The sequence below is a fragment of the Vidua macroura genome, chromosome 6 (genome assembly GCF_024509145.1).
Source record: "Vidua macroura isolate BioBank_ID:100142 chromosome 6, ASM2450914v1, whole genome shotgun sequence".
Classification (NCBI taxonomy): domain Eukaryota; kingdom Metazoa; phylum Chordata; class Aves; order Passeriformes; family Viduidae; genus Vidua; species Vidua macroura.
In genome coordinates, this window is record NC_071576.1 from 15,537,233 (window position 1) to 15,824,600 (window position 287,368).

At 42.1% G+C, this 287,368-nt stretch overlaps 6 protein-coding genes across 17 annotated transcripts in view; 2 read left to right on the plus strand and 4 right to left on the minus strand.

The window, feature by feature from the left end:
- The first annotated feature begins 7,896 nt into the window (after window positions 1-7,896).
- On the plus strand, window positions 7,897-52,488 carry BTBD7 (BTB domain containing 7). 3 transcript variants are annotated; one of them, XM_053979216.1, is made up of 12 exons: window positions 7,899-8,111; window positions 19,502-19,687; window positions 24,717-25,796; window positions 34,855-35,063; window positions 36,227-36,302; window positions 38,525-38,685; window positions 39,012-39,155; window positions 39,384-39,497; window positions 40,941-41,130; window positions 44,453-44,631; window positions 45,267-45,695; window positions 47,505-52,488. In XM_053979216.1, exons 2-12 carry the CDS (start codon window positions 19,606-19,608, stop codon window positions 48,318-48,320), a joined length of 3,480 nt encoding a protein of 1,159 aa, XP_053835191.1. In that variant the 5' UTR covers window positions 7,899-8,111; window positions 19,502-19,605; the 3' UTR covers window positions 48,321-52,488. The 3 variants fall into 3 exon arrangements, with proteins under 3 accessions (XP_053835194.1, XP_053835193.1, XP_053835191.1); XM_053979218.1 differs by lacking the exon at window positions 39,384-39,497 and having other exon boundaries at window positions 7,898-8,111; XM_053979219.1 differs by lacking the exons at window positions 40,941-41,130; window positions 44,453-44,631; window positions 45,267-45,695; window positions 47,505-52,488 and having other exon boundaries at window positions 7,897-8,111; window positions 39,278-39,463.
- Window positions 52,489-55,603: 3,115 nt separating this feature from the next.
- On the minus strand, window positions 55,604-63,968 carry UBR7 (ubiquitin protein ligase E3 component n-recognin 7). The gene is made up of 11 exons (XM_053979230.1): window positions 63,813-63,968; window positions 63,515-63,648; window positions 63,310-63,370; window positions 62,118-62,213; window positions 60,977-61,030; window positions 60,040-60,145; window positions 58,800-58,984; window positions 58,117-58,248; window positions 57,589-57,751; window positions 56,663-56,724; window positions 55,604-55,872 (listed from the first exon to the last, which is right to left on the minus strand). The coding sequence occupies exons 1-11, from the start codon at window positions 63,966-63,968 to the stop codon at window positions 55,780-55,782; spliced, it is 1,242 nt and encodes a 413-aa protein (XP_053835205.1). The 3' UTR covers window positions 55,604-55,779.
- A 6,098-nt stretch (window positions 63,969-70,066) lies between these two features.
- LYSET (lysosomal enzyme trafficking factor) lies at window positions 70,067-72,876 on the minus strand. Of its 4 annotated transcripts, none has more exons than XM_053979233.1 (3): window positions 72,769-72,876; window positions 72,125-72,260; window positions 70,067-70,927 (listed from the first exon to the last, which is right to left on the minus strand). In XM_053979233.1, exon 3 carries the CDS (start codon window positions 70,909-70,911, stop codon window positions 70,516-70,518), a length of 396 nt encoding a protein of 131 aa, XP_053835208.1. In that variant the 5' UTR covers window positions 70,912-70,927; window positions 72,125-72,260; window positions 72,769-72,876; the 3' UTR covers window positions 70,067-70,515. The 4 variants fall into 4 exon arrangements, with proteins under 4 accessions (XP_053835208.1, XP_053835209.1, XP_053835207.1 ...); XM_053979234.1 differs by lacking the exon at window positions 72,769-72,876 and adding an exon at window positions 71,458-71,679 and having other exon boundaries at window positions 72,125-72,731; XM_053979232.1 differs by lacking the exon at window positions 72,125-72,260.
- Window positions 72,877-88,011: 15,135 nt separating this feature from the next.
- Window positions 88,012-229,449, plus strand: ITPK1 (inositol-tetrakisphosphate 1-kinase). Of its 5 annotated transcripts, none has more exons than XM_053979228.1 (12): window positions 88,012-88,123; window positions 88,554-88,732; window positions 119,255-119,279; window positions 155,854-155,979; window positions 163,731-163,848; window positions 208,381-208,479; window positions 210,375-210,415; window positions 213,913-214,078; window positions 215,637-215,704; window positions 215,822-215,890; window positions 217,169-217,331; window positions 222,888-229,449. In XM_053979228.1, the coding sequence occupies exons 2-12, from the start codon at window positions 88,638-88,640 to the stop codon at window positions 223,208-223,210; spliced, it is 1,293 nt and encodes a 430-aa protein (XP_053835203.1). In that variant the 5' UTR covers window positions 88,012-88,123; window positions 88,554-88,637; the 3' UTR covers window positions 223,211-229,449. The 5 variants fall into 5 exon arrangements, with proteins under 5 accessions (XP_053835203.1, XP_053835204.1, XP_053835199.1 ...); XM_053979224.1 differs by lacking the exon at window positions 88,012-88,123 and adding an exon at window positions 88,152-88,291; XM_053979229.1 differs by lacking the exon at window positions 215,822-215,890 and having other exon boundaries at window positions 88,036-88,123.
- Window positions 229,450-231,862: 2,413 nt separating this feature from the next.
- CHGA (chromogranin A) lies at window positions 231,863-244,925 on the minus strand. Its single transcript, XM_053979223.1, has 8 exons — window positions 244,718-244,925; window positions 244,154-244,200; window positions 240,311-240,404; window positions 239,821-239,889; window positions 237,606-237,704; window positions 235,489-235,989; window positions 234,569-235,041; window positions 231,863-232,010 (listed from the first exon to the last, which is right to left on the minus strand). The coding sequence occupies exons 1-8, from the start codon at window positions 244,761-244,763 to the stop codon at window positions 231,927-231,929; spliced, it is 1,413 nt and encodes a 470-aa protein (XP_053835198.1). The 5' UTR covers window positions 244,764-244,925; the 3' UTR covers window positions 231,863-231,926.
- Window positions 244,926-280,932: 36,007 nt separating this feature from the next.
- The window catches only part of GOLGA5 (golgin A5), a 17,454-nt gene continuing 11,018 nt past the window's right edge, over window positions 280,933-287,368 (minus strand). For 2 of the 3 annotated variants that reach the window (XM_053979220.1, XM_053979221.1), the window contains exons 10-13: window positions 285,845-286,070; window positions 284,620-284,725; window positions 283,651-283,714; window positions 280,933-282,314 (exon numbers count right to left, since the gene is read on the minus strand). In XM_053979220.1, the coding sequence (XP_053835195.1) occupies window positions 282,234-282,314; window positions 283,651-283,714; window positions 284,620-284,725; window positions 285,845-286,070 (477 nt within the window). In that variant the 3' untranslated portion in view covers window positions 280,933-282,233. The remainder of the gene's footprint in view (window positions 282,315-283,650; window positions 283,715-284,619; window positions 284,726-285,844; window positions 286,071-287,368) is intronic. The other variant, XM_053979222.1, reaches the window with a different exon arrangement.

A 287,368-nucleotide genomic window follows, 5' to 3' on the forward strand; every position in this document is an offset into this window, starting at 1 on the left:
AATTAACAACAAAATATTGAGTCTTCATTTTGAAAGCGGCCTTTCAAGTTACTGCATACATGGTGTCAGGTTTGCAGATTAGTTGTCACTGATGACAATTAATCTTAAGGTTTGTTGGGGATGAATTTTAGGCTGGGACAATGTCTTCTTCTGTCCTGTTAGTAAGCTGCATTGGTGGTGGGGTGTCTTGGGGTCCTGCACATGACCAGAGGAGGAGGTGGGACACTAACCCTGCTTGCTCTTCTGCCACCCTGATGCTTGTTTGCTCTTGTTATATCAGACCACATGCAAGAAAAGGGGAGTTTTTTCTGATGTCTTGGGTACACTGTGGTGACCGAGGTAGTTGTGGCTGGCTGCCTTTCAGAGGCAAACAATAAGATGAATGAAAACATCCTATGGACATATTGATGGACTGTGTATAGTTCACATTCATCAATAAACAGATCTTTAGGGAAACTGTGAGATTGCACTTAAGAAGAAATATCTGTATTCCTAATGAGACTGATGAGAATTTGCTCTTACAGCAAATTTTGATAGAGAACTGCAAGTTCTAGTATTAACTCTTAATTTCTTTTTGTCTGTTTGCTTTTTCTTAACATATTTAGATGGCTTTTGATTTCTGTTACCAGATCAATGGCTTTTCCCATTGGAAACCTGATGCTGAACTTTATTGTACATACAGTGGGGACCAGGAATCCTAGTTCAGATATGTTAGGTGAGCTTCCAGTGAATCATCTAGCTATTGTTTTGTTTAATTTCCCAGGTTCTTTGAAAGATAAGTCTTGTCAGTATCCTTAAATCTTTGAATAGAAGCTATTGTGGATTTTAGAATGCTCATTCCTATGTTGGCTTACTAGTATGCCTGAATTATAAGAAGGAACTACAGATGCCACATTTAATCTAGTCTTGTATTTTACACCCATCCAGTCTGTCCTGCATGTCTCCCAAGAAGGATACTTTGTAATGATGCTTTCTATGTAATGAACGGACACTAGGAGATTGAAATTATTATAATATGATTATTATATTTTGGTTTATTTAAATTATTAAACTGTACTTATCTCAATCCATGAGTTTCACTGCATTGTTTTTTCTTTGCTTTCTGTTCTGTTCCCTATCCCACTGGCAGGGGGAACCCACAATAATAAGGATGCCTATGAGGTTCTTGATAGATGCTTAGTGGCAAAATTGGTTTAAATACTTTCAGTCCACTGCTGTTTTTCCTTACTTCCTGCACTGTCCCCTCAGCTGTGTTGGCAGGCCTGTTTACATGGCTTCACTCTGAAACATTCAGGAAATGGATCTCTATGAAAAATAAACCACTAAAGCACAAAATAACTTCATGTTACATCCTTCATCTGGGTCATCACATTGCTGTGGAAAGTGTGTTTGCACAGTGTAGAGGTGAGGCCAGGGAGGTGAAGGGGATCAGGGTGGAGCTGTGTTGCCTGATGTGCTGGATTCAAGTACATACCTAACTATATACTTAGTTAAATTTAAATCTGATTTGTTTGCTCCATTGTGTGCAGGTGTTGTGCAAGCTTACACAAACACTACTGAATATGAACTTTAACTACTGGTGGCCTTGCAGACATGTCCAGCCTGTTGAGAATTTTCTATCATCAGTGGGTTTAAACTGGTTATTTAGATGTTCGAGTGCTAAAGCACGCAAGAAAAAAATTAGTAGCAGTCAAAACTGATTAAGTCGAAGCTTTCAGTACTAAGTGTGGAGGTATAGTATTTTGGACAACATCTTCTTAAATCAGTTTTATGTTTCAGGAGTATCTTCTCAGTGGTCTTACTTTGTTTTTCAAAGTTTGCATTCAAGCATGAGCTGTTGCCTGTATAACTGATTGGTAATTTTCTAAATCCTGTTTGATCTTTGTCCTCAAATTTTGTCCCAATTCAGTGGTCATTCATACTGTATTTCAAACATCATTGTATGTTCAGTTCTTCCTGTATTAAAACTACTGGATTTTTTGTATTCATCCTGGCTTTTCTTTGTTATCATACCCTGTTTCAAACCCACTGTAGTGAATAGTAAATAGTAGAATTTAATTTTTTAAAATCTCTTTTAGAGAATATCTTTCTAGCTGTGCAGTTATTGTTAAATAGCCTTTTTATTTTTACTTTTTCCTCTTTCTTACAGGACCATTTCTTTATGGTAACTTGTACTTTTAAGATTAATCTCTTTTTCTTCATCACTTCTGATCTTTGACGTCATCTAGTGGGAAGTGCTTTGGAGAGAGATCAAGCTAGTTAATGATATGCAAGATTCCTCTAATTTGGAAACCTTGTCCAAGATCTGTTAAAACCAGGATAACTATCAGGACATTTTACCATTCTGCTGATGGTAACAATGGCTAAATTTGAAGGAGTTGATGTAAACAGTAATGTAATAAGTGACTGCTGCTTGGTTCTTTAGTTGGGCTTATTCTTTTGTGACCCAGAACTCGCAGAAGCTCTGTGGGATCAGTAGAGCTGCAAAATATATCTCTTTGTGCTTGCCTGTGTATTTTAAACTGCAGTTTGGGTGAGAGAAGATTGTTCTCATAGTCTGCCCCTGAGATTTTAATCAAGGTTTTGTATACAAAGAGCAAGAATACCAGTGTCTTGTGAAGGCATCCAACATGAATAAAATTTTATAACTATTTATATGAAAATTAAAGTATTTTTTGAGTGACCAAGTAGATCACATTGCATTAGTGAGAAATGGAAGTGCTGCTTTGCTTATCATCTGCTACTCCAGATCTCTGTACTGCAATGAAGAATATAAAACACTTCTGTAAATGGGTAGGTTATTTTAAGTGCTTTAAAAATAATCGGTATGAGTGACAAAAGTTCCTTTTCATGCTTTTTTTCTCCTGACCCCAATATTGGAAATGCTGCTTAGAGCTAATTAAAAGCATTCTAACATAGCAAATACAATCAGAATGCAACAAGACAGTGTTTTGTGGACTAGTGCTCCCTTATTTTTTGATCTCTTTTGATCTTCTGCTTTAGCTTTTTTCAAATGATGGTTTGTGATGTAAAGATGGGGGAGAAGTGGTTCGTTGACTGTTAGAACTGGGTTTGCTGTGGATTTGGTGATTTTTTTTTTACTTAGTCTAGAAAGATATCTTATTTAAAGCCTTCTTGCTGCTGTGATAATTATACTGCTTATCCAGTTAAATTCTGCAATGTATAAGATGAAGTTGTGCTGAAGTTCATTTTACATGTGGGGGTATTTAGAGGTTTTTCTCATGTACCCAGATGTATGTCTTAAAATATATAAGTGGCTAACATCCTCTGAAACTGCTTGTGATACTTAACTGAATGACCAGAAGATTTCATCTTGAAGAAGGAAGGAGTGTAGGCATATACACAGTGGAATTTTGTATTACCCATTAAAAAAACACCCTGACAAATCCCAGACTAATGAAGCATGTGAATGTATTAAAGGTTGATGTCTTGTATCTTGGTTCATCCTGTACTGGACATCTAAATTTCAGACATCTTGAGAGATGGAATGACATGCATATGAAATGTCCAGAATGCAGGTAGAGAAGATAATGCTAATAGATTCATGGATTTCTTTACAGTCATTCTAGTAGTGACTGCTGCTCTCTGAAATACATCAGGTTGCTTATGCTGTCATTTTAAGTTGAAAATACCTTTTGCAGTCTATAATGAGGAACTTCTAGGAAGTCTTTGAAATTGTTTTTTTTATTCTACCGCAGAGACAAGCAAGTCTCTGCGGTAGAATAAAATGCTCACTGGAGTTTGGAAGCTTTGTGTTACTCAGTGTAGTGATGGCCTTGGTAGTGAAGGAGGAATAATCTAAGTTGTGTCAGCACTGAGAGGCAGCAGTTGTTACTGGTGAGCTGGATGTAAGCGCCGTAATTTCTACAGAGGAATGTGTATGACAGCGTGAGGAGCTATTCAGTGTCCTTTTGAGCCCCCCCACACTCCCAATATATCAAGTATCTCCATCTTCTCTGCAGTTTATTTTCATGAGTGATTAGCTTATCTAAATTTTGGATAAGATTGTGTGTTTACTGCTTTAAATTCTCAAATCCCAACTTGGCTGACTGTTTTGGTTTTTGGAGGTTTTTTGGTATAGCCAAAGATAATAATTTGATGTATCTTTTTTCAAAAATACATTAAAAGGTACTTTATTTAGGTCAAAAAGTACCTCCTGCTTCTTATTTGGTCCTTAAAATCTCTGTAGGGTTTAATCCTCCATTAAGCACTCCTTGAAATGTGTATTTGGACTTGAAATGCCAAAATACCCTTCTAACATACAGTATAAGGCCTGTCTAATTGTATTTTGTAGTTCCAGGCATGGTCTGAAGACCTGGTAATCTCTGGTAAAGTGACTCTCATAAGTATTTCTGCAGTGCATCAAAGCTGCTTGTCTTTAACTGCATTTGACTACAGTCTTTGATGTTATTACCAGGGCAATTACTACTTGAAGTTGGTTTTAAAGCTTAAATTACACATCTTCTGAAAATGATCAGAAGTACAGTCTTACTACAAAATTTCTAAAATATCTATTCATACTACTCAGGGCTTTTCTACTGCAAGTAAAATAAAATTTGTTGTGTCTCGTTCTAAGTTTTTCAAGACATTTGAATTTCACTGCTGAGAACATCTGAGGTAATTTTGTTACTGCATAATTTCTCAGTTAATTATTGGCTCAAAGTTTCCCCTTTGGATTAACAGACTTGTGCTGATCTAGGAATTTCCCCACCACTACCTTGGGAATCTGTCCTTTCTCCTCCTTCCCTTCTTCCTTTATTCTGTTTTTAGCTACCAACTTATTTTTGCTGGTGAATTGGAATTGAAGAATTAAATTGGAAAATGGCACATTTTGTGACTGAGTGTTAGCTGCATCAAAGCTCAGTTGTATTTGGCACTTGCAATCTTCAACAGTAATGATGGTGCTTTTATTTAAATAGCTTGTGGATCTGGAGTTTTATCCTTGTTTTATGTTTGGAAGGAAAGGGAACTTGTCCTTTTTTCCACATATCCAAGATTAATATGTTTCCTTATTGAAATGAACCTTTTATTTTTTGTTAATCTGAAAACTGGTCCAGCTGAAAACTGTTCTGTTCATTGAACATAAATGGAGAGTTGAGTGGGAATGATCATCTAGGTAGAGAGGGAAGTGAGTTGGTTTTTTTTTGTGGTTTTTTTTTTTTTTTTTTTATGTGTGTGTGTGTTTGTGGTGGTTTTTTTTTTTTTGGTGGCAGTGTTGACTTTTTTTCTATACAGTAATGGACTTCTCAAGTCATGGAAGACTCAAAGGAGATTTGAGAAGTAGAGCACAGGCTGGCAAAGTTTCTGCATTTTGCCCTTTCTTTGAATGTGAAGGAATTGTGGTATCAAGGACAGTTGTGCGTGAGAGTGAAAGATGAACAAAATGTGGTCTAAAATTACATTAGGAGCAATGGGTTTCTTTAATGGAGTAACTCCTGTAATTAGTGTAATGCAACAGACTTTTGCTTTCCTCCTAAAAGTTTTGTTTGATTTCTTTGAAAAATCTCCTTTTTTTTTTAGTATTCTGGGACATCTGAAAAGCTTCAAATCTTGTGGGGAGAGAAGGAAGAGTTAAGGCATGTCAACTGTCTGCTCAAAGGGCAGATCTGCCTTAGCAAATGGTTAAACAAAAAAACACCCCATAAGCTTTTCGAACTTTGCAGCCTTTAAAAGTCTGTGTACATGAGTTATGTGTAGATGTTGCTAAATTAATGAAATTAAATGTGTACATGATTGGTGTCTCTGTTTTCAGAAACAACGTTATGTCAACATTTGTGATGCTCTTTTGACTGTTCTGTAAAACTTGCATATTCATGTTACAGAACAAAAAAATGCTTTGGAAGTGCAGAGAGAGCTTGTTGCAGGAAATGTGGAAGACATAACTTCCTTTTCTTGCCAAGGGGAAAATGTAAACAAAGCTCCAACTTAATTATAGGCTAAGTACTAGTCTGGTTTTCTGACTAAGCCTTTCCTTCCTTAATTGATTTCTTTTATTAGTGAGAAAGTATATTTTCTGAAATTAATTCCTGTAGTTTTGGGCAGGACGTTTCTTAAAATTTGTGAGCATTTAGTTCTTGCTACACTTTTATGGAATCTAAATGTAGATATTAGTGAAGATAACTACTGAAACTGAAGTTACTGGTGTAACTTTTGAGAGTTTTGAGGGAAAATATTGCAGTATTAATGTTTTTTGCTTCTGTCTTCAAAATGGCTGAAATCTTTGAAGTATACAGCATAGAAAGATTTCTTGGCATCAGGTGTTATGATATAAATGATATAAATGTAGTATCAATGTGGCTCTTAAAATTTTCTGCTGAAGTTAATGAATTTAAATTAACCATGCAGAAGAGTCCAAGCAAAGGGGACATCTTTCAAATGTGTAAGTTTTTAAGTAACTGTTAAAATCTTAGTATATACAGATATAATTGATTTATAGGAACAGGTATAAGATCATTGTGTTAATTATGGGGGGTTGTCTTAAAAACCTCTAAATACAAGGAAAATGTTCTGTGGGTTTGACCAGGAATTTCACCCTTGATTAGGGATGTAGCAGTGCATAACCAGTTTACACAGTCTCAGATAAGTCAACTGTTGTATAAATACCATGTACAATCAATTGTACAAATTGATTTTGTATTGCTTCCTGCAGCAGTGAATAGAATAGACTTGGGAGTGACTGTGGATATTAGGAGACAAGGGGAAGATGTGAGTGTCAACACTGGTGCCAGGCCAGAGTGACTTGAAGAGAGAACAGAAAGCATGACTACAAGGGTCTAGTTTTGTGGAGTTGTGAGGCAGTCTCATAGGAATAGTGTGCTCTCTTCATATTGAGAGCTGTGAGATCCTGTTCCAGTTTTAGCTGCCTGTCAGACAAATGTGCTGGAGTTCCCTCTTCCTGTCTATTATCTCCCACTCTCTCCAGTGGGGTGATGGATCAGCCGTTTGTAATTACTTGGTTTGTGATCATATAATCTCTGTATGCAGTGTGAGGGGAAGCAAGAAAACCCCTTGGCAGGATGGAGTGTGAGGGAAAAGTACAGTTCCCTGTTAGTTTGACTTTAGTGGTAGTATCAGATCACCCTGATGTACCTGTGAAGAGGTGACAGGCAGTGAGTCCTGCATACACAGTTAGCTTCTCCCTGTCAGAGGACAAGTTCACTACATTGATGGGAATATATTAAAATTCACACAGGCTTAGCTTTATATTTTTTCCTAAATGACTAATACCTTGATGCATGTATTCTGGACTGCAAATTTTATATCGTCCAAGCATTCAAAAAAGCAACAACTCCCATGGACCTCTCTAGTAGTGACAGCTGCTATATGAAATGTTGTTAACCAAGGAGGGAACAAACTGCACAGATACAGAGGAAGATAAGTACAGGCCAAATAAGCAGCAATCAGCCACCTGGATACAGGGAGCACTGTCATGGTGAATCCTAGCAGTAGCTGCTGCTGTCTAAATTGCTTTTTTCTGCTAGGACTGTCCTTGCTTTGCAGGTGATTTTTCCTACTGTTAATTTTTTAGGAGCTCTGGAGAAGAAAAAGCATATTGCAAAAGTGGTATTATAGCTGCCCACTTAAAGTAAGATGTTTTTATTGACAGCGGTAGTTGGCTGAATGAAGATTGAAGCAGTGCTGTACTTGGGCAACAGCTGGAGCAGCCACACCAAATGATCAGCTGAAACAAACATGGTCCAGTCAGAACTTGCATGGCTTTCCAAATGTCTGCTACAATGAAGAGGTACAGCTCTGCTGCAGGAATAGGTGCGTGGGGCCTGGGAATGTTTATTTTTTGAAGACTGTGTCTATTGAGTATTTGTCAAATTGAACATTGTCTATGATTGTGGGAAGCAAATTAACCTTTTGCTGTTCTTCCTTCTCTCTGGCATCATCTGGGTTCCTTCAGCCATTTGGTAAACTGGTACAGGGAGCTAACTACACTGGGGAGAAAAAAATCTCACAGAAGAGAATACCTGTGTTTAGTTGCTGACACAATGGAGGAGCTTTGGGGAGATGCTGGTGGTAGCTGTGGTGAGCACTGGCACTGAGGAAATGTGCATGGAGCCAGTGTTGGTGAACCAGCTTAGGTCTGTATACACCAAATAATACATTTTGAATACAGATTGCAACTGTGGTTTTGTTGGATGCAAGACTTGTCCTGGCTTGTGGCTTACTGTTGAAAGTATTCAAACTGTAGCTGTAATGAGTCAATTTTATGACTGTGACTTAATGCTGTCTTCAATGAGGAAAATCAGTGTTTCTTTAATAAAATTCCTGATGTCTCATGAAATGACTGGACTAGATTGCCTTTTGAGTTCTTTACCACACCTTTTCATGTTTCCCCTTCCAGTTTTTCTGTTGTATATAGATGTATCCATTGGTGTTAAATGTGTAAGAAATTATGCCAGCAGCCAATACTTCAAACTTGTTTTATCCAAGAGAAAAGGCTGAATGGGTGAAATTGCTGTTGTGTGATGACAATAGAGAGGATACTGTACAGAAGAAAAGGAATGGTGGCGTATTAAGGCCTGAAGTGTAGAGAAAATTGTTTTGGTTATACAGCAATATTGGTAATAGCAGTTTTTAGCCACAGGCAGGGGTTTTAGTGGAAATAGATGAGCTGTGTATTGTTACCAAGCATCTTGGAGGCTTAAGTATACAGGAAGAGTATTGTATAGAAACACTGTAGTCATGAGGAATGATGTTCCAAGCAACAGAAATACCTCAAGATGTTATTACTGATACAATGACTGACTGGCAGGATGAAAAGCTGATTGCAACCAAAGTAAGATAGAAGTAATTTTTCATCTGATCTACTAAAAGAGGCCACTATATGGGAAGGCTGATCAATATGTGGGTCCAAGACTTTTTAGTCTGCTTTGATGTTGGAGCTACTGTTGTGAAAACCTCAAGCAGTGCCATCACCAGAGATGACTCAGGCTGTGGAATTTAATAAGGGAACTAAAGCTGAGTGATCAAAAGGTTGCTTTTTTGAAGGTGGGTTGAAAATAGTAAGTCATAAGATAACGATGAGTGCTGCTTGGCTACTTAGGTAGGTACAGAGCACAGTGTCTGGGATTGTCCCATTAGTTACTCTAATGCACTCAGAGGCAGCATGTTCTGAGAGGAAGAGTGAATGTAACTGTGCACTGAATTTACAAGCACTGTTGTGTACAGGAAGCTCCCACATCCTCATTCAGAGTAAATGACTTGCTGTGAAATAATTGGGTCTGGATAAAAAGGGAAAATAACTCCAGTACAAGGAGAACTGTAGGGTATATAGATCTTCCATATGATTGGGGTTTGAGCCAAGATTTTCCCATCTTTAGTAGATTTGTTAGTTGAAAACAGGATTTTGTGTTGTGGTTGGGTCACAGCTTGAGCAAGAGGAGGAATTCCCTTTCTTGAGACAGAGATCTTTGGGGGGCACTCTCAGACTAAATAGAATAAAATTCCATGGGGGTAGAAGACTGTGGAGGTGAAAGACTGCTTGCCTGTTCCAGAAGAAGCAGCAATCCTGTTGACAGATAAAGGGTACAGGGCTAAGAAGCCCATGAAAAAGGCTCTCTATAAGAGCTCTTATAGGCTCTATAAGCTCTATATAGAGCTTCATGTGGAACATTATTCTGCTCCACTTCTGACTTTTCCAGGGGGGAAACAGAACAGGTGACCATGGATAATGCTGCAGTAATGGACAGTCAGGAGACACACTGAGGAGGACAGTGGTCTTACCAGACTAGCATTTGACCTCAGTATCCAAGGCTGAATGTAGCTGAAATCTCCATGAGTTAGGTAGCTGCCTGACAAGACAAAGTGTTGGCCTGAACTTTGATGGAAAGAAAAAAAGCAGACTACTTAAAAAAAAAAGTCCATTCCTTTTTCTGAGGTACTTTTAATGTAATTTGGAAGTTCCTCTTTCTGTCTTAACCAACTGATGTGTTCATATATGTAAACCTAAGAATATTTGCTGTTCTTAAAAAAAAAAAAAAAATCATGTGGGTAATTCTTGGTCAGAAGAGGCCTTTTGAAACACATTTAGACTCCTCAAAATTTATCACAGTATGTCAGACTATGCTGCAATTATTCTAGACTGGCTAAAATTAGTTATCCTCATTTTCCTGTAAATGCATATGTTCATACCTAATTACTTTGTTTAGTGATATTGATAAAGATTTGGTGGATAGGATTTTTCTGATTTTCTTATAAAGTAGATTTAATTATGTTTTTATCTAAATCAGATAACGTTCCTTTCAAGTTAACTTGTGAAAAAATGGAGTCATTGAAGAATACATGATGACATTTCACTTCAAGAGAGTCGTAGAGGGCCATAAATGAGCTCTTGCTCATTTGGCTGAAAGAAGTGTTTTGAATTCATCTTCACGAACATTAGCTATGTCTTTATATGAATGTTATCAATCAGAATAGACTTTTGGTAAATTAGTGTGGTTTTGCAACCAACTGTAAGAATCACTGATGTAGAGAGAGGAAAATTCGTTTGCTGGTATATGAAAACATTTAAGTTGCTTGGGAGGAGCAGCCTTTTCCATGCAGGATTGTACTGGTGTAATTCAGTTAGTTTCTGTGTGCTTTATGTGTTAGAATTTTTTAGCTGCTGGAATTTTTTGTGTTTAGAGGAATATAAATATGTTGATGTCCCCTGCCTCCACACTGCTGTTAGTGATTTGACCTGTCAGTCTGTGTTAATAACATTTTTTTATTTACTTCTACGATGTGACATGTTCATATCATACTTGAAATTGCTTTGCTGATCATCAGAAATACTACTTTGAGCGCTGTTTGCCAAGACAGCATTGAAAGGAGGTTTTTTCCCTGTAAGTTCTGTGGGTTTTTTTCAACTGTTGAAATGCTGCTCAGTGTTTTCAATTTCTGAAGTGTGCGTATCTTCAAGACTACACACTTTTGTGCTCTGTTTGAGCATAGTTCTTTTAACTTCCACTCTGATTCCTCAGAGAAAATGTTGAAAATCAGTACAGGTTGTTTGTTGGTGGGTTTTCCTCACTAAAACTCAGTCCAGTAATTCTCAACAAATCTAGAAATAAAAAGCTAGGACTGTTTTGGTGTTTTTATCCCCTCTGTTTTGAAAGAACTTCTTGATGGAGAAGCATACTACTTCATGGAAGAGAAAATGCTGTAAATTTCACGCTAAACTATAAGAAAGGGTTCTTTGTGATAGCTGGAACACATGATTCTCAGCAAAGACTGAGTAATACAGTCACTTCTGTAATCTGGTTATATCTGCTTTTTCTTGCCCTCTTGAGCTGGTAACTGCTGATGTGGCTTAAGTTCTGGTGCTTTTCCTTATTGGATTTTTCTTTCTTTCCAATGCAGTGAATAAGGAAATGACACAGATTCATTAGCTCATGTCGTAACGAACGTTATCCAAACCACAACCTTTCAGCTGTTTCAGTTGCATCTTACTGCTGTATCATCCAGTTAATTTTGAATAATGATAAAAGTTGATTGCTTGACATGATTATAGAAAGGAGTCAAAATAGGCTTTGCGTGGATTTGCTTGTGTGTCAGGCATAATCAACTGAGCCTTCACATTTCAGTTGTTTCCCTTGAACAGAAAATTACTTGCCAGTTACACAATTTCTTTCAGGTATGCTGTCCCATAACCATTCAGTCCTTTAGCATGAGCACTTCTGAGACTTGAGACTTTACCTCCACAAAATCTGAGTGTGCCAGTGCCTCTGATTGTCTCATCCATGGAAAAAGGGGAAGATTAGGACAGGTAGCACTCAGTTCCTGTCAACTCCTCTTATTTGGAGAACCACTTTCCCCATGGAAATTGAGGTAGATACTCCATGCACATCTGAACAAGCAGTTGGAACTCCAGCCACAAGCAACTTTGTCTTCATTTTTAAGAGCTCGTGCCTTTGGATGTTGTTGACTGGTAATTCCAGCAGTGTACTGCATAACAACCAGCATGGCCAGGGCTGGCTCTGGAAACTTCTCAGTGGATGGGAACTTGCTTCTGTTCTTCTGAGCGTGGGATTGTTCCTGAATCACTTTGTGATGGCTCAGGGCTCTCTCCTGGTCACCAGGCCACTGTCCTGCTGGAGGGAGGTTCAGGATGTTAAGGCAAGCTGGTTGGATGTACTTCGGGCATGATAGCAATGGTCCATTCTCACAAGTTCTTTCTGTTTTAGTTGATCTACCTAACTTCTTTTATTGATCTACCTAACTTCTATGGAAATAAGTTTAACCTCGCTGAAATTTATTTGATGTGTTTCCTTACTAGGGTTGATGATTTTTTTTCCTGCATCTTGTCATCTCATCTTGCAGTAAAGTTGTGCTTGTTACTTGAAATGAGCTGTTGGGCCAAAATAGCATAGCATTTTTGGTCTGGATAAAAATCTAAGCAAACATGAATAAGTTATTCTTATGATGCCTGGGTTGTCATTTACTCATAGTAAATTTAAACATGTTAGGTAAAATGAAAACCTGAAATACCATGTTGGTACAGGAATGTACATGTACTTGATATAATTTCCTACTTTGATTTTAATATTATGCTATTGCATAATCCTATGGCAGCAACTCCAAAAGAAATAAAAAGGTCTTAAAATTTTATGGGGGAAAAATCAGGTGGTTGTAAAACCTGTTGTAGTGCTCTTGACTTTGCCCTTTATATTAATTGGATCCCAGTTTTATGAAATGTTTGTATTGAGTGATGATATAAACAAAGTGTCACTGTTATCAAGGTCCATTCTGTACTGAGACTTTTTGTTAAATCAAAATTCCCAGTCCAGGAATACCTGGCTGTCAGCCCATGTACCTCAGATGCATGTCATCTAGCTTCTTAGCATTTTAGCTTCAGTGTGACAAATATTGAGAAGACTGAGAAACTTATTTCAGCCTGAAACCTTTAAGCAGACTTGCGCTTATTTTAAATTTTATTCTGAGTATCAGTATAATCTGAAAGTCACTTTTGTGCTGTTTTGTAGGATTTGGAGTGGTAATTTTGGTTTCTATTAACTTCCTCATTTCACATAACTCACTCCATATACTTTTTCTACAGTGCAAGCTTTTTAAAACAAGCTTTGACATAGTTTAATTCTTCTCCTGTGTATGTGTGTGTGTTCATAACACATCTGTACGTGCGTCACTGCTCTCAACAACTGTTTCAGTTGGTCAGCAGATGTTGAATTTAGTTTCATTGTGGTAATGCTTAGGGGGATGCATACAGCCTTTTAATAAAAAGTAAAGAAAAAGCTCACCTGATGGTGGTTTTTAAAACAAAATTCCATGGGTGTATTCTGAGGCTAAAATACAATTTAAAAATTCTTCAAATAAGCTGAAATTAGGGAACTTTTGGTATGCAGGATAATTTCTGCAAGAAAAAACTAAATCTCTCTTTCCTTTTGCAGCTAAAGATCTAGTTGTTTTTAGTTTGGAGTTTTTCCTTTATTTTTATGTTCCTCTCCTTTTACAAGTACCTTTCAGTGTGGAGAAGCTGCATTCTTGACTTGACATTTTTGTCGTAGCTGAGTTGTATTGACTAGACTCAGTTATATGCTGGACTAACTGCTGTTCAGGTAGGCTGTGTTTAGTACAGAGGCTGAAGTGGACAATAGCAAAACAAACAGAACAAAAAGAAGGCATCTAAATCCATGAGTAGTTCAAGTACACTTTGCTGTCAAAAGATGCAGTAGTGCAAGTATTCATGTGATGCCATAACAAACAATTTGGGTGACTGATACTGTTTCAACTTCTTGTTTAAGTTGGCTCTAATGTGGGTCAATTTATCTAGTTTACAAAACACTTGGGACAGAACCAGCAAGGTAGGAAAAGTGGTTATGAGAATTAAGAGAGGACGGCAGGGCTTCCTCCAGGACAGAGTTCATCACTGGTGCTAGCTAAATTTTTTGGGAAATGCAACATGGGTTTTATAATATTATCTTGTAAAATTTAGTGCTGTATTAAAAAATAAATGTACTTTCAGTTGATACATGAGATTAAGGACAGTACTGGAACTAAAGCTATGATGGGTTTTGAGCCATGGGGCCCGATACGCTCTATGAACTACAAAATGTTTGAATTCAAGATGCAAAATACTCTTAAGAAAGCAGCCTGCACACACATGACTTAGCAGTGCATGGAAGTTATGTATTCTAAATTTAGTGAGTGAATTCGTTCTGCAGGATACTCACTTGGGCTTAATGTGTAACAATGTTATTTTGGTAAGCCTCCAAATAAAATAATTTTATCTATTGTGTATTTTAGGAATCTTTTATGATGCTTCTTTTTGAGTTTATTTTAATCCTGGTTTGCAAATTCAAGCATTGGCTGCTAATGGTATTGAACAGTTGTATGTATTCCTTGATTGTGTTCCTTCCATCTTTTGGCATGTATTTATTGCCAAGTGGAAGGTATTAACTTCAAACCTGGGATTTGGTTTTGAATATTGAGTGCTTACTTATAAAAAAAAAAAAGAAAAGCCCAACACTTCTGTTTTCTTCTCTCTTTTACTTACTCCTGGGCTCTTTCTTGTGTCGGAAAGAACTGAAAACTATTAGTAGACGTCTAATAGACAAGTTACCACGCTGTAGTTGAATACAGAAAAGTGGAATAACAATGGCATTATTCCAGGACTCAAGTCCAAATGAACCAAGCCCAATTTTAGGTGAGAAAAGGGAAATTGTTAGGATATCTGCTCAGGTTGCTAGCCTTTACCTGTGAACAAATTAGCATTTAAACTGAAAGGTGACTTTTACCTTCACAAAGTTTGTCCTGGATGTAACTAATTCCAGCTAGAAGTTTATACCACATTTAAGCAACATATTCTTGGTGCATAAAGAAATCACTTGGAGTGTCACTGTTTTAATGAATTTATTTTCTAAGTGTTTTTTCTTAAGTCAGTGAAGTTTTTCAGAGATGAAGTAGAGATCCACACCATATGGATTCAGTAATCTTTGAATAGCTTATTTCTGCACAAGGGAGAAGATGAGTGCATGCAATGGCTAACACTGAACTGATGCAACAGCTTGTGTTTGCTGAGAAGATTTACTGGTATTTGCAGGTGTGATGTTGCCTATTTTGTGTGTGCTCTGGTTCTATCTTCACCCTGAGTAGGCTTCTGTTCATGTAGGAGGGTATTTTATCTTTGTTTCCTGATGTGCAGCAAGCTGAGTCTGCATGGAGACAAGTTCAAGATTGGATGCAGTTGAGATGACCTGGCTGGCTGGCTAGGGAGGGCAGGCATGGGAGCTCCCTTGGCTCATTTACAAGCCTCTAGGTTGATTCAAGTTGGCTTGAAAGCTGCTGTGGTGGTTTTATGGTTGTGTCTCCTGCCCTAGCAGAATTCCACTAGTGCTCAGCAGGCTGCAGCTGTGTGAGGCCACCCTGGGATGTGCACAGCCAGAGCACCAATTCTGCCTGATAGCCACGTCTGTAAAGCCAGGTTTTCAAACCCTTCCCTACTCTTCCTCCTCATGTACCCGGCCCTCAAATCCTGCAGCACTTGTTCCCCTCACCTCTGTGCCTACAGCAATTTGCAGCCTTTTTCTTCCTGGCCTGTCTCTCACTTTCTGCTCCCCAGGATCTGCACTTTGAAACATGTGCTTGCATGTCACTTTCTTGGCCAATTTAACATGCCAGAGACTACCAGGAAAGGAAAAAAATTCAGAAGCTGTCGTGGTTTGACATGGAAGTGAATTTTTTCCAGGAAGTCGGGTCAAACCAATCAGTGGTCAGGTTTGGATATTGGCACCTGGAGTGACCACTGAAAGTATGGACACGCCTCTGAGAACACAGGGGGTTAAAAGCAAGAACTCCCAGGAGAACTGTCTCTTTGGGTTCCGGTCCTCAGAGAGTGCAGACCTCCCCTGCCCAGCCTTAGGCTGGGTGGGGGAGGGGAAGCCACGCGGCCTTGTCCAGGTAGGCCGAGGGGGGCTGAGGGTCTGGAACCGAGCCAGCTCCTGTGGACGGAAGGGTGGAGAGAAGCGGAGATGCCTTTGCCCCCCCCCCCACCAAGAGGGAAAGAGACAGAGAGCCTGGCGGCACCTGGAAATCTGCCGGCAGAGGAGAAGGAGAAGGGGGGGGAATGCCCAGCGTGGGAAGTGGAACACTGGACTGAGATATCAGCAGTCCAGGGAGTCTGAACTTTTAACCCTTTCCAGGAAATGAGGGCTTTTTAAAAGTATTACTCCTCCTTGATTTGTAGTGGAAGAGAGATAGTCCGGGAACTGAGATGTTAGAAGAAGAAATATTTAGGTGGGAAGAGATGATGAAGTAGCTTTGGCTGGACTTTTCTTGTTAGCCATGGACTGAACCAAACTCTCCTGCAATAGAGACTGCATTTTAGGGGGATGCAGTGGTGACCCAAGGAGACCTGTTTCAGCTTCGAGCAGCACAAGAATGGCGAGAAACGAAGAAAGCTGAAGAGGGAATGGTGATACCCTCTGTCTTCGGGAAGAAGATGAGTCCTGTTTTTGGACCCCTCGGCCCCAGGGGAAAATGGGGGGGACTGTAGTCCCAGGATGAGAAACTGAACTGTTGTATCTTTGGGTCCGTGGCAAAGCATCCTTAAAGGAGCCCTATGAGCAGTCTGTCCATGCACGGTGGTGAGAGCACTGTGACATGGAATGGAGAGTGTCACACTGGCAGATTTTTTCCGGGCGGTTGCCATGTGTGACAGGGAAACACAGGGGGGCAGCTGTGTTTCCTGGGGGTCTGTGGTACAAGAGAGACTTCTCTCTCCCTTGATAGTTTGAGTATAGATTACCTGAAGGGTGGTAATTTGATCAAGAATCCCGGGTGATGTTTCATGGCTGGGTGTTTTTGGAATTGGGAGGAGGAGGGGTGGTTTAAAAGGTCTTCATCCTGGATTTAGTTTATGTGGTTTTCTGTATTAGTAGTAGTTTAATAAAGTTTTTTTTCCTTTGTTATTAAGCTTGGGCCTGCTCTGCTCTGTTCCTGATAACATCTCACAGCATTTATTTAGAAAAGGTGCATTTTCATGGGGACGCTGGCATTGCGCCAGTGTCCAACCATGACATTTTTTGGTTCCCTGACCGGGAATCGAATTCTGGGCAGGATGAGATGAGGATAAGATGAGAGCTGTGAGATGGGATCAAAAGGAATAAGAGCAAAGCATGTATTAGGTTATGGTGCCAATATAGAGGTGGAGGGTTAGTGTAGGTTATTGTTTTATGTAGAAGTGTGTTGGATGTAATTTTGATAATAATTTTAGAAATGTGTGTTCTCAGAGGCGAAGGGTGGAGTGTCGTGGTTTGACATGGAAGTGAATTTTTTCCAGGAAGTCGGGTCAAACCAATCAGTGGTCAGGTTTGGATATTGGCACCTGGAGTGACCACTGAAAGTATGGACACGCCTCTGAGAACACAGGGGGTTAAAAGCAAGAACTCCCAGGAGAACTGTCTCTTTGGGTTCCGGTCCTCAGAGAGTGCAGACCTCCCCTGCCCAGCCTTAGGCTGGGTGGGGGAGGGGAAGCCACGCGGCCTTGTCCAGGTAGGCCGAGGGGGGCTGAGGGTCTGGAACCGAGCCAGCTCCTGTGGACGGAAGGGTGGAGAGAAGCGGAGATGCCTTTGCCCCCCCCCCACCAAGAGGGAAAGAGACAGAGAGCCTGGCGGCACCTGGAAATCTGCCGGCAGAGGAGAAGGAGAAGGGGGGGGAATGCCCAGCGTGGGAAGTGGAACACTGGACTGAGATATCAGCAGTCCAGGGAGTCTGAACTTTTAACCCTTTCCAGGAAATGAGGGCTTTTTAAAAGTATTACTCCTCCTTGATTTGTAGTGGAAGAGAGATAGTCCGGGAACTGAGATGTTAGAAGAAGAAATATTTAGGTGGGAAGAGATGATGAAGTAGCTTTGGCTGGACTTTTCTTGTTAGCCATGGACTGAACCAAACTCTCCTGCAATAGAGACTGCATTTTAGGGGGATGCAGTGGTGACCCAAGGAGACCTGTTTCAGCTTCGAGCAGCACAAGAATGGCGAGAAACGAAGAAAGCTGAAGAGGGAATGGTGATACCCTCTGTCTTCGGGAAGAAGATGAGTCCTGTTTTTGGACCCCTCGGCCCCAGGGGAAAATGGGGGGGACTGTAGTCCCAGGATGAGAAACTGAACTGTTGTATCTTTGGGTCCGTGGCAAAGCATCCTTAAAGGAGCCCTATGAGCAGTCTGTCCATGCACGGTGGTGAGAGCACTGTGACATGGAATGGAGAGTGTCACACTGGCAGATTTTTTCCGGGCGGTTGCCATGTGTGACAGGGAAACACAGGGGGGCAGCTGTGTTTCCTGGGGGTCTGTGGTACAAGAGAGACTTCTCTCTCCCTTGATAGTTTGAGTATAGATTACCTGAAGGGTGGTAATTTGATCAAGAATCCCGGGTGATGTTTCATGGCTGGGTGTTTTTGGAATTGGGAGGAGGAGGGGTGGTTTAAAAGGTCTTCATCCTGGATTTAGTTTATGTGGTTTTCTGTATTAGTAGTAGTTTAATAAAGTTTTTTTTCCTTTGTTATTAAGCTTGGGCCTGCTCTGCTCTGTTCCTGATAACATCTCACAGCATTTATTTAGAAAAGGTGCATTTTCATGGGGACGCTGGCATTGCGCCAGTGTCCAACCATGACAGAAGCATATAGCAAATCTATATGTGTTCACAATATTCAAGGGAATCTAAAAAATTCATAGTATAGACTTTACCTTTCTATTATTCTTTATTTTCATGTTTGTGTTTTGGAAGGGAGCACAAGTGTTCAGTTGACAGCGGTTCTTCAAGTGGTAACTTTCATTTTTCAGTATTAATATTTTAACACTGCCAATATTGGAATAAATGAGAATATCTTTGTTGTATGTTAGCAATGAGTCCTTGTTCAATTCACCTCAGAACTGATTTCTAAGATGTTTTCAAGTGCTAAAAGAAACATTTAATGAATCCTTAATTGCCTTATTTTTACTATTTTAAATGTATTTCTAGGTCTTCTCAATTCTAAATTTGAAAAGCAGTACTGAATGAGAACTGTGTAAATGTAATGAATAAAAATGCAGCTGAAATAAGTCATGATGGTATAATCTCCAACAGGACTGGCTTATTTAGCTTTCTCAATCAATGTAATTCAGTTTGGGATTTTTTTACCATGTGGGAATAGGTATGAACATGTATGAAAAGTCTTTCTTGGTATAGTCAAAGGAGAATATCTAGTCTAGACCACCAAGTTCTCCTTGAAAACTTCTTAGCTAAAAGTTTAATAGCCATCCTGTTCCATGTTGCAGTTTATCATATGATTTGTGAATGGTTTGGAAAATTACAGGTTATTGTGGGGAAAAAAAGTATTTCTGATCTTGGTTTAATCATTCAAATAAAAGGGTATCTTGAAAGTGTTTGAGGTTTTATGAAAATACTGTGTGCTGGAAGCTGAGTTTATTTTATCTAAGTCATGTAACATTTAGTGACAAATAATGAAGTTACTTTATTGGTGTTTTTGTTCTTCAGAAATGGAGGAACAGAACGCTGGACCTGGGATTGAAGATTTATAAAGGATTATGGGATTATACATTGAAGAGCCAGCAGGCGGAATGCCTGAGTGACTGAAGAAAATGGGTGCTAATGCATCTAACTACCCTCACTCGTGCTCCCCAAGGGTAGGGGGAAATTCACAGGCACAACAGACATTCATAGGTAACTCTTTTCAGTTATCTTGTCACTTACATAAATGACTTGGTGGATTGTGTATGCGCTGGATTTGATTTGCTTGCAGAAATGTTATGGAGAGCTGCTATTTTCTAGGTCACCAGTTTGAATCCATTCAAGCTCAATCGTGCATGAAATTCGGTACTGTCCATCTGTTTGGCCTGTGTATGCAATGAGTTGATCTGCCTTTTGCCAGTAAGCAGTTGCCAGATTATTTAAATAAACTAAGTGGAGTTTTTTATAATTAAACCATGCATGCTAGTTTTCCTGGTTCAAGAGCTGTTGCTTTCTGTTAATACTCATACTGTTTTCTACTCTTCCTCAGAATTTCTGTCAAACTGTGTCAGAGCGTGTAAAGCCCTTGATCATCAGTATTCATTGTAATATTGACATTGTGTCCAAGAGAATTACCTCCTTATTGCTAGAAGGGATATCTCTGGTAATAAACCTGTAAAAGTAACAAACAGGCTTCTCTTCCTTTTCCTGTTTCTGTTCTGTCCTAACGGTGTTATTTACAAGTCAGGACCTTGCTTAGCTGGAGACATGTGTTGAAGTGCCCTTAAGAAAGTATTTTCTCATCCTAGTTAGAACTAGGGCAGGCATTACCTTTATTTGTTTTTCAGTCTAGTACAAAGAGACCTCAGTGTAGATCTAAGTACTGTCACGCTATAAATAATAAACAACTATGTTATGAATCTGAAAGAAGGCAGTCTCTGAGAAGATAAATATTCCTTAAAAAAAAGCCAACCCTGACAGGCTGAAGAATGATCTTAGTGGTAAATAACATCAATAGTTTATAAATGCTTTTCTCCTTTATGCTTCAGCTTGCAACACTGCATAAGTAGTTATTGATATTCAGTGTTACTTCTCTTTTTAATCACCGTTGAAAGCAGAGTGATATCCTTAGCAGAGGAAAAATTGACTCACTTTGTAAATTTTCTCTTTTTTTCTCAGCTTTCATGGCATTCCTAGCTCTGAGGTCTCGTTTGAGGACAGACCACAAACTGTTACATTTAAGGATGTGTGTGCTGTCACAGCATGTCAAGGAAGAACTTTTAGTCCTAACATCATGGATATTCATGTTGTAAAGTTCCCCTTGAGGGTTTATGTATTTTCAGTGTATCATAAAAGATTTGCTACTAAAAGATTTGCTCCAGTCTGAATATATGCTTTCTAAAATGTGGCTAAAATGCTTTTCTTACATGTCTTGGTGTTTTTTAATCTGCCCCTATATTTAGTGAAGAGAAACCCTTAGAGGCCTTGAAACAGGCAGATTTGCAGGCTGAAACACCTTTTGAGCAGATTTGAAGAGATTTCCAAAGGCTACATTAAATTCCCATGAAACTTTCTACATGATATGTGGAAGGTTTAGTTGATGCTCTTCATTATTAAACTCAAAATAGAAACCCATTATGTAGTATGTCACAAGAAATTTACTGACCCCACTTACCTGTGGGAAATTGTGGCTGAGACTCTTTTTGAGGAAAGCCTAAAAGCATGTGCTTTCTCATCTTAGGGAAGGCAGATGAGCATTCTGGGTAAAATTCTTGCTGAAAATATCCTGATATTACGGGGTTCCATGACTGTGCTACCTACATCACATGAGTGCATCTCTTCTTCTCACTTCGTGGCATTTGGCTCTTTCTCATTTTGATTTTTGTTTACATGATTGGTTTTTGTAGCTGTCTCAGTAGAAAATAGGGGTATCCTAAAATTGATAGCTGAGAATTTCATCACTTGCCAGAATAACAATGTTTTGATGTTATATCAGCTTTTACATGTTTGGGGTTTAGATGTTGTGGGGTTTTATTTGTTTGGTGGGGGCATGTGTTTGTTTTTATTGTATTGTGGGGTTTTTTTATGTAGGAGGCATTAGATCTATTTACTGCCCTAAAGCAGAACTGGGGATACAGTTATAATAGCTGTATAATATGTATTAGTTGCCTTATTCCTGGAAACTGGATTTAGGCCTGTGGGTTTGTTTTGGACATGCTACTTTACCATTAAAGCACTGCACCATGTTTCATGCTAAATGTAGGATGAATGCTGAAGTTTGAGAACTGATATGGCAAAGCACAGTTTCATAGTGTGAGCTCCTATTGTTAGTTGACTTCATCCTAGTTTGCTTATAGTTTGTGAAGAGGAGATAAATCAGTAAAAATAGTGTAGTGCACTTACTGGAAAATAATACTTTAGTTTTTTAGCAAAAGCTTAATTAGTCATCTTCTTGCTGTTTTGTCTGCAGCATTCAGGAGGAGGATTTCACACCATTTCCTAGGGTGGTACATCTGTTCAAGATGTTTGCTTTTCTAAATAGAGCTCTATAATTAGATATTAAAATGTGTGGGCATGCAAAAGACTAAACAGATCCCATTTTTCATTGTCAAGTTCCCAAGCAGCTCCCCCTGGCAGTCATCTGTTTCCGTAAATATTTGTCTGTCCCAAGCTGGTTATGGTCTAGGGGCATGAAGTAGCAATTGCTTTTGAAGAGCATTTGATAGATTGGTACCTTTCAGTATAGTGCCGAGGAATAATTTTTTTTTTTTTTTTCCTACTTTTAATGCTGCTACCTTATGAAGAAATACAGGCAGCCCAAAAACATTCTCTTCCAGGTTCTTTGTTTGAGGGATATGGAGCCACCAGGTGTTGTGAACCCAGAGAAGCTATGATGGTGCATCTCTGTTTCTTACAAAAAGCAGTTGTGTGGTGGTGCTTTTGTAGCATTTATCTGTTTGTAAGAGTTAATAGCACTGTTTGCAGTACATCCAAAGTTAAATCTTATAAGTAGCTCAGAGTACACAAAGATTTGAGTGGCGTTTTAGTATTTTGTGGTGATTCATGTGCAAGTAATACCTCACAGCAGCCTTTAGGGAAGAAGGAAATTGAGACTTGTGGTGTCCTAGTTTTTCTTTAGTGGAATGTTAGAGAATGTTCTGCACTCAGATTTGCCATTAGAATTCAACGTACTTCAAATAGAAATGAGCTGGCATGTTCTCTGGAAAGAGAATCTGTCATTATAGAGTGACCAAAGTGTAGTTATACTTCTATTGTGAAATGTATCTCTTTAAATGAAGGGGAAATTCTACACTTGTCTCTATCAGCAGGAGGCTGAATCTCTACTTTTCCATTGTCATATCTAGTATTGCATGTGGAAGGAATTTTTATGGTGGATTTTGCAGCACAACCTCTTTGTTGAAGTTGTCTTGAGTTACTCCTGTTATTTTCATTTAAATTTATATTCTTTTCACTTCTTGAAATTTCAATATGATTAATAACATGTTGCCCGATCAAGCAAATTTTAAATTTGGATAAAATAGTTAGATGTCTTTCTTCAATTAAAGAAAAGTTCCTTCTCCAAGTTTTTACTAATAGTAGAATCATAAAACCACTGCATTGTGTGATTTGTGGGAGTTTTAATTTGTGGGAGCTTGACATAAAAGCCACTGCGTAAGTTTACTTAGTTACTGAGGCTTAAACAGTAACAAAATTTACAGAACTGTTAGATTGCTACAGCTGCCTTAGTCTCAGATACAGCTTTGAATTACTCTTGTGTCTTTCAAAGTTCGAGAAATACTTGAAATTACATGGTAACTAATCCATGAACTAACCAAAACGCCCTGCGTTTTGTCAGACTGGCCCATAACATCGCTGTCAAAACAGCATCACAAAACAGCATCACAGTGAATCTGCCTGTTGCAGGTGGAGCTGTGAGACTGCAGTGATAGAACATGTTGGAAAAGGCCCCAAAAGCTCTGGTTCTAGGATGGGCTTTGGAAGGTTAAAAAAAAGGTAACAAGTAGTGAAGCTTCAGAAGTGTACTCATAGAAACATGAACTATTCATGACAGAAAACAAATACTATTTCAGATGAACCTGTGATTGTTACTGATCTGTGTAGCATTTGCAAATGTTTTCTCATTCTTCTTTGGTCCAGAAGTGGGAGTTTGGTTTGTGTACTTCCTTTTTTCTTGTCATGTAAAAGGTTCTTCACCATCTGGCTTAGAGTGAAAGCCCTGTAAATAAACTTAAATTACAAAATAACCCTTAAACAGAAGCATGACTCTCACATTAAAGATATTTTTTTAACTCCTTTTTTTTTGCCTAAAACACTACTTTGGTTTTCCATTACTTGTTGAAATGCAGATTCTAATTCCTTTTTTCCTCACTGAATTGCTGTAAGTATTAGTTCCTAATATAATTTCCCTATAAATTGTTTTTGAGAAGAAAACTAATTATATGTGCACTTTAATTGTATAATGCTCTGTTCAAAGGAAGTCTTTAATAATACAGTAAAGCTTCCATTCTCCATATTCTTTTTGATGGTGTGTATGCACAAATGAGTATTTGTAGTTCTGCAGAAAGGAGTCCATTTTATGTGTTTGACTTTGGCATTAATTGATTATCGCATGACAGGATTTTTACTTTTCTTGCTAAATTATCTCTGAAAATAATCCCTGAGTGTTTTGGTACTGTATTCTCTTTTTTTTTTTGTGACTGCAACTATCTGATACCAGGTGTGCCTCTATTGTTTTAGTGAGGCTTAATGCTAGAACAGAATTTGAAAACTCTTTGAAGGGGGGGATTGCTAGTATTTCACTGAGATATTCGGTTTAGAAAAAGTTAATACAATTACACTTTTAATGTCACAACTGCAATATTCTCTTCCTGCTTAGATAAGTGTGCCATATGCTATAGAGCCACATCAGTTGGCACTGCTTGGTTCTTAAACTTGAATATATTTTTTTAAAAAACCCAACCAAACAAACAAAAAAAATTAAAAAAACAAACCAAAACACCCTGAAACCCAGCAAACTATGAACTTCGTAGATGCAAATAAAAGGCTTTGTTCTTAATGGCCAGAAACGGCTTCAGTCAGGTTTTCAGTTGTTAAATTATCTGATGTGAGGAGAAGGAAGAACTGTATAACTTGCAGAATCATTGATGGAGTATTTAGGTGTTACGGACCTTCCTTTTAAGTTTAAAGAATAAATATGTTCAATTTTCCTTTTTGCCTTTAGGGACATCATCCTACTCTCATCAAGGTTTTGGCTGCGAATCAAAGCTGTATAGCCTTGACCATGGCCACGAAAAACCTCAAGACAAGAAAAAGAAAACCTCTGGCCTTGCCACCCTCAAAAAGAAGTTCATTAAGCGTCGGAAATCGAGCCGATCTGCTGACCATGCCAAGCAGATGCGCGAGCTCCTCTCAGGCTGGGATGTCAGAGACGTTAATGCATTAGTAGAAGAATACGAAGGAACATCAGCCTTAAAGGAACTTTATCTACAAGCTAATTTGGCAAGACCAGAAGCCAGGACGCTACAAAAAGACATGGCTGAACTTTATCAATACAAATATTGTACTGATGTAGACTTAATATTTCAAGAAACTTGTTTTCCTGTGCATCGTGCGATATTGGCAGCAAGATGTCCATTTTTTAAGACGCTGCTTTCTTCCTCACCAGAGTATGGGGCAGAAATAATAATGGATATTAACACAGCTGGCATAGATATGCCTATGTTTTCTGCTTTGTTACACTACCTTTATACGGGCGAGTTTGGAATGGAGGATTCGAGATTCCAAAATGTTGATATTCTTGTGCAGCTTAGTGAAGAATTTGGAACACCAAATTCCTTGGATGTTGACATGCGCGCACTGTTTGATTATATGTGCTACTACGATGTGGTTCTTAGCTTTTCATCCAACTCTGACTTGGTTGAAACTTTTGGTGGAAGTCAGAACTGTCTAGATGAAGAGCTCAGGGCTCACAAAGCTATTATTTCATCACGATCGCCCTTTTTCCGTCACTTGCTGCAGAGAAGGATACGAACTGGTGAAGAAATCACAGACCGAACTCTGCGGACTCCAACTAGAATTATATTGGATGAATCTATCATACCAAAAAAATATGCTAAAGTCATTTTGAACTGTATGTATACAGATGTGGTAGACCTCTCTGTTTTGCACTCCAGTCCTTCAGTGGGCAGTTTAAGTGAAGTTCAAGCTCTTGTAGCAGGAAAACTAAACATGACTAGGGCTGAAGAAGCCATGGAGCTTTATCACATAGCACTGTTCTTGGAGTTTAACATGCTTGCACAAGGTATGTAATACTGTCCTCGCTGTAGAATATATGACCTTATTAGAACAAGTTTTAGCAATTTTGCAATGTAGGGATGCTTATTGTCAGCTGTCAGTGGCTGACAGTTCCTTTAGAAATGGAATTTGTTTTCCATCTGTAGGTTGTCCATAATGCATCTATTTTCTAGGGACAGAAGCAATGCCATGCAAAAGATTTGGTTGTATGGTGCATCATTGTTGAAGCATGTTAATTTTATCAAGTATGTGTAACTGGTTTTGATATTTCTAATGCTTATCTCCTTTCTGTAATCCATTTTCTGGATGTAAGCTACCGAAAGATCCTTGCTGAGAGGAGGAAATATTTAGACTTGTTAGGAAGTGTCCGTATATGTTAACAGGGTGGTAAACTTGAATGACTATTTCTGTAGTTTATGTCAAAGACACCAACCCTGCAATCTTGCTGTTGGAAGGACAACTTAAACAGCTTAATTGCAGTAGTCTTAGGTCTTTAATGTCTGCCCATCTATGAACAGAACTGAAGGCAGGGTCAGTCACTATTCTCAGACGTAAAGTTTAGAAAGTTTACTACTTCCGTTATTCTTGAAGATCATTCAAATCTTGATTACATACAACCTCCTGACCTGAATTACTGCAATCTCAGGTGAGGTGTCCAAGCACTGATCAGTTTGCTAATGGTGCTTCTTGTGGTGGCAGGAGTTTTGCCCTCAGTTTTGTCTGTTGGTGTTTGAGCTATTTAGTGGCCATATGACCTATAATGAAGTATGGGAATTGCTTCAGGCCTTGCTGATGGGGAATAAGAATTTTACTTTTGAGCTGAGAAAGGGAAAATGGAACTCACTGGTATATCAGCAACATAATGTGTTTAAATTAGTTTAATTTTTTGAACAAACGTAACTTTTTACAGTAGGTCTGTACATCCATAACTTCTAGCTGTCAAATTAAGTTTGACAAGATTGAAACCTTATATTGTAAGCTATAAAGTAGTTCTCAGTAAAATAGGACACTTGATAAAGAGTGGACAGGAAAGGATAGTGTAAGCACTGCAGGAAGAGGTCATATTTTTAATGAGTTCTCCTAATAGTTACATGAAACTGAGAGTGATAAGGACATGAGAAACTAATAGAGCTACTGTAGCTCATGTGGAGTTTGGCATTAGGAAACTAATTTTCAGATTGTGCTGAAATAATTGTACTGCAGTAAAACTGGCACAGATCAAAGGGGATGTGCTTTCTGAGGCAGCATGCATGCTGCAGGATGCAATTGGGCTGTTCTTCAGCTCAGAATTGTCCAGTCACAGGGCAGCCCAGGTTAGAAGGGGTCTCAAAAGATCATAGGATCCAACATATCCAAGTGAGAAAGTGAGCCTAGGTGAGATTGTCCAGCATTCTGTCCAATCACTTCTTGAAAACCACCAGTGATGGGGATTATACTGTGTCCCTGGGGGATTGTCCTGGTGAAGTGATTGTTCTCATTGCAAAAACATTTTCTGTTGAGATGTTTTCCAATGCAGTTTTTACCTCTTGCCCCTTTGTGTGGCTTCTTGAGAGAAGAGAACCTCTGTCCTTTTTATAGCTGCCCTACAGTAGCTCAAGGTCTGGGAATACTGTGACAAGGTCCCCTGAGCCTTCTGTTCTTGAAGGGGAAGAGACATAACTTCCTCCCATCTTTCCTCGTAGGCTAAGTTCTCCAGTACTTTGCTCAACATCATCAAGGCCCTCCTTCAGATCCTCTCTTCTCTATCTACATCTTTTTTATTTTTGTTGTTTCCTTCTCAGTACACCTAAAAACTTAATGTCTCAGAAGGGGCAAGAAATTTTACTGTAGCTGAAGTAGTATTAAGTGTAGCTGTACTGTATTAACTTAATTTCTCTATGATATGCACAAGCTAATAGTACTTGAGAACAACTCTGTAGATCAGCTGAAAACCAGAAAGGAAAATGAGTTGAAATTAAAGAGGTGATGGAATTTCTCAATTTTGGTGCGTGCACATATATACAAGTGCTAAAAGGATTTAACGTGGTCATGGAATACTAATGAGAGAATTAAATAGCGAATGAAACCCTCAGTGAGACACTGAATAATTATGCACTGTTTCATAAATGAACAGGGTGCAATTCTTTTCTTCAGATTGGAAACTTAAACTGCAACAACTGTGATCTGGAGGTGCTCTGATGAAGCAGTGTCAGTTACAGCAAAGCAGAAAAGCAATGACAGATAACTTTCAAGAGAAACTGAAGTAAACTTACAGATAGGAAAATAGCTTTTATTTTCTATGTTAGTAAATACTGAAAAATGAGGTGACATTTTATTTGTTGTAGAGTTTGTTTCTGCTCACTTTAAGTTGAGTTCATTTGGATCAGCATGTCGTTAACTGGCACTCTTCAGTAAGGCACTACAGAGCATTGCTGCTCTGGAATGTATATTCCATGAGTCAGTGGTAACAAGATCTCTACTTTTTCCTGGAAGTTTTCCCCCAGTACTACCTCTAGGAGAGTAATAAGAAAGGCAGCAGCAGGAGCTGCACTGGGCTTGCACCTCGGCAGCACACTCAAGTGGCTGGAGCCCACGAATGCAGCAGTGCAGGCTCAGTCTTGGTGGCCCTCTGGATGAACTGGAGCTGTAGTGTTTTGGGGGTGGTCATAGGGAGGATGTAGAGGGATGTAGTGGCATTCAGATGTTTTCTTCTTTCCATAGTAAATCCCTTTCTGACCACAAAAGTAGTGAGATTGAGGGGTGGGGCTGTTGTTACACACAGGGGAGAAATGCAGTAAAAGCAGCAAGTATTGAAATCTATTAAATTATCAAATACTAGGAAATGTAGGTTTGGCACTCCTTCAGATATTGAAATTCTAGATGTTAACTTCACCTAATTAGGATTTTACAAATTGGTGCTGCATTCCCTAGCTACAGGAGAAAGTAGTAAGCACTCTGTAGATCTGTATATGCCAGTGGAATCAGAATCTAATAGTTTCATACTTAATTTGCTGAGTTCATGTTTAGGTCATTGGTACTGTGCAGACATAGAAGAACTGTTCTGGTATAATCTTATAATCAAAATTAAAAGGAAGCTTATTTGGTCAGGGAAAACCATATGCCTGCATGTGACTGAGATCACTTAAAGATGTGCTTTAGTCATGACCACTGTTCTTGTTTCTTGTTAATTGTAGCATCTTGTCCTCACTTCTATGGTACCTAACATGAGGTAGGTGGGAGATCTTAATGTAAGTAGTGTCCATCCTGTTCCCTGATTTCACAGCTAGCAGACTTCTATGCTGGAAGCTGTCACTCAAACATCTGACTTCTAGATGTTACACAGAGTGATGGGGAAGAGACAGCATTGTGTAGGTGTTGGAGGCCACTGAGCAGGCAGTTCTCCTGACACCTCTTAGCGTGCATCTCTGGCAGTGTTTTTCCGCTCTGTGGTGCGCAGGTGTCCAGTTCTCCCCAAGTACTGACTGATCCCATCAGCTGGCTTTTGCAGTAGCTGATGTCTTAAGTTTCTTCTCTAGATTTCCACACCCTCGGCTGAAGTTTTTTGTTTCAGTTCACTCCTGCTGGCCAATTGCGAACTTGCAAAGGCTTGTCTCCCTGGTTTCGTGGAAAATATTTTGGGCTTATTATGTTAAGTCTGGATTCTCTTTCCAGTTAATTTTTCTCACTTCCACTCAGTTTTGCCTGGGTGTTTGTAACTGAGTGTCAAGTGAAATTGATGTATTTTAAACCTTCTGATCAGCTGTTTTTATTTTCAACAGATTTTAGTTTGATTTGTCTTCAGGGACCTTTCTAAGTATCCAGATGTTGTAATTTTTCTTCTGTTTCAGCAGATGATTCAGCTTTGACTATTTCCATGGAAATTTTCCCATTCCTAACACAGTGATTCCTAACACACTCCTTTTTCTTACTATTGTGATTTAATAGATAGTTTCCCTATGGTGAATACAGTGATGAGTAGGTGTAATGAGTCTTTACTGTCCAAGTAAAGCAGGACAACCTTTATCTAGAATTTCCTCTGCCTTCATCAAGCTGAGGATTGTCACTTGCCTTTCAAGAGAAACTGAAATGGATCTTTCAATGAACTAATTTGAGTAAATAAACTAATCAGAAAGCATATCTGGTCAATAGAGCTGATCATACTGAAACCTATTTGTACCTAATAGGACTGACACTGCTCTTAGGAGTGCTCTGGTAGTTTTTACTATCAAAAGTGAAGCTCTTCAGGGCTTTCATAGAGGCTATGAGCATTAGAGCCCTCTCCAGGAGGTTGGTGCACATCCCTTAGTGGAATGTTTCTGTGCTCTGCCTGCCTGTTTCTGCCCTCTGTTGCAGTTTTTCTGTCTTCATGCTACCTTGCTGCTGTCTGTCAACTGCACTGGTACAATTATTTTAACACATTGATTCACAAAGATTGGGTTTAATACCACTTATCCCTTGTTCTTCTGTAGTACAGTTACTAAAATGAGATCAGTTCCCTAGTCCTGTTCATCACACATTGTTAAAGTACTCCCCGCTTCCAGTCTTACTGTAGTGCCCTGCTGTTGCAGGGAAGTTTGATTTCAGACATATTAGTTTTATTAGGTAGCTATATTACATATGTGAATCCTCTAGTGCATCTTGGCCCCATTGCCCCCTGTCAAGAGCAGTCCCACTGAGGTGGTGGTACAGAATGTTTTGCTGTGATAGGCTTTTGAATACTGGGACCTTATGAAATAGTTTTGTATGAGAACCTTTTCTGTCACCTGATTCAAAGAAGTTTCCTAAATTAAGACAGACCAAAAAACCCTCAATTTCCTACTTTTTGCTTTCCTTTGCTTTTATTTTTGGTGTTGAGTTTACTCTTGACAAGTGTAAGAACTTAGAAACTTTATTTTAAGTGCTGCTGTATTCAGTAGCACAGTGTTTGATCTAGAAGCAGATGTTGCCTGACATCAAAAGTACTCTTGGTCTTAGGAGGGCTGAAATACTGAAGTGCCAGGGATCCTATGGTAGCAGTATTAAATACACATTCAAAAAAATTCAGAAATTATAATTCCTGTGATTGCGAGCATGGTCTCTCCTAATGTGACAAACTTAAAAAAGCATTGAATAGCTTCTAGATTCCAGTTCAGTGTTAAGATGAATTCTTACTACTTTTTTTTTTCATTGGCTCTACTGGTGTGCACAAGTTTAGGTGGAAAGTCTTCACTACAGAATGATTTAAATCAAGCTAACAGTTTTATAGTAAAAGGTTTGCTTAGTGCCACTTCAGCTAATTGTTGAAGGCAGTTGACTTGTCTTCAGTAGGTCTGTCAAGTGTCCTGATCCCAAGCCACCAGCTAGAATGCTAAACATGGGCTCAAGCTATTTCTGTCTGGAAGGACTGTGGGGCTGCATTTGGGAGAGAACTCAGAAGCAGACAGGACCTGATGGTAGGAAGGCTCCATTGGCATCCAGCATAATTTGTGCAAAATCTGTTAGCTGTCTTTCTTTTTTGTAGATTGCAGGTTGAATCTCTGAAGGATAGTAATGGTCACAGAAGCTTGTGGGACACTGCAAATGGATCTTGGGAAGGTTGTTGCTGCCTGAGTATTAAAAAATAGTATTCACAGGAAAAAAATGCTCTATTCCACTGTGAAGAGCAATATTGTGGCTATTAGATGACTACTTTTTTTGCCAAGTGGCTGATTGTTAAAGCAGAAAAAACCTCTGCCAAAGAAGAAAGGAAATTGGATTCTTTCCATAGCTAGAATTGGGTTGCCCCAATTTATTTAAAAGCTCAAAAAACACTTTTAATTATTACCGTATGCTTACTTCAGAGGAAATACTTTTCATAATCCTACACTTCTGACCCATTGCTGAAATTACTTGGGAAAAAGACTGTTTCATTTGCTAGTCATCCTTAATGAGCTTTTCACCTGATGTCATATTATTGTTAGTTGTGCAATAATTGGACTTGACAGAAGAATTGAGACTAAGCTGATGCACTGTTTCTATAAATCGGTGTTGCTCAGATCTTTGGCACTGCATTTCTGGTGTCTTTTCAGGGAGCAGGCGTCTTTACTTCAAAAATAAATGTCAGATGAAATACTAGGAATGGCATTCATTTTGAGATAAGTCTCTGCTCTTGTAGTTTGAGTTTCCTGGTGACTGCTTTCAGTGTGTGGGTTTACTGCCTTTGAAATGGAGCAGTCCTTATGTGTGATGTTTAGAGTTCAGAGGAATGCAGTTTCTGCTGAAGTCAGCTTGCATGCAGGCAGAATAATTGCATGCAAAAAAATGTGTTAGGATTTAGCAGGGGAAGACTGAGTGCAGATGACCCTAAATAATGGTTTCAAACTATTTTGTTTCTAATTCATGGGAGTCAAACTCCTCTCTTAAGCAAATTGCAACTAGTCACCACTTTCATTCGCATGCCAGGTTTGCTGCTAACTTAACATTTTCCTTTCTTGAGCCCCAAAAGGAAAGCTGAGAGAGACTCACATGACAAAGTTAAATGCAATGTCAGCCCTTTGCTGTTTGGGTAAAAATGGATCCTTAAATGGAAAGCTTCAGACTTCATTTACTCTGTGTTTCTGACATATGCTGAAGTATTTTGAGCTTTTTTTGATGATAAGTTGGGTTTTGGATAGTTTAGTTGGGGGGTTTTTGTTTGTTTGTTTTGTTTTTTGGTGGTTTGGTTTTTTTGTTTTGTTTTGGTTTTTGTTTAAGGCTGTTTCTCAGATTGTTGACTAGAACTTCTTAAGACTTGAGATTTCATCCTTTAGGAATCTGGGGGATTCCTCCATCTAGAGGGGGCAGTTTCACTAACCTGTACCTCAACCCACAGATTGTATTTCAGAACAGTTTTCATCCTCTGCTCTTACCTGTACCAGTGATGACTGGAGTGATGTTCCACGTGCCTCCAACCCATCTTTGTTGCCTGTGCCCTGCTCATTTAAGGCCAGTGCTTGCCATGCAGGTTAGAGGTCACTATCTGTAATGAGGCATCTGTCCTTACTAGCAGTAGTAATGATAATATGTAACCTCATGGAGATAGGTGGCTCTGAGAAGTGCCATACTATTTAAGTAATGGTGAAGGACAAAGCAGTTGTGTTGAAACATGACTCAGCACTCATCCCTTTGTCAGAAGCAAATGGAGAGTCTGTCTGGGGATGCACAGTGTAATGCTGCATGTGCTGCATTGGTCAGAAATGTGTGTGCTTTGGGAAGCCCTTCTGTCAATGGCTGCATTCAGTCTTCTTTTTCTCAGGTGAATCACACATGTGAAAAAAACATCATCCAGCTGCTGGTTGAGGAAAGTTTGGTTTAAATATGAACTGGTGTAAAATGCATTACTGTTGGGGGACAGACATTACTCTTATAAATTGCTTTAAAAATTTAATAAGGATTGTGTCCAAAACTGTGTATGTATTCAAGCATATTCCTGAAAAGCTTAGAAAATTTTATTGGTGCAATATTGTTCTTAAAATTACCACATTGTGGTTGTTATAGTATTGGGTACAAATACAGGTGTCTAATAGGACACATAAATTTGTAACCAGTCTCATGTTTAAACTGTCACTTTCTACTACCTTCTTAAGCCTCCTGTTTAAATGCCCATTTTAGTGACTTACTTCTAAGTAGTAGCTCCTTTGACAGATTCCCTCCTACTTGAAGAAGCTTATTCGCTTTTTACTACCTACTCCATATCTTTCACATTATTAGTTACAATGGAAATGGAATAAACACTGCATATTCTGTATGCTGCCTTATGTAGAAAAGTAAGATTTTTCTTTTATTTCTGTTAATTGTTTAAAATAATTGTGAGTTTCATCTGTATGCAGCCAGTACCAGAATATGTAGCATCAGGAGGCCTGTCTTTGTCTTTACTAGGGTTGAAATTACTGTGCTAAACACGTTTTTACTCAGCTTATTTCAAGAGCTCAGCAGTGCAATACACATCCCTAAACAATGAAGTTTAGTTTTTAGGTATCTTTGAAACTGAGAGAAAAATGATGATGTATAAGAAGTAAAATTGCAGTGTAGACATGTAGCTCTGAACTGTCTGGGGACCTCTTATAGGCATAAGCACAGCTGTAATTTTGTGGCTGTAGTGGGTTGAGACTGGAATGTGTAATTCTGAGAATTTTTTTCTTTAAATTGCTATCTTTGTGCTAAACCAGATGTACAAATGAAATCAACAAAGTGCTATTGGAGACTTCAAGTTATCATCGTTGTGGTGCCATCTCTCTTAACTCCCTAGTTACCCAAGTAACTCCCAAGTACTCATGTTTTCAGCCCTCACACAGAATATCTTCCCTCATTTCTTCCAAATCAGATCCATTTCCCTTCAGGAATTTTAACTCTCTGTTCTTCAGAAGATGTGTACCCTGTGAAAGAGTAAATCCTAATAAAGCAGTGGGTAGGAAGAAACTGTGGCAGACTCTCCATAAATCTGCCTCCCTTCTGCTTCCCTGTCAGAGAATGTGCTCCCTGTCCTGGCACCCTCTGTGCCTTGCTGGATACTGAGGCCATCGTGGTGGCCTGGAGCAGCCATCCACTGCTTCCTGCCTTTTCTGTGAGTCAGAAAATGATGCTTTGCTGCCCTCATCCTGTACTGAGTAGCTGAGTACCAGCACTGTTACAGTTTGTGTTTCTTCTCGTCTGTCTCAGAAGGGTCCATGAGCAAAGTGATACAGGCAAAAATCCCGCCTTTGTTACAGTTCTTGGGTTTCTGTGAATCTGCTGTGAGCAATAGTGACCCAAATTCTCGATGTTAAAATGTGTTAAACACTCAGATTACCAAAGGGGGTTCTGATTGGCTTGAACTGCTTTCCAGTTGTTTATTCAGGCATGCTAGCAGCCATGATGCTTCATGTGCCTTTAAAAAGTGAATAACTGTATAGTTGGAATTATAAAATTAAAATTATTGTACTTCTAGTCAAAATACAACCTTGTTTCCAACCTTGTTCTGTAGGGCACCTGTCTTTACTCTCACTGGGTGTACATAACCCTGTCTATTGCAGATTTAGCCACATGTATTATTCCTTCAGAGTCTAAGTGCCTCTGTAATCACACTGTTGATTGTTGCCCTTGTTTGGTAGGCTGTGAAGATATTATTGCTGAGAGCATCTCCCTGGACACCTTGATTGCCATTCTGAAGTGGAGCTCTCAGCCATACGGTTCCAAGTGGGTGCATCGCCAAGCCCTGCATTTCCTCTGTGAGGAGTTTACCCAGGTCATGACTTCAGAGGTCTTCTATGAACTCAGCAAGGACCACCTGCTCACAGCTATTCAGTCTGACTATTTACAGGTAACCTGCAGTGCAGAATACAGCTGGTCCTGCTAGAACAGGATGTGTTATACCATTATTGGAAATGCCTGCCAGTAGTTGATTTTAAATTGTAGGCTGAAGAGGGCTTGTACACATTATGCACTCCTTCTATAATATGTAAAAAAATTAAATGGAAGTAGTGATTAAGAAAATTGTTATGTTCTTGGCTTGTAACACAACCCAAATGTGGTATATGCTGTTGCTTAGAAGTCTAATAATAGTTTATAAATGCATCCAAATTATTTTAAACAAAACATTTCTGCATCTAACATTTGCCCTGCCTGTTTAAGAGATTCATAAAATTACGTGGTGGAAATAGTTTTGCTGTAACAACACATGCTAATTTGGGGTAGTGGGAGCTAATAAACTAGAAATGGTTCAGAAAACTCAATTTATTTTCATGGAGAGAGAAAAATACCATCTCTGACAAGTATTGCACAATTTATTTTTTTTATGACTTGTCTTCAGTGATTGTGTGGTTTTAGGGAGAGACAACTGTACTGGCCAACAGAAAGATTCTGGATTTTTGCTGCCATTGCTCTTCAGGGGAGATATCTTTATAATGATGACCACCCCTTAATAGCTTCAAGATTGCTAGTTGTTTGTTTTTTTTTTTTTTTTTTAATGCGTTCATCTCAATCTTATTCTTTGTAAAGGATTAAGTGCTAGAGATTATTCAAAGTGTTTTTTAAAGAGCTTTGTTAACTTGAAGCATTTCAGAAATTGCAGTTAACACTACTGTTGATCTTCCGTGAGAGCTTATATTGCTGAATTTGTAATGTTAAACAAAAGCTTGAAACGCCCAGAGGTAGAACTGCCCCTTTAAATTAAATTTAGTAATTCAAACTTTATAGCTGTAAGTTCCACACTAAATAAAATTTTTCCTTCTGTACAAAACTTCTTCATCTTCCTAGGGATTCAGTAAGTAATAGGAATGTAGAAATTATGGTGGTGATATACCTGTAGTACAGCTTAAAATATTAGGAGAAAGTGGTAAGCAGATCATAAAGTGCAAATACTTCGTGCTTAGGTGCAACTGTGTTTCTTTAGACCTGTAAAAGACCTGTGATTTTTTTTTTTTCTTTTGTGTGTGTGCATGTGACATTAAGCATATACAGATTACTGACTTCCTCTTTCTACAGGCAAGTGAACAAGATATTCTTAAATATCTGATTAAATGGGGAGAGCACCAGTTGATGAAGAGGATAGCAGATCGAGGTGAGGATCCTTTAAACCATGCAGTACTAAATCACATAAACCAAAATTTATGGCAGTTCTATTTTGTGAGTTGTCTGCAACTTTGGGAAATTGAATCTACTTTGTCCATAGTATAGTCAAAACAAAGCAAATGATCTTGCTTTCTTTAAAGGTTTGGTTATCTAAAATGAGAACACAGCATTCTGAGAGAGATGGAATTGTTTAGCCTGAAGAAGAAAAGGCTTAGAGGGGATCTTAGCAGAGTCTATAAATATCTAATGCCAGGAAGCAAAGAAAATAGAGCAGCACTTTCCTCTTGGCACCCAGGACAAGATGAGAGGCAGTGAGGCACCAACTGAAATACAAGAAACTGTGAAGATGGTCAGACACGGGCACAGGTTGCCCAGCTGGATGCAGTGAAGGGCAATGTGTTGTACCTTACGTGGGGAGGTGTGGGAAGAGGGCATTGGCTTTGACTGAACTAAACTTTTAGAGGTCCTTTCAACCTCTATGACTGTTTGATTTTGAAGTCTCATTGGTTTCCTGTTGTCTCAGAATTCTTTTTCTTGTAACTAATTCATCAAATAAACCCCCCCTGCAGTATCTTGCTATGCAGGCTTCTCACAGTAGTTTTACTCTTAGTTTACTGTGTCAACCTTTCACTTCAGTTTGAGTGTGTCTCTCTGACAGGAATCTGTGGTAGTGAGAAACAAGCCAACAAGTGGCACCAGTGTTTTCCCTAAAGTAGATATAAATGTATTTTTATGAGCCTAGATGCACATTATTGCTACAGTGGTAACTTCAATCTTACACATGTTGGATATGGGAAGTAGGTTAAACGTGTATGTCCCAAATTACAAATGCAAGGATCTTGTAGTTCATCTGCACTCCGAAGTGTCAATCACATAGTGCCACAAGAGGAACAGAAAGGGAAGAGCCTGCCTGAGTAAAAAGAGAGCAGTACTGGTGTAACTATTGTGTTGGGAGGGCTGGCCATGCTTCTGAAATCCACTGTTATTGCTTGGAATACAGCTGCTTTGTCATGGTCATGGTTTATGAAATGCAACAAAAAGTTAGTTAAAGGTTGTGCTTCTAGTGTCCTAAGTATTTACCTATTTCCAAAACAGGATTTTCCAAGCATTGTCCTAGGGCACATTGGAACATAATGGAGCCAGTTAAACAGTAACAGACCTGGGCTGGGGCAGAAGCTGCTCCTTTGGGATCACTGCACAGCTTCTTGCTCTGGCATTCATTGAGTAAACAGCTCGCATCTCTTATCTGGGATCATCAGAAAACACAATAAGCAAAAGCAGAAATAATGTCGACGCCAAATTCTGTCAGATTAGAGACAGATTTAGTCTAGTAATTTCATTTAAATTCCTCAGTGACACTCCTTGTATTGCAGCTCTGAATGTGTGATGGTGTCAATGCCACAAAGCATTAGAGAATGTAATGAGCTGTGGCCAAAACTTTAGCTGCATGAACTGAGGGAGGGTGGGTATGTTTGACAGGTTTCCTCAAAGAGGGAAGCTAGTCAGTCACATTCAGGTTGGGTACAATATCTAAAATACACATGTGAGCTGCATGGTCATCTTGCTGTCTCCAGGATGATGCCACTTCTGGTACAATAGGTGTCCTGTGGCCTTGAGAGCAATTTGAGAGGGCTTGACACCATGTTACTGAGGTGGGTTACACAAGGAAGCTAGAATAATGTATCCCTGAGGACTCTAGACCTTAATTGATAGTGTCTTTCAAAACTGCTAGGTAAAGGCAGAGGTGCTACAGGAGAGTCCTTGGGGGAACTGTTAGCAGGGAAGTACAACTGCTTTCATGGCATAGCTCTTAATAGAGCTTTCCAAATGTTTATGGCAAATACTATGTTTGTATTTTCTGCCTGGCTTACACTTTGAAAGTGGCAGCTGTTCCAATGACCTGTGCTGGTATAAAGTGAACCTGTCTCCCTGGATGCTTCATATAAGATTTTAAGGCATGAGGTAGAATCATAGAATCATTTAGGTTGGAAAAGACCTCCAGAATCATGGAGTCCAACCTTTGACCAATCCATCATCCTGTGCCATGTTCAGTTGTTAGTTTTGTGGAACAGTGCTGATGAGCCCTACTGATATAAAATGAGAATTTTCCTTCCTTTTCTTTAACCTCCCCTGTAAGGTAAGCCCTGTACCTCCTGCTATCCTCTTTAAACTTTCTGATGAAAACTTAGCATGTCTTGTTCCTTCCCACAGAGCCTAATTTACTCAGTGGTACTGCTCACAGTGTGAATAAAAGAGGTGTGAAGAGGAGAGATCTTGACATTGAAGAGCTGAGGGAGATCCTGTCTCCACTTTTACCTTTTGTCCGCATTGAGCACATCTTACCCATGAATAGTGAAGTACTGAGTGATGCAGTAAGTCAGTAGTCTCATACAAATACATCTCTGCATGTTACAAATACTTCTCTGCATGTTCAGATGTGAGGGTTTTTTTGCTTTAGTGGGTGTTGGTTTTGTTTGTTTATTTTAAGGATGAACTTCTAAAATGTTATCATTGAGAGTAATAGATGTGTAACACTCTTTTTCTGGTTAGGTTTTGTGTTCTATCAATAGATTACTTTTTTTTAGATAGGCTAAAAAAAATCAGTGGTGTAAGGATTCAGTGTAAAGAATGCATTTTTTGCAAGTTTTTACCATATTAATATTTTAAAAACCGTAAAACTCTTTCTTGATTCTTAAAGATGAAGAGAGGCCTGATTAGTACTCCTCCTTCAGACATGCTACCAACATCAGAAGGTGGAAAGTCAAATGCCTGGCTGCGGCAAAAAAATGCTGGAATATATGTGCGGCCAAGACTGTTCTCACCATATGTGGAGGAGGCTAAGGTAATACCAGCAACACTTGACTGTTCTCAGATTGGAGTCATCAGGGGGTTCTGTAAACAGGGAAAGATTTTGGGATGTTTTGTCTCTTTATATGTACTGGCCTAAAATACTAACATTTTCAGTTTAACAAGACTTACAAGATTGATCATCAGGCTCAAGTCTCTAGAACTGGTCAGAAAAATTTCAACAAAATTTTTTTTTGTCGAAATTGAAATGTTTGCGAGACAGATCTTGATGAAATTCCACCGGAAACAAAGCAACGTTCTGAGGGAAACCTCCCTGGTTTCCAGCCAGTTTGCCGGCCCAGCTCCTCGGCAGCCCTCCTGGCAGGCGGATGGCAAGGTGAGAGCCTGAGAGTCCCAGTCTGCAGCTAGTCAGCAACCTTGGTACCAGCTCTTTCAGGCTCCCCAGCTCCCACCAGAGCTGGGTGGGGAACTGCTATTCCACTCGGCAGAGGACTGATGTTTCATCATCTTGTTTAAATCAGAACATACCCAAAATCTTGTGATCCTCCGCAAAATGGAATAAATATCCTGTGTCCAATTTGAATGAATTTGTTTCCCTCTTTGTTTCCCTCTCAAGCAGTCACTTCCCTATTAATTTCTTGCATGAGCACTGTCAAGCTAAAGATCTTGTAGCACCTCTGGTGGTGACGTTTGGTGGCAGGGTGGAGATGGTGCTGTGTGGGACAGGAATGTGCCACGTTCTGTTGGACAGAATGGGAGCCTTTTGTGTCACTGACCAGTGCCACCAGTTCAGGTGGCTCTGACTTGACTTGAGAGCTTATGAGTCCCAGCAGTGCAGGTGACAACAGAATGAGAGGATTAGGTGAAGATGTGTACATCCACATCACCTACAGACTGACATGTGCTCTGATGAATTTGGAACTTTTACCCTATGCCTAGGAGAGAAAATGGTTTTTAGAGGTATAAGATGTTATTAATGTCCTCTTTGAGGGAAGGGAAGAAATAAAACTGCTTTGCATTTGGGCACAGCAGTTAGCACCAAGTGGCAAAAATAGCAAAGGAGGACTAGCTGGTTAAAATATTCTCTTTGGATCTTAGATTGCTAAAACTACCAAAAACGTGATAAAAGCTTTGACTCTTCGTTTTCAGGTATATGCCATGGGAGTGCTTTAGTACTTATCCAGAGTAAACAGTGAATTCTTACAACCCCCATAGTCCTGTCAGAATTCCTACTTGTTAGTACTGGTTTCATATTATGCTGCTAATATTTTTAAATCATTTTAAGGCTTTTTAACTTCAGAGGGAGGACTTTCATACATAGTGTCAGGATTGTGAATGAGTGATTTTTTTTTTTTACTCCCCTGCTAGACTCCCATTTTTTGAAATAAGTTCATTTGATCTTAAGTAAGAATCTTCAAAGGGTAGGCATAAATCTTTTCCTATTCTTTAGATGTCTGAGGAAAACATGTTTCATTTTCAGGCTGGTGCCTTCTACTCAATGGCACAGAAAGTCAAGACTCATAGGCAGTTATGTCTTTAGTTCAGAGGGTCTGGTCTCGAGAAGGTCAGTTCTAATCTGACAAAGCAAACAAAGCATCCTTCCCAAACTATTCTCCTGCCTGCTCTTAGCTCAAACTCAGCTATGATCATGACTGGAAAATGGAATAGAAAATGCTAATGAAAATGCTGATGTTGTTTGTGACCTGACAATGTTACTGTGGTACAGCCATGGTGGGACTTGTGTCGCTGGGGCTGTGCTGGCAGCAGTGGCAGCAGGTGCGTGCAGTGCCTTCATGAGGCTCTGGTGCTGTCGTTGCAGTCGGTGCTGGATGAGATGATGGTGGAGCAAACCGACCTGGTCCGCCTGCGGATGGTGCGGATGTCCAACGTGCCCGACACGCTGTACATGGTGAACAACGCGGTGCCGCAGTGCTGCCACGTGATCACCCACCAGCAAGTCAGCACCAACCAGACCAGTCCTCCCTCAGTTATAGCCAACGAGATCCCAGGTGAGCTGCTGATGGCTTCCCATGCCAAGTGAGCTCCGGGGAGTGTGTGGGTGCTTGGGCCTGAGGGGGAGTGTCAGTTATTGAACTTCATCATTTCCTCAGAGAGTAGTTCTGCACCAGGAATAGTCCTTCTGCTTTGGTCTGTCCTAAGGACATTAACTGCTTTTGAATGGCAGAGTAACTAGTTGGAGAACAAAACCCTTGGACTGGTTAAACAGGTAGAACACTTGCTGGAGCCTGGCTATCTAGTCTCAGAATTTTCTATAGGGTTCTCAGTTTTCTACAAACCAGTTGTCCAATATAGGTAAGATCTGTGAGTCTGGAAAATTTCTTTCAAAAATCAAAAGCCAGAGAACATAACTTGTAAGGAAATCAGCTGAACTCAGTATGCCAGAAAAGTACTGGAAATGAGAACTCAAAACACCTTCACTTCAATTTACCAAATCCACTTTAGCTTTGAAGCCAAACCGATTCCTTGTGGAAGAATGTGTCAGAGTACATTTTTATAGGCTCAAGTAAATATGGCCTCTCTTGACTTCAGGATGATTGGTATGACATTCCCCATAGACAAGCCAGGAAAATATATACTAAATGTATTTTGTCATTTATGCATATGATCTTTTGGTGTCAGACTGGAGGAATGTATCTAGTGGAGCTCCTAAAGCATCTAGCTCTTCCTGCCTTTCCCCTGTCCCATTAATACTCAGTGTACATAGAGAAAACACTGGCAAAACTTGCAGTTGATGGCAAGTTGGCAGGGTCAATGGATGTTTTCAAGGGCAGGATTAAATAGCTAAATGACCAAGATTAAATTTTAATTCAGTGAAGGAAAATACTATGTTTATGGCATTCCCCATTTTATAAGCTCTCTGTATATCAATTATGTCTCTTTACAGTCAGCTGTGTTGAGAGGGAGTAGATAAACTATTCTTACAGATGCTAGACCCAGAACCAAAGTAATGGATTGAAATTGCTGCAGGAGAATTTATTTTGAAGTGTTTGGAAGATTGGAAACACTGTTTAGTTATAAGATTTCTAGGAAAATTTGTAGAACAGTTTTGATCTGTTTGCTTCTTGTAGTCTGGGAATAAACTTGATAAAATTTCTGTTTGAAAAATTTGATAAAAGTAACAATTGTTTGTTTAGAAATCTGGAGCTCTCAGCAAAACTGTGGCATCTCAGCAGTGCATTATAGTACTTGAACTTCCCTCCCCAGAAAAGTGTAAATATATTTAGCATGAATTGAATAGAAGCTATTTCATATAAGACAGGACTTTGATAACACTTTGCTCAATTCTGATTTCCAAAGAATTTGAGAAAGACAACAGGTTCTCAGAGGTCTTCAGTGTTTTGCCAAAGTTCTCATGTTCTTGAAAAAACTGGCTCTGTTGGCAAGCATGAGACACATCTTGACCAATCTGAACTCCCCTGCATCTTGGTTCTGTACAATCTAATAGGTAGGAATTATTGCCAGTCCCTTGATTTGAACACAGATATGAGCTCTGAGCCTGGCCAGTAGTTGGAGCACAGGAATTGTGTCCTGGCAACTGTCTGCTTTGCTTAGTCCTGTAATTGAGCAAAAGAATTGATTGGTTTGCCAGTGCCTTTTTGCTCGAATGGGCAGATGGGGCCCAGTTAGTGTGAGGAGATTAAAGCCTGTCCCAACCTCTAACTTGTACAGGAATCCATCCTGAAGCATAGAGGGAGCACAGGGAGTGCTGGGGGAGAGCTGGGCAGCCCCCCTTCCATGGCCTTTGGGCCGGGCTCAGAGCAGGGGGTGCTTCACAGCTTGGCTGCTCTCCGTCTGTCCCTGCCTTCTCCTTGGACCCTCTGCCTGAGGACTGTATTTGCACAAACCTGCTGGCAGTGTGTTTTAGTTTTCTTCCTGCAGCACTATTGTAAAATGAGTTCAGCTGAAGCCTGCTCTAACCTGAGGCCAGGTTCTGCAAGTGGTTGGGCTTCTTTACACATTTTCCAGTTTCAGTCTGAATTAGAAATCTTGCAGCTGAGATAATTGTATTTTTTTATATACATGATCTTTCTTCCATGTGTTTCACATGAATGATAGTAAAAAAAACGCAAAACAAACCAGGGTTTGAGAAGACAGTATTTTTTAATGAAAACCTTCTATCATTTTTATGCCTACTAGTTTGGAGAACTGCTTCAGACTTCTCTTAGATCCTCTTTTTTAAGTATTAGCAAAATGCTGGCTGTAGCTAAACATCTGGCTGCTAAATCAGTCTTTTTCAGAAGAATTTAAGTGTGGAGTGTAGAGGACTTATTTACAAGCCTTGAAGACTGGTTAGAATGGGTTCCTTTCCTCTCTTCTCAGTACAGGAGCTCCATTGAAGGGGGGAATATTTTGCACTACATATACTTCTCCTTCGTGTACAAATGTAAATTTTGTGAAATTGGGACCAATTGTAATTGTGTGGTGTTTCTCCTTCTCTGTAACGCAAATGTCTCTTCACACTGTTCTTGCTGTATGATCTGTTTAATTTTTGTGAGCTTTCATTACAGACATCTGGTCATGGTAATACATAACACTTGTAAAGCTGGTAAAGGATCAGACACCAGAACTTACACACTCAGAGATCTGGATTTGTCTTCTCTGTTTATATGCACATTTTTCTTAGGACAGGAACACCACAGAGAAATATCATTCATCATCAAACAGCAGTAAGAAGTGGCATGAGAAAGTTTTGCAACAGGCTAAATACCCAAAATTATACATTACTTTCTTTTGGAATGGTTTTTAAAAAAATATTTCAATGTGACTGCATAAAACAACACAATTTTAACAGGTTTTTGTTGGCTTACAGTTCGTATAACTTTTGTAAAATGCCCTTTCTCTAGTTACATGCTGGTGTTATGGTCTTTTGATTATAGGACTGCGTTAGAAGTATGAAGCGTATGCCAAAAAAATCAATGAATTCTTGGCCTGTGCAATTCAGGAGGGAACATTCAGTTGTTATTTAAGATATCCTGCCCCCACCTCAAATCATGGAATTCCTGCATCATAAGAGGTTTACAAAGAAAGCTCTATTTGTGGCTCATTCTAGCAGAACCTAGGGAAGTGGTGTATGTTTTTATCATTTGTATTATGTGTGTTATCCCATGTGGCTTAATGATGCTCCATGGAACATGCGTAAGTTGAACAGTTCTTGGCAGAATGCTTCTTAAAAAAAACAAAAGCCAAGGCAGCCTGATGTTAGATTTTGTTCCTTCAGAATCAATCCAACCATTGCAATCAAACTTACTGTCTTAGAGTTGGAAAAAAAGGACTCTCTTATCCCCACCCCATTCTCTGTTATCCCTGCAGTTCCCAATCTCCTGGTTGTGAAAGAGATGATCAGGCGGCTGCAGGAGCTGCGCCACACCGAGCAGGTGCAGAGAGCCTACGCTCTGAACTGTGGGGAAGGCGCCACCGTCAGTTACGAGATCCAGATCCGAGTGCTGCGGGAATTCGGGCTTTCTGATGCTGCTGCCGAGCTCCTGCAGGTATGAAGGATGGCTGTGTAAGAACATGAAGGGACTTGATTGTGTTCTCTGCAATAGGAGTACTTGCTGTGTATACACACAAGTGCTTTGAAATGCCTGCGTGACTGTCCAGGTGCAAATGCCAGTTGCATTTGATGTATGTGATTTTATAAAGCTGTAAGTGCGATGTATAAATAGTTTTCTCAAGAGTCATTGCCATTCAGGAGGCTCTTACTGACACAAATTTTGGGGACAAAATAAAACTGTTAGAGAGAGAGTGGATGAGAACAGCAGAACCATAACTTTAAACCTTCTTAAAACAGAGAGGAGAAAAAGTGGTAGCTTATGCTGTAGGTCTGCACAGTACATGTCAGGACTGGGAAACTGAAAATCCCTCTTCTGTTTACACACTGATGCTAAAGCACATGCATTTTTTTATCAACTTTGGAGTGAATCTGATGCTTCTTGTCTTATTTCAGAAAAACTCCAATCCATTTTTCATGGTAGCTGTAGTCACCTTGAGTGTTGGTGAGCTTGTACGTAGCACAGCCAGGCAGTTACAGTATTAGCATGTTTCTGAGAGTGTTAGTTGGGGAAATTTTTCTAGATAGCTTCCTACTTTGTCTTGTAACATGCTGGGTATTTTACCTTTGCAGAATCCTCACAAATTCTTTCCTGATGAGCGATTTGGGGATGAAAGCCCACTGCTGACAGTGAGACAGTCTGGACGATGTCGCGTCAACAGCACTCCCACTGCAGAAACCATGTTTACAGAACTGGACTCTTTCGTGGCCTTCCATCCACCACTGCCCCCTCCTCCACCTCCATACCACCCACCAGCAACTCCTATACACAACCAGTTCAAAGTGGGCTGGAAACAAAGGGTGCCAAGTCAACATCCCTCCCGTTCCTTTTCTTACCCGTGTAACCACTCGCTGTTCCACTCGCGGACCGCCCCCAAAGCTGCCCCTCCTGTTTACCTGCCCGGCGCCAAGGCAGCGCCTCCCGACTGCACCAACACCGCGGCTCTGGGGCGCCAGACGGTGGCAGCAGCAGCAGCAGTGATGGCAGCTGAGAAACAAGTAGTAAGTGTTGTGATTTCTCTTCTTTAGCCTATTTCTGGCCGCTCAAAGTACCTCATCGAAGGAACTGGAGAGAATGCTTATGATAAAGTAACTTGGCTTTGTTAAATAAAATCAGTGTCTTTGTTGGTTAGGAGGTTTTTCTACCAAACTGTCTGTCAGCATTCTCTAATCCAAAGTCACGCCCTAATCCCTGGGAGAATGAATATTCCAGGGCAGGAGCATTATTGGAGGGGCAAATGGCACTCGGGAATCTTCTGAAATCATAGAATCACAGAATATCCTGAGTTGGAAGGGAGCCACAGGGTCTCTTTCAGTGTCCAACCACCCTGTGGGTGAAGAACCGTTCAGTCCTGTCACTGGTCACAAGAGAGATCCGTGTCTCCTCTTCCCCTCACAGGAAGTTGTAACTGCAGAGGGGTCTCCCCTCAGTCTCCTTTAGGCTGAACAGACCAAGTGACCCCAGCTACCCCTTGTGTGACAAATGTAGTTTGCTCGACACTAAAACAAAGCATAAGGCAACTTCAGTAGTGGACTGCACACTGTAATTCACAGGTAGAAGTAGTGGGGATATTTTGGCTATTTAGAGGTAAGTAGTCTGAAGTAAACAGGTTGCCTTTATACATGTTGAAGACTATGAAAGCTTTACAGCTGAGAAGTATTTGAAAAGGAATTGGCAAGCAGAAATTGGTAATTGCTGATACAAAGGACTTTGTTACAGCATTTAAAAGCAGTCATTATAGTTGCTGGGCTACAATATGATGCAATAAAACCAATGGACTATACAATATCCAGTAAAGACATAGCTTTATGAAATACAGGAAGTGCTGAATGAAGAATTTAATAATTTATTTCTGCAGTGAAAAAACTCAGTGCATAGCTGAGGCACATTAGACATGTGTGCCATTGTTTGATCAAAAGTGGGATTCATAGTATGTCACTCTCATTTGATCAATACTGACTTCCCTAAGGAAACTATATAGTAATGTTTTTCATATTGGAGATATTTCTGCTAGAACATGTCCATAAGTAATGCAAAGGGGAGCACAGGCTTAATATAGGTGATATTTTTGTTCTGTATTCTTTCTGCAATTTGTGAGTTACTGTTAATCAATGATTACTAAAGTTACTTTCATGACAAATGATAAGTAAGTAAGAAAGTAAGAAATTATAAGTAGAAATTCTCACTCTTCTCTCTATAAGGCTGTAATATGAACAATTCTGCACTGAGGCAAGCATGGGGTAGGTGAGAAGAATGCCATTGCAGCAACTTCCATGTACTCTGTGGATCTAGTGAGCCCTGTAACTGATGCTCCCTCAAGTCCTGAGGCTGTCCTGCACACACGTTTGCAGTTTATTTACTTTAAAATGGGGAAGCAGAAGAGTTGTGTCTATAGTGATGACACATGTGTGTCGTGGCTTCCCTGCACTGGAACTGTGTGCTGTGACAAACCATTTGTTAGGCTCTGCACCAAGTACCTTGTTTGGATTGATAATTCTAAATGTCTTAAAGCTTAAAGCCTACCTTTATGAAGTTCAGCAGTACAGTGTCCTTTACTTCATGTTCAAGGCAAGATGCATTTAAGAGGAGCTGTAATTGTGACACAACAGCTTCATGAAGGAAAGAAGCAGGAAGGTGAAGGTTGGTGGATAGAGGTGTTCTTTAAACAGTGCAGGAAACTTGCAGGCTGAAGTTGGCAAGACTAAAGTCGATCAAGAAAATGCCTTTTTGAATTACAAAAACCATCCTAAATACAGTTTGTGTTTAGCTCTTGTCTTTGTTTCCATGGACCAATTTCTTTTCTTTTCCAGTGTACTCAGCCCCTGCTAAATGAACTGATGCCAGACATCGCAATGGGTGTGTCAGCAATGTCTTTGAAAGACAGAAGATTACCAGAGCTCACGGTGGACACGGAGCTAAGCCAGGCGGTTACAGAGGTAGGGCCCGGCCCACCCCAGCACATTTCATGCATTCAGAACAGACACATGCCTACTTCTCGGAAAAAACATGCAATAGAGCAAAAAATAGATTCTCGAGAAAACCCGCAGGAATATCCTGACTTCTATGACTTCTCTAATGCTGCATGCAGACCCTCTACTCCAGCACCCAACAGGCACAGTCCTTCACCTTCACAAGGCATTTATTTTGGCCCAGATTTGTACAGCCACAATAAGGCATCACCAAGTGGCTTAAAGTCAGCCTATCTACCTTCCCAGATATCTCCTAAAAAGCAAGAGGATTCTAGGAGGGAGTACCTGCTCTCACAAGATGGGCATCAACACAGGCAAAAGAATGAGCCAATACACCTCGATGTCTTAGAACAGCCTCCCCAGCGACTGGACTTGGCACTGGCTACCCAGGAAAATGCTGGGAATGGCCCTGTTCATGTCAGGGGAAGAACAAAAATGGAAACGGATTTAACCTATGGGCTGACCTCCAACAGACCTTCACTCTCTGCATACAACTCTGAGGTGCCAGAAGAGAGACCCAGTAGGAGACTGGCAGATGATGAGCCATTGGAACATGGAGCACAGAGAAATGCAGATTTGGAAAGGGAAGATGGAGTAAGCAGAGGAAGGAGGTCTCCAAACAAACCAGACTTCCTGTACAAAAAATCTGCCCTATGAAAGCAACCTCCACTACTTCTCTGTGCCTAAGAGTTGTAAACATCCCATTCCTTGCAACTTTTGGCCTGACTTCTGTCAGAGAAATTCTTTCATGCCAGCAGAAAAATTCAGCTTTGCTCATTTGTTTTGTACATACATTGCTTTATTAGAGACAGCATGTTATCAGTTTGGTTTTGATGCTGCTTCTGGGTTTATTTTGTCGCATTTTTTTTTTTTTGGAGCAGATTTAATTAAGCCTTTTAAAAAAACAGAAACTGGTACCTTTTTTCTACAACCTGGTAGCCTTTTGCACCTGTACATCTATTTTAGTGTATTAGTTTTGTACTAATATGTTAAACTTTAATGTCACATTTAAAGGACTGTATTTTCATACTTTTACATTTACCCTTTCACATGCTGATTCTCTATGTGCATTGGTTTGCACATTATGAAATGTATTTTCTTATGAGATAATAACAGTGCGTTTATTTTTTAATTATAGGAATTCCAAAGAACAGCACATCAAAAAACCTACATTTTGAGTTGGATTTTTTTGTTTGTTTGTTTAGATTGAAATCTTCCTGATTTTTACGACTATGGCAAGAATCCAATCTAATATTTTGTTTGAAAAGTTCTGGCAGCTGGTCTTATCTTTGTATGCATAGCAAACCTACTTCAAAAATTATATTTGAGGTTTTAAAAATCAAGAGGGATATTTAGGAATCCAAATTCCTGTGAAATTCACTGGAATATGACAGTAAGAGTCTGTTTACTTTTGTTTTGGCTATGACCATGGACGACTCCATGACCACCTGGAAGCAGGAAGCACTTACTAGACAGACTAGAATTGTTGATTTGCCCATTTAGAAATAAATCTAGAAATACTGTAAAAATTACAGTAATTGCTTGTTCTTCCAGCTGCTCATCCGTGGGTAGGCGAAGACCAGATGAGCGGATTCCTGCTAACTCGTGCAGTGTCAGGAAGACGAGGCACGGAACCTTCGCAGTTGCCTGAACACGTGGGAGGGTTTCCCTCCCCGGCGGTGCTGGGGTGACAGCCCATGGCCTTGCTTTCTCCTGCCTGTGCTTACAAAAGGGCTTCACTCTCAGTGACAGCGTTCCTTACCTGGCCTCACGTGGCGCTGGCCCCCCAGGTGCAGCTGTTCTGTGAGCAGAATCCAAGTGAAGAGTCACTGCTTCAGCATCACAACACGTGTGAAGCTCTGTCGCTCTTAAATTCCACCTCCATTGCCTGATTTGCTTTTAATAAGCACAGAAATGAGATTCCCCTGTTAACAGGATGTGAGGAGGGAAAGATGCTGCTCTGGGCTGGCTCCTGCCACTGGGGCAGGGTTCAGCAGAGCACAAGGGGAAGGGTTACAGTTATGAAGTACATCCTTAATACGGTGCAGTTCTAACAACAAATTCATTGCATTCAGGATAGGGATCTGATGCCACTGTAGAGTAGCGATTGCTGATAAGGTCCTGTTTGGTGGGGGTTTAAATGCAGTTTCTGTAACGAGTTTCCCTATAGCAGAAAACTATAGTCCCAGGTGTGACCTAAGGACTGCTTTAAGATTAGGTTGAATTGTTTCCTACAGCTCAAAGTGCTGAATACTGTTTAACAGAAATTTTACTGCAACTTTACTTTTGGTTTTAGTTGATGGCAAATTCTTACCTAATGTGTTTCATTAAAGTATGGAGGGCCTGGTGACAACACAGTGTTGCTGAAATATATTGAATACTGCATATACTGCATTTCCAAACTACCAGATAGCTTCTAGATGAATTAAGATATTGGTCTTTGAACCAGTAAACTCTGTGTCTCCTGCAGACACATCTATAGACCTGCTTCTGTGATGGTTCTGCAGGTGCTCCTTTTGAGATGCAGCCATGGAAAGCATGGTGTAGGGCTGGAGCAGAAACTTGCCTAAACTCTGCAGGTGATGTGTCTTGTGGGTGAGGAGAGATTTTTTTATTTTTCCTCTGTCAGCTTTTTTTTAATCTTGTTTTTTGCCCACAGTCAAGGCTCTGGGTGGTCCTGGCTTCATCGCCCATCTGTGGGATTTCCATGGGACTGGTGTAGGACACTGTTAAGTGCAAGAAGGTGTCAGTGGGGGGATGGTGCTGCTGCAGGTTAAGGGGCTGAGGCTCGTTGGGTTTCTCCTGAAGATTTGAGCACGGTCCTGTCTGACTGTGTAGCTCTTAACTGCACACGAAGGTCTCGTCCTCACCAGCATGAGACCAGCTCAGTAGAACCAGTAACTTTCAGCACACACAAGAACCCTGAAACTCCCTGGACTTGCATCATGTACGTGTTGGCAGCTAAGCTACTAAAAAATCACAGCTGCCCTCAGAAAACTTATTATTCTCAATATTTTTGCCTAAAACTGATAGATGTACTTCAGGAAAACTATTTTGATTATCTTAGTTTGATGTGGCACTGTGTACTTGGGCAGAGGTGGGACTGAGATCTATAGATAGAATTTTAAAGCTTGAAATATAGTCGGGGGTGTGGCTGATGAAGATGAGAAGTTTTGAAGTTATGGTTTGAGGGAAATCATGAAATGCTTTGGCTTTGGAATAAGCTGGTGAGAAATGCCTCTGGGGAGGACATGTCTGTGTTTTAGAATACAAAATTGTTTCTGAAGTCTCAGGAGCTGTGCAGTATTAAAAAAAAAGTATGAATAACATGTTTAAAAGTAGATGCAGAATGAAAGACAAGTCCCTCTGAGGCCACAAAGACAATCAGGCCATGTAGACAATCTGTGTTTTCACTTACATATTTTGATTTGGGAAGAAGATCGCAGCTAATGGCAGCTGGTTTGAAGTGGAAAAGAAGGATTTCTTGAATTACTGGAACTTTATTTTTGTAGTCCAGAGCAGGATTTCCTACTTGGGATGTGCAGAGGGGTGAGACCATTTTTCATGGCAGCATTATTCAGAAGCCAGTGTTCATCCTACATCTCACTTGCACACCACATGTACCTGTGCTACCTGCTACTCCTTGTTCTCTGTCTACTGAAACTTTGGTGCAGAAGCTCCTTGTTTACATGAAGCACTTTCTGATTAGGCTGGAAATTGACACCTTTTCCTTCTATAAATTAGATGGAAATGACAGATTATTGACTATTTTGCTTGAGGATAGAGATATAAAAGTTGTTTTTTTGAATGAGGGAGACTCATGCTCCTTGTTCTATTAAAGAGAGAGCTCAGACTTGCATTTAGTGAGCAACATGCAAAAAGGTCTTATTCCCCTTTCCCCAAACCCAATTCCTCTTTTCCTTAATATATGGATGAATAACTTAATTCCTAAAACACATTATTCCTTTGAAATGTTTTGTTGTTCCACAGAATTATTGTAGTTGTGTATTAGTAACTGCTGTGTTGATTGGCAGTTTCATGTTGTATTTTCCTGTTATTAAGGATTTTCACTTACAAAAATTAAGGCTGTGGCCACCTGTACTTGTAAGCCTTGCGTTTTGGTCCCAGAATGTCCCAAATGTACGTCTTTAGGGGTTTCTTTGGTTTGGGTTTGGGAAGGTGGGGGGGCAAGGGGGTTTGGGTGTTTTGTATGGGTTGTTTGGTTGTTTTGGTTGTTTTTCTGGGGTTTTTGTTTTTTGAAAGAACACTAATGCTGTTTGAGGCACTGTTCCTCTAATAATTCTATGCTTCTATGGTAGAGGTGGTGCTGAGCCCTGCTGGATGCAGGGAACAGCTTAGAGGGAAACTTGTAAAACCACATTTGGGGTTTCTGTAATTACCTGTACTGCCAGAAGGCAGCCCTGCCCTCGGCAGTGTTAAGAATTTGTTTCTTGTCCTTGTGTTATTACTGGTATAAAGTCAAGTGCCTTCAATGCTAAAGGCTCAGAAAACTTTCTTAAACTGACTTCATGTCCTATGCAAGTGTTTTTTCTACAACCTGCATAACCAGTACTTTGTAAAACTTGTTTACGCTTCAATTGTACATAGTGTTTTTTAAAAAAAATAGTATTTTTATTTAGGTACCTCCAAACTTGAATTCTAGTCTTGTGTGATGCATTGTAAAACAATACATTTCTCTTTTGAGTACCATTACAGTTGTAAAAAGGTTTTCACTGGTTCTATTTTTCTACTGTTGCTGAGAAGCATGTAACACTGACTTTATCCTACGTATAGTTGGCATTTCAAATAAATGGCTTGTATAGAACGTGGTTGTGTGGCTGCTTTCCCTGAGCTGCTGCTACCTGGCTGCATCCAGCACCCTGCCCTGCTCACTCCAGGCTGCAGTGACCAGGCCTGGGGGAAAGGAGCCCAGCAATAAAATTAAAAGGTTTTTGGGAAAAAAGGGGCACAATAATGCTGTGAACACCAAAGACATGGTATCAGCCAGTGTGAAAGAAAGATTTGAAATTAGTCCCTCTGATCAGGCAGTCAATAAAAGTGAAAAGCATTTCAGTGAAGTGGTTGTGTGAGTTCTGGCTGGAGCCTGAGTGTCTGAGGCCATGCCTTGTGACAGGCAATAGGGCTGCTCAGAGCTGGGCCTTGGGGCGCAGCCCTGGGTGCAAGGAAGCGTGTGTTCATTTTCTCCTTAGAGCAGATGTGTCCAGTACCCGGCATTCCCAGGCTGCAGTTTCCCTGCCGACTATTCCAGCTGACTGTTCATTACATCTGTGTCTCAGAAGCAAGCGCCTCATCGCTTCAGAACAATGACTGAAGTTCAGAAGTGTCATCTGGCCACTTGCCTGGTCCCACTCTGATGTACAAGGGCAAAATACTGTGGGTTACATCCTGACACAGAGCACAGGTGGGTTAGGAGAGGGAGAACTGTGTTAATTACTGACACCTTCCCTCCCACACCAGAAGATGAGTTCTAGGACCTTCCTAAATTAGACAATTTTAACATTTTTTCCTATAGGCTGTCACTTTGCAACAGTGCTTCTAAGCTTGCCAACCTCAGAGGAGAGGATTCCTGATGTCCCTTTGCTAAGGGGAGGCTTTCTGCATTAGAGACTGTTGGAGCTGGGTCCCTTCAGGCAGACCCTGCTTCAGTACAGGCTCATGCCAGCAATGGACAGCACTCATGGTCAGTTCTGGCCCTGTGCTCTGCAACTGGAGCCACAGGAATTCTACATTTGAACTCACTCCTTCCATCACTGCTGTATTTTCTCAAGCACAGCAAGGCTGGTGCTGGGCCATGAAGCATTTCTGTCATCACTGGGGCCTTTCACTGCTTTTTTATTTCCTGTGGAAGACACAATTGCCTTTGGATACCCTCTCCCCTACTCCTTCAGTGAATTACAGAAACTGCAAAACAGAGGAAAAATGACCCTGTCCTGCTCTAAACTGTACATGCCAGCACGCTGCCATCCCTTGTTTCACACCTGGGTCAGGTAGTAACAAAATGTAGAAATCTTGGGTTTGACTAGCCCCCACTATACACCTTGGTGGCTTGGCTAACAGGTCATCACTGGGCTCCCTGTGCCTGCCTGGACTGAGGATGGAAACAACACTACAGCAGCACTGTGAGAAAATAAGACAGTACACAGTGAACAGTTCTTTTAATCTTTTTATATTGTAGTTAGATGTGCAGTTACAGCTCCTGTAACAGTTGCTTCCAAAAAAAGAGCATGTACAATATCCAGAGTTAAATTTGAAAGCAAATAGGGAAGGGCCCTGGGGGTTGATGACACATTGAGCGTAAGTCAGCAGTGCCCTGGCAGCCAGGAGGGCCACCCATGTCCCGGGGTGCATCAGGCCCAGCATCAGCAGCCAGGCGAGGGAGGGGATTGTCCTGCTCTGCTCTGCACTGGGGCAGCCTCACCTCCAGTGCTGGGGGCAGTTCTGGGCACCACAACATAAAATAAGACACAAAGCTCCTAGAGAGTGAAGGAGGGCCAGGAGGACCTTGAAGGGCCTTGAGGGGAAGCCGTGTGAGGAGGGGCTGAGGTCACTTGGTCTGTTCAGCCTGGGGGAGACCGAGGGGAGACCCCACTGCAGTTAAAAGTTCCTGTGAGGGGAAAAGGAGGAGCAGACATTGATCTCCTCTATGTGGTGCCCAGTGACAGACAGGACTGAGGGAATGGCCTGAAGTTGTGTCAGGGGCAGTTTAGCTTGGATATCAGAGAAAGGGGGCACGGAACAGGCCCCCCAGGGCAGTGGTCACAGCACCAGCCTGACAGAGTTCAAGAAGAGTTTGGACAGCACTCTCAGGCACATGGTGTGACTCTTGGGGCTGTTCTGTGCAGGGCAGGGAGTTGGATGTGATGATCCTGACGAGTCCCTTCCAACTCAACATAGTCTATGTTCTATGAAACTGCTCAGCTGAGCATCTATGCTAAACTACTGTTTGTAAATAAAATGGTCAGAAACAGTTAATAGTGAGAATGATAAAAGTCTACCTTTGCTTTTCAAAAACCATTAACATGGAAGCAGAATAGTACCCCATGATATAGAAATCCTCAAAAACTAGAATTTTAATGTATGTTTTGGGGTCTAACTACATTAGGCTCCAAACTTACAAAATCTTAATTTTTATTTGCAGCTAAGTGTAGTCTTAAAAGTCAGTGAAACATCTGTCCCATGATTATCACAGTGGTTATAAAAAGAACATTCCATACTGTAGCAAAATACCATGATGCTGCAGTGTTTTCAGCAACAATTAGAAAGTAGAAGAATTTGCTGTAGGCTAGTTTTTAAAATCAAAGCATATAACAACACCCCCCCCCCCCGCTTAGTTTGTAATTTAGTGCCTCCTCCTAGCTCTTGTTTATGTTCTGATGAGTGAATTAAGATCATCTGAATTTTTTTTTACCACGGAAACCATCCTTGTGCAATACTAGAAAACAGTTTTTTTTAATGTATAAAACCAGATAGAACACTCTGTTGCATCAAGCCTAAGCTCTGCTTTCCCATTTGTGAGCAGCCTGGGGAGCGCTTCCCCAGCGGGAGCGGGCAGGCAGCACTGCTGGTTCAGCCGCAGCCCGGCCCAGCCCCTGAGGAGCCGCGACAGGGCAGGAACAGGCAGATCCTTGCCGCTGGGGCCTCACGGAATGGCTACAGCCCCAAGGGACGAGAGAGAGCCATTCAAGCAGGAAAGCCAGGAGCGCGTTCCCTGCCACCGGGGGCAGGGCAGGGCAGGGCAGGGCGGAGCCCGGGCGGGTTTAGCACGGCCACGGCTCCGAGCCACGGCAGTAACCAGGGGAGCGGCGACCGGGAAGCAGCAGGACACGCTGCTCCAGTACCCGCCCTCCTCCCCTGGAGACAAGGCCGGCTTTCCCGGGAATGCCAAGTCGATCGGTACTGAAATCCCCCTAAGTGCAACGTAAGGATTTGTTAAGAACATGTTTTAGGTGCTACAAATAAAGGACGTGTAAGACAAAATGATGATGTTTCTTGGATAGCTGGATTTTGATGAGAAGCCAAAAACTGAAGATGCCTTTTCTGTTTGCCAGTGAACATTGTTTTGCCAGTTGTTCTTTCAGACCCAAACCCTCTCAGTCTAACTACAGTAGTACTGCATCCTGTTAGTCCGTCGCCTTTTCCGAGACTGAAATTCTTCAAAGAAGTGCTGAATGTCTTCCCTTGTAACCACCTAGGAGAAGCAGTATTGAAACCCAAGTTGTGGTGCAAGAACTTAATTAAAGGATCCTGTTTTATCTCCACACATAATACACAAAGCACAGAAAAGCAAATACCCTGAAATTTCTCTGGTACAGCTTTCCTGTTGCACCCAAAGGAGAGGATTAATGCCCAAATTCTATTGTAGATTATGCAAACAGGGAAATGAGCTCCCCAAAGGCAGAACAAAGACATGGACCAAAGCTCCCAATGGTATTTTAATGACTTTGACCTCTTGCTTTTACCATCAGAAAATTTAACACAAAGCAAGATTTTCACTAGCTCACTTCAGGGTCATTCCAATGTAACCAAGAAAGGCAATACAGCAAGTCAGCCAACAAAATGCAAGTATTACTTAATAATGGCATGCAAATTCCTGCAGGAAAACAACTGACAAGACTGACAATCATAGTCTGTCCTTATTCTTCTAAGGGTTTAGATTCAATCTAAGAAAAACCAGAAAAGTTAAGAGCTTTTCTTCCTGAGTATCTTACCTAGAGCAACAGAAGTTTCATTTTAATCTAAGAACTGCTCTCAGTACCTTGCAGACAGATTTCTGTAAAGTTCCCATTATCTCTCAACAACATCAAAAAGGAATTGTTAAAATCGAATGAAGTAAGATTTCTGATTTCTACTGCAGTACCAGCAACTCCAAGAGACAAGAAAAAACAGTACAACAGAATATCATGGTATTCACCACCCAGCCCTCAGCAGTTCTTTAAAACACATTTTCTGGCAAACAAATTCTAGAAGGTGCACCTTACCGTTCCCTCATCTGCAAACCTCCTGAGATAGTCAGTCAGTTCTGTCTTGAAATCATTGTATTCTGGATGGCAAAGCAAAGGCAAAGAAAAAAACAGTAAGATACCCAGTTTTAGTTTAACATTGACTCAAGAACACAACTTGTTCTACTTCCTCTTGCCATTTGTTAGGTTTACTTCAGACAAATCTAGGTTTGAATTAGATTATAAATAATAATAATGTAAACATGAGAAGCCTAATAATTTATGAGACTAACCTATGTAGTGTGAGTGCCTGTTTGGGTTGATTTCAGAGAAAGGTATAGAGATCAGTGAGTGAATTAGCACAAGTAACTAAAAGACTGGCCCTGCTCCCAGCTTCCCCTCACAAAAGCATGTGTGGGTTGTGGTAGAAAGGCCCAGCCTGTAACTTGGGACTGGGACACTGTCCTTGCCAGAGTGCAGAACCCTGACTAGAAGAGAAACACAGCTCCAGGCATAAAACACCTCAGCACTGCCTTGTCACTGTGCTCTGCAGCAGAGCCACAGGGGACGCCTGGCTGGCACTCCCCAGCCAACAGGAGAGTGCCAAACAATAGAACAGGGGAAGATAAATCAGCCAGACAGCAGAAGTTCAAATTAATGTTTAAATATTCACATTACAATAAATCACTATCATTACAGTATCTAAGATGTTAAACAGGGTGAAAGTTCACACACCATCCAGTGTCTCACTGTAAATTAAAGTTGTAATAATGGGCCAGAGAGGACCAATTCTGACTGAGGTGTGCAACCTGTCATACAGTTGTCATTCAACCTGTCATTCAGTTCTGCATGTTACTTCAAAAATAGTTTGACACTACACTGCAAGGCCTGATATCAATCTCTTGTGGCAAACTGTTCACTTAAAAGTGTGTTAAGGGAGACTCTAAAAATGAAGTTGTATTTACCACAGATGAGTTCCACTTGCTGGACTCTGTTCATACTGTTAAGGGTGTCCATTAAAGGATCTCTCCTCTCTGTCTCTTGATCACTGGTACCCTTATTTTCATAAGCCAAGACAGTGTCACATTCGTCTGTCAGGAATTGGACTTCAAGCTCTGAATACATTTTCTGGAGAATAAAGTAAAATTTAGTTTTATGTGACAAAACTTCTCAGATGGAGGTGCTCTCCCCCAATCCTTGTTGTGTTCAGTATCACAAATAACAATAATAATGTGAATTCTGTGTTTCAGAATCTCCTCATAACTTCCAAGCAATACTGGATTAAAGCAGCAAAGAAAATACAAACATTTAGAAGCCTTTTCCTGCTATATTAATCCACAGGATTCAGTGTGAATCTTTATGTGGAATGAAGGGAGGTTTCAGCATTAAGAATATTTACACAGATTTTACCTAAAGCTTCTCCTCAATGATTGTCTGGGAGCTCCTCCCTGCCTGTCCCACATCTGTGATGGTAATGAAGAGAACATACATACCAAACAGTTTTCACAAGTGCATAATTTGCTCCTCCAGTTCGATGGCCAAAAGGTGGCAGTATCTTTTTTTACAAATGGCTTGTTTTGGAGCTCTTTCAGCTTGCAGACTCGCTCCTTGCTCTTAGCAACTACCTGAATTAAAAAGAGAGTGTTCAGCACTCTACAATGTCACTGCAAAGAGACCCTGTTCTTTTTGGCATGTCCTTCTCCTTAGGCATGAATTTTCTTTTGTCTCAAACACATTTATTTTTATAAAAAACCTATATTACCATCCACATGAGAAATTTGATGTGGTTTCAGCAATTTCCATGGGAAATTTCTGTAGAAATTTACTGCAATATCTCTAAGTATTTAAGAATTCAGAGCTGGACCATCATGCAAATGCAGCTACACCACGTATTGGAACAAACAGAAGTCACCCTGGTGTACTGGCCAGGTGGCTAAGAAGAAGGGACAGATGTAGCCCATCTGCAAACAGACATTACACCTCTTCACAGCCCTGTTCCACAGCTCACACTGTGCTCCACAGAGACTGCAGGTCTGAAAGGTCAGTGACTGCAGAGGAACATGGGAACAGACTGAACACAGCACCCCTTCCCTGAGCCTGTACAGAGTGAGGTGGGCTTCACTTCGATTATCAGCAGCATGAAGATGTGCAAGTCAGAAGAGAAGGTACATTTTACCTCAGGATAGGCAGACCCAGAGCTAGTGGATGGTTCATTGAATTGTTCTGATTGCTTTTCCTCCTTTGTGTCATGGTGTTCCACTCCACTTTCTTTTTTTATTTCTTTCTTCTGCTCTTCACTTTCCTCTACCTTCAAGACAACCCCTTCATCTTCACAGGAGTTCGCTTTGGTCAAAGGAGGAACTGGAAGATACATACCCACAAGTAAAAATACTGTGCCAGAAAAGGTACAGGCCACTACAGTCATTCTCTCTGCTTCTCCTATTCTAAAACACTCTGCTTCCCAAAATCTAAGCCCTAGGAGAGGGAAGAGGGTATCGCAATTTCAGAGTCCTTTACTAAGACATTTGTCCTTCTTGACATCCCTTGCTAGCTATCACAGTTTCAGTAACTGTCATGTGCTTTTTTGCTGACTGTGTTGGAGTTTTTAATTTTCTCCAAACACACCTCAAAAACACCACCACAGATTAACTATGCTAATCTCTTGTTTATTTAAAAAAAGTTTCTGTTTTGATGCCAATTCAAGTATGTGCCCTGTGACAAAGCTGGTTAGGAGGAAAACCAAAAACAGACAAACACCCTGTTCTGTACTATTTACATTAGAATGAAAAGAACTCCAGGTGGCCATCCTTGAAAATACCATTGAAATTTTGGGCACACAAGAAATCTATCAGCAGCTGATACAAGCAGTATTTTTAGAAGACTATGACAAACTGGTTCTTTCTACAGAAATCAAGTCATCTATTCTTTTAAGTCCACACAGCTAGTGTGACCACAGGGAACGAGTCTCCTGAGCACAGCCCCAGCCCCACACAGATTAATGTTAAACATATTCATTTCAGGTCACTCTATCATTCACTCTTTGCTGCTCAGAGTGTCTGTAAGAACTGTTTGTTTCACTGCTTTCCTTAGGATGACTCTTCAGTTCTTTGATCTAGTTTAGAAATTAAGTTCCTTGACTCAAGTATTAAATTTTCATCCATTTTGTGCTAGACATCTTTGATAAAGTAAATAAAAGCAAGCAGCACTGAATCAAGATTTAAGAATAAAAACTGCTTTTTTTTTTTTTTACAGAAGTTACCGCCACCCCACATGTTCCACTGCTGAAGGTGATTGTCCAATATAATTAATGAGTATCATTTTTCCAACCACTTAAACCAGTATTATGTCATTAACCAGCCATGTATGAGAAATACAAGCTCACAAAATACCGGCTCAGACCACTTAACCTTCTTTACCTGCTAATTGCGATGCATAAGCCCATAGGAAATGGCAACGTTTCATGCAGGCCTGGCACACCATTTCATGGAAGTCTCCACTTTCAGGGGGAACTGCACCAAGATGCTGTCAGAAAGAAGTAAGCACACAGCAGAGAAGCATCTCTGTTGATCACATACTGAACTTGAGAAGAATTCAATCCCAAAGCTGTCCATATATTGATGAGAACTATTTGGGCAATTAAAAGCACTTAGTGGCTCTCTTCTGAAAAAGCATTCCTGCAAAGCTCATAGTATGCAGCACAACACTCTTCATTCATACACTTAATACAAAAGACGCTTATCTACAAGAACCCATAATTGAAGCCAATCGTATTTTTTTTACTCTTTGATCCTGCAACTTCAAGTATGGAATTCCACTTGTGCCCTTCAAGGCACAAGAGGCTGAATCCTTAATGCTTACCCATTAAGTTGGGCACCCACTACAGTGCTCGGCTGCTTTCAAAAGACTTTCCCAAAGTTTGAAATCAAGAATGAACAGCACAGTCTGTTCCTTGCTACTTAAAGGAATTAAGAGTTTAAAAGGCATTCTTTTGAAGGAAGAACTATTCAGGTAGTTGATAATGATGTGCCTCAGTAAGAATCTTTTCCTCACCAACTATACTGATTAGAGTTTTCTAATTAAAGAGACAGTTATAAAGTTATTACTTTATTCTGCAGTGGTAACCTTCAAAAAAGTAGGACTCTTCCCAGTATTTTTTAACTGGAGTGGACAGCAGTGCAAGATTAGACTTTCAGTGCTCCTTTGCATAAGCTGAAAACAAATGCCTTGGAACTCCTGTAATAATCTCTTTAGAGAACTACAGCAAACTTCCCAAGTAAGAATTACCACACAAACCTAACCAACACCAACTTGATCCCGTGCAAATGGCAGTTCTGCTATTTATAGTTTCCTTACCCTTCCATGGAACCAGTCTTCACAAACTATGCATTGGATCATCTCATCTGGAATCTAGATGAACAATCATATTATTAGCAACAATAGCAACCTCCAGAATCTCTCACCAGTCTCAAGCTGCAGTATCATGCAAATCCTGTTCAGTGAATTGCATTTCCCTCTTCACCCCTCACAGGAGCTGCTATTAGTAAGTAGTCAGTGCTTTGTTAGTCAGTTTGCTTCCCTCCCTCAGATTCAACAGCACATGTCATCCATCTCTCATGTGACTGAGGTTGTGGAAATGCCATTTATTACTACAAAACCAGTCTTCCCAGCAGGGCAAGACTTTCTCACAGAAAGCTGATAAAAGTTAAAACACTATTGGTATCCTTATAAGCAGAAATGCATGAACAGCCAGCCATTCACACTGTCATCAGGTCAGTGAAAGATGCCAGAAACAAACTTAACTGGTCACCATACAGGACAGTATGAAGTGTTTGTTATGAAACAACTATTAATTATTTCTTCAGAAATGTTTTTAGCTATCTCTGAACTTGAGAGTGGGGAGCTTATAAAATGCTTTCTTATTTGTATTTGAAAGACTTGTGCCTTCCCTGTTCTTTAAAACACCTGATTCCTGTGACTGCAAACAAGAGCACGTACCTACAAATCCAGTGCTGTGTTTTAGTGTTTGAGAGAGACAAAAAAGTGTTCTGGCTACCATCTAGGACTGTAGCTAGTGCTACAGGACAGGACAGACTCTCCCCATCCCAGAAGCCTTGCCAGAGCATTGCTGCAGGCACAGGGAAGCACATTCTGGTCTTTCCTAACATGTGCAATGTGTTTATTCTGCACTAGGCCACATTTCTCAAGGTTATGATAACCCTGTCCCTTAGGGGAACTCTGCAACTTCAGGGAACTACAGCACCATTTCATCCAAATGATGACTTGTCCTCCTCATCTGTCTCTAAGGCATAAACATACTTTACCATAAAAAAAATTATCAAGTAATTACTTCATACAACCGATGAAAACCAATATGGAACATAAAATTTCTTGAAGTGGGATCTTCCTTGAAAAGCAGCTCAGTGACCAGCCTTTACACAGTATCTACCACAAACACCATCTGTATATGATTACTACTGGATCTTGCATTTCTTACCTCATCTTCAGGATCAGGATAAGGTCTTTTACATGTACAGTACAATCCATAGAAGTTGTCATTATATTTATTTCCTGAATTCACCTTGCTCTTTTCCTAGGAGAAAAGGGGAAAAAGTCTCAAAAGACAAAACAGTAAAAAACAAAAGACAGTAAACGACAAAAGACAGCCGTTTCTGTTCCCCCTTAACTCCTAAAACCATCATTATTTTCATCAGCCTGAATATACAAAAAGAAAGATATTCTCCAGACACTTCTGCTTTACAGTGAGCAGCAGATAGGGCTTGTGAGGAATGCTAAAATTCATACCTAAAGAGGAAAAACAGTCTGCTCACCTTTGTAACAAATGGCAATCATGGTGTCAGACAGATTAATGGACAGATGCTGAAGCTTACTTAACCTGTACAATTGAATTTTCACTGAACTGAAGCAGAAGAACAACCACATGATCCATTTCATTGCCTCAAATGAGAAATGGTAACATAAACTTGTCACAGCTTCTCTGTAGGGATCACTGCACTGTGATTTTGCTGACGAGCTCTGGATCCATTTCAATTCTCCCAGAACAAAATAGGCATACACAAAACCACTGTCTGTTTCATTGTTTGGACTGCTATTATCCTGAGAGCATCAGTGCAAGCAAGCCAAGCAGCATCCTGTTGCTGCTTCCCAGAAGATGGAGATTGCCAGTTACTTGAAAAGTTCAAAATGCCCACCAAGTAGAAAAGTATAGGCAGCTTAATACAGTAAAATACCATCCTGTCAGTAGGCTCTGGTGACAAAATATAAGGGCACTACAAATGCCATCACAAAGAAGGAAAGGGAACAGTCCCTCTGACAGCAGCACAGCCTTAATGCAACTGCAAAATTGCATGCCAAAAGGTTATTCTGAAACAGCTTAAAGCTAATGAGATGTATTAGTGCAGAAACACAACAACCTGCTTCTGGAAGTGCACTGACCATGGATGCAGAACTGCTGCACTCATGGATGACAAGGACCAAATGTTCCTTCTTCTCCCAGCATTTCCCTTTGGTCCCTCAACAGTTTTATACCTTGCTGTAATATTCCCACCTTTTTTAACTTCCTGGGAAGACTGGAGGCGTCGCATGAGTCAGCACTGGCTGAGGCAAGGCACCAAACTCCCAAGACTCTTATTTTGACTCTGAACGCCTGAAACCTGTCTAAAACTTACCGGGAGTAACTTGCACTGCAGATTTTTGAACTTGCTATTTCCACAGTCACAGCGGAAATTCCTGGAAAGAAAAACGTAGCGTTTCAGGATTTATATGAAGTGAGAACACGCTGGGTTTCGTATTCTTAACAATTCCCAGCAGTTTAGCAGGAGCCACAGGAGCTGTGAGGGTCCTACACGGCCGCTCCCGCCCCTCCGCCCGTACCTCTTGGTGTAGAGCTCGAAGAGGCGGTGGGTGCCGTGGCACTCGTAGCTGCAGGCCAGGCAGATCCCCGCGGGCTCGGCGCCGGGCGGCGTGCAGGTGCTGCAGGCGTACAGCGCCTGCCGCTTCACCGCGCCCTGCGGGAGACAGCGGCCGGCCGCGGCGTGAGGGGACCGGGGAGGGAGGCGGGGCTCAGCCGCCCCGGGCCCCGCCCCCCGGGCCCCGCCCCAAGCCCCGCCCCGGTCACGCTCCGGGCCCGGGCCCCGCCCCCGGCCCCCGAGGCCCCCGGCCCCGCCCCCACCTGTGAGTAACTGCAGCGCTCGTGGTCGCTGCCCCCCAGCACGGCCCGCGCTTCCTTCTCCAGCTCCTCGTTCTCCGCCAGCACCTCCGCCAGGGACACCACGGGTTCCTCCGCGCCGCTCCCCGGCTCGGCGCCCTCCGAAGCCGCCGCCTCCATCGCCAGGACGCGAAGGCCGCGGAGCGCGAAGCGAGGCGGGAAACACCGGGCCAAGGAGGCGCCAGGGGGCGCCACAGCGGAAGCGGAATCACGCGCGCCCCACGTGACCGTGGGCGGTGTGTCACCGCGGGGGGGGGCGGCCCGCGCGGCCGGCACGTGACCGGCGGGGCGGGTACATGAGCGGCGGGCGGTGATGGCGGAGCTGGCGGCGGACGCGGACCCGGGCCCGGGTCGGGATCTGGTGGCGGAGCTGCGGGGCCGCGACGGGCGGACGCGGACGGTGCGGGTGCCGTACCCAGCGACGGAGGAGGGCGAGGCCGCCCAGCTGCGCGGGCTCCGGGGAGCCCTGAGCGAGCTGCAGGAGCGGGTGGTGGAGCTGCTGGCGCCGCTGGTGCAGGAGGAGCGGGCCGCAGCGGGCGGTGCGCGGCGCGGTGAGTGCCGGGGGGGGGCGCGCCGAGGGGGCTCCGCCGGCCCCGGGACGCCGCCCGCGCCCCGCATCGTTCACCCACGCCTGCCCGAACTTTGGCAGGTGGCGGCGACGACGACGACGACGACTACTATGACGACGAGGAGGATACGGGCGAAGACGAAAACAACGCGGACGCGGCGGCGAGCGGCGATGACCCTCCCGTGAAGCGGACGAAGGTGCAGCAGCCGTGAGGGCGGCGCTGGAGGCCGAGCCTACGCCTAGACAGGCTGTACCGACTGTAAGTGTCCCGGGCCCGCTGCACGGAGCGGCTCCTGCGGCGCTGCTGCTCCTCTTTAAATGCGAAATGTCCATCCCAACACTGTTTTAATACGGAAGCCTTTCCGAAAGGATGCGCCTGGGTGTGAGCAGCGTGTTGCTTACGGGGTGCCAGTGTTATACTGACGCCAGTCTTTGGGTAAACTAGTTGATAAGTATAAACTTTTCTCACAAATCTTCGGATTGGTATGTTTTTTAATAACTTATTCCACGTCACAGTATTTCTTCATGTGACACCGCTTTTAAAATAAAGCAATAAAACCTGAAAAGATTTATTTTGTCAAATATGATCTTTAAAAGTACGAGACAGCTTGTGTTTGTATGAAGAAAAAGTAATATAAGACCACTATAAGTATCAAAATTAACAAGCATGTATAGGACTGTGCCCATTCCTGTACAGTCCTACAGTGGAAGATTATTTTTGTCTGTCATCTACAAGGTTTAGTCACCTATCAATCAAGAAGCTTCTGTGAACAGGTATAAAACACTCTTGATAGTCACCCCATGGACCCTGAAGCCTAAGAGTGTTCCTTAGCAGAACGTAACTGCCTGAATGAATACTGTGAAAAGCATTTTGGGGGGTTGTTTTCATTTTCTTGTGTTCTCCTGGCACAGTTTGTTTATATAATTATGGAAACTGAGCAAATCTTGAGACTTACATATGTAGGACAAAGTATGGAAATAAATGAACTTGTATGAGGACAAAATTGTCTGCATTCGTCTGAAATGCAGGGAGGAGCCAGAAATGAGGTCCAGTAAAAGTGTCCTTGACTTCTATGTACTCAGATAGTCTAAGATGTTCTGTTGGCAGATGGGATAGAGGCATAACTGAAAAGACCAACTCAGGCTGTACACCTGTTTTCCCTTTTCCTCCAGACAAACCTTCCAGAAATGGTATGAACTGTGTAATGGCTGAAAAGTAACATTTAACATTAGGCAAGAATTTGTGGCCTTTACCTATAAACAGTGTAAACAGTCCACTGACGTGCCATGGACTGAAAATGTTTGGTCTAAAGCAACAGACCCTAACTTAGCACGGGAGTAAGTGCAGGTAACATTCCAGTAATGGGATACTTCTTTTTTCCTGTCAGCCTGGACACAGGAATATGCTGCACCTGAGCTCCAGATAATACCAATGAGCATTGAGTCAAAAACGAACACATTACTGCCTTTAAAGAATCCTTGCTAGTCCTTGTAGCTACCAAAAAATTGTAGCTACCAAAACTTTCAAATGACAAAAAGAGCATTGGAGCTTCAGGGGACCTTATGCAAGTCAAAGCCGTAGGCTTGCTTGTGGCAAAAGTGCCCTAACTCAACAGACTTCATTTTTCTGAGAACTATTGCAAGGTCATCAGGCACAGGAAGCTTTAGTGTGATGTGGGTCCCTACTCTCCCAATCCCCTACAGCTGTGGGGAGCCTCTAAGTCAACTGTGGCCCTGAATTTCAGGCAGAGGAGGCAAGCCTCAATGGAAAAAAAGATGCTGTATTCTTCACCTCAGAGAGATCTAGTACTTTTGTACCTAACCAACCTTCAAGGGGGCAGAGAACAAGCTCAGTTCACCACATCTGCACTGTTCGGTGCAGTTTGTATGTCTTACTAATAGAACTTGGTTTTACTGGCCCAAGGGGGCTCAATGGATTTCCTCACTAAAATAAAGGGGAGAATGCTGGTATGTTTGTATGGAACTAAAAGAGCTGATGTGATACTAAATTCTTGGTAGTATTTACATGAGAACCAACTACTTTTACTAGTTACAAAACATTACAACAAAAATGCCAAAGCATGTCTCCTTCACAAAGACTGGGATTATATGATGTACTCTATTGTTACTGTTTTGAAATATTGAACTGCTGGTTCACAAAACTTTGAGGCTAAATTCATGAAGGAACTTAACAGGTTGCATGTTCTGTGTTAAAAAAAAAAAAGCTTTAAGTCTCAAGTATGCAAGGCACTCAGTTCTGTGAGGGAGAAGAGGTAATCCCATTATGCCCAGTAATTGGGGCATTGTCTAAAAGTGCAGTACCTTTCCTATCTCCCAGGAGAGGGATCCACAGTCATCATTTTCATTCAAGGATTTGAATGCCATTCACCCATGGCAGCCCATTTAATTCCCACTCACTCCATCTTAAAAGGTTACTTATCCACAAGCTATTATGAGTATCAGATTCTCTGTAAAATACCCAGTAGTCTGGCAGCCAGGACATCATGGGGCCTGACTTGTGGTGACTAGGTTAGCACTCAGCAGTGTGAACACCTGAGTAGTTCTGGGCACACACACCAGCCAAATGGACTGGACGTGGGCCCTGAGGGCTGAGCTGAGCAGAAGTACCTTCTTATGGCTGTAGCATGTTCCTTCTTCCCAGAAGAAACCTGCACCATAGGGGTATCTTTAAAGAGAGCAAAGATAAGTCAGTTCTTAAAATTTAACTACATGATAAAATTATTAAACTGCTTTTGTGCATTAGTTCATTTGTAGAAAAGTGGTTCTTATCAAAGACTGTGACATACAAAGCAGGATTTTTTAAAAATTAGTAAGAGAAACTAGAGAGTATCCTTTTAAGAAAACAATGGACCAGGCAAGAGAAATAAGGAGAGTTAATATGTAATACATTCTGCAACTACTGGAACATTTTGTTCCAGGGGTAAGTCAATCCTCATATTTTTAATTTAGTAAAGGAATCAAATTTGCAGTCCTTCTTTGCTGCTGGAAAAAACATGTCATAAGGAACACATTTTATTGTAACTTACTTTTGTCCAAGTTTGAAGGGCTGCAGCCTCATGTTATGCCCTTCACTGGACCTGCTCCCCCATGGCAAAAAGTGAAGAACAGGCTCAGTAGCACTTAAAAATACGTGGCAGACACATTCCTGAGATGGGAAGGGACTGTCAGGTAAAGGTCAAGCAGCTAAAGAAACTAACACTGAGACTGCTCAAGTGATGTTCAAGCAGTCTAACAGTGCTTTATCTTGTGACACAAATGAATAAAAAGAAATCCAGGGTAAGTGGCATATAGATGATCATTAATCAACTTTGCATTACAGCTACACACTTTGTTGGCAGAACATTAAAGCTCAGAATGTTGCAAAACTTCAAGCTTGATTATCCCAAAAGTTTGTAGATGATGTCATTTTCTGTTATTACAAGCAGGTGACTCAGATAATCAGCCTTGACAATACCTATAAATTTTAAGAATAATCAAGCTGAAAGGTATTTCACTACTTTTTTTAATACTACAGTAAAAATCAATTTATCATTAATTTGTATGGTCTTTCCTTTATTTACCCTGTTGATAAGATTTCACCTGTTAATGTTCCCCTGGTGTTAAAAAAGCTGGAAGCACCAGCAGAGCTAACTTAGCTCTTCTACTCACATTGTCTAATATTTGTATACACTATGTTAATAATTCTCCACTGCTGCTTTCCACTTCAAGCTCAAATCCTTACACATATAGCATTTGCTTGAATTAGACTGTGTGTTTTTCTGTAGTTAGCTGCAAAGCACATGCCTGTCAACAGCTGGAATCCAAAACTAGATTTCTGATGGAAAAGTCTATGAACACGAGTCTCCGTTCTGCAAGTCCCCGCCATGCCCAGCACATGCTCCACATCCAGACAGCCTGGGTCATCTCACCAGGCCTGCTAGTGAATTTGCTAAGGGTCACATGCTTGCATGACAGAAAATGAGGTAGTTCTTCCTATCATTTTCTATTTTTGATGCTTCCTCTTATGCGCTTGGCTCTTTAAATAATTCCATCTGCATACAATGTTTAGTTTGCATAACTGTTCAGTTTAAAACTACAGCATCAAGTGCAAAACAGTCCAGCCACAGGTATCTCTCTTACACAAAAGTAAAGAAACAAGGGGATTCAGTTTCATCCAGCAAGCCCCAAAATTTCAGGCTACAAACAAGTAATTAGGGCACAGAGCATAAGAGGACAACAAAAGATGAACGGAACACACGCACTGAGGGAAGGGCATGAGCACAGGCTACAGAAACTGATAGGCAATGCTGTCTGGCACCAAACATGCAAAAAAAATAAAAACACCACTAAACCAAAAACAAAACGGAAATTAAAGCTTGGTAAGTATCTGCATTAATAGACTTGTGTTTATAAATATTGAAAAGTTTTTATTTTATAGATAAATAGCATGGTGATTTTAAAAGTTGAGAAACAACACAACTTAAAAGCTCTGACTCCCCAGGATACTAACTACTCATCAGAGTTTGTAATTTACTCTTACTCCAGCACACTAAGATGGCAACTCCCTCCTTTTCATATTGCACTTAGAACTCACACCCTTCTTGCAAAGGCTACATTGTTTTCAGGTCCTAGCACCAATGCTGACAATTGACACCAGTGTCTCAAAGTATCTCCAAGTGCAAACAGAAAGTTTAAGGTGTTGGAACTTCCACACTTAAACACAGCAACAGTGAAAATAGTGTTCTCTTTCCAAAGCAAGAGAAAGACGACACTCTCCAGGATTCCCTTAAAGCAGTCAGAAATGGATTAGCATTTGTGATGATTAGGTATGGATAATCACATACAGTTGAAGTTATAGTCAAGGAGTTTAGCTCATAATTCTTTTGAGCCTACTGCTTCTGAGAAGTGTATTTTGCACTGTTTTCATATTTGTTACTTCCATCATGGCTGGGACAAAAAATCAGTTCTCAGAAGAAACAAAAATTGACAGAAAGAAAGAATAGATTCAGTCTTATTCAAAATATGCTATTCCAAAATAGCACTGAAAAACAGAGGTTGAAACTATGGCAAAGAAATCTCGATGGAATTTCAGTATGACTGAAGAAATTTGCATTCATTACAAGAATGAGAAGAAGGTACCCTACTTCTTTGAATTTCTGAAAGAAACATCATTATCTGTCTTACAACCTGTTAGTTGCATCCCCCAACCAGTTAACTTTCCCAAATTCAAAGCTTTTCCTAATATATCCGTTCTCTCGGAACACAGTTTGTCATGATGTCTGGAGTGAAATTAGAATGGTCATAAATTTCAGTAACTTACAATTTTATCAAGCAAGATAGGAGAAGGAAACACAAAAACTTTTGTGCTGACTACAGGCCAATGCCAGCATAGGCTGCTTTTGATGTCATAGGAACAGTTTAAAACATCAAGCTCCAGGCCTATGCCACTCCTCACTGCCTGCCTACTACAGTGCAGGACTGTTGTGACTGAAAACAAATAGGCTAACGCAGAAAAAAATGTACTTTTTCCCTTTAATGGTTTGCACAAACTTTATTCTTTGCTTCCTGTTTTTGTATCGAAACTTGTTTTTTAAAAATTCATTAAAAAGAGCACTGATGTAGATAATAATAAAAAAAAAAAAGCAAAGAATTGTGTTAAGTGCAGCTTTTATAATCATGTTCCTAATTTCTTTTTTCCTTTTACATTTACCACAAAAGAAGTATCTTTTCATTGATTTCACTCCAAGGGAAAACATAGGAAATCACTTTTTTGCACAGAGGAGTAAAGTTGTGGACCAGAAACTTGTTTCCCCACAGGACATTTCAGATGGAGAGTTGCAATTTTGCATCTTTAAGGCAAAATGAGGAATACTTCCATCACATGTCACACAGGTCTCTCCCACTCTGGCCACTCGATAGATCCATAATTAAAAATCTTTGTAGTTACTTGTTTGTTTTAAATAGAAAACAGTCTCTCTCTTCATTGCTTATCACTTTGAAAGAAAAGGCTCTTTCCGGCCTTCACTCAGAACTTCAGTCTTGTGATTAGATCAAGCATATGCAATTGCTTCAAATCAGCAACAGAAACTAGAAGTTGAGCTAAGTGTCAATTAGTTGTAATCTACTGATCTGATTAGAGGCCTTCACAAATGTTTGGTGACGATTGCAAATAACAGCCAAGCAGATAGGAATGATGCAATACCCAACAGTTTTGGGGTCAGCTCTTGTACAGGAATAGAGGAACAAGAACATCTGTAAGTATGGTATTAAAAATATTATCGTCCACAGCCAAAACGGCAAGGATAGCAGTCGTACTTTCAAGGAGTGTGTCCACGTGGTTCCTTCCTGTGGTTCCTTGGGGTGTTGCTGAATGTGCTCCAGTGCTAGTTTGTTGTAAGTCTCATTGATTTCAAAGACGTAATAAAAAGCCGCAGCACTTGCTAACAAGTACAGCCCCACACCAATCCAGCCCATCCTCTGGCGGAAGTTCATCATTCTCCATGCTCTGCACCTGAAACAAAAGGTGACATAAACATTCAGTACAGCTTGGAAAAAGAGGGAATAGATGAACCTTGGTTTTCATAAGTTAACTTTCTCTAACTTTTCATTACACATTAGTTAAAACACGCACATCAATTTCTGAAGACCTGAGTTTTCTCTACATCATAGAAAATCATTACTCTGCCAGCAACAGGTTAATGGCAACAACATAAGAAGCTCCACTCATGGATCTGGATAGTTTAGGGCCTGCTGGCTATCAGGATATGCCTGGCTTAAGTCAGGTACTCAGGGAATAAAATAAAAGTCATCAACTGGGTAAGTTACTTACCCCATCTGCCCTCAATGTCTCTAGACATAGAGATAATGTAAGATTTTCTATAAATGCATAAAGTTTGGAAAGTTCTTTGATGTCTGCAAGACAAACATGCTGCAACATCCACTTCTATTAAGCCCTAGTTGAATGCCCATTTATGAACCAGAAAGGGATGTTTTCAATTTGAACATGAGGTTCAAGGGTTAGGCTGTACTAAAGGTATGTACCTGCACAAATTATTGGAGCACAGACAATACTGGGCTCAATTTGAGCTGCTTCAAATCTCCAGCTGGCCACATGGGTCTGTGTGACTGGAAACATTCTTCAAACCAGTCACAAACACTTCAGCTGGAGTACCTCCACACAAATAAAGTCATCACCTCTTCCCCTCCAAACAGCCCTTGCACAGGGCAGGGAGAACCACTGCTTCACTGCACCTGATTAGGGTTCTCAAAAAAAAAAAGCTTTTTCAAACCTCTGGGCTTTTACCTTTTGTACCTTTTCCTACAAAGGGGTGAAATCCATCTATGTAGTGCTGTTTTAAGAAAATATATCAGGCCTTTAAAATATCAGGCAGAAATGCTTATTGAAAAACGAATTATGCATAGAAAACAGTAACAATTCATGGAAGCATTAGAGAATTTACCATAAACTATACAAAATCATTACATCATTCTAAAACACCCTTTCTGAGCCAGACTAATCTGCCAGTTTCGTAGGCAATCCTACTTCCTCGTTTTACATGACTGAGAGATACCCTCAAACCTGACATGACAGAATCTGATCAAGGCAGCCCTAGAGAAATTGTTCTGGCCCTCAGACTCCTGCATTTCATGGTGGCCAAAAGAATCACACATACAGGGACATAAATACCTGAGAAGGAACAGTAAATACCTGAAAAGAACAGTAAATACTTGAGAGAGCTATTGCAGACTTAAGTAATGCCAACTTCTCGTTCAGCTGATCCTCCTGCGTAACTCAGCTGCACGTTTCCCTTTATTACCCCGAGTCAATACGTTTAGTAGGACAACTGAAAAATTATTGAAAATAACTGTTAATCTTCAGGGTAAAAACTTGAACCCCGGGTCTGCGTTTATCCGCTAAATAAGCCGCTGGCTGTTTTTTCCAGCAGTTCGGCATATCCGAGCTGGCTCACGAGTTGTCGCCTTCGAGGAAAATAAACCGTCACAAGGTACGTACATACTGAACACACAAACACTATCAAAACAGCAGTAGATTTAAGAAGGTAAACATCAGCGCGTTTTGATCCTGCCCTTGAGCAGTAGCCAGAAGAGGAGCCTTAGCTCCAGTTATATCGAAAGAGGCTAAGGTAACAGGGTCTTCTCACTGTTATTCTCCGTTTTCAGACCCAACTCCAACTTGCAGCTTCTGGGCACACCCGCGATGGTTCTCGGACCCCTTCAGCCCACTGGGGCTCTCCTCCGGCGACGCCCCGCGCTCACCGCCCGCCGGACCCGCGCTCCGGGCGAGACGCGCTTCGCCACCACGGGTCCTTCTCGGCGCCGGCAGCTACTTACCTTCCTCCGGCGGAGAAGGAGGGAGCGGGAGGGCGGCGGCGGGCGGCCCGCTCCCCTCAGCCCGCGCCGCGGCGCCGGGAGGCGGCGAGTCCCGCGGGCCCGCCCCGCTGCCCGCCCGCCGCCATGGCCGCCCGCCGGCACCGGCACTTCCGGCACGGGGCAACGGCTGCCGGGGCGCGCGGCCGCATCCGGGGCGGGCGCCTTGGCCGGCGGCCATCTTGGCTCGGGCGCGCGCCCCTCTGCGGCCGGAGTGGCCTCGCCCAAAATGGCGGCGTCGCCCTGAGGCGGCGCTCGGCTCCTTCCCGCTGTGGGGACAGACCCGCAGTGTTGTGTTCTGGCACAGTGGCGGCGTGAGCGTGTCTATGGAAGTGACAACAAAGATCATTAAGGAAGTTACAATAGAGACTTAAACAGCCCAGCAAATGGCAAACGTGTAGTCAAATCCCAGTATGTGCTTATACATAAACATGACTTAGTGGATTATTTATATTAAATTAAATTTTCAGGAGATATTATATGCTTATTATCCCATGGAAACTGGGGTTGGGATCAGATGATCTTTAAGGTCCATATGTTTCTATGATCTTCTGGGGAGAAGCTTTTAATGCTGCTAAAAGATCGCTTAAATGGACAGCAAAATCATAGGGTCAGTTGTGTGCTATTCAATGACAGCGATGATTTTGGGAGAGTTTGTGCCGAACGTTTTTGCCTGAATTCAGGAACTGTGACGTGAACTCCCTGCCGAAACTGCATCACATTCTATATGAAGTGACACCTGTTACTAAATTGTATTCTCAAGTCATGAGAAAACTACCCTTTCTTATTTAGAAGGCAGCAATGGCCACAATTCGCTCTCATGCAGCTGTTGTTAAGAGGGAGGCTAAAAAGGATTTTAAAATGAATGTCCAATAAGAAATGAAAGATGCTAAAGCAATGACTTTTTTGTTTATGTCTAAATACATAGGATCTTCTGCCAGTTTTCTTGAGGATGTAGTAGGTGCATGTGACACAGTATATAAGAGCTGCTGCTAAATCAACTCTATGGTGGCTTAGCCTATGTTTGGTGTTTCAATGAAAAGCGTTAGAAGCTGATGTTTTGGATTATAGCCAGGACAGCTGATGAAGAAATGCACAGAGCTGCAGATATCAGTAGAGAAAAGGGACACTGTTGAGAGCCCACAAGAGTCAGAAAGACAAATCCTCTGTCACAAATCCAAACTTCAAATTAAGTTGTACTGTTGTTTTTTGTTTTTTGTTTTGTTTTGTTTTTTTGTGGGTTTTTTTGTGTTTTGTTTTGGTTTGTTTGTGGGTTTTTTGTGTTGTTGTTTGGTTGGTGTTTTGTTTTGTTTGTTTGTTTGGGGAGTTTTGTTGTTGGATTTTTTAAAAATTATTATTATTGCTTTAATGTTCCTTGAAGGCTCAAAAGTGCCACAAGATGGCGCCCAGAACCACAGGCAGAGCCACCCTGACTCCCAGGTCCGAGATTTTACACTTTACTAGTTGGATGAAGATTTCATTATCTTTCTTGAAGTTTAAATAAACCATTAGTGTAGTTCTGATGACAGATGTAGATATGAATAGCTACATACAGCTAATTACCCCTGGGACACTTCTCTCAGCTAAATGCCATTCTTACAGGTGGTGAGGTCCCTGTTGATCTAAAAGTGGATAAAGCTCCTGTGTGACTGACAGACCTTCCACTCAAGCATGGCTATATTGCATTTTCTTATACTGAGGTTAGAGGTAATGATGAACCAGTTTATTTTAAAATACCCACCTAGATGTCAAAGAGAGGGCTTCCAGTATGAATTAGTACGTGACTGTGCGAATGCGTGGCTTGGCAGTGGATACATGTGCTAAGTGTAAAGCCTACATTTGCACTTAAGATTCTGAAGAAAAATCAGTGAAATGTGGACCTTATTCCTACTTAAGAAGCCTGTCTTTTCACTGAATGGTTGGAGTTGGAAAGAGAAGATGGTTTAGGATTCAACCTGCTTGTAAACCAAGTAGGTTAAAAGACTCAACCAAGGGTCTTCTGTGATAAACACAGAGCCTGAGATCGTGGCTATAAAGAGAAGGATCTAAAAAAATCAGAAGAGTTATAACAATCACAAGCTGCCTTTGAAAACTAAGGCATAACACCAGACAGAGTGATTTGTAGTATATTTGGGCTAGATCTCAATCTTCATAAATTTCAGTGTTATGCTTAATCTCTGCCATAGTAAAGGAAGGGACAGAGCAAATAACTGAGGGTTTGTTGGTTGGTTAGTTTTAGCAGCAGGCCTCTCAGGCGGGAGGGAATAATACCAAAATTAGTAGAACAAGAAGCAACTGTTCTCAGCTTTAGGCAAATTCCAGTCACAAGTGTTGGTAACAATAAGGGGAAAGAACTCATAACTCTGCATATTGAAATGAGAACATACACCTGGTGAGACTCAAAAGGGTAATATTCAGCTTGGGAAACCAAAGGAGAAGTAGAAGTCTGCTGAATCCAAAGGAAATAATATTTAATGAACAGAATCATAGAATTAATAATGGGATTTTGTAGCATTAAAGAAGAAGTGTTTGACTTAGTTTTGACATGCAAAGTATTTTTACAGAAATATTTGGTTTATTTTGAAGGTAAAGCAGAAAAGCAATGGAGCAGCAAGAGCTGGCTGCTCCATAGAGGGCAGGAGCCAAGCATAATAACACAGGTGATGGGCCAGAGCCTCACTGCCCAAGCCTGGTCCCACAGAGCCTGAGCAAGGCAAGCAGGGAACACTGGATTCAGCCAGGAGTACAGAGCATCAGGCAAGTAACAAGGCAGGTCCAAGGTCAAGCTGTGAAGGCAGCCCACAGGCTAGGGTCAGATCCAGTGAGAACTAGGGTCAGACATCACCTAGCAATTGCCATGAAAGTCCATACTGATAAGAAAAGACTGAGGTCAAGCTAGGAAGTCAGTCTGTGACTCCAAATCCAAATAAACATGGCTTGGCACAGTCATGGCTGAGCTGTGGACAAATGCCTGATACAGGTCAGGCATTAACTGAAAGCACAGGACTTGGCTAAACTGGGGCTCCTGAGCCCATGGGAGGGGTCAGGTGAGGATAGTTGGGGCTATTAAGACCTGTTAGGGTGCTCAGGACTGTGGATGTGACAGCCTGGTCAGTGAGCGAGAAAACTAGATAAGTTTTCGAAGAATCGGCTTGTGAGACTTTACAGAGTTGAAGGTGAGCAATGATAGATTATTATTATTATAATAAACAACCTGCAGGTGTTGTTTTCCTACTCGCTGTTTTCCTGTTTTTCTCAAAGATTGTTTATAAGAAAGGTGTCTTGTTAATTAGCCAATCAGGTGAAATGGACTGATTAATTCACCAACCAGGTCTATGTGTATCAGAACAATGCATAAAAAGAGAGAATTGAAAGTAAAGCTGCTATGCTGTGCAAACCAGCCTTCTGGTGAGCCTGTGTCGTTTCTTACTCAACAGCGACACAGGATCCTGACAAACTACACAGAATAAATGAGGGCTGACAACAGGAATCAGAGGGTTAGTTGTAATCTTTAAGTCAAACAAAGTTTTCATAACTCAGTATTAATAGAAAGTCTTTCCTAGACTTAGATTTTGGTCAAAATAGAAAAGCGAAGGTAGAATACCTGAGATGATTACAAAACCAAAAGTAGTTGGCCTTCCAAATGGAAGGCAGAAGCTAAAGGACAAAATGCATCTCGATCCTTTTGGGTGGATCTTATGTTTATATTTAGCAGAGTTGTAGTAGGTTCTCACTGATAAGTAATCAAGAAGTGAGATTCTAATAACAGAGACATTTCTGTCAAGATTTTGTAGGACACTGATTTTTGACACATTCCCAAATCTTCTCCTTCTTAATCTTAACTCTAAACCAAACTTTTGGCTAGAGAACTGGCATCCTTACAGACTACATATATGTTGGGATTCCAAGGAGAAAACTCATGTGAATTTTTACCAGTGAGTGCATGAATGCCCAGTGTTTCTGCAGCTTGTAGCAGTTTTATTTATTAGACATAGTTACAGTGATTTTTGTAGTATCCTATTGTGGTGTAATAAGTTGTTTTGATCCGTTTCTTATAATTTAGTGTGAGGCAAGAACATTAGTTTGTTTCAATTCATATGTTTTATTTTATGTTTTATGAATCTTTAGTTTGTGTTTTAGAACTTTTGTTTCTTCTGAAAATAAGGCTATAATCTTCTGATTCCCTTTTTTTTTCCTTGGGTGGTTATTTTGTCTGTACTGCTGTCTTTCTTTGAACTTTTTTGTTGGAGACACCTGTTTTCTTATAGAGTGTAGCACATTCATTTGGGAACATGCAAGAAACTTCTCTATAGGATTGAATTTTTATATTTTGTTTTTTCTCATTTTAAATTAAAATAGTATATTTGCTTGGTTTGGCTACATTGACCACATGAAGAAGAGCTATTCAGTGATCTTTATCACTTTTGACTTACTTTGTGTACTTTGAATTTTTGAGACCTTAAATTACCTTAATCTTACATTCTCAGTTCCTGAAATTCTGCTTCTACCATTTGTTTTTTGGCAGCAGCCACATCTGAGTTAAGCTTCAGGCAATCATGTTATCCAGGTTCTTTGAATACCATCCATACTTTGTTCTTAGTTGTAGAAATATTTATCATCTTTCCAACAAACTTTTTGATATTTACAAATGGAATAGCTATCTCATTCTCTCAAACATCCACAGTAAATATCTGCCAAAGGAAGAATTACACACCACTACCCTTTGTCAAAGTGCCTATAAAGAACGGAGTCTTTTATGAAGAAGGGCCTTGGTATTTTAGACAGAACTCTTCACTACACTGCTGCTCCTTGTTCATTATTTACCTCTGAATGTACCCCTCATGGCTGCATTGTCTGTGGTAAAACAATTCTGGCAGGAAAGAGATAAAATCTTTGCTTTCACCTTCTCCTTTTCAGCCAATTACAAAGTGGCTTCAAAGCTGAGCAAGAACTGACAAAACATACTGAAAGGATTTGGGCAGAGGTGTCTGGTAACTGACTATTCCTCTCCGTGGCATTTATTCAAACAGAGGACAAATACAATTTATGCAGAAGCAATGCAGATATTGATCTCACAGCTCCAGTGATATGACCCAGCATTGTACTGGCCTTGGAGGAAAGAGAACTTTCCTGCAGAATTTTTGTCACCAGTTTACAGTGATAAATTGCATTTCATCAAAAACCATTATTCATTACAATTTATTGTTTTTAATTAAATCCCCTCAAATAATATAAAAAACCACCCCAAGTCCACTTCCAGAGCTGCCATTAAACTCCTGCGACTTCTTCTTTTCCATGTTTTCAACTTAAGTTGGCTCATACTGCCAGAAGGGAACAGTTATTAAATTTCCATGCTGAATTTGCTGCAGTCAACATATTTGGTCATATAAACAAGTTAACTGAAAAATTATCCATGTTAAAAAGAAAAACAGAATCCTTCTTCTGTCCATATAGATAGTCCAAAAGAAACATCTGACCATCTCAGAAAGTGACTGCTCCATCCTCACAAGAGGAGTGGTTTTTTTTTAAATTTCCACTAATTATCTCTCCTTCAGTGGTGCTTATGTGAAGCAAGTCGGTAATACCATAGAATTATTTTAAAGAGATTTAGTTATTGCCTCTTCTGAGATTCCCAGTTTCCTATCTTGCTCTAGACTGTAAACTGTATGCAGCAGGGAATATCTATATTTAGATTTTCCAGAAACATAACTTTCTTTTACTAAACAAATAGTGAAAGAACACAGTTCAGATCAGGCCTTTTCTCAAATTCAAAGAATCCCAACTTTTTTGCATTGACAAGGATGGAGGTTTGGAAGAGGTAGACAGCATATTAAGATTTGCAGAATCTAACATTTCAAGAACAAAAACAAAGATCAAAACAACAAAATAGCAAACAAAAACCAAAAAAGCCTCAAAACCAAACCAACCAAACAAAAAGAAATTTTATGTGTTTGTCTTTTAGGAACCTCTTCCCTCTGTCCTGTTAGAACTTAGGAATCACCCATAGTTACTAACATTAAAATGCACTGCAAGAGACATATGTGTAAGATATCCACCCATATAATGTGAGGCTTGATAGGTTCTTAGTCACAGAAATGTCTGCATAGATTATAAAAGAGCAGAACTTGTCTGAGGCAATGGGAAATCACTGTCAGAGGTAGGCTGAGTGACAGAAGTACCGTTTCTCATTGAAGTGCTTGATGTCAGCTCAGCTGTCACAAGTGCACACTATCAGCTCAACTGAGAGGCCAGCGTGAGAGGAGAGGCTTTCATACAAATATCAGCAACTGGAAGTAAATCTTCATCCTCATCTGTAAGGAGGGCTCCTGTTGTTGTCCTGTTGTTTAGTGAAAGATAAAAGTCTGTTCACTATAGCTGTGACACTTCTAAGTACTCACCTAGCCTCACACATGAATTTGCCTTTTTCTGAAGCCCATGCTAGAGGTCTATACCAGGAATCAGCACAGAGATCCAGAATGCCTCGAACATTTGAACAGAGATATTAACAGTGGTTACTCTCAAAGGGAAAATTTCAATAATTTATTATTAAGTAAGTATTTGCCTTTCATTTAACAAAAGCACATTAAGCAGTATTTGCAAATCTTTAAAGCAAAAGTCATGTTTTTTTCTTACTGTGCAGAATTTTTAAGCTGCTGCTCTGTGCTATATAAAATGAAATTTCAGTAATGCCTACTGTCATACTCTGTCATATAATTCCAAATGAATATTTAAATGTCTCCAGCTTAGCATATTTATTACTGCATTTGTTGGGATTTTTAAAGAGGGGAAATGTCCACTTCTCCATACAAATGTATGCTTGGTTTGCCTTACACCAACAGAATGTAAACATAGTCATCATAAAAACATGAAGAAACTGGGAGAGTAAAGAAATAACAGAATCACAGAATAATGAGGTTGGAAGAGACCTCTAAGATCATCAAGTCCAACCTATGCCCTAACACCTCAACTAGACTATAGCACCAAGTGCCATGTCCAGTCTTTTTTTAAACACATCCAGAAATACGCTGCTATGAGACTGTAACAAGTCTAAGTACATCCAAATCAACACCTTCTCCACATGAAAAAGTATCTGGCTTCAATTAGTGTGTCACTGTAGGTGCATTTCTGCACTGCTTTGTTTAATAGGAGTTAGAGCACCTCCATTCCAAAATGATGCCTCTACATAGTCCAGAACTTGTCAGCCAGGAGCTTATAGTGTTCTGGGTAACTGTTACCAGTTGAAGTGTTTCACCAGTGAATCCAGTGCATAAATGATGATGTTGTAATGGATTGTGATGCACACTTAAAACGTATCCTGATCTGAGTGTTGAAGCAGAGGTCACCATTTCAAGGCTTTTTCATCTTCTATTCTGTCACTCTTTTTTCCCTAGCTAGAAACTATGATTCTCAGGTTGTTGCAAGTTTTGAAGTGGTAGTTCTAAGTGCTCTGGCAAAAGAGCCTCTGAAGCAGTGGAAAATCTTTAGCTTGGTAAAATTAGGCAGCCTGATACTTTTCTGGAGTGGCTTTACACAGTGAAAATGCTTAGAGACTTGGTTAGCCAGCACTGCACTGGTGGTTGAGAACAGCTACCCTAACCCAGGAGGATCAGAAAGAACAGTAGAACAGAAAGTGTAGATGTCCCTTCTCTGGAAATCTGCACAAAGAAGGCCCCCAAAACCCCACCAATGTTAGCCAGCAACACAAGAGTTTTGTAACTGTAGAAAAGTCTGTGAGAGCTGCAAGTTTTCCTTTCCCCAGCTGTGTGGAGTGATGGTAAACCAGTCATTTGGAGCTATTGTCATTGATAGCAAGTGGAGATGATTAGCAAAGAGGAGTTCAAGTTTGAATTCTCTCAAGATTGAGTAGGTGAGATCCTTTGACAAGACCCACATACCTATTAATCTCCCCCACCCCAATCCAGGCTTCGTCATCTTCAGATGTCCTACAAATTTTGGTTGGTCCTTCTGGCAGATTCTTTTGGTTTTGCAGAGTAGCCAAAATTTAACCCGAAAGCACTATCAACTTTGCCATCAAGACATCTGGGCTAACTTCTAAATCTCTGGCTTATAAAACCATTTTCTTGAGAGAGCTCTATAGTCCAAGTAGCTGAAAAATTACTTAAGTGCTTGTAACACTTTAATGACAGCTCCTTGGCACATCCTGAGGCCTCTGCCATCTAAATGGTGGCATGAGCCCTTTCCTCTGGTTTAGGGTGTTCCTCAACCTCTCTGATTTTTCCTAGCAGGCCTTCATGTGAAAGAGAATCCCACTTCATAGGCTTGGTGCAAATGGAGCAGACGTAACCACTACACAAAGTGCAGAGAGTTCAAGAAGAACATTCCTCTAACTTGTCCTCCATCTGATTTATTTAGCTTGTTTTCACAAATAAATAAAAGAGGGAATGTGTATGTATTGTATTTATTGCACAATTTCAAAAACAAGTACACAGACCACTTTTGGACATTGAACTTCTGTATGTATTGGGACAGTTGGCACTTGGGTTCTGATGAAGGGAATAGGTACAATGTTAGCTCATTCCTTATCAAACAATGGGAATCTTCATAGGCACAGGTTAGGACAAACTTTTCATCCATGTGAAAAGCTTTCTTCAGAGGTCACACCAGAAAACTGAGGTTCAAGGCAAGCAGTCTTCATCTGTTCAGTCACTAACATTCCTTCCCCTCTCCAGAAGCTCTGAGAGAAGGGAAGATCCCAAAGGACAGCATTGGCATTGTATGTTCAACTCTAAAGGCTGCTCTTGTGCCTATGGTACATTAATATGAAGCACTGAAGAAGTGGCCTGTTCAGAGCTACCAGGAATATTTGCTGTGAATCTGTCTATGGAAGTGTCCCTTTTAGCTGTCAGAAAAGTGGCTGGGAAGCAATACCTGTGCAGACAGCTCCAAAATGACACTCTGGGATTGTAACAAGTCCCGCATTCAGATGTGCTCATTGCCTAAGCTTTATTTACAGACGGTCAGGCACTGAGTATGTGAGATAATAAATTTAATAGCACAGTGATATAACATGTATTAATGGAATTTATCATCTATGCAACTACAAGTGTCTTATAGGACCTAGGCAATCTGAAATGTCTGAAAGTTTGTGAATCTAAATGAGCTATCGATTTCACTTTGCAAGCCTGAGCATCTACTAAATGCTCAGAGCTATAAGCAAATTGTGTTCTCAGTTGATTTATTCCAGCTCTTTTTGATGATGGTGGTTTGGCTTGGATTTTTTTTCCTTTTTCCTTTTCACTGCAGCTGATTAGCTCCTGTTTTCTAAAACTTGTCTCCTGAACTTCCATCTCTTTTCTACATGATCTTCTTCTGTCAGAAGGGCTGCATGTTGTAGGAGGCAGAAACAGGTTGTTACAGGACAGTGTTGGTAATGTGGAGGGGATGTATATGTATAGTTTAATCTTTGTATCTGAGACTAGTACTTGAGCAAGAAGGGATAAAAATCCTCTTTTGGTTATTGAGTGTGGGGATTAGATAATGTTTCAAAATGCTCTCTGAGTGGAAAAAAGCCAAGGATGGGGGATGACTGGTGGAAGAAGACAGGTTATGTTCCTCCCTCTAAGAGAGTAGTAAGTAGGAGTCAAGTCAGTGCACCACTGATGCCTAAGTATGAAAGGTTTGTGAGTACAAGAGGAACAACACCTGACTCAAAGCAGGGTTTTCCCAACTGTGCCTCTAGAGTATCACCCAGGAGCATCTTTAGTTAACTTCAGGATAGTTGTGGCATGTCCAAAATAACTCTTATCTGTCCAAGGGAACCTCATTTTGGTTAGGATTGGGGTTGTTTCCAAAAGCTTTTCTACATCTTGTTGATGAAGCTTGAGTTTCCTCTATGTGTCACTGGCAAAAATGAGATGTGTCCTTCTGCAACATCCTCATATGCTGGGGATACTATCAGATGGATTTGGTTTGTTTGTTTTTTTTTTTTTTTTTTTCTTTAATACACAGAAGTTAGTTGGCTTTGGAACACTGTTGGCTTTGGAAATGCTTTTCTGCATCTATTCTTTTTGCACTTGTAAGACCATACCATACATTGTGGTAGCTTTTGAAAAAGATGGAAATGGCTGCCCTTCCCAGAGAGGAAAGCCAGTGTCTCCTGATGGGACTGTACAAAATCAGCAAGCACAATGGCCTGTGAACTGTTGGTGAACTCTAAGGAAGCATTTAAACAAAACAGGAAAAGGGTCCTCAATCACTGGAGCCATAAGAAGAAAGTGCAAGTGATGATGTAGCCCACACTGGACTTGTATCTTTACAAGTCTGTTTTCTCAGTTTTAGCAGTTTTCTGTTTTCTCAGTTTTAGCAGTTTAAAAGGTTCAACTGTAGCCCCAAACAACTCATGGAAGTGGAGAACCACTGGAATGAGGACATGTTCTTTAGGTCACCTTGAACACATTCTCAACAGGAGAAGCAAAGACAGATGTAAGACAGCAAAATATGGGACAATAATGGCAGGATTCATATATGTCCAGGCCACTTTATATGAATTCTTATATATGAGTTATGTATCCATGTCAGTCTGATTCATTATATCAAAAATAGCTACATTAAAAAAAATTACAGCAGTGCAAAATATGTGGTAAGATGGCTCATTTTGCTTTAAGCGTGCTCCCAGATTTGTTATAGGTACTTAAAACCATCTGATTAAAAAATTACAAACAGCTATAAGCAAAATACCTCTCTTAGCATGAAACTGTAGGTAGTGAAAACCTCACTGCAGCCTAGTCCTTATCCAAGTCTCAATCCAAACCTTAATAAACTGTGAGGTCACCCAAATCCTTCAGGATTTCCTTGCACATAAAGTTTGAATCATTTTAACTGTGCTGAAGCAATCACCAAAGTATATATCTCCATATGTCTGCACTGAAAGAGTTTGCACGAGCATTATTTCCATGAAGCTGATTGCCATAGGAAAAGGCAAGAGAGCTACAGTAATGTAGCTGTGTGTCTGTGGCCACCGTTGGGTTTTGGCTAGCAGAGGTTATTCAGTTTAAAAAAAATCTGCTCCTACTGACATAATTATGCTGGCACAGGACTTTGTCGTCTTTTGTCTCGGCCACATAGGATTTTTGTGGCTTCAAATTCTTTATTCACTAATGAAACGCTTTCCTTGGCTTATGAGCTTATACAGAGTCTGTCCCCAACATGCTACATGACAAGCAAGCAAACTTGGCAGCCAGACCTTTTCTTACTTTCCTGCACAGCATATACATTCATCAGAGCTCAGGATAGAAAACTTTTTGAGCTGTATATAAAGTAAGATGTACCTTCTCATAAAGGTGATTTCCTTGCAGTTTCAAAAACCCCCATAGTTCTCCTGTTTTCATGGCTGGAACAGAGAGCTTGCTGTGCTCTCAGTGTGACAGGTAGCCATCTAAGCAGCACTCCATGGGGGCTGATGCAAGCTCAGGAATCCTTGAATGGCCCTGCATGGGCTGGTCATCTGCCAGGCATTGTTACTCTCTTTTGGAAGGTTTTTGAGCTCTTCTAGCTGAATTCCTTCTTCTGATCTCTAAAAGATCAGAAATACCAATGAGCCTCAGGCAGTACTCATGAATCCTTCTTTTCTGTATAAAATCAGAATACTGAAGCATAAACTGCATAGGTTGTCAGGTGAATAGGGGAGTAGAGGTGAACCACGCCTTCCCCATCCCTGCAGCTGCTGTGAAGTAGGATTGCCACCAAAAGAGGTAGTTTGATGCCTTCTCTCCCTGGTGTCTTTTTTCCAACCTGCTTGCTGCCTTGTGCCATTATAAACAGGTAGAAAAAAGAATGGTGATCCAGACTAAGGAATTGGTTTAGGCTAAGACTTAAATACTGTTGTCAACTTCTGGGTTTGTTTAAGTCCATCTAAGTTCCTGGCTCCCTTATTCTGTTCTTGCACAGCCACATAAGTACATGGACTGTTGTGAAGGAGGGTGTGGCAGAAAGTGAAAATAAGCGTCAGTTTTTGGAGGGACTGTGGCTCTTTAACAGCAACACCTGATTTAGCTGACTGTGCAATGACTGCCTGATTTCCAGCTGGCAAGTCCTGTCCTGTGCTGTCTCCATGGGCACCCAGTCCTTCAGAGCAGAGCAGCTGGGCAGCATCAGGTGCTATAGGGGGTCCCTCCTGGGAGCCATGACCAGAACCCTGCAATGGGTGGGTGTCGTGTGGCCCTTGGCAAGGGATAGCCATGGTACGTTTGAATTCAGACATCAGAAATGAGCTTTCAGCCCCAGGACTAACCTTCACTGATTTATCATTTAAAAGCTGCTGGCCAAGAGCAATTCAGAAAAGTTTCCAGACAATAGCTGCAAGTATGTGGTTTGCCAGAAATTAGGCAAAAAACAATCATAAATTGTAGAAACTCAGTTTCTGTCACACCCATCCTCTAGTGAACCACTGTGGAAAGAAGTCCTATCTGTCCTTTTGATGAATCTTGCAATGATAAATCGGTTGTAGATGTAGCAGAGACCTGAGGAAATGGCAGCCCACCATGCTTCTCATACATTTCTCTCTGGCTGCCTCAGTGATGATGACAAGTTCCACATGCTGTGTGGCACCTGGGCTACTCTTTGAGTCTCTCTGTCAGGGCCCAGAAGCTGCAGTGCAGCACATGCAGAGTTTTCCATGTGTTCCCTCCTACCCACAACCTCATTCCAGCAGTGCTGTGTTAGCACATGGTCTGACTTGGTGGTTGACTGACTGGAGAAAGGGGAGACCTCTTCTGATACAGAAGGCTCAGCCTGCCCTCCTGCCCATCCACAGGAAAGCAACAACTGTGTTGTAATAATAAAAAATGCAAATAAAAGTAAAAACCTTAAATTGCGGGCAATGTAAATCACCACCTCTTTCTGTTCATTGCAAAAGATCCTATTGTGACTTCTGCTGGGTGCTGAAAAAATAATTTTAAAAGTACTGAGAAAATATACTTTGATAACGAATTAAGTGGAGAAGTCTCATATTATTCTAAAATGAATCCCCATGGAATTTCAGTAACTTGTACCCCATTGAAAGTATCCAGCTTTGTCAGAGCCCCTGTATTTATTGAAAGGGTTAGAAGACAAGGAGGTTCCAGCTAAACAAGGGAAACTTGCTTTGGCCTGTAGCTGAAGCTAAGATGAAGAGGAAGATAGTTGTGATTGCTGGAGGGCTCAAGATCCTAATCAACCCTCACCCCTTTAATTAGCATGAAGCAGCTCATAAGCTGCAGCTTACAGAGTTGGGCCACGGAAAGTCACAGGAATAGTCAGCTTACTCCTGATCAGGAATTGCGTAAATATTACCCTGGGGCTTCCTGTGGTTGAAGGTTTGGCATTGCCTGAACAGGCTCTGCAATGTAAACAGAGGACTGTAATTTATTTAGCAGCATTGTACAGCAAGACGCAGTACAGAGGCATATCAGGTGAAATATGTTTCCCACATCTGCAGTTGTTCAAGGGTTAAGATTCAAGAAGTATAGTTTAAAATGAAGGCATTTACCAGCTTTCTCCTTCCTAAGATTGAACCTGGTGTTTGATATATGTCATACAAGTTTGTCTATATTGGAGCAAAGAAAATTCCTCCTTTTTAGTGCCTGTGCTTCATTTCCACATGAACTAGGAATGCACAAGACCTCTAAAAACCTGTTCTCCTGTGTCTGGAAAAAAGTACATAAATATTTCTGTCTCTGCAGACTGTGTTTTAGATTGGTCTGAAGCCATGACATTTCTTAAAGAAAAAAAAAATTCAGAAAGAAATAATTTTGGAAGTTGGCTTAAATAATTTCATGTTTCAATACATTCATATTCCATTCTGATACAAATATAAATTTTGAGCTTAATATACTGATGCAAATTTTAATAAAGTCTAAAATAAGTCCAGTGAAATGGTAGCTGAAATAAAGCACTGATATTGGCAAGACAAAACCCTTCATAACAAGAAACCCAGGTTGTTTCAGGATTATTATATTAATTTGATAATGTTTGATAAAGTCTTGTATTTTTGAGTTACAAATTTTTCCAAAATTACCATGCTCCCATAAAATGTTTAAATATCAGTGAAACATTCTGCAACAGGAATCATGCTATCAAAATACATTTACTAATTCTACTTACATTAATTAATAAGCTGTGAAAAAAAATGTGTGAATATTATTAAGATAAAAAGCGTTCTGTAAAATAAAGGTTAGAACATATCAGTGGCAAATAAGATGAAGGAGAAAAAGAAAGGTATTTATTCCTCAAAGCAACCACAAATGGAGAAAAAATACCATGATATAAATTTTCAAAAACCATTGGTATGAGCAGTTTGCAGGTGCTTCCATTCCTTGCCTGTTTTCCAGTATACCCTTGGGTCAAGATGACTGCACTGTTCATGTGAGTAATGACAGGAATGTAAAATGCTTTCTACCAACTCCCTAAATCAACTACCCCTTTCATATTTCTTAGGGCTTTCACCCTTCTTTCCTTCACACGGATACTTCTACCAATTTTCCAATACTCTGCTGAAGTTATAAAACTGGATTTGTTGTGGCACTGTGAGTCAGCAGAACTCGCTGAGCAGTTCCCTCTGCACAGGGCTCCAGGGCTGGTTCACTGAAGGCGTCATCACAGAAGCCTCATCTGCACCTCAGCTCAGGATTGCAGGCACTGCAATCCAACCCTTCTGTGAAGGACATTGCTATTGTAAAGGCCATGCTTTCCATTCCTGGAGAGACAGAGAAAAATGTTCAGGCTGAAATCATGATCGCTTCAGATGAAGTGGAAAAACAAAAATGGGGAAATGATACTTTGCTGTGAGACTGCACAGTAATTCTGACTGAAAGATTCTTCCTCTAAAATGAAGCACAGAACAGCTGCCTCAGTATTTAGGGATTCACAACCCAAAAATTAGAATGTCAGTCCATGCTTGCATTGCCTGCCTTCTGCCACTTGCAAAAGAAAGTTAAATATCAGACAGCTATTGCAAAGTCTGTTTAATCCCTACAGATACATGCAAATGCTGGAAGAAGGAATATCCTTGACTTTGCAGTGAAGACTCATGTTTACTTGGAACGTTTTTTCTGTGAAAGATGCACTGACCAACCACTTTCAGTAGCACCCGCAGGAAATGTAAGTACTGTGTAGAGCTGTTCCTCCCTAGGAAACCAAAACCCCACGGCGCCACGCCCCCGGGCCCCCGGCCGGGCAGCGCCCAGAAAGGGGCTCTGTCTCTTTAAGGCGGCGGCGCGGGCGCCCCCTGGCGGCGGCGGAGCGGAGTCCGGGGGCGGGTGCTCCGGGTCCGGCCCCGCGGTGCTGCGGCGGGGCGGGAGCGTCCCGGTGCCCACCCCGCGAGGTGGGTGGGAGCGGAGCGGAGGGGACGGCCCGGAGGAGGAGGAAGTGGAGGCGGCTGTGAATAGCGGGCAAATGGGGAGCTGAGCGGCTGCAGCAACAGCAGTAGCACCGCGGCCGCGCAGCAGCAGCAGCAGCGGCGGGCGGGCACGGAGGCGAGCTCGGCGGCGGGGTCCGTGCTTGCGGGCGCTGCGGGCGTGCCGCGGGGCGGGCGGCAGCGTGCCCGCTCGGCTGGGCGCTCCGGGGCTGGTGCGGGGAGCGGCTTCTCTCTGCCTCGGCGAGCTGCCCGCCGGTGCGGGAAGGGCCTGTCGAGGCTGCCTGCCTGCCGGGGGCTGCCCCCGGCGCGGCGCGGCTCGGCAGTTCAGCGGGGCGGGCGGGGGGCAGCGGCCGCCCCGGGATACCGGCTGATCCGCCTTTCTCTGCTTCTCTTCCAGCCGTCGTTTGGCAGGCGCCGAGTGCGAGCGGCAGCCGCGCTGCCCCGCCGCCCCGGACTGGTCGCCTGCTCGCGGGGCGGCACCATGCAGACCTTCCTGAAGGGGAAGCGGGTGGGATACTGGCTGAGCGAGAAGAAGATCAGGAAACTGAATTTCCAGGCCTTCGCCGAGCTGTGCCGGTAAGGAGGCGGCCCTTGCCGCGGGGAGCGCCGGGGCGGCCGCCGGGGCAGGCGGCGGCGGCTCCGGGATGGGGCTGGGGACGCTCCGTGCTCGGCCGTGGCCCGCGCCGCCCCCGGGCGTACCGCACTCGGTGCGCGGCTCCGCGGAGCCGGCTCTGCCCGCCGGGACCGGGGCCGCGGGGCTCGCAGTGCCCCGGGCACCCCGCCCCGCTGCTGCCGGGCCGGGCTAAGCGCTCCTGCTTCCCGCTCACCTGGGCGCTGCCGATCGCTCCGGGGAAACACTATCCGGGATGGTGCAGCGTCCCCGTGGTTGTGCCAGGGCCCGGCACAGCACCGCTGTGCCCGCCTGGGTGCATTTCTGCCCTCTGCTTCCAGGGAGGTCTCTGGTATTCCTGTTGAAATAGGGTGGTTTGGGATCTTTGCGGATCCTCCTCCAAAGCCGAGTTATTATTAGAAGAGTCAAATGTTTGGGAAGAAGTTTCCTTCAAGTTGTGTGAAAACACGTAAAATTAGGGTCTACAAACCCCTGAGTAAGCTTGTATTCATTTGGGATGTGAATGAGACATCTGAAGATGGTATAACTGTCCGAGTTACACATCTATTTCGTGCTGTCCCAGAGGTAAAGGTTAGTTTGATAAGCTGTAATTAGACTTTATCTGAATAGCTTAGAGGATAGTTTTTTGCAGTATATTACACAATTTTATTATTTAATTGGGAGTTTAAACTCCATGTGGGTCCAAGGTCTTGTGACACATGCATTACAGCTATGGGTACTGAATAATAGCTTTTTATTCTACTACTAAGTTTATAACAAGGTGACTAAGTCAGTTTTGACAATTGAAAAATATACTGCAAACTTTACAGAATATATTGTATGAGACTTCAAATACACTTTATTTAAGTGTAAAAAACACTAAACTAAAACACTGCTAAAAACACCAGTCCCTGTGAAATTTCTGTTGACAGCACTTGCTTCTTTCTGTAAAGATGGAGGCAGAACAGAAAACTGTTTCAAGAAAGTGACAGAAACTTTTACATCCCTTTTTGTACTTGGCATTCTGTAGTCCCTCTGTCAAACTTCAGTGAAACTCACTAGACTTTAAATTTTAAAGTATAGAAAGGGCACAAGTTCTGGTTTAATGTCTAATTTCATGTGGTTCTCCAAGCAAAATTCTTGTCGATGCATAATGTTAAATTTTGCCCTTGTATGAGATTTTAGGTTAGTTTTGTGATGCTCAAAATTACACTTTTACCTCTATTAGTCATATAAAAAGTATAATTTTTAGGGCCTTGAGTTATGATATAGGCTGTTTCCCATGCCTGGGAACTACAGTGAATCTCAGAAAATCTGTTAAAAATTGTTATATTTAACACCCTCCAAAGCAGACTTTTTCTCCTCCGTTGTCCTTGTTTCTCTTTTTGATTAATGCTTTGCTTCTTTTCTCTCTACCTTAGAAATTCCTTACACTTGTGTTACGTAACATGGATCTACAATTTCTTTGTGTACTGTACAAACTTATTAATAGTTTTGGGTCATCATGCTGCTGTGAAAACTGACCCCAAAGTGTCTCTCTTGCTTCACTTTGCTAATTTCTTGGTGAAAATTAGGCTGCCCCATCCTGTACAGGCTACGCTCAATTTGAATAGCATTTACAGACACTGGATAGAGATGGCTGTTCATACATGCTTTGATACTTTAAAAAGCATTATTAGCATTTCTGTACAGAGATAAATGTTTGGTTTGAGTATCAGTACAGTCATTGGAGCACATTCTGCTGATATCTTGGATGCTCTGTTTTCATTCCTAGTAACTTCTATTGACACCAAAGGGAAGCTGCATTCATTTAGGCAAAGATTTCAAGTATTTTATGGATAATATCTACTTGATAACTTGTGTGCTTGTAAGCTTTCTTTGCTGTAGAAGAAGTCATGCCAAGCTTAACATACATCTTACTAGAAATCTTGTGTATGGTAAAAAACAAGACAAGCATACTCATTCCTGTACAGTGATTCATGTGTTAGAGTGGACTATGGTATCTGTCTGTCTACTCTATGTGCTTTATGGTGACTGCTACTTGGAATTTATTTGCCTGTTGCCTAGGGATATACTTTCTGGATGACTGCAAAGTTCAGATTTGTTTGTACGAGTTTGTAATGAAGCAGTTATATAGTCCAGGAAAGTAAGAGGAGCCTCCTAATGAACTTGTGAAGCATGCTGGGTTTAAATCAGGGGAATTATTAGGATAAGGAGAATCTTTATTTCTTTACAGTTCGCCAGGGCAGCCACTTCTTGTGCAAAGCACTGACATTTTAAAGAGGTCATGGACAGACATTTCAAAATCTGTTCAAAGCATTCTCTGAGAGATAGGCTCTAAGTATTAGACTGCTTTCTTAAGCGTGGCTCCAGGTTTTAGGTTAGATTCTCTGAGCTGACACATTAGCCGGTGTGAGTGGACAGAAGCTAAGGTGTAGCTTTGGAGTGTAGGCAGTCATGGCTTCATCTTTCTGCTCCACAAATATTGGGCAGGAACCTTAAACACTTCTCTCATCTTTGTATCCATCTTGAAATTTTCTGTATGACTGACAAGAGGGCTGTTCTGCCTGAACAGAGTGTCTTGGGACTTTTGCCTAATCTTTTTATCCATAAGGGAATCTTCCTCTTACCAGAGGCCTTTGAGTTCACCTGCATGTTTCATCCTCACTGTGACAGACTAGAATTGTCCTATCTGAACTATATTCTTTGTAGAGATAAAGGTAGTGCCTGTCATTGTATCTACCTTCACATTTATAGCCCAGAAAAGTGATCCCAAATTGTTGAGTTGCACCCCAGTGCAGGCCTTAATGCTTCTACATCTCCTTGGGGGTTCTGAGCAGAGGGATGAGCAAAAAGGCAGCGTGTTTTCACAGGCCTGTTGCAGAGAATCAGTGATTTCTGAATGGTGCCTTAGGGGCTGTTGACCTGAAGGATAGAACACTTGGCCTGTCACCTGGGAAGCCTGGTTTCAAGCCTGTAGCTGATGTCTCTCAAGGGAGACCAAACCTGAAGATGAGCCAAGCTCACTCTGATCCTCTGGCTGAACCTGCCACTGTGTATAGAGAGGGATGTGACTTTGCTCCCCAGTGCCAGGTTAGTCATTCTCCCTGCTGTGTTTGAAGCACTATGGCAAGGGCATTCCTTTGGGATGAGGTGTGTCGTCAGTTCTGATCTGTTTCCTGAGGTGGTTTTTGGTTTTGCCCAGTAGCTTTTTTTCTATATAAGCTGCTTTGTAGCAAGACTTTTATGTTCTGTTCCACACATCAGTTCAGTTTCAGTGGTGAGAAGAGAGTTTCTGTCTCAGCCTTTCTGATATGAAGGCATTCCTGTTTGAGTTGTCATAGAGGGTTGAGCTCTTTTGTGTGGAACAGGATGACACTTGGTACATGTTTCTTACACTGTCAGGTAATTTACTACTATTGCCAAGTTGTCCTCTGCTTTTAGTAAAGCTGCTAGAACACCATGTTTTGTGTTGCACTAGGAATTTTCTGCATTCCAGCATATATGCTGTGGCTGCTGTTCTGTGAGTGTAGGGTCCTTGCAGGACTGCAGTTTGGTGCATCTCAAATAGACTTTTTTGTGAACCTTTATGTTCTGCTCCTCTAAGATGACATAGCCTGAAACTGTAGGTTGCTGTCTGTTGCCCAAATATAGAGTATCTGCCCTGCTGAAAAGTAAAGCAAGGTTTCTAGGCATTCCTAATAGAGGACTTAGGAGCCTGTGATATAAGTGTGGAATTCTGATGTTGTCATGTTTCTCTGCTACTGCTGAAAGGAGCAGTTCCTCCTTTCTCTAGCTGCTTGGTCTCATCTTCTGTCTCAAGCTGGGTTTAATGGTTATGCAGTTGGCAAAGATTCTCAATCCAATCAGTTTCATGCTCATTGTGTTGACCTTGGAATGGCTGTCACTGTGCAGGTGCATGAATACTAATATGAGGTTAGGGAAACAGAGATGCCACATTCCATTATAGAGATGGGAGAGCTGTTGTGCGAGTGTCAGATGGTGATAAGGACTCTTGGATGCCCAATCATTTTTTAAAATACACATGCTGCTAGATCTCTGTGGACATTGTGAATGAAAAGACTCCTGTTCATGGCATATATGTGTAAAAATGCATATATCTACTCAGAAAATGAGTTCTGTGTGTTTGGCACCAGTTAAGAATAGTGAGGTGTGGCCATTTACAAATGTTTCTTTGCTCTGTAAAAGCCTCCATTTCCTTGGTAGTTGTTCTGCTTGTCAGCTGTTACTACGGTCTCTTCTGGGAGCTCTGGAGATACGAGGCAGTAAGGTCACGGCAATATGAATAAGTTATAGTGATGTGAAGTGAAATACACTTCATCCAAGAGGAGATAATTTAAAGTCACCCAATTCTAAATGATAAGCTACTTCTCAGTTATTTTGGACAAAAGCTTTCACATGTGCAGCTTGTAAGTTTGCATGGAAATGTGGTAGCTTTTCTGTATAGCTATATACATAAAAAGTCAGAATTTTCTCTTAATGGCATGTAGAAAACAAATAGAAAATAAGTTGAAGAGTTGAAGATGTAATTTGTGTCATAATAAATCCCACAATTTGACTGATAGAAGAACTGTGCTTGTACACCCTAATGATCAGATTATTTATGGTAAGATTTTACTCTGCTGTGTTTTTTTTTTTTTGGTTTTTTTTTTGTTTTTTTTGGTTTTTTTTTTGTTTTGTTTTGTTTTTGTTTGTTTGTTTGTTTTTTTCATAAAACAGGGTGAGCATCTGGGAGGAATAAATTCCTCAGGAAATGATAGACATGCTGAGAAACTCAAATTCTGCCCACAGAAGGCAGTGGAAGCAGCAACTAGCCTTCTAGTAAAGGCTAGTTGTCTTGGTTTTTAGTGAGCAAGCCAAATTGTCATCTTCCCTCCTTGTGAGATCATCCATGACAAACTGATAGCATCCCCTGACACACAGGAAACTGAGTTGTTTTGGTCCAGTTTGGATTTCCAGGTGCTATGCACTGGTGAAGACTCTTTAGAAACTTGAGGCCATGTTCTTGAATTGTGGCCTGCATCAGTTCAGCAGCCCTGGGATGTAGCACAGAATTTTGGGTATGTAGCTCCAACAGAGCATCTGTCACGTGTGCTGAAGACAGTTTGCTTATGACAGGTCACTGTGGTGGGATGCTTTGTTGGGCTTTTTTCACTGAGTTATGATGAAGCTATTTTGATTCTGATACCAGGTCAATCTGCTGAACACAGCAACCAATGATTTTTTTTTTTTTCCTACCAAAATATTAGTATGCCGAACTTAAATTTCTGTATGGCTTGAACTTGTTTGTTTTTTTTTTTTTTTCCCTTAGGCTAAATTGGTTCTTCAGCTTCTGTCCATTTAATTTTTGTGATATAGTTAAGTCTTATTTTAGCACATGAGAAATCACACTATCTAGTAATCTACCATAACATGGTAAGCACTGTTGTCTGTGCTGTAGATCTGTATGGTTCTCTTTTTCTCTTCTAAATTTTATTTGTGGTCCCTTGTGTGCCATGGCCTGTGCACAAGAACCTAAACATGAATTTTAAGACAGATTTAAGAAAAATGCTGGTTTGAGGGTATTAAATTAATCTGTTTCTTTATATAGCAGGCAGGAAGTATATTACATATTTTTTCCAGGAAGAACTCAGGGGATTTTCTTTAACCCCAATTCCCTGCAAAAAAACCTAAATACTACTTTTGTTGAATATCTGGCTTGTGCCAGTTAGCTTTTACAACCTTAAAATCCATAAAAATAAAATGTATGTGTGTTGATCAATAGCTCCCATTGTTGGTTGTGTTAGTCTGAAATTCTAGATCATGAGAAGTAACTGGGGGCTAGATGGGTGGGTAAGTTTCTTTGACATCAATTCTTAACAAAGACAACTGGTCTAATGGTAGAAATTATACTAAGCCTTTTTCATAAGTGTTGAACATAGTAGCAAAGAAGGGTGTATTTCTTGGAGGAGAAGCTCACTATATTTCTGGATTCCTGCTCCTTCTTCCTGTAATGCTTAGAGACTTTTTACATTCCAGAAAAGCTGGATATATGTGCATTTTCTTAATCTGAGAGCACCTACAGACAGGCATTCTTCTCACGTAAAGCTTACGGTGTTATGCTTGCAGAACCGTTTCATGGGAACACAGCACAGCTGCTGGACAGCAGAAGTGGCTGTAACAATCACCCTTTCATAGCAGCTCAGTTTTGTGGTCTAGCAATCATTTACCTCAGGTTAAGGAAGTTTGCATATTCCTTGTGGCACATCCCTTTACCACAACCTGTTGGAACTGATATGCAGCAGGGAACAATAATAAGCCTGGTCAGGTGACAGCTTTTCCAAGAAAGATCTGCATTCTTTTGCAGATCACAGGCTGAATACAAATTGACAATGTTGCCAAAAAAAAAGCCCTAAAAACCCCAAGCAAATGTCATCTTGGGGTGCGTAAGTTGGAGCAGAGCCTGCAAGGCGCGTGAGGTAATGTGTCCATTCTGCACAGCACTGATAAGGCTGCTTCTGTAGTAGCCTCACCTACTGCCAGTGGTCTAGGACATGGCATTTCAGGGAAAAGGGCAATCAGCTGGGAAGTGCCCTAAAGAGAGCAGAATCCTAATGTCCTAAAGTGAGAAGAATCGGAGATGTTGTAAATAGTGTATTGTACTGTGCTGTTCAGCATAAAGAAGAGGCTGGAGATCATGTTGACTGTAAAAAGCTGTTATAGGAAAAAAAAAACAAAAAAAACCCAACACCTGCTCCCCCCTCTTCTGCCAAGCATATTCCCCAATTTCTTCTACCCCAAGGTAGAAGAAAAAGCAGTGGCCTTCCACTGTGCCAAGGAGGGATGATTGGTAAGTGAAAAAGATAGTATAATTGTTCAGGTAGGCAGTGGAATTTTTTCTTGAGACCTCTACAACCACCTTGGGCAAATATGCTGGGAATGATACAGGCCTGTAGTGCTGTTTCAGAGCAGAGATACTGACCTCTCCTGAGGTCAGTGCTGTCCTGGTTTGGTTCAATCTGTAATAGTGCAGAAGGTACCTTAGAAATCATTCTGAGTGTGCAGTAAGTAGCTTGAAGTCCCTTTACTGTTTTGAGAGTTGTGACTTGGGAAGTCTAAGCACCCAGTCTAAATGTGTGCAGATCTCTTGAATACAGAGGCTCAGTGTGAGCAAGGTGTCAGAGATGACAGAAAGTGTTTCCTCTGTCTTAATATGCTGTACCTGGGAATTGATAGCATATCTCCTGATATTGACCAGATAAAGTGCTGTTCATCTCAACAGCTGACACTTTTTGGTGAGATGACTTTTCTTGAACACGTTCCATAGAAAGGAGGAAGAAGTGCATGTGAAACACACTGAAGTAAGTGTGATAATAGATAAAACAAGCACCTGGGCTGATCACATCTGTGGCACAGTGTTGTAGAACAAACCCTCTCTTGTCTGATGATCTTCCGTTTTCCCATTTCTGGATTCAGTGTTCAGTTGTTGAAACAATGGCTTGTTTTGTACTGATGGAATTTAACTCTGCTCAGAAGGAGTTATGTGCTTTATATGATCAAGGATAAGCTGCTGATATTTCCATACTGTCCAAATACTACAGAAATGTTAGGTAGTATTCTGTCTGCCTGCAGAGAGAAATCCTATTTGAAGGACAGCCATTGCTCTTTAGGAATGACTTACAAAATGACTGAGTTTCACTGAAGGAGGTGTCCTTTATTTCCAAGCAGAATATCCTTACTTCTAGTTCTTTCCTCCTAGCTTCAATGCTTGGGCTAATTTGACTGGGGTGTGATTGCCACTCATGTAAAATAATTCCTGTGAATTGGGAACCAAAGCAGAAGTCTGCTCTTTCTCACAGTCAGGGTACTACCTATGCAGGAAGCAGGGTGTATGCACATTGAGAGGTTGCTCTGATCTGTAGAGTGGAGAAAATCATGTTTCCAGATCTAATGGCACTTCTAGGAAAGTAATTGGCAGAAAGTAATTGTGTAACAGGCACAAGACTTGGAAGCAGGTCCGGTTTACATCAAGCTGTTTAATCTTCTCCCCTCTGATGCCAGTTAGTGAAAATTGGTAATATGTCTTGTCATACAAGATAGTGCTGAGTCAATTTTCCTTGCTTGGAAAAATTTGAAGTTGGTCCTTCCTCCTCAGAAACAGGCTTATTTTTGCTCTTCATCATATCTCTCACAGACTTTTCTTTCTTCTTGTCAAAAAGGCATCTTTTGATTCTTTCTCTTTGTTACACACTGTTTCTGTGTGTCCAGTCTGGGTCCTGAGGCACTGCCTCGTGAAACTGAATTCTCCATAGTGCTACTGGCAAAAGAGGAAAAAAATAAGTGAATGAGACATGTCTGTAGCAAAATACAGAATACTAAATCTTGAGCTGTGAAGTCATAATGCTCCTGCCTGTCATTCTGAAACCCCATGGTTGTTGTCTCTCAGACTACACCACAAACATTCATGGATATTGACTGTCCTTCCTCAGAGAGCACTAACAAGCTAAAAATCAGTATTTCAAGAGACCTGGTTTGAGTTGAATGTTTTGGGCATAAGCAACATAGATGTCCTTTTCTGATATTGTCTTTTAACATGCTGGTGATTCTTTGTACTTTCTGTAATTGTCTCCCTGATGTTAGGTATGGATAAATACATGTAATACTGCAATGTGCTTTGTTACAGCAGGAAGAAATAGTTCAGAGGATTCTCTGGAAACCAGGCCCTTGGCACTGTGTGTTGTAGAGCTTAGTAATGACTCTTGCTGCCTAACCTTGATAAAGTTATCTTCGTGTTGGGGTTGGGGCAACTGGTTAATAGCTGATAGAACAAGTGATGTCTGGGGTGATTAATGGTGCTGGAAGGAAATGATACCATTAAGGTTCACTTATGAAATGCCACGCCTAACCTGCTGGCAGCCACAGTGCTGAAGTCCTTTCTCCCTGCCATTTTGAAATGACTTTTGTCATTTGGTTAAAAATATTGGTGGGATGACTAGGCTTATTCCTTATCTTGTCAACTGTCATCATTTGTACCGGTGCGCTGGGAAACGCTGCCTGCTTCAGCAATATGGTGTGTTTCAGTGAGTCCAGCAGTGACCACTTAAAGCCAATAGGGTATGTATGTTTCAAGGAGAACCTTGGTTATTTCCTTGCAGTTAAAATACAATCCACAGAGATGAATGTAAATACAAACCACTGTTGTTCTTTAGCTCTGCATGTCATGCAGCTGCGTGTAGATGCCGCTTTGTTCAAGAATATGCTGTTCCTTTGATTACAAAATCTTGTCTTAGTTTTGGGGAATTTACAGTCTGAGGATCCAACCCCCTGTGCCTGCTGTCACTGGAGTGTGGTACCAGTGCAGATGGAATGGGCTCTCCTTGCTGCAGTTTGAAGGATGAGAGGGTGGCAGTGGTAGTGGTGAGGGCACTTCCACCCAAGTTCATCAGTATGTTTTGCTTTGTAGCAGAGGCTGTAATTGCTTGGAGCTGTTTGTGGTGACAGGGCAGCTGAAGAGTGTGAGCCAAAAAGACCTGTTCTCAGCCAGCCAGGACCTGAAGGGATAGTTACAGCAGATGCTTAGGGAAAGTATGAGGCACAGAGCAAATGTGTTCACCTTCCCCTTGGCAGACCCTCTTCTGTCAGTCACTTTTAGAGACTTTAGTGGCAGCAGTTGTGTCCATGGTACCACATTTAGTAGCCACAGATGGATCTGCTCCACATAAATCTTTTAATGCATTTTTGAACTCACTTTCATTTCTGCCATCACAGGAATATAGAGAGGCTGTTGGAGTTTATTGGCAGCTCTCTAATTTGCCTGTGAGTAGAAACATAATCAAATACAAAGTTGAATTTGCTGTGATGTTGGGTTTTTTTTTTTTTTTTGGTTGGGTTTTGATTTTAGTGTGTTTGGTTTTTAAGCCTGTAAAGGAGTAGGTATTACTTATTTTTAAGTGTGTGTGTAGGTATTCACTTTATAAAAATACCCTGGCTCTTGACTAATTAAAAAAAAAAATTGGTCAAGTTGTCTTGCAAAGTTCAGATGTCAAAAGTTCTTCCTCAAAAAGAAAACACTTTCCTACTAAAAATAAAAAAGCTTCTAGAAGAGGGAGGAGGAACTAAGATTTGGTTCAGTTTAGAATCCATCTTCTAACTCAATCTAGTGCATGGTAATCTGTGACTTGAAACGAACAGTGGAGGGGTTTGTGGAACCTAAAAGCCCCTTGTAACTGAAGAGAGAAGAGTGTTCAGGTCCTCATTTGCTGCCTGATGAGGTTAACTGCTAACATAGCAGAGGGGCACTCAGAAAGTGAAGCACTGTATTAGTACTGCAATAGTAACAGAAGCCCTGTCTTTTCTAGCATTTATGCCAAATGTGCAATTCATTTTTTAATAAAATCTGCATCTGACTTTCATCAAATTGAGAGCATTGAGTTTTTCTAGTCTTCCTATTGATTTTTTCAGTTAACGTTGCCTTTCTCTGGTCTCAAGTATGACTTTAAGAGTTGCTTCAACTCTGCATTCTTTCACCCTGTTACCTAAAATGGATTTTCTTTGACTTTGCCAGTCAGTCTTTAAGCACAGATGTGCACGCAGTCAGCCCAGCCTCATGGTTTTAGAGTTACTGTGCTGTCTGGAACAGGTACATGCCGATAATGTGTTGAGTCATGGTGTTTCCAGCGTGCGTGGCTTTAACATAAGTGTCCTTTGAGATAGTCTGGGTAAACTGTGTTATCAGAGACTCTGTACAAGGCACCCTGGCATGACAGAGCTGTGTGTGAAGCTCAACATTTAGATACACTTGCTGGTTAGAAGGGTGGGAAGAGAAGGAGAGAGGGAGCTTGTTCTGAGGTTGCCTGTGGTGCTGCTCTTGTTTTGTTGACAAAGAAGGAGCTTAATTCACTGGAGCTGTCAATCTGGTAGTTTTCAAGCCTTGAAAGAAAACTCCTGTAAAACTGTGTGTAAGAGAGAGGAAAGGGAAAAAGAAATAAGCAAGACTACTATTTTGATGAAAGATTAATGATATAAAAATCCCCCCACAATTGTAGTTGCTCACCTCCGCACTGTATCTACTAGAAAAGGGGAAAGCATAAGAATAAAAGGGAAGTATTATTGCTGGCATATTGGGTTAGAGCATTGTGTGCTGGGGAAAAAGTACATGATGATAGAATTGAACAGCACCCTTTGTCCCTTGGTAGAAGTTTTCTTTTTCAGAACTGCCACCTTATAAAGCTTGTTTAATCTGTGGAGAAAAATAGTTTGTGCTACACCTTTAGTTGTTGCTGGTTGTGGGAACTGGGGCTATAGGAGGAGAAAAGATCTATTTGCAAATGAACAAGCACTGGATGGGGTTGTATTTTTTGACTTTGTGGCTTGATGTTTTGGTGTAACCTTTCCTTCTGCCTCAAGAAATAGGTCAAAGTCCAGGGACTTTGTCCAGCTTGAAGTGAATTTTGAAAAGAGTAGGTCTTTTTTTGACCAAAATTTTAACACACTTTAAATAAAAAGTACCAGCTTGCTACTAGATAGGAGATTGAAACTCCATTTTGTTTTTCTTTCTCTTTCTAATGCTATTTTAGGCCCTCAGTTTGCAGTATCTGTGAGGATGTGTTCTTCAAACTTTGGTTTCTGTTTTTTTGGGTTTTTTTTTCTGTGATTCAGTAGACTGAAAAATCTTTGGTCACAAGCATCCACCAGTCTAAATTACTTTTGTTTGGGGCTAGCATAGTTTCAAGAACTCTCTAGCTAGTTTCCTTTCTGATTCCTTTTTTAGTGCAATGTGACTAGCTTTATTCTTTATGTATGCTATAGGGCTTTGATCTTCATCACTTTTGTTGTTTACTAGCGATGGATTGCCCATTTTCAGCTAGTATTGCACCTCAGGGTAGAACATTCTTGTGGATCAGAACTTGCTTTTTTCAGTAAAAATAGTGGATCTTGGTATTGTCTGGTCTAAATGTAATTTAAAGGCTCTCTTAGATCAGATCTTGAAGTATCTGACAGGTTATCATTGCTTCTGGGTACTGTAATCATAGAGCTCATGTCTCCCTGAGAAGGCTCTGGAGAGTAGAGAAGACTTTGCTTGATTGGGGCTGGTCAGCTGCTGTGTTTTAATTGTGAATATTTGTAAGAGACTGGTGGGGTGTAAGTGCTCATTTGAGTCAAATAGGAGTGAGCCCACAATGTGAGGAGTGAGAAGTGATGAAATGAGCAAGGCATAGGGTCATTGGGGAGTTCTATTTTTTCTCTCTGTAAAATAAGCTCAAGTGCATAGGAGAGAATTATAATTGCAGAGACTATCACTTCCAGGTGTGCTGTGCTGACCACCACCTCTTGTAGTAAAAGTCTTCCCTCATTTTTGTGCTACTCTGTTCAATGGTTTTCTGATCAGTGAAGGGCTGCATCCTGGCTCACAATAGGTATTGTTTGGGTGGGGGTTCGTACAATATTTTTGTGCTGTGATTTGATCCCTAGTTTGTCTTGAATTATCTATTAAAATGTAATGCTTAATCCCTTTCCTTTTTGGCAGGTTTTCCTTTAGTATTTTTGCAGTAGTAATGAAACAGTGTAGCTCTGCTTGCAAGAGAATCACTGAAGAAAAACAGTATTTTGGGATGTTTCTTTGGTGTCTTTGCCTATAGACAGAAAGAACAGCCAGAAGCAGAGTATGTTAGACCTTCAGTCTGACACACTGTGTCTGTTCACATGTTAACAAATAACTTCTCCAATTTTCCCTGGTTCCTAGTTTCTCCTGTTTGTCATTGTGAAAAAGTTCTGTAGAAACAGATATTGGGAAGTTTCTTCAAAAGGGAAATATTTCTGAAATCACAGAACATGGTTAGAGCATTTACTTCAGCTAATGTGTGTTTTTAAAGTCACTTTGGTAGCACCAGACTGTGGAAAAGCTTGTTTCTTCCCTGCCCCCTACCCCAAATTACACTTAGTGCAATTGGGAGGCCTTAATTAAAATGCTTAGTTCGTAGTTTGGGCAAGACTTTGGAAACAAAGTAATTTATTCCAAGACAGCTTTACCAAAGATTTCTTCTGGTGCAAAGCTGTTTCCTGATGTGTAAGATCAAGATCTCTAAATCTTGTTCCTTAGACAAATTAGATGGTGTACAAGTTCTTTGTGCAAGTGTTTATTCCCGAAAAAGTAATCCTTGCATATGAATTAGGCTGAGATTCAGAAAAGCTCCTACTTTTTAATGTGTTGAGTTTCTTTGACCTTGGTGGGAACAGATCATGTTTGCAGATCTTGGCCTAATCCAGCTCCCTCTGAGGCTATTAGGAATCCCTAGTTGGATTCCTTGGGAACTGGATATTCTGAACTGGTGTTCAGATTTTTTTTTTAATGGAAAGCCTGAGAGACTTAGAAGGAAATTGAATTTGTTCATGTTGGCACAAATTTGATGGCAAACCTGGATCACCACATGGATTTCTTTCACTGTCTTATTCTTGCCTTGTTGTACCATAGCTACTGACAGCAGGCACTTAGAAGATGTCATAGCTTGATAACAACAATTGATGGCCAAAAATCAAAAATGTGGTAGGTAGCAATTAAAACATGCAACCACGATGCCACTGAAAGTATGCTAAATGCCTGCTTGGCCCAGGGAAGTATCCGGTAGTGTAATTTGAATTTTGTTTTTGTAGGACCAAGTGTAGTATTTGAGTTTTCTGTTACTTGTTAGTGCTGTTGTCACCTTTTCTTATGTTGACTGATACGTGGGTGTGAAAGCTCTCTGGCAGAATAGACTTTTTAGCACACTTGCTTCTGGTGGTGAAACCTGAAACACAAAATATTTGTTTATGAAAATGTGCATGGTCCATGTGAAATCTCCCAGATCCCTCTCCCTTGAACTGGAAGTAGATTGCCAGTTGTTTAGGGCTGATCCAGGCAGAATGGAGCAGCCTAGCAGTGCTTTTAATATTACAGTAAAAGATTTGTGCTGGAGAATGTTTCTGGTTTAATATTTTTTGGTCTTTAAAACAGTAATGTCTGTGCAGGGCTGTTTTCAACGGCTGCTTTGGCTTTGAGAGGATGATTGTTGGAGCTTTCCATAAGAGCAGGGCTGAAGGTTCTCTTTCAATAAAACTTGACCTCCTTTTGATAAATAAAAACTATTAAAAGGTTAACTTTTTCTCATTCTTTGTAGGTCTTTGAAAGTGAAATTTTTTTCCCTTGGACCAACACCTCAGGAAATTAAATTATTTATTTTAAATGGCTGTTGTTGGTGTTGGATGGCTACAGGAACTCAGAGGTATTTCTGCAAGGCCAATCCCCCAAAAAACAGAGAGATGGCTTTTTCCTGCTGTACTGTAAATGTATAGTTTGACTATGAGGAATTTTTGAAGCATGCTGCCTGGATAGTTCTGAAATATGAGCAGAGTGCTAGGTGTATGTAGATGAGCTGGGAACAATTGGAATGTGTTTAAATCTTGATGTCTTCCATGTATTCCATAGGGTGGGGGTTGTACAGAGAGTTTGCAGATCAAGGAATACTCTCCTATGCAAGAGACTGAAGACCCTTGAATCAGACATAGGGTTAGCTTTTGGCTCAGTAGTAGGCTTCACTGTAACTTAAGTAAATTAGTGAATTTTCTAATATACTTTTTCTGCCAGTCTGAAATAATACAAACCTGTTTGAATGCTGTTCAGTGGCTGAACATTGCATGTGCATTGCTCATAGATCACTGGATCTCAAAGAAGAGCCAATGTGTGTATTACTTCATCTTGTTGTTTTTCAGCGGCTCTTGATTCACATTTAGCTATTCCAACACATGGTTCAAAATTAAAAATTAAAGTTGTTAAAATTTGGCTCCTTCCCATTGATTTCTGTAAAGAAATATCATTGGACCTAGTTGTTGAGGACACAAAGATGTTTTAACAATTTTAATTCATTCAACTGCTGTTCTCTTCCAGACCTATTTAGCTTATTAATGTTTTCAGTTCATATGCAGAGTAAGTAACTAATTTTTGCCAAGCTAAGATTGCAACTTCCTGCATTGACTTTCCTAACTTGGTAACTTTAATTTGTGGTGAAAATAAAACTATGGTTTGAAAAACAAAGAGGAGAGAAGGAGTCAGGAGGCTATATACCAATTCAGTGCAGAAGAGACAGTTCTAGTGATAAGGATTGTTTTCTTGCTTACATTTTGCTATACTTCTTAAGTGTCTGCCTGAGTTCCAAGAAGGCCCTTGTAATTCTGTAGAGTAAGCAGCTGCCATTTTCCAAGTGCACATGAAACCTGCACAGGAAAATGGAAACTCTGGAAGCAAATAAATTTGAGCTTGAACATAAACCTGCTGAGGCTAATGGGAAGGTTTACCTAGCACAGGAAATTTGGAAAAAAAAAATCCCCCAAAGCAGGAGTCTTTTATTCTTCTTGTAGCAGCTTATCTGTGAAGGTGCTATATAACTTAGCTGTGAACTAAAAAAAAAAAGGAGAAATAATGAGTTATCAGAAGTTATTAATTTTCTTTCACATCTGTATGTTGTTTACTGGGACTGGCTCTTCAGGAAGTCTGCACTCCTCTGTGTTTATTCTACAGTTTTACTTTTATTAAACATCTGAAAGGCTCAAATGATTGGCTGCTTGAGGGTTGTATCAGCCATGGTAACAGCTTCATTTTGTCATGCTTATTTTAAAATTAAAAGATAGGTATGGTCTGCAGCTTTTTTTTTCCTAAAAGAAGCTGATGTTCACATTGTACCAAGAAACTATTTTTTCCCTTCTAAATGAGGCCTGGATCTCCTAGGAGATTTGAAGACTGCACAGTTATTTTCTGAAATATAGGATAATTTGATGCATCTTCTGAAATGATGTTTGAGAAATAGCACCATACCTCTTTCCAGTGACCAGCAAGCAGCACACCACAGTGTTTCAGTCTTCCTTTACAGGTGAGGATGTAGCTGTGTGAACTTCTGGCCTCGGATCCCATCCTAACAGTGACAGTGGAGCAGTGTAATCTAAACACTCCCAAGTGGAAAAAAAGGGGGCAGTTAATTTGCTTTAGAAGAAGGTCAGTATTTTAGGGTGAGCTCTTGTATGTTGGTAGGACTGAAAACAGTATGTCAGCAGAACACAGTGTGTTCAGGTAGTCTCTGGGTATGTGAAAGTTTCAAGGAGTGCTCTCAGGGGAAAGAATAAAATGCCAAACCAAAATGAAACCTTTATAGATGACAAGGCCCTGTGCCTTCTCTCCTGGCTGCTTTTCAAATGGACAGCTGTGAGCCATATCTAGGAAAGAAGATGGATATGGCAATCAGAGTGGGCTGCCTGCTGTGATGCTCTGAGCTGGTCTGAGCACCCTTTCTGATCCAATACAAGGGTCATGCATGTACTTAAGTTGGGATGTTGTTTCTAATTCTTCTGAAGAAAGTTCATGTGGTTGAGTTGTCCTGGTTGTGAGACTATTTTCTTTTTGCAAGGATTTTGTGGATTATTTGTGGACAAGTACTGGCTTCTAAAACTGCATGTTTGCATCAGGGAAAGGAGATCCTTTCTGTGTATGTTCTTATTTTATACTCAGACTGGCAGTATGCCATAGATTCCCCATACTCTTGATCTGTTGGAGAGTGCATTTCTGGTCTCTTCTTGCTTCTCTAAGTTATGATTTTTTTTGTCACTTGTTTGTTGGGTTTTTGTGGGGTTTTGTTTGTATTTTTGTGTTTTTTTTCAAGGAGGAGATTTAAATGTGGTCTTTTTCCTTTTGGCTTTGTAAATCCTTTGGAAGAATTCTGTATGGTCCCACTTGTGTTGAAGAAATTATGTTAAGCAAAGCTGTGACTGGATGCCAGGGGAAGTTTAAGTTAGGCATTAGGAAGAAATTCTTCACAGAAATGGTGATTAGATACTGCAGTGGGCTGCCCAGGGAGGTAGTGGAGTCATCATCCTGGGAGGTCTTTAAGGAAATATTGGACATGGCACTTGTTGTCATGGTCTACTTGACATGGTGGTCTTCAGTCATAGGTTGGACTTGATCTCAGAGGCCTTTTCCAACCTAATTGATGCTGTGATTCTATGTGTGATTTGTCCATTCTGCAGCTGTGTGGTAAGTGGTAAAGGGCTGCTAGAGCAGTTTCCATTCTGAATGGAGTACTTGGTGATGGTCCTGGCCCACTGTCCAGCTCATCCAGCTGTTGTCTTGAGCATATGAACAGAAGTGATGAAATTCAGGATCGTTGTTGCTATGCAAGTACCAGTTTATGTCAATGTCCAAAATTTTCACTGGTGTTCAAAGCATATGCTGGTTGCTTTGGCTGTGAAAGGTTTGATGGTCCCTGGCAGGTGTTTTTCTCTTTCCCCCAAAACCACCATGCTGTGGAGGATAGAAAGGACAGCACCACAGCTGCCACCTTGTCTTGTATCACTGGTGTGAGAGAGCAGCAGGGACGGCTGCAGTATTGCAGTGCCCTCCCAGGCAAGGGCTGTGAAGCTGAGGACTCTTTATGCTGTCTTTGGGTCCCAGAATGCGCAGGTGTCACAGTCAGGGTTTCTAGTAACAGCAGATGAAGGCAGTGGGTACTGCAGGATGAACATGGAAGGACTCAAGAGGAGTTCCTTCCTTTTGTGTGGAGTATAGGATAGGTGGGCCTTTGGAGGGACATACAGACATAGCCAGGGTAACTGTTGAGCCTGTGGGATGCAGCTAGTGGAAACCTTGGTGTGATCCAGGTGAGAGTAGTGAGGTGGTTGAGAGAGTAAACAGCACCATCAGTAAAAGTGAGGGACATCATGGGAGGCAGAGGTTACAGTCCCTGGAATGGGTTTTGATTGAGACACTGCTGGGACTCTGTACATCCTCCTCAGAGGCTACAGTTTTAAAACCCATTTCATGTAAAACCTTTCCACTGAAAAACTGGATTCTAACTTTAGCTTTTTAAAAATACCTTTTTATCTGGGTTTATAGAAGGAATACAAACTCCTGTTATGTGTGTGAAGTGTCTGTAATGGCAAACTTCACATCCACAGCTTTGGTTGCCTGTATTTTCTGAGCATGTTCATCATCAGTGGAGGTGTTTGGTACTTGACAGCATAAGCATGCCCTGCCTACTTACACTACTAGAAAGGTGCAAGACCAGTGATGTTTGGCTTGGTGCCATTAAATTACAGCACAAGAACTGCATGGCTGTAGGTAAATAGAGACATTAGTTCTTGAGCAAGCCTAATGCTGAGGAAGTGGTAAACTTTCAGGAAGAAATGGAAAGAAACTTGCTCTTTGGTGTTATGTTCCCTCCAGTTCTCTCTTGTGTATGAGCAGAGGGAGAAATTTAATGGCAAGTGTAGCACAGAGGTTATCTTTGGATTCATCTGTAAGCAGTTTAGTGTAAGATAGGATGCAAGACTTTGTGGGCTAGGGCCTTAGTTATTGTGGCATATTTTGCAGAGAATTACTTGAAAAAGAGAAATATTCCTGCTTTTAACAATATTAAAATTCTCTTTTGTTTTCATAAAGGCTTATTTGTTCTTTCTCAGTTCATAGCCTTAAATGGCAAAAAAATGCAGTTTTACATTTTTTTATTTCATTTCCCAATTGTTTGTCTCTAGGCTTTTTTTTTTTTTTTTTCAGTAGTGATGTGAGTAGAGAAGTTAATTTTCACCAGGGAAAATATTCTGTAAAATGTCTAGGTGTGACTTCACTAGTATTTTTCTACAGTGAACATCATAATATGAAAAGATTGGCATCATAATTAAATGATCTTTTTTCCAGTGTCATTTCTGACTGAATATGCTGAAGACAGACAGGGACATAAATGAAGCTGTAGTATACTTCTGTAAGCAGGGTCTGTGGTTTGAAATTGCCCTGGAGCACTTGGCTGCTGCTGTAAACTCCATTGGAAATTAGTAATTGGAGCTGTAGGTATTATGTCTGACCAATATGTAGGTCAGTGCTTTTGTCAGTTCAGAAAATTTGCACTTTAGTACTTTACACTGGAGCTGGTCTCTCAAGGCCTGGCTTTAAGAGAAGAGGGTCCTGCTGCAAAGTGAAGGCTGGCTATGGTGCTGTTGGACTGCCCTGGTGGGCTGTTGTCAGCTGTGCTGCCTGGTCTGCAGCCTTCCAGGTCTGAGAGCTGTTTGTGGGATTGGGGGATGTTTGGCTGGTGTCTGCCTTGGGGCAGTGGTGGGGAAGTGGACACACAGGCCAGGCTGGAGGAAGATCTTTTTATGCAACTTGGATGTTGATGCTAGAATTTAGATGGAGGGAAAAATGCAGGTGTTCAAATTACTCTTGCAAAAATGTAAGTATCCTGGCAATTTTTAAAATTTTATCAGGAAACAAGAGAAGATAATTAGGGGTGATGTGGTGTTTCATTGAGATGTGAGGGAGTAGTCCAAATAATATGACAGTTTGCAATCTCTTAAGTGCAACTTTTGCAAGGTTTTGATTCTTACTTTATAGCCATCATGACAATATTATGGTCAACTGGGATGATTTTGAAGAGGAATGGTTTTTGCTAAATTGGATTAGCTTTTGCCCTTATTTAAGGTGATGCCTGTGTGTTAGGCACCTTGGACTGTGTGCTGACCAAGAACAAAACCCTGCCTGGGCATCTAGGCAGATAATACCCACCCAGTGCAAGAGTGAAGTCAGCAAGGCTGAGCAACTGTGTGCAAGGGGGTTATGTAAAGCTGGGTGTGGAGCAGCCTCCTTCGCCATGAAACACAGCTGACTGCGGGGCTCTGATGTGCAAGGAGCTGTGAAAACATGCTGCCAGGGAAAAAGACTTCATGGAATAAGAAATCCTGCTGCTGTTGCAGATAGATGTGCTAGTAGAGTGTAAAAGGAGACACTTGTTCAAGGATTTTCTTTTGTCCTCACAAATAAGAATTCATGAAAAGTTTCTGAGTGTTTTTTTTTATTTACTAAGAGATTTGGAGCTAAATGTGTACATTTTCAAATTTTAGTAGTATAATATAGTTCAGTAACTTTAATTAAACTGTTACTTGATAACTTAAGTAACAGTAAATGGGATGAACAAAAGTAATATATTACTTTTAGTTCAAAGCTCTAAGACATTCAGAATTTTTGACATCATTAGAAGCTGTTATATAATGCAGATTTTTATGTGTAGTGATTTTTCAAGTTTTTATATATGTTTTGGAATTACAACAGTTTAAAACTTGTAACAAGTTCTTTTCCTTTATGTTGATTGTATCTCCAATTAACCTGTGATGTAACTCTGGCAGTATCTTTGAGCCGATCCTGTATATAACACTGTTGACTGTGAAAACCCTAAAGAGAGGACATGGGGTGCTGCAGTGTGCATCCAATAAAGAGCAACGTGGAAATCAGTCTGAAACAAGAGATGAGTGGGCAGCTTCTCCTTGCCTTGTGTTGTGCAGTCACCTATAGGCTTGAAATCCTGGTGCATGGTACAACAGCGTCTCCACAATGCTTATTTCTTGTGTCTACAAACAAAAGAAGTGAGCAAGAGAAAATGACTATGCTTGTCCAAGGGAGATTGGGTCTGTGATCATGTGTAATCAAACATGTAATCAAACATTGAATAAACTACTTGTATTTTTCCTTCTAATTAGTTGCTGCCAATTATTGGGATTGAAGGGTGAGTTTCAGGGCAGAGATGAACAAATATAACCCAGAGAAAAACAGCTAACTGCTACTGTGCCTTTGTGTGACTGCCTCTGCAAATCCCTCTCAAAAGCTGGATCAGCTGTTTATATGTCCACCCCCTAAGTGATAAGGACAATGGTAATTTGGTAGATTAGAATAGAAATGCAGCTTTTCCTTTTCCTGTAAGAGGAATTTAGGTTATCTTTTAAAGTCATTGGCATGTTGTGATCACAGCAGTCTTGTAGTGGGGAGGGGCAGGTACCAGAGAATCTAGAGAAGTCCATAAAGGGAAGCAAATGTAAAAGATGCAGCTGAACTGTAGGCCTAAGGCTTTTTTTCTGAGAGGGAGAAGTAGGATATGAGTAACAGAGCTCAGGTATGAGGTAGGATTTAGCTTCTTGAGGCAGCTTCTAGAAAATCTGAGGAGGCCCAAGAATTTGTCTGGCTCTCCCAGTTACAGGGTGTAGCAGACCTCCCAAAGGATCTGAATCTGGGTTAAAGCAGAGTCTGGTTAGGAAATGTAATAGCATTTGTGGGGTTGTATATCAGCTCCTGCATGCCCTGGCCATATTTGGGAAAGCTGTCATCTCAAAACACATGTGTTCAGTCACTGATGGAAACGATGGGTGTAACAGCTGCTGTCTAGGCTAAGTCAAGAAAAAAAAAAAAACAAGGCCAGGATTAATTAGAGGGCCCTCTGTGTTTGTGTGTAGCCCAGCATCAGTGTGAGACAGAGGAGCAGCAACATGTGCCATGGAAGGTGAGGGGTGTGGAGACAGCAAGGCACGTGCTGTGGGGATTGGCTCATGGCAGAGCTCTGAAGGGACCTCTTGGGCAAAAGCCATGCCTGCAAAAGGGCTGAAGCTGATCAGAAAAAGAATGTTTGATTCACAGAGATGGGATGCTCTAAATTTCTTGCAAGCAAACAGGATTTGCGTTGAACTTCTGTCTTTATCATTCACTTCACCTTTCAGACAGGTGTATGTTTTTCTAACAGCTTGGATAAAGACCAGGCAGTATTTGTGTTTTATGATTTTTCAGAGGGTTGGTTTTTTTCCTCTTACTACACTGTTAACAATCCACTGAAGCAAACAAGAAAATGGGTGTTCTGGCAAGCCTATACATATGCTATTGCTTAAAGCAAGAACCCTGTGGACTGAAAGAAATAGGGAGAATTTTAATCTTTCTCTAACAGCAAACATCAATGTAATCTAGAGTAGGTAAAATGCATGATAAAATAGATGTATTTATAGCACTTACATAGATGTGCTTCTCTGAAGTGGTCTAGTCACCATGATGGAATTTTCACCAGATAGGGTGGAGATTTCTTGAAGACACTATGGTTGTGCTTTTCAGGTGCAGAAACTATGACAAACAAGGGAGACTTTTCATCTCACTGTCTGATCTCTAGTCCAACTTCAAGTTTGTACTTTCTGACCTTGGCTGATACTGTGCATAACGATCCTATACCTATCCCTGCTCAAAGCTTTTGGTGTAGTTCTGTGAATCTTCATGATCTATATTGCCTTCATATTAAGAAGTTGGCAGTAGTACCTTCTTCCTCAAACTGCAGCCCTATCCAATGAGATCTGTGGAAAACTGTTCTCCTACCTGAATGCTTTTGCTCAGGATGCGTGTGTTGGGGTTTTTCACTGCAGCACTGTCAAATGCCCTATCCTATTGCTTCTCAGGGAAGTTGGTCACATGTCAATAAATGGAATATTTTCAAACAGTATGATCATCACTTATTGGAAGCCAAGCTTTCATTTTATTGTGAACCTGTCTAGTGAGACTTCCAAATAAAGTAAAATCATTTTTCTTTGATCTATGTTGATGTAAAATTGAGCAGATGGATCAGTTACAGTGGAGGAAAATACCCATTATTGGTATTGGCATCTGCATCTGTTCAAATGAAGAAAAGCAATTCAGTTCACATTTCTTTAATTTGTACTGTGCATTTTCTGCTGAACATCATTTTCCTCTCAAATAGAGTACCAGACTGCAGAATTACACTTCTCAGATTCTAAGTGCTTGTCTCTTTTCCACTGATATGGTTCACACAGTGTTTGGGGAAGCTGCATAGTGAAATAAAGGTGAAATCTAGTTTCAGATGATACTGAATTGCTTTTAGCCAGCTTTTTATTTGGGGCTTAACCAACCTGTCCTCTTTAAAATAACAGCTGTATTCATAAGTGCCCCAAAATAAAGGCTGAAGCTTGAAATGCATCTCAAAGAAACAAACAAAACAGGAGCTGAGTAAGTTACGTGAGCCTGAACTGATGCAGAGTTTGAAGGGAAAAGCTTTCTAGGAATGCTAAACCTTTGCATGGATGTCCTTTTAACTTGATTGTTATTTGTGCCAGTGCGTTTATCTGGCCACAGTAACTTCTCTGCATAGGTTCCTGTTACTGCTTATGTCTGTGAATCTATGGCTGATTCCAGGTCCATAGAGGAAAATTTGTTCCTTGCATATGCAAACAGTGGTCACTTGGTGAGTGTAAAAGACAAGAAATCACAAAGGTTTCAAAGGTGATGAAACTTAAGGGAGGCTTGGTGTCTGACTTGTAGAGTGCCAAAACACAGTCCCTTATGGAGAGGAAAAAAGGAGTTGCAATCAGGTTTCTTCATTGAGCAGACATGCTAATTTTCTCTTGTTTGTATAATGAAGTTTTGCATAAGGAAAAAAGCCCCAGACACCTATATATCTTACTTGAAGCCTGGCTGGAGATGAATAGTCATTTTTGCATGGCAAGTTGCTGAACTTAAATACGTCTGTAATTTCTGCCAAAAAAAATGCCCAATCTCTTTTAGAGATCCAAGAAATGAAAAAAATTTTGCATATTGCACATTTCTCATGCATGTCTCAGTGGGTGTCTGGCCTCTATAAAAACTCCCAAAACATTTATTCAAGGCTGTTTGCCAAAGTCTTGGAAAGTTGCAGCGGATATACAGCCTTCGGTTTCAGAGTTAGTAGATTAAAAGCCCTTTCTAGATGAAAACTGGCTCAGCAGACATGCCTTTCTCTCTGTACCCACTGGCTTTAGCAGAGTGGAGGTGTGCATTTGTTTTACCTTATGGTGTGCAGGAGATCTGCAGAACCTGCAGTACCAGCTTGGGGCCCAGCAGAGCCTCATCTCACTGGCCATGCTAAACTGCTGGTCTTTGTGCAGTGAAGATGAGAGCAGCTGGAGCTTCTCAGAGCATCAAGGCACATCTCTAGTTTAAAGATGTCATGTGGGACAGTGTCAAATGCTTTGCATAAGTCCAGGTCGATGACATCAGTTGCTCTTCCTTTAGCCACCAAATCTGGCAGGCACAATGCTAGCTGTCCCCAGTCACTTTGTGTTTGCCAAGAGTCGTGGTATAGTTTCTAGGAGGATCTATTCCATGATCTTGCTGGGAAGTCCCCTGTGAGCTTCAGGTGTTGTGAATGTGAGGCTGTTCTATCTGTCTACACAGGGCCTCATCTGCTTGGTCTCCCTGGTCAGGTGGTCTGTGTCACCTGTCCTGACCCATAAGCTCTCAGTGTGCTCCTCATCCATTCCCAGCCAGAGCTCCTTGCACTCCAGCTGCTTATTGACATACAGAGGGTGACTCCCTTGCCTGTCCTTTCTAAAGAGCTGGAATCCTCCATTCCAGCTCTCCAGTCATAGGAACCTTTGCACCATGCTCATATGTTTCTAGAAGCCTCTAGTAGCTTCTGCAGCAAGAGTTTTTTATATATAAAGATGAATACCATGTCTGTCTGTCCCTGGAAGGGATAGTCTTCTGCCTCGTGATTCTGCTGCCTCTTCTCAGGTCTCTTTGAGACATCACTGATGTCTTGTGACTTTAGAAAGACTTTTGAAAGGGATGGGTCATGTGTTTGCTTTCTGCATATTAAGGGTCATATTAACATTGGGGTGCCTGGGGTCATGAGGAGACAAAGGGAACTGGGAGCAGAGAGGATTGTGTGCTCTTTGCAGCACTTAAGGAAGCAAGCAGTTTATTGAAGCCAAAGGATGGTGCTAGAGCAATTTAGCCTGCAAATTTGAAGGACTCTGACCTTTGGGAAATTAATGTCTTGTAATGAAAGATACAGTTCCAAAACAGCTTGGTTTGAAGGCAGTTTTTAATAAGGTTGTAAAGAGATCACGTGGTGTGGCTGCTTGCCATAGCTGGGAACTGGATCTGATAATGTCTGCTGGGGTAACCCTATGGCTAAAGGCTGAACCCTGCCCAATTGCTTATAATTGTCATCAGGTACTAAATCCATCTCTGAATGTCTGGTAGGATGAATAACTCATTGCCTTCAATAATTTTTCTCTACAGCTGTTAATTGCTCCTTCGGTCCCACTGATGATTTTTCAGGGTTTTTTTTTTTTTTTTTTTTCTCTCAAAAGACTGTGGTTAAAGGTTTTCTATCCTTGCTGGGAAAGTAGCAAGTAGAGGCTCCCAGAACCTGGGGTCACTAGTTCCAAGAAAAGAGTCTGGCAGAGCTCAGCAGCACTGATCCATCTTAAATGCCTAGTTTAAAAAGAAAACAGATTCTTTTGAGTTTCTATTTACTGGCTTTTTGGTTTTTATAACTTGGGATACACAAATTTTATTTCCACACTAAGTGTTTTTTTTTTAAGTGCTGAAATTAGGACCCCTGTAATGTTTCACTAAACAGACTTAAACTTTGTCTTAATATTTAGTGACTAAAGGCAGTTTATTTACTTTAGTTACTGCTTGCAGTGCCTGTTTTCTTTCTTTCATGGCATTTTCCACCCTTCTACTTGAATGTCTGAAGCATTAATGTTGGATGCTTCACTTCGTCATTGCTCTTTCAGGATAAAGGGTTAGTGGGTTTCCAGCTGTGTCTTCACTGTGAAATGCTGGTGAATGTTTGTGTGTGTTGCAGTGGGAATTCATGGCACTGCAGGTGAATACTAGAGTGATGCTGCTTCTGCTCTACCAAGATCCTCTCTTATTTTCTAGTCCCTTTCAGGGCACTTTGTTCTGATACAGCACTCTTAAGAAGCATTTTTATGGCTGTAAATGGGATGATATAATGCTTTGAAGATATGGAGAACATCAGATGGTTCTACCAAATGTCATGTGTGAATGGGGTGGCGGTGTGAAAATCACTTGGGGTGTTGTAGAGTCTGATGCATGGAGGCTCCTATTACTTGGACCATTCCCTGTTTATACAAACAAGGAAGAAATGCACATATGTGGCTGCCTTCTGTGGAGTTTATCCTACTTGAAAGGTCTTCCATGACAGCCCAAAGTCTTGAGGTTTTTTCAGCCCACCTAAAGAGCACTTAGAGTTTGAATTGGGATGTTTTCTCTCCTGTGCTACATTAGCTGTACCTACCAGACTGTAAAGGTGCACTCTATTCCCATTCTTCTTGGGATCTGTGATGCTTTACAGACTGAGGAAATTGAGTACTCCCTCCCCTGAATGCCAACTTTTGATCCATTTCAGACATAAAACTTTCCAGAATACAGATTAGTGGGGAAAAGCTTGCTAAAAGGTAAGTGTAGTTGGATATAAATTGGTAAAAATAACTGATTAATTGCCTGCTTGATAATCGGTGTGCGAAAAACCAAACCACAAAAGGTCTCCCTGTTACAGCTGAGTCTTGCCATGTTTCAGGTGCCTTGAAGTAAGATCCATGTGCACTGATGGCTGTGGCTATGAGCCAGAGCCCCTGGACAGCGAGCACCCCAATATTGGAGTTGCTGCTTAGTTGCTTCCCTGATAAACAATAAGGTGGAATCCATCAGTGATGAAAAGTAACAAAAGCAAGGATTCTCACGAATCTTTAATTTAAAAAAAAAAATGCAGAGTATTCTGCTGATGGAAAAGCTAAGGCAAGTGAGCTGAGCCTGCCTCTATGCCAGCAGGGGAAATGGGCTGTCCACAAGGTTGTGGCTGTCCAGTATTGGCTGGTTTTCAGTGTGGTGGAAAGTCTTAGTGGCTACAAGTTTTTGCTCTGATGCATTCATATTTGTAAACTTCCTCTGATGCCAGTGTATTGCTTTTCTGTGAAAACATGCTTTTTAATATTAAAGCAATACATTCTTCTTATTATTATATTATTTGCTACTTCTTTACATGGGAAATTTTCAAAGTAATGTCTGAGAAAATAAACTTCATTTCATGTATGATAGAAAGATTGGCTTTTGCTTTTGAAATTGTAAATTCCCTTTGGCATTTTTCAATCTGCCACTCAGACCATACAGGAAAAACAATTTGGTTAATTTAGTCATGACTATGATATACAACCTGATAGTAATTTTTTTCTCTTTTAACTATCATTCACTATGATATTCAGATCCTCGATGCTGTGGGGAATTAGTCCAAACTGTTTACTTTGAGTGTTTAAAAAAACCCAAACCCAACCCCAAAACTATTCTACATAGTTTGAGGCTGTGGTAAAACATCAATTTCAAGACATTGATTAATGTGCTTTTAGTAACTTGATATTGAATTCTTCTTTAAATCCATACATCATTCCAACATGAAGTCAACTAGCATGGTAATTATTTTAATTGCTGTTGCATACAGGGAGGCTTGCATTATCCAGTGGAGTTATTCACTGAATTCAGGTATAGAACTAAGAAGTTGGAACAAGCTTTTGGATTTTATTTGGTATTGCAGACTAATGCAGCAGTTACTTAAATGTTTCTGGTTTTCCTGTAAATGTTGCAGCATGTGGATGATCTTTGAAATTAAATGTATTTTAAAATTAGCAAACTCTGGGAATGTAGTTTCGAACGGACCATTTTTCAAATGTCTATTCAATGAAAGTAGACAGACACAGTCTCTCTTTGACACAGCTGAGTTGCCTCTTTGGAGGCAGAAGGGAAATACAGCTAATAATGACCTTTCTTTTCTCCTCAGAAGAAGAGATTTGTCAGGAGGCAGCTAGGGCAGCTGGGAATGGGAGCCCTTCCCCTGGTAGGCAGTGGCTCACTTTCAGACTTTCAGCATGGGGAGCTAGAAAGTCATGGACAACACCATGAGGGACACAAGAATAGTGGTCAGCACACCAGGTGAAACAGTCATCCCATCCTGTCCTGTCAATCAGGCCCTCCCTGCCTGGCCTCTGCTAAAGAAACAAAAGAATGTACACAAGAGTTGTAGGAGGTATTTTTCTTACTGGCTTTTTAAAGCACATAGGAAGAAGTGGTAACTGGTCCATGGCTCTGTCAGACTCCCAGCACAGTTCATTCAGCAACTGTCTTGTCTCCACTGTATCCTGCACAGACAACCCCTTGTTGGGGAATTATGGCCCACAGTCTGCCTCATTCTCTCTGTTTACTCTGTTTTTTAAAGGTCCTGGAGTTTCTTGTGCATAGGATCAGCTTTCCTTCCATGCCCTGACCCTAAACCCTTTCCCAGGTGATGTAAGGCAGTTGGTGTGGTTAGATGGTATTGCATGCTTGGTTGCATAAGGGATATCTTGCTGCCCTGAGCCTGCTGCTCTAACCTGCCTGGCTGAAAAGCCTGAAGTCACTGGCTTAGGAAATCTTCTGGGCAGAGAATCAGCTAATAACAAAACTGAGGTGCATGGTGGCTTGATATCCTGGTTATATAAATAACTTATTTTCAAATTATGATATTTTGGTAGATGATTTTTTTTCCAAATTAACTAGTCCTCAAAATGCTTCTATGGTTTCTTGTCCCCTGGGTTTAAGCAGAAAAGGTTCTCATATTTCAGGTAACAAAAAGGACATCCTGCTCCCCTCTGAAAAGGGGAAGACCAGCCTACAAGCCAGCCTTGGTAATTGCTTCCTTCTTCCTGTACCTATTTAAGCATGTGTGGCTTTGTATCTAAGAGCAGGCACCCCTTCTCTCCCTGCCCGTGTGCTGTTCTGGCTTCCTCCCTTCTGCTGGGACAGTGCAGTTGGTTTCAGTAAGTCCCAGAAAATTTGCAAAGTTCATTTTGGGGGGACTACAGAAACCATTTGGTCTGATTCTCTCTCAAATGAGTTTGGCATCCAGCTCACAAATATTTATCTTCCTCAAAGTAGAATAAAGCTTATTCAGTTTGTATGTAGGCATGATAAGAAATGCAGCTTTTGCCATCAGTCACTGTCCTTCCAGGGACTGTGGTGCAGTTTTGTCTGAAGCTTGGTGTATTTCCATGGTAGTTTTGAGTTGTTTTGTTTACTCCAGGGCACACACAGCAAAAATGTTTGATTATTTTAAGTTTTAGCTTACAATACTTGGAATGCTTCTGAGTAGTCTGCTGCCCTAATTTACGAAATAGCATTCCCCACCTAATTTTTCCTATTTTTCTTGCTTAGCTCTGAAAATCATGGTTTCAATAATTTGGCTATTAACTCTTTCTCTACAAGATTCATATTTTCTTCTCACCACAGAGTTAGAATGCATCTGGTCAGCCTCAGGTGATGATCTACAGTAGTGCTTCCCACACCATAATGGCAGGAAATTAATCACCCACCACTTACAGCTTCTGTTGTCTTCAAGAGGGCTTTGAAATTCTTTGCAAGAGGTGCTTGGTTTCATTTTTTCTTTTATTTTCTTGCTGAGCTCTCACAACAGGCTCTCTCCTGTATCTGTGCATTGAATGCTGCTTCTAGGCCAGAGACTCCAGACTGGTAAAGTGGAAGAGGGGGCAATTTGTGTCACAGATGCTGATTGATCGCCTGTCCCTTTGGGCATCTTTGTAATGGCCTCCCAGAAGAAAGACCTACTGTATTGGGTGGAAAACTGGAGGAGCCATTGTGTATTCAGCAGTGTGCAGCATTTGTGACTATGGACAACAACACAGACACTCTTAGATAGAAAAGCATTGAGGGCAGAGTTAGGCAGTCCTGTTCTATGACCTCCCCAAAAAAGGGGCTTTGATTTTCACATATGGGGCTAGTGGGAACAAGGAAGAGAGATTCCCGTCTTGTGCTCGCTGAGGCTTTTCATTTTTAAGTTAAATTTCCTATGTCTTCAAAGTGAGGAGATTCTAATTTACTTAAATAGCCTGCATGTATTAGGAGGAGGGCATGGAGCACGAGTGGCTGGGCTTTGTGCCAGGGATTCAGTTCTGCTCTCAAGCCTAGTGCAGAAATGGTTTGTTTTGCTTGATAACTTGTCAAAGGCAGTGACTGAGCATTGTGTGACTGCATGTACCTGAATCTCAGTTCTCATATCATCAGAGTAGACAACTGTCTCTACAGATCTGCCCAAGTTGGTTCTACCAATTGCAGTTCTCAGCATTTTGGTATATAATTCATAGGCCTCTCCAGTCTCTCATTCCTGGTGATTCAGGGTCACTGGAGTGATTCTCCATATGGCCAAAGGCTTGGTCCTTTCTGATAAACCCCAAATATTTGAACTGTGCTCTTGAAGGAATCAGACTGACTGCAAGTCTTTGAACTGAAGTCCAGGGTAGCATCCTGTGTACCAAGATGATGAGGGTAGAATAAAGCTGTAAATAAGAGGATAAATAGCTGCAGGTGCTGGGTTCATTCTCCTTGACATTTATACATGTATGCTTGGTTCAAAAGAAAAGATCTGTCAAGCATGCAGAATATGCTGTGGTGCAATTTGTGCACTCTCAGGGCAGATGAGAAATGAAAAGCAAACTAGATCTAATTAAAACTGAGATGCTCCCTCCTTAATATCAACTACTTCCTACCTGTGCCCACCTGACAGTGAGCATCAGTCCCAGCACTGCAGCTGCTTAGTATTCATCTTGGGTTACTTCTGGGGACATGATTCAGAATCTGCCAAAGTGCTTCCTAGATGGGGAATGAAACTGAACAAGTGCTTTCCTGAATTTGAATCAGGTTATTAGTGCAGAATTTTACTGTTTGCATTCTAGTATGAAGCAGTACTTTTCCATTAGTTTTTGTTTTTACATTTTCTCCACATTTCCAACACTAACCTTTCCTTTTTTTTTTCTTCCTTTTTTTTCAGGAAAAGAGGTGTAGAAGTAGTGCAGGTGAGTAAAAGCTCTATTTTCTTGTAAAGAAGGCTTACTGATTTTAAATGCTGTCATTTGGATGCCAATATGACCTGGGATTAATGATTTTTCTTTCCATTCAGTTCTTTCTGACAGATACTGCTTTTGGAAAGACAGGATTCCCCTTTTATGAAGCATATGTTGAGCCCATACACAGTCCAGCTCAATAGTGAAAGTGGGAATGCAGTTAGACTTTTCTTGTGTCTGTCAATTAATAAGTTCTGATAGTTGATTAGGTGATGTTACTCTTTTAATTGCATCCTCTGAATGCAATTAACAGAAACAGGATCTGCCTTTGAGGAAAAAAGCCATGGCAGAAGGAATTTTCTTGTAACCCAGTGAGCAGTGAAATGATACTAAAGTGCTTTCAAGTTGTGGCCCATCTACAGATAAGTTCAGGTGTTGGCTACATTTGTTCTTTCCCAGGTCAGAATGGTCATATTTCACACAAGATGTTATTTAAAGGATGGTGTCAGCTTGTGAAAGGAATTACGTTACATGTCAGCTGTAACATAGAGCACTATAAGCCCTAAAAGATGAAGGGGAAGCATGCTCTTCTTCTGGCTTATTTTGTGTACTTAGAAGAGCTGTATGTCATAGGTTTTACTCTTGCTGATACTTACCTGGTGCTCATTTTAAACTCTGAAGTGTTGAGTTCCTCACTGCCTCAAAAGAGGTGACAGAGGAGAGAGGAGGAAAATGGTGTGTTAGCCATGGGTAATTAAGTTTGCTCTGAAATCCCTGTAGAAGGTGCTTCTCAACACCAGCAGGGTGCAGGAGAAAAGCACTTAACAAAAAATAAATTGAAAAATCAGGCCATGTTATTTTAAAGAATCCACTGTTAGAAAAGACTTAAAAACTTCTCATTGCTAGTTAAAATGGAGAGTATGTCTTTCAGTTATGGGTGGTCATCTGAGAACTGCATTGTGTTAGAAGGACAAAGGGCATATACTTTACTGGCTGTATTTAACCTTTCACCACTACAGCATCATCTTCCTTTCCTGTACCTCCTATTGCTCACAGCTAAGGGGCAGTTTCTTTCATCAATTTTGATAATGGTGTTACCAGACTGATAAAAACAAACCAGCATTTACAAAGCACAGCTTGATCAGGAGCACAGGGAGAAAGCTAGCCCATATTTGTGTCACTGTCTAGGGGACATTATTATTTTATTAATACCTCAGTGTATTACAGTCCAATGCCTGCATTTGTTATATGTGCCTTGCACCCGCACTGTATGTTTATGCAGCAAGGGGCTCATATGAGATGAATTCAGTGATGCATCCATTAGTTGAGCAGAGGGCAGATTCCATTTTACCTCATGGATTAAATTTACTGTCCTTCCACAGGTTTGTGTAGCTTAATGGCTAGTCATCAGATAGACACAAAATTATTGGGAAGTATTTATTTATTGTAAGAGCATTTTGGGAAACATTTGGACAGAACTAGACAGGACTTTGCCCCCATAAAAATGCTTTATGGTCTCATAATTTATGGTCTCAAATTCGACAGCATGGTTGAGATGTCAGACTAATCTATACTGGGAATTTGTGCCCCAAAGGCATACCTCAATCTCTGGTGTCTGCTGCTCTGCTGGAACAGGATGGATAGAAGTGTGTGATCACCCTTTGCCTACCACTTGTGTGTTGCTTCATATATCCCGATGCATGTGCTTCAGCCAGTAGGGAAAGTATCAGAAATGGGCTCTTGCTTCACCCCTTACTGCTAGAAACCTTTGTTTGAGGCCCCTCACACGATCTATCCCCCTAACCCTGATTCTAGATGAAGGATTGTCCTGGTGTCCATCTGGTGCACAAGGTTTATTTGACAGAGGGAATATTGTCTTCCTGTGTCAAGCAGCAGCATTTCTTTGATTTGCTTCCCCTTCTCCTTTAAAGAACCGCTCCTGTTAGAGAGAAACCAGCTCTTAGATCTGACAGTAAGCACATAAATCAAAACCCAAGATATACAGGATGTTTACCTAATTTCTTCTTTACATAAATTCAGAATTTTTCTGAAGTAGACTTGCTTTCCAGTAAGAAGTAGTGAGTTGGAAGGTAAGGTTTAGTTACTTGCTTCTAGAGAGCAAAGCACGAGGGACTGGTATGTGCTGACTTCTGTGATACAGCAGATTATTCTTTTCCAAAGATGTTTCACAGGAGCAGGAAAGGATTTTCTACTACTAAAGGGAAGTCTTGGAAGTCTTCAAATAAGCACCTGTGTGACTTCTGTTTCCTTCCTGCAGGGAGGATTTAGGATAGTCCTCTCTTCTTTGGCTAGACAGATTAAATTCTTTTATTTTGCTTTCTTAGAGCTAATTGTGCTGTACAGATTCAGTGAGCTGCTGCTAGACAGCAATTAACATTTCATGACTTGTGTTCAGGTTTTGTGTTTTGTCTTCTCTCAGACTTCCACTTTCAGCAGAGAGAGTGGTTCCAGCTTTCTGTTTTTATTGAGTGGGGAAACATGCACATCCTCCAAAGAGAAATAAAGCAAGAACAGGACTGGCAGTGGGATGCTAAGCAGACATTCTCCTTTATCTAGCAGTAGGACCTTAATTAAAGCATCACACTGAAAACAAACAGAAAACCTCTCAACTTGTGTGGTGATAAATAATTAGGGTTTTTAAGAAACACTGATTAATTTCTAACAATAAGAATTCACTGTGAACTCAAGGTACGAGAGCTGAAATGTGCAACATTATGTAGTACAACCGAGTAACATCCATCAAGCTAGCTCGCTTAGAAGATGATACAGTAGATTAATTAAATAAAAAGCTTTCAAGGTTATGAACTTCCCAAAGACAGTATGAGTCTGAGCCTGCACCCAAACATTTGGGAGCCTGAATAGGATTAGCTCATTTCTGTTTTTCCGGTGGGCATGGCAGAACTCTGAGTAGAAGCATGCTTAAAATCTGGCAATGTTTTGGATCTAGCTGCTTTCTGCAGCTTAAATCCAAGTCAGTGGGGCAGCGGCAAACCAGTGCTTACATTACAAAGAAAAAAAACAAAAAAGTGATTTACTAGCTTTTCAAGATGGGCTCTTAACAGAATACTGTGCTGCATCTTTCACCTTATGGGGCATTTGCTTATTTTTTTAAGCAGGGATCACTTGAGTATCAGGGTGCTTTTTGAATTAGGGTGCTTGTTCATACACCATAAGGTAAGGAAGCACTCTTCTTCCAGTTTTGCAGGAGGAGAGACTGAAGGATGTGTCCCACTTCTCCCAGGGAACCTGTTGCAGTACCAGCCCCAGTGCTGTTGGGGTTTGTGCTGCAGACCTGTGCTGCAGGAATTTCAGCCTCAGCTGTCTGGGAAGGGGTGTGGGGCCATTAGCTTGTGCTGCTGTGTGGGCATGAAGGCAAGAGCAATTAAAGGTGGTCAGCAGGGCTGGGGTTGCTGGCTCTCTTCCAGTGAAAGGCAGCACCAATTCAGCTGTGTTTAATCTTTGGGCTGCATTTAAAGTGCTCTGAATGAAATTCTCTTGTGGTTCCTGTGGCAGTTCCATACCTTCTCCTTTCTTACCAGCTCTTCCCACCCTTCACAGCTGCCTGCTCGGCTGGCGTGGCTTGAGCTGGTGGCCAGAGAAGGGTAGAGGTGCCCTGAACAGGTGACAGACATGACCAAAGCCCATCTGCCATGGCCTGCAGGCAGTTGCTAGGCAGGCAGCAGCTGGCAGGGCTGAGGCAGAACAGCTCTTGTGCTGGCATTGGGGTGACTTGCCAGAAAATGCTTAAACTGAAGCATTTCTTAATAAATACTTTCATCACTGTTTCAAGGGGAAGACTGCTTACGAAGCTATGCAGTGGATGGTTGATGAGATGTTTATTGTTAACAAAAGCTATTTTCTGTAATGGCATCTAGCAAATAAGGGTTTTGTGTAGTGTCTTAAAAGTAAATTTGCTTCTGATCTTGTTCAATTTCCAGCCTTCCATCACTCAAATTGGTGGAGGGCAAAATTTAAGATCGAAAATTGTCAGTTCTTCTTTAGCTAGTGAAGTAGCCAGTTTCTTATGACTGTACTCTGGCAAGGGAGAGAAAGAACATCTACCTTGTTTTTCAGGAAAAATCTGTTGGCTTAGTTTGAAGAATGTAAGAGTGAAAACATGTGCACTGAAGTGGAAATCATCACAAGTACCTCTTATAGAGACATGCATTTATTTTTGTTTCACAAGCTATGCAAAACCAGAATAATTAGCTGCAGCCCTTTGGCTTCTGACAAATTGCCAGTTTGGTTTTTGTGTGACAGAGTTTGGAGCCTTCATATTTCTCGTGACTTCAAAGCTGTTTCAAGCACTTCCACACCCAAACTTTCCTTGAGCTCTTGGTCACATTTTTAAATTCTAAAATAGGGAAGATTCCCTATTTTCGGGTGGGTGATTTTGGATCAAATGAGCACTAATGCTCTTCTACCTTAGAAGGATGTTCTAGTCAGTTTGCTATAAAATTGGGATTAGTTGTATTTCAAACTGCATGCTTTGTAATAGCAGTGGGATATGAAGGAGAGCATGTTTTCTGATGTGGAACAGCTGATTGTAGTAGTTACAATGGTCTCGACTGCTGTCTTGTTTTTCCCTCAACTTTCTGGGAATAGAGATATTTGAAATCTTTTACTTTGGAAAAGAAGATTGTCCTTTGAGACGTGGGTTTTCTTGAAGCCTGCAAAGAAGAATTCAGGGTGCCCTCCACACTATTTAATTCCTCAATCAAAGTGAAATACTAATGACAATGCTTTCTACTATTTGTTGCCAGGGAACCTGTTGTTTTCTAGAAATGAGGAAAGGTTTATTTTCACATGAAGTATTAATGGAATAAGCTTGAAACAGCGGTGTTCTAACCAAGAAAAGGAGCTTGTAAAATATATATTTGGTAGCATATACAGAAAGATGTGACTGGAAAGCTTCCAAAGCAAGCAAGGTTGTTGAGATGTTGGAGAGTTGGCTCTCTAGTACTGGGAGGAGAAAGTTTATTTTTACATGCATGCCAGGCCTTCAGTAAAGTGCATGTTTTCCTGAGAATGGCAGCCTGCTTTGCCTGCAGTGCATTTTTGGAAGTGATGCTATAGAGGGTCTCCAGCCCTTCCCAGTCTGGATTGTGTTAGGTTCTTTGCGTGCGTTTGAAGGTAGGGGGCCACTGCTTAATATCTTGGAAAGATCCTGATACTTGTTAGTGTCAGTGCTACAAAGGGTGTACTAAGCACACGAAAGGTCTTCAAAAAAGTGCATTAATTTGAACCCAGGAACAGCAGGAGTGTGGAAGAACAAATCCCAGGAAGAATCCTCCCCTCCTTCTCACACATCCTTCTGTGTGAGACCTTTGTGGTAGCTGAGAAGCAGCATTGCCCAGCAGGAATGAAGCACAGGTTCCAGTGCAGGGAGAGATGTCTTTGACACGATGTTTTACATTGCATCAGCATGCTGGTACAGTGTGGAAGTTTCTTGTCCACCAGGGAAGAAGAGTAAATATACATCTGTTTGGGCAGGGAAGGAAGACAAAACTATGGAACATTCTCACCATGTGGATTAAGCAGATTAAATGGACAACGAACACTTATTCCTAAAAATTAGTCAGAGTAAGCCAGACAAACCAAATTGCATTTATTTTCACTTCTGGTGAGTGAGTGAGGGAGAGGGAGAACCATGAAGAAATTTTTGTGTCTCAGAGAGAGTCTCTTGCTGACTGGTTTGACTGCTTTCTTTTGATGGTGAATCCCAGTAGCCTCAGAGAGGTGTGGGTTCTGCAGTCAGTTGCAGACAGCACCTGTGTGAGTGAAAACATTACTAAGATTTAGAAATCTGTAACTAATGCATAATGAATGGCTGTCAGGTTGGAGCTTGTACTGTTCTGGCCTATGGAGCCAGCTCTGCCAAGTGCCTTTGTCTTCCCCCCGCTCCTTGGTATGTAGTGATGAGGCAGTGATTCCTAACAGTGCTGAAGGCAGGGAGTTGGGAAGTCCTGAGTGAAAATCCAGTCCCTGTGGGACCTCTGCCAAAGATTTTGGTGGCTGTAATGGGACTGAAATTGCAGTGGGGAGTTGCCTTGCTTTGTCACGTACTGCAGGCACTTTAGGCAAATTCTGCTTCCTAATGAAGGTAATATTCCACATAGTGGAATGCCATTTAAGTTACTTTCAGATATCTAAATGGATAGATTTAGAGACAAATGAGTATGTGAAGGAAAGCAGGGCTGTTAATTTCTGAAGACTGGTGTATAATATTCTTTCTGTCATTACCATATATCTTCCCAGATATTTCTGTGAACTGCAAAGCTTCATAAATCCCTCATCAAAAAATGGTATGGATAAAGAAAGACCCTCAAAGAAACATTGGCTTGTAAAACTATTTGACTCTTTTTGGAGCATACAGTCCCATTCTTTGCACAAAGTGACAATTAGACAGTGCTTTTTTGAATCATGATTATTGCAGTGGTGCCTATTGGCTAACAAAGACTTGGCTTTGAGTCTGCATTAAACAATAGAATTACTTGTCTCACTGGATGTAGGTGTTGTGATATGGTATCAGAGTGTGTTCAGAGGCATGTGACTCAGGAAATGCCTTATTTTAAAACCAACCTGTCTCATTTGTGGTTTTGCTGAAACTGCACAGTCAGTGTTGAAGTACAAATATGCATGTAGCTCTTTTGACCTTTTTGAAGTTTTTTCTTGGAGTAGGAAGGATGGGGTGTTAATATGATACCATGACAAGGGTGACTGTATCTCTGACCCCGTACTCTCCCAGATGAATCCTTTGTATGTTTTGGGGGTGAAATCATGCAGTTCTCTGCTCTGTCAGAGTTGCAAGCTTATTCCTGTCACAGCAGTTGTAACTTTGTCTTCAGTCCTGGGGTTTGGTTCCACAGAGATGTTTTTTAGGAGCAATGACTCATGTATCCACTGTAGCTCAGTTGCTTATCTAGTTGCTTCCAACAGAAGCTTTATAGAGAGAATATTGTCAGAACAGTGGAGGAGGCTGTGTGTATGCCTGTGTTCCTCAGTGAGGGTGCTGGTAGGTCTGAACTGCAGAAGATCAGTGGAGCTTGAGGAAGTCTTTTCAGTGTATGTTGACTCTTCTTTCTCCAGCTTCTGCAAGACTTACTCCTTTGATCCGTGGCCTGAGATAATTGTATCTGAAAATATTGCATGCTTCTTTGCTCTTCTGGCACTTCACAGTTAAAGGAGATAAACATATTCATGTTGCAAGAGTGAATGGTTCCAACAAAACCTGTTGCTTAAAGACATTAAGCCCTAAAGTTTCTTAGGTTTTCCTGTATTTGGTCTTTAGCCTTAAACTAGAGAAACCTCTAATGCATGTACTTAAGCTGCCTCTATATAAAACAGAGCACAATCAGATACAGTAAAATTTGGAAATGTTTGCCTGAACCTCACTGCCTTCATGGAAATACAGCAGAAGACAGAAGAGTGGCTTCAACTTAATTAGGACAGCTGAACTTCTGCCCCCATCCCATCCCCTTTTTTTTTCTCTCCAAGGGGCACTGTGTTTTAAGGGTGATGTTTTTTGCTAGAATAAGTATTTATTTTTCACTTTAACTCTGCATTTCTGGTGAAAGCAATACACTTGGTTTTTCTTTTAATTTCTTTTTGCAAAGGTGTAGACCTCTTTGCTGTATGTCTAAATGTAGACAGATCAGACAGAAAGGGTTTTTGCATATGTTGTAGGAGTTTTCTGTGCCTTTGGTTGTTACTTTGCAATATTTCTATGGTGGTTTGAAAATAGCTTGGTTTTTGGTGAAGAGGAAAAAGGGTCAGCCACGGAAGTGGCTCTAATACCTTTTGATGGAAAATACTTCTGAATTTTTGACAGTTTATTTTTAATCACTATCAATTTTTCTGTAAAATTTACTGCTAATGGTAATTTTGCATGGTACCAAAAGCTGTGTAATTAATAATGTAGGGTGGAAATTGTTGAATCTAGGATTTCATTTTGAGGAAGACAGTGGATTACCAGGTGAAATTTAGATGATTATAAGCATAGTTTCTCCAAAGCAGAAGTGGTTTATCCCAGATGTGTGTTTCTTTGGCATAAGGTCACAGAGCTGTGGTATGTTAATTTTTTTTTTTTTTTAACCCTCTTCCCTCATATGACTTGTCACAAAGGAGACTGCTGCTGCAGCTTTCTAAATGAGGTTAGTGTGGTTCTGTACTGGCTATGCCAGGAGCAAGGGTGGGTAACCACACTTAATAAATGGATTGAAATAGTTATTGGATGCCTAAGGGTGTTGATCTGCCCTGAGCAGTCCCTTAGCATGTGATAGAAGCAGACCTTTCTTTTGGAAAGCTCTTTTCAAAGAGAAGGTTGAGGGCAAGAGTTAACTTCATTCCCATAGACTGGGGGGAGCCTGGAGAGAAGCTTTCTCCAGCAGGTTCCTGTGAGTCTCTCTGTTGCTCAGTTTCTTCAGGGAAGAAACTTAAAGGTATTATGCTGCTGACATAGTAATGAATGTGGGTAAATCCCAAAGCCAGAGGAAGCACAAAAGCCATCCAGCTTTGTGCAGTTCTGAGAGGCAGCTTTGTTCATGGGAGTCACAGTTTGTGCTTTGCTGCTTCTCCTCCAGCTCACCTGCCCACAGAGCAGGGTGATTTTGTTCCCAGGAGGCTCTGTATCCAGGTGTGCTTTCTGTGTCTCAGCTGTGCATTACAAACAGCAAACCCAAGCCTGACTTCAGTGTGCAGATTCGTCACTGAAATGGTGATGCCATAGTACATTTTACTTTAATGGTTCTTTTCTTATGTTAAGGTTATTTTTGTCAAAAGGAGTCAAAAGAATTACTTGTTGCCCATGTTACAGGTGAATAAAAGCCTGTCAAGAGAACTTGTCTGCTATACTTTTGGTTGAAGTTTGCTTGTCAGCTTGTAGGATCCTAAGGCAATTCTGTCAACTAACCAGTCAGTAAGGTATCTCACATTTCACTCATGATTTAAAGGAAAAAGATCAAATTGAGAGTGGTGCTGCTTTGAAAACTGGCACAACAGAGCTTACAGGTGGGAGAGCAGGAACTACATCTATATACAAAACCATAAAATGCTTCTGTCATTGCTGAGCAATGGACTTACCTTACACTGTTTTTTGGTTGTTATTTTATGATCCATGATACTTCAGTGTCTTACTAGGATTCACTGATCAATTTTTCAACATGAGCTTCCTTCAGTAAATTATAGTTGTCTCATTTAATTTCCCAGTTGGCATGCTTCCTTGAATAAGTTTGTGTCTAATTTAAAGTTGTTATGCATGTTAACTTGTTTGAGTGTGTGTTTTAAGGTGAGCATTCAGTAGTTAGTGAGGGCTTTTTTCCAAAAAAACTATTCCTCCTCCTGGTACCTTGCCAAAGTGCAGAGAAGTTATTTACAGTGTTTTGACAGAATCATCCCAGGACGGGATGGAAAAGATGCCATTGGGACTGAGCTAATACTGTAAAACACTGAAATGTAAGGAAAACAACTGTTGTAGAGGAATTTTTGGCTGACTTTGCAATCTGAGAAGCTTTTTAGCTTTTTTTTTTTGGTCATATTTTTTTGATTGGAGCTAAGAGCTTCCTTTACTCAAAGGTCTAAGTGCATCTGAAATTGTTTTCTTGTACAAGAAGCTTCATTGCACAGCTGCAGTGTCCTGTAACGTCAGTGGCATAGCCAGTGTTAAATTGTTCATCTCCTTACTGATGGCAAGATTAGAGGACAGGCTAACTGCTTTCTGTAGAGAATTTATGTTGATGGCAGAGAGGTCTTTTGCACTTTAGGTTAGCTTGGAAAATGTTCTTTCCTGTGACCTAGATGAGTTTATTTTGTAATACCCTTTCCTTTATGATAACAACCTTTAAGTGGCTGAAAAAAGAATGGCAGCTATAAAGTGGGAAACAGAACTTCTTTTTAAGTACAAAGCAGTTTGAAACTGAGTTCATGAGCCTGTTGTGATGACTTACATACCATGCAAGACTTAATAGCTGGTTATCAGTGAAGTAAGTGACAAAAAGGAGATAGAGATAGCACTTGTTCCCTGCTGTTGACAGACCCTTCCACTGGTCCCTGCTCCTGAGAGTTTTTCCCACTTCTGAGACAAAAAGGCCAGATTAGAGTTGATGACCCTCCATTGGCCAGAGGACCTTTTTCCTACCAGTAAAGGGCCATGTTCTCACACTGCTTTCAATCCTGTTGGGTGAGGAAACTGCACCCTGGTGGTCGATCTTGTCTAACAAGTGTCTTGAATGCTTAAGTTCTGTGCTTTCTTTTGATAAATGCTGTGATTGCTTTTCTTCAAAGTAGCTGCCTGCTGGGTCTCTTCTTAGCTTCTTCATCCTGCTTGTACAATTAAATCAATTCATTTCTACTTTTTCTGTGCTTCCAAAAATCTGAATTTTTTGACTACGTTATTCTTTAACTCTGTTCTAGGTCAGCCTTTTGAAGGCATCAAGTGGGTCTGCAGAAGTGGATACACACAGAAGCTGTGCTGGCTCTGTGAGCACTGTGTGCCACATAGGTGTGATTATGCTGTGCCTGAGCAGGTACTGCACCCTCAGGGACCAGGACAGTGCTGCTGCTTGTGCTGTAGCATGTTCAGTCCATGCAGTATGGTCCAGGCCTTGCAGTGCCTTTTAAAGATCTGTTGGTGTAATGTCTTTTTACTAGTAAAGTTTAGTGCAGTCAGCCCTCTGTACAGCAGCTCAGTGGAACACATTTACTTCTGTATTAGTATAGAGTAGGTTTGACTTCAAAATAACACAAGGAAGGAAAGAGGCTAGTGAAGTACCCTGATGGGCAGTGGGTACTTGGTGTAGTGGAAGTTTAGAAGGCAAGTGGAATGTCATTTTCCAGCTCTTTCTTCAACTTCTTCCTTGTCAAGGTCCTTTCTTCTGAAGTGGCAAAGTGCTGACTTAGACACGAGAAAGGATTAAATGATGCTTTCAGCAAGTCTGTTTTCACCACACTCCTGGCTTTGCTTACTGTGTCTCTGCACTGCCAACCACTAAATACCCTTGTGTGCAAGGAGGACCTCTCCAGGCAGGAATGGAAGAGGGAGTGCCTTACCCAATTGTAGTGAAACACCAACTAGAAGCACTAATGCTGCTGGTGAAGAGCATCTTGCTCAGTTTGGAGGGACTGAGTTCATGGGCAGCCCACTGTCCTTAAACCACATGGGACTTGAAAGTTGTTCTTATGTGGTTGCTAAGCCATGGTCACATCCCAGGAACTATGGTAGTCCTGGGTTAGTGGAGGTTATTGTCAGGTGTCCTGTACTTAGCAGCTAGTAAAAGGGTCTCTTGGTGTTTTTATAGCTCATGGCTCTGTAACACTATTGATGTGTTCTTTTCAAATGAATGAATCTGACTGCTTTTGCCTTTTCCATGAATCTGAATATACCCCGTTTTGGAGGGTTGTTTTTTACAACTGCTGTCCAAGACTTTCCTGGAGTGGGTACAACCTAACTCTGCTTACAGCAAAAGTGATTTTGAAGTAATGCTATGCTGTCTTTTTGTTTAAGGAATCAGAATGCAAATGCAGCATAATCATGCATGAAAAATAATCTGTCCATGGAAATGCTGTCTTGATGGTCTACTTTGTTACTGCCCAGATATGTCAGTCTGTAGCCAAGTTTTGGTGCAGTAATACCATCAAGTTAATGTTTAAAAGAAAAGCTGACAGAGTTTACTTCATCTTCAGTAGAGAGAAGTACTAAGCATAGTTGTTGATGACTGGGAATTTTAATTCCTTACAAATTTTCTTAGGATTGATGTGCTGCAACTTTATTTATTGAAACTCTCAGGGTTGTTTATGATTTTTTCTCAAGAACTTGGTGTGTTTGCAGAAGATCACTTAGCAACAGTCCATGGCACGGTGACATGCTCATGCTAGTACGATGAAGTATAAAACAATGAGGAAACACCCAGAAACACCAAGTAAATAGAAATTTAAAGCTAAACAAGGTGGCTCACTTACTGCAAAGTTCCACACTGATGTGGAGGGGCTTGTAAAAGTCTTTACTTAGATGTTTGTAATCTTGATCTAATGATGCTCTCTGCTCTGCTCTCATAGTCATGGGACATCTCCAGTTGTTATAATGGAGCATCTGCTGAGTATTTAAAATAGAAGGAACTATTTGATATTGAAGCAACTCATACTTTAATGTGTTAAGTCTTCTAAATTAGTGCTCCACCAAGTAATAGCTAAGGAATAAAAGTTCCATGGAAGGGTATGGGATCTAGACTGCTGTTCCAACGTTACAGCTTTGTGCACTCTTTTTACAGCTCTAAGACTCTTCTGCTTCTAATAATCAATATTTCTTTTCCTATAATGGGGTTTTTTCTTGCTTAGATTTGGGATTCTCTTTGACTGAGAGGAATTGTAAGTTCAGGTCTGAATGTCTGCGTGTTGCAGGCCTTTTTGTTATTGTATATTGATACCAATAATATGCTTGACTTAAATAACTTCCAAGCAATACCATGGAAAGGGACCTGGGGGTCCTGGTCAATGGCAAGTTGAATGTGTGTCAGCAGCACCCCAGCAGCCAGGAGGGCTAAGTGTGTCCTGGGGGCATCAGGCCCAGCATGGCCAGCCGGGCAAGGGAGGGGATTGTCCCTCTCTGCTCTGCACTGGGGTGGCCTCTCCTCGAGTCCTGGGGGCAATTTTGGGTGCCACAATATAAAAAAGCCATCAAGCTGTTAGAGAGTGTCCAAAGGAGGCCACAAAGACAGAGCTTTTGAAGAGCAAATTTCAAACTTCAGACCACTCTTTGCACCAGCTCTGCATCCTTCTTTGTTCCCCTTCAGAAACATCTGCGCTGTGGTGTTCAGAACAGGCTGTACTGAAGGATCTGTGTTTGGAGCCCATCCTGTGCTTGTACTTGAAAGTTGTCTGGAGGCAAGCCAACTCCTTATTTTAAGGTTGCAAAATTGTGCTGGCATATCAGAGGACTGGCTTTGTTCTCCATGGGTCCTACTAGCCTCCCAAGCCCTGTGCCATATCAGTGAGGCCAGGCAGCATCCCCAGCTGAGCCAGCATACATCTGCTTTGGCTATGGAAAGAAGAGGCAAACTGTGCATGTCTCTGCCTGTAAGTGACCACAGACCTACCCAACATGTGTTAATCTATCCAGGTACAGCATTGGAATGTCTATTTCTGTAGAGAGAGCACTGGTGATGAGAAGCCTCCTGCTTTGTGATGAGCTGTTAGGACGGTTCCCTCTAAACTGCTTGTCTCCCTTCTGCTCCTTGCTAGCTGCAGACCGGCTTACACTGCTGTGTTTGTCACACCTTGTTCCCTGCACTGGGACAGGCACAAGTGTGCCTTGCCACTGGGGTGTGGCTGCAGCACATCCTGGGCTGTGAGCTATGGTACCAACTCTTAGCTGGAGGTGGCAGCCTCAGTGTTTCAACACTTGCTCTTGCATCCTGCGGCCAACCTCAGAGAGGAGTCCTACCTCCTGGACCACTGCTCAATGCTGAATTACTGCCTGACTCCAGTTGTAATCTTCTGAAAGACAAACATGGCAGAACTAAAGCTGCCAGCACAAATTTTTTTATAAGTTCCTTTAGATTTTGAAAGGTGATTTTCTTTTTTGATGGCACAGAAGGTATAGTGGGAGTATGAAATTTGTAGTACTACAGTGGAACTGAGGTGCTCTAGTAAGGGGAAATAATCATTAAAAGATTTTTCTAGGTATCAAATTAGCTTCACGGTTAGTAAAAACTGTTTAAAATAATGGTTTTATTATTTTCACAAAGATAAGTATTCCATCAGGCCAGTTATGATGGAGGTCATGGTGAGGGGAAGTTCTGTACCTTGGGTCACAGGACAAGTCAGATGACTGACCATACTGGTCCTTCTTATATCTGAAGTCTGAGGTGAGTTGCTAAGGAATGAGCCTGCTTTTCAAAGGTGCTGAGCAGCTGCTCTTGAGGTTCATGCAAAAAAAAACAAGTGCTCTGGTTTTTTAGCTGTCTCCTTGGGGTGTAAACAAGAATGCAGCAGCCCACTCTGTACAGACATGTGTGTGAGAATCTCATCCCATCTGTCCATCCATCCTACAAAGAATCTTAGCTGAAATTTTTTTTCTGAATGAATTCCATTATCGAATGCTGGGAGATTTTCTGACCATCTTTAAACTGCTTTTATTTGTGTTGTATTAGACAACACAAGTCTTCTATTACTTAGTAATGCAAATGTGCACAAGTGACTTGTACTTTTGGGGCACCGGAAGGCAGAGCCTCTCAGTCTGTGTGCTGAAGCTAATCCATTGGTGTCCTTCCCTCTGTGAACATTCCTAGAAATTGCTGTACTTTTTTGGCCATATTTGAGGGACTTTTCTAACCTCAGAGCAAAATATAATACAATGCAATAGCCTGTGTTATGCTTTGCAAAGTAGCATGATTTTGCTATTTGTGTTTCTCATGGCTCTATTTTTAAAAAATACTACATTGTGAATCTGCTGTAGAATTTGGCTCTATGGTCCTTGTGGGTCCCTTCTAATTCAGAATATTCTGTGAGATCATGATACTTATTAGCAGTTCAGTGGAAGAGAACTAAAATGACAAGCTTTTAATGTTTCAGTGATTACACTTTTATTCCTTTGCTGTTAATGAGATACCACCATATGCAGGGGAGCATACTCCATATGCATGCTAGGAATGTGGTAGGGAAAGAAGGTTTGTAAAACTAATTTCAGGATGAAGACTTCTTTTTTAAATGAGATCATTTCAGTATTCAGTGAGGGATTTTGGTTCTGTGGGAACTGGTCAAATATAGCAGACATAAATATAGAAGGCAAGTAGCATGGCAACTTGGAGAACCTCTGCCCCTATAATATTAAAAAAAAAAAAAACCACACCAACAGCTTATTGCTGCATTTTTAGTATGCTTTTTTGAGAGTGTGAAGGGGTGAGGGTGTGAGAGACTGCTCTCTTCAATAGTGTAGAGAGACTTCATGAAAACCTTTTCTGTACTCGGGTACATCCTGTGGTCCAAGGAGGTGGCTCTGAGCAGGACCTATGGGAGTGCTCCTGTGTATAGCTGGGAAAGTGAGGATGCAGTAGTGGCCCTTGTAGGTAACATCTTTTCCACCTGGACTGGGTGATCTGCTAAAGAGCATGAAATATGTAGTTATGTTGCTAATCTGGACCAAAGTCAATCCCAGTGTGTCCTCCTTTCCTAATTTTCCTAGGAAGATTCATGGCTAACACAAGTGTGGGCCTGTGACTCAGCCACGCCTCCCATTCCATTTTAAAATACCATGTATTTCAGATAGAGCAGTCCCAGACCTGTTTTTGAAGATACCACCCATTTTCTCCAGAACTCAGGACAGCCTTCGGATTCTGAAATAGCAGACTAATGCAATGAGCTTGAAATGTCTAAGAAAAGGAAAAATGGCAGAAGAAAAGTTTTATTACCAAGAAAATGAAGGCCAACCTTCCTGCAAGCACAGGATGAAAAGGGGAAACTTTATACTCCTGGTAAAAATAATTCCCTTGCTGTTGTTTCCTAAAGTAAAATACAACCAAAAAAAAAAAAAAAAAAAAACCCAACAGAGTAAGTGACATAAATTGTTACTCTATTGGTGTCACCTTTATAGTAGGTAGTTAGCTTATGTCTAACTGCCTTGTGTCATTCTGAGATATAAATATAAGTGATAAAATTCACTTTATTGAATGTACTAGGAATTAATTGCTGCTAGGTCTTAGTTTTTTCTCATCATGTTTCCCATAGAAAGAGACAGCTTGAAAGGGACCCATTTTTCATGAGCTATTTTTATTACTTAAAGTTCCTTGAAGCACTTATTTGAGGCTTTTATTTTCAGCAGAGAAGAAAACAGCTGAATTCCTCTGTGTATATTCTTACTATCTGCTGCAAGGTAAATTCTGCTGCAAAGCCCACTGCCATGGTGGTAATTGCAGTGCCTTGCCTCCACAGTGCCAGCTGTGTGAACCCATGTTCTGTTGGTTTTAACCATAAAATCAGTTCCTGCTACATATTACCAGGATAAATTCAATGGTACTTAGTATGTTTCAGCTACTTTTCCATTTTGCTTTCGTCTACAGGCAATAAAATATTTAACATTGAAATTGCCACTGTAAGCAGGAAAACCAAAGGTGAGACTGCCCCCAGCATAGTACTCATTGCCAGTGCACCTTGGAGATGAGCTGGCTACTTTTTGTGTTTTCTGGGATCATCCTGGGTTTTAGAGTGCATAAAGGGAGGAAGGGGAAGAAAGATGATTGCAGCGAGACAGGATGACAAGCCTTGAAGTTTCATTGTCAGTTACTCATGGCAGTAATAAATATGACATGGCATCCTTTTTGTGACTTACCTTTGTCTCTTAGAGCATCTACCAGACGTAGATGCTCAGTGTTGAAACACCTGACTCAGGATGTGCTGTGGAAGTGCATGTTCTGTAATCCTTGCTGCCTGGCTTCTGCTGAGCCCAGGTTGCCTCTCAAAGCTCTTATCAGACAGTAAATAAAATCAGTTTTGTTTGCAAAGGGAGTTTCCTAATTGCACTGGTAACTTGTTTGGTGTTGAAGTGCATACACTGGAGAGACTATGAACTTGTCAGATACTGAAAACTGTCACTTCTGTAAGTTTCTTGCTGAAGAGAGAGGCTGATATCCCTTTGTCAGATGAGCTGGACTTCTAAAAATGCTGGTTGTTGATAGTCAATGCAAGGAAGTGCCTGGAACCACAGAGCACATTGCAGCACAACAGCACTTCCCAAATTACACTTACATTGGTATGTCTCTGCAAATAGCTGCAGGTCACAGCTATTAAACCTGCGGTTACTCAGCCCTGCTGCTGCAGGATAGTTAATGGGCTCAACTCTAGCTATGATAGGTCTTTTTGTATTGCTAGTGGTAATCAGATATACTGTTGTCTACTGCATTGTGAACACCACAGAGCTGAGCTGTGTAGGAGCTTGTTAAACCTCACAATAGATTTATTTGGAAAGCTCTAGTTAAAGCTTGTATGACACATGTCTGTAGTAAGCAATATATGAATATTCAGAACACTAACCCTGCAAGCCTGCCTCGGTTAAGGACATAGCAAATGTCTGCAGTCTCTACAGAGTGGAGAAGGCCAGTCATTTTCAAATGCAGGAGGTAACTTTGTTGGCCTTATTTTCCCATTTTCCAGGCTGGCAGGGTCCTGACCTGAGGCACTGCAGGGGTCGAAGCTGGGTGGGCTGCGGTTACAGAACTGGCGCTGCCTTAGGGAAAGAGACAGGTCCGTTCCCCCTGCACGGTGATGGTGTCATGCTGTGCTGGGAGCAAAAAGTGCTGTGACAAAGAAAGGATTCCATTCTAGAAAGTTCTGTGTAAAGCTTTTCTGGTTGGCTGAATTAGGGAGGGGGGCTCTGTATATGTGGAAATAGCTCTGCTGTTTGCCTGAAGTGAAGAATTACTGCTTATGTTTTGTCTGTTGTTTGGTGTAAGCTTTTTCATAAAGCTTCAACTGACTGGACTTTCACCAGTTCCCGTGGGAGATTGCTCCATGGTCTTACGTGTTTGTGTGCCAGCAAGTCTTCCTGGTAATCAGCCCATACATTTCCTTCTTTTCACCCTATCAGTCCTGGTTAACTCATTTTGTATGGTGCTCATATTAAGTGTTACCTCTCTACCAGGGCAAAGCACCTTTCAGATGCTGATACTCTTGTACCTTACCACATGTTTGTCATGGCTGAAAGTAGGGTTGCTCCAGAGCTACTTGGCCTCAGCAGTTCATGAGCTGTGAATCCACACCCTTTATCTTGTGGTAACTTGTTTACTTGGATGTAACCTAAGAATTTCAAACTAACTGCCTAGGAAATTTAGGTGCCTAAAGGTCACAGCTGTGACCTGGAAACCTGAATCCTTATGTTCTCTTGGCTATCTTATCTATGTTTCGCCTTCTTAGTGGAAATCAAGCTCTTTTGCCTGTTTTTTTTTTTTTTTTTTTTTTTGCTTGTCACAATGTTTCTTCCAGGATTGTAGTGCTCTTTTCCCTGTCAGCTTTGAAAGGTGCAGAAAAGAAATTGCTTCCATTACATGCATTTTGCAAAGATATCATATATTGACTTAATGGTGTTTTGGAAAGGACTGTGGTTTACTTTATGAAAAGCTTGATGTCATACAATTGGAGTTTGTTCTCCTTTTTCTCCCTCCCTCCCTCCCATTTGCACTTGAGAAAACTCCCAGTTTAGGTCCCACACCCTGCAGTAGAAAGGTTTCCTGTATTGCTGGTCTGGTCCTTTCTGCATTGTATTGCCACAAAGGTATATTTCTGAGGCACCTACACTTCTGCTTTCACTCAGTATGTCTGTATTGAGGCAGCCACATGGAGAGTGAACTTGGGTAAGAAATGCAGTGGTGTTTATTATGTTACAGACCAATGTAGCATTGCAAGGAATCTTCTGTTTTGGTCCCAGTCTTATACCTTTCCCCAAAAGGTGATTTGATGTGGAACAGGCTTGCAGGTAGTATTATAACTTTAATTTTAAAGCATGTTTTGCCAGTAAATAAATAAATAAATGAGTACATAAATACCAACTGGTTGCTGGTTTTCTGCTTCCTTTCCCTGCTATTTTATGAAACCCTTGAGAATTTTTTTGCCACTCAGAAGTTTCCATTGTGCTGTGTATAACAATCCTCCAAAATCTGAGGAGTGCTTCAAAGGGTTCCCACTCACTCTTAGGAAAGTACTGTACTTTCACAAAATTTCCCTTGGTTCAAGATCTACCTATGCCAGGGTTTCCTAGCAGTATTTCAGGCTGACTCAGGTGAAGCCTTTTTCATGTTGATTCATTTTTATAATCAAGTGAATTTGGCAAAACTATGTTGGCATTTTTTGCATATCTTTAATTTTCCTGCTTCTCCTAGAGAACAGTTAGTCCTTGCTGAAAAGGTTCTCAAAGAGCATTCATCTAACTTGTCATCTTTTATTCTTATGTATTGCACTGCTCCTGGGAGTAATCCTCCAGTTGTAGCATGGTGCTATTTATCCCCCCCAGTGGCATCCCCAGCTGCTGCTTGCCTCTGGCAAAGAAGACAAATGGTTATTGTGTTCTGGAGCCATGCCAGGTCTTCTGTGTCTCCACTTGGTCAGTATTGTTGTGTTTTATTTTGGAGCTAGCAGTGTTTGAATAACACTGGTTTATTTTGAGCCTTTCCTTCTCCATCTCCCCACACTTCCCTCCTCCTCATTAATTTTTTGTTTAGACACCTGGGCTTAGTAAAGGGAGACAGCCCAGCCTGATGAGCTCCTTCATAACCTGAGAAAATACACTTTGAGCTTGAGGTTTTATAATAATGGTTAAAAAAATGTTTAGTTTTTCGTACAAATTATGCAGATGATTGTTGTCTTTTGTTAAATTGTCTGGCTCAAAAGAGAAATGTTACCAACTTTGAGTAAATTGTTACACTCAAACATCACTGAGAAGAATGTGAATAAGCAACTCAGCCAGACTTTTATATATGCCTGTCAATATTTGTTTCAGAGTAAACACACCCTCATCAAAATCAAGTTAATTCTCTGTTTTTATTGTCCACCCTTTAACCTGTGTCTGCAGTGCTCATTTTCTTTGAGGATTTAAACAAAATTTCAGCTGTGATCCCTCTGTTACTGCTCTGAATTGCAGGTGGCTTCACAAGACTGATCCTCTGCTGAGGGCTGGTTATCCCATGCACATACGTGTATAACTCCCTTCCTTGAAAAGCCTGAAGGGCTTCATAGAGTCATAGAATGGTTTGGGTTGGAAGGGGCCTTGAAGATGATCTTGCTCCAACCCCCCTGCCGTGGGCAGGGACACCATCCACTAGACCAGGTTGCTCAAAGCTCCATCCAACCTGGCCTTGAACACCTCCAGGGATGGGGCATCCATAACTTCACAACCTCTTCCAGTGCCTCAGCACCCTCACAGTGAAAAATTCCTTCCTAACATCTAATCTAAACCTGCTCTCTTTCAGTTTGAAGCCATTCCCTTTTGTCCTATCTCTCCATGTCCATGTAAGAAGTCCCTCTCCATCTCCCTTGTAGCATCCCTTTATGTTCTGGAAGGCTGCATGAGTAGCTCTTATTTAAGCTGAGCATGTTCCTGTCTTCTCTTCAGCCAGGCCTCATTTAACAGTCATACCCATAAGTAATGACATGGCCTAGCTAAGAGTGGTTAGCAGACTGTCCACTAATTTTCTCAGGGAATTGGGAATGTATCTTGGTCATCTTCTTATCTGTACATTAGGGAATTGTTTCTGTGCCAGTGTTGAAAAAGGCATGTTCTGTCAGCATATTTTAAATAATTCTTGAAGGATGTGAAAAGCTTGGAATAGCTGAAATCAGTAAAGAAAAAAAATGGAATAGGGTGAAAAATGTAATGTCAAAACTCAAGATCCACTGATAGTGAAATGACTGTCCTTTTAAATTGCACAACTGAAAATGTCACATTACATTAATATGTTAAATGTAGCTACAACTTTTCATTTTCCATGTCTTTATCTTACAAGGATATCTGCTTATGTGTGTGTAGAGATGGAAAGGGATTTTAAAAAGGCCTTGGACATTCACCTGAACAACAGAAATGTGATCTATGCCTGCCAGATGTTCTGAAATGTATTATTCACTTCTAATTTTAACTTTATCTCATGATTTAAATCTGAGTTTAGCTGCAGCTTGAGCTCAAATTTCAAAGATACTTTGTAAGCCAGTATCTTAGTTTACCCAGGTGGTGGGTTGACCCCAGGAGGCAGCTAAGACCCCAGCCAGTCCCTGCTCAGGTGGGCTCAGATCTCCCAGGTGTGTCCCCTCCCAGCCTCTTGCCCACCTATATCCACAGGCTGCAGGGGCAGCTTCAGAAGCAGAGGTGGCCTGAGCAGTGTGCAAGCCCTGTTCAGCAATAACTGCAGCACTTGGTGTGTTATCAACGCTGGCTTTGTCACCAGGTGAAAACACAGGCTGCTGCTGAGAAGAAAATTAATTCTATCCCTGCCAAACCCAGCACAACCAGTGACTGTCCTAAAGAGTCTTGTTCAGAGATCAGTTCTTGCTTTCTTGCAAAAGAAGGACTATTTGGTAGCTTTAGGAACTTTGAGGAACCTTTTCACAGAGAAGCAGCTCCAGAGCCTTTTAGCATGCCTTGGGGGCTGGTCAAAGCTTACAGTATTGCCCTGAAGTTGGGAAGTAGTAACAGACTCTGCTCCTGGCTAGTTGCAAAAGTAGAATAAAGAAGCTGTGCTAAACACAGTGCTTTATCAAGCTACAGGATCTTTGACTTTGGCTGATGTTGCAGAGACCTGAAAAGTTCAACGAGTTGAGATAGAGTAAAAGAACCTGGGTGTCAGTTCTGTTCTTGTAAGGCTCACAGCTGCTGTAGGTTCATAAGCATGTCTCTGATATCCTGATCCAGTTTTTAAAGGCAAAGTGGGCTAATGATAAAAATGCACGGTGGAGGAAATAACTTGAAAGGGCTGAAGTGACCTCCTGGATGCTGAACTTCCAGGTGAGAGTGCAACAGGCACTCCAGTGCTGCTAAAGCTTATTAAGGTAATGATGGTAGTAAAGGGACAGAAACTCAGCCTTCTTAAGGTGAGCCTGATGCCTTGGAGGACAGTTTATTGTATTTTAGTTAAAACATTGCCATTCCAGCTATAATCTTTGTATTTTTCTTCTGAAAAGCTGCTATGAAGAATTTGGTTTTACACAAAGATCTCTGCCTTTCCCCACATCACCTCCTCAACACCCTGCCTCTTGTTCCCATGCAAATAGGGAGAAATAATGGTAAGGTGCCATTTACTACACACTAAATGAGCAGCTTTCTGATTCATGCTCTCCAACATCCCCTGCTCCAGCTCAGACAAGTTGATTATTTCCTCTTATCAACAGATGTAGATAGGAACAATTGGAGCTGTGATAACTTTATCTTTAGTAGGGGACAGCTGGGTCACACACCTTCTCTTTCCTGTCTGTAAACAGCAGCAAGGGATGGCCCTGTGAGCTGCTGGCAGGGACTGGTGGCCTGACTGAGCTGACAGGAACTGGCTGGAGAGGAGGGAGATGCCAGTTCAGCAGTCATCCTCAGCTGCCAGGGATGAAGGGAAATAAAGGAGGCTTGTAGAGAGATGCAAAGTGGAGAGGGAAGTCATGGTCAGAAACACTTTTTAATGTCCTTGGTAAGGTGAGAATAGGGAGCTGGACAGCTCTGGATCACCTGCCTTCTGCTGGGAATCCACTGCTGAAGGCATCTGTACTCACATTGCAACACAGCTTAAAGGAAACATCCTTTGGGAATTGCCTTACCAGCTCCTGCTGGGAAATAGTTTTTTCACTCTGATGTGATGTGCAGGGTGAACTTAATCTGCAGGAACTTTTTTTGCCAGTTGTCTGAGGTTTTTAAGTCAGCTTTTCAGTTCCCGTGGGTTGAGCAGGAACAATAAGTGAGGTGATGTAAAGGGGGAAATTTTGGCTCTATTTTGCAGCATGGTCCATTAAAAGCCTCATTAAATAGAAGTTTTCCCTGAAGTTATGTGAAGATGATTCTTATGTGACTAATGCCATAAATTAAAATGGAAAGTTTGTTCACATATTTTGTTTTCAGTAAGGAAAGGGGGTTTCATTTGGAAATACAGATTTATCCTGAAAGTTTCAAGTGTGCTTGTGCCCAGGAGGTTTAAAGATATTTTGCTTCGGCTAAGAGCAAAGAGTAAACACTCAGGAAGTGTGTGGAAGGGGTTTTGTCAGCAAGCAGGCCATTTTTGCCAATTGGATGTGAAAACTTCTGAGTATAAAAGCCATGCCAGCCATGATATGCGATTTTAGTTTTTCCTGCTCGGAGAACTTGAAGCTGGCTGGTTATGGTGAAGTGCTTGGCTCCCAGGTGGAACAGGCAAAGGAAAGAGTTTGTGTTCATGTCATAGTTTTAAGGACTAATGTCAGAGAGTACTTGTGATTATCAAGTGATGTCACTGAAATGCAATGTAGTGGTTTCAAGCTTCCTTTTCACCCTGAAATGTAGTCTTTTAAATACTCCAGTGGTGACAAATGACGACAGAGAAATGTGCAAAGCTCAGCATGAGTTCTTGGTTTCTGAAGATGGTTCAGAGTGGCAATGTAGTGGTTTCTTTTCTGCCATGTCCTAAGTGAAAGTTGACTAGTTAGAAGCAAAGGGGAGGCAGAACATGTTTATGTGTATCTTCTCCAACAAGTGCTTTTGGAAAGATAGGAATATATATGTAAAAGAAAATATATAGATGTGTTTACCATATATAAATGTGTATATTATACTTATTTTTTTTTGTGCAAAACTTTCTCAGTAGTCAAGGCTCTAAGTTCAGCTGAGATGCCTCTGTGCATGTTGTTCTGCCCTTAGAAGTTCAGAGTGCCCTTGCTCAAAGCTGTGTAGCTGTGTTTAGGTGCAATGTCACACCCACAGCCTTGCTTCTCTAAATCTAGATGTGGTCAAGCTGGTAGATGGAGTCAAATAGACCTTTGGGGAAAAGGCAGAAGATTTCTGAGCATTTGGCTGTTTTAGAAGTGATTTTATGTCACTCCAGCAAAGCAGGAATTGGAAAAAGGGATATGAAGTCTAGCAGTGACAGAGCTGTGTATATGTTTATGGCAAGCTCTTCTGCAGTGGAAGCAGCAGGATGCAAGAAATGCTGAGGCACTGGTTGGATTTTTGAAGCGGGCTGTGGAAGTTGGCTTTGTGGGTGAATGAGAGGTAGGAGAGAATTAACTCAAGAATTTTGAAGGTGAACAGGAGAGGAATTCCCTCTGATCCAAAAGAAGGGTGATGTGGTGAGAAATACAAGGAATCTGGAAGGTCTGGATTGCAAGAAGAAGAGAGTTTAAGAGACTTGATGATGACTTCTAAATAGCAAGCCCAGTAGTTTGGTGGTCATGTTCACAGAGACTGGTGTAAGAGAGGAGCTCAAAGAGCTAGCTGGGACAGGAGCAAAAGCAGAGGTTGAGGTAAGAGCCAGAGGTAGAAGAGCAAAACTAGAATTATGAACTTGAGGTCCAATTACAATGAAAAACACAACTGAGGGGAGGAAGACCAGAGTGTCAAAATGAGGCTGCTGGGAATGTCTGCTGCAGCAGGGGTCTGGGGGCAGATGGGAGCTGGGACCAGCCCTCTCTGGCAGTTGACAGAATGGGTTTGACCCAGGTGAAAGCAGGGAAGAAGTGATGCCATGGTGAAATTTGGAAAGAGTTTGGAGCTACCCTCATGCAAAAGATTGAAGAAGGAAAGGGAGCAAATGAAGTATCATCTGTGCTGATCCTTGAGAAGCAGTGGAGGGCATCTTGACAGACAGCTGAGTGAGAGTCAAAACAAGTGCCTTGAAGTCAGAGCTCAGGCAGAGAGTGTGTGCAAACATGGTTGAAAACTAGGTTATAGCAAGAGACCTTCTAGGAGCATGTCTGGCACTGTGTTCTGTGGTTGTAAGCTATGCAGAGATGGGCTTTTCCCACTCTGGCTGTGACCTTGTATTTTAACTATTTTACCCTCTTCCCATCTTTGCCTGTTAAAATGAGCATGAATAGTGAAGATGGGATTTGGTGTCTGTGGAAGGCATACCAACATTTTCTTTGGATGTTTTACCTGTTGCTGTGACAGGAAGGCTTAACATTCCTGTAAACAGATTTGAGTGAGGAATAAAAAATGCAATTTTAGCTGTTCTTTTTCTAGCTCATTTAATTACTCTAGCATTGACGCCTTCCCTGAACAGGAAGTAATTTCCCTGTTCAAACAGCAAAAAGGAAAAGAAAATGAGTAGCAAGGGGTGGGTTATGTCATTTTAAAGCCCCAACAGTCAGATGGTAGGCTTGTGAGACAAAATCTGAAACTGTTATTAACCAATTAAAATGAAGTTTTGACCTACTTCTGTGTCACTGATATTCCTGTAAATCAGCCCAGCCATCTCAGTGAGACAAGGTATCTGCAGGATCCTTGCAGAAATCCAGCATGGCCTGGCTGCCTTGCCAAGGGCAGAGTTCCTTCTCCATCTGGTGAGGATGGCTTGTCAGTCAAGTGCATGAGGGGAGACACCAGAGCTAGGGAGTGTGCCAGACCTGATTTACAGGTCAATGACAAAATGCTGCTTTGTCTGCTTCTTCCTCAGGGATGTTTCTGATGGTCCTTTTTAAATCTCGCCTGTGCTGCTCACTTAGTGCTCTGTTTATAAAGCGGAATGCAAGTTTGAATAATCTGAAACCTGAGATTTTTTTGTTTGATCTCCATTGCTGTACCACCTAGTTCTTTTGCTCCTCTGAGAATATTTAGGGAACTCCAGGAACAAACGTGTTCTGGGTAGCAGATTTCGATTTGTGCTGTACACCCCAGAATGCCCATTTATAGCATCAAATCAGTTACTATTCCAGTGCAGCAACAGTATTTATGATTAAGGTAGGCTATTTCTTGCCAGAAAGTGGTTAACACTTAAAGAATCTCCATTAGGCCAAATACTCCTATTCATAGTTTATAAGGATCCATGGCCATGGAATGTATGGAAGGGATTTTCTGTGTTATTGAGCCTGTAACTTAAAAAGTTTAGTTGAATTCTTAAGCCTTTTTTTCATTTTGATTTTCTACTTCTACTCATGGACGCCTGAACTGGGTGAATCTATTCAATAGGGCTCTCAGTAGTGCCTTTTTCAGTAGTTTAACTCTTAAAAACCTCAGGTAAAATACCCTAATACTGGAGAGACTGAATTTATTTTTGTCATGTCATCATGATTTTCATTTTGTATTTACTCAATGTTGTTCTAGTTCTGATTCTCCCTTCTGCACGATACTGTTTAGTGGTGGAGCCAGTTACACTGTGTAGATATTGAGGTCTATCAGTAATCAACTTACTGTGCTAAGACTGCTAATGAAGATATTAAATAAAATAATCAGAAAACCAGTGCCTGAGGAATGCCACTAGCACAACCTCTCTGGTTTGCCACCGCTGCTTTCAGTGTGCAAGCCACTGTCAGCTTCTCTTTTATTTAACCTTTCATTCACCTTCCTGTGCTTCTACAGGTCCTTGTCTTTTTCCAGTTCCACCTGCCTGTGTCTTAGCCACCTTCTCCTGACTTCATTTCTGCTCCTTTCTCAGATACCTTCTGGCAGTGCAGCACTAGTGAGGGATGATTGTAATCTCCACCTATGCCCTTCTTCCTTCATTTGAGAAATGATGAGCTGTTTCACCTTTGCAGCTGTGTTCATTTCAGACCATTTCAAATGCCTTTAAGTTCACCCTTGGAAGGGGTGTTTTCATCATGTTGTCTCACTGGGAGCAGTGGTTTCAACCTGAAGTAATGCTTTGTAATTGAAAGGCAACTTCATTCTTCCATAAATAATACTTGATGGAACAGAATGGAAAGGAATGCCACAATCTCTTCAGTCTCTTCTGATTTCTGCTCATGCAGTATGGGAATATGATATAGGTCAGCCTAAGTATGGCCTTCTCTACATTTAAGAGCAACCTTATTTGTTTTTATTTTCCCTTTAGGCTAAGTCTTCTAAAGCTTTTGTGTTTCTTCCCTGTCTTATTCCAGTGTACTTCTCTCTCCTCTTCCTCCTCTATCATTTGCAGTTGCACAAGCATTGCTAGCTATCCACTGGTCATGAGCAGCACCATAAAAATGTGTTTTGATGAAGGAGGATTTTTTAAAAGAGAAGTGTGTTTCAATTTTGGTTTATTTTTCAGAAGGGATCCTGATTAGTTTAGGCAGGGGTTGAATAAAGAGCATAAAAACTTTCTACTCAGACAGCTATTGCTCCCTCCACATGCATTTAAATTTCCTAGTACACAATAAAGAGCACATAACTTCAGCAAAGTGATTAGCAGACTGGTTTAAATGTACTTTGGGTGCTACCTACATTTGCTTACAGCTTGGCGTCATCCAGTCTCTTGAGAAAGGGAAATGCACCTAGAAATACAGCTCTCTGGGGGCTGGTAGCTAACAGAAATGAAGAGGGTTCTGGCAGCCTGGCTGTGCCAGATGGGAAGCTTTGTTGAAGGGAGAATTACAGCAGAGACATTGGCAATTTCATGGGAAGTACAGCTGCACACACAGGAGCTCTGACTGCTGAAGAATTATCCAAAAGCTGAGCCTGATCTGTGGGGTGTAAGTCCAGAGCTGAGCTTTGTCACCCCTTAGGATAAAGGGTAGTAGCCAGGCTTTCTGGGGGATGTTTCTTACATGTCAGGTTTTCTACTTATCTAATCCCATGATCAAAAGGAAGGAAGTTAGGCAGTGCATGTTTGTGTGACTTCAAGAGAAACTTTCAGAATATGCTTCCTTCATCTTAACATTCTCTGTATCCAGTAGTTATTAAAAAACCAAAAGTATCTGTAGTACTGTAAGGTCTTGATGTTTTGATTCCATGTATGGTGATATAATTAAGGTTGAAAACATTAGGGGAGTAAAGGTTCACCACTCTTGTGCCCCTCCCTCTGCTTACCTGGGCTGTACTGGCTGTAGTGCTACACTATTTCTGTATTCTAGATTAGCTGAGTATTCTCCATGGATAGTGTCTCCATTCCACTCCTCCTCTGCTGTCTGCTCTCCTGCAGGGTTGATTGAACTGTCAGTTCAATAACTGGGCTACAGCTGACCCAGCTCACGCAAAAGAACATTAAAATTCTGCCATGTAAAGTAAAAAGAAGAAGGTTTTCCCATTCCAGAAGCGAGCCAGGGATTTTGTGAACCATGTAGTAATTTTCCCATACCTTCCACTACCGAGATTTCCTCTCTAGCATTTTAATCTGCTGCATTGAACATTGCCTTTTTGACAGTTCCAGGAAGTGAAGCAAGGCAGGTTATGCTCATTCTCCTGTGTTCTTGTTTTTCTATAACTTGCTTTCATTCTTTGGGGCACTAATCCTCCCATGTCACACATTTTCTGTTCAACTTTTCTCCTCTGCTAATCTGTGGATTTGTTCTGCTGCCCTTCTTAATCCACAGGAGCCTTGGTGACCTCAGGAGACACCCTTGGCAAGAGGCTTTTCTGGATTTGGGTAACATTGATTATTTCTTCTGCATTGCTGAAAATCAGCAATTGCCTTTCAAACCATTCCTGAGTAAGACTGAGCTGCTTTACCACTTGCCTACAAAAACCTGCTCACTGCAGTCCAATCCTAGTGGGACATGAGCTCGCAGTTTAATATCATACTCAGAAACAGCCATTCCCACATCTTGGCAAGTTCTGGAAAGAACTTTCTGCAATTGCCAAGGTATTGTACAGGATATAAACCAAGCTGTTAAACTTTAATTGCTAGAATTTATTTGTGTGTGTGTGTGTGTGTTGGGCTCTAAGTCTAAAACAAAGTTCTAATTACAGTGTTCCAGTCCTGGGTAAAGTAGAAAGGCTGAAAATGCTTTCTGTGAAGAACTTCAGCCATAGCCCAAACATGGAATTTCTTGTGCTTTTAAAGAAGCGAAGGGGCAAAACTTCGTGCTAACAGGAGGATGATGCTGAGTGGAAATGTACCAATGACCCTATATACCAAGGTCAGAGGAGTAAGGAGGGAAATCAGGGGAGCAGTGGGAGAGGTTTGAGTAACTGGGGTGCAGTAACTTATCCCAGTGTTCCTGCACAAGCAAGAGCAGTGCTGGCTCACTCTTTGCTTTTATGGGAAGGGGCAGAGGAGGCTGTGGGGAGTTGATGCTCACCAAGGTCCTGGGGGATTGCATTACAAGCCTTGAATGGATAAGAACTAGTCAGTTTATGTAGTAGCTGGGGAAGTGATCCATAAATGGTGTCTGTGTATGTTAGTATATGTAGTGTAAAAAACCCCCATGAGCTTCCTTTACCTTCATTTCCTCTAGAATACAGCTAGAAGTGAGAACTTCCCAGAGTTTCAGACATCGTACCAAGCTTCCAGGGGAGCAGCTGTGTGCAACTCCTGAAAATGTGCAGCTCTCACATACTCTCTGGCAACTTGTGCCCAGCAGAATGCAAAGTAAACACAAGAATGCAAGAAAACACAAAGAAACCATCTGTTAAACCCAGAATCTTCTCTGGTGCTAAAGTTTCAGCACTTGGGAAAATGGGAGCCCAGCTTCACAGGCTATGTTATGCTGCTCCTCACCTTTAGGCATGTCTTGATGCCTGGGATGTCGCTGAGATTTGCCTGAGAGTCTGCATGACATACCACAGTGTGGGACACGCTTTCCTTCTCCTTTGGTGGTTCTATTAAACTAAGCTGGGCAGAACAACAGCAGATAACCTCTGGTGTCTGCAGTGGTAGAAGGGTAAGCACTCGGTCAGTCTTCAACTTCCGTGATTTCAGAAAGACCAGGAGGAAGGTGTAGGTTATTTTCAGGGTGTTTCCTTCCTGCCTGGGGAAGAGTTCCCGTGTGAGGTGGTGGCTGTTGCTGGTGCTGCTGTGGTGCCCTCTCCTGTTGTCAGAGTGAGGGGGGAGATCTGCTCTCTGCTCACCACAGCGGATTTCCTTTCTCAGATTGCTGCTGCTGCAACAGGATGTGCAGGTTCATGCAGTGCTGGGCAAGGCGGTGTGGAGAGCCAAACCAGCACCTCTTGGTGTACTTCTTGCTCTTTCTTTATAGCCTTTGATGGTCAGGTCCCTGTTTGCCTTTGCAATGGGACAGAGCTGGTGTTTGTTGCCTGGGGGAGTTCATGTATCCTTTGGTATCCTTTGGCCTCCTTAGCAGCAGCAAGTGCTGAATACTTTTGTACTATCTGGACATGATGAAAGCCCAGATAACTTTTTCTCCTCAGAGGGAGATGAGGAGAAAATCTCCTAAATATACAAACATTTATTTATTTACAATACATGGGTATTTTAGGAACTACAGGAGCCTGTATATCACTGAAAATGTCAGGTAGCATAATGTCTTTCCTCCTGAGGAAATGTTTAGTGATATGTATACTTTTTTTTGGCAGGGAGTCATTTGTGTCAGTTTTGTGCTGCAGAGACCTGACAGCTGCTTTTTTGAGTGTGTAGTCCCTGAAGGCACAGGACAGGAGTGGACTGCTCCTGAAGGATTTAATTTGTGAAAGAAACATGTGCTGATCTTACTGTTCTTAAGGATTTCCCTTGGTTTGTCCCAGTCAGGCTTCTGTGCCATTCTGTTCTGTTGCTGTGCACAAGTAGGTATTACAAGTGTGGCTGGACATGCACTACTGTTTTCCTGATTTCTTTCAGGAAATTTTCCTACATTCTTTCAAAAGCAAGCACATTCTCACCTGTAATTAGAATAAGCATCTGTATTTTTGTTTACTTTTTACAGTAGGGTGAAACAGTGAACTTGACAGTATTGATTTTTGCTGCTTCCCTTTCCTCTCCGAAGCACCTAAGATATTTTTAGATGCTTTCTTTGAGCTTTTTGGGGGAGAACAGTGTCTACCAATAGATCAGCTGTCAGGGTTCAGCTTTGTGAAGACTTGGCTTTCTCATCTGGAGAGTGTGACTTTTTTTCATTATGATGTGCTCAGCATTGAGCACAGCAAAGGTGAACACTGGGGGTGGGGTTGGGAGAAGAATTTGAAAAGCTTTATTTTACAAGCCTTTTGATATAAATGTATGTGATGAAAATAAAGGGTAGAAAATAGCCCCAGGAGTGGAAGATGAGGGCTAAAATCCTGAGGTTTTCATGCAGTGGAGCTTAAGAAGCTGAATTAAGGTTGAAATAAACACCACATGTCTTGGGACCAATACAGTCTTAGTTGAGTATTTGAATAGCAGAATACAATAGATTTGTGTAGAAAATTCTGTATACTCAGGAAGTAGTGAGTCTCAGGAAGTAAGGAGCAAAGAAGTCAGGTCAGGCTGAAGTTGTATGTCCAGTTCACAGGGAGGAGAGTGATTAGATTACCCTTCTTGGGACTTCTGGACTGTGATTGGTGAAATGTGTAGCAGAGTATTGAAAGGTCCCTACCAGAAAGTTGATTGTTGGATTCTTTCCATTCTGTGGCATTTTATTAAGTTTTCTAGCACTTGAGTTAATGTCTGATGATTTGGTGCTACCTGCCTACTGAGCAGATTTCTCATTTACCTTCTGCCTTCATTTGTCTCCTTTGGCTGAAAGTTTCATGAACATATTCTACCTGCAGCATGACAGGCTGCTGTGAAGGGATGTGCACTCCCATTCTAAGGATACACATCCTAGAACACACCTGTCCTAGCAGCACATCAAATGAAAACATAGCAGGAACTTAGTGCAGCATCCTGGTGAGTGGAGTTTGTTAGTGGGTTGGAGAACGGGAGCAAAATGTTTGAAGAATAGCTCTATGGGTCCTTATTTTTAATGAAAACATAATAAGAAAAAAGTGAAGATAAATAGAAATGTAGACTCTACAATCCTCAGGGATATAGCAATGGATATTACTCTCTGGTTCAGATAAAAGAACAGGTTGGTATTAAAACTTCATTTCATGTGAAAGCTAATCCAAAAACTATTTTGGAAGAAGAGCTTTAAAAAAAAAATCAAAGTCACAAATCCTAATCAGGCAGATTCTGAAATACAGCTGATTATACCATGGAGTGGAAACACTGAATAAAACAAAAAATACACAACTATATTTAATCTTTATTATAAATTATATTTCTTTTTCTTAAATCCAGCATTTGTCGTTGTTTGGCTTGGTTTTTTTCCCCTGAGTGAACAAATCCAGATTTTCTCCACTTGGACATAGTTTTATTTTTAAACACAGCTTCCAGAAATGCATTTGTGTGGGATTGCAGTTGGGACCAGTGGAGAGCCGTGGCACTCTGCCAGGCACTCGCCCTGTCCCTGCAGTACAGATGGATTGCCAGGGTTCTGGAGAAAAACAACCCCAAAACTTTAAACAAATTATGCTTAATGGAAATAAACATTTTTTGCCCTTGTCTATAATGATTTGGATAATGTGCTGGCTGTGTGTTTCTGGAGGACAGAGGAAGAGGGAAGGAGAGGAGGGCAGAGACAGAGCTCTGCGTGCCTGTAACTTGCTCTCCAGTGGATTCTCTGGGAAGGCTGTGGGAGAGACTGTCATTTCTAAGCTTGGAGTGTTTTGTAACTTTCAGCCCATCCTTCTATTAAAAGGTGGGCAGGCTGGCTGCTGCCAGCTGTGATAAGAGCATTTATCTACTGGTTGGTTTCTTCCATATATGGATTTGAAAGACCAGGAAAGGCATACAGAACCATATAATCATTTAGGTTGGAAAACACCCTTAAAATCAAGTCCAGTTGTTAGCCCAGCACTGCCAAGTCCACCAATTAACCAGATCCCCAAGTGCCACATTTACACGTCTTTTAAACACCTCCAGGGATGGGGATTCCACCACTTCCTGGGGCAACCTGTTCTAATGATTGACTTCTTTCAGTGAAGAAATTTTTCTAAATATCCAATCTAAATACTCCCTGGTGCAATTTTAGGACATTTCCCCATGTCTTATCACTTGTTACTTGGGAGAAGAGACCAACTCCCACCTGGCTACAGCCTCCTTTCAGGTGGTTGTAGAGAGCAATGTGGTCCCTCCTTAGCCTCCTTTTCTCCAGGCTAAACACCCCCTCAGCCACTCCTCATCAGAACCATGTTCTGGACCCTTCCTGAGCTCTGTTGACCTTCTCTGGAAATGTTCCAACACCTCAATGACTTTCTTGTCATGAGGGGCCCAGAACTGAACACAGGATTCAAGGTGTGGCCTCACCAGTGCTGAGTGCAGGGGGACAATCCCTGCCCTGGTCCTGCTGGCCACACTCTTGCTGACACAGGCCAGGATGCCATTGGCCTTCTTGGCCACCTGGGCATGGCTGGCTCATGTTCAGCTGCTGTCAGATGGCACCACCAGGTCCTTTTCCACCAGGCAGCTTTTCAGCCGCTCTGTCCCAGCCTGTCATGTTGTGTGGGGTTGTTGTGAGTGACCCAAGTGCAGCACCTGACACCTGACCTTTGTTGACCTCATACAGTTGGTCTTGGCCCATGGATCCAGACTGTCCAGATCCCCCTGCAGAGCCTTCCTGCCCTCCAGCTTGGTTTGAATTGCAAACTCACTGAGGATTCATTCAATGCCCTTGTCCAGATCATTGATAATGACACTGAACAGCACTGGCACCACTACTGAGCCCTGGTGAACACCAGGTGTGACCAGTTGCCCACTGGATTTAACTCCATTCACCACCACCCTCTGGGCCTGGCCATTCAGGCAGTTTTTACCCAGAGACAGTGCACCCCTCCACGTCAAATATATGCCTTGTATATTTATTGTGTACAGTGTTGATACTCTTTTCCATGTCATGCACCTGAGTTTTGATGGGTTTTGGTAATAAGTCGCCGTGCCATGAAACCAATACTTAGTTGAGATTGGCTTTTTAACATAAAGAAGGGCAAACAGAGTAGGCTGCAGGCTAAAGCCTACCTCAGAGAAGAAAAGGCACCATAGATATATCTCTGGTTTTTCAAGCTGGTGCTGATAAATCTTTTCTCTCACTTCTGTTGCTATGGTGTAGGTTCTTTGCAATAACAAACCTTTGGGAGACCATGTCAAATGCAGAGATCATTTGGAGAGGGAGATGCTGAAAGGGAAGGGAAGTAGGAGGGCTCAAATTCCAGCTGATGACAAACAGTGAATCAGTGTTTGTCTCAGCAGAGGGCCATCAGAAATTTTGCACTTTACTTTCACTGACTTCTTTTTGGGTCTGATACTCCACTTTGAAAAGGCTTCTTTTTACCTTCTCAAATCTTTTTCTTCCTCTACTCTTACTTTTTTTTCTTAGTGCATAAAAGGAAGGTGGATCTCTTCCAAATTCCACACAGCCCAGGAATATTTGCTTTCTACAGCATGACTCTAAACACAGAGAACTTATTCTTGCAAATGGTTTGATCCTCCAATCCACAAAATACTGGATCAAATTTGGAAGGTTTTTGTGGCTGAAATGTACCTGCTGTCCTTTTTGAGGCAACAGAAGTGGTCACTAAACTTCCTTCCAGAGAAGCTGCTTTATCATGCTGTCATTTCTCACATTGCTTTACTGGTGAGGGGGAAGCAAAACAGTGTTAGGGGGGAGCATTTTCAATGCTTTCCAGTGTGCAAAGTACGTGCATTTGGTTTTGTTCTCAAAATAAACCTGTTGTGTTTAGCTGGCACAACTGTTGTGAAGAAGTTATCTTGCCCAGATGTCTTATGCTTGTGGAAAACACTGTGCTGGAAATGCCTGGATTTGCCTTGAAGGCTTACTTCTATTCCTGGGTCAAGGCTGAAAGGGAGAACTGTTTTCTTGTTTTCTGAATGTTGCTGTGCAGATTGAGCTGAAAGTTCAGGAAGAATGTAGAGGGGTAACCAATCTCAAGTGCTTACTTGCTTCTTACTGCTTTTCAAACTGCAAGTCCTGAAAATGGATTAATTCAGAATTTTGTACCTTGGCAACCGTGAACTTTCTGACCTAGTTAAATGGACCCTTTGTTTTGCTGTTTCCTTCCAGATGTGATAGGCAGATGGAAAAAAATCAGAAGTAGCAGTATAGTCATGAGATTTCTTTTAAGGATATTAACTGATTTTTCTGGAACTTGGTTGAAGAAGTTAATTATCTCTTTCTGTGTTCTTTAGCCAAGGTGCAGTTCACTTCATTTTGCCTTCGTTTTGCAGATACTTAGGCTGTCCCCCAGCCTCTGTGCTGCACTACTTGTGAGAGTGAAAATATGTCAGGACAGCCAGACCTGTGGACTGCCTCGCCTGGCCACAGCTTAGCCAGCCAGCCACACCAAGTCTGTCCTCTTGGCTTGTAGGGAGTGGCTGCCCACCTGTGAGCAGTGCCTCTGTCTCCTCAGAAGAGACACACACAGTGTTTTCCAGTTGTATTGGAATGTGCATAAGGATTCAAAGGGCCCCAACCCATAACTGTTAGTAGAAGCATATAGTAATGGGCCAGCAAGGGTGGTCTCTGAGGGAGGAATTGGCAGGCTTTCAATTTGCTTTTGTGCCATAGGTACCTTCAGTTATTCTGCTCAGGGAAGCCTGGCCCAGATAAGAGTGCCTACACAAGAAAAGTAATTCAGCTCTGTGGATTGGATGGATTAGCAACTAGCAAATTAATATAAGGCTGATAGATTTGTTCTGGTTTAGTTTTATTGGTTTAATCCTTTCTTATATCTTTACCTTCTTTAAGGCACTCACTCCTTAATTCAAAGCAGGGCCATTTCTGTAGGGTGGAAAATTTTAGTAGAACAAAACTCAAGCTAATGAGACAGAAAACAGCATGAACAGCAGTACTCCTTTCCCTCCTGTGCCTCTCACACCCTTCTTCACCAGAGTTGAATAAAAAAGAAAGTAGCAATTGAAAGGATCATGCAGGTAAATTCAGATACTAACTTTAGTGAGCACACATCCATCTTTCCTCTCAAAGATGTTCCTGGTTTGGCATTTGCAAGGTTAAGTTGTCATTGATGCAGTAGGTCTCACAACTGGGTGAATTGAATCTCACAGCTTTTGTGCTGTGAGCAGCCTGGTGTGTTGGCTAGAACACGAGCCAGCTCTGGCACTTACACTGGACTAAGATTAAATCTGGTAAGTAGCTTCATGGGATCATCAAGTTCCGTGAGCATCTTAGGGGTCTGCAGTACATCATCTTCATCAAAGCACACTTGGCATTAAATTTAGATTAAGTTGCTTAGGGCTTTGCCCAGTCAGGTATTGAAAATCTTGATGAATGGAGATCCTACCACCTCTGTGGGGACTGCTGTAACCAGACTGCCCTTGTGGTAGATTTTTTTTTTTTTTTTTTTTTTTTTTTGCCTGATTTAGTTAGAATCTCCATAGTTTTGATTTATATCCTGATAAATCCAAGTCCTCAAATAATACTGGCCAGCTCTCTTAGGATCCTTGCATGCATCTCATACAGGTCCAGTAAGCTTCTTTGCATTGATATTTCATCGAGAGAGAATTCCTCAATCCTTTTCCAGTACAAGTGGTTCCTCTGCTCTTGAACCCTGTTTTGGTACTGGGACTAAGCCCTCTAACACATTGCCACTGTTTTCATGCCTTCCTGTGCTGTCTGGAGCAGGCTTTCTGCACATCCCACCCCAAATCTTTGTCTCCTACCCAGCTAACTGCCAAAGTCTGCTCTTGGAAGCTGCACCCCTCCTTACCAGCAAAATAGCTGTCTCAGTAGCAGATGAATTTCCACAGATCCTGAGTCACTGGCTTTTGTGTTACCTTTATTCCTGTCCTGAGTGCTGTTTTGTGCAATCCAGTGGGCAAAGGGCACAGCAGACCTTCCTTTTATTAGTGGCATTAGTCCTTGTTAGCTCATTCCTTTTGCATGTATGTGAATGTACCAGGAAGCTGTGTGAACATACCAGGAAACTGAGCTGAAGAGCCATATGTTGGTTTAGGGTGGAGAAGCACAGGCAGATGGAGGGTACTTGCTGGTGACTTTGCTGTTTTTCATGGAATTAGAGCTACACTACTGAGAAATAAGCATCTGAGTAAAGCTTTCTAACATTCAGTGATGTGCAAATTCTCAGGGATTTGGATAACATACAAAACAAAGGCACTGTGTAAAGTAAATGTCATCTGTGTGGCAGCAGCACCCTGGATGGTGGCAGGGACAAGAGCTTGGATCCCCCATATATTAATAAAATGTTTCTCTCTGGTTTCTTCAGCTTGACCTCACCAAACCCATTGAAGATCAGGGCCCTTTGGATGTGATCATACATAAACTGACAGATGTAATCCTTGAAGCAGACCAGAATGACAGCCAGTCACTAGAGTTGGTTCACAGGTTCCAGGTAAGTAGTTCTTTCTGCATTTCAAGCAGGAGGATGATTTTGGTGCAGCAAAATCAGTCTGATTGCTGTGCAGTTTGTAGGGATTTGATGAAAAGAGCTGGCACACTGCTGACTTGCTGCTGATAGCCAGCAAAAGTGGTTTTGTCAGCTTAAAATGGACTTGCACCTTGGGCAGGTTTTGTTTTGTATCAGTATGGTTAGTTAGAACTGGTTTCCCACCAAATGTTCTTATGTCATTTCAAGAGTATTAGTGCTGCTCACAAAGAGGAACGGGTGTTTGCAGATCACTTTACGTGATTCCCTCCAGGACAGAAGCTACTGAATTAGTTTGGCCCAGTTCTGTCTAGTCTTCCCAGTTCCTGGAATGCTAATTTCTGCAACATCAAGATTACTGGGAATGACTCTGTCCTCTAGTGCTGAAAATCCTGTTATATTACTTTTTTCCCTTCAAGTTTACTTTGAAGGTCAGAAATATGCAGGATGTAGTGGTACAGAGAACTGGTTGCCCCAAGAAGTGTCTTAAAAGATTCTCTCCCAGTGCCTTACAAACTTTTTTTTTTGGAAGATAGAGGATGAGATAGAGGATAGGCTCCCTGTGAGGAGACATCTGAATTATATCCTTTCTCCAATAAAGTAAGGCCTTAACCTTTTGCTTCTGCAGGAGACTGAGTTGTTCCACATCACTGGTATGCAGGAAGCTCCCACAGGAGTAAAACATAACCAGTACCCAGTGGTGCAGAGCACAGGCCTTTCTATGTTGAATTACATGCCAAAATGTGTTTTTAGCATATACTCTCATGTAGCTTCATCTCCAGGGCAGAAACTATCTGCAAATTGCTGCCTGTCTCCATTCTAATGATCTTGAAAATCATTAGAAATTAAGAGAAGTATATTCCATAAGAAAAATAAATAGTAAGAAAACTTTAGTATAAAGTGTGTGGTATAGGCTTGTTGTTTTGGTTTCTTAAAAACCAATGGGCAACCTAGAAAATGAAAAATGTCCCCATGCAAGAAAGCTGTTTGTATAAGTGAGGTGTTATATAAGCACTGTGGTATTTCTGGCACCTACACACAAGTGAAATTAGTGTGGTTCCCTTATTGTTGATTAAGTTGACTGAAAAAGTTCTGATGATCTTAACCAGACCAAACAGTGCAAAATTCATTATGCTTTTTTTCCTGCTATTGAATATAAATGTGACAGCAAGATGATACCTGGCAGCAGTCTTACTGTTGGCTCCATAAAGCAGTCTTCCAGGAAGCAGAGAGCAAGGGATCCTTGACCACAGGGGGAGGAATTATCTGCCAGACTACATTTATGACATTTTTAAGAAGAATTTTTTTCAGATCTATGTCATTGAGGCCTTGACCATCTAATCTGCAAAAAGCTAAAGAGGAAACTGGCTTCATGTTTACATGACTCCATGTCCCTGCTCTCTGGAATCTGTGATGAGCCCTTGTAGGGTCTGGCAGAGAGTGTTAATAGAACAGGAAGCCTGTTGGCATTCTGACTGTTTTCAATTGCCTTGGAAAAAAAATTACAGGAGAATGAAAATGATATGGAGGAGTTGCCTGTTGACAGTGGCATTTTTTGCTCCAGAAGACCATTAGGGCTGAGCTTTCTGAAGTCTTTGTGCTAGTTGGATATGGTATGGACTGAAGTTTCTCAGGAGGATATTGGTGGGTGCAACTGTTCTCCACTGCACTGAAAATCAGTGATGAGTGCCTGGTGATCTCATCCAAAGCCAAAACAAAGACTGCATGCAGCACCTAGTGTGGTGCATGAGATGAAAAGTGGAGAAGTACTATTACTTGCTTTTTAGGACACTTAAATCCTTATTTTGGGGGATGATGATTATTTGTAGAGATGATGGTCAGTCTCCCTCCCTGCCCACTGTAACACAGGGCTGGGCTGGTTGAACACGGGTATTTAGTTAACTGTGAAATTGATTATAGTCCTCGGTGGTTCCTTCTTGACCAGAGGTACATGGAGGGAAATCAGGTGAAGAGGCAGAGTCCCCACGATGCCTTTCACTTGCTGGTGCTACAGTTCTGCCTTCTTGGTAAGGAAAAAAACCAACTACCCCAGTTCCTGCCTTCTAGACAAAGTATATGGCTTTGAAAACTGAGTGTGTTTTGGCTATGTAAGACTTTGAGGAATCTTTGTTATGCTTTCATTAGAGCAAAATGCTCTCTGAGCAGCTCCCTGTCATAACCGTACAGGGGCTTGAGTAGCTTCATTCATTGCAGCTTCATATTGCATTCAAAAGGATGGCTCAAGTGATGGAAAATCAATAGGGTTATTAATTTGTCTTTCAAAGCTTTTTCTGAGCAGGTTCTCTTTGCATTAGCCTACTTAAAATGACAAATCAGACACAGTTTTTATGCCTAGTCTTTTGCTATCAGGTTGACGAAAATTTAAAATGTTTCCTCCCCTCCTGCCCTTCAACTCTTGACTCTCCCACTCTGGAGTTGTCCAGGATGGACTCTTCTAATCCTGATTGAGAAGCTTTCTTAGAAGGGTTTGGGACTAAGAGAAAGGAAAATGAGGGAGGTATTTTGGAAGGGAAGGAGGTAGGGGACTTCTCAGCTGCGAAGAGGCAAGCAAAAATCCAAAAGAAACTATTATGTCTTAGTAATTCTTTTCTAATTGGAGGGACAGGTTGATACAAAATTGAAATGGTCTATTTACACCTGAATTCACAGGCCAGTACCTGTGTTTTATACATTTGAAAAATAACGATGTCTTAAATTATTGGAAGAGCCTCATAAGCAGCAAAATTAACTAAAAATTTGTCATTCAAGTGCTAGGGGTTAGGATAGCTTCCTGTGGATAGGATTTGTAAGATGAAGGAGCAAAGGACTTCTGAAGGCAACACAGGGCAGCTGAATACTCAGAAAGTTTCTTTGAGATACACAGAGAATAGAAATGTAACAGAGAAGATGAGTTCCCCCTTCCCCTTGCCACACCCCTCATTCCTCCTAACCACTGCAGAGATCTCTTTCAGATTTAGAGACAAACAGTTTTGAGGTGAATGTTTATTGAAGACCCAATACGCCTTCACCTTTCCTTTTGGAAGGAGGTGTCCATGAAAAGACACCATCATAGCCTAAGACAACAAAAAGGAACTTTTAAATCTAAATCTGATGCAAACACTTTAGACAAGCTTGTGTTTACATCTCTTTCTCCCTTGGAAAATGTTGACATGTTTTTACAAGCAGTCATTGTCATGTTTCTGTATGTGGGAAAACACAAATCCAAATAGCATTGTTTCTTTTGCTTACTTGTTTTCTTTTGGAATATTTTTATAGAACTTTGTTTAATATTAAACAAAACACTGTATAAGTTTTATTACTTAGTAATAAAAGCAAGTCAATGAATGAGTGATTCTCTTATCATCTAATGACCTATTATTTGCAGTAGATACTGTATCAGCTCTCTGTTAAAATATAAAAAATAAATCATTAACTACCTTTTTGGGTAAAATAACAAGCAGCTCTATTTTCATCTATATACAGGCTTCTCAAGGAAAGTATTTGTTTAAATTGCTGGGTTATATCCAGTGGTATTTAATAGGGAACATGAAATTTTTGGTCTCTTTCTGATTTCAAGTTTCATTGCTGGCTTTCTGCCAGTAATGGGGCTAGTACAAAACATGACTTAACACCAGGCCTGGAATACAAACAAAGGGGAGGATCTGCTAAAATTCCTTGTTTGTTCTTGTTTGCTTTTATTATGTCAGAGATTAGAAAGAGGAAAATATAGATGTTGTCTGGGTCAAGCTGAACTGCAGCCCAAGGACAGAGCCCTTTCAATCTATTGTTGGAAAGCCTAAATATCTTCCACATTGTTGCCTGGGTGGTTGGAATCTGCTGTTGGATATCAGTCTTCAGTAAATCCACCAAAGTAGAGAGCAGAGTTGTTTTGCAGGAAGGATGAGAAAAGACTTGAAAGTTTAAAGTTGAAAGGTGGTACTGTACCGAAGAGAGTACTGCTGTACTCTCTTGGCTTCAGTGTTTCTCTTTTCCTTCTTCAACTGCTTCATTTTCAAGTTCATGTCTGTAGTAGCTCATCTGCTTTCAAAATAATTAGGCAGAAACCCTACATATTTATGCAGATCTGTATTTCTGGTAGTGGAGCCACTCTGTGTTGTGGGAAGAGTGCTGTTACTTGGGCTACATCAAGAGTTCTCCAGTCTCTTAAGTGATCTTCATAGGTCACTTAGTGGTGCTACAGTTCTGCCTTCTTGGTAAGAAAGAAAACCAAACTACTCCAGTTCCTGCCTTCTAGACAAAGTATATGGCTTTGAAAACTGAGTATGTTTGTAGTACATGATGCCTGAGTGTGCAGCAGTTTCTAATAAAGAATCAAAGTTTATGAAAGGTTTCACATCAGCTACCATAATTGTTCCTGTGAAACGAACAAAATTGACTTTTCTTGTTGTAATTTCCTGTTGTAGACAATTGGTATAAGGTTCAGATCTTTTAATTACTTATTTAAAGTAGTTTCCTGTGCATGGGTATTGAAACTTTCTTTTGCGTGTGTTGGTGATGTACTGGTGAGAGGTGTGGGAAGGTGCTGGCAGCCTAAAGGCCCAAGGGGAAGCTGGAAGCCCCTACACAACTTCAGCAGTTAGTCTCTAGCTGTGTTCAAACAGAAAGGATACATACAAATACACTGACCTTGTTATGCGTTGAGAGTCTCTTTGAAAAGAGGCTGTTTCTGGATTCAATTAAAAGGAGAGATGTCTGGTCTGTCCCTAGATGAGTTCTAGGAGGCACTTGAAGTTTGAGTCTTTCCTTAGATGACACAGATCTTCACTGCTCTGAGTTTTGCCATTCCTGTGCTTTCTAGCTGTCCGAGTTCCTAGGCCTGGAAATGAAGAGTTGGAGAATAGTACCTGACATAGATTTCAAGCTGAGAAATTTCCTTGTTTTTTAAAGAAAGCTGTTCTGCTCAAAGCTCAAAAGCCTTTGTTGTGTATTTGAAGGGGCTGCTTTCTTGTGTTCAGGGCAGTTCTTCTTGACATTAGAGTAGCTTGTTAAAGTTCTCCAGACTCTAAATGGCTTTTGGAAAACAGTTCCCACCTCTCTCATCTTCATCAGTTATTTCAAGTTTGCCTTACAGAGCTTTTTGGAGGCTCCTTAAGGCAACAGGATGAGAACTAAGTCACTGGAAAGTCAGCTTAGATGCTCGTTTCTCTTGACATGTTGACTGGTGTAGAATGGCCTCGAGATTGTGTCTTATTCCTGTTAAGCTTCATTATGGTGTGGCAAGCTTGGTGCTTGGATGGTTTTAAAATACGGTTTAGGCCTATTACCTTTAGAAATAAAGCACTGTGAGGTTCACTTACAGAAAGCACAAAAAAGCCAGGCTCCCTCTGGAAATAGTTAGAGTAACATGAGCCAAATTAACAAGTAGAACACATGAGTCCCAGGGAAGCAAGGATAGTTCTCAAGGCTGAAGTGTGAGCATCAGGAAGATTCAGGAAGGTACACAAGGAGCTAAGAGACGGAAGAATCATTCCATCCTTGGAGGGCAGTAAAGGCAATGGAGTCCATAGGCAGGAGAAATGTGTGTGTGAGGCGAAGGATCAGTATATGCAGAGTAGGGGCTGGGCCAGGATGGAAATCCAGGAGCTTGAAGTCGAGGTGGAACCAGAGACTGGTCAAGGCAGATGGGTGGGTGGCCACACAGCGTAAAAGGAAGAACTCGTACACACATCAGAAGTGCTTGCTGTTGGAGCTCTGCTGAGGGCACCTTTCAGAGCTGTGACATGTTCAGTCTGGGTGCTGTGCTTGCCTCCTGCCCCATCAGGGTATGGGCTGTCTGTAAGGAGCTCATCCTCTCAGTGTGCTGGGAAAGACACACAGTGTGGGAACTCACTGCCTTTTAAATGGAGGCACAGATGGACTAAAAGCTGTCTTGCTACACTCTGAAGATGTTGAGATACTCAATACAATTTCACTATCAGCAAGTTCAAGCTAATGCCCTAATCACTGGATCATGCTAGCTCCACAGGGTGTGTTTTAGGTGCTACATAAAAGGGTACATATGCATAGACGTGTGGATATTTAAGAGGGATTAGGTAATAAGGTACTCTAGCTTTAAAAAGAATAAAATCTCATCTGTATTTGAAAGCTGATTGCTCTGCTTTAGACTCTGGAAGTACTAGGGGCAGAAGACTCATGAAAACTGTATGTTCTGGGGTTTAGTGGCTGGAAATGAACCCAGCTTCTGCTCCACTGAGCTGATGAGGCTTTTTATCCAGGCTGTACTGCAAGGGTGAGACAACAGCTGGGTCTGACAGTCTTGATGACCAGCTGTGCAAAAGGCTGTCCCTTGCTTTTCCCAAGAGGCAGCAAGGTTGAACATATCTTTGGGGAATTCATTCTTTGTGTTCTGCAGGGATTACTAAATATGTCAGAACCAAATATTGCCGCTGAGGGGTGCCGCGTGCGCTGTGAAGGAGAGCTGCTTGTGTCTTGTGGGTGATGCAGTCGGTTCATTAGACCCCAATGCTAGATCCTCTTAACCTCAAATGAATAATCTCCTTTCAGCAGCCATCAGTTCAGACTATTAGTCACCAGGAAGCAACAGTTTCCCAGTGCTGGGATGGAGAAGTCTGCATCCCCAGGTAGTATCTGGAGCAAAATCACTTTCTGAGAATAGATTATGCCATTCTTTTCTCTCCAGCAAAGTGCATCTCCTGAAGCCATCTCATCATACTCTGAAGTATCTTTTGTAGTATGTTTTCTTCTTTGAAAAAAATCAATTTAAATGAAGTAGAATGTCATGGAAGTCTATTAATTGTAGGAGCTTTTGCATAAATGGATTTAAGGAAGTAAGTGGAAACATTAGGATGGCTTTGGGAAGTTGGGTGAAACAGAGATGCTAACTTTGGATATATTTGTCAAATTTTGAGTAGAGTAAGAGGGATGTATGTTTCCCACTGACTTTACAGAGCCAGGTTGGGGCAATGATGAAGGAATTCAGCTTCTAAAAAACAGAAAGAAGTTTTGTTGGGTTTGCAAGGCCAGTACCTGGCAGCTGTGTCTATGTTCCTGGCCAAGATACGGTAGTGCAGTCATGACCTCAGTGAACAGGGAATTGAGTTCCCAAGATGAAGATCTGTGAGGTCATTAACTTCACTTTGTTCTTGTAGTCAGAAAAGGAGACTATGAACATAGAGAAGTAGCAAGCAATGAAGATACAGTGAAGCAGCAATCTCTTCAGCTCTGCCAAAAAAATTTCAGCCCTTATCGTTCAGTCCTTAACACTGTCTTCAGCCCAGCTAGAAGACAGCAATAAAAACAACATAAAAGAACGCAGATGTATTTCTGAGCCTAGTTCAGATAGTTGTGATGTTCACATGCAGTAATAGAATGCAAGGCCATCTTTCTTCTCCTAATGGCTTTTCTCGGTCCTGCTCTCAGTTCTTACTATGGCACTTTGCCACTGGCTGCCTTGTGAGCTAATATGGTTGCAGCACAGGTTTTGCTACTGATAGAGTCTAGAGGAGGAATTTGCCATCTAAACCAGTTAGCTGTCATGTTTGTGTTTGTTTCAAGTGTCAGTGTTTGGACTGTCTGGGGACTTTCTGCATTGCCAAAGTCCATTTGGCTCCCCTTGAAGAGAAGCTGGACTTTTAACATTATATATTCTCTTCCCCATTATTTTCTCTTCTCATTATTTTTCTACACTCTTCAGCCAACCTAATGCCTTTTTTTTTTTCCTATCTATTGTTTTGCAGGAGTACATTGATGCTCATCCAGAAACCATTATCCTAGACCCTCTGCCGGCTATTCGTACACTTCTGGATCGATCCAAGTCTTATGAGCTAATTCGGCGAATAGAGGCATACATGCAAGGTAGGCCAATATCTGTGCTCCCTGGAGGCTATTATTGTGACTAGAGAAGAAAGCAGCCTCCTTCTGGAGGCTGGATGTGGAGTTTGATGTAGTGGTTCTGTGCCCCTTGCATTGTCTCTCCATGGGAGCACAAACACTGAAGCATTCCTGTGTCACAGGATTGCCCTCTGGAATCCTGTGCTCTTCTTTTTCCATATACACGGAGGTTTGTATCTGATTAAAAATACGATGTGGATTTAATGGAGAGCATATTTACCACAGTGAGCACTCAGAAATCTTCTGAAAAACATTGTCTTCTTGTTGTGTGCTGGTAAATTGAAATGACTGTACAAACTCAGAAGCTTGTAGTACGAATCCTGAGGCCTGAAACTGAGAGAGAAGAAGAAAAATTTGTTTTGGAAAGGATCAAAATAAATTAAAGTGTAAATAGAGCTAAGGTCTTTGAGAAGTACAGGAAGCCTATTGCCCAAGCTAATTGCTAGGAGGAACATAAATGCATGTCTGGTGCTGGCTTGTTACCTGACATAAACTATTGCCCTTAATTGGTATCATTTGAGTTGTATTCCATGTTAGGAGTCATGCCTTTTCAACCTGAATAGTTCTATTACCTTCTCATTTTAACCATTGCAACTGTTGGTTTAAGTTACTCTTTCATTCCCTTTCTTCTTCTGCTGCTGTCATGTTCTTTAAACATTTATTGGCTTTTGAATTTAAATCTAGAATAGCTCTGAAGTAACTCTTTCATATGTTAGATGACTGTAATGGGGGGAAATTGCATTTCTGAACTATATTCTAATGGGATGTTATTGGAAATACCATTGAGATTATGTTATCACTGTCTTGGTGGGCAGGTAAGAAGCTCAGCAATTTGTATTTTTATAGTTGTGGGTTTATGGACATACTATTTGTATATAACCTGCCTGGCCCCACTGGTACCATTCCTCTGTAGAAATAAGATTAATAATTCACAGCATTCCCCCATGTCTTTTGGAATCTCTTAGGGAGAAAATCCTCAATTAGTTTAGAATGATTTTGTTTTGGAGTGGCTGTTGCTGTTTGCGGGTGGGAGAAAGGTGCTGAGGGAAACCTGTGCTCTGAGGGAGTGATTGGGATTTTGTTGTAACAGCAGAGAGATTCAGTAAAGCTTGGTTTTGTTCTTTTTTTTCTTAAATTGCTATCAGTACTATTGTTATCCCTATGAGAACAATATGTTTGGGAGAGCATCCAGTTTTTGCAAGTAGTTTGTCTTCTGCATATTACAACCTGCTTTGGTCAAACTGATGAGAAAAAGAAATAAGTCCTTAAGGAGGAAAAAGAAAAAGAAAATTTGTATTTACGTAAGACTGACAATTCAAAAAGAAGCTGTTAATAAAGTTGAGGTGTGAAGTAAGGAATGGCGTAAGCTATTGTCACTGGCTGCTGCAGTGTTTAGTAACCATTTTTCCCCTGACCTCTGTCCCCCTCCCCCCAGCACTTTCCTCCCCAGTCTTATTTCTGTCTCATAATCAGAAATATCATGACCAAGACCTTGAACCAACTCTGTATTTAGCAAGGGAAATCTCATGAGAGATGAATAATTGTCTAACTTCTTGTTCTGGCCTAAGTAGATCAGCCTCTGTATTCCTGCATGTGATGATCTGCAGTAAGAGAAAAGTTACACCACTCTAGCCAGTGCTGTGGGTTTTCTCCCCTTCCTTGTTTTCACCTGCTAAGTTATGTTTTCTCTGTTGCAGCTACCATCTCATATCCCAAGGCCACAAGCACTTAGAAAACTCAAACAAGAACTAATACATCTGTGAATAGCATGAACTCTTAGGAGCCACATCTTTATTGTTCTGGAATTTCATTATGGAAGTAACTACAAAGAAAATAATATCCTAGTCTTTAGCTGTAACTAGAGAGCCTTTTTTTATCACAGGATACAAAATTAATGTGATGGGTTAAGTTCAGTGCAAGGGATTGTGTCTTCTGAAGGAGTGTTGTAAACTCGGGAGGACTGAGTTTATCTGTAAGGAGAAGCCTTCTGCTATTCAAAGTCTTTCAAAAGAAAATTCAGTTTTTATTTACAGATCAGTTTTGAATTTCAATGATTATTGCCTCTATTTCAATTATGTTTTTAAGTAACTATAAATGAAGTATAGTCTTTATTTATGATCCTCAGTTTACACTTTATTTTAACCCTGTAGACCTTACAACAACTGTATAACTAAAGATTTGCACCATTTAGGTTAAAGAGAGAGTGACCATGTGCTCTGTTGAGGTGACTGCATTCTGCAGCAGTAGGGCCTCATGGTCTATAAACAGTTTGATTTTAACTCTAATTATTTTTCAGATGTCCAAGTCACTGTCCTTTTGACAGAGAATTCTCCCTGCTTCCTGAAAAAGAAAATCCCTGTTTGAAGTGTCTAGACTGGGCGCATGGACATTGTTAGGCTTTCTGAAAGCCCTGTATCTTGCTCTTTTACGGAGTCAAGTGTCTGAGTGATAACTACTTTGATCCAGCCTCCTGAGAACGGTTGCTGAGGCTCTTTGTGGCTGAGGCACTCCTTGTCTCTGCTACCAGTCTGTGGCCGCTAAAGAAACTGAGGTGGAGGAGAGGCGGTAACTCGGCCGGAGCTGTACCAGTGGTCTGAGGGAAAGCATGGGGTTGAACCAGGGCTTTCCATGTCCTAGTCTGACACAGTAACCACTCACTCCTTGTGGAAATAGAAGGTTCACAGACTTGCCCAATCACTGAAGTTGGAAAAGGCCTCTTGAGAATATCCAGTCCTACTCCTTGCTCAAAGCAGAATCTCTAAGGCAGGTTCCTCAGGTCCATGTCCAGTTGGGTTTTTGTGTTTCTGCACAGATGGAGACTGCATAACCTCTCTGAGCAACCTGCTCCAGAATGCACCTTGAATCTGGTGTGCTAGCATGCTACTAGCAGTGCTGAGGTGATTTGCAGGGATTGTGGCTTTATTCAGTATAGACAGTGATACCTCCCTTGGAAGGAAGTAGAACTCTCTTCTGGGGAAAAAGAAAAAAAAGCTTTTAGAGATATTTTAACATTGATTTTAATGGATTCTATTTTGGAATCAGTAGTCTGGCTGGAGCTGTGGCTTCCTCTTTTTCCTGGTCTCTGTTATTTTGCATGCAAGCTCTAAAAGAGCTAGTTATTCTGCAACCTGTGCTTCTGAATCTTTTTTTAAAAAGATTTGAAAAAATAAAGGTTGCATTCCAGGTAGTGTCCTCTATAGCTGTTTGTTGAAATGAATCACTGAATAGATTTTTTTGGTGTCACAGTTGTTCTCTCAGCAGTTGTATTGCTTTGTTTACTTATCTCTGAAGAATTGCTTCTTACATAAAAGTGCTCTTGATCAGTTTCAGTGATGTTTGGTGAAAGATTAGGAGCATTATTTAGTAAAAATTTCATTTTTGACAGGGTATTGTGTAGTTGGAACTGTGTCAGCCTTTTAAAAGCTGTAACCCAATGAAAACAACTAAATTTTCTGATGCTATGTTGAAAAGTTGTGATCCTTCAGGTTTGAAATTCAAAATCTGAAACGTAAAAGTATGCTTAAGATGGTAATGGATGATCACTGTGACTGGGCACTAAGCTTTTCATATTACATTTTTTATTTAAAGATTGAAAGCTTTTGAAATTCCCTACATATCTTACAAGTAATAATCCATATTGAAGAAACTGAAATGAAAGTGAAGTAAACATGCTACTCACTCAGTGTGCTATCTAGTTAGTGTTCCCATCTGCTGCTCAGCTTCCTCTTCTGTCTCAAGTGACTTATTGGTTTCTCTGATAACGTTTGAACTTGCAGACCCTGAAGTTAATTTCTTTAACCACTCGCTCCTGGCTTTTTCTTCCATTGTTTTAAAATTTTGTTGTTCTCAAACTTAGCTAGAAGTCTCAAATTTGTACACACAATAGTCTTTGTGAAGCTCTCCTAGAAAAAAGAACTCCTGCATGAGCCGAGCTGCAACTCCTTAATTTCTCTCTTCCTAGCAGTTGTCTTTGAAGCATGGAGCTATTTCCTCAGGACACTCTAAACAGTATACACCCTTTTAGCTTCGATATTTTCATCCTGACACGTAATCAAATTATTTATGTTTGATTGTTTACTATTATATAAGATGCAGTTGCTGCTGTGTGTGCTTCTTTCTCATTTTGGGGGATATTACAGAACAGATCACAGCATCCTTCTCTATTCCCTGGATTTCTTTTTATCAGATTCTGTTTGTCTCAGAAATACTCCTCTCACAGCTTCATGTAGCTTTTGTTACTAGGAGGCAAGCTCAGTATGATGAAATGAGTAAGGCATTTGTTTTGGGGCTTGGGGTTTTCTGCTTGCTGCATGATTTTGGACATGGAGTGTCACCCCTGTGCATCCTGACACTCATCTGCATGTCAAGTTGCCACATTGTTTTGGGCAGAAACTCTTCTCCAGGTATACAAACGCTACTCCCATTCAGCAAGTCTCTGTGCCAAGCAAGCTGTGGAGGGATTGCTCTAACAGAAAGTGTGGACCTGTTGTTGAGTAGAAAACTGCATCTACAATTCAACACCAAAGCAAATAGTCAGGGCTGGGTTTTTGGACATTATGGAGCGTGTACATTGTTGGAGCAGTGCATACATAGAGCTTCTCAAAATCAGGCCACCCAGTTAAAAGTGCATGAAAATAGCTGTATATACATAGCTTAAGGCATTCACCTTTTGAAACTGTAGCCTCTTTTCACTGTGGCCTACTTTTCAGAGCTGTTTTGGTCAGAGGGGAGAGAAGAATAGTCACACAGGTCAACTTCAGACACCTCTAATTTTTATTTGAAGCTCCTATTAAATTGAAGCCAGATTTTTCTTTTCACTTTAATGCCTCTTAATCACCCACCTGGCACTCACTTCTTTATGTAGGGACATATCAGTAAGGTATCTTTAGTCAGAGGGCAGATGTCAGCTACTGTAAATAACCACACCAGTTTTTGGGTGCAGAAGCCTGCCTTGTTGATTGTATGCTCTCTTTCCACCAAGAACACATGCAGATAGATGTCTTATTACCTCACTCAAAATGTGTGGTGTATGTTCACTTACTGGATTCTAATTTCTGTCTGAAAACTAATATACCTGAGTGGAAGGAAGGAGTTGGATGGGAATTGATATTCTCTGTGACTGTAAGCAGTTTGTCCAAAGTGTCTCAGCTCGCAGCAGTGTTGCATGTGGCAGTCTCTATACCCAGCTGCCAGCACTTGGTAGGCCTCAGTCCTGCTCTGTGAAACTGGAAGCACACTGGGACATTTGCCCCAGGGAAGTGTCACCTGCCATCTTTCTCATAAAAGCTCATTCATTCATCTAGGAGGAGGATAACAAAGAGGCATCAGCATGTTGGTGTTATGATAACAAGCCCTGGCTTTGAAATTTAAACTAGACAGCTGCTTCTAAAGGACTAATCCTCTCCTGAGAGGGGTGACAGGAAAAGAAAGTGGGAAGTCCCCAAAGGAACCTGGAATCTTCTGTCTTCTACCATGTCTTGCTATTGTTAAAGCTGTTTACAAAAGGATTTTCCAGGATAAGACTGTTGAAAGTTAGCAATTTTGTTATCAAAAAATATGAACAGGCTCTCCATTCCCTTCCTGCCTCTCTTCTCCCCCTTCAGGTTTTCATTATTTTGAGCTATGATCTCTGTCCCAGCATAGGTAGGAGGGAGCTGGGGGCGTCTGTGGATATGATGGGCACAGTCCCTGCTCTCCCAGCCAGGAGTGGCAGTCAGCCAGCTGCTGCCGCTGGCCTCCTGAGACCCATCAGCTTGGGGCTGTTCAAGTGACTCTGCAGGCCAACAGGCACAAAGCCCAGAGAATAATACAGAAAACATTTTTATTGTTTTGTCTCCCAGTGTGCCAGTCAGAGCTCCTTGAACCAACAAACAATCTTCATCTTGGATCCTAGAAGTCTTAATGGCCACTGAGATTTCAAAATAAGCCTGCCCGTAAAGTTCAGATGTTATTTTTGGGTGCACTCTTTGGCTCTCATGTGCTTTTTTGACCAGATATGAGGAATCTGCACCCCACTTTCACTCTCTTTTGCTTATCTGAATAGAAACAAGGCTGGACCTTTTATCCATTTATTACATACCAGTGTTGGAAACTTTTGTTTTACATCTACATGAATAATTTCAAAGCATTTTTCTACTTGATAAAGCTGAAAAAGTGGAAAGGTTTATGTCTATTTAAGTGAGAGCTTCTGTGAATTTTGTGTTAAGGGCTTGGGTGGATCTGAACATCGACTGAATCTGCATTTTATGGGGTAAAAAAATAAGCCATGACTGCACTCATGTGGTTATAGGGCATTCCTAAGATATCTCCAGTTTGGATTTTATGAACAGAACATGGATTAGTTCTTGAGGATTATTGTCTCTCTAGAATTAGAAAAAGAGGAGCCGGGATTCTTCTTGTCATGATGAAGTCTTCACTGAATAAACTAGATGTTTTAAATTCCAGCATGGTTGTGTTTCAAGTTATTCTGATCCTCTTGAGCAGAAATTTCCTTGGCTGACATCCAAATTTCCCAAGTATCTGGGTGCTAGAAAAAGTAATGAAGGAGCATTGAAAGATAAATTGCTCAAAGTATCGATGTAAAACTTAACTGGGAATACTTTTTGCAGTAAGTGGCTTTTCACAGTGTTTCTACTCATGCTGTCACAAGATCAAAGGTCAAGAAGTAAGTCTTGAAAAATAGGATCTTTCATCTGAGTTGGAAACCAGGGTTTGGCCGATAGAATATTACTCCATTTCTGGTGTAATGTGTTTATGTCACTTTTGCTGCTGAAGAAGCGGGTTTTTTTCTGGTATGGACAAGAAAATTAGCATCCCTTACATTTTCTCAGATAAGTATCTAGCCAACATGTGGTAAACCTGGTTAGATTAGAATCTCTCCTCATGCAGAGTCCAGCAGGGCCTTAAGGCTTTATCAAGGTTGCGTGGAATCAGCTGATGGTAACACTGCCTGGGAGCATACTTTCCTTTACCACTAGGGCCACTAACATCCAATCTAAAATTGGCTCCCATTTCACTTATCTGCTGGCTTTGTGCAACTGTTCCTGCTGAGTGTATCAGTAGAGAAAATCATGAAAGCTTGAGTGCATTTGTGTTCTTGATGTCTGTAATTGGGTCTGTCTCATGAATTTTCCAAAAGGCTTTCAGAAATTAGATTGCATGGGGCTGAAAGTGTAAAGGTTGATGAGAGGGACTTGCAATGGTATGAATTTCTTGAATAGTTTATGACTGAGTGGAACTAAACCTCTATGGTCAGTTGCTTGATAGTCTTCCTACACAAGGTCATTTACTTGTCATTGTCATTCAATACACTGTACCATTAACATCTTGCTTTTCTCTCTGTTTGGGATACCCTGTTTACAGTAGTGCTTGGAAAGTGCTGATATTTTCTTTTTCTGATGTATAAATGCTGCATATGGGGTGGAAATAGAGATCCCAATGCATTCATGGGCTGATATAGCTATATGGAGACAGTTGGCACCTCTGGAGTGTCAGTAATTATGGTTCAGGAAACAAACCTGAACACCTTTCCTTACACCTTTATGTGTAAAGGAAACAAAACTGATTCAGCAGGAGACAGCTTTGCCCCATGAAAACAAAAAGATGCTATGCTGAGAAGAAAAAGTGGTACTGTCACAGCTATCTGTTGCATCCCTTCATATCCTGTTGGTGGGCAAGGTGGATGTGGAGCATGTTTCAGAACTCCTGCCATTTGTAGGGAAATATACAATCTGTTTAGTTCTGTACACTGAGAGTGAACCACTGCTTGTTAAATTGGGTTAAAATCACAGAATCACACAAAATCACCAGGTGATTCTGAAGGAAGAGACCTTCAAGATCACTGAGTCCAGCCCATGCCCTAACACCTCAACTAAACCATGGCACCAAGTGCCACATCCAATCCTTTTTTAAACACATCCAGGGGTGGTGACTCCACCACCTCCCTGGGCAGATCATTCCAGTACTTTATCACTCTTTCTGTAAAAAAACTTTTTCCTAATATCCAACCTGTATTTCCCTTGGCACAGCTTAAGACTGTGTCCTCTGGTTCTGTCAGTTGCTGCCTGGAGAAAGAGACCAACCCCCACCTGACTATAACCACCCTTCAGGAAGTTGTAGAGAGTGATAAGGTCACCCCTGAGTCTCCTTTTCTCCAGGCTAAACAACCCCAGCTCCCTCAGTTATTCCTCACAGGGCTTGTGTTCCAAGCGCCTCTCCAGCCTCATTGCCTCCTCTGGACACACTCAAGTGTCTCAATGTCCTTCCTAAACTGAGGGGCCAGAACTGGACACAGCACTCAGGGTGTGCCCTCACCAGTGCCGAGTACAGGGGGAGAATGACCTCCCTGCTCCTGCTGGCCACACTATTCCTGATACAGGCCCTGATACAAGGATGCCCTTGGCCTTCTTGGCCACCAGGGCACATTGCTGGCTCATGTTCAGCCGGCTGTCGACCAGCACCCCCAGGTCCCTTTTTGCCTGGGCACTGTCCAGCCATACTGTCCCCAGCTTGTAATGTTGCAGGGGGTTATTGTGGCCAAAATGCAGGACTTGGCACTTGTCCTTATTAAACTTCATCCTACTGGACTCTGCCCATCCATCCAACCATTCCAGGTCTCTCTGCAGAGCCATCCTACCTTCCAACAGATGGACACACGATCCTAGCTTAGTGTTGTCTGCAAATTTACTAATGAATGAATCAACACCCTCCTCCATGTCATCAATAAAAATATTGAACAGAACTGGCCCCAGCACAGAGCCCTGAGGGACACCACTGGTGACTGGCCCCAGCTGGATGCAGCACTGTTCACCAGCACTCTCTGGGCCTGGCCATCCAGCCAGTTCCTAACCCAGCAAAGAGTGCTCCTGTCCAAGCCACGGGCTGCCAGCTTTTCCAGGAGTGTCCTGTGGGAAAGTGCCAAAGGCCTTGCTAGAGTCCAAACAGACAACATCCACAGCCTTTCCTGCATCCACCAGGCGGGTCGCCTGGTCATAAAAGGAGATCAGGTTGGTCATACACGACCTACCCCTCCTAAACCCCTGCTGGCTGGGTCTGATACCCTGGCCATCCTGTAAGTGCTGCATGATGACACTCAGTATAAACTGTTCCATTACCTTACCAGGTACTGAGATCAGGCTAACTGCTAATCTGAATAATAGAAATTGTGTACCCCTCAAATGGCACTGTCCATGTTGCTCTAGTTGCCTCCAGGCCTTCTGATTAGAGTTTTTGGAAACTGTCAGCTAGAAATTGGATATCTGAACACAAGTCAGCACGCTGAAATAACTTTAAAAAAAAAAAAAAGTCGCTCCTTAGAGGGCAGGTCTTAAGTAAACTGAAGCATCAGAAAGTGCTTGGCAAAGACCAAAGGCATGGAGAAGAGAAATAAACTCCTTTCAATGTGGCAAATCAAGCATCCCATACAAGTGGCATTTCAGGACTTTTATTATTAATGCTGGAAAAGGTGGATGAACACAGGATACCAAATTTTTTAGATAAGTCCAAATTGTTTCGTTTTTTTCCAGACAAAGGGAGACAGCAGTATCAGACAGGCTTACCAAAAGACAGTGAAGAGTCAGCATAATGATAGATCCACTTAATAGTAATCTCTTGGGCCTATAAAAAAATAATATGGACATGCATTGTTAACTTCTGCATTGACTCACTACTCAGGAAGGACCTCAGCGTTACACTGGGAAGCTCACTGGAAACTTCTGCCCCCTCAGCCTCAGTAGTCAAAGGAGAACATGCCAACAGAATCAAACAAAAAGATTGTGGCGGCCAAAAATAGCATTGAAGACACTGAACATAGAGTTGTGTAAATAAAAAACTTTATTTTTCCCAAAGACTGTTTTAAGTTCTGCTTTCCTGAATTTAAAAATATGCATTAGAAGTGAAAGGAATCCTTGAAAAAAGGGACATGGTCAATGCCAAGAGACAGCCACAAGTGAAGAGTAAAATCAATCTCAGGCTAGCAAAGGTGGAACAAAACCTGAGCAAACAAAACATGAATAAATGGAGAAATGTTCCCCTCTTTCTCTACCATGTCAGAGTTAGAGTTTCAATGAATAACTCTGTGGTTGCCATAAAATATCAACTAAGATCATAGCTGGACTGAAAGAGGTAGGATACATTCACAACTAGGTTTGAGAGGTTTACAAACCATTGTGGTTGGTGGTATATAGTACTGACTGGTGGATGTTAAAAAGAAACTCCATGATGAACAGTGAACTCCATAATTTGGGATATGTTGGGGGACAATATATATTCCATTTGCTTTGATTTGAAACGCACTGCCAAGCTGAAAAGATGGAGATAACACGGTGTCAGCTTAATTGTGTTCTCATTTGGTTTGGTAATTCCAGTGTTCATTTCTCATCTCCGGGAAAGCAAGAATGCCTGAAAGTGCAGTGAGGATTTAAAGCACTTTCTCTACTCCATAAGTTTTAAACCTTATGCAAGTAGTAATGCTTTAGTGTTTTTACTGTCCTGTGAATAAAGTCTTGGTAATTAATATAGATCATTATGAACACTCAGCATGTTAAGTGGGAACTCACATAGAGACAGATGTGTTAAAACTGTTATTCTTTCAGAAATATGGCTGGATTATGTGATTATGTGATTATGATTTTTTCTTTGATAGCTCTCTCTTCTGCTGTATTAAGAGCCTGTAGAGCGAGACAGAGGAGTCTGTTCATGAGAGGACAGAACTGAGGCATTGTGGAACAGGCCTTTGTGTAATACATGACAGGGAGGGAACGGTACTGAACACTCCTGAAGAAGTTTTTCTATCAGGTTATATTCTACCAGAAGATAAAGAGGTCACCCTCCAGATCATGCTGGTGCATTGTCTAGGACGGGGCGTTACTTAACATACTGGAACTTCTCAATTTTTAAAACATTTTGTTTCATTTCCTCTCTTGCTCCCTGGTGAAATCATGAGGAAGACTGACCAGTTGCAAAACATATCTCATATGTAATTATGAAAATGATTGAACAGATAATGTTTCACAGTCTCACCCACCTGCCCACCCTAACAATTCTATTCCATGATCAGAATAAGTGCAGCTTTTTCCTTGCTGCAGTGCAGCTGCCAGCTTCTGTGGTGTCTGCTGGGCCAAGGAGGGAAGGGAGCACTCAGCTGTTACTGAGGGTGTTAACTTTAGATGTGGCATTGGGTTTCCTACACGAGGGAGTGTTCATATCCCAGGTCTTTCTTAATCAGCTTGAGGATGCTATGTGGGTGTTTGCTCTGTCTCTGATTGACTGCCAGCCAGCAGCCAGCAGTGAAATCTTTCCTGCAGAGATGCAAAGTGTCAGTCTTGCAGACATGTACCCACCACCCATCTGCTGACAAATGAATATTCTGAATGAGGTCCTTTTTTGGCCAGTGACGCTAAACACACTATGAAGGCAATGGAAGATGTTAACGTTCAGGAAAAGCTTTATCTTTTCTGATCTGTATTTTTTGAGGGTCTGCTGAGATCTTGGTTGTGTGGGACAGTTGAGCTTCACTGAAGCAATTCCTTCACTTAAAACTGAGGGTTTATTCTATCACATCACCTTACTTAGGCACTGGTGTGTTGGCAAATCACCCATGCAGGTGAGTAGCAGGGACACTGAGTATGAGCCCCACCCTGTGCTAAGTTCTGATCTAGTGTAATACAGTTAATCTACATGCAGCATTGTGGGCAAGGCATAGTCTCTGAGATTTAAAGGATCTATAATCATAGAATGGTTTGGGTTGGCAGGGACCTTAAAGATCATCTAGTTCCAACCCCTCTGCCACGGGGTGGGTAAGAACATGGGGTGCCTGCAGGAGCACCTTCCACTAGACCAGGTTACTCAAAGCCCTGGCCAATCTGACCCTGAACATTTCCAAGGACAGGGCATCCACCACTTCTCTGTGCAACCTGTTCCAGCGCCTCATCACCCTCACAGTGAAGAATTTCTTCCTAATACTCTAATATCTTATTAATTGTTGAGATTCGGGGCTTTGACAACAGCCCTGATTATTCTCTTAAACTCTAAAATGCCAGCCAAACCTCCCTGCTCCCTCAGAGGAACCTTTAGAGGATTAGTCAACACTTGGGAAGCCTGTGAATGTGCTGTTTAAACAATGGTAAAAGGAATAAGTATGGGTAAGATTTTTGCTAGCAAGGCTGTTGTAGTGGTGGGGCAAACTAACAGAGTAGTTATGAATCTCCTGTACTAGAGGCTTTGAGGCTTTGGGAACAGACTGGATAGATGAACATCTGCCAGTGTTGGCGTTAGGTGCATTTTGTCTTCTCTGAATGCAATGGGACTGGGGTAGGTAACCCAGTAGCCTTCCCAGACCAGTACTTCCTGATGTTGATGGTCCTTCAGAATGAAAAACATCAATTACTGACAGTTTGAGCCAGGGATCTTAATGAGGTCCTGCTGAATGTTAATAGACATCTGTCCTGTGCAGGGCCAGCACAGAGGAAGACTCATAGCACATATGTTTACCTGTCCTGGCATAAGAGGTAAGCAGTCTGAGAAGTCTTGGGCTTCCACTGAGGCAACATTTTCATGGGTCAGTGCAGCCAGACCTGGATGTGATAGGCTGTGGTCCCATGGAAAAACCAGCATGTTTTACCTGGACATAGTCCTCTAACTCTGGCTGTTTGACTTCTGGGCTGAAGTTGGCTTCATTCTGCTTTTTAGGGATGCCAAGAGAGGAGCAGTGGGCTGCTGCACCTGTTCATATAGATGTGGTGCAGCAAGAGCAAGTATTTCCTCCTCAGTGGAGAAATCTATGGAATGAGTTTGTCACTTGCTTCAGAAGGGTGAGGCAATTGAGCGATGCATTCCTGAATCAGCAGGCTCCTCTTGCCTTGGGCAGTCTTTGGCAACCACACATTAAATCTAAAGCTATAAATTGTATAATTTGCATAAGATATTAGACAGAGAAGCACAATGGGACAGATGCTAATTGCTGATTTGGGAAGCCTCACAAGCATTTGCTAGGGGATAAACTGCAGTTACCTCAGTATTGGGCAATTAAGTTGGTTTCTAAAAGGAGAGAAGTGTCTCACACCAACTGATTTCTTGTACTGTGTAATTTGCTGATTTCATTGTTGCTCTTGGGGACAGTTTTTTAGTTCCTTTTAAAGACAGTAGTATTTTTTAAAAACTTGCTATTTTTGAGAAGAAGCCAAGGGCAGTTTAAGAGGGATATTTCCACCAAGTAAGTTCAATTGCACACTACTGTTTTGCTACAGGAAAATAAATTCTACCATAAATTCCTCAGCATTTCATAGTCCTATCGTAGGTTGCCATGCAGGTGCACCAGATTGCAGATTAGGGGGTTTTGATTGATTTTTGCTGCCTTTGCAACCCAGAGTTTGGTATTATTTTGGGGGTAGAATTTATGCAGGCATATTATTGTGGTTAGTATCAATTTCTAATCAGCTGTTAGGCTGCCAGTTAAACTGCTAAATCTTAAAATCTGTTCACCTAGATAGCAGAAGTGCTGTGGGGAGTGTAGAGCTCTACATTTGCCAGGTTTTGTAGTCACTCTGACTGTTGTGTCTTCCAATACTGCCCAACAATGTTTGGATGCCTTCTGTTTTATGAGCTGTTAATGAAATACAGTCAGCTCTCTAAATGTGATTCTTCCCCTCAAGGTCCTGCACCGGGGGAAGTGAATGTACTAGACACTAGAACTGATTGTAATAGCTTTTGGTTTTCAGTATTTTAAAAGAAAATAATGTTAGAAGAGATCTGAAAATATAAATTTTATTTTCACTGAAGAAATTATAATTTGTAATGAGCCTAAAAGAGGCAGTGGAGAGAGTTAGCATTTTTCAGATTTCAGAATTTGGAAAAGAGAAGAAAATAGCTCTTTTCCTCCCCTTCCTTTCTCCCACTCTTACTCTACAGCTTACTGACCCAAAAGTCCCAGGAAGAAAGGTGTCTTGTTGTTTTGGACGCTTTATTTGAAGTGAAAGTAAACAAGCTTTGCTTTATGTTTCACTGAAAAGCATCTTACTTCATACCTTGGTAAAAGTGCAACCACTTGCAGGCAGTTTGGCCCATCCAATTGTTTTGAACATAATGTTAAATATAGCTGTAAACTAGTTGAATATAAAAGTAAAACACAAGCTGCTCACTCCATTGGGGGTCTAGATTTACAGGAGAGTCCCATCTAAGAGATTCTGTGGGCTTGTCTTCATTAGGTGTGTTGCTTTTCATTCCTTCCAGTAAATGACAGCTCTGATGTGGATGCTCTTACTCAATTTCCTGCGTGGGAGGAGGGACGAACAGAACAGCTTTATAGTCTGTATAACATCCATGCAGGTGTTGGGGCAGGGTTACTGTTCCAGATGGTAATTGCCCCTTTGGCAGTAACTGCTCCGTGCATGCAGCTCTTTGCAAGTGCATGCCTGTCGAAGATTATGCCATGTTTTGCCTTTCCCTCTTGCCTTACTCCTTTCGAGTGATTATTTTCAAAGTCACTGTTGTGAAGTAGGAAAATCTCTTTGAGAAACAGGCTCAAGATGTATAGCATGTAAAACTGCCATCATTTAACTGGTTAGAAAAGCTTTTAAAATTATGTAACCAAATAGCTGAAACTGTAATGGAAGCTGTGCCAAACACAGGCATATGGTCTCTGGAGGCAGGTATGGGTGGAGGACTTCACACAGTTGGTTTGTGAAGGTTTGTCTGCCTGTGATTGGATTCATGCACTGGATGCAGCAGTAGTAGCCACCTAAGCTATTGCAGAGGTGAGGGGGAAGAAAAGGAATAGCTGAGAAAGCTTCAACAGGTGGTACATTTGTGCCTGTGGAGCTGTCTCTCTCCCCCTGAACAGAAAAAAGAGTGAGAGAGACAGACTGGTTGTGCACACCAAACCTCTCTTTTTTTTTTCTTCCTGCAAGGAAATGGCACTTTCTGTGTTAGTTCAGTATCCAGGCTTATCAACAACATAAACAACATGGCCAGGATTATCGAGTCCTGGTCCGCCTGTTCAAAGTGCTTTATCATCCAGCCCATTCCAGAAACCCAGGGTGAGCCAGTGAAAAGATTAGCCAGGTTTTCTCCTTCTCCCTACCTTCTTAGAAACATGGAAAGGACCCTTGCAATCGAGCCCATTAACCCAGGATTCCCAGGCCCACCACTAAACCATGACCCTAAGTGCCATGTCTGTATGTCTGTTAAGTAACTCAAGGGTTGGTGACTCAACCACTTCCCAGAGCAACCTGTTCTAATGTTTGGCAAGCCTTTCATTGATGAAATTTTTCCTAATATTCAATATAAATCTCCTCTGGAGCAATTTGAGGCCTCTTGAATGCCTCTTGACCTATGAGCTTTTACTTGGGATAAGATAGCAACCCTTACCTGGTTACAGCCTCCTTTCAGGTGGTTGTAGAGAACAATAAGATTCCCCCTAAACTTCCTTTTGTCCAGGCTAAACACCCCCAGCTCCCTCAGCTGCTCCTTGTAAGACTTGTGCTCCAGAGCCTTCTCCAGCTCCATTGCCCTTCTCTGGACATGCTCCAGCCCCTCAGTGTCTCTTGTCATGAGGAGCCCAGAACTGAACACAGCATTCGAGATGTGGCCTCACCAGTGCTGAGCGCAGGGGGACAATCCCTGCCCTGGTCCTGCTGGCCACACTATTGCTGACACAGGCCAGGATGCCATTGGCCTTCTTGGCCACCTGGGCATGGCTGGCTCCTGTTCAGCTGCTGTCAGATGGCACCACCAGGTCCTTTTCCACCAGGCAGCTTTTCAGCCGCTCTGTCCCAGCCTGTCATGTTGTGTGGGGTTGTTGTGAGTGACCCAAGTGCAGGACCTGACACTTGGCTTTGTTGACCTCATACAGTTGGTCTTGGCCCATGGATCCAGGCTGTTCAGATCCCCCTGCAGAGCCTTCCTGCCCTTCAGGAGATCAACACTCCTGCCCAGCTTGGATCAACATTCCTGCCATGTATTTACGAAGAGTACACTCAACCCCCGTGTCCAGGTGATCAATAAAAGTATTGGGTAGGACTTCATTCAGTACTGATCCCTGGGGGACGCCACTAGTGACCAGATGCCAACTGGATGCAGCACTGTTCACCACCAGTCTCAGGGTCTGGCCATCCAGCAGTTTTTTTATGCAGCAAAGAGTGCACCTTTCCAAAATTATCAGCTCTGTGAATTTCCCCAGCATACAGGTCAGGCTGACAGACCTGTAGTTCCCCAGATCTTCCCTCAGATGGACAGCCCTTTTGCCAGCTTCCATTTGTCTGGGACCTTCCTGGTGAGCCAGAGCTGCTGATAAATGATTGAAGGTGAGTTGGTGATCTCTTCTACCATCTCTTCTCTGCTGTGCCCTCGGGTGGATTCCATCCAGCCCCATAGAGCGCTGTGTTGTAGGTGGTGCAGCAGGCTGATGACCATTTTCCCTTTGATTAAAGAGGCTTTATTCTTCTCCCTGTCCGTGTCTTTGAGCTGGCAGGTCTCTCAAGAGCTGGATACTTAAACAGCTGAGAATCCCTTCTAATTTCAAGTCCAGGTTTACAGGTTTACCCACAAAGAGAAGTAACATCTTGTAACAACAGAAATTTCTGTCGGCTGTTTTACAATTTGTTGCAGCCTGAACATGTGCACAAAAAAAACCCCAGCTTGTATTGAGGCAGAGCTGGCTTCAAAGCATAATAGACATTTACTGTATGAGAATCACATCTAGATGTGCACAAACTTCTGTGAAGCTGGCAGTGCTTGTCTTATCTTCCCTGCTTATATATCAGATTTACCACAAGAATTTTATCTTAAGGAAACAAAAGTGTTATAGTTCTCCATCTAATCCTACGATCAGGGAGGGGTTTTTTCCTTTCTGATTTAGGAATAAAAAGGAATCCTTAAACAAAATTTATCTCCTAAATAAAAATACACCAAATTTTAGATGCTTTACTAACCTTTTTAGTTAGTGAATTGCATGGGTTCATTAGTGTTTGTTTAGTTGCAATGAAAGTCAAAGCCTTCCTGGAATTGAAGAGTAAAACAAATGCATTTCATATTTAATGTAATGTGTATGTATCATGACATGCAGATGGTTTTGATCCATTTCCCTTTTGTGCTCTCATTCAGTCTTGGTTTTTTATATTACTTTGTCCAAAAGAATTTCTTTTAATACCCCTGCATACTTGGTTAGCCTTTATAGAAAAAATAATTTTTCCTTTTGTAAAGGTAGACCTATGTGAACTGAATGATTTTTCAGGCTTACAAAGAAGTTGGTTTTTTTTTTGAAACCTAAGTGTAAGAAGGCTTCCTCTTCTTTTTTGATGTGAGAAAAACAACTGATTTTTTCAAAACATTTTCTGTTTTGTGCTCTGGTTGTGTAATTTTTTTTTTGCTATATACACCATGTACTGCAACTTCTAAAGACTAAAGTGTTGATGTGTGGTTTTAGTGGCTGTAGGGCACACAGTATTAATCTAGGAACAGCACTGTCATTATCTTCATTAAAGCAAGGGTACTGTGTCAGCCAGAAAGTGCAGAGAGACACTGAAGTTGTTAAATGTTGTTGGAGACCTGCATTATGCTGGGACTTGGAAGGCTTGATTCTGTTTCAAGACTTAGTGATGGTGCCTGAGTAGGTATTAATCTCTCTGTCGGAACCCAAGGTGTCCCTCAGACACTCTTGGATGTTCTGGGCCCAGGGCAGAAGCCTCTGAGACCCTGGCAGGCGGCCAGGGACCCCTGTGGTCTTGAGCTTGACCCATGGAACAATTTACCAACCTTGCAGGAAGAACAAGAAATCACAAAAGTTTAGATATTATAATAGAAGTAGTCACAAGGTGAAAGGTAGGATTTTTGAGTGCTGTACAGGGGGGTTTTAGGCCTTGTACAGAGGGGTCTGAGTTTTGTACATGGGGGTCAGAGGTTCTAAGATGGAGGGATTTGGGCGTGCCCTGTCCTCCTTCTTTCTTCTTCCTATTCTCCATGTTCTCGGTGGTGTTGGCACTCACAGATTGGTTTAGAGTAGAAAGTCACTGTTCAACATAGGTAGTAGGCATTGGGAAAAAACTATAAACACCTAATACGTAATGTGTGATATAAAAGATGGCACCCTCCCTTCGGGGAGGAGAGAGGGGGACAGCCAGAGACGGGGACAGCCAGAGACGGGGACAGACAGAGTCAGGGACAATGTCAGGGAGTCTGTGTGCCTTGAGATAATATGCAATAAACTGCCTTGAGACCGGACGACTGAAGACTACTGAGTCTTTCTTTGAAGGCACGGGTTGGAGGAGAGGCTTTACCACCATCCGGAGTCACCCAAATCCGGGGAAGACTCCGGCATCTCTCTACCTCCTTGTTTCTTCATTTCACACCCTTGTCCTTCATCAGTTCTATTTAGTTTGACACTTCTCTGAGGGGGACACCATCTATTATTGTGTGTTTTGCACAGGGCTCAAACTACAGCCCTTGCAATGCCACTGCAATACAATTGATCCCACAATGTTAGGAGAAGATTATAAGGCTTCCATGGTGTCCACATAGGTTTTAATTGTAACTGTATACAGAGGAAACCCTTTGAAACTGCATTTAGTGGAAGCTAAATTCTGAGCTATGACCTGGTTTCTTTAAACATTCAGGTTTTGTCATTATTTTGAAGCCTTCAGTATCTGATGCTAAAAATACACTGTATGGAGCTTCCCACATGTAGGTAGTTATATAAATCTTGCCATAAATATTACTGGTTCACTTGATCATTATAGAAATGTCTCGACATGCAGTTCACAAGGGATTTGTTCAGAGCAAACCAAAATTGAGTAGAAAACCATGGATTAGAATGAGAGTTCCTAGACCTATTTAGATCCTGCTTTTATAGCATCATTTCAATCATTTCATAGCCTAGTATGTAATTTTTCCAATATTTAGACAAAGCTGAAGTGGGCTAAGGAAAATCCTATTTAATTCTTCAGTCAGCTGTGAAATGTGAAGGGCTGGTACTGCACCTTTACAGTTGCACATCCTGAAAAGATGTAAGTTAAATATTATTTTATCATATTTAGCATTGTTATGTGAGTAGAAGCATAGGGTGGAATGCTGGATTTCACAGCCATTTTGTAGAAATGCTTCAGACTATAAAACTAAAGCACTACTACTAAAGTGCATACTTCACTACTTAAAGTACATACTAAAGTACATACTACTAATGTAGTATTAAAGTCCTGGTTGTTGATAATTATTGGAAGAAAGTGTATTTTATAAATAGGAGGGGGAAAAGCGCAGATGAACTGATGGTATACAAGGCAGCATTCTTCAGGCTGGCAAGACAAGTCCAAGTGAATTTGAGCTTTAAAAAAAAGAGAGAACTTACAGGAGCCTTTCAGTACGTAAAGGGGGCTTCCAAAAAGGCTAGAGATGGACTTTTCACAAGGGCATACGGTGATAGGATAAGAGGGAATGGCTTTAAGCTGAGGGAGGGCAGGTTTAGATTAGATAATGTGAAGAAACTTTTTACTGTGAGGCTGTGGACTCCCTGTCCTTGGAAATGTTCAAGACCAGGTTGCAAGGGGCTCTGAGTAACCTGGTGTAGTGGAAGGCATCCCTGCCCACGACAGGGGCATTGGAACTAGATGATCTTTATGGTCCCTTCCAACCTAAATCATTCTGTGATTCCATGAAAAAAGATTGGTGCTGAGGAGGGGTTATTTGGACAGGTGGCAGTTAGGAAAAGCAGCTCCTAGGATATCACATATAACTTGCAGGTATTAGTATAGCAAAGCAGAGATCAAAACATTAGGGAAGGAAGCAAGCTTGTACTAAGAAGAGTTGAAATCTGAAATGGGAATGAGTGGTGCAGTTGAGTGCTAAGTAGCAACCATATGTCAGAAATTCTTACTGAAATCTCAAGATTGGTTTAATTAGGAATAAAATGTTTTGACTTAATTCTCAGAAATGAGAAATCCCTACTCACATGAATCCCAGTTTTGCCTTAGGTTCTTCTGTCGAGGGATGGATGTCATCAGTGCCCAGCCTACCAGTCCCTCAGCCTGATCCATCACCCTCATGCTTTCTAGTTTATTCCTGCACATCCTGCTTCAAGTTGAAAAATAAGATTGTTAAATCATTGTACCAGGAACAGCTGTGATATTTGTTTCTGCAAAGAAAAAAAATTGCAGTTTATTGGACCTTTTAGGAATTCTTTAGAACCTAATTCAGACCTCAAAATAAATGTTGACAGTGAAGAAAATTACAGTGCACAGACCAGCAGGGCAGAATGCTCAGACAGCTCTGGGGGAGACAGACCTGTCTCCCATAAAGAATGGATGGTTTTTGATGCCCAGCTCCTTCTGTCCATGGAAGGACCAGCCTCCATGCTCCCCAGGAGCCCTGTAGAGCCTTTGTGATGCTAGAGCCCTGGAGTGGGAAAAGAGATTTTAAGCAGCAGATGGACTGTAGTGTTCACTTTAAAAGTATGTCTTTTTTTTTTTTTTTTTTTTTTTTGTTTGTTTTTTTTTTTTTTTTTTTTGTTTTGGTTTTTTTTTTGTGGGTCCCAGATCTCATTTCTGTATGTGAAGTGAGAACTGTGCTTAGCTCTGCTTTGAGTTACCCCTGTTCTGGATACAGTAAGGGTAATTTGTTGTTTTGCAACTGGAAGATGAATGGAATTACTCAGGTCATCCTGGTTTACCTCCAGCAGTTCTCATCCAGCTGCTTTGATTCTAATTCTAACATTTGTGGGTCAGATCTGTGAGTTCGCTGCCTTTTGATGTAGAATGATGTTGTGAAAGAATTTCTGAAAGTTTTCTGACCTTTTGTTGTTCTCTTGTTTCTCTGCCTCCCTTTTTTTCATTCTGGCTACATGTTTAATGTAAGATTGAGCAGGGATCTTTCCCAGGAGAATATTCATCTGCTTCCCTTAAAAAGCAGACAGGGAACATGAGTGAGAGAAAAGAAAATTGAAGCACTGTAGTGGGATTGCATTAAATAACCTTGAGAATAAAGTATTCATATTGTTTTTGAAAAGGATATTGCAAAAGAAGTCAGTAATTAATATTTAGGGAGTTTGGGGTGTTTTTTGTGGGGCTATTTAACACTTATTCCACGAAGTATTAGGTATAACTTAATGCAAGTTAGTACAAAGTATAGAGAGAATAGATATTGAAACAGGAGAATTTTCCTGCCAGGGCATGACAGGAAACAGACTTTTAGTAGAACGAACAGTGAAAAAGATTTTTTTAAAAATCTGCTTTCTCTATCCATATCAAATAACATGCTAAAAGAGGATACCAAGAGCATCTGAAGCAGTTCATGATTGTTTATCTTCAGTTCCAGGTGACATAAGTGCTGGAAGCAGATCTTCTCAATACCGCAGCTCTTTTCTCACCTAATGAGAAGCAAAACATGATTAGAGAATACCTGCTCTAGTTCGGTGGGTGCAAGCATCAAACAAGGTTATTTGCAAGAGAACCTAAGGCCACTTAAATCTAGGTTTTACACATGTACAAGACTAGAGCAAGAATTCCACTGGAGAGTGCTTATTCTTAGGAAAAACACCCAACAAAATGTTCCAATATGTGTATGCAGTTGTCTTATCCACATGCTAAATCTGGGTGTGGAGCTCGATAGGTACTGTTTGTCTTCTAAGCATCTGGAAATGTGTGCTCGTTTTTGCCTTCCCATTTTATTAACTCTTAGTGGTGCCAGTTCCCCCATGGGGGAGGATTTCTGACCTGCTCAGTATTAGCCAGTTTAAAAGCATTGTGAGCATTATAGCACAAGCCTTGATGGGCTGATAGCATTTAATAAAATTCTGGGGGGTTAGTTTTAATCTGTGTCTTAACAGGAATTAGCTGGAGTGTACCTGAGTTGAAGTACTGCCCAACCTAAACGCAGATTTCTGTGTCCAGGTTGTCTGGGGTAAGACTGTTACCAGAGTGAATGCACAGCATGCCTGTGTCCTTCCATACCAGCAATAGATCTGCACTTACTCTTAGCACTGTATTATGCCTGGTCTAATGCCCAGGCTTTTGATTTTTAGTAATTCAGACAGGGATGCTTTTCTCACCATTGCAGAATACAAGCAAGAACAATGAAAAAGGTAATATTTAGGCTTCAGATCCCAATGTCTCCAAAAGTAGGCAGAACCTAAAGCAGTAGGTTTTTTCCCTCTCCTCATCTGTCAACATCTCAAAAATTAGAGTGTCCCATTCTTTTCTCTCTAGAGCCCTTCACTTTTCAAGTTGCCTTAAGTGAAGTAAAAATCTCAAGTGTTTTATATGACCTAAATGGTTCAGGAGATCTGGTGGGCCCCCTGGCTACCTATTTTCCTCCATCTTCTGTTTTCCTAGTCTTAAATTAAGGCCAGTGTCAATGCTGGGATTTTGTTGACTGAAGAGAGATTATGGAAATTCGGTATAGGCAGTCATTCAAGTAATATAAAACACATTTAATGAGGAGAGCCACAGGGATTGAGCATAAAGAAATTTGCACAATCAAACACTTTTCTTACACTTGCTGTCCACCTTAACCTGCTCTCCTCTTTTCTGCTTCACCAGCTAATCTCCAAATGTAGTTGTGGGCTTTCAAGTTTGATCAGATTGCAAGAAGCAGCCTCTTAGAAGAAGGGATCAGAGAAAGATTAACACTGCTGGAAACTTGGTGTTTACCCTGTCAATGGTGCAATTTAACTTTCTGCTTTATACTGATTGTTATAAGGGTTAAATAAATGTCATGGCTTTTAAACACAGTCCAGAAGAGTGACACTGCTTTGTAGTTTGAAACAAAACATGTCTTTAGGGCTGGACAGCATATCCAGAGTTGAGATATCATGGTAATTAAAATAATGATAATTTAATGTAGTGATCCTTATCCTGTAGGAAGGCTTGTTTGCTCAAAATGAAGTATTGCATATGCTAAAGTCAGAGTTTGATGTAGGGGAATAAAAGTCCTTGGGCTGGCAGTATGACACAAAATGTAGTCCAAATAAACCAGACTGTATATTTGTGTTTTAATTAACTTAATAGATGTGTCTGTGAAGGGCTGCAGCTAAACTTTGGTAGACTAAGTGGACCGGAGAACTGCTGTTTCTAAAATAGGATTTATTTGTTATTTTTTCTATTACATTTACCATTTGAGACATCTCTTGCTGATGGCTGGATAAGATTAATATTGGGACAAGTCTGCTGTTTGTCACAGGGCTTCCTGAAGTGCCTTTTGCCAGTACTGACCTTTATGGTACATAATGATGATGTCCTTACTGAAGGATTTTTCTTAATGGGAAAATGCCCATCAACCGAATTCTCACCATCATCCTGTGAACGACTCTCCTGAGAAACTCTGATGTAATTACTAGTTCAAGTGCTATTACTGAGATTAGAGACATCTGTTTGCTTTGATTTTCAGTCTCACAGTGCCCTGAAGTACCGTGCTCGGCTGGAGCTGCCAAAGCCTAAAGCAGCAGCAGCAGTTGCCTCTGCTCACTGTGCAGAGCAAGGGAACAGGTTATTTCTTTGTCACACTTGGATCTAGCCACTGGCATTGCATCCTGCAGGAGAAAGGTGCTTTTCCTTCAGACTGTACCTTTTCCCAATATGGAGAAGCCCTTATTGCCAAGTATGTGCTAGCTCAGAATTGTAGCAGCCTCTGAATTTACAGCTCCTTTTCAGGGAAGAAGGAAGAAGATGGGCTGTGGAAGGGTGCTACTCAGTCAGATCTGATTCCTTTCACGCTGCAGGGGACTAGGGATGCCTGTGTAAACAGCTGAACACATCTCTTCTGGGAGGGAGCAGAGTAACTATTGTGTGGAGTTTTCTGGATTCAAAGCCAGCATCTGAGCATCTTAACTCGTCAAGCTGAGCCCCACACCAGACACATCTACTGCTACAAAGCAAATACTAAAACCTCAACCTAATCCAGCTACAAAATCTAATTCTCGATTTAAACTTAGCCTAAAGTTAAAGCTTATTTCCAGCTATGTGTTACTGTCTGTATTTTTGATCTGAGAATGGACAGAACATGTATGATATGGCATTTTTAATTTTAAATTAGATCAGTGTTTTATGGTGGGGCAAGGGTATGTGTGGTATATTTCGGTGGGAAGGGTGTTAAGCAAGCTGATTCCCTGCAGGCATGTCACTTGAATATTGTGCCCTACTTACATGTATGTTAGTCTTTGCAAATTCATACCTAGATTCAATTGTGGATGAAAATCAGTGTCTGACCAGCACTACCAAATTCTGAGCTGGGCCTGTAGTGGTTTTTTTGGAGCCAGACTCTTCACCCTCCTTCTGAACACAAGGGTGGGACTATTTACAACATTACTTAACTGCATAGATATTACATAATATCTCTTTGATGATGGCCTCTGATTAGTTTTCTAAGTCACACAAAAGGAATGTGGTATGGTTTTAATGCTCTGTAACTGCGTAAGTGCATCTTACTAGCTTCATTATGACTCCACTGAAATGCATTCCTTTCTGATCTAAGACAATCTAAATTAAGAGCTATTTTTAAATTATTTCATATTCTTTTTAGAGCAGTTTCTAGTTCTTGATAACTAGTGGGTTTTTTTTGGTTTTTTTTTTGCTTTGTTTTGTCTTGTTTTGTTTTGTTTTGTTTTTAGGACTCTTTAATATGAGAGCTCGGGACTTTGTGTAGGAGACTGTGTTCAAAATCTGACCTGCATGTAGAAGCATAGATGCAGGTCAGCTTTAAAAATACAGTATTTTCTTCCATTTCACCGACCTCTTCCAACCAAGTACCTCATTTTGTTTCAGAAAGTGGCTGTTCTGACCTCACAAAGACTGCATAATAACATGGTACATTGAAATACAACCTAAATAGCCTAAAGTCCCAAAGCACGCTTACAGAAGTATGTTTTTTGGTTTTTCTCCAAATCTTCCTCATTGAATACAAAATTGTTTGATTGCTTGTGCTGTAAAGAATCTCTACTATAGACTCAGCACAAGTCTTTGCAGGCAAAAGTCTATGATTTTTTGACAGAAACTTGCACTGTGTTACTGAAATGCTTCATTATAGTGGCCAGACTCTTTATTTTCCATCCCCAGTACAGCAGCTTCACTGGCAAAGGATTAGATCGAACAGAAATGCAGAGTTCAAAACTTCTTGAAGCAGCTGAGAGGGGAGGGAGCACAATGGAGGCCTGTGTGAATCGGGAGCAGCATGCTGATGATGAATGGGAACAGCAATGTGTTGTTTCTTCTGGTAAATATGAAAGTAGTAGGTGGTAAGCTTGAAAAAAAAAAACCCCAACATTTTCATTATCCTACACTGCATAGCTAAACAAGGAAATTCAGTGCCACAGAGTGCTGTGAATGCTAATTTGTGTGTGTTCAAAAAAGCAACTAGATTCATGTCAGAAAAACCTGTTGAGAGCAGATAAACTCTTTGCTTTCCTGAAGAATTCCCTAAAGGGCTGCTGCAAGGATCTATGACAGGGACAACGTCCTTGTAAGCTTTTGTGGTTTTATACTCTTTCCTGGACACCTGCCACTAGCCTTTCTCTCTGCTGGTTTGTGCCATTATGATCTGGCATTGTCCTAATACTGGAAAAAAGTCCCTTCAGTAAAAAATACTGAAGATCTCCTTGGCAAAGACCAAAAGAAAAGGCGGGGGTAGGGGGGGGACCTTAAGGAAAACTAAAATACAGAGAAACAAAGTGAATACTAGGAACAGTTTTTGTGGGAGACTGTGAACACATGCCCCATTACTACAAATACACATCCGAGTTTCCATTTTTTGGAAACACTACAGAGGTCCACAAACTTGGTAATGCAAAGAATTAGTCTCATCCTGGGGAACAAAAACACCTTCCTGATCCTGATTGGATGAATCTTTTTGGTCTCTTAAAAAGACTAGGAACCTAACACTGGTTTGTTTAATACAGTGTGTTTAAGTGCTGTCCCCTCTCGTTCCCTCTATTGGTCATACTGCGGTCAGATGGGTGTTCCAATGAAAAGACAGCTGACATGTTTCCAGGATTCTCTGATGAGTAGCTGGAATGAAATACATGGGAAATTACTTTTAAAATGTTGGTACTGGTGCCTGCAGGTTGTACCTGCTGGATAGGGTGGGATGCTGCATGTGGGGATCCCACCTTGTGCTGAGGAGCAACTTTTGAGCCAGTCCTGGGCTGTGTTCTCCTGAAAAAGTGGTCTGAACTTTGTCTGACTGCAGTTTAACCCTGGATTTAGGCAGCTGTGTATGAGGCAGAACATAATGGTTAGACTCATGCTGCAGAATATAAGTGCTTTTGAAATGGGATGCAAAGGTTAAAAATGAAATGAAATTAAAATTCTTGGGTATTTTTTGAGTGAAGCAGAAGTGAAATGAGTAATGTGTGGAAGTGATCATGAACTGTAATAACTGAAAATCCTTTAGAAATCTAAAGTCACTTCGTAGAAAGATACATTATTAAATGTGGTCTCTGGGATTTCCTGCTTAGTAGGATAAACAAAAAGGGGAGAGGAAGGGTTGGAAACTTCATTTATACCTAACTCAAATTCTTCCTATTGAAGACCCAATAATTTTTCAGTTGGCAACTACGCGTTTGAAATGCTTCATTATTCACTGTGCTCCATGAACATCTGACCTGCTATTTGCCTTTCATACAGAAAATTAATTTCTTCTTGTCTGAGATAAGCTTGCAAAATATTTATTAGGGAAAAGCTATGAAAGTATATCAGTATTAGGGAAAAAAAAAACATGAATGTATTGGTTTGTTGGCAGGGATATGTTTATAGAATATTCTCTTACTTGAGCAGACTTAAGAAAAAGGCACTGAAGACAGGGTATTTATTTCAATCACAGACCAATAACTATTGCCAAAGTGAACATAATTAGTGTTTCATGGTATACAGGGCAGGGGCCATCCTGCAGATTCAAATAAGCATCTAGCTCAGCCTCATGGTGAAGAATATGAACTGAATGAAGTACATAGTGTAGAAGTGTTAAAGTTTCAAAAGATGGAGATACCAGCTCTGTGCCCTGAGCAAGCCTGGCTCAGGCATGTCTTCTGCTTTGTTTCAGCCAGCAGAGGCTGTGGCAGTGCTATCCTGCTTGGGCCCTCACTGTGCTTGCCTTCCATGGCCATGAGGTTTAATCCTCCTAGGAAGAAGGCCTACTTCTGCTTTCCTTTACAGTAGGGTTCAGTCCTGACTCCACAGGAAGATTGAGCTTCCAGCTCCTCCAGCAAGGTTGTTGCATTGCTTTCCCACTGGTTGTTCCAGTGGCACATTCACATGCTAACTGCTGTACTGTCATGGCTCGCTTAGGACTGAAATAAGTGTGAATGTCACAAGCATTCTGAACTGTGGGAGGGTGCTTGTCTTCTTCACCAGCCTCCCCCTAGAAAAATGCAGGGGAATGATGAGGGTTTGTTGGGAAAGAAGGGGCATTGTTGGTTTTGTGGTTTCCTCATTGGTCAGTCTTGGAATGACACCTTCCATGAGTCTGCTGGAGTGTAAAGCTTGTGCCTTGAATAGGGCTGTTGGAAGGAAATGGAGGAGTTTGGTTCCATAAGGGTACATTGACTTAGTGCAGCCCCTAAAGTCCATAATGACAGTACTAAGTGCTGCGAGCCAAAGTCATGTCCTCAATCTCTCGTTTAGAAGGGGCACCAAGCTGTGAGTTCAGCAGGGTATGAGTTCTGTTCCTCTCTGTTCACAGCTGCCTGTTCCTGCCTGGAAGTTTGAACTGTTGCCCTCAGGTGAACAGAGTAGACAGGATGCTTCCCTGTTCTGTGTGTTTGTATGAAAGTGGTCTGCAAAATCAAATAGCAGTAGTGACAGATTTTTGCATGAGTGAGGTAAGCTTACTGCCCTGTGCTCTTTGCTGCTCTCCTGTCATGCTGGACGTGGTTCCCTGGCACTTTCAAAAGCCTAACCACTGTCAGGGTCACAGCCATCCCTCCGCAGCATTACGCAAGGCACGATCATCTTATTTTCACAAGACACTTGGCGTGTTCTCTGCTTCCCCTTCTGGTAAAGCACCAAATCTCCCAATTCTCCTGCTTTTGTACTCTGTTGTATGCTGTGCAGACAATTCCTAAGGAACCTAAGGAGACTATAATTAAACACTTGATGGAAAAGCTTGAAATGTTGATGTTACATGCCTGAAGACTGGAAAATATTGACACCTGCTGTGGTTTTCTAGTTCTGAACACACTTGTGTTTTTCCCCCCTTTTTCAGTTATGTGGTATAATTGATACTTGCAACATCTCTTCCTGTGGAGACGTTTCAAGGAATCCTCAGGGCATTTCCTCCTCTTGTTCTGCTAAAACTAAGAGTTTTCAAGGACAAACATGTGAGACTGAACCGTGGTACATTCCTGACTGTTTTCAGGTCCTGTGTCACCTCTGACTCTGGGTATATTTTTGGAGACAGAATGTCACTCCTGCTTTCTTGGAGTGAGAATCCCCTTCTTTAACTGACAGTATATTGTATTTTGGCACAGGATGAATGTGTTTCTGGAATTGCCTGTACAAGTTTCCTATGTCTCACTACAGCATTTGGCTGCTGCAGATAGTACATAGATGTGACTAATAGTCAGATTTACTGGAACAAAACAAATGCTGGTACTGCCTGGATTGGTGTCCTGGTAGGGTGCTAACATGTCCTTGTTTGGGAAAACAGAGCATTCCTTCCTGAGTGCTTTCCCCTTCTTGCTGAGCTGAACTCAGCAGCACTGAGAAATAACAGCATCCTCCTCCACATTCATCTCAGAGAAAAGCTGCTGAGGTCAGGTTTTGAAGGCTGCTCCCTAAGAGAACAAAGGTACATCGTTCCTGCATTTTAACACAAGTGTTGAATTTTACAGCACCTTGTCTGCAGTGGCCTAATGTCTTCTGTTGCCCTTTTCTCTAGTAATGTGAGTAAATTATCCAGAAAAGATGTATATGCCCTGCTTTGCTGCCTAATACGTGGTACTCAGTTTTTTTCTAACAAATAGCACCAATGCTGGCCTCAGGGGAAGGAAAGCTGAAATGTTCTTGTCAGGGCACATTCGTGGTCTCAGAAGTCCTCTGTTTGCATAATGTCATGTTCTCCAAATGTGAGTTCAAGTCAGGAAGAGCAGCCTCTCCACCTTAGAGAACTGATGTATTTGTACAGCCTGTCCTGCTTGTTTGTGAAGTTCTTTGAGCACTGATGTGCAGATCCTTGTGTTTGAGAAGCCCTACAGAAATGAGCACATTTGGACACCTGCACAGTGGTGGTGGCACAGCTTACACTTACATAAAATCATCCATGGGCACAAGGACTGAAACAAGCAATCACTAATCATCACAGCAATGCAAGAGCACTAAGTTGAAACCCAGCAAATAGACAAGGATATGAGCTTCCAGACACATAAGGAAATCTCATATTACGCTTCAGCTCTGTGTCTGTGTTATGTATCTTTGCAAATCCTAAGTTATTTGGGATCACATTCTACATTCTTGGAATAAACTAAAACGCTTATACTCTGTGTGATGTTCATAGCTTTTATAAACTTTTCCACTGCATTTTTTTACTTCAATATTTTTGCATCTTTGTTTCCTTTCTCTATATTTAAATGTTTCAACAAACATTGTTCAGCTGTTGCATTACAAGTGGCTGGTGATCCAGAGCAGACCTAGAAGGGATTAAGTTCTTGGTTCAGATGGAGTCAGGCACAGAAGATGAGGTTTTCCACCCCTGCCCACAGGCTGTCTCTTGATAAGCCTGTCTAGGGTTTTGTCTCTTGCTTTCACTGCTGTAGAATGGATTGGTGATGAGTGCTGCCTTTGTAAAAAGGGAAAGATCTCCAAACAAGGAATGCTGCATGACAGCATGAGACAATTGCAGGTATGGTCTGAGCGAGCCTACCACCAAAACCCACTGCTGCTTTCATCAGTTCACTGAGGGTCTGCTTCAGCTTCCCTGGCAGTAAAATGAAATTGCTATTGGATAGCCCAGGAATGAAGGAAGAATCTTTGATGCATATGGAACCTTGTGTATCTGATGAGGTTTATATAAATAAAATGTACACCAGTGATAGTAGCCTGGATTTTTTCTAATCATCCTTTCATCTGCATTTAGCTAGTTGAAAAGTCTAATCTTAGTATATACTGTGTTGATTTTTTTTAATCTTTGCAAATACGAGCTAATTATTTTCATCTATTAAGAAGCAGATAGTAAAGTTTTGACTGAAAGACATGACTGCATGTCTCAGAAATCTAATTGCCTTTGAAGTATTTAGCTTTCCCAGATCTACATGTATGTTCCTCATTTTGAAAGTGTTCTGCCTCTCAGTGTCTTCTGTTGCCCTATGTTACAGCATTTTCAGTCTGTCAAAAAGAAAATGAGTACCCAGATTCCCAAAGCCTGGAAAAAAGTCACTAAATAGATCAGATAGAAAGGAAATAGCATTTCTACTAAATCAGAGACTTTTTATACAAACCATGATGGGTCATGCTGAGAGCTGTCTAGCTTGTTGAGCTAGCAATGTTTCTCCTCTTGAAAATTAGCCAAGAATGTAGCTCTTTCCATAACTTTCTAATCCACCTACAGAGTAGAGTTCAGATCCTGCAACTGGTATGGTATGAATCCAGCATTCTTCTGACTGGGTACTCTTTAAAACTTTTTTGATTACAACCTGATTAAGAATAGAGTTTAGCCTGTGATTTAAATTGTTTTGTGCAAGACATATATTGTAGAGCATTGGATTTTAACATATTTTTACAGCATTAACAACCACCAAAAAGTGGGTTGGAAGAGAGCAGGTACAAATCAAGTTTTTGCAACTATTTACTTCTCAAAGAAGTGCATTTTCTGAAGACACAGGACATTCCTTTTGCTTTGGAAAAGGATCTGTTGAATTCTAGGAATTGACACTGAACACATGCAAAACTTTTCACTGATCTCACAGATACTCTGAGCCACAAGTGATGGTAGTGTTTTTTGCATGGATGTGTTTGTGTGGCTCAAGGCATCTTCTGTCTTTGAGTCACTGTCATGTGTCCTGTCACTGGCTGTTGTGAAAGGGAAAAACCTTGTTTTACCAACTTAGAGGGATCACAGCCGCCTTTGTGTTGGACAGCTAAGGGGTGGATATGATATAGTCTGACCTTCTAGGAGTCTGCATCCCCTGTATTCCTTGGTGTAGGTGCAGGACATCTAGAGAACTGGGGACAGTTCACCAGCATTTTGAAGAGACTCCTACACAGCTGCCTGCACTCACTCAGCTCCTGTTTTCTAAATGATCAAGTCTGCAGCTGTGCTATACCTGTTTTCTTCAATCCATCCATGATATTTGAGGCTTCTTCCTCTTAAGGTATTAGTTGGCTTTTTCATGTATACTTCACTGTGGAAACAAATAAATGTAATGCATTTCTTTACAGCTTCCATTCATTAGGTTGGTTAATGAGTAGAGCTGTAAAATTGATCCAGCCACCAGGGGAAAGGAAAAAATTTTATAAGCTTGAGTTTTGGCAAAGGGGACTTGAGGAAGGACCTGGTTTTAGAAATGTTATAAAAGGAGTTTATCCTTGAGAAAGCTTGTGACAAGATGGCAGCGTGTAGGCGCAAATGGGAAGGTAAGGGATGGTGGCAGGATTGAGTTAGAAGAGGCGGTGATGGGCAAATGGAGAACCAGCAATGTGCTAGAAGACTTGTGGGCTCTCCTCTAATCGGAGGATGCTCCAGGATTAGAGGGCCTAGACAGTTTTGCTGTATTCATCAAAGTGAGAGGATAAAGAGGAGAGAAGTGGAGACATGGTCATTATGTGTAGTAAGTACAGAAAATTTTAGAATGCTTTAACTTTTAGGGAAAGCTCCTCCCATGTGCCTTAAATCCTGACTAATTGAGATAGCTGTTATATTGAGTCTTAAATGGATGAACAAATGGGGGGAAAAAGGTATACCTCAGTACAACTGGTCTGTATGTCAGCGGATGGGAACTACTTGCAGAGGCAGGTACAACAACACCTCCAGCCCAATGCAGTACAAACAGATACACAGCAGAAAGATTTCCCTCACTGCATGAGGGGAACCCCATACTAGTTAGTTAGGAGGGAGCAGGAGATGTAATCCAGGGCTCCTAAGTTGTTACAAGCAGAAGATTCAGAAAGCAGCAGCAAGCCTGTGCTGAGGAGCCCAAGACAAAACCAGATACACACCCATAGGTGGTCCAGGGCAATATTTGCACTCCATTTTAAACAAGTGAAATTATACTAGAAAGTTTATTTGGGAGTTAATGTTTGCCAGAGTAGAGAATATGATTCAGGATTTGTCCTGGCTGGTGTTGCTACATATAAACTAAGGAAACTTTTTACAAGGGCATGTAGTGATAGGACAAAGGAGAATGGCTTCAAACTGGAAGAAAGTAAGTTTAGATTTTATATTAGGAAGAAATTCTTCACTGTGAGGGTGGTGAAGCGCTGGAACAGGTTGCCGAGAGAAGTTATGGAATGCCCCATCTCTGAAAGCGTACAAGGCCAGGTTGGATGGGGCTTTCACTGGTCTAGTGAATGGTGTTCCTGCCCATGGCAGGGGGATTGGAGCAAGATAATCCTTAAGATCCCTTCCAATCCAAGCCATTCTGTGATTCTATTAAATCAGCCAGAAGTTACCTGTCTTTTCTGGACTTTCTTCCTGGATGTTTCTGCATGTAGACATCTCTTCCACCCTTGCTGTCATACTTAACAGGAGATAGTAGCAAGTTCATGAATCAGGAGTCAGTGTAGTAACTGAAGCCAGAAAATGATAGGTATTTCTTTGTGTATTCAGACTGTACAGGTCAGCATTGTTCCCTGCATGACAGGAATACACATTTCAGAAAAACAGGAAGATTACTTAGCAGCAAAAGTTCTTGTGAAGGCAATTGTCTGGCAGCAAAGGGCAGTTTATTGCATTTCACGCTGTCTAGCTAAGATTTACATATGTGTGCAGTACTAGGAGTTTACAAACAGTGGGTAGAGATAGATTTGTCCAGAACTTACTAGTTTGAAACTGCTGAATGTAAAAGATAAAATCACTGTCCAAATGTGCCTGTTTCCATTGGCTTTGCTGGTACACAGACAGCTTGCAGAAACAAGTTGGCTGGAACCATGTGAGATGACAGCCCTTTCTGTCATGATTATTCACTGCCACACGACTTTTGGGAGCTCACAGCCAGACTCAGGAGGCTCCTTGTCCTGCCATGTGTGCTGGCACATCACTCAAGGACTCCATTCTGGTGGAGTTGTCTTTCCTCCCTCAGCATTTTTATTGCCATCTCCCTCCCTCCCTCCCTCCCAGGTGTTATTGAAGGAGATCAAGTGCTGGAATTGCTGCTTTGAAGCATTGAGGTTTTCATGGAATAAATGGCTTCTGGCTGCTGCTAGCTGCTTGACATGCCCAGTGTCAAACCAGGGACACAGACACTGATTGTACCAAAGATGCAGCCAAAGACCTAATCTTACAGTGCCAGAGAAAATAGAAATAGAAACCACTTTGTCCTGGATTCTGCTGGAATTTTGGCATCTTAGCAGATGACATCCACAGAAATACCAAGCTTGGGCACATGCCCCTTCCAATTTAGCAGCCACTACCTCTTCTCCATGATGCCAGAGAGAATCATGCAATACAGGATTTTCTCCTGGCAGCCTGTCAGCAGCAAGGAAATAGTGTCAGCTTCCTACACCAACATGGCTTCAGGGTAGTAGGTAAGGGCTGCTGGTCCTTGCCCCCCAATAGTTTCTCACAGGTATTGCCAAGTGTTTTGATGACTGTTGGGATCTGGTGTGGGATATCTACCCAGAGTGCTTTGCAGTTGTTTATTAAAAAAGATCACAGAATTTGCTGAGTTGGAAGGGACCCATAAGGATCATTGAGTCCAACTCGATGGCACAGCACCATCCCCAAGAGTCACACTATGTGCTTGAGAGCATTGTCCAAACACTTCTTGAATTCTCTGAGGCTTGGTGCTGTGACCACTTCCCTGGAGTGCCCGTTCCAGTGTTCAGCCACACAGGGTGAAAACCTTTTTCTAATATCCATCCTAAACCTCTCCTGACACAACTTCAGTCCATTCCCTGAATCCTGTCACTGGTCACAAGAGAGAGGAGATCAGTGTCTGCCCCTCCTCTTGCCCTCAGGAGGAAACTGTAACTGCAGTGGGGTCTCCCCTCAGTCTCCTCCAGGCTGAACAGACCAAGTGACCTCAGCTGCTCCTCCTATGACTTCCCCTCAAGGCCTTCACCATCCTCATTGCCCTCTTTTGGACACTCTCTAATAGCTTAATATTTACAGGGCTGTCTGAAACTTTAGCAACAGAAACTAATCCAATGTAAACAACATGGTGTGTGTGCATTCCTGTGCTATAGTTATACTAACATAATTAGAACAGAAAAATATACACTAACAAAGTTTCCCATGTAGATAGGTCTTTTTCTTTCTGATGTTTAAAATACTCATAGCTTGTTTGTCTCAGCAGCTATTTTTTCTCATTGATTTGGAGTGGGGTCAATCCACCACACTTGGAAAAAATCATCAAATTGTACCAGTCTCTGTAGTAGGCAGCAGCCTTGGTTGGTGTGCCCGACTCCAGTTAAAGCATTGCAAACAAGTGCAGAGCAGAATCCTTTAAGGCCAGAACCAGTGTTTCAGTTACATTTTTCCAAAGTGCTGCAGGATTGTCTGTATGATCTTCAGTTGAAAATACAAAATGTTTCTGAATAAAAAGCCTGTTCATTTGAGTTTGTTCCTTCCATGGCACAAAGTGCAAGCTCTGAATGGTGAGCAGTGTAGAAGTCCCACATGCATTAGAGAAGTTTGCTAACCTATGCAAGGACAGTATTAGGGCAGGGCATTAGCTTCTTGTTTCCCATGTTACATACAAACTTGGGACCATGGTCATTTGCTTATGTTGTTGAGTTGATAGTTAACTCTCTGCTTAGGTATCTGCAAACAGTGCTTTCCACTGTTGTTACTGAAATGCCACATTCTTACATTTCACCCGTGGCATGGGAAGAAGTGCATTGCAGTTATTATTGCAGTTGCTTTGAGTGGCTGCTTTACATAAAGGAACTCAAATGAAATCAGTGGTCACCAAATCTCTGGCAAATGTTTGTCCTCAAAGCACAGAGATGGTGTCCCAACACAGGTGACAGGAGGTACCTAAGCACAGGGCTGGCTGTCAGCCCTGCTCAGGTGCAGTGACAGCAATGTGCCTCTCCTGTTATTCAGTGTTATCCCAAGATCCTGCTGTGTTTTCTAGATCTGTATGTAAACTCTTACACTTTGTGTTCACATACATGTGGGCTGGTAAAGTAATAAAAGGCAGTTATTTATTCACATTTCCTCTGTCATTGCTGGTATGGTTTGGAACGTTCTGCCACACTCTCTGGCTCAGGCTGGGGCACAGGTGCTGCAGGAGTCTTGCTATACTATGGGGGCTTGAACTAAGCATTGAATGATTCCAGTGTGTCCCTGGGATACCTCTACCTTGGAGGGAATTTGGTCACTATTTTGCACTCCTTGTGGGCTGCTGCTTTGCCTCTGACACAGCATGTGTAGATTGGAAGTGGTGTTTGCTGAAAGCCTGAGACATGCATTGTGTACTATCTCCCAGGATTTATCTTCCAAAAGCTCATTAAACTGATCTGGTTAAGGGCCATCAACCCTCTTAGATTAGAGATATAAAGAGCTTCAGTGGACTCTACTCATCTGGGTACTCTAATAGCTTCAAATGAACTCCATCACAGACAAAAAAAAGCTGCCTACGTCATGTCTGCTATCATGGCCCCTGCCATGAATGCATTTTCTATTTTATTAGACAACATACTCTGTATAATATAAGGAAAGACTGATTCTTTAACTGAGAGGAACTAACTGGTTAAAGTGAATAGAGCTACATACAAATAAATTTAGTAAGGAGCTCAACATGGGGTCTTCACAGCTTACTGTAGATTCCTGGGAATGATGAGCATCTGATGAGCATTATATGGAGCAAACTGGAGCTCTCTCTGCCATCAATTTCTCATGTGAATCAGGTGTGTACAAGGTGTGTACAGGGAAGTGCACACCACTGTCTGTTCCTATCCACCATCTAGGCCAGGGAGATGCAAACCAACATCCCAGCAGCTCCTGTCCTGGAGCTGTGTAGTTTGCAAGTAGAAATTCAGCTTGGAAATTGTTTTGTACTAGTCTAAGAAATGTCTTATCTCAGTACTTGGGAGAGGAAACATAAAAAATCCTACATCTGGGCCATTATATACCTTCTGTATTTTGTGGGAAAAGGTCGTACTTGGACACTGGCACTTGGTTCTGAGATTCCTTTATCATTCTGCACGATAGGGTTGTCTGTGTTGGTAAGAATACTAAAATTGGGCACATTTGCCACTTGAAAATGGCAATGCTAAGTATAATTTCTGTACTCAAAATACAGTAAGCATATAAAACAGCAGATACACATTCCTGTTTAGAGACAGTTGAGGTGGTTTTAATCAGGGTTCAGGTATTCACACAGAATCTGACATTTGCATTTTAATGTAGAGCAGACATGCAGAATATATTTTGCATAGTCTGTCTTCTTGAAATGCCTTTGGGGTTTTGCAGATACCAATACTTTCAATGCCAGTGTTCTGAGCAGAACATAATTGGGATAAAAATGCAGAAAAGACTTCTTTGCATTTGCCAAATAATCCCTTTCATTTCTTTCCTTGATGAGGAAAATTGCTTTCATTATTTCTGTAACACTGGAAACACTCCGGCCTATAAAACGAGTCCCCAAGTTTTGATACAGGTTCAATGCTATAAGGAATAAATGTTACCGTTTCAACAAAAGCTGTTCCAGCAGGTTTTTTCCACCCTTCTTCATTACTTATAAGAGAGTTTTGTCTAACACTCTTATCTACAAAGAGCCTAAGAAGCACCAGAAGGTTTATGTCCTTCTCCTGGACAGCTAGTTCATTTGCCTCCTTCTTCTGTGGTGAGGTGTGCTTGGTTTTTTAAATTCAATTGCAAAGCTTCTTGTTCCTTGCATTAGCAAGGTGGTGGGTAACCCCTTTTACCTGCTGAAAAATGAGGCTATTTGATGATGAACATCCATCTCCCAGCCTTTACTCCTGAATGAGAATAATTTTTCACCACTTAAACTGTTACATGGTCGTGAGCACACTTTATCAGGCTGAGTCACTGACTGTTTCACTGAAGGCACATCTGTAGCTGTGCTCCTCTACTGTTGGGTGCCTGTGAGGCTCCATCAGCACAAGTGAGCAGAATGCTTTTCTGCAAAACCTGTCTCTCTCAGCCTGAGCACCCGCAGGATGACGTGAATTCCTCTCTCAGGAATCAGAAAGATTCTGCTCAATAAGGAAAGTGGGCATAAGATGAAAGTCTAGACCTAAAAAGTAAAGGAGGATCTGATACAGACCACAGCTTTTTGGAATGGTTGTCTCTGAGGAAGAGATGTGGGAGAAACAAGTCCATCAGGCTGGCTTTACTATGACCTTTGCCTTTATTTCTTCTTTATGGTTTATACTTTCTCTTGAGTCTAAGCTGATTTCATCATGTTCAAAACAAAAATTAGCACTCCTAAATTGCATGGAAATGACAAGTTATTGTGAATTTTTTGAATAGTTTCATATTTATATTCAGTTGTGAGATTTCCTCACTTTCTGCCCAGATGCTTCAAAATCACTATTTTTTTAGAAACGAAGACTGTTGCTCTGCAGATGTTCCATTTAACATGGATATTCAGTGTGCAGTTCTTGAATGTCAAGTTAGGTTAAGCTTGAAATCGTGCCCTCAAAGCTGAGTCTGCTCTGCCCTCTTGTGTCTTTGGAGTGTGTTGCCAAAAGCTCCCCAGATACAGCTACTTTACCCTTAAAACTGGAATTTTCCCCTCAGAGACTTAAAGAGTGAGATGCAAACACATGGATATTCATATATGCATTGGTTTTTTCAGTGATGAGTATAGATCAACATATGTTTGAACTAAATCTGTTCTGGCAATATTCCTCATGCACATGCATTTCTGAGGGGAAGGGAAAACAACTTTAGAGTATCTTTAATACAGCACAAAAGTGCTGAAATAAACCTGTTAAAGTTGTGGGGTTTATGAATAAAGTTTTTAGGTTTATGAAGCTTCAACTGAAAAATTATCTACTAGAGGGAGGAGTGAAGAAGGGGTTCTTCCAGTTCACAGCGACTGGGCTGCTGTGAAGTTGGGGTTGGCTTTGCTTGACTGACTCCTTGATGTAGCAACTTTTGACCTTAGACAAAGTTACAGTCCAAAGCTATAAGTGTACAGTCAATAAAGGGATTCAAAGGGCAAAACACTCTGTCATGTAGTGGTTTAAAATACCTTTGAGATAAGATTTAGCTGCATTCTTAAAAAACCTTGCCAGCTTCTCTGCGTGGTTGAGTTTTTTGGTTGAAAATGAACTCAGTAGGTAGGGGTGAGCTGGAAATTCAGATTTCCTCCCCTTATTGTATTAGGAGGAAAAGACATTGCCCTGGCTGTGTATCCTTTCTATTCCCACAGGAGCAGAGTGCCACAAGCTGATGGAAGCTACAGTGAAGCACAGTTTACTGAAAATATATTTATTTTTAAAGAGTCTTAAATGTTTTCAAATCACAGTGCAAACTATTCTATTAAAGAGTGGCTTTTTTAAACAAAGTAGGAAGTTTAGAGTTTGTTCCCATCTGCTGTAAATCTTTTTGATAGTTTAAGGCTTAACATTTGCTCCATGAGTGTTAGATGATGAGCCAGTCCTGATTTTGACATGGATGGTTTTGTGCTTTTCTTAAGGATGTTAAGCACTTTTCAAAGCAGCTTTGTCACTTTTCTGTGTACTGCATTGTGTGATGTGGAGATCACGTACCCAGTCTTTTCAGGAATAATACTGACAGCCTTTCCAGGCACAGAGAGAACTCAGGCACAAGCTGTGCTCCTTTTGGAACTGGAAAGCAGAATTAAGGGATCTAGGTGTGCCAAGTCTGTTGCACACCTGGGGGACTCCAGGCCTCCTCTTGTGCTCCTGGAACAAACTGCATTCCTTCCACCTGTTTCAAAAATTCACTGTATCAGCTTATTTTACCTTTCCCTGTCCTCAGCATGGCCCTCATTTGATGTGTCTTTTACCTTCTGTGTGTAAACAAAGAAGGCACTGCTAATGATGAGTATTGAGCCTGGGCAAAAGATATGATATTCATCAGTAAACACCTTCTGGTTTATGTTTTTCCAGTACCACTCTCAGGATTTTGGTTGATGATGCTCAGACTGAAGCTTCTAACAGGTAGTTTGTTAAGCTACTTTAATGACCCCAGTAGCATCAAAAAGTCTTTTTCCTGGAACTCCTCAACCTATCTCCATAAAGCCCTGCCTGGCCAAGGAGAGGTGAAGCCTTCTCCCCACTTCATAAATGGAAGTTCAGAGTTGGACTGTGTTTGTTGACTGCATTGTGGTTTTGTGGAAAGAGGCTGCTGGTGCTGAGAATAAATTCTCTTTTTTTCAGCCTGTCTGCTGCACTTCCTAATCCCTTGGCTAGGTGAAGGAAGGTGAATTATTAGGTAGGGAAACATGTTTAGACAGTAAATCTGAAATTTAATAGGCAGTGGCTTTCTCATTGTATTTCTTTTCTAGACACAGGTTTTGAGCTATTCTCACAGATGACCATAAATTCTCTTTAAACTCTTTTTATGAAGACAAAGAAATACAGTTTGTTGATCTATGAATGCAGAGCATTGAATCTGTAATCTATTATTTGTTTTCTTACCTGTCCAAAATCATAAGGACCAAAGAAATCCAAATAGATTCTTCTTCTCTCATGGTTTATTTTTTCCCCACAGTCATCCACCGCTGCCCACTGTGTTGGTACTTCTCAAACTTTTATATAAGGTATAAGGTATTACCTTTTATATAAGGTATTTACCCTTATCAGAAACCATCCCAGGACTGTCTTGTACAGCCCTGTTCTAGTGGTTTCAATTTATTTTTAAGACTTGGTTCAGCTGGGAACAGCCATGTGTTACTCTTATTTTTCCTCTATCCATTTTGCCTGGCTACTGAATGGGAGTGGGTGTTGAGTGTTTGGCCTCTTGTGCCTTCTCCTGGGGGTTTGGGTATCCTGTGACTGTTTGGCAGGCTGTCTGCAGGCCACCAGGTACCCTGAGTAGAGAAGCATTACTCAGCATCTCTTACTAAAGCAAGTCCTGAGCACAAAGAATTCCACCAATTCTCACTGCCTGAAAATACTTTTCCCCAGCCAGTTTTTAGTCTGCATATTCCCCATCTTCACATCCCATTTTTCCTGTCACTGTTGTTGAACTTCATCTGGAATAATCCCCTCCTGGCACTGACACCCTGGTTTGAGTGCTCTTTCACCTCTCTGTTGTTGGTTAGCTGTGTTACTCATCCTGTAAACTGGCTGTCATCAGTCAAGCCCTCATAATCTCATAATGATGTTGTTGCTCCATGGGAATGGAGCAGCACTCTGACAAAGCTCACCCCACAGCAGGGTGTGCCAAGCTGACTGCCCTGGTGCTGTGATTGCTGCCTGTCACCTGTTAGTGCCAGCTCCTTGCTCTCCTCAGGTGTCCCACTGCAAACACTCCCCCTGCGCTTGCAATGAATGTGATCCCTCCAGCCATGAGCTCCATCCAGAGGTGATGGAGGGATAAAGTGTAGGAAGCACTGAAAGAACAGAAATAACGGTTGAAACATGAACAGCCTAGATGAGAGATGGAGATGGAAGTGAGAAAAAATACAGAATGTAAGAAAGAGGAGAGAGAGAGAGAGACAGAGCTTCCTCTGAGATCAAATAATCTTGAAGGGAGAATATCTAAAGGCAAATATGGAAAACAGATACTACAAAGTTTGTGCTAAGGCATGCACAAAAAATGAGGACAAAGATGGGGGAGGAACAGAGTGACAGAATTTTGACTTTTAAATTTAATTATAATACATTGTTTTTAACAACAAAAGTGCTACAGATACTTCTGGTAGTTGTCTGAAGTGAAAGCTGAACACTCTGATCTAAAGAATCTTTCCTTGTTGCTGTTAAGTTGGCACTTCTGGACCTGACAAGGTTCACCTGGAGTTGTGGCCATATTTCAAAGGCAGGACTCTGAGAGACAACCAGGTGCTTAGAAAATAAAGAAATACCATTCTCTAAATGTGCACTGTAGCAGTGTACAGAATCTTAATTCACAGCAGTCTGTAGACTTATGGACAGACTTTTCCTGCTGATATCTTCGGTCCAGCACAGGCTGCATGAAGGAAGATAGGGTTAGTAATTGTGGTCATCTGTTTATTGTATGATGCAGTGTATGCGCCCAAAGGGAGGGAGGAAGTGCCGGATTTTTAGTTTCAGATCCAAAGTGAAAAGATCAGAAACTGAATACATAATAATCTCTTGGGATTTTAGGTCACTTGTGCATAGCCAAGGGTGGGAGATGAGGCAGAGTTTTTTCCAAACTTGATGTTTTAGAAGAAGACTCTTCCACTCAGCAGCACAGCACAGAGCTGACTACTGATGGTAGAAAAGCAACAGCACCAGCTCTGTGCACAGGTTCTGGGTTATATCAGGTCTGTGTCCTGCCAGAGTCACTTCTGCTAGGGGGTGTATGGCCAGTGCAGCTGCACAGGAGGGGTGACATGGCTGTGGCCTCATGCTGTAGTAGTTCTCAGACTGCTTTTATTAAAGTGCTTTGTTCACACTGGGCTCTCAGGTGCAAATGAGAATAGTGCTTGGTTTTCGACTGGAGGGTTAGGCTGGAGCATCAATACAAAGGGTCAGCAGTGGAGCCAGAATCATGATGCCCTTCTCATCTCTCAACTGTTATGTTTACTTGTTCGTGAATATTTTTTGGCAATGGTTTCCCATGGTGTCTTGTCACTGCTGGGTTGCAAAGAAGTGGTGACAGTGCCAAGAGTCCAGCACCTGACCACAGCTCAGTAAGTCCACAGTAAAGCAGCTTACTCAGCAGGAGGGGAGGGAAGGCTCAGTGTACCACTGGGGGTCATTTGCACTATGTGGGTCGCATGGTGTAGTGCCAAGCTGATGTAAATCAGTATTGAATTGACTCTCAGCCATTGAGTGAGAAGGTGTGCAGAGACTGCTGTCACTCTGATAGCGGGAGCTGGATGATGAGAGAAAGCTTTAGCATGTGTTTGCCACCCTGGGAAGGAGGAGAGGATGATTGCTGGAGGACTTTATATTTTAACCTGCAGCTATCTTAAAGATTTCAGTGTGTGCAGTTAAACTCAGAGCAGCATTTTTCTAGCTGTAGGCTCTACTGAAATCTTGTGTTGAGTGAGGATTCATTTGTCCTCAGGTCTGGCTGTGAATTAATGGTCTGTTTTAGAGGTCTCAGTGGGCTAGAATTGCCTTCTTGATAGAGAAAATGCCAGTGTTATGCAAACTCAGCAGGAGCACTTTGAGATGCTAAGAGTCTTCCTTGCTACTTTTTGTTGATCCAGGTGGTCCTTTCTAAGTACAAAGTCAAAGAAATTACTGTTTGCCCCTTCCTTCATCTCCCCATGCAAGTGTCATGTAGTCAGCAGGAACACTGGATCCTCCCTGTCTCCCTTTCCTGTTTGCATGACAGAGAAACAGAGGGAAGCGAGATGGAACCACACGTTCCTCTGCATCTGCACTCTGAAGGCAAAAGTTATTTGTGAGCCTTCAGCATGTGGGTGGGAGAGCTGCCAAGCCAAAGCTGTTCCCAAGTATCTGTAAACTAAATCTTATTCCCTAAATTCATCCAACTAAGGAACTTTCACTCTGGCAAAGGCTTGTAAATATTACAGTACCTGTCACTTTTGGATGCTGCTTTCTGTTTTCATAGCAGCAAATTGAAAGCTTTGAAATCTGGGATGTTTCGTTTAGTTTTGTAGAGGTTGACCTCAAAGCATCAATCTTTCTGCTCCTTTTAGAATCTATGAAAATAGCCTTTTCTCAGAAAACTTCTAGTAGTGGCAACACTGCTAATGAACAGAGTTCTCAGATATTCCAAAAGTTTGAGGATGTATTGAGATATGTGTACCAAAAGATGGTTTTGTTTCTCTGTTACTTTCAGTGATTCAGTTTTCTTTATATATATATATTTACAATGAAGTGAAAAGTATTAATACAAACAATGTTTATAAAGTGATTTATGAATGCATGTCTGTCTCAGAGTTATGTTTAGCTTTGCTGGGGTTTTAGTTCACATGTACTTTTTAGTTTCTGCACCATCTGCACAGCATGGCCTCCACTTGTTTCAATTCAGCCATGCTTTGCTTATATTTAAGGCAAGTTGCTGGTTGATATAAACCTGTGACTTGAGTTTGCCAGATGCAGTTGCTCCCACCATTTGTGCTTGTCTCCAGTTGCTTCTTGGAGGAAGGTGTCATCCTTTTTCTCTTGAAATAAGTCTGAAAAGCGAGTCTTGGCAGACCTGTTCTGAATTGTGCTCAGTACCATGCAGCTCAAGTTATAACTCATTTGTGGCTCCCAAGTTAACCTGACCACAGCTCAAACTCCGTTAAAGTAGTACTTTTTAAAGGCTGTGCTCACTGAGGAGGTAATTTAATTAGTCATTCATACTTGTGTGATGTCCTTGATTTGACTTAGTCAATGTTGTCAACGTGCACAGAGCTTGTCTGAAAACCTGCAGCCCTGCTGACCTGTCTCAGAGCTGTGGCTGAAGCCAAGGTTCTCTGTACACTTCAGATTGCAACCCAGCCCTCTTAAGTGATTTATGTGCAAGTCCTATGAGTCCTACAGTGGTTTCTGCCTTTCCTGCTGCATTCCCAGGGGAATCTCAGCTCTCCTACAGTGAACAGGAAGTGCATCCTAGAGCAAGTCAACTTACTGAGTCACTAAGAGGGCTGGTTTTTGACTCCAGCCTTCCCACAACCCCATGTGAACAAGCACAACATTGGCAGAAACACTCTGGAGGAGACCTGCTCCATTAAATTTTACCATGGTTCCCATGATTCTTCTCTTTACCCAGAACTTGCTGAGCAGTCTTGACATGGTGGTGTCTAAACAGTGCTCTGGTTGGCTTTGCCAGACCAAATGAACCAACTGCTTTCATGTCAGAGCCATCCCAGAGAACAGCAGAATGTTCTGGCACCTTGTCTGAAGTAAATACACACTGGAATCTGCCACCTGAGAACCCCTACAGGAGATATGGCTTTGTGAGACTGCCTCTTCTAGTCACATATACAGACCATTCTGTTTTTTGTAAAATGCTTTAGAAAATTATGCTCGAAGGCATAAAAAGATCCCAGTTGCTTTTCACTTCACTGGCTAAGTCTTGTGCGGTGTGTTCCTAAGCAGGTGATCATTTTTTGCTGCCTGTGAAAATACTGGCTTTATATTGCCATTTAGATTGTATGAAAATTGAGCCTTTCATCTTCTGAAATGTTTCCAGAAACCCAAATTCAGGCCTGGCTTACAGTCCCTTTGGGTGCTTTAATATAAGCTGACTATTAAGAAGCAGTTAGTATGGAGAGAGCTGGTAATGATGCAGCTGAGGAACTAAACCCCTCATCTTCATTTGAGTCTTTTTATTTTCTTGCAGATGAGAGGATCTGTTCACCACCCTTTATGGAGCTGACAAGTGCCTGTGGAGAAGATACCTTGAAGCTTATAGAGAAGAATGGACTGGCATTCCCATTCAGTATGTACATTAGATTTTCTCTGGTACTTCTAGTGGGTTCTAAATACTGCACATGCACCCCCCCAAAACATAGCCAACATTGTAGGAGTGTGGATTTCACTGCCAAAAGTGTCAAGGATATTAAAACTTTCCTGAAACAAATGCTCTGAGGCAGTCTGCTTGGAATGTAGAGCAAACCCCCTCCCTATCAGCTTTTACTTTGCCCTTTATTGCTGTTCCTTACTTTCAGCACCTCGCTACAGGAAACATGAATTCCTGGGAAACGCTAATAGTTCTAACAAAGTTAGCCTCTTGCCCTGAACTTGTACAAGATGTTTCTCCTGCCAGCTGCATTCATTTTTTTCTTGAGAAAATCACTGCCTTGCTGATTGTCCTCTTTTTTCACCCCCCTCTCCCTTCCCTGGTCCATAGTACAAATATAATCTTAGAGGGTAAAAAAAAAAAGGGTTAACACAGATAACAGACTCCAAGGGCCCACAGCTCAAACAGCTGCTATGAACTGTTTGTGCTTTTTAGCAAGTTTCATTGCGGGGCTTGTGCTTGACTGGGTTCCTTTATTTGATTCCTTGCAGTATAAAGTGAGCAGGATCGTTAGTCGGTGTTTGTTCCCTTGGTGCTTGCCTCATTTGTAAGGTTCAGAGGTAAAGTCGTGTGGAAAAAGCATGTTTTGCCCTCCCTGCCACCGCTCTCCCAAATGAGGCAGGTCTCCTGAAGATAGGTTGTGAAGCAGTACTTTAAATTCCATTGAATGGCTTTGCCCTCCTCTTCACATTGTGCCCTCAGTGCAGACTCACTAGTCCTCAGTAGTCAGCAGCATATATTCAGGAGGTCTGAATCAAACCCACTAAAGGATGATGAAACTACAAAATAGCACTGAAAATTAATACACCTTGATATTCTGGGAGTGTTTTTTCATTTTCCTGTCTCTGTTTTTATTTTTTCTTAAAAATGGTCCAGCTCTCCAGAGCACATGTCTGTGACACATCATAAACCATTTTGTAAAATTCCAAGTTACCAAGTTATTTTGGACTCTAGTGCAGGTTATCTCTTTCATAGCTCCCTGTCATCTTGCCTGGTAATTTGATTCTTCCAACAACCTGCAAAGAAGTCTTGTCCTATCCACCCCCTCACTACTTGCAAGTTTTCATCTCCTCTCCTTAACACATAAGTAACATCAGCCTTAGTCATTGTGTGGGCCCTAGGGTCTTCAGCTCTTCTCTGGCCTCATAGTAGAAGGAGCATGTTGTTTCTTTCCTCTTACTGGTTTTACTCCTCCTCTTAATCAGGATGGAAGTGAGAATCAGGATATACAAAGCAGATAAATGAGAGGGAGAAAGAAAAACTGCTAGGCTTTCTGCCTCTTTCTGTCCTCCTCTATGATTGCCTGTGAAAAATAACTTATATCTTAGTTTGGTTCAGCCCACTACATTTTCTGCTCTTCCCTGAAAACAGGGAGGTAAGAAAATAAGTTGGTTTTGACTGTGTCCCAGTGCCTTTGTTTTAAGGTCAGAGGTGTTTTGTGGTACCTGTAAAGTAGCTCTAGCCTCAGAAAAAAATGATATAGTTGTGAAAATGCTCTCTGAGTAGACAGGATGGCAATCCTTATACTAGTACTAATTTCTTAGCTGATGCTTTGCAACTCTGTCCAGTCCTAATAAAGATCTGTGCTTGCACCTTAGTTACAGGGAGAAATTGAGAAAGTAGAGCTTGGAGCAAGCCAAGCTTTGCAATGATTGAGGACACTGTTCAAGCAGAGACTGTCACTGGTGTCTGTTACAGTCAATGCCTTGGTCTGGTGGACTCCAGTGTTTGCATGTGTGGGTGGGAACAGGATTATAAAGGGTTTGTGAGTTCTGTTTCAGTGGTGAATTGTCTTTTCTTTTTTATTTACCCAGTTTGTAAAACCAGAGTGGCCCATGGAACCAACTCTCATGAGGTGAGTTAAAAATTTCTGAAGTATTATTCACCTGCTTCCAGTCATGTCCTATCCCCTACTCCCCCTGTGGTGGTTTGGCTGGTGATTTCCAATCCTGTAGTGGGTAGGACGAGGGCTGTGCCTAAACAACCTATCTTCCCCACCCCTCCCTCATGTTTAATTGCACCATTATTTTTTCAAAAATCTGAAATGAAGTTAAATATGACTTGAACCTCCCATCATGCAAGCTATTTGTAGCAGTTTCTACCTTCCATCATACTGTTGCTTCTAGCAGTTTGTAGTCTCCAGTCAGCTTTGTCCAAGAAATCTCCTTCAGTCGCTCCTTTGGTAAGAGGTCACTAAATAAAGTTTCTGTCCCAGAAAATTACTTTTCCAATATGTATGTGATACAGATGAGAAGTGGGTTTGTGCTTCAGATGGAGCAGCTGGCTCCTTTCCTTGAGGGGGAAGGGAGTAACAAATAGAGATGGTTTCCAGGCAATGTTCAGTTGTAATAACACAGTGGGATCTGTGGGGAGAACAGGACTGGTAGAACTTATCTGCCTTCCTGTAAGGCAATTGCAGCTAAAATGGTTGTATATTCCCGGAATGAGTGCATTACCTATGAGATTAGCTTCCTCTAAATTTAAGTGAGTTGAGTCCTGTTTTAATTCTTTTCCATTTGTGCTTCCTGCCTTCCTGCTTACTTCAGATCAGTTTTGAGAGTCCAGCCCGTGCTGCTGGCTCTCCTCACTCCTGGCTTCCTTTGTTAACAACGTGGCCATCAGGTTTCCCAGCTGCTCTTTGAAACGTGCACTATGAGACATTGCTGCAATGTCTCCGAGAACTGAAGACCCTCAAGTAAATTGTAAATCTAGATGAGCAGAATGGCTGTGGCTGAAATCTTGACTGACCAGCACTTCCTTTTAAAAATGCAGTGAGATTTTTTAGGCAGGCTTTGCCTTGGCTTATTTCACAAGCCAACAGTCCTGTTAGTTTGCTGGAGCAGCTGCTATAAATTTTTGCTGTCATTCCTGAGAATACTTGGGTACTGGATTGTTAATAAATTTAAGACTCCAATTTTCCTGCTGATTTTTCTGTCAAGAGTTCCTCTGCAACTGCAAACTGAAACGCATGAACCTCTCAGTACTTGTCCAGTTAGGCTTGGACTTTATTCCCTTGGTGAATCTTTCTTTGATCTTCTTTTATACAGTGCAGACACATCTAAGCCTCCTGCCAGAGCAAAAATTAGACTAAAATACAGCCATAGTCTGCAGTTTATCACAGGAACTTATGATGAGAGCTTAGGAGGACCCCTGGAAAAAAGCCTGAAGTCTTGCATAGTACTTTACATAGTAGTAGCAGTAGTCACTTTTGGAGTTGCTGAGTTCTCAGGGCTGATCCAAAGCTATATTTATGATCAGAGTGGAACTATTTTGGAATTGCTTATGGTCAATAATTACAAAGGAAGCATAGGATAAATACCTGCTTATAGCACAATCTGTCTAAAAGATGGAGCATAGGTCTAGAAGCAAGAAATTGTTGTCTGTTTTATTAATGACTTCTTGTCTGGCTTTTGGTAAATCACGTCACTTTTTGTAGATATATTTCCAATGCAGGGCTGACACTGAAATTAGAGCACTGACCAGAAGCCTGTTTTTCTTCATAAAATGGCTGTTAAGTAAGTTCAAGTACTGGCTAACAGGGACAGCTGAAGGTGCAGGCTTGAGTTTAAGTTTGGTGCATGAGTTTGGGTTTTGTGTGTGAGTTCACCAGATGAGGCTGGCAGACTCCACTTTTCTCTTGTGAGTACATGTTGTGCAAGCTGAGGTGGTGTCACCCTTTCTGTGGGGTCCCTAGTTCTACATGGCCTCTGCACTAGCAGTGGCCTCAGCAGCTCAGCACTTGACTCCCAGTTTGCCAGCACCATTTGTTAAACTTCAACAGAGATGATGGCTGGAAGTTGTGCTTCCTGGCTGCCAGTGGGTCAGAACATAACTAACCTTTGGTAAAGCTGCCATGAGAGACCCATAGCCTGAAGAAATGTATCCAGATTTTTTTCTGAGCATTTGAGCAGACAAGAAGGAAAAGGCCGAGAATCACTATGTTTTGTGAGACTGAATTCCTTATGGACATTGTCAGTAAAAATTCTTGGTGCAAATGTTTTGTTTTGCCTTCAAAAGAGCTCTGTATTTATAATGAGAAATGCTATTTGGAAATTATGATATCAAGTATTGTACCCACGTTACTGCCAGACACAGCAGGTCTGTGCTAGATGACAAAGAGCAAGTGCACCCTGCAAGCAAATTCTTGGAGCTCTATTCATGCATGTTAAAAACCATGAGACATCGCAGTGAACCGGCATAACGCAACACCACGGGATTTATATGGCTTATATGGGCTGTGTGCTAGTCCATGGGGCTGCCAGCACAGAGCTTTGCAGAACAGAGGCTTCAAATAGCTTCCAATAGCCTAGGTCAGTGCTAGGCTATCTGAGAAGATAAACTCTGGCTTTCCACACTTCTAAAATAGACTGAACCTGTTCATCTTATGTTTATTTGTGGGAATTAATTAGCTAAGAGTGGAAGAGAATACTACAGGAACGGCACAGTTCTTGCCAGTGTGGTGTTGTAGACGCTATAATGCCAACAATCCACACAAGAGGAGGAAGAGAACAATGTTTCTTGCCACCAGTAAGAGACAAATGAGGTGTGATGTTGTTGCTGTGAATCATCTTGATGGATGATTCTGTCTGTTAAAGAAATTTCCTGCACACGTTGTTACCACTCGCAAATTCACTCTGTGCTGTGTAATAGAGACAGCAAGAGTGTCAGCTGCAAGAAGGTATTGAATGCATCCATTGACTTGAACATAGAAAATGTTAATCTACTGAGTTATTGTGCATGTGTACAGTTATTTGATCATTCATAAGGCCCAATAAATGCCTTCCTTTTCAGCATATTTATTCCAGTGCCTTCAAGAGGACTATATGTTTAGAGTAATGGGGTGAAACCAAGCAGGAAAATGGATAGGCCAGCATTTGTTAGTAGTAAAAACTACTAGAGTCTGAGAAATGTCCTCTGGTGTGGGTGAAGCCCTGGTGTTTAGTCTGTTGCAACTTGGTTGAAGCAAATCAGGGAAATAGAACTGTGGGGAAGAATTCTTGTAGTTAGTGCACAGAGCTGTTCTTTGTGTTGTTCTCATGATACAGGCTTGTATTCAATACAAACTTGTTGTCTCTGTTGGTCAGATGTTTTATCTCTTTGTTGTACCTGCAGTTGCATTAGTTTCCTAACTAAAGGCAGCAACTGAAATTGCAAAGTGCTGTGAAGAAAATGTTGATTGAAAATGAAAGCTTCACTGCCAGTAGTGTTTGCAGAGCTGTGTGTCAGTTAAGTGAAACACAATGAAATAGAGCAAGATGCAGAAAAGGAGATGTTCCTCTTGTTGCTTGTCAGGTGTGGGTAAGCATGAAATTATTGCCAGCCTTTTGCACAACCATGTGTGTGTGTTTCCAGATGGCGATCATCTTCAACCAGGAAGGTCTCAAAGCTGTTCGCCCCCCTTGTGTCATTCAGAGCTTCATCAATCACAATGCTGTGCTCTATAAAGTTTTTGTGGTCGGGGAATCTTACACTGTGGTGAAAAGACCGTCTTTAAAGAACTTCTCTGCAGGCATCTCAGGTACGTTGTACTGATTTAAAAGAAAATGTCTGTTCTTGCAGCCTCAGCAGGAAACATCTCCAAAGAAAATATCTGTGAAAAAACTGCTGAAGTGAAGGCAGCTGGTTTGGACATACCATGTTTCCTCTTCTGTATTATTTCAATAGAAAGGGAGATAACTCACCTGCTCTGTAATACATACAAATGGCATTCATATAGTAAATATTTATGCAATGGTAACCTGAGTCTTACCTGTTAGACACTGCTTTATGTCATGTGGAAAGGAGGAGAGGGAGAGAAGTTCTCTCCTTTCACAGTAAGTTCATGTGTCATTTGTTCCGGAATTTGTTTATAAATGTGCTTTGGAGAGAATTTCCTGGATTCCATCATTTCAGCACTCCCTCTCCCTATTTTTACCTTGAATATGTGTGTGTTTTAAATTAAAGATCACTTGTGCTCTCCCCTAAATGAGCTTCCCTTTTCATGTCAGGCCCAGTGTTGAAAATCTTGGTGGGAAGTATCCTTTGGTTTGTAGATATCAGTTCTGTTGGGGAGAAGGTGGAATGGATTTGTCAGTGAGGAGAATGATTCTTCTGTATGTCATTAGACAGCAACACTTGAAGCGTTTTCATTAAAGATTACTTAGATTTCCTTTATGGAAAAAAGCTCCTTTCCAGAGAACTGCATTCTATGGCCCACTAAGAGCATAAAAAATTAGCAGCACATAGATGGGAGCAAGCATGATCTGGTAGCAACTGAACAAATCCAGGAGGTGAGGATGGGGTCAAACTAAAGGAGATGAATGAACAAATGCCAGTTTTTTGTCATTTTTCTTAGTGTTTTTGGCTAATTCTAGTATCTCCATGTATGCTCACTACTGCATTTCACACACCAGTATGTATTTTGTTAATATAGGTGTAGTAGGATGCTGGTAGAACTTCCTGTCTGTAGCTGTGTGTGCCTGTATTTACATTTAGGTCTGGTCTATGTCCTGATCAAATTAAGTAGGCCAGAATCTGTGTTCATATAAACTGTTAGGATAGTGGCTTCTGTCGCCTCAGAGTGTCTCCTGCATTCCAGTGGTGTCTCAAAAAGAAGGACAGGTCCTGGCCACAAAATGTATTGCTTTCTGCCATGGTCACAGTGCCCTGCCCAGGTTCCCAGGGCTCAGTGTATCCTGGGTGCTACTGGCCTACCACCTGCAGTGATTGCAGCTTCTCTCTTCTGTCACACACCTTCCCCTTGGACCTGTCCCTTTGAGTATAGCACATTAGTAAAAATTAACTTCATTATCTGACTGAACTTAGTTAATTTGCTGTGGTGAAGGATGGAAAACAGATTTCTGTTTACCCAGTGCATGGTTCTGTTTATCTGTGGTCCGAGAACCGTGGGTTATCTGTCTGTGGGTCCCTGCCTGTGCAGGCAGCCAAGTGCCAGCAGGCACCCCCTGTGGGTGGGGTGGATGGTTGAGACCAGGATGAGATTCATGGGGCTGCACTGCCACCTACTGTTCTTTGCGCTATTCCTTTGGAAATTAAAATCTGGTATAAAGTTATTTACAGCCTGTTTTTAATTGCAGACAGAGAATCAATATTTTTCAACAGTCACAATGTTTCCAAACCAGAGTCCTCATCTGTCCTAACAGCGGTAAGTACACTTGGTCTTTTTCCCTCTAGTGCAGCTGGAAACCTATCTAATCCTTTCTTATAGAAGTGTTAGTAGCTAGTGACTCTCTTTCATAAGCTGTCTGCTTCTGTGTTGCAGGCTGAGGTCTGTTTGGTACCACGAACCAGCATGACTGTGTCCCCCTCTGGTTTTCCTTACCGAGCTCCGGTGAGGAAGAACTTGTAGCAGGGATGTGCTGCTTCCCAAACTACCCAGAGCTAATCTAGGCAAAGGGAAGAAGGAGGTTCTAAATGCAAACACCTGGCTTTTTACTGTCTAGAGAGATTAATAAGCATAAATCATTCTTCTAGGACTCAGTTCTGTGAGGAAAGACAAACGGTGAAAATTAAAGCATAGAAATTGTGTTGGCACAAGGCCACAGAGGGCCAGTAGTTTGCCATGTGAGCATGCCCGAGCTGTGACCATGAGACCATTCCTGGATGTCCTTCAAGACCAGCAGTACCAGCACACTGCACAGTTTCATGCTAGCATTACCAGTCCTTTTAATAAGATTTGGATATATGAATCTTAACAAGTTCTTGGGCACTTGGCTACTGAGAAAGTCACTTTACAGCACTGGGTCCTTTCAATCTCTTGAGTCTTGGGATTCTTTTCTGTTTCACAAGCTCTGCTGGGGACTAGTTTTGTATTTGATTTTGAATTTTGTGTGCAACACTGGTAGGCATGCTAAATATTAAAACTGTAGTTATGCTAGTCATAAATCCTTTTGTGGTTATGTTGAGGGAGAAGCCATTACTAAAAATTTACTTTCAGACTTAGAGAGTCCTGTGGTTTACCTGCCATCTCATTAATACAAATATGTATTCCAGTCATACTTCTGTAGGCATAACAGCATACTTCTGCTGTGTAACATGTTTAAAAAGCAAAGAAGAGTGCATCCTCCAATCATAAGTAACCTAAGTCACTCATTTTAATAAATACTTACAAAATAATTTGAACCCACATAAAAGGTATGCTCTGCCCTTAAGATATCAGCTGAGTTGTATTGTATGACTCAGATTAAACTAACAGCAGGAGTCTGTCCTGTCAGCCCTTTAACAGAGACCTTGACCTACACTGAAATAATGATAGCCAGAGCTTTTGCAGCACAGGGTTAAATATGCCACCTGTATATGTTTTTTAAGGTATAGATCTAGTACTTAAAATAATGAGTCTGATGCTCCATTCATTCCTACACTGCTTTGCTTCTATAGCTGCACCAGTGTGAAGAGGAAGAACTAGATGCTTTAGAGCAGATGAATTTTCAATTTTGGAAGGATTTTGAATTATGAAAGTAGTTTCTCTTTGGTATCTTTCTCGGTTTCATGAAACTGGTTCTCTGCAATTAGATTTGGTGGATATGCACCTGGAAACTTCTGAAAATCAATCTTTCCATTAAAAAGGCTGTTTCAGAGTCCCTTAGTAATGTGTCTTTTTCCATTTCAGCTGGATAAAATCGAAGGAGTATTTGAGCGGCCAAATGACGACGTCATCCGGGAAATCTCTAAAGCGCTGCGGCAAGCTCTGGGAGTTTCCCTCTTTGGAATTGATATCATCATTAACAACCAGACTGGGCAGCATGCAGTAATTGATATAAATGCATTCCCAGGTAAGAAAGGCCTTTCCACTCCTGCTTTGTGGAGCAAGTTTTAACTGCTGTTGTCTCATATCATTGCTTCCCAGGCTGGGGGTGGGACAGCAGCAACCAAATAGTTCTGAGATCAAATACAGGTCAATCTGGGAAGGGAAGAACCCTAATCTAGATATGGAATTTGCATCTGAAGTATCAGCTCTTAGGAGATATGGTCAAATTTTAGTGGCCAATTGTAACATAGCAATTGTGCCCTCCTGTGCAAAGGGAAACTCAAGAACTGCAGTGTGGGACTGTGTGCTGGGACCTACCCTTTCTAGGCCTGGCCCTCATTCTGAAATGTAAAGAATACTAGATTCTGTTTTAGGAAAGCCTTCAAAGATTACTTTTTTTTTGTTTGGTTTTTTTTTTTTGAGACTCTGAGCCATTAAAAAAAATGAGGGGGTGGAAGCAACTAGCTGTTCCCTTGAAAATTTCTTCCTGTGCAAATTGATTCCCTACAAAAAGACATTTGCGCACAAAAGCAATACCAGGAATCGGAAAATGATAAAATTGTAGGTGCACAGAAGTTGCTGTAGGGAGTTAGTGTCCTTGCAGGTTCTCATAAGTGTGTCCTGGAGTAAAAGGATGGATTAGACCAGAAATGTATAAATGGGTAAATTTGTCCTCCACCTTTTTTAGTGCAACATATGTCTTGGAAACAACTAAACAAGCTTCTTGATCATCAGAATTGTTAAAAGGAGCTGTAAGTGTGAATAAGGGTGAGGCAGTAATGGTCTGTCACTCGTGCTAAATTCAGTAGTCTAACCCAGGAAAAGAACAGATCATCCCATTTAGTGCTGTTTTGCAGGGTGCTTTTCTCTCTAAGAATCTCCTCTCATTACCTGAATGGGGGTGTTTGTTTCCAGAGACTTACACAGGCTGTTGTGTAGTTTCTTTAACCTGTCATTGAAAACTAAGTTTTCAATATGACTGTGGTGTCTTTATATCTAGAGGTCTTGTCCTGAGCTCCCAATCTCTTCAGTTTTTCAGATCAGGTCCTCATTCCTACTGCCCTGTAGTGCCTTGTCTGTCTCTCTCCACAGTGAGTGGCCTCCTCTTAAAACTCAGCTCTGCTATTCTCAGGTCACTTCCCAGCATGGTTCTACCACATGGTGTTATGCAATTTGCAGACCTATGAAAACACTCTTCTGCCCAGGGCAGTGAAACAACCTAAATCGGGTGTTAGATGGAATCATATCAGTTTTATTAGTAGGATTATATTTCAGACAGTGGGTCTTGAAGTCAGTGATAGAGGACATTCTTCTGCAGTCCTGTATCCCGCATTTTGGTTTGGCGCTTCATGTTTTCGGTTTTGGGTGGTTTTTTTTCAAGTATTATTTTGGATTTAGTACTTTGCACATACTGAAATTATCCTTTTCTTGAAATACTGAAAAGTCCACATTGGGGAATAGCAATGTGGCAAGCATATATTTAGACAGGACCAATGTCTTCTTGTTGTCACTTAAGTTTGCAGAAATGCTCTGCTGTATTTCTACCCTAAGGCAGTAGTTTTCAATATTCAGCCTAAGTCCTGCATTTCAGCCTGCACAGTAATTGGTCTTTGAAGTGACTTTGAATTAATAGTATTTTAGTCCTTGCAGGAGGCTTGAGAACACAGGGAAGTTTCTCATGCACTGATCTACATTGTGTCTCACACAGCTGGTTTTTTGGTGGTGAACGTGTGGATTGTGATGGTAACTACTGACTTTATCGCTGTGGGATAGGCTGAAGACTAGTTGGAGAAAAACTAGAGGATAGCAGCAGGGCTCAGACATACAGAAGAGAAGGCAGGGGAGAGAAAAACTGGCTTCAAATTTGTAAAAACGTAGCAGAATTGAGATGAGCTCTGTTCTCAAGGTCTGCTGAGGTCAGAGAAGAAGCAATGGGGTAAAATGCAATAGAAGCAAAGTTACATCTCAGCACAGAATACTCTGTTGCTCAAAAGCATGTTCAGCAGAAGTAACTGTATTTCCCTCCAAGGGCCTGTATGATTAAAAGCCGAAGAGTTACAATGACTGACTTCATTGTTTGAGCCAGCACCTTGCTAGTGAGAAGTTCAAACTCAACCCACCACAACAGAGTCACCAGTGGGCTGCATCAGCAGTGGGATCTCCCTGTTCCTGGCTCAGTGCAGTCCCAGGAAGTGCCCTTCCTTGCTCTTCTTCCTCAAATCATCATAGCCTTCAAGAGTTGCAGTAGAGCCAAACTGGAGCCAGCCCTCCTGGGCATTATCTCTGCACCACTACTCTGAAAAGGGGAGGGGAAGAGATGCCCTTTAAAGAGTATTCACAGCCTCTTTCATGGAACTCAAGCCATGGCTTGGGGCCAAGCCTGACCAAAGCCTTATCCAGAGGTTTGCTGCCTTTCTTGCGTGCTGTCTTCCATGTTTACTGGGCTTGAAGCTCGTTTGAACCTGCCACTCCATGGATGTCATCTGAGATGAGTTTAATGACAGAATTGAGAGAGGTGTACCTGTAGGAGGATGTTGTCTGTTATCTGCTCCATTAGTACTGGCAACTCTTTAAAAAGATTTTAAAGATAAATGTTTGAAAGGCCTATTGTGTGTTTTGTTACGTGGGAAACTACTGGTACTATATTTAGCAGTGGTTACCAGCTGAGCTATTGACTGTATATATGTAGGCACAGTCATGTAGCCTGTGGGAGTTATGTTTGTCTGACCTGAGATAAGTGGGAGAAAAGGTTCCACGTAACCTGCTGTCCTGTGGTTGTGGCTGAGTTCACCCAGCCCCAGCAGCTGCAGGCTATCACCGTGCAGGTGAACTGCTGGCTCTGGTGAATCTGCATGATAGCTGGGAGCCTCAAATCTGAACGTGCATTTTGTGCGTGTAAAAACATTGCTGTAAATGCAGGATATGGGCTGTCCATTTCTCTCTAACCAAGGGAACATGCAGAAAAGCCAAGTGTGCCAGATGAGGGAGAATCTCTGAAAAATCAGGCAGGTAGCATCTATAATGCTAGCTTAAAAATGGTCATAGCCATTTCTTGCCTCCACCAAAGGTTGTAGAGATGGGCACTTGTTTTCAGATGCATTGCTGGGTAGACATCTTTCCTATCCATACTCAGCCAGAGGACTCTGGAGACTGTTCTCAGTATAGCAAAATTCAGGCATCTTGTAGATAGGCATTTCCAAAATTGTTTCAAGTGGGCAGATAGCACCTGCTGGAGCACGATTCATGCAAGTTATGTTCTAGGCATGCAAAAGTTATATCCTCCCACTGATTCCCTGTGTAACATGAATCTCAAATTCACTGCTGGTAGTTTCTGAAGGTGTAATTTAACCTGCACTTCTTGATTTTGTTATCATTGCAGCACAGTGGTGTCCCACAACTGACTAGTTTGGGAAGCCTACAGGAGCCCTAGGTGAACCAAGTGAGGCAATACCCACAGTTCACAGCCTTCCCAGGTGTCCTGTGAACCAAGAGTTGAGACAGCTAATTCTCTTCCTGCCTTCCTTCTATTTCCTTTTTACAAGTTTGTGAAGTTTCTTCTGAGTGACTGGGCAGAATTACTTGGGCGTTTCCACCCAGTGTGCAGAGGGCTGGCACAGAGAGAGCCTGCCTGTTACATACAGCTTCCTTTCACTGACATCTGCTGATTTCAGGGCAGAATAACTGGCCATCTTATTCCTGTTAAATATTTAAAGCAACTTATTTGTGAGTTTGCCAGGTGCCCTCCTGCAAGGCTAGTTTGTTTTCAATGAGCAGACAAATAACACTCTGGGGTACTATGGATCTCCTTGCTGAATATTAAAGCTGTTACTATGGAGATGGCTTATTCCTGGGGTGTTTGAAGCACTCTGAGTAGATTTGAAGGCTAATCCCATGGCTTTTACATAAGCAAGAAAGCGTAACAAGCACTTCTGTCCAAGGGGTGGAGATCCTGTTCTGACTCCCATGGCCAGCCCTAGGAGTCCTAGTTGACCCCTGCTGACCGGTGGATTATCATGTGGGGCACTGGGAAACTTGGTGTTTTGAAATGAGAGATTTGTTTGGTGAATCCCTTCAAGGGCCTCTGAGAAAGGAGAACTGTGAGCTGTTGTCTCACATTGCTGATGTTTTGTGTGACCTGTTAAATATCTGGGAGAATTTGGACCAAGCACAATAAAATCCAAAGAAATGTAGCAACCTAAATAAGAGTTAATTGGTTGACATATGGCTTATAAATACACCATAAAATCCCCACATTTATTATAGGTGAAATTATAGTCTTACTTCATGTTTTCCAGGAAGTTGGGTTTTTTATTGCCTAAGGAAGTTGGCCTTTACAGCAGAATGGAAATTAAAATTGAATCTGTTATGGATCTGAGGAACTCTTCTGCCCAGTGATAACATCACTAAAGTGTTTTAAAGTATGCATTTACTTTGTGGTCTCTGGTTCTGCTGATGTGCTGCTGTGTGAATGTGTGTTATTCACACAGGTCTTTTAAACTTACTTATTGCTTCAGTCTCCTGTATTAATACCAGGTCACTTCCAGAATACTTTTATAGACATTTCAAAACAATCAGCCAATCCTATTAAACAACACTGAATGTCATATATCACCTCTAAACATTAAGGCAAACTGACAACAATCTTAGGTAATGCAATAGCAGTTAAGATTCATTTCAGAACACTGTACCCATATGTTGCATGTCTGGTTCAATTTTAAAATTAAATTCAATGATAAAACTGTGCCTGTAGCACAGTGTTTAGAATAGACCCAGAAGCTCTGTACACCTGCCACTCTTTGTGTCAAAAATGTCACATCTATTGGTATTTAAGCAACTGTTTTAACCAGGAAACTTGTTATTAAACTGCATTGTAAATTGTCTGGAATCACTTAACGGAACATGCAGAAAGGTGGTTTCAGTACCGAAATAAATGATTGATGTTTCTATCAAATACCGTATCACTGATACACATTTCCTGTCCCTTGGGTGTTTTTTCAGACACAGCAGCAAACACCTTTTAAGTGTCAAGTTAGGTTAGGTCAGACGAGCATTGCTTCTTGCTCAGTGGGAAGCTGCCTTTTCTGTAGGGTATAAAGCCAGCCCTGCTGTCCTCTGAGGTTTCCCTAACTGAGGGTACTGCTGGGCAAATTCTGAAGAGGGTCCAGACCCTCAACAAAGCTCTGTACTAGAGCTACTTGCCATAGAAAACCTGGAAATGTTATGGAAAATATCAACATTATACCAGAGAATTTGTAACTTAGGGAAAAACCTGGACTTGGCAACAAATGATAGAATATGCCTAAAATTATATATACGTATATATACTTGGGAGCAAATCTGAAAGGCAATTGTTTTTCTCATTGGAAAAATACTTTTACTGCAAGAATCTCTGTTCCTATTTATGCTCATCTTCTTGTTCTGTCACTTACAATGATGTAATGTAATTTTTTATCAGCTTTTTTATGATCAGTGGAGGGCAAGAACACTTCAAGAAACAAACTGTTAAAAGAAGCCTTTTAATGAACCTAAGGAAATTGCTTAATTGCCTTTTTTTTCTCTCCTTCATTTTTTCTCTTTTCAGGTTATGAGGGTGTTTCTGAATTTTTCACAGATCTGCTGAACCACATAGCTGCTGTCCTGCAGGGTCAGGTACCTGAGGTGACCCAGCTAAACCACAGCAAGCTCCTGGCAGAGCAGAGCGGTGGGATCATGGACGAGCGGATATGCTGTGCTAGCACAGGCTGTCTCAGCGTCATGGGAAAAGACTCCTCCTGGATTGTGGAGAGCGAGAGCAGCAGCTCAGTAAAACTGCAACACCAGAGACTAGGCTGCAACTCAGCAGTGTCCCCCAGCTTCCAGCAGCACTGCGTTGCTACGTTGGCAACAAAAGCTTCTTCTCAATAACTTGCCAGTGCCATGGACTGAGAAAAAGCCCCAGGGATACAAATTGTGGTCCCAGAACCAGATCAGGCTTTAACAATACAATTGACAAAAAAATGGAAAAAAAAACCCAACATAAAACACAACACAAAAAAGCAAAATAAAAGAACTTTCCATTTGATTTAGCCTAATTTGCTGATGAAACGGACTGAAAGGGGAAGAGCGAGAAAGTGATCCAAATCCATTTCATCAGATTCCAATTGCAAATCTGTAGTGAGTTTACACACACATGTGTTTTAACACTAGTCCTTTCATTGTGGGAGGGTTGCTCTTTCATTTCTATTGTTCTTTGTAATCACTGGTGACCAGCATTTTAAAATCGGACCTCATGGTATCAAGAAGATAATAATGTTGAAATGCAGTGTCTGAATGTAACAGTGCTAGAGATTTTTGCCTGCAAAACTCCCCGTTCCTCTTTTTTCCAGGTAGGCCTTTGCATAAGAAAGCTAGGACAACTTCAGTATCACTAAACCAAATCTCTTGAAATGTTGACCAGGCATGATGTTGGCAGGTAGCTTTCTGTGAAGCCACTGCACTTTGAGTAGGACAGAGCAGCCTGCTTATTCAGGGCACAGAACCGAGGTGACCACCCCTGTTCCAGCTTTGCAGTTCTCCCCCCTGGCCTCATTGCTTCACTCAGATCGATTTCTAACCACACTTGCAAACAGCAACACGTTTCACCCAGAGAGGGTGCTACTATTTAGGTTGAGTCATTTAGTAGATTAAATAACATACTTTCAATTGTCTGCTAGTGCTGAAATCTTAGAATAGTTAATGGAAGCAGCTTGTCTCTTCGCAGGGAGTTTAATTCTCCCTCCACTGCACTTGTGAGGACTCTGGGACAGGTCTGGGAAAAGGCTGGCAGATCTGTGCTTTTTCCTTGGAGCAGCACACCTGATCTGTGTATCCTGGGAGGTAACACAGTCGCTGCCTTCCACAGATCCATGTCGTTGTGCATTTTTTTCTGTAAAATATAAACAAAATTGTGTACCTTCATATAAGGTAAAAATACAGGACACCCCGTTACTTTGGAGACCCCGTTACTTTGTTGCAAGCTGCCAGGCGAGGCCATATGGTAATTTACAACAGTGCTGTATACTATTTGTAAATTAAAGCACAGCCAATTTGTATCTCTTGAGATATCTTCTAGTATGGCAGCATCTTCTGCTGTTGAGAATTCCTGCAACTTTTGCTAGTTCTGAACACTATATTGGAAAAATCCAAGTGCTAAGAACAGAAACACTATTTTGGTAGAAGTGGCCTTCTCTTCCCCTTATTAGCCCTAAAATACATTTAAGAAGGGTGATGTTAAGAAAATTTCCTTATTTAAGCTCCTAGCTTGCAAATATAGGAATTTCTATAGCACATGTTCATAAAGCATCTGTCACTGCAGCATTTAATACCAGTTTGGTTACTATCATGTGTTAGATGGCTACTCAGAAGGAAAGGGTCTAGAACTTAAAGCCCAGGTAGATCATGGAGAGAGGATTAAACTGTGTAAAAGATGTCACCATCCTACCTGATGGTACCAGTCCTAGAGGGGAAAAAGTTTTGAAGAGTGTTATGTAGCAGTTCTTTTATGTAAACAATGCTTTTTCCATGGGAGAGATTGGTCATCTTCCAAAATTACATTCTTGGGAATTTCCTGTAGCCAGGATTGAATTTTTCAGGATGATTTACACAATAGAAGATGATTCCACCTCTAGAGGGATTACAAACTTGAAAATATTTCTATGAAGAACCTTCTGAGTATGGTATCAGTCAGATCCCAGGGTGCACATAAGCACAGCCAACTTCCTCAAGTGTTGCAGATCAGTTCTGAGCTGGGCACACTTCACAACCCTTGTATGCTTTGAGGCTGCTGGATCCCGTGTTGTCTGCAGCTTGCAGGTCTCGGATGGCTGTGGTGTGAGTGAGTGAGATGTACATAGGTAAGGGTTTATAAAAGTATTCGTGGTAGACCAAACCTTTCATAAAGCCATGACTAAAATAAAATTGACATCTACAGTTTGGGGTTTGTTGTTTTGGTTTTTTTGTTTGGTTTTTTTTTGGGTTGGTTTTTTTTTTTTTTTTTTGGTTTAAAATAAAAAGTGTTTTTATGTTACATGTGTAACAAAAGATGCCCTCAGGAAGGAACTTGCCAGTGCATATTTTTGTATGGTACTTTCTTGTAACCGGCTGGTGGAGTGTTTGTAGACTTGCCTATTGCTCCCTTTATTACAATGGCTTGGGCTTTTTTTGGTTTTTTGGGTTTTGTTTCTTTATCGGGTGGTGGGGATGAAGCAATGATGTTAGAACTGGGTTACTAACTCAAGACCTTTCAAACTAAGTATGTTTACATGAATCTGAGTGTTGGATCCAATGGAAATGTCTGTATGCTGTTTCCTAGTTAGAACATCAAATAAGAATTTTATTTTCCTGGCTGCCTTCTGAATTTTGGTTGGCCTATTTTGCACTGCTTTTTTCCTCCAAAATAAACTACTGAAATATAATTGTGCATTTTAAACTTGTTTACAAATGATTGTTAGAAGTTTATTTTGTAATTCTCTGAATGCTTGCAGAAATACTATATTTAAATATTACTCCAGACCTTGGCAGTAACTAGAAAACAAGTTTAGGTCATTGGTGTGATCAGTGACATTTTTCCCATAGTCTGTAATTTATTTTTTATTTATCGAATGTATCAGTATCACTTTAATTTACCAGGTGCAGTTGTGCAGGTACCTGTTGTGATGTGGCATTACAATAGAGTTTTGACATAAATTACCATGCATTTGCTGTACTACTATATTTCCTTGCAGAAATTAAGGTAATGGCTTGTGTACGAGAACGTTGCTAAATCACAGGGGCAAATTGGGAGACCAATTTGTAAAAGCCAAAACTGTAAATTACTGAGTATCCAGACATACAATTACGTTCTTGCAAAACATTTGAGCATGAGTATGTTATTAAGCTTGTGCTAAAGTGCTTTTCTGAATTGCTGCCTCATTTGGTAAGTTCAGGATAGTTTTGATTTAAGATAAGTTTTGCAGTAAGTTTGTTAATATTCTGTAGTCTTGTCTTTCTTTGTAAAAGTAGAGGAGTGTAGTAATATTAGATCATACCAGAATGCCCTTGCTCTTAAAATTGCAGACAATCTGAGGAGATTTTCCATAATGTCTATCTGAATTCTTTTTATTGTGGCTAGAAAAAGGTTCTCCTGTGTTTTCAGAGGCATAGCTGTTACTGCTGTGCTGATGAGAGCAATTATATTAAAATTACATGGTCACCAGTTAGCTTTTTAGGGATTTATTACTGTTCTGTTTCACTGTTTGAAATCCACAAGAATACCATTAACTTGACTGGAATTTCTCCAGGTTTTGTGTCAGCATGGTGGAGATGAGACTCCGGTTTCCACTCTAACTATGTAATTAGCTTCAGCAGGTGAAGGTCGTTCCCTGTTGAAGCGTACTTGAGTGGTATTACTGCTGCCTGTGATGTAAAGTCACCCTCTTCCCCCTCTGCCTGACTTGGCCACTTGTGCCTGACTTTGTGGCCTGTGCCAGAATATCCTGATAATTATGTGAAAGCCAACTGCAGAAATGCAAACAAACCATCAGCATCAGTGCTAGCACCTGTGGTTTGTGTAATGCAGAACCACTGGGGCAGTGCTGTTTTGCCTTTGGTTGAAGTGTTTGGCTGTACAACCCTTGTGCTGAGGAGCTGATCAACTGGGCTGGTCAGTAGGTAGGATAAATTCATTATTACTATGAAGACTGTTGTCATGTTAAAGCTTTTTAAAGATCTCCATCATCAGTGTGGGAATGTGTCTGCAACAGGTTGCACAGACAGAAATCTACCAGTTTAATTTGTTCTCATTGTAGATTATTACAAGCTAAGAACCCAACCCAGAGGCATCAGGAGATAATGAGAATTGCTCAAGATAAAGCCTCAAGTTTTCTAGATGAACTGTGAGCAGTATCCAGCCAGGGAACAGCCAGGTGGAGTAGTGGCTAGATAATAGAGGCAGAATACAGTCTAAAGGCAACAGAATAAATGGGGCCAGAGGTGTTGCCTGGCAAAAAAAAAGAGCAAAACAGGAAAAATGTTCCTGTTTTTTCATCCAATTAAAAAATCCAGACTTCTCAGTTCTTAGACTAACACTGATTTCCTCAAGTCTTTGCATGGCAGCAGTGACAAGTGATTCAGGCTTTTCCACACTAGCTTGTAGCCTTGCCTTCCACAGCTGTGCAGAAAATCTTGGATTTTGGGTTTTTTAGTGAACAGAGTCTGAGTTTGTAGCAGTCTCCCCATGCACACACTTGTGGGAGTTCACTTGCATTACCCTGCTAATTTTTCCCCCCTCTCTCCTTTTTAGTAAGAGATGTATTGATTTCTGTATTCAGTATACAATTACTTTATGGTGTGTGTTTTGTAATTAGGAATATGTGAAAATGATTTGTGTAGACTAAAATATTTCCTTTAATATAATCTCCTCTTGCTTTCATAGAAAAATGGACATGCCATTGCACATCACATTGCTGATTTTATTTGTAATATTGCTTTAATATCTATTTCAGAGGAATGTAACCTCCAGAAAAGTACTTTCCACTCTTTACTACCTTTCCTTTCACTGTTCACCTTATGTGGATCCAGGCCATCAACACTTGAGCTTTCAACTGGATGGGTTTCATGGATTCTGTCACATTTACATGGCCACAAAAGTTACTTGAGATGGTTGAAGTTTGGGAGGATCCAGACATAAATGGAGATGTTGGAGTGATTCCTCAGCAACACAAGCACAGTAGCATTTGTAGCAAGCAAAAGAAATTGTTTTTGCTCTTGTGTGTGCAGGTGGCTCTTGGGGTCTGGTCCACCCTGCTCTTGGAGCAGCTTTCCTGTGGAAATAACAAAATCCATTGAGAGAAAAAATATCCTTTATCTGTGATGCAGAAGGAAAGTAGGGCTTGGGAGTAAAATCCTGGCCAGTGGACATCAAGATACAAGTTGTCCAGAATTTCACTCTGTGGTTTTTAATAGCAATCTGGGGTGATGTTTTCTTCCTCTCCATGATTCTTACCCTGAATCCACTGGGGCTGATGATAGCAGATGTCTGTGGCCCACATGAACTCATTAGCAGGTGACCTTACCCAGCATGTCATGAGTTTGCAGAGGGCTCCCGATGTGTTGGGAAGTTTTTGTTGATGGCCAGGAAATCTCTTGAAACTCCAAAAATAGCTGAAACAGCAAATGGGGTTCATGAAAATCAGGTCTTCCTCTTCCAGCATTTTTAAAGAAACTCACATTTTATTTCCTCCTTCATTCTTGACACAGTAGTTTTAGATATAAATTATTTTAACTTTTTTTTTGTGTGAAAAGTCATATATACATATATAAAGTTATTAAGTGTTGAGAATATGTTGAGTATAAAATAGTGACTTCTTTGTTTCAGATGTTAGCAGCCCCTAAAAATGAGTTGTTTATCCTCTTGTAAAGTCAGTGCTGTAAAAAAATATTAAAAAATAAAAGATGTGTTAGGTGTATCTTTTATTATTTATTTCTGATTCAGTATTTGATACAGCTTGTGTATACCCTTGTGACAACCACATACTAAAAACACTGTCGTTCTTAAAATGGAGTAACAACAATTCCGTGGGATCCCAGCAGTTGTGAGAGAATTGGCCCTCTGGGTGTGAGTAGTGTTGGATATTGTCCTGAAGTCTCCAGCACTGCTCCCCACCCAAGCACGGCTGAATCTCGGGGACCATTGTGTGCGTGTGCTCATTTCGCAAGTTCATTGGTATCTGTGTTCAAATCCAGCTGTACAGTGTTAACAAGTGTGTCATGTGATTCGCTTCAGCCTGGTTCACTATGACTTCTGAAACATAATTCCCATTTTGTACTTAAATTTGTATAGAATTATATCAACCCTTAAAAGATCATGGCTTACTGTAAAACCCAAAATACTTGCTATTTGGCATCTTCAATTGCATGACTGATCAGATCAGACAATGGAGATGGTGCTTTCATCTAACAGCATTCATTTCAATGGTAATGTATTAATTTTCTTTTTTTTTGCCAAGCATCTGTTTTGGACAATTGTTTTGGTTTCAACAGTAAAGCAATATGCAGTAGGTATTGTGGCATTATCCTGTAATTGTTTTGAAGAGAGGATTGTCCCTTTCCAGCACATAATGAAAATAAATGCCTTATAACAAGCGCTAGTTTGCTTCCTCTGTCTGAGTTGATAGGGCAGCAAGGTGAGCAGCTCATCGGGGGAGGCTTGTTTTCATGGGAATTCAATGTTCACATCCTTTCTGAGTGCAGTTGTTTTGCAGCCCTGCACTCTGGCCTTGAACACCATCTTTCCATCTGAAGAAAGTCCTTGGGTCCCAAATACTTGTGTTTACTTGAATATCCAATTAAGACAGTATTTATAGTAGCTTCATCAAATAACAATATTTTTCCTCTTGTTGATTTTGTGTCAGGTATGGACAATTTCTGTCTACTGCTGCCATCCATTATGAAAAGACTTGTCTAACTCCTTTGGACGTAGCTGCGTTTCTGTAGGGGTTGTTTGGTTTCTTGGGTTTGGGGTTGGTTTTTTTGTTTGGTGGGGATTTTTTGTTTGTTTTGGTAGAGGTGTGGTGGGGGACTGAGGGTTTCTGTGAACTTACTGTGACATGTAGGCCTGAGTTTGCAAGGAGTTGTTTGGGTGCTGCTACTGGCAGAGACTCTGTGACAGAAAAGGAGAAACTAAATCACAGAATATGTCAAGTTGGAGGGCACCCATCAGGATCATTAAATCCACCCCCTGGCCCTGCACAAGACACCCCAAGAATCACACCATGTGCCTGAGAGTATTGTCCAAATGCTTCTTGAACTCTGTCAGGCTTGGTGCTGACCACTTCCCTGGGGTGGGAAATAAATAGAAATACAATATATTTACGATATATGATATTCAGATTAAAAATACAGTATTCAAATTAAAATTTAGGTGAAGATCAATATGTAAAATATTATTTCTCCAGGTGGAGTAACTCCCTAATTGTTTCTGTGCAACACCTTTGGTTTCACTTTGGTTCCTCCATGTTTCCCTCATGTTAAAAAGAGTGGGATCTCCTCAGGATAGAGTTGAAAGACTCAGAACTTGCTCCAGTGCACTTTCCCCAGCCAGGCTCTTGCCTGGATTGTGCCCTGTGCCAGGGCAGTTTTTGGGCCATGCCTTGGCCTCAACACCTCCTCCTTGCCATTGAGGGCTGGGGGTGAGAGCAGTGCCCACTCAGCAGCTCCTGCTCCTCCCTGGGAAGCTCATCCCATGGGTGAGGTAAGCTCTGGCACCATGCACCTCCTGTGTCAGGGAACCCCACACCCCTCTGGGACCATGCACCCCCCCTGTAATGCACTCCTAAGCCAGCAGCACTGAGGGTTTTTGCAGAATAAACAAATAAGCTGAGTTCAAAGCCTGGCAGCCATTCCCTGAGTATCTCAGCTGTTCTGTGGGCTACAGGTGAAGGGAGATACCTGAGCTTCAGACTGGGGGGCCTGAAATACAGCCCTGGCAGTGGGTGGATCTCTACTACCAATGCACATAGAACATCTAAAATATGATCAGTGTTTAGAGATTTTGGGGCCAGCTTCCCTAACCCAAACAGCCCTTGGTCCTCCAGCTTCTGCCAGTAAGCACAGTGCCAGCTGGTCAGCATGGCTCCTGTGAGCCTGGGCACAGGAGTGGCATCTCCTCGGGATGGCCCTTCACCTCTGGGGAAGCACAGACCAGTAGTTCTCCTGACTGGCCTATTTGTTATTTCTCTTCTTTCTAATCTACTCCTGCGTTGTCCACATGGGTTGACTTGGTCAAGTATTGCCCAGTGTTTAAACTTTTAACTGTGTTCTCTCTGTGTTCATCAATGAGCCTCAGATGTGACCCCAGTCTCACTGAAGCACCCAGGACACCCAGTGCCAGGGGGGCTGAGCAGTGTGGCACCAGCGGCCCGCGGGTGGGCAGGGAGAGCCCCACGGTGCTTGGGACCACAGGGAAGTGCCCTCGAGGCCAGGCCCCGGAGGGCAGCAGCGCTGGAGCCCGGGTAAGGAGGGAAGCGCCATCACGGTGTGTCTGTGGTGAGGGGAGCCCTCTGTTCCCCCCTCTGTGCAGGACTGTCCAGGCCCTACAGCATGCTGACAACTGACACCGAAGCTGCCAAAACAAAGGAAGGAACCCACTGCAGTTTTATTTTTCCTTAGATAAATCTTTTATATAGAATATATTACAGTCAGAGTTCTCAGCTTTTAATCAAAAGATAACAAGTTATTGCAGTTTTTTACCCAGTGAAACTACCGGTGAAAGAACTTTCTAGAAAGCTGTCCTGTCTTTTAAAAAAAAAGAGGGAGAAAACCCCACCCAGACAGAAAATACACATGTAGGTTGCACTTCGCGCCCACGGGCGCCCTGCCGGGCATGTGGACATCCGTGTGGAGAGGGGAGCATGAGGTGAGGCAGCGGCCATGGGCACAACACTATGGCGAGGGAGGCAGGCCTGGGCGCTAGCGGGGTCGGTTCCTAGGCACGGTGCTTCTGCTCGGCTTAACTGCTCTTAGATGAGGAAATGAACGCGCGGTGGGAGGGATGGAGGGACGGACGGAGGGACGGACGGAGGAGGGTGGCGGCGCCGCTTCCGCCGGCACGGGAGCGCCGGGGCCCTCAGCCTCGCCTCAGCTCGTGCAGCTTGTGGGCGACGCGCTCCAGCTCAGCCTCGATGGCAGCCAGGCTCTCCAGCTCCTGGTCCTGCAACAAAAGCCCAGGACAGTCAGTGGCCACAGGTGGGCAGCCCTCGCCCCCCACAGCTACAGAGAGCCTTGCCTGGGGCACGAGCACAACCTTGTCCTGCCCCATCCCTTCAGCCTGCATTTGTCTCTCTGTCTCTCGTGTGCACAACACTGATTACTTCTGCCCTAATGTTTAATTACTGCTGCTAATGCAGTGATGCAGCTGGCATCCTTCCCCCGCACCCTGCGTGCAGGGCAGCCCCCAACGGGGCTCTGCCTCCAGAACAGGGGGTTGGAGGGAATGGCTGCTGGGGAGCCAGGGCAGGCTCTGCCAAACAGCACTGGGTGCCAGCACTGAGTCAGTGGCATCAAACCAGGATGGGCACCGCTGCCTGCCACCTTCGGGAAGTGCAGCATGTGCCCTGCCCATGCAGTGGACAGCGGTGTCCCCTCTCCCCAACCTGCCCTCCACTAGCAGAAGATACTTTTCCTGGGGAAATAGTGACTGAGGAAGACATCAGTTCAAAGGCTCAAGCTGCCCATCACTTGGTCTTTCTATCCTGGCTCTTGTGTTTCTATGCTGTCACCTGCAGCTGCTTTATTTAGCGCAGGTACTCATGCCTGACTGCATGGCTTTGCCTGAGTTCAGGTCATATCCAGCTGGCCCTGCCTTGCTGCCAGCCCCAGCCCTGCCTGTCCCTCACAGCCGTGGTCACCTGGGCTCTCTGCAGACCATGTCCTCAGCGTAGCAGCAGCAGGCTCTATGTGAGCAAACTTTGTGCTGTACATTTTCCCACTGGCAGAGCTGAGGTGACAGCCCCTCTCCTGTGTGGAGGGAGCAAAGCCTCACTGTTGCCTTCAGCAGCTGCAAACCACAGATTTGACACTGAGCCACTGCACTGCATGTGGCTGGTGTGACAGAAGTAAAGGAAGTATGAAAAAAATGGGATTGTTTTCTCTTCCTGAGCTATTTTCCTGAACAGGGAAAAAAGTCACCCTGCCTCTCCAATGAGCTCTTGGCTCAGCCCCTGGGAAAGCCCTGGCTAGAGTAGGGTGCCAGCAGCTCAGGGTGCCTTCAAGCACCCAGGGTGCCCAAGCAGCTGTTCCATTTTGTTTGAAGTGGGTCAAGGAGCAGCTGGCTGAGCTCACCTTGCTGGAGAACTTGGGATGCAACTGGAGCCCCCAGAAAGGGAGAAAAATTAAATTCTCTACAACACCCAGAGAGAGCTTGGTCAGGCCCAAGCCATTGCCTGTGTGCTCTGGCTTGCATCTGCCTGGTCCCACATGCTGAGCCCTGGAAAGTGCAGGGGACAGCCCTCTCAGCCCATATCTGTACCCATGCTGGTCTCACTGGCCAAGCCACACAGTCCCATGGCCCAAAAATGAAGAGAGGCACAGGACAGCAGCCAGAGCTTGTGCCTTCCCTCACTGCTGTGTGCCTGGCCTTCCTCACTGACTCCCAGAGGCCCTGATCTAGTTTAAAAGGCCAACCAAACAAAAAAAGTCTTGTTGCAGCTGTAAATACAGCAGTTTTGCAGCCTCAGCAACCTCTTTTCCAATCCCCATTTGGAGACTGAGTCTGCCACATTGCAGACAAGGTGCACCCCAGAGCCACTCGCAGGGGCAGGTGGGGTGCAGCCTCCCTGGGGGAGAGATGTGGGATGTGAGCAGTGGTGGGAGGCAGATGGGACAGCCCACCCCCCTGCACCCCTGCTTTGAGCTGAAATGTTTGGCTTTGCTTTGAACCAATACAACTGGAGATGCTCTCATGGGGGGGATGCTGATGGACAATTTTAGGCCAATGGTTTGGCACATAACTGAGGCAAGAAGGGTGTTTTGGAGGCAAGAGAACCAACTGGCTTCACTCACCCAGTGCTCCACTCTGTTCCCAGGCACCTGATCATGGCCTGTCCAGGCTCACAAAGCCCAAGCCAAGCCCCACTGCCCAGTTCCCTGTATTATCCCAAATCCGCCAATGTGCCTGGAGCTGGGCCTCAGCACAAAGGTGAACCCACCAGCAGTTCCTGGCTGCTGGGGATGTGCTATTACTTAGCATCACTCAAGGTATCAAGGAAGGAGGTCTCCGACACTGGAAGCCTGGTTCAGATGTATTTCTGTATCTGTCCACCATTTCCACTCCAATACCTCAGGTTTCTCACCACAGCTGCACCCCTGATTTATCTCTGTAGGAAGTCTGACATTACTCACTCCATCCCTGAGACAGGGAAAGCATTCCTTTTGACTTGGAAGGGCTTTGGGACACAAGGACTACCCCTAGGCTCCAGTTATAGCTCTGGTCACTATGTCTGGCCAGTGCAGAAGTCCTGTCACTGGAGACATGACTCTGGGGGGCAGGGAATGCTTTTGCACTAGTCACGAAAACAAGGACAAAAACCAAAGGCACAGCCAGGTGCAAACTTCAATAATACCTGAGGCTGAATGACTAGAAGTTCACTAAGCATCAACTTAATGCCTCAGAGGACCACTGCTGGCTAGGTTAATGCCAGTATACCATCCACATCTCCAAGTGTACTTTGGATAACTGGGTGGGGTTTATTCTTAAGCCTGTGAACAAACCTCTGTTCTCCTGTTAGCGCTGCCTTCCTCATCCTTCTTTTCTTCAGGCATGGGAGCAAGGGGAAAGCCTCCTTCACTACTGTCTTCCTTCGAGTGGTGCTTCCATGACCTTCTCACATCTTCCTCTGGACTACTGAAGGCATACTTGCGGGACCTAAATGTCTTTTTCATGGACCTGTCTGGGTCTTCCTCACTATCATTTTCCTCCCTGCGTTTCTTTGATGTCAGCTGCTTGGCCAGCTCATCCATTTTGTTCCACCTCTTGGTGTCTTCCCACTCCCTGGAGGACTCCTCCTCCATCTCATCACTTTTGGCATCCCTGGGCTGAAAGGTGTCCTCTTCTCCCTGCATCTCCTCATCCTCCAGGTGATGCCTTCCTCCTCTCAGTGCCCGGGGCTGCTCTTCGTCTTCCTCTTCCTCATCCTCTTCAGAGCTCCGCACATCTTTTCCAAATCCCAGCTCATCATCATTATCTGAAAGAGCATTAAACAGAGCAGTGAACACAACTGTTAACCTGTTTAAGGTCTACATTTGAACTGAGCCTTCAGTGGTGATGCCAGATTTCTTGACTTAAGCCTGCTTTCCCAAGATTCTGGAAATACCCACTCTCACGTTGCCATGTCAGTAATGGGGCTTGAAGGCAGCAGTGAAAACCCCTGTAGGAAGCTTAGGGAAGAATGACTTGTCCCCAGGATCTATGAGCACTGAGCAGCAAGGCAGCTGCAGGGCCTGTGTTACCTGCTGTGCATCGGCCTGTGTGTCTGATGTTTGTGGTGGGGTCGGGGTGGCTGCTGGCCGGTGTGCTTCTGTAAATCCAGTAAGTACCTGCCTCAACTTTTTGGCTTTGAAGCCTCTCACCCATCTGTCTCAGTGCCCTCAGCTCACCCCCGGAAGGTATCAGTGCAGTCTGGGATACGTACTGTCACCGCCCTGCATCTCCTCAGCCTCCTCGTCCTCCTCAGCCAAATCGAGTGACCTCTCTGCTTCAGTAGGGTCCTCCTCTGCAGCTTCATCGCCATCATCCTCCCGCTCCACATGCTCCCCTGCTACCTCCTTGCTGTGCTCCTGACCCTGCCTGGATGGCTCTTCTCCCTCATCCTCAAGCTCCAGGCTGTCCCTGGAACCTCTGGGCTCCTCCTCTTCATCCCCTTGCTGCTGCTGCTCATCCTCACTGAAATGTTTGCCAATGTGGTTGTCCAAAACTTCATTTCGATGGGCATCCTCTGTATCCCTGATGTCATTGCTCTCAGCTTCCTCCTGATCCTCTTTCTCAACTGGGTTGGTATCCCATAGCCTGGGTTCCCTCTCCTCCAGGCTTTTTTCCTCCTCTCTTGAGTCTTCATTTTGCTGGGTCTTCTGTGCTGCCAGCTCAGCCAGGGACCCTGTGGGCTGCTCCTCTTCAGGGTGCTCCCCTGCAACATCTACAGAGGGAGAAACAAGATGAAACATCTCTGCTGAGAGCTCATTTCACAACCAGCAAAGGCCAAGAATTTCTTGGGGAACTTCAGCCCCACTCAGCAATCTGCTTAGCCAGCCCATGGATCCTTTTGCAAGTCACTTCAGCATATGTTTGCATTCAAGCAAGGCAGCATTCTCTCTGGTGCCTGTGCTCCTGGAGAGACTTACAAGGCTGAAGTTAAACATATGCTGAAGTGTTTTGCTGCAGCACAGTCCTCATCACCATCTCTTGAGATGCCAGCCACGAACTCACCCTGCATGAAACCAGACTGCATGTAAAATTAAATTATTTAGGAGTGTAATACAGCACTTGCACAGCTCTCCCTGCTCTGAGTGCTGCACTCATATCACATCCTTATTTCTCCCACCAGGCTGAAGAGGCAGCCAGCCCTATTCACAGGGTGCTGGAAGGAGGAGGGGTGTCTCTGCTTCTGCAAAGGAACTACTCAGCAGGAGCTTAATCTGGGCTGAGTATTTGCTCTTGCTCAAGGGAGACTGGCCACTTTTAACACTATTAGCTGGAGAAAACATTTGCAAAAGAAAGTATGGAAGTTTAAAAGACTGAGAGATATGGAAAGGTAAGTGCAGCCCCAAGGAGGGCTGAGGAGTGTGCCAGAATGAAAGGGTGCAGAGAGCTGGTCACACAAGGCTGGTGGCCACCTGTGACACCATGCTGGTGTCACTAGACTGTCAGTGGGCCTGGTTGGCCCATGTGCCACATTTCATCTTCACTTCATCTTCCTTCATCTCCACACTGCCAGAGCAAGAGTTTCAGGTGTGTCTTGGCAGTAGAGAGGTGCAGTGCCACCATCCTACCTGTTGGATTTTAGCGGTGCTGGCTGCAGCAGCAGCAGCCCCTGCGGGTGTCACTCCTCATTGCTCTAAGTCTGTCTGTCTGTGACACCAGTCTAGTTTTGGACTGGTGTCACAGCAGTGCTGTGCTGCTGTGGGCCAGCCATGTGCCCCAGAGCTGCTTGAGACCCTCTTTGGGCACCCAGCTGCTGCTGGACAAGGAGTCACATCACCCCACATTTGCATTGTATCTTCCTGACAAGGAAAAGGGAAGCTAAACTGCCTGTCAGTAGTAAGGCCAGAGAAACACTGACAAGGGGAAATCCCAGCTGAAGGTGACCTTTCCAAGATAGAGGTGTTTTATGTGGATGTATGCACTGTGTGTATTTCAATTTTCCCTTCAGAGACTCATTACTTAATATCTTAGATACCTGGAAACAAGGGTGACAGGCAAAAATCCAGATCACCCTTGCCTGTATCACTGACTCTTTCAGTGTGGGATTTCCCCGGCTGTGACTTATTTTAAGTGTTATAAGTGAGTGAAAGTGTCAGCAGCAGGGTGGAAAAGCCAGTATCACTTTAGTAACTTGACCATCAGCAGTTACTATAGCTCAGAGACTATGTGTTTGAGCTGGTAAATAAGAACAAAGAAAACACCAGGTTGCTTGTGTGTGTCAGCAGCAGCATCAAAGAAAAGAGAAGCAGATGGACATATCAAGGCTGTTTGGAAGAAGATCCTTTTTTACAGCCTGACCTGGATTTCCCGGGGGTGGAGGCTGACACTGACCTCTCTGCTTGTTCTTGTTGTTCTGACTTTCAAGGACTTCGGAAAGTTCATCTTCAAAGCCACTATTTTTCTTCTGCTGCTGAGTTCTCTCATTGGCACCTGTGTCAAGTAACAAAAGGTAGGGAAAGGCAACAATCCCTTCTGTGTTTCAGAAAGGAGAGGTAGGAAAATAGTTCTGTGCCCCTTATGTTTGCTACAGTGGAAAAATCTACCTGGGAGCTGGGAGGAGTGAGACTGGAGGGTATGTGAATCAATTGCAGTAACAAAACCACAATCAAAAACATCATCTGCAGGAAAGAAAATGGTCTCTAGATAGAGACACAGGATTTTCAGTCAAACTAATATGGGTGGTGATCTAGGGAATAAGAGGTGCTGAACTGCAGCACACTGGGGGCAACAAAAGACTTCATCACCAGAGTACTGAAAGACAAAAATTGCCTTCTGCCATATTCTGCCTATGTACCTCTGTTGAGGTGAGCACTGAGAGCTCCTGTATCCTCCAGCCTGGCTGTGGGGGCCCCTCTCCCCTGTGTGCTGGGAGGAAGAAGCAGCATTCATTCCCACTGCAGGGGTAGTCTGGGGCTCTAAGGCCCCGTACCTTAGCTCTGGGATTACGGAGCCTGCTAGAAAAATACAACATCCTGGAGAGAGGTGTCTGAAGGCAGCATGAGCTGGAGGTTAGGCTGCAGCTGTCCTGGCAACCAGCAAGCCAAACAAGCCCTGTCTAACTCAGCTCATGCCCTGCTTCTATGCCTTAATGCAAGAGCAGGAGCCAGTGTGCCAGCCCAGTCCTCTCTAGCCCAGAACTGAATGGTGTGGGCTCTCCAGCCTGAGTAGAGCCAGCTGCACCAGCACAGAGGACACCAAGATTAACACCTTTGCTTTTCCCTTGGTCTACAAGACTGTCCCAACCCCAGTCTCTGTGATCTATAGATTGGATCGCATGTTACCCTGGGACTAAGTGGTGTGATGGGCTCAGGCTGAGGAAAGAGGGGAGTGAGGTGCATTTGTAACAAATCCCTTCTCCTGGACTCCATGCTGAGTGGCACAGCCTGTCTGATATCTGAGTGCTCCTCCTCAAATCCCTGGTGTGCCTGGGCAGCCATATCCCAGCATACTGAAGAGACCATGTCTTCTTTCTTCTGGATCACCAGAACATCAATGGAGTCCATCTGAGGTCACTGAGCATCTGGTCCCTCCACCATCTGGGTAGTGACTAAAATATGGCTTTGGGAGCTGCATGAGACTCCCAACTCTGACTTCCTGAATTTTCTCCCTTCCTTCTCCTCTTGCCTCTGTGGGGCTTCCTTAATCTGAAAGCATTCTGGTAACACTGCCTTCCAGTCATCTCTGTATGTGGCAGATTTGCCACACAGGAGCAGGGCACAGGGATGCCCTAGTCATTGTTTCTCTGGTGATGCCCAGCTGCCCCCTGGTTACCCCAGGGAGGAGTAGGGAAGGCCAGGAGGTGCTCTCCCTGCAGCCTGGGGAGAGCCCTGTTGCGGCCTCGCCTGGACAGAGGGAACTGGACTAGCTCTGAAGTAGCCTTGCCTGGCATCTGCATGTTGGCTCTGGACACCTGAGAATGTCCCTTTTTTCCTTCAACACCCATTGGTACAGCTTCATGGTGCTGCTGCTGCTCCCACATTAACCAGTGAAATTGACCTGCACCTCTCCAAACCAAAGAAACTTGCATTTGAGTTAAGCAAGCCATCAAAAAATACCCATTAGCTCAAGAATATTTCCACTGGGGTCTTAAGGTGCAAGTCTTACTCACTGTTCAGTGGGGCTTCCCTGCTGCCACACGTGGGTTTAGTGCTAGACTCCAGCTGCACAGACAGTGGAAGTTTTCTTGCCTTTCATTCTAGTTTGGGAGCTGGTGATTGTTGAATTAAATTAGTGTTTCCTTTAAGAGTTCTCCCACCTCAAAATGTCTTGAGACTACATCACCACCAAGTTACATTGATAGCTATTGAAATTATCAGATACATATTGGAGTTATTATAAACAAAATTCCTGTCCCCACTGACACAATCTCTACTGAGAATCTTGAAACTACATTTCCTAGAGCATATTTATATGATCTCAAATTAGTATAAAATAAAAAAACAAACACAAAACCAACCAAAAAATAAAACTCTATAAGGGACTACAACAGAAGAAAACAATCTTCCCTATAGTTACATTCCCAAAAAAAATATACTTGGCACTGTACCTTGTGCAGCAATTTCCTGAAGTTCCTTCAATAAGTTTTGGTGGCGAAGGATAGAAATAATTCGCTCATCTGCAACAGGGGAGACTTAGTATAGAAAGTAGTCAAAGCAAACCTCCCCCCAACCCCAGGAAATTTAATAGAACCCCAAATGCCTCTCCTTCATTTTCTCTTTTCTTTCCCTTGGTCTGATTTGCTCTAACATCTCTTAACTGTGTGATTAAGACAACAGGAAGGTCCTATGAAAACCTGGGAGTTTGATGTCACCTAGCACCCCTGTAGCCACAGTGCCAGCAGGAGGCATGGCCTGGGACAAGCAGTGGCTCCATCCCTGCTCCTGAGGCCCAGTACAACCCAGTGGAAGAGGAAGGTGAATGTGTCAGGGACCCTTTGACAGGGGTCCAGAGGCCAGGGCTCAGTTGTTCAGGGCAGGACCAGCCCTACTTGCCAGACTTGCTTTTGCTGATAGCCAGCATTAAGTCTGCAGCAGTACCTCCTCGGAGAGTTTCTAGGCATTCCTCACTGATCGGCAGGGGGTTTGGCTTAGATAAAGTATCAGAGATGACCTCTACAATGCACTTCATCACCTAGAAAGAGACAAAAATACAAATTAAAGAACTGGTGTTTTGTCTTTTGTTCCTACTTGTTACCAAGGCTAAAGTACAGCAGATGAGGGCACAGATCTTCTTGCTTTTCTGGTCAAGCTTGAACTGAATGTTCAGTTCTTGTTTTCCCTTACACAGGAACAGAAGGTACCTCCTGCAACTGAGAAGTGAGGAAATTACACGTGACAATGGAAAGAGCTTCTTCCACATGACACTCAATTCAGCTGAGGATTGCATAGCTTCAGACCATACCAGAGTCTAAGCACATCTGGAGAGTAAAGGATATCTGAATATATACACAGAAAATCCAAAATCATCCTCTTTTAAGTCAATATATTTCAACCTCCATCTCATAAAAGGACTTAATGGGAGGCTGTAGAGAGCAAACAGTGGTCATAGCTATTCAACAGATGACCTTGAAATCTTAAAAGCTCTTCAAACCCTTGCAAAAACATCATAGTTAGATTGAAGCCAGGCATGGAAGGTGAGGTTAGGCAAACTGCTTTCAAACACAGATGAGAAATACTGCTCTCAGGCCCTAGAAAGGACAAGACGCTCTGAAGAAGTGTTTGACCTTGTGCTTTGAGTGTTCAAGCCATCAGTTATAGCCTGGAAGAGCTGTACATGATGACAGGTCATCTGAAAGCAAAGTTTTGACATAGCTTCTCAGACAAGATGAGCTCTGGGCCTACCCTTTCCAGCAGCCCGTTTTGTTGGTGTAAAACCAGGAGCATTATTTATGTAATTTGTCACCTGCACTGACATTGCAGGCATCCTTGCCGTGCCAAGACACACTGCTGGGAGCCCTAGTGTGTGGTCACATAAACCCAAATGATCACACAGGACAGAAACATTCACTACAGTCTGGTGCTGATTAGTAGTGTAGGAATCAGGCTGCTTAGTTCAAAAGGGTGATTTTTTATAATGCAGTCTAGGAAGAATGCAGGGCTCATAATTGCCTGTTGGAAAAAAGAGAGGCTATATTGAAAAAAAGAATACAAGTTAAGCCTTGGAGGCAAAAAAATTCACCCACTGAACCTCTTTCTCCTGATGATTTCAGCAGGCAGCCCTAACAGCCCTGACCTCCCTCACAATTCTCAGGAGAGCAGAGCGCTGTGGCTGAAGTAGAAATTAAACACAAGTCAGCAGTCCCCAGTCATCCACAATGCTGTTCATTCAAGCATTTGGATATATTCACTGGACAGCTGGAATGGGCAAATTCTCACCCTGTGTAAGGAGAGAATTTTGCTTTTGCATATTGCAGCCATAAAATGTTGAACTCTACGCCTTACACAGTTTGAGGGAATTGCCTAATGGATTAAAAATGCTACAGGAAAGCTTAAAAAAAAAAAAAAAAGACAGCAGGGAAATTTCCCTGGTACCATTCTCTTATATCACAAGCAAACCATTAATACTGATTTTAGATGAATTTGAGTCACTCTAAATAGAAAAAAAAAAACAGATTCTGCTATTTTCCTCTCATGTTTCCCAACCTCTGGACCCACTTATTGCAGCAGTATTTGATGCAGCTTCAGAAGTAAAGACTCTCTCAGCATGAGAAGTAAGACTCTGATTCAATGAAATATTCTATTCAAGCTTTTTCAAGACTTCTAGGCTGATCTAAGGTCTTTGTCTGAGCACAAAGAGACACATCACTCACCACAGAAATACATTCAGCTCTGTGGAGGAGCTTTGTAAGGTAATGAAATGAAGAGTTCAGTCATCCCAGAACACTCTCCTTGTCTTTTTTGTTAGAGGAGGTCTTGCAGAGTGAGACTTCAGAAGGTCATGAAACAACAGCCTGCATCAGGAAATGGAGGAGATCCTTTCCAAATGAATGTAATTAATCCAGTGCAGAAACTCATACTGGAATTTTGCCATAGCTATCATCTAACCATGAGCATGTAACTAGATCCTTAAGAGCAGCTCACAATGTCCCTACACAGAAATCTCCAAAGGGTTGTGCCCTTACAAGGACAGACTTCTTCATATTTGAGCTCAGCTATGCCCTTCTAAAATGTATGGTTTTAAGTGAGAAATAGTGTCCTTCAAGCACAAGAGTGGGCAAACACCAGAGATATTGTAAATGCTTTGCTCTTGTTCAGCTCCCTATGGAAAGCCCTTGGTGTAAGGAAAGTCTGACGAGCTATCCAGGAAAGGCCTGCAGGTGCTGACTACCCATTACACAGCCCTGAGCCACCCACAAATGCTGGTGGCACAGAACATGGTGTGTAGGAAGAGCTGCAGTTCTTTTTGCTGTATTCATGTGATGATATCCCTGCCCTAATCTGTTCCATGAGGCCAGGAATTTCTTCCCTGAAATGCTGTGTCTCAGAGGATGGTAAAGGCAGGAATTCCCTAATAGCTCCTTCCAATCGCAGCAAATTCAAAAGAAAGCTGATTTTGCTCTCAGTTAGAGCCTGTGTCAGTGTAATACCCAGGGAAGGGGGGCAGTCTTGGGAAAGTCCTTTCTTGGTGGAAGCATTTCCATAGAGTTACACCAACTGCCACAAAAGTGCCTATTTTACACATAGAATATATTGGGGAATAGACCTCACAGGGAAAATCATATGACTAATGGATTGTCCCATCAGATGCCCACTCTGGCATGGAAAGTTGAAGGGCTAAGTGCCTGTCCCACATCCCCTTCCTCAGCAGCACACAGCCTGAGGAAGGCACCCAGTGTCTCACAGCTCATGGCTCAGTCCCAGCAAGGGCTAAGCAGGCTAAAAGTCTTAACAAAGCCACTGCTCTCCAGCCCAGGCATGTCTCATAGGACACAGGGAGGTGTTACTCATGGCACATGTCCTGCAGGTAGCCTGCAATGGGGCCTGTGGCTGAGACTGGTATCAGTGTGCCCTCCCCTGCTGCTGCCTGGGGAGAAACATTAACATTATGTGGCTAGAAGATTTCATAACACAAAACAGTTCAAGAAGTAAAAGGGAAAAATGCTGGAGTTTCCTTTGTGGACATGAATTTCCAAAGAAATTTTAAATTGGGCAGCCAAGAGATCAGCTCATACGAAAGATGGGGAAGTGGTGGGGTCAGGAAGTCGTGTCTGATGCAGGTAAACACAGGCAAACCCCCCTATCCAAGCATTTAGGAGCCAAAAGGCCGTTGCGAGTGCACATTTGTGAAGCGCAGCTATAAATGTTGGAGGGTGTGACACAGATATGTGCACAAAAGCCTGTAAAGGAGGGCTGGAGAGGTCAGCCAAGTCCTGCACTGCTCATAGCCATCCAGACAGGCTGAGCAGGAGCTGAGGATGGATTAGCAAGCTGAGAGTACCAGTTGCCTATTTTTCCAGAGCATGCATGTTTAAGTAGCACACAAACTCAGATGTATACACCTCCAAACATACACAGTTCCTGAATCACATCTCCCCCCACTCCCCCCTGAGTCACCTCCTGTTGGGAGCTTTGAAAAGCTGAAAGTAGGAGGACTAAGGAGAGTTTTACTCAGCCTCCATCTTCTCTCTAAACAGGCTTGCCTGATCTCTCTGTCACATCCTCTGTCACAAGGGACGTGAATGCCCAGAAGTGAATGCACAAAGGGTAAATTCTGTTAGGAAGGGAGCAGAGATGGATCCTCCTTGAGGGATCTCATGCAAATTCCTGGCACTTCCTCCAAGGTATTTCAGTGGAAGTGGCCCAAAACCAACCACCTAGGTGGAGGTGAAACATCACATCCTTTCTCTTCATTTGACCCTTCCACTAGAGGCTCAGCCTTACCTTAGTGTCGCCTTTATTCATGTCATTTGTCACAGGAAGGGAGACAGCTGTAAGGTAAGTGGAGGAGGGAAAAAAATGAGAACTTGTTATTCATTTCATCTGGAACACAAGCAGAAAACCATTATTCTGCTAAAATGGGAATATTAATTAAATATTAAATGAATTAAAACGGGAGTGGAGAAGAGGGTCATCTCTCTCTAATGGAAGTGGTCCTTGTGTGCAGCTGCTGGATGTGTGCACTGTGCCGGGAAGGGAAGGGAAGGGAAGGGAAGGGAAGGGAAGGGAAGGGAAGGGAAGGGAAGGGAAGGGAAGGGAAGGGAAGGGAAGGGAAGGGAAGGGAAGGGAAGGGAAGGGAAGGGAAGGGAAGGGAAGGGAAGGGAAGGTGCCCAGGCTGGCAGGGCCCGTGCGGCGCTCGGCAGTGACCTTGCGGCGGCCGCTGTCCGCGGTGCTGAAGGGGCCGGGCCGTCCCTGTCCGCGGTGCTGGAGGCGCGGGCGGAGCGGGGCCGGCGGGCGCAGCGCTGCCGAGGGCCCCGGGGGACACGGACCCATCCCAGCCCCACTTACCCGGCACGGCCAGGAGCAGGACGGCGAGCAGTTCTGGCCGGCTCATGGTGCTGGCGGGATGGAGGCAGGGAGAAAGGGGCAGAGGGCGAGACTGTCGTGGCGTGGGGGCTCCAGGCGAGGTGCCGAGGGGAGAGCAGCACGGAGTGTGTGTATCTACGCCAGTGCCCTGGCTGAAGATCCCAGATGGAGCACTGCAGCAACCGGCTCATTTATATAGCTCAGCCCTCGGAAATGGCGTCAGGAGGAAGCCAGCTCCTCCTCTGCCCCCTCCCCTCGCATACAGGCTTCCCATCAGCCTCCATCACTCGCCGGGTGTCGGAGGAGCCCCGACCTGCCCGGCTGCCCGCGCAAGGGTGTCAGGCTCTGGCTGCTCCATCTGCTCACACTCTGCAGCGCAGGAAGGCTGTGAGGTGTGTTTGCAGGGTACCGCTGTTCGGCTCCTCGCCCGACACTGGCAATCTGCAGCACCTCTGCACATGTGCCCTGCCCTATGTACCTGGAGCCAGGCGTGAGGCACCTCATGCGTCCCGGCCAGCATTGCAATCTGTAGATTGTTTTGCCCTCTCAGGGCCCCCTTGTCTTTCACTGATCATGGAAGTTTAGAACAGGTGCTGAAAGTTTTAGATGTCTTTTAAAGACCTCCACTCCAGGGAACTGGTCACCGTGAAAGGGGCTTGCCAATGGACATGGTAAGTCCCAGCAGTTCTATGAAAAGTTTGTTAGAAGGATATTATTTGGGGTAAAGATCAAAGGCTGGGTGCATCTGCTGTTCACCTATAACTCTACAAGGAAAAATTTAATTGGTTGCTACCTTTTGTTCAATGCTTTATAATGCTCTTTAGCAATAGCCTACACTCCAAAGCTGAAGTAATCAAGATTACCTGGCTGCCAGTTTGCATTGACAAGGGAGAGAAAGGAAACAAAAAATTGTGTAATTCTCTTGGTCACAAGCATTTCCATGCTTTTGAAATAATGGCTCTCTATTCTTTGGATGGAGCATCTGTCAGGTCAGCCAGCTGGATTATTTTTTTAAAGTGACTCCAATGCTTCTTTAGGAATAGCAGCTCTGCTACCCCATTCTATTCCTGAAGCAATTTCAGAGGTCACAAAATGCAGGGACTTAGACTAGAAAACAAAATTCAGAAAAATACACCATCTTTCTTCCCCACCCTGCCTCACTCTGATCACTGGGGAGTCCTGCACCCAAGGAATTGGGGAGAATCTAAGAGGTCATCACTTGTCATCTGATCTAAGATGACAAGAACTTTTCTATGAGATTAGGCAGTACAGACTGCACCATTGTTTTCCCTTTCTCTTTCCAGGTGCACATGGAAACATGTTCCCAAATGTCCTTTAATATCTATCTGATTTAAATGCATGCTTCAAAAGACACATTTGGATTGTAAAAGGCCATTCATACCAAATCAGAGCTCCTCTTGTCTGTTGCATTTTCTAGTTAAATGCAGAGAAAAGATGGAAATTGATCTTCTGAACAGTGCTTTGTGGATGGCAGTGATGGATGGTTAAATGTTCATAAGTCTATGAAATGAACACCCATGACAATTCTTGTTCCATGGGGAACCTCCAGGAATAAGGGACATCCTTTCTTTTTGATTATTGTGTTGTTTAGTTTTGGGTGGGGTTTTTTTTTTGTTTTGGTTTTGGTTTTTGGGGTTTTGTTTTTGGGTTTTTTTGGGGGGGTTGTTTTTTTGTTTGTTTGTTTTTTGGTTTTTGTTTTTGTTTTGTTTTTGTTTTGTTTGGGTTTTTTGTTTTGTTTTTTTCTTTTTTTTTTGTTTTTGTTTTTGTTTTTGTTTTTGTTTTTGTTTTTGTTTTTGTTTTGTTTTTTTCCCAGGGTGTGTGTTGTTGAATTATTTACTGGGGAGGAGGGATAGGGCCCTTTTTCTCACTCAGGATACACCAGAGCACACAAGTCTCTGAGTCTGAAAAACTGAGCATTATTAAGCTTGTATATTCCTATGTATTCCTAAGTGAGGAACAGATTGATTTGCTTATCAGGCTATGTTTTCCTAGTCAATATTTACTTGTCCTTATGTATAAATGCTGATCTTATTAGGGCAATAAATTATCTCAGTTCTAATCCAGTTTCTTACATGAAGTTCTTTTCTTCTCTTTCTTCCTTTTCTTTTTGAGAAGTTTAACAGGATATTGTAGTACCCATAACTGCTTCTTTTCCTTCTCTTTCTCAAGGTGTGGTCTTGCATCCATTAAATTCATTGCAAAGGAGAAACTAAATGCTTTCCAGGTATGGCATGCATAATCCCACTGTAATAGTACATGATGGATGATGATTTTTTCTCTTTCTTGCCCCAGAAAAACAGATATGAAACTGTTAATCCAGCAATCAGTACCTCTGCTATTGGAATTTGTCTCATTAGGCACAGCTATATTAGGAACTGTCACAGTAAAGCATGCCAGGGAAAGATTTATGTCAAAAGAGCAAAAGTGATCAAATAAAAAAGTGAAAGGTATTCTGCCACTCAGAGAAAAGCAATGCCTGAAGCAGACTATAAAGAAAGAGCAGGTTTGTGAGTCTCTACTGTAGTTTATGTTTTAGTATATGGAAAACAGGAGTACATCTTCAATGGGTGGCAAAGAAGTGAAGATGGACATTTCTGACCACTTCCAGCCTTATAAAAAAAGCTGTTGATTTCTATAGAGAACAATTCCATTTTTCCTTATAGCTGCACGATTTCTGGTGCATGAAGTGCGGTGGGACTGTGGAGAGCCATATACCATGACCTGCCTGCAGTCACCAACATAACATGTGCAGATGGACAAAGAGATATTTGCCTTCCCAGCCTGAATGTGATTTGAAAAGATGGCAGTGTCCTGATGGATGGAAGCAGCCACCCAGGACTGTTGCATTATCCATGCTCTGAGCTGAGGGAACAGGAGGGTCAGCCTAAAAACCATATTTATATATGATCTTCTTGTGCATAAGGTCATCTGATTGAGAGATTATGTGGCTTAAGTGCTATTCTCAAGAGTAAAATATTTTTTACTTTATTTCAGAATTCAGGAAATAAAACCAAAGGGTGTTGTTTTTGTCTGTGAGTTACTCTGAGAGCTTTGTTGTCTAATTTCTTGGCTGAAAATGGTTCTAAGAATTTGCTTCTCTTCTGTGCTTGGAAACACTGACACTGTATTTCAAACAGCTGTGATTTTACAGATCCAGATACTGAGGCACACAAGAGGGAAAGTGTCATTTTCATGAAGATATCAAAAACGGTTGAAGCCAAGGCACAGCTAATACCACATCCTAACCAAAAAGACACTAAGCAAAAAAAAAAGGCAACAATTACCTTCTTGTATATAAAATCAATTGATAACTGTTTGACAGAAAAACTTGAATGTAAGCTCATTGCAAAATTACTAGCAAAGTCTATTAAAACCCCCACATCACACCTTTTCTTCTTTCCTGCCTCAGTCAGTCACACTCACCTCTCAGTTCCCTCATACAAACCTTGCTTGTCTGCCAGTAAATACAAATAAGCTTCAAAGCTCATATTGCTGCTGTGAATACTCATCTGGCTGCTCAAAGGCAGTCCTCTCTTCTTTTTCAGGTCAGAGGCAAAATGATGTTGACTTGTTTTGATTTTCTTAGTCTAGACTCTCCTTGCAACAACCTGAAATGAATTTATTTTCCTGTTGAAAGGATTACTTACACCCCATAAAAAAGCTACCTGACAGTAGCTAGCTCTGCCTATCCACTTTCATCCTTGCCTGGCATGCACAGCTCTCACTGGGGCAGATGGGTATGTTCCCTGCTGGAAGAAGTGACTTCTCTGTAGTGATCACAGAATACCATCTGGACACCCTTATAAATAGCTTGGATCTCAACATAATTGTTCTAAATGTTATTCAAACACCAATCTGGAAAATGTCATATCCCTCCAATGCCATGGTCAGTTTACCTGGCAGTTACAGAAAACCTTCATTGATTCCTGTGAGCCCTACTGAATCTGCAAAAAGATGTGGAGACAGAGGTTCTTCCTGAACAGTGATCTCAAACAGACTCCTCTGGAAATTCTTGATTGTTCCTTTGGCTATGGTTTTATTTGATTCATGACAGCAAAGTTTGTATGATACTGATGTATATATTCAGTAAGATGAAACAATTCCATAACTTCTAGAGTGTTCTTAAACAAGTTCATGAGAATATAATTGATATAGTTTACTTAGCTCTGAAGCTAGAGACAGGCAGTCCTGTTTACTGACCTGCAGACACTAACAGCGCTCATGAGAGTTAAGGGAAAAAATAGTGACAAGAGTGACTAAGGTCTATGGAGCAGCACTCCTGTTCTGGGGGGTCCATAAGCCCATCAGACAGCCTCTACTCTGCCAGCAGCTCACAGCCAACAGAGGGATCCTCAGTCAGCATCAGCTGAAAATTCTGAAAATTGACTGACTCCCTGGTATATTTTGTAGAGATCACTTTTATTCCTCTTCCTTTATATACCCAATCTGTCTGTCTATTCCAGGCCAGTTGCTCAGTGAAAACCAAGTGAGCCACAGGGGTACGTGTGTCTCACATAAAAAATTTCCTTTCTGGATGTTTTCTTTGATCTCCCTTTGCTCACATCGGAAACAATGCACTTAAAGAGATGAAACGACAGCTGAGCACAGAGCCTGCTTCCCTGCCACTCTTGCAGAAGGATGAAGGAAAAGTGTGAGGATTCATGCATGTACTGCCAACATATCTCTGTCCCAAAAGCCAGACTTAAGGACTTTCAGGGCACTGCTGTCCCCACAAGATAATTATTCTTCAAACAGTGGCAATAGCACATTCCTGGAACCACCTGCCGGGAGATACGAAGCACAGGGACACAGCACTTGCTATTTTGGGTTGGAGTAGGGAGCTGGAGACCCTGGGCCCTCCCCCAGAGGCAGGGACAAGGGCTGGGGTGGGACTAGGTCCTCTTCCTGCCTGTGTGCCAGGCTGAATCCCAGCTTTCAAGCCTCCCAAAAAACTGGGCACTGGCCCTGATATTTATTTTACAGTGCTCCACAATGTTCTGTTGTTAATTAGAAGTAGCTAGTTTGATTGTCCCTCTGAGAGTCTCTTCTCAAATTTGGTACCTTCCTCAGCTTTATGGCATTAAATGCCACAGCTTGCTTAAACACAGCAAAAAGTATCTCATCTGTTATTTTTAAATTACCTCTTTTTCTATTCTAAACCTGGGAAAGACAAAAACTCTTTCTCTTCCCTAGTCCAGTGAGGCTTTCATGATATTTATATTTCTCTCTTACTCATGTCCTTTCCAAGAGAAACAATCTCAGTCATCTGGTTCTCATGAGGCTCCTTTAAACCTGGCTACTAGCCAGTGAGTCCCACAGGTTAATTACCACAGCATATAATTACCTATAACATAATGCAAAGAGATCCTGCTCTCACTAGAACACTGTCACTAGAATATTTTTAGTCTTCACTCAGTGACCCAGAAACTTTCTGGGGATACCTGAAAAAACTTGGTTTTCATTTTGGGAATGGTCATACATAGATGTGTCAGGAGTATCCTTGAAGATCTATTATTCCCTCACATAAAAGAGATTATGGAGAGGATAGGGAGGAGTTCTGGAGGGCTTAGACATGCTCCAGCAGCAAGTCAGTAGTAAAGAGTGGCCCCAGCCTGTATCAGGGAAATGACTCAGTCTGGATAAGGCAAAGAAAAAAATTCCCACCCTGTTGGGTCTCAGTTGGCACCTCGGTCCCTTCCCTCCATCCACTCAGCCTGGTTTGGGTCAGGGTGTTCTCTGCACAGCCTGAGCAGAGCTTTGGGTAGCCTATGCAGTGCAGATGGCTCCTACCTCAGATGTTCTGTTGGCAAGGCAGTTTTTGAACATCAAATTCATGTTAATGCTAGTTAATGAATGTTCTCTTTACAGGCACAGCATGCCTTTTCTTCTATACTAAGCAAGGAACAGGAGGAGGTAGCCTTTCAGGTATTAAATTGCTTGAGAGCATCAGCACCGAGCAGCTTGAGGAACAGCCACAGAATCTTAAATTACTGTTACTGGGCTTTTTTCAGCCTGCAGGAGCTCAGGTTTCTTACCTGACCAATGCTTTTTCTTCACAGGAGATTAGGGTTTGCAGTGCCTATCCTTGGGGAGCAGCCCAATTACTTTCTGCAGGGCAAGGGGACAGCAGCATGAGGCACCTTCAAATGCAGCAAAGTCTCTGCTGAACTCACCTCATTCATATGCTCTGCAGAAAAAATAGTCCAGACAGATTCCTCCACATTGCAGGATGAGCCCAAAGAAAATTTGGGAGATCCTGAAGAAGTCCTGCAGCTCCCAGTTTTCTCTGTTTGGAGGAAAGGGTTTGGACCACTGACCACCACTGACCTTGCAGAGATCTCCTCTCTGTTTGTACTCAGCTGAGTTCAGACTCAGTCTCTGCTACTAAGTGCTTGGGAGAACGTTTCAGGACAAACCACAATTTCTACTTTGCTGGGGATTAAAAAAACCCAAACCAACAGGGGAAAAAATACAGACCATGCTTCTCTTTCTGTTTTTTTCAGTTTTTACTGAAACATGATCTGCTGGCTCTCAACAGCTTTTTGTTTGATGGAGGCAGCTATATAACCAGAAATATGGTGAAATCCCTGTGAAATCCATATCTTCCATGCCATACAGGAGACAACTGTTGTCATGTGTAATCCCAAAGGAGCAGAAATAGAAGGGCTTCCCCCAGGCAGAGAAGATAAATGAGTACTATGCTCACTTGGTGTTTAAAGCTGTAGTGAGTACATGACTTTCTGTACTGAGTGGAACTTTGCAGCTGCTTGACAAATTCACACAGCGAGAAACTGGAAAGTAAGGATTTATATTTTACAAGCAATTGCTTCAAAACATCAGCCATCTGGGATTTATTCCCTGACTTAGGCTAAGGAATTAATTTTTCATATTCTGAGAGCAGCTTCATTAATTGGAAGAGGTGGGTAAGCAGGAGGGCCTGTTGGAAATCCACACTGTGGATCCAAGCACAGAACTCTCTCCTCTACTGCACCAAAGATGCTCTCAGGAAGAGCAGCAGCCCCAGTTGCCCCTGCAGAGGGCCTCAAGAACAGCACAATTACAAGATCTGCTTGTGTTCTGTGGTTAAAGAAAGCTCCCCAGAGATAATGTATTGCTGCTTGATTGGAAGGTACTCAATTGTCTAACGAAGCTGTTATCCTCTGTTTAGCCAGAGATGAGAAAAGGAAATTTTTATGTATCATTCCTGTGAAAAAACCAAAACAACAAACTAATTAAAGAAGTCAGACCCTCAGGGGCAAAACAAAACCACCACAAAGCAAGGAAATTATGGCAGTGAGTAAAAGTGAGCTGGAGACTTGGCTCATCTATTCCAGCTGCTGCTGTGTTTACTCAGCTCAGAGGCAGACACCCACCCTGTGCCACACACACCAAGAGAAGGTACTTCCCCATTTTTCAGAGGTGTTGATATTTTCACCTTTTATATTAGAAGTATCCCTTTAGCACCAGAAATGACTTTGGGATGTGTTGACCAGTATTGCACAGTGAATAACAGTGAATAATGAAAGGTTACCATCATATTTCATCTCCTTTTTTTTGTTAAACCATAACCCTCATATACACTCTTGATTTCAGTAGGATTCACATGGACTTTGGAATGAAGCAGGGACAGGCTCTTTGCTTCAGCAGGAGCAATGGGCTGTGGTTTGAAATCCTTAGATGCATAGTTGGTGTACAAGACACAGAGCTCCTCCATTCCTATCAACATCCTGGGTGACACCACTGTTTTTCTTGTATGGATTAATTCGAAACTTTTCTTTGGATCATTAGAGCTGAATGATGAGTTTGTACTCATGGGAAAGTTAATTTTGCAGTCACTGAATGCTTGCAGCCAATGGTCCCTGCTACAGTGATAAATGGAGACTTTAAAGAACTTCCCAAGACAGACATTCATCCAGCAGCAAAGCTTCCATTTTACTGGCAGGGATAATATTTATGAAGTATTTTCTACCCCCACAAATGTCAATCACACTGCCATTGTCTTAATTTTACTCCTCTAATATACAATAATATTTTACTTTTGAACAAGAAATGAGTGGGCACAGAGTTTTATAGGAGATGTCTATTGAAGTGCAATAGGAAGGACAGGCTGGAAGTTATCCTCAGCACAATGGGATGTTGTGTGATACCCAGGGATCATGCTGGTCAAGGACTGTGTCATATACACACTGAGATGCTGGACAAGACCATTCAAACCTCTCTGTTTCTTTCACAATGCCTGTTATCTATGTTTTCTTTTCTCCTCTCCAGAATATCCTGCCTGATATTTTATTTGCTTTCCCCCTTCCTATCCATCCAATTTTATTTAAAACAACCCTGGTTTTTTATTTTAATTCCAAAGAGCTCAATTTCATCCTGCACTTTTCCTGAACACTATGTCCACACATCATCCTTACCAACACCAGAAAATTTTGATCTGCTTTAAAGTGCAGCTCAGGACGTTGTGCTTTGCAGGCTGGCCTGCCATAGGTGTTGTCTCTAACCTACAGAATGGTGGGTGCCAAGACCCAGTGTAGTTCATCCAAGCCTTCATTGGAGCTTTGTGGTGTAAATGGGAACCTGGGTCAGGGCTTTTGAGCTGCACATTTATCACCCTCTCCAGAAAATTCCACTGTCAGTCTGCTATCCCTTCTGCTGAATATCCACATGCTTTTCTGTGTGCTTTGGCTAAAAAAAGAGATGTTTCAAACGCAGTCTCAGCACAGAGCTTCATTTTCTGCTTAGAATTTCATTCCCTCTTGTCTTCCTACTAGGCTGCAACAAGGCCAGATTTCCTTCTACAAACCACAGCTTCCTAGTGCCAGCCCTTATCCTTCATGAGGATTTCACATTGGAAATTTTGCTCACAAGATCCCAGACATTCTCCATCTCCAGCACTGTGCATGAGGCATAACTTTTTAAATGAGATGAGATCTGCATTTTCCTCTGGTTATATTGCTTAAGCTGCAGATGGTAAAGATACCTAGAAGTTAGTCTGTTAACCTAATTCTATGGTCTTTGGAACAGCTGCCAGAAACACCTAAGCAGTAGTGTTCCCCAAGACAAATATTCTCCCTTCCTAGTGATAGTACAGAGAAAGACCTGCTTTACTCATCTCCCTGCTTTCAGAAAATTGCCTTTTATTTTCTAGCAAATCATATAGCTCATTTTTCCTTTCCAGTAGTCACACAGACTTTGCCACTCCCACAATTGCTGCCAGCAGCCTGCTCAGGTGGCAGCAGCACCTGGCAGCAAATAGGTGCGAAGGAGTCAGGTAACTCTTTGCACAGTTTGGCTCAAACCAGCATTAACAAAGGTATCCATGAGTTAGGTGATGGGCATGAGGGACTGGGAAAATGTTTCAGCCCGTGATAAAAGCTTGGGGACCTGGTTTCTATGATCAGCTTTGCTATTCCCTTCCCACATGACCACTGCAACACATTTAATTGTCCAGTGCCTCAGTTTGCTCTTCGGACAAAATCCTCTTTGTAGAGTGACCCAGGCAAGAAGGACCCAAGAAAGCACTGATCATTCATTTTCTATTTTTTTCCCCCATTTTATATGGGATTCTTATCCTGTCTGCTTGGTCAATAGATGAAGTGAACACATAAAGTATTTTAGTTGCAATTTTGATACACCCAATGTTTCAGCAAGACGTCACTTCAGTCTTGCAGGCTTGGCTCAACAGCTTTTTGAACTAAGAGGAGCTTTTCCTGTTTGCAGTAAGCAGGATCCAGCTCCCATGGAGGAGAAAGAAGAACACCTAAACTTTTAACTAGCTGGACATTATCTCTTGCTGCTTCTTGTGCAGTCTGAGTAATTTAACTACAGGCTCTGCATTCCAGCAAGCACCTCAATCACATTTCCACAGGACTCATGAAGCAGAAAACCTGAATGTCCCTGGCAGGACTCCATGGCTGCAGTGAGTAAGCACAGCACCCCTGAGGTGGAGGGAACTTTGCCAGTGGGCTGCAGGTGAGGATTCACCTCTCTGGATTCTGAGACTTGAGGACAGAGTTGTCTGGGAGGGGAGTGCAGAGCACTTTGATACGTATCATCTCTGACACCGCAGCCAGCCATCTGTTCCGAGTTTATTAAAAGTGATGTACTCTGCTGGGAGGATCAGGAAGCATCTGCTGGTGCATTTACATTCAAATCCTCACAGCAATCCCATCCATCCACCTTTTTTAATTAATCAAACCCACTTTTTGGTGAAGGCACACAGATAAACGCTTCCTCTGTAAATGGGAGCACATATTGTGCTAATACCATTTAATAGCTAATACACAGAAAAACAATTAAGTGCAAGTAGCAGCATCTCTCAGGATTTAAGAAAGCTGTTCTGACAGAGATCATTCCTGTTTAAAGGATCACCATCTAAACCTGGCTTATGCAGCAGTGCAGTTTTGCTGCTGCAGAATTGCTAATCAGCTGCTTGGGACAAGAGGGAATCCTGAGGTGACGAACTGAAGCCCACACTCCTTGTGACCCCGTATGCAAGGGCTGGAGTGTGCTGAAGACCCCCCCAGCAGAGTAATGACCCAGGGAGTTTGGAGGCAGATGCTGCAGGGCAGGTGTAAATCCTGTCTGGCTGAAGGGACAGCAATGGGATGCTCTACCCAGCTGGTAGCACTGCGTTGCATTGGCACAGCTTCTGTAAAAAGCTGAAGCGCTGCAGTTGTTTCTCATCATGACCAGATTTTTGGAAGGGTGAGGAGGAGAAAGGAGGTGGCTGCTGGTCTCTCTGTTAACTCTGCTTGGCACTGGGTGTCCATGGAGCCATTCCTGCTGGTGCTGCTGCCTGCATTGGTTACCCCTATGGTATTGTTAAATGCGCAGTGCTGCATGGGATTGGCTCTCTGGGTTCCCCCATGGGTTCAAAGCTGGCTACAGTGGCAGGTTTGGCCTCCCAGGGTGCCACTGGCCAGGGTTCAGTGGGATTTACTCAAAGGGTTGGAATCCCAGCAGCAGATCACATGTAGCTCTTGGTACAAAACCTCTCCTAGAAGTGGCAGGACCTCAGCATCCTTCTGTTGAGAGAGGCAGCTCCTGTGTGTGGGGAAAGGTGTCTGAATAAAAGGCAGTGGGAGCTGTTGGCAGAGGTTCCCATGAGACAAAACCACAGTATTCTCCAAACCAGGGTGGTTGGTGAGTCTCTAGTGACTGTCAGCATCCCCTTCCTAACAGACAGAAGGAAGAAATGGAACATTTGTCCATTGTAAATCCTGGTCTATGACCAGGGATCATATCTGACTTACGTGTGGAGTGGTGGGAAGGTTCTTCCACAGTAAGTCTGAGACTCTGGGGGCACATAATGCTTCTGTAACCAGGCCTTCCAAGTGAGTGAGGAGGTTTTGCTGTGCAGAGGGAGGGATTGACCTTCCCCACTGCCCTACAAAAGGGATCAGTAATGTCAATGGCAGCAACAAAGGCACTGAAAAAGTGGGGACAGACAATGCTGAGAAGCCTTGGGCTTTGGGTTTGAACTAGTGCTCATGATATAATCTCCTCTATCACTTATATGGAGCATAAGGGGCAGAGGGAATTTCTGTGTGCTTGGAAATGATGTCAGTGTCTCTCTGTGCAGCTTTATTATTAATAGACAGCTGATACATAAGTTAAATAGAAATCTTCTACTTCTTGGCATGCCATTCCTTGTCTTCTTACTTTGGATATATCCTCAAGACCTTTTTTAAACACAACTAGATATTTTCTGAATAATTTCTTACAGTTACAAACAGTAACATTGGCTGAAACATCTAGAAAATGGAAAGTGCAGTTGATCATACCCTTCCCTAAATACATCACTTCTGGTAGGGAGGGCTTTTGTCATTAAACATTTGGTCCTGTGGAAAATCCCTTCTCCCAGGTCAGAGGCAGCAAGTTTACAATTCTGGCCCTTGTCTTCCATTGGCAAACAAGAGAGTTGCAGATGCTGAGAGACCTTAGGAAGCCATAACTTACTTTTTACCTTCTGTTATTGATGTTGTGGCCTTTTACTTACATTCTTTAATTGCAAACATCATTGATGAATTTGCAAAGCTGCAGCTCAGAGACTGGGCAAACTGCATTATGGGTTGTTAACCTCATAGTAACTGTGGAGCAAATAAATATGTGCATGAAGGGATATTTAGCAATTGTAGGGCTGGAAATGGAATTAGTGACAAGACAGAGTGATTTAAAGAGCAATGGGTCTCATTAGGTGCAGATCAGACAGCAAGAGATGTGTTGATAAGGACAACTGTCATGTGCTTTCCTCGGTGCCTCTCCAGAAGGAACTTGCTCCCAGCAGTACATTTTGAGTGAACAAATTGTTCTGTGAGCAGCAGAGATAATGAAACCTGGGTTTTTCTAGTCCCTCAGACAGCCCCAGCACATTGTTTCGGCTCCAGAGTCTCTGTCACTGATTATGAGTGGTCCAAGTGCTGCTACAGCATCTGCCACTGCTCAGGCCATGCAGCACTGTGAGAGTCAGCCCTCCACGGGCACCCACTGCTGGCTGGTGTCCCTGAAGGAGCCAAGAAACACTGGGTGACATCTGGCTACTGGGCATCTTCCCAAAGGAGTTCTCAAAAGCTGTTTTCAATCCTGAACTGAAGCCTCTGACGGAGGTTGCTGGTTTTCACCTCATCCTTGCCTATTAGGGGAAGCAAGGCATGCAGCTTTCCTCTGTATGACCCCATTGCAAAGTGAATCCTAGGCAGTGCTTTCAGCTGGAACTGTCAGTCAAACATCACCTGCTTTATCTCCACTAAAGCTCATCTGCCAGCTTCTTCTCCATTCACCAGGTCAGTGAGGTCCCCTGCCACTGGCACGACATTTGACCAGCTACCCAAAACAGCCCCATTACCACCTGCAAACCTGGCTGTTTCACCTTCTGTCAAATCTACATGCACCTCCTTTGGGGTCTTGTTTCAGCCTTTCCTCTTCATGTCTTTAATGAAGTTTTGCAGCTGCTTGCAGTGCAGCTCTGAAGATGAGGGCAAAACAAAAACCAGTGAAGGAAGCAGAGCAGCTCCAGATGAGACCTGCACTGCAGGGACTTTGCCCCCTTCTCCATGAAGTGGTGAGCAATGACTGAGAGTTGATGATCCCTTCTGAAACCCTCTACCTGACTAACAGGTGACTTCTAGCCTGCCTCTGTTTCCACAGCCCCCTGAGGTAATGAGGGAAGAAAAAAAAAAATCCATGTTTTTCAGGCAAAAGCTGCTGGTATTTGAGGGGGTAGTTGAAGTGTCTGCCTGTGGATGATGCTGGGAGGATCAGGAATTTGGTATTTCCTGGGCAGCTGCTTTTGGTTTTTCCCCCTCATGACACAAACTGTTGTGCAAAAAGGCAGGAGAAATATCTTCAGCATGCAGTGATTATTGAATGTATCTTTGATTAAAAAGAAGAAAAATTCCATTTCTTACAAACAAACCACACCTGCAGGAGCTGAAACTTTCCTTCAAAGGCTGCAAAAAGGTTAAGTGCTGCAGAATTTAAAAATATGGGGTTTTATGTAACAGGAACATTCTTGTGTCAGGGAACTCAAAGCTGAGAGTTGGTGCCTGCTTCACCTTTCATTTAATGACCTGAATAATTAGCAGAATAATCTTTTTAGAAATGCTCCAGTAGCAGTGCCCTGGTTGTTGGATAAACAATCTCCTAGAGGGGGAAAAAGCTGGCAGTAATAAACAACTGGTTGAGGGAGCAGCAAGGTTACAGGCAGTCATTAAGCTGGGAGAACATTCATCAGCACATTCATGGAATCCAACAAGTCAGAGCTGTTTCACGGGGGAGGCTAAATGAGGAAAATTATTTATTAGGAGACTGAACAGAGATCATTACACTCTGAAGCCTGATGTTAGCATCCACTGTGGTTTCAGTCTTGCAAACAATAAAATAATTGTTTTCTCTTGACAGTCATTTACTATTAAATCCTGGGTACCTTGTTCTCCTTCCAGGTGTTTGCCTCCTTTTTGGAATTTATCAAGGGCAATGACAGAGCACTTGGGCCATGGGCACACCTGCTGTGCCCTCTTCCTCACACCCATCCCCTTTTTACTCTCTCATTTCAGTGCCAATTATTACCCTTCCAAAATGATTTGTTTCAGGACTGGAAACTAAAAAGACACCCTGGAGTACTGGGCAGGACTAAGCTTAATATGTCTCTGAAAATTATTTCTAATATAATAATTCTTCAAACTCTGAAAGAAAATGGATAAAGCAGCACCATGTTATTGCCACTGGAGACTGAGAGCATATTGGATTTTTTACTGCCTATGCACCTCTGTGTGAACAAATTTTGAGAAAATACCACCTGGTACAGCTGTGAGGATCAGAGGAAGCTGGAAGATTCATTCTAAGTTCTCAGAGATCTCTTGTATTGCCACTGTCATGGTTTCAGGTGCATATCACCCAGCTTCTCTCTGATTTTGACAAGACTGACTCCCAGAAGCATCAGACTGAAGGGATCTCTTACAGAACATTCAACTATCCAGGCCTTCAGGGTGGATTAGGTAATGTGGGATTTTCCAGCATTGACAACCTGATGGACACATGAAATCTTACACTTAAAGGAACTCATCTAAATATTTGGCTATCCTTGTATTTTGAAAATGGAACTCTACAATTTTCTCCTAATGTCTCTGCTCTTTTCTTCAGATGAGGCTGTCCAGGATGGGATACGGTGGTGCCACACTCTGTGGCTCTTCTGTGCAGGATTGCCATCACATTTCCCCAGTCTTCCCTGCTCCCCTGCTCAGAGCTACATGCAGACACGTTTTAGGTGAGGTCCATAACTTGGTGTTCTGTGTTACACACTGGCCCCAGCATGAAACCCAGAAGATAGAGGTGGGCTCCTGATGTGAAGTATGGGGTGGGGCTTGGGTGTCTAAGAGGGGTGTGTGAAACTTTATGGAGAGACTCATCCCTCAGTCAGCTTGGGTACCTGACCCAAGACGAGGAGGACCCTCTGCCTGCCTGAGCCTCAGACCCTGCAACATCTCCTCAAGGAAGGTGCTTGCTTGTGGAAGGGAATGAGCAAGATTCACAATTTCATGTTATAAACAGGAGACAGTGAGGTAGCAGTAGTGCAGTGCCTCTTTCTTACCATGACAATATTTAGAGCATAACCTCACCTTCCCCTCCCAAAAATAGAAAGCAACATTTCAAGGTTTAATGCTTCTCTCAGTCTGACAGACTTCAAAGCCATAACTCTCATCCCCTTGAGAGTCTCTTGACCATGGGAGGCCTTGGGCACCCCAGCCTCACTTTTGCCTGAGCTGTCCCCAGTGCAATTGGAGCCTGAATAAATGAGTGCAAAGGAATATGTACTCTTAGTCTGCTTTTTAGGGCACTTGGATGGGAGAAGTGAGCTTGACCTTTCTCATTCTGTGAACACAACTGTGGGTGCTTAAAACTATGACACAAAGGCTGGGCACAATCTTCTGAACCAGGTTCCTGAGAGTGCTGGATTTGCATTTACCACTTCAGAAAAAGGTGCCAGTCTCAGTGGCCTAAATCAGGAGGAGGAACTCAAGCACTTCAGAGTCAAACAGAAGCCACCTCCAGGACTCAAAAAATAAGCTTTTGCCTATGCATGGTATAGCACCAGATGGTTTGAGATGACTTACATTTCTTGGCAGGCATAATACCACAGATGTTATTTGACACAGGTTAAGCTGATTTCACACCTTTATTTGTTTTGCTCTACTGCATGGTAGAATTAAAGGGGAATAAAATATATGAATGTGCATATATATGGGTAAAATGTGGAAGATCAAACCATGAGACAATCTGAGCCAAAAAATATCTTGAGGCACCTGACAACTGATGGCATGTAAGTGGTGGGCAGGGTGGAGAGGAAGGAGACAAGAAGAGGTGGCTTGAGCTGCCTTTGTGCCAAGTGTGGGGTTTATAGTACTGGTTTGTCATAAATGGGGTCTCCAGAGCACCAGCAGCAACCTGGAACCTGGGAGGTGGAGTGGATATGAGTAGAAATGGGGCTGCTGCACAAATTTGAAGAAGCTCCTGCAGAGAAAGATTCCATGGATGACATTTGTATCAGAAAGGGAACAGGAGCTGGATTTAGGATGGAAGAACAAGGAGATGGGATAGAGGGGTCTGCTGCTCTTTAACACACAGTGGCAGGAATAAGTATAGGTGAACAGCTGTCCGGGGAATATCACTGTGGGAAGAAGCACTGGTTAGACAAATCATTCTTCCAGGTTCTAAAATGCCTCAAGGTCACTGGGTGACTGGCAAAAAGGAAGCTTATTTTATCTGATCATATGGCCAGGAACCCAAGACCTGAGCCTGATTTCATGCTGCAGACTGCTGGTTCACACCACCCTCGGGGAGCTCTGTTTCTGATCACAAGGAGGCTCTCACCTTCCTGTTTGGCTTCTATCGCTTGTCCAGGCTTCAGCTGCCTTGCTGTGGGAGCAAGGCATGTCTGTGGAGGTAGCAAGAACAATTTAAGCATGTGAGTTCACAAAACCCACTTTCCCCTGGGACCCACAGCCTGGCTCCTGAGCACATCCACATCACCAGGGTCCCTGTGAGAACTGCTGTGATTTCTGGCAGAGGCTCACCAGCAGCTCCCTTGGGTGAGGAGCAGGTGTGGAGAGGCAGCCATCAGCTCTGGGCACACAAAGTCTCCAAGCTTTTCTCACTAGGATTTTGAATCCATTTGGTAGAGAATTCACAAAATTCACATTTGGCTGGGATTTCTAATTTTCCTCAGCATTCATAGCTAAAGATCTGAGAAAAATCTATCTGGTTTAAGACACTCCAACTAAAACTAGCAATGCTTCTCATTAGAAAACCTGCATGAATTGTCTTAAGAGCCTGTGTCTCTAGTCACAAATTGGGATACCTTCTTGAGGGAAAAGCAGAGAGCTGGGCATGTGTGTCAGCAACCTTTCTGAAGCAGACATGAGAGAACTGCACCAAAAGCTTTTCACCCAAATAAATGCTGAAACTTGCATCCCAACCACTCCATTTGTAGCAAAGTTTAAACATTAAGAACACATTAAGAGCTTTGAGGCTCCATGGCTCAGGTGCAGAGTTCTTGTAGACTAATTTATTTATTACACCAGTAATAAATACAGCCTAGTAGCTTCACTTTTGCTTTGCTTCTAATAAAATACTTAGGGCAAGATCTTCTCAGTATACATCTACCTCATTATTTTTTATTGCATATACAGTAAATATCAACTAACATAAAGGAGTGTCTAATTAAATCTTTTGCTTTATGAGTACCTGTGAAATTAATTGGGGAGAGCAAAGAACTTTATTGGTTTGCAAAAGCAAAGTAACTTGATTTAATCCACCTATTGCAGTTTGTACAGACTCTATTATGACATGTTTGCCCAACAAGCTTTTCAGATTCAGTAGTCACCATACGCATAAGATTGAAGCAAACACACAAAATAATTTGTAGAAACTAAGGCAAAAATCACCTTGATGAGTAAGTAGTTTGATGCACTTATCCCAACCCGTGTCTGATCAAACATCATGTAGCGCAACCAAAGCCTATTACAACAGGGGTTTTGCATAATGTTGCCATGCAGCTCCTTCCCACGTGATGAGAGCAGAGAGGAAACATCTGCTGATGTTTCAGACAAGATGGTGCCTGGCAGTACTTGTGTCTCCTGGCTATCATACAGGTAAAGGTGCTAAGGTTGGAGGTGGTCCAGTACTAGAATCATACTCTGGGGGACAAACTGTGTTTCTCCTCATGCCTTTCAGAGGAGGAGTTAGAATAGGGCTATCTACAATTAAAGTTGTTTGACCCTGAGAAGTTTGAATGGTCAGGGCTGCTCTGGGCTCCTATGAAATACTGCATTGAGCTCCACACTCTTATGCAAGATGTGCTGCATGTGAGGATGTAGCCAGGGCTACTGCTGGGGCCTCACACCTCCCTCTGGTGCAGTGTGACTGCTCTGAGGAGGACACTCACACTTTGTTCTTCAGCAGAGCTTCTGTATTTATATCTGACTACAGCCTTTCCTGAACCACGCTGGGTGCTGCAGGTGATATACCAGCAACAAAAAAAAGGAATAATGTGTTTAAAAAAGCACATCCTAATTAACTTTTTAATACTCATTTTCCCTAGCAGCAGCCTCATTAGATCTGTGTGTGTGAAATATTTGTTTAGCCAGTTGTTATTATATTGCTAATCATGAAGACTGGCTTGTTGCCTGGATGCTTCACCCAAGCTGCAATATCACAACTACAAATACAGAACTATAAAAAAATCATTCCTTAATCTTCAAGATTATGTTGCTGTGCTGATCTCTGCACTGCAGGTAACTGTATTTTTTGAGCAACACAAAATGAGCTTACACATGATGTGCAATGAGAGATTCAGGTCATATTGTAAATTTATTATTCTGAATTTGTCCTTTCTAATTTCTGTAAAGCCTCTATGTCTCCAGGGCATTTTCTTAAATGAAAAAACTTTTTGCACATCAGTGATGTAATACAACAGTACTTAGGCCCTTGCACTTCTACCCAATAGGGCAATCTGCACAAGCTCACTGAAATGAAGAGTTTGTACTCCAGGCCTTGTCTCATGGCTGAAGGAACAGAAGGTTTCCATCCATACTGGGCCTCTGGTGATCCTATTTCTACATCCAGATCCACCAATCTGTAACCACTCCTTTGGCAAAACATGAGTGGCATTTAAAAAGTGGGCTAAACAAGGGGAACCTCAAACTTCTGGGCTGCACCTACACCTTCTTCTCTTAGAGATGCCTTTGGAGGACAAAATCCCATATCATCCTGCTTCTGCTGCCCCAGGGACAGGACATTAAATTGACAATTTTGAGATTGCACTGCAGGGTCCTTTACACACTTTCTCTTTTGTTACTAGCTTCAATATTTCTGGATGAGGTCTTTTTCAACAGAGTGTTTTCCCTGAATGATGTTGTCCAGCTTCCACAGGTGGAATGACTGGAATACCACAAGGGACAAGGAGATGTTGTCAATGCACTGTTTAATAGCTTTTAGACATACACATTACTTGGTCTTTCAGAGGCTGATCCAGGCCTGATCTCAATGAAGAGAAGACTAGACTGTCAGTCCAGCTCATAAAGTCCATGTTATCCCTGCCATTCCACTCACAGACATGTGAAACTTTGTTGAAGCCATTAGCCCCATCTGTAATAGACTTGTTTACCATCCTTAAAGCAGTTATTCCATAATTAAGTAAGTGGACAGTGATGACCTTCATCTATCCCCTGGGTATTTTCCACAAATACCCACTTCAGTGTTCAAATAAGATAAGATCACTGCTAGGGATGCTGTTTAGGAAGAGCTGGCTAAGGGATAATACAGCCACTAATGGCTAGCAATCTTCAAATCAGAGCATGTTGCTCTAGAAAACAGCTTTTTTAGACCAATGCTGAGGGCAAATTTCTTACTGTGACTTCGGATGGAATCAGAGATGGAGGAGCTTTGTGGCACAATAAAAACAAGTCACACTCCGGATAGGGAAGGGCAGTGGTCAGTCTTTGGGATGGGGGAAGGTAAATTTTTAAGTAGTGTTGTCTCTTTGACTCCACGGTGCTTTGCAAGAACTCCATGGCACTTTGCAAGAGCAGACAACACCTTGTTAACCCACTCTGAGAGTATGAGCCAAATGAGCATGCAAAACACACACAGGGTTTCTCTGGGCAGTCCAGCACATCCACACTTTGACCAGGCTTGAGGGGTGAAGTGTCCCAGCTCTGTAAGAGCCTGACTTGGCTCCTGCTCCTGACAGTGAGGTGGGGAGAAGGTGCCCAGAGGGTCCATCTGCACCCCTGGGTGTCCTTCCAGCTGTGCTCTTTAGGTGCCTGTTTGAGTAGGACCAAGCTCACTTAGGAAGGGTCAGTGAGGCTCACATGTTAAGAAGAGGAGAACAAGTAATTTGATAAATTTAAAATAGCACTGCATGGAAGAATAGAAAAGAAGCCATAATGTTTTTTTCCTCAGCAGCTGACAATGGAATTCTCAAAGTGTTAAACAAATGACACCTCAGGGAAGACAGTTATAGTTTGCAAATATAAGCTGACTCCTGGACAGAGGGTCTAAGCTTCCCCATGTAACCAACAGCAAATAATAACTTCTCCTAAGCACCTCTCCTGACTCAGCTACCAATTTGCTTTATGAGACTGGATGAGTAACTTAATTTCCCTTTATTTTTACATATATCTAAGACCCTACTGAGCCTATGAATAAATAGATATCTTTATATACAGACATATATCCCCTATGTGTCCATTTAATACAGTTTAATATTTGAATTTTTAATGTAATAGGATTCAGTCCTTCATAATGAATAAAACACAGGGCTGTATCAGTGCTCACTGTCCTTGCAGAACAGAGGTGTCCTAATGCTTAATTCATGTTTGCAGAATAAACTGAAGGCCAAGGCTTAAAGACACCAAATGCTGAAGACTTTGTTGAAGGTTTTATATGAAGGGCTTTGTGGTGGCCCAGCACCCCTTTGAATGGCTTCCCCATGCCTGGAGGAGGGGAGGGGGCTCTGCTTCTGAGCCTTTGTGAGAGCTGAGAGCTCTGGAGCAGCATTGTCAGCAGCTGAGAGTTTGGAGAAAGGCAGAAAGTGGATGATCCACTGCATCCAGAGTTCCCTCTGCACCATAAAGAGTCTTCTTGCCACAGGCAGACCAGTGGCTAACCCCACCCGTGGCTGATGGAAACAAGGCAAAACCCCTCCTGGTGAAGCTTGGCTGCACACTGAATTAGCTGTGGCCCTGGAGTGATGTTTAGAAGGAAACAGCAAATAGGAGTGTGCTTAATTAAAGTTGACAGTCATAATGGCACTGCCTGTAATAGTATCAGGAGATTATCAGTTACGGGCCAGTGCTACAGGCTGGGTGACGACCCTGCCAAGGTGTGACCCTTATACCAGCCCTGCCTGGCCTGATCTCAGTATCTGCTTTTTAGTGCTGAACATTCCCTGTTGATAGGGAAGAGAAAACAGCTTTTTCCCTCCTCATCTCCATCTTCAGCTGCTCGCTGTACCATGCAAACACTGATTATTGAGGTTAGGGTTCATCCAGGTTAGGGTTTATCTAATTGATGCAATATCAAGTAAATGAACAAAGGTTATAGGAAAGGGCTTAGGTGGAAGAAGATGTAAAGTGCCTTTTCCTCTTCTGACTAAAGACTTGAGTATTTTTATATTTACTTAATTAAGCTATATCCAGGTTAAAAAAAGGGGGCAGTTTGGGACACCAGGAAGAAACTCAAATATGCCAGCTGGTGTGGGATAGTGAGGGATCTCAGTGAGAGGATACAGGGCATTTATTATCAATTTTATCTCTGCCAGTTTCTGCTGGTCCAGATGCATTTCCCACTTTTAATGCCTTCTGCAGACTGGAAGACCATACTGGAGGAATGCAATTCAGCTTCCATCTGCAGTCTCCCTACTTCAACCACACAGCTTCTGCACTATAGACTGGTTTTTAAATCGATCTGCACACTCATTTGTAGCAGATATTCCTTCCCTTTGCACACTCTGCACTGATAAATGGATGCTCCCAATGCCTGCCCAGAGATTCTTTCCCTAATCTCTCTCTTTGGGGAGTTCTTTCCCCAAACTAACTGTGTGTCAGAACATAACACAGTGGAGGCAGAGAATCTTTAGAAAATGAAAGAAATCCCAGTGCTCAAGAAAGTCTGTCTTTGAGACATTGCTTCAAGGCCTCAGCTGCTGCACGCTGTAGTTTCCTCCTGAAGTTGGCACTTACTCATGGGTCTGGATCCATAATTTGCTTCCAAGCAACCAGTGACATGTGTCAAACACCAATCTTCTGGCTTGGTAGAAAATTCAAATGCAACTACAGCTTTTACAGAAGGTGAGAGCAGCTCTCGTTCTATTTATTTTGTCTCTACTCCTTCTTCTCAAAAAGCTCCAGGATCTTAATTACAGGAACACTCCCCAGTGGAATGAGAGCACTCTGACTGAGTAGGGTAATGAGGTGCATGAATTAACAGTCAAATTGACTCATGCCTCCAGTCAATACTTTGATATTTCATCTATTGAAGTAAGTACATTTTAACATTAATCCCAGGAGAATTTGGTCTATGTGTGTGCACTGCAGTCAGAGGATCCAAACAGATGGGTTCAAACCCAGTCCAAGGAGCGTGGGAATTCAAGTGAGAAAGGAAAGCAAGAGATTGTCAAAAAAAGAGGTTCATAGCTTTCAAGATGGGCTTTGCACTTCTTTGGAAATGTGACATAGTTCCTGTAAATGCAGAACTTTTGGGGGGTTTTGTGACATTCAGGACTCCCAAATCAAATTACTAACATGGTAGAAAAAAGCATTAGAATAAGCTTCTTCCTGGCACAGAAGATAAATTATGTATTTGGACATGAACTCATACATACACTAAAGGCAGAAAAAAAGTCCATATTGGTGGAGATATTAGTGGCATGTATGTATATATTGACATATATTATAAAATTATCTAAAGAGTATTATCAGGTCTATGGCATCCAAGAGATCCTTAAAGCTCACACCCTTCTTTTACATCCTCATCCAGATATAAGAATACATCTGCCTCTGACTTTGCTAAAGGGTTCAGAAGGACAGGCTGTTCATACCACACACTGCTGGGTAGTTTCAACAGTGCAGTAGCTGCTGACAATACTTAAAATGCTGTAACTGAGACCATTTCTCAGCTCTCATCTCTGGGGACATGCTCTAACCCATTCCACCTCCCCCTCCTGAAGCATTAAGGAGGCAAACCCCAGAGCTCAAGGCAGAAAGGAGCTTTGGTTCTTGCAGAAGAAAAGCAAGGTCAAGCAGGAGACCTTTAGAGGATCAGACAGGAAAGGGAGCTCCTGGGCAAACAAATTGTAAAAAAAGGGATTGGGAAATGTCAGTGAGAATCCTCTGTTCCTTGGTTTGGATTCACTGGTGCTGTGGGGAGAAGGGCACTGGTTATACTAGCAAAGCAGTGGGATATGCCAGAGAAATGCCAAATTCCATTCTCAGTTCCTCCCCAAAAAAAAACAACATGAAATTTAAAAAGCCATTTTTCTGAACTTTCTGAATCATTATATGATTGAAATGCAAGAGCAGCATATCATCAGTGCATTGGTACCACACTTCTTTTCAACAGGTAAGGAACCTGGTGTAGAGAGGTTGATATAGCTTAAACCACACTTTTTAAAAATCAGCTTAAATTCTGGATGCCTCCATTTGAAGACTCTGTGGCCAGGACTTGTGATGCCTGATGCTAAGTGGAGATAGCCACCAGTCCAGAGAAGATGAGCAGGAGCCTCCATGGTGCAGCAATGCTGAGAGTTTTTCCCTTTAGTTGGACTCCAAAAATTAGATTATCTATTTTCTTTAAATACATGGGCAATAAGCCTCCCAGCAGTTATCTTAGACACATTCCTGGAGACTTGGAATTATTTTAGAGTGCTTTTCCCATGAGAATTTCAGCAGCTCAAAAGTGAAAAGTTGTTTAAAATCACTTAAAATACTCTGGGAAGGGTTAAGTCACAGTCACAGCTGCTCATTCACATTCAGAACTCTGACCCTCTAGGGGTAATGCTGGCACATTAGCCAGAGTGTGATTCCCAGGGCCTGACAGAACTCCTGTGCCATGCAGACATGTCAAGGTCCACATTTTTATCCACCCCTGCAGCTGTGTTAATTTGGTGAGGGTACTTTGCTGGGTGAGGGTGGGATCTGATGCGTGGCACCTGGAATATTGGTTAATGTGGGAAATTTGAGTGTTTCAGACAAGCTGCCAATCACTCAGGTCTCTTCAAAGCCATGGTAGGGTCACTGCCCTCTGCTCTGGATGTGGATGAGCAACTCTCAGGAAGTTACTAATGAGCTCATGCTTAAGGCGCTGAGTTTTATTCTTTGCTTTAGCATTCCAGGTCCGACTTCTTAAGGTCCAAAGTGGGTCACCAGCTGTAGAGTGCAATGCATTATTTTATGGTCCCCTGAGAGCACAGCCTGACGGTTGTACCCTTCACCCACACCCTTCCACATCCAATCTGGAACAGTAGAACAGTTCCCTGAGGTCTGCCACAAGCAAGTACCTAATGGGATCTGTGCTGTGGGGGATGGGACAGCATGGTGATTCCTGACACCCAGGCATGGCAAACTGGGGCAGGAGCAGAGCACTTACCACTCATGCTAGTGGAGATGTGCTGCACCTTTTCCAGGGAGGCCACAGGGCAGCCAGTCCCATCAGCCTTGCCCAAAGCAGGCAGCTTGCTCCTGCTGGATGATGAGTGAAGCAGCCCTGTGGGAGCCTGCCAAGAGGCTCCACGGCTGGATCTGCCTTGCAGGCAGCGTGGGAGGCAGGAGCCCGGCAGGGAGCAGTGAGTGGCAGGCAGCCTGGGGCTCCAGCTCTGCACATGCACATGCCCTGGATGTGCCACCTGTGGCGGGGCCAGCTGTCCTTCTGCTCTGACGTGCAAAGGGACAATGGTGCAAGCACAAGAGTGCAGAGCGAGGGCACAAACTGCTGCTCTGAGGTTGGGAGTTGTTTCTTTGGTCTTTCTGTCTGTTGGCTTTGGGGTGGAGGAAAAAGAGGACTGTCAGCCTGGATGCCTTGGATCCAGAGCCCATAATTTTTCCAGAGCTGGTGCGGTGGTAAAGTGGCAAACTGCTGATCCCAGGCCCAGTTTTGTGCTGCCATGTGCACAGGGGACCATGTGACTTAAGCCTCTACACCCACAGCTCTCCAGCGACTGCTCCACCTTTTTGACAAACCAGATGACAATAAAGCAGGAATCACTCTAGTTTGGACTTAGAGACTTGGACTTCTCCCAGCTTTAGGCCAAACATGAAAGAGAGGAGTAGGACACAGAGGGAAGCTGCCCTCACAACTGATTCCAAAATGTTCCCAGACTGGCAAGCATCCATGTTACGTAGATTTTCAATCCAGACACAGGCAGCTTTGTAAAAGACAGTGTCCCCTTGAGATTTCCACGTACCCACATCAGTCCTACAGTGCTCCCTCATGCCCTTGCAACACCAAAAGGCCCCTGAGAAATGTGGACCTCTTCCTGCTAGACCTGGGTGCTGAACATCATGCTGAAGCTCCATCACAAGGCAGGGCTGCTTCAGTGCCTGCTCTGGGGGCTTGTGTGGGTACCCCCAGACACAACCTACCAGTGGTTCCATCCCCATCAACTGCATCAACAGGGATTCGCTGCTGCCAGCTTCCTCCTTCACCTTGTGGAAGCACAGTGTGACCATCACGTGGCCGGTAAGTGCTGCAATACCCCCCTTGCTCTCCCACATTTGTAAGGTGTCAGGTGCTTTCTCCACACACATGGCTTGAGCCGTCTAATGCTCACATTCAGACTTGCAGCTCCCTGCTGATGTGGACCCTTCACACTGCTCCACAACACTGTGCTACTGGGAACACCCCTTCCCCTCACACCATGTGCTTCCCCAAGTGATCCAAGTGCTGCCCTGTCTAATTTTTTCCATTAAAAGGGTCTGAGCCCATGTTACTGTATCTTAGCCCACACTAAGACACTGAAACTATCAGCACAGGGAGCTGTGGATGCTCAGTGCCCTGCAGAGGGCAGGGACACTCCCGTTAGTGGCTGGGAGTTTGGGTCCCTGCTTTCCAGTGTTTTCAGGGCTGCTTGGTGAGCCAGGAGAGGGAAGACCATGAGTCATCCAGCCAGTGGAGCTGGCACATGGGTGGCAAATTTTGCAGGAGATCATGGGCATGCGGCACCATATGTGTGACTGCTGTTTGGTCAGAGGCACTGCTGGGATGCCCACACAATCCTCCTCTCACAGATGTGCTCCTTCTTTACCTGTCACTGCAATTGGTGCCTTCATAAGATCAGCTATCAAAGAGGGTGAATGGCTGAATAATTCCTTTTCATTTATGTGGATGAAAAGAGGAGTGTCTAGCTGCTTTCACCACCACTGGTTTGGAGAGGCTAAGGAGTATGATGGCTGGGGCTTAAGGACTCAATGTTCAGGATTAGGTGGGACAATTAAATGTGCCTTGGAGCAGTAACTTTTTAAAAAATTATGTATGTTCTCCAAACTGGCTTGGGCAAGCCATGCCTATTGAGGATAAACTACCTGCCAGCATTAAATGGAGCACTTTTGACTTGATTTGAAACCAGAATCGAAAGTAGCAATCAGCAATAACTTGACAGTCCTTCAGAAGGACAGTAGAAGTCATCTTCTATGGAAAGTAGTGCTCCAGAACACCTGCCACTGTCTCATGCCTCAAAGAGGGCACAAAAGAAAGCCTGGTCTCTTTGCAAGTGTATAATAATTTCTTGCTAATCAAGAGGTCAGGCAAAAATATCTTTTACTGGGAAATTCTGCATTAAGGTGACTATTAAAAGCATAAAGTTATGTCCACTCTCTGCCTCATTTGTACTGTTAAATCTCAGGTTCTGCAATACAGATGACAGTTAATTTTCAAGGAAAGGGAAATAATTAAAATTATGACAGGTAGGAGATGTTCACTGTTTGCTTTCAGTATCATGAAGGAATAAATTTGGAATAAAGTCTGGTGAACAGATTTAAGAGACAGTCTATCTCCTTAAATGCCTACAGTGTGCTGATACAAAGGTGAGAGACAGGTTTAACCAAGGATGGACTCAGCCCTCCCAGGTCCAGAGCATGTGGCTGGACCTTGGCCTCTAGATTATTCTTCCTCTTCAAAGCCTGTTGCTCAGGCCCACTGGCTCCAGCGCTGCTGACCTGTCTCTTCCTCAAGCAGAGCAGCAGGTCACACTAGGACTGCAACCAGGCACACCATACTTTCTGGTGTCATGTAGATCAGGCAGACACACCCCACTGAAACATAGAATCACAAAATCATAAAATAGTTTGGGTTGGAAGGTCATCTAGTTCAACTTATTTGCAATGAGCACAAACATCTTCAACCAGATCAGGTTGCTCGGAGTTCCATCTAACCTGACCTTGAATATTCCAGGGTTGAAGCATCTCCCAGCTCTCTGGGCAACTTGTGTAGTGTTTCACTATCCTAATTGTAAAAATTTTCTTCACTACATCTAAATCTCAACTCTAACTTCTTTTAGTTTAAACACATTCCCCTTTGTCCTGGTACAACAGGCCCTTCAAAAAGTCTGTCCCCATCTTTCTTATAACCCCCTTCAATTACTGAAAGGCTACAACAAGGTCTCCCTGGAGCCTTCTCTTCTCCAGGCTGAACAACTCTAACTCTCTCAATCTTTCTGCATAGGAGAGGTGTTCCACCCCTCTGATCATCTCAGTGCCCTCCTCTGGACTCGCTCCAGCAGGTCCATGCCTTTCCTGTGCTGGGGACACTGCTCCAGGTGGGGTCTCACCAGAGCAAAGCAGAGGGGCAGAATCCTCTCCCTCAACCTGTTGGCCATGCTGCTTTGGATGCAGCCCAAGATACAGCTGGTTTTCTGGCCTGATTCTTCTAAACTTCTTTCTTCCACTCCTCCAGACTGAAAAATACAGAATCTGAAGAACCTTCAACATATTCTATGATTCTCTTCTGTGCACTAAGTAATTCCTTAACTTATTTAACCCACTCTTGCTGTTATTTTTTCAATGATGATTCAATTTCAGAGTTTGTCTGTCTCAACCCTTTGTCAACAACGACCAGAGGCTGGATGAGCAGAGGAATTAATTTCTGACAGTCAGTCTCACTTTTTCATGTAATGTGATATTTTACTGTATTGGGATTTTCAGCCCTTCAGGGGAATAGTTTCAATAAGAAAACATTGACATTTCAGAAAAGAGTTATTCTTTCTTTGCATTTGGCATATAAATATAATTTCCTTTAAAGAGGACAGCAGACATCCATGCAAGATATGTGAACTATACATAGTAAGAATGAAATCTGAACAGCTATGTTGTCCTTACATGTTTTAATGCAACACTGGTAAGTAAAAGTGTGCTGGTTTCATTAGATTTATAAAATGACTGTAACATAGTACCATTTTTGGGATGGTGAAGGAGATAAACACTGCTTTTGCTGAGGCTGCTCTTGTTCATATCACCATATATATGTATAAGATGTTCATATGTGAAAGAGAAGATCAAAGGAGGCTTTGCAAAAGCCTCTTGATTTGCAAGATTATTGCATTTTGTTATTTTATTTTCTTGCATTTTATTATTTTTAAAAGCTGTAGCCCTCACGAAAAACAGAGATGACCAGCCAGCTCTCCAATCCATGCCGGGCCAGGTCACTTAGCTCACCCTGGGCAAGCAGCCAGCTCTGTCCAATACCATCATTTTTTTCCTCTCCTTCAGAAATTAAAATATAGAATGAATTTACCTCAAATGAAATTTAAAACCTTTGAGCAGCCTGAGTGGTCATTTCTAAAATATCTCAAGTCCCACACTAAACAGTAATTTCAGTTGTTACTTAAACCTGTGTGGAAAATTAAAAAATGTGCTGAGCAAATCCTAAAGCTTTTGAAACTTGGAAGCAAACGGTTTTTCTAGTCTCCCAGCTGGTAGATCATTGCTGGATTGCAGTGCTTGCTGCAGTGGTGCAGATGGCTCTTGGCCACAAGGCACCTGGGATCTGTGCCTGGGCTTCAGCCTCTGGAAAGCACACACTGAAACCCATAAAACTCCAAGGAGAAAACCACTGTAAAAGCCCCACGAGACTGGATTATGTGAGTGGCCAGCTCCCAGTGCTGCAGCTGCACTGGAGGTCAGGCAGTTTGCAAGTGAAGAGCAGGGGGCAGGCAGGGTCCAGCCAGGCTGCCCCTGCCCCGGGTCTGACCCCAGCACTGTCCATCGGCAGGGCCAAACAGTGACCCAGTGACCCATTTCAGGGTACACCTTGGCCTGCTCTGGCTGAAGGGGACATGGGAGGGATTTGTTGCACATTGGAGACATGGAATAATTCCATGGAATACGGGCCAAATGGATGGGTAACTATGGATGATTTCTGCTAGAGCTGCAGGTGCAACACTGTCCTACTGCTCTGCTCCTAGCCTCCAGTAACATGCAGCATTTTCCTCTCTGATAACTCAGTGCCCTCCCAAAGAGGTTCTAATGGCAAGATAACTTTGACTGTCTTACTAGTCACTATTTTCAAAGCAGCAGCCTGTGGTAAGGCACCAAATGATCAAAACCTATGGGGGAAAGATTTATCAAACAGTAGCAGTTGGTAATGCAAGCACCTAAATTTCCTGCCTGTGTCTCAACAAAGTTGCAGATTGAGTCATGATTCCTGACATATCAATAAACAGGTTCTGTGCATGGGAAAAGGGGAACAGGTGATGTTTGTTCCTGCAGAGGAAAACCAGAGAAGGACCTTGAAGTCCACAGAATTTTCCAAGCCTGTTCCTCTTTGCTTATTTAAGAGCTTTATTTTTTTAATAAATAAAAGCAAGTTTATAGAGATAGGAAGACAATAAAAGGCAGTGTCATTTCCTAGCTTGTTAGTGCTAGATAAAGGTGACAGCCTGAACAAAATCATCCTTGTCCTTGTAATTTTCCTTGTTTGATTGCTTACAAATAAACCAGTTTAATAAAGGCTCCGAGATACAAATGCCACATGGCCATATTGACAGGAGCGAGGGAAAAGAAAACACAATAATCATGTTAGTTCTATCCCTCAGATTAATTACCTAGATAAAATACACATTTACCTCATTCTAGACAGAAAAATGTAATTTACCAGCCAGTGATTTAGGCAGGCACCCTGCTGTTAAAAGCCAGACCTGGCTGATTCTGACTAGGAGGAAAAGATGAGCTCCAAGCCTTGTGAAGGACAGGCCTCTCCTCCCCTCTGCAACAGCAGCCGCTGCAGCGAGGCTTGTGCCTACTCCTCCTTCAGCTCCAGACAGGAGTGGCTTTAGGACACAGTGGATCCCTTTTAATCCCTCTTCAGCGTGTTTCCTTAGGACTCAGCACACCTGCATCTAAGTCCACCCCTGGGGAGGTTTTATCCCCCTGGTTTCACTGTAACCCAGGACACTGAAGGTGCAGTGGAGGTCGCAGCTGGAGGATGCAGCCTGGACCCTGCACCAGCATCCTGCCCCTGCTGTCCCATCTGCCCCTCAGGACACCTCAGCCTAAACACAAACTTGGGGCTTATCTTGCCAGAATCTGACACAGGTTAAAACAAGATCTGCCTATTCTCTGACAAATTATAGTTTTCAGGCCTTAAAAAATCATTGAATTAATATTATACCACCTCAGTAGGGAAAAACTGACAGAACCAAGCCCTAACCTCAGCTCAGCTGAAATTGCATGACAGCAGATTTCTTTCCTAATACCACTGTATTAGTCACTGAAATCAAGGCAACACTTGCCAGAACTTTTCATGATCAAGCACTGAAAAATAATTTTTCATTAACATAAGCTCTTATTGCAAGGAATACCACAACTTGGACTTAAGCCAGTAAGGCCAAAATCTTGAAGACTTCCTATGTAGGCACTCAGAAGGTGCCTTGAAATATCTGCAGCACGAAGTAAAGAGCAGCTTTCCTGAGGGAGGACATGCAGAGGAAGGTGTTGCTTAGAAACACCTTGGGCTTCAACAGCTCCCACACTTGAGGTCACTGGGTCTCAAGGTTAGACCAGGTCCTTGGGGTTGGTTTGGCTGCTGTGATGGCTCAGGGGTTTCCTCTTTCCAGAGCCGAGGTGGATGGAAACTCCACAGGTCAAAAAGGATGCTGCAAACAGTGCCCTCCTTGCTTTTCTTCACTGAGTCCAGGGAGGAAAACCTACCATACTGCTGCTGACCTGAGCCCATCATTGGGGCAAAATGCAGCATTCTGTCTTCCTGCCATAAGGGAGGAGGTTGGAGTATTGTGGGGCCTTGCAGCTAAAGGCAAGGTATCTTGGGAGTAAAATGAGAGGAAAATGGTAAGACTTAAAAACAGATATTTTATCCAGAGGTCGGAGAAAGCACCAGTCTCTTGAAACTACCTGAGTTATCCAAGTGGAAATTGAGGCAAAGAAACTTAGAGCTTCTGGAACACAGTGTTGTTGAGAGCTGGTCCTGACCCTCCCAGAAACTTCCTTTGTGTCACAGCCAAGGTTTTTTCAGCCTCCTCCCCACCATTCAGCTCTGGGTGTAAGTTTTATCCTAGGAAAATTATTCATAGAACTGTATTTCAACATCACTTGCTAAGCTTTTTTGGAAACAAACTGAGTGGTATTTGGTTCAACATCTCCCCTCAAAACACCGGTGTTCCAGGTAAAAATAATAGTAAATACAGTATCAGCTGTAAGAATGGATGAGGTGAATGTTTCTGAGTGGGTGCCCCATCTTATCCCACTGCCTCCACCTGGCTGGAGGTGGGCAGAGCCAGGGCAGGGCTGCACTTGCCTGGAGGTGGCTGTGAGAGGCCTCATGGCTGGCAGGGTACACGGCCCCAGGCAGGAGGACACGGCCCCCACAGAGCAGCAGCTGTACTGTTCTCTTTCAATAAAGTCTTTTGTTGCATAATTGATATCTGTGTGAACCCTTGGGAAGCAGCAGGTGCAGGTAGCTCAAACCAAAGCTTTCAATAACCTCGGATTAATGATAAATAGTCATGTATAGCTGATACAGGTGATCACACCACTCTGCCTTATGCCTCTGGAAAGGTCTGTTCTGGCTGCAAAGCCGGGCCCCAGTCCTTAGACAACCTTTTCTCCCTCCCTGATCCCCACAGGCAGACACAGGATTTTTGGCCTGTAAACAGCCCCCAACTGTGTCTGGCTTGGTGGTAGAGGCAGCATCACTCCCACCTTCTCCACAGGCAACCCTGCTTCTGTGTTGGCTTGGAAGGTGAATTTTCGACAGCCTCCCCTGTTGCTCTCCTGCAAAAATGCCATCTGCAGTGAGACACCCCAGGCAAGGTGAGCTGTTATGGCCACACACACCAGGGATGAACCAGGTGTGTCCTGGTCCTTGATATCCCATTGCCTGGCACGAGGCAGATGTTCCCTCCTGTGACTGCACATGGGGTCACTGGCAGGGTACTGGCAGCAGCCTGGGAAAACCAGGCTCCATGGGGCCAGGGCCACGGGGCTGCAGCCCACAGTGCCTCCCACCACGCCTGAAGAAGGGGGCACACACAACTCTGCAAAGGCAAAGCATGTGATGCTTTTGGGAAGCAAGGGCTACCAAAGTTTGTGTCAACAGTTTGTGGCCAGCTGAGTGTCCCACAGAGGCCAAAGTCATGGTTCACTAGGATGATAGGGCCCAGTAGAATCGAGGCTTTGCAAAAAAAGCCCAAACTCTAACCTTCAGGTGCATAAATATGTTTTTAGGAGATTCCACTTGGGAAAGTATCAGTCTGCATATCCACTTGGCAATTCAAGCTAAGCTAGCTTTATTGTAGAGGGAAGCCTTGAACATCAGCATGAACAGCTGGAGAAATACCAATTTCTGCTCTTTGTTTCATCTGCTGCAGCTGTGCAGCCTCCCCAGTTGTAGCAGCAGGAGGGAAACAGGAAGGCTGCAGTGGAGATGGGGCATTCATGGGCAGGGATCTTGTCTAGCAACTAACCACCTGTTTGGGCAGAAAAATGGCATTCCCAACTCATTCAGAGCAGAATGTGTTTTCTAATTACAAATTAAACACTAATTGTGAATCATGTTTTCTTGTCACTAAAGATATCGACACAAATGCTTTCAACAAGCTTCTTGATTTTTTAAATAGAGAAATTTAGGACAATTATTACTTGAATTTGCCTATGCAGACTACATCCATTCCAGGTTGCAGCAAGACACTAATGTTAAGGTGATACTTTTTTATAAGCTATCAAGAAAACACATCAAGTATATTAGCGCTAAACTGTAGAAAGTGCTGTCTTTGATAATGTTTCTTTTTACTATGAATGCCAAAACAGACTCCTTTTGTGGGGAAAAAAAAAATCAACATTCACTCTATCCCATTCCACTAAGCTCAGATCTTCCCTGCATCCTATCAGTTATTTTGCTGCAGTTGATTAATTTCAGCTTTGCTAACTTCAGCAAATAAGAACATCCATTTCTTATCACAGACCTTTACCAAACACACATGCTTGATTTTGCAGAAAGCCTGGAGCCCATCCCTTTAATGCTACAGAACTCAGACTTTTGCTTATTTGTGTCCTCCTCTAGTTTCTCCTCAAAGAATGTGGACTCAAAATACTTTTTTTGTAATTTGCCTGATTTGAACATGCAAACATGAAAACCTGCACATGCAACATCTCCCTGAATGAAAGCTAAACTTCAGCATAGGAAAGGTCAATTCTAGACAAAACATTCATCCCCGTTCCTGATTCTTGACTAGAAAAGCCTAAGTAATGGCACAAAAAGGCTCTTGCTTCTTTTTTATTATCTTTTACTCTCTCACAAGAAGTCTCTTTTATGGTATTTGACCTGTCAGACTTTTAACCTCATTACTAGCAAATGTCTGTAATCATAAATCAGCAATTTTTGTTTTTTCCCCTCCAACTTGAAGAAGCGTCTCTTTGTCCCCAGCCCAATCTTTTTGCACTTCTTGATTCACTTATGCCTCGGATCCAGTCTATGGTTCATGATCCCTCCAATTCCCTGAGCTGCCTGCAGTATCAGATACTTTCTCCAAACAGGTTGCAGTAACTCCTTGATGAACAGCATTTAATTCAAGCAGTATTGCCAGGAGGCAACATTAGGTAGGGAGAACTCAAAAGATCATTCCATTATTTGTGGAATGCAGCGGTGGGATCCAGTTTTGCCAATATTGAGTAGCCTAAAATAGAGATTAAATTAGTGAGTGCATTTCTGAAAGGAAACTGTGTATCTAAGAGGATTATTTATGTGAGTGCATGCACATGAATGCCTGTTAGAATAATGCAGATAATTTTGGGAGCTGTTATTCATCTGTCACAATTTCTGGTTTGCTGACATCTGTCTGCCTGTTTCCAAGTTAGTGCTTTCAAACTCAGGTTGTAGGGCAGGCAGATAACATACAAATGAAAGCACATGAAATTCCGATGAATTCTTTGTTTTATTCTTACAGTTTCATAGCTAAATATCTAGCAACACATTAATGTCAAATCTTATAATCAGGCTGCAGTCGGCCAGCAGAGAAATCCATTCTCTCTGGTAAAGCAATATGTCTCTCATCTATATTGACAAGAAATTAGCAGATGAATTACCATCCAATTCTGATTTCCCCCTTGTTAATGTTATCTGCAATCAAGCAATGAAGTCACTTCCTTTGCACAGGGTCTTGGTATACATGTGGTTGACCTGGCACAGCAAATAAAGCACAGATCAGGTGTCAGCAAACCAAGGTGGCAAAGAAGAGTTTGATGTCAATGAGGGCTTGTGAGGATGCACACAAAGCCCTCTTTCGCAGAAACCCAAATCTGTCTCCAAGTACATCTGCCTAATTGAACATGTACCAAGATGGGCAGAGTCTGAAACAAACAGGCCTTTTCTAGGCTGCACAGAATTAGGGAAAGAGTAGTTTTGCTCTCACTACCTATCCCCACCTCCCTTTGCAGCCTCCTGAGCAGCTCCTGCCCTTCCCTCAGTCGGTCTGCCAGCAGCTTTCCCTGTCCTGCTGCCAGCCAGCCTGGAGGGGACAGCTCCTCTCACCTCCTTCCAAAAGGCAGCATGATGGACTATGTCCTTCTGACCACAGCCTGGAAACTGGGCACAAACAGGGAGGGGGCAAACAAATACAAACAAATAATGTGGGACTCCCTATAAACCCTGTTCCTCATTTTTTATCATTTTCACTCTGTCAAACTGTATGCTTGGTACCTGGAGCAGTTTCTGTCCTGGAAGGAGGGAAAGAAAGAAATAAAACCAGACTTTTCAAACACAAAATAGCAAGCACATTGTGCCTTCAAAGCAGTGAGATACAGCAGCTGGAAAACGACATTGCTGTTTTCTGTGAGTTATGATGACCATTTATATCTGGTGCTAGGCTACAGAGTGTGGAAAGATAGGGTCAGCATTTGCAAAATATTTTCAAAATCCCTGAAGTGATATTATGGTTTCTGAAATGGGAGTAGTTTAACTGCCCAGCAGTTTGATAGTCCCTCAAGAAGAGACTTGCCACTTGGAATATCTTCCCACCTCTTAGGAGAGAGGCTACCAGAGGCTTGTTCACTGCAAAGCCATTTTTTCAGTGAGGCAGCCTCCCAAGAGAAAGGCACTACCATGAGGAGCTGCTTGTCAGAACGGTGTCCTTATGGCACCTTTGAATTGTAGCTGTGGCTCACTTCACAAATCTACACAGATGACATGGGGGACCAACACCACGGATTGGAGGCAGGAAGTACATCTTAGTTTTCAACTCAAAATGTGACATTTATCCTCAGAGAGACTCCAACATATTGTCTTGCATGTTCTTGCACTGCATCTGTGCAGGCAATGAACTGTGGGACAGAAATTCCAGAGTGTTTGAACAAAGCTTTGTGAAGTTATTTCTAGTCTAGCTCTGAAACTGTTTAGCACTGTCCACAACACAGGGCTGATGCTATTCAAGTGCCTCATATCAAAGACTATATCCACATCACAGGGTCAAGACGACAAAAGCCCAAACAGATACTGGAATACAAGAGCTCAGTTCAATAGGCAAAAGTCAGCAAAAATCTTCTAGTGCTTACCCCTGTGAAACTTCTACCATAAAGTCTGGAATACTGAAGAAAAGAATACTAATCCATGATGGTTTTGTAATAGCTTCACTAAGTTTGACCAAAAAAAGAAAGAGTCTGTGCACTCCAAGTTGTCTAAACAACAACAAGAAGTACCCCCCAAAAAAAAACCCCAAAAAATCACCCAAAAACCACCACCAACAAAAAAAACAACCAAAAAAAACCCCAAAACCAAATTTTAAAAATCCCAAACAAAAAGCCACCAACCCTGCCAAAACCAAACCAAACAACCCCATAAACAAACAAACCAACCAAATACACACATGCACACACACACACACAAAGGGAAACCAAAAGAGAAAAGGAAGTAAGAATAAATACAAAGCTCTAAGGCATTTATACCATTAATAATGTTCCCCCAAAATATCACAATATACTGAAATATCCAAAGATTCAGCGTTTTAGAAGTGTTTAAATGAAAAAACTGGATGTGTGTAGAAAATGAGTGTGCAAAGGTCCTTCACTTGATCTCCATCCATACCAATCAGCTCCCCCTGGGGTTCAAAAGTGGTTTTAGTACCAGAACTGAAAAGAATTAGACAAAATGCAACAAATGTGAAAGAGGGCAGACACGACTTAGAATAAATGCTTTCTTTTATTATTCAGTTTATCCAAACATTTCAGTTTTCTCTGCAAAATATGAATCAGAGCAGCAATAGGGTCATTTGTCCACTGTAACATTTCCATAGGAGCCAGCGTGACAGACTTCACGCACGGGACCTAACGCTGTGTGTTCAAGCCACATGAAAACTGAACCACATCCTTGAGAGCAAGGGTAACAAATTGCTTGCACTCATCTTTGCATTACTCAGCTGCGAGCACCACAAAAGCCCCAAGAAATTTCTTAAGGAAAGAAAGTGACCTTGTGTGATTGTCTATTGATAATTCATGATCACAGAATGCCACAATCCAACAACAGAACTTCTACAGTAGGTTTGGTATTTTGGGTTTTAGTATAAATATTTGATGAGGTTTGTTTATTAGTATATTTGGTGAGTGTTTAGACATGAGAAATTTTTAATGTTTTGAGAGATTTCATATAGAAATAGTTTTAATTAAGTACCCAAAGCTTTAGAAAATAAATGTTTCAGTAAGATCTGATTAAGACATGTACCAATGAGAGAGGTATAAGAAAATGCAGTTAAAACATACAAATTTCAAGTGCAAAAAGAAATACCATTACTTCTCAACAGTTTAAACCTTCCTTCTCAAAAACCATCTCTCTTTCTCTAATAAAGCTAAAATTCCAGCCTTTAAATAGGCAGCCCCACTATTCAGTTGGTAGGAAAGATACATCTATTGCACTAGAAGTAAAAAGCTAAGAAGGATGCATAATATTTTATTCTTAAACTTATTTACAAAAATATATTGCACCAATCCATTTTCCTTTTTCCAGTTAATGTTAAGGAAAAGCCTATTATGTACAAAGTTAAAAACAGAAGTGCAAAACCAGACTGAAAGAAACCAGAAAGTTGTTTATTTAAAATGCTAAATATAGTTCATTACCTGACCATAGCCCACATCCAGTATGACCTACAAGAATTTGTACAGGATATATCTGCAATTTCAGAATTCCTTGCATTTCTCTGTAGAACAGGCCTTATCTTTCACAGAGGGTCTACATAAAATGAAAAGGCTAATCAGAGCTTAGCTTAAGAGCTTCATTTCTCCAGACAAGTGATGCTCTTTTAGGTAAATTGAAAAAGCTACATAGTATTACACATTTATTTGAAAGGTAGTGATAAATCAGGCATGATGGTTTTCTTCCTTCTGAAACACCACGAGGAAAAGTTTGCTGATGTTCCAAGACTGATAATTCAAAGGCATTGAATTAGTAGTCCACACTCCATTAGCACAGCATATGGCCCTGTCTCAGTCTACCTGCCACTGGGACTGTCATGATGCATTTCTGGGGTGTAGGTAAGGAGAACAATCATAACCCAGAGATGAAGCAAGGCCTGGGAAAAGAAAAGAAATAAATTTAGCACTGACAATCACCATCCAAAGCAGCAGTAAACAGGAAAGCTCTCAATGAGAGCTGATAGAACTTGCTTTGTAGAAATATTTTAATTAAAATATTTTTCTATTAATCAGATACTTCTAAAAAATAATTGGCATTTGAACATTGAAATGCTACATCAGATTCTGAAGAAGGTATTTACAGAAAATTGAAGACTTTACACAAGCAATAAAATAAAGCAGCCTGCTTTCCTACAGATTTATGTTGTCTGGTTTCTCTTTTCCTCCATGTCACAGTGACTTCAGCTGTTCCCTCTGATATCCAGTCCCCAGCCAGCACTCTGTGTGACATGCCTCAAGTGACTGGTAAGCCACTACTCCTGTGCCAACTGGCTGACACCAGACTGTAAGCCAGCCAAGCTCTGATTTCCTTCTCCTTAACACAGTCACTGATTTCAGGCACTTTTATGAATTCTGTAGGAATGCTAATTCCCATTCAAATTTGGCTGAAATTATCTAATTAAAATAGAAGCTGCCTGGAGTGCAAAAAGGAATATATAACCCACATTTATTTTTAAAATATTTTTAAAAACTCAGGTTATAGTAGTCATGGTCAAGGTTTGAGCTGAAAAGGGGTAACTGCCACTGACTGCCCAGATCTTATACAACCACCATCAAGTTTCCCTTCAGACTGCAGCCTAGGCAGCAGAAGTCTTCGGTGTTTTTTACAAAGCCTGCTTTTCCACAGGCCCCTGCAGCTGACAGGCACCTGCCCTCCAGTGGATAAACGGAGATATTTCACTTCTAGCAACTGCCAGCCTGACAGTTTTGCCCGATGTGGGTGAGCAATTTTCTACTATTTGTTTAAGTCTACCAAGAAAAACTTGTCTTGCTACTTTTTCAGCTACTAGAGAAGAGTGATCATTAGCCACTGAAAAAACACCAAAGTGAACAGTCAAATATTAAAAAACCTCTAAAAAAATGTCATCTTCCTAAATGCAATGCACACAGGTGTGACAGGTTAACCTTGGCAACTGGTCACTATTATTCCATATTTTATTACTAGAATCTACTTTCACAGGCCTTTAAATGGTAGTTGCATAAGTGTCTTTAAGACTGCTATACTAAGAATTTCTGTGAAAAAACTGAAAACTGCCAAGCAACGTGGCTCCAAAATGCTGTTATAAAAGTATTATTTGGCCCAAAAACCAAAAACTTTCCAAAAACCCACACTGAGTTGTTAATTATAGCCTTTTGAGCATCAATCTTGCCATTTATGACATACTGGTATATAAACTGGCTACAGAAATCTTGCATTGAAGAAAGCTGACTCACCATGTAAATGATTACAAAGACTCTTGCTATGGGGTATCGCCTCAGAAAGATTCCCAGCCGAATGCTACACAGGTAGCAAGAGAAAACAAAACACACCATTTAACACTGAGCAATAAATTCCTGTTCCTCTCTTCCCAGTCATCACAAACTCAAACATCATGGCTTTGTTTCTGTCTTGAATTTTCTCATTTTTGTTGTCTTGAATTTTACTTCATGAACTCAAAACATTAAGTGGGGTGAGAAAATTCAGACCATAAAACGTACCCTCCTAATTTTTTCCCAATCACAGAAATCCTGTCACACTGAAATTCAAGTACCATGGAAGCACAAAGGACTTTCTATCAAGGTATCTTGCTTTCAAAGGATTAAGAAGTATTACCAAATTTTATTTTCTGTTGGTGTTTGTTTCAGGTTTTGTAGCAGACCTTTGCTGTGAATACTGTTAATTCACCTAACTCCTGAGAAAGGGATCAAAGCAAATTTATTGCTGGATCCAGAATGATTTTCATTTATTAATTCCTCAAACAGATTATCTTCCAAGGTAATCTGCTGCATTGGTTTAGAAGGCAGAATCTTGTCTTCATCAGGACTGAAAGAGTACAGATGATACTCCCCCACTAATACACTCTTACAGTTTATCACAGACACAGTCAAAACCTCTGAAAGTAAAAAATGTCAGAGAAGATGGTAATGAATTTGATTAGGTATTTTTTCATAACTCATCTTGCACCAAAATATGTAAGGGTTTTGTTTAAATAACTGACAATAATTTGCAAAAGCTTAAGAATATTAATGTCATAGGAAAGCACAAGTGAAGTGAGTCAATACTCAGTAAATCATACCATACTTTAGCTACACTATTTTAAAATTTTCCCTTCATAGAAAGGAGCAATATGCACCAAAGTGTGTCACTTGAACACTGTGAAAGGATGACAGTGATTACAGACGTGTTCCCTGGGACACTCTTACCTGAACTGATCTATAGTACTGGCAGCCTTGCGCACTCTCCCGTACATTCCTGCCACGCCGGTATCCGCGTCACCGAACAGGACAGGGACACTACGCAGACGAGCCCCTGGTCGATGGGAAAAAGTGCAAAACAAATTGATAGTATCTAACAAATATATATATACATAATATACAAATAGTGATCAATATGATTGTAGTGTCATCAATTCTTGATGAATTTGATGAAACTATTGATTCAAAACTTGCAGTCAAGTCAAACTTTTCTACAACCTAGTATATTTTTAAAATTTATTAGTTTACTAAATGGGTATCTCGATATTCAATTCCCTCATGTCACAATAACTATTATTAGGTGTATAAAAAGATGGGCTTGATACTGGCACAGTTTCTCAAATATTTTTTACTCTCAGTGAAACTGCGATTAGCATTTCTGACACTAACTTGTACATTCAACAATTTTTTACTTTATTTACATTTTTACTATGTATCAGCATCATTAAAAAAAGATTTTATAAAGTTACTTTTGTGTAACTTAACTTCAGCTTTCTGAAGTTACTTACAAACAACTCTCTGCTTTGATAAGCAGAGAAAAAGTCTGGACTGTTATTTCATACCTCTTGGTGACTGTCCCTTGCTTTTAAAGTTACTGAACACATATACAAAATGACAAACTTTGACTCTGAAAAGTAACATCTCAACACATTGGATCAACTGCTTGGGGTGTCCCAGAAATACAGAGGGACAAACGAACCTCATCAGAACCATCATATTTTAACCTGCTTTTCAAGAAAAACAGAAAGCAATGAAGGAAGAAATTAATTTCAACTGGATCAATTCTCAAAAGGAAGTATTCCATTCTTACTCTTCTCCCAAACCCTTTTTGCAAGAAAATACTTAAATTCTGTTTCTAATATTCAGTTTAAACCCCAAAATACAAGTTTATTTGCACTTGTGACAGAATTATTCCAACAGTGCCATAGTATTGAGAATTGAAGACTAAATTTGCTTTATTAAATTTACTGAAGTAATCTGCTCACAAAAAGGAGCTTCTAGTTAAATATTTTTATGATAGTGGCTGCTGTAGAGAAGGGGTCTAGAATAAGTGACCTATTTTCAGCATTTATTTTTCCTTAGAAGCTCAGACTTTCAGGGAAAGGCATTAGGAAACAAAAAAGCCTGGACTGCAGAAAGACAAGAGTTTTAAGTATTGTATTTCCTTATTTACCTTCAGCACCATCAATGCCTGCCATATTAATGGAAGGTCCATTAGCACTTGTGCCTTGGATAGCCTTCAGCTGTTGCTCGAGCCGTTCCAGTTGGTACACAAGTGAATTTTTCTCTGTGCTCAGGCTCTCTAACATGGTTTGCTTCTGAATTAGTGTTTCTGTCAGCTGATGAAGCCGATTTTCTAATTCTGTCTGACTACTACTGCTTAGAGTCTTGTTTGTGAGCTAAAAAAGCAAAGAAAAAAATCATTCTAAATTCAAACTCTGACCAACTGACACATTACAGAGCTCTGTAATAACCTAAGTTTTCAAGAACCAAGTTACTCCACAGCAGAATTTTTACAGGCTAATGCCATCAAAACAATCACTGATGAGTGCAATCAAGAGGAAACCTATTCAACAGTTGTTAACTGTTTACATTACACAAGAAACTCTTTGTAAAAATGTATCTATCTGTTTTCCTCCTAGAATCATATGAAAGTTTCTGTACAAGTCTAAATTTGATCACAACTTCGATGCTATGCCTCAGAGAGAAGTTTAAACAGCAATCAATAGCAAGTTAATCCAGCCTGGCTACCATACTTTCAACCTAGTGAGTATGTAAAAATGTTTTCACACAAGGAAGGAAAAACTCAGTACAAATGGGGAGAATCCGATGCCATTTTACAGGAAAACGTGAATGAAATGGTGAGAATGCAGGATATGTTGCACAAGAACTGAGGAGCACCAAGGCAGAAAACATGATTGTACAAGCAAATAGAAACTGCAAGGCCAGCAAATGGATCATGTCTATTTGACATGGACAATGTCACTTAATTTGCAGAAAGTATTTAAAGCAAATGGGAATCACCAGATCTGCCATATAGCTCATGTATTCACTACAGTCCTGGACCTCAGCCACCTTGTGGCATCATATTCCACAAAGATGTAGCTTCATTAAGGAAAAAAACAGAGTCAACAGGAATTACAGATATGCAAAATACAAACTCGGTGCCTGCAACCAGGCAGAGGCAGGTGCAGGTAGTCCTGAAGTTCAGCACTACCAGAAAATTCATCTGCCAACATGCCCAAGAAATCTTAATCACATCACAACCATTTCCAAATCCTGACATTGTAACTGCTCAGCTGACCACACCTGACTCCAGACTACCAATTTCTCCATAAACAGCTTACTTTTCACTATGCTAAGGTAACTTAACAGAACAAGCCTATGCCTTCAGGCTGCCCAAGGAGACTGTAGGGGCTCACAAGTATCTGGAGGCTCCACAAGGGATTAGATTGATGCAAGGGAAACAGGTCCATCAACACAGCAGAAGAACTTAGTAAAGACTTAAACACTAACAACCCTGATTCAACTGCTGGTGTTGAGCAGGTACACAGGAGTGAAGGAAGTGGCCAAGCTCACACGGTGGCCCCTACTGCCACTGGCCAAGATAGAACAGTGGGCCAGATGGATCACTGAGTCTGCAGGATATAACTTAGGTTCTTTGAACAGTTACAAGGATCTTGGCAGAATTCATAAT

Excerpts from the sequence above, each read along its gene's own strand:
- BTBD7 (XM_053979216.1), top strand. The coding sequence starts at position 19,606 with ATGGGTGCTAATGCATCTAACTACCCTCACTCGTGCTCCCCAAGGGTA. Across the intron at positions 35,064-36,226 it reads TTCAGTCTGACTATTTACAG|GCAAGTGAACAAGATATTCT; the intron begins GTAACCTGCAGT and ends CTCTTTCTACAG. Across the intron at positions 39,498-40,940 it reads CCTGGCAGGCGGATGGCAAG|TCGGTGCTGGATGAGATGAT; the intron begins GTGAGAGCCTGA and ends CTGTCGTTGCAG.
- CHGA (XM_053979223.1), bottom strand. The coding sequence starts at position 244,763 with ATGAGCCGGCCAGAACTGCTCGCCGTCCTGCTCCTGGCCGTGCCGG. Across the intron at positions 240,405-244,153 it reads TGAATAAAGGCGACACTAAG|GTGATGAAGTGCATTGTAGA; the intron begins GTAAGGCTGAGC and ends GTCTCTTTCTAG. Across the intron at positions 239,890-240,310 it reads CCTAGAAACTCTCCGAGGAG|ATGAGCGAATTATTTCTATC; the intron begins GTACTGCTGCAG and ends CCCCTGTTGCAG.
- LYSET (XM_053979232.1), bottom strand. The coding sequence starts at position 70,911 with ATGATGAACTTCCGCCAGAGGATGGGCTGGATTGGTGTGGGGCTGTAC.
- UBR7 (XM_053979230.1), bottom strand. The coding sequence starts at position 63,968 with ATGGAGGCGGCGGCTTCGGAGGGCGCCGAGCCGGGGAGCGGCGCGGAG. Across the intron at positions 61,031-62,117 it reads ATCCTGATCCTGAAGATGAG|ATTCCAGATGAGATGATCCA; the intron begins GTAAGAAATGCA and ends TTGTTCATCTAG. Across the intron at positions 58,985-60,039 it reads TTATGCATCGCAATTAGCAG|TTCCTCCTTTGACCAAAGCG; the intron begins GTAAAGAAGGTT and ends TGTATCTTCCAG.
- ITPK1 (XM_053979228.1), top strand. The coding sequence starts at position 88,638 with ATGCAGACCTTCCTGAAGGGGAAGCGGGTGGGATACTGGCTGAGCGAG. Across the intron at positions 163,849-208,380 it reads AATAGAGGCATACATGCAAG|ATGAGAGGATCTGTTCACCA; the intron begins GTAGGCCAATAT and ends ATTTTCTTGCAG. Across the intron at positions 214,079-215,636 it reads CTTCTCTGCAGGCATCTCAG|ACAGAGAATCAATATTTTTC; the intron begins GTACGTTGTACT and ends TTTTAATTGCAG.